The 224,626-nt window shown below is 36.6% G+C and overlaps 2 protein-coding genes and 1 long non-coding RNA gene across 4 annotated transcripts; 2 read left to right on the top strand and 1 right to left on the bottom strand.

Moving 5' to 3' along the window:
- The first annotated feature begins 31,075 nt into the window (after positions 1-31,075).
- On the top strand, positions 31,076-118,240 carry LOC132490968 (multidrug resistance-associated protein 1-like). Its single transcript, XM_060099795.1, has 28 exons — positions 31,076-31,256; positions 36,862-36,923; positions 44,241-44,388; positions 45,123-45,265; positions 58,061-58,238; positions 64,309-64,563; positions 65,633-65,698; positions 68,627-68,764; positions 70,177-70,323; positions 72,097-72,181; positions 72,276-72,342; positions 72,722-72,848; positions 77,527-77,703; positions 80,853-81,020; positions 82,195-82,357; positions 87,284-87,359; positions 94,056-94,116; positions 94,565-94,784; positions 100,661-100,815; positions 102,717-102,872; positions 106,129-106,328; positions 107,300-107,426; positions 108,882-108,983; positions 111,460-111,603; positions 114,373-114,531; positions 115,819-115,985; positions 116,983-117,177; positions 117,518-118,240. The coding sequence occupies exons 1-28, from the start codon at positions 31,185-31,187 to the stop codon at positions 117,654-117,656; spliced, it is 3,897 nt and encodes a 1,298-aa protein (XP_059955778.1). The 5' UTR covers positions 31,076-31,184; the 3' UTR covers positions 117,657-118,240.
- Positions 118,241-125,004: 6,764 nt separating this feature from the next.
- On the bottom strand, positions 125,005-135,733 carry HSPA13 (heat shock protein family A (Hsp70) member 13). 2 transcript variants are annotated; one of them, XM_060098618.1, is made up of 6 exons: positions 135,664-135,697; positions 134,711-134,875; positions 133,751-134,091; positions 131,118-131,331; positions 129,116-129,283; positions 125,005-128,157 (listed from the first exon to the last, which is right to left on the bottom strand). In XM_060098618.1, the coding sequence occupies exons 2-6, from the start codon at positions 134,778-134,780 to the stop codon at positions 127,490-127,492; spliced, it is 1,461 nt and encodes a 486-aa protein (XP_059954601.1). In that variant the 5' UTR covers positions 134,781-134,875; positions 135,664-135,697; the 3' UTR covers positions 125,005-127,489. The 2 variants fall into 2 exon arrangements, with proteins under 2 accessions (XP_059954601.1, XP_059954603.1); XM_060098620.1 differs by lacking the exon at positions 134,711-134,875 and having other exon boundaries at positions 135,664-135,733.
- A 203-nt stretch (positions 135,734-135,936) lies between these two features.
- On the top strand, positions 135,937-211,014 carry LOC132490967 (uncharacterized). The gene is made up of 2 exons (XR_009532623.1): positions 135,937-136,009; positions 209,692-211,014. It is a non-coding gene; the product is annotated as an uncharacterized LOC132490967 (long non-coding RNA).
- The last annotated feature ends 13,612 nt before the right edge of the window (positions 211,015-224,626 follow it).

The following is a 224,626-nucleotide window of genomic DNA, read 5'->3' as shown; positions in this document are numbered from 1 at the left end:
ACTGTGGGCTAAGTCTCTTTATTCCCAATCATGCCCAACCTGCAAAAAGTACTTCATGTACATGCGGAAACTCCCTTAGCAAGTGAGACAAGTGATCTATTATCTGGTTCCTGGTAAAACTTACTTTTGAGCTTCCAGTACTACCTTGTTACATTATCAGCAGGTTATATACTGATTGATTAAGAAACACACAAGCTACTTGCATTGTAATTAGAGAACATAACCAGTAGGTAAGGATACTAATATATTTCCTGTGTTATAAACTCTGGGAAGGATTGAGCCCAAAAAGCCTGTATAGTATCTACTGCAAGGAACCTGGATCTAACAATAATTGGCACAGCTACTTGACCTTGCTTGAGGAGCTCAATAAATGAAAACATTTTTAGATGCATACTGTTGATCCATCCAGCACACTAGCTGAATCCTAATAATTAATGTCTTTGCTTCTATTTTTAAATGAGAAAAATGGTAAGATCCTGGATAGAAAAACAACCCTCATCTCAGCCACCTATCCCAGCCTGAAAGTATCTTCATTATTTTATTCCACCTCCAAGTCAATCACACGTGAAACATTGCAGACTCTCCTGCATGCCAATCAAAACCCTGGGAGTTACTCTAGACAATTTCCTTCACTTTGTTTCTGAGTGATTATTAGCTCCTCATTGTGAATTTGTCCAGGTTCTGTTCATTTCCTGCTGGAAGTTTTCATTAAGCAAACCAATCAACAATGAATATCATTCTAGAGATTTTGGTGCTGAGGTTACATCACTAAAAGAGTGTGGTCCTAACATTCAAGGAGCATGTGGTCTACTAGCATAGCTTGACAGGTAATTTCAGGATAACATTATAATATATATATATATATAACATATATATAACATGTAAACACACACTGCAATGGGAGTGCATGAGAATCTCCATTCCTCAAGAAAATAAAACCTGGGAGGATGGAGACTTGCCTGCTCATCCAACTACATTATTTTAGACGTGCTTCTTTATATCAGAGAGACTTTCAATTAAGACATAAATTCAAAGATTTCTATCTTCTGAGGCCTCTGGATTTAGGGCAGTTGTGTCTTTGGAATATCTGTGTACTGCATTCCACAAAGGCTTTAGAATACTCTCTTTCCTTCCGAGCACTTAGTTCTACTTTAGCCCACTTAACTTTTGAAGGGAAGTCTTCTCTCGCTCCTTTCAAGTCCTAAATATCAGCCAAGAAATGGCTCCAATTGGGCCATTTCTTGATCATTTGGAGGAGGGCCTGGGAGAGGGTCTGGCTGTTTATATACTCAGTGAAGAGGATTTTCTCCAGGGGGCCACCTGGCTTGTCATATGACTCTAATATAATCAGAGGTGGGAAGGACACTCTTTGGTAACCCTGTGAGTTGGGTTGTGGATGGCCACCCATCTTTCTATTGCTAGTTCTTCTCTGGATGTAGTAGCATCTCCAGAAAGTGGGGGTGAAAAGGGTTTTGTAATTTAGAAAGTCAGCTGCTGTACAGGGTTCATGAATTCTTTGTGGTGGGGGATACAGGGAACCTGCATAATGGGGATTTCATAGGAAGGCTTGAGGCTGGTTGGGCCTGATTGTTTTAGGCCTGATTACAGTCACCGTAAGTTGGTGGAATCAAAAGGGATGGTAAAATGAGCCTTGCTGTGCATCTCTGGCACTTCAGCTAGAGCTACTTCTTGGTTGACAGTAGTCATATGAATGACTTGACTGCCTCATGTTTTGAGGTCAGTTTTAAAAGCCTCCTATAATTGTTGTAAGGAAAGAGAGGTTAAAGCAGGTGTAAGGTGGTCAAGAGATTTTCTGGGGAAGCCAGAGACGTTTGGGGGATTAAAATAATTGGTTGAAGAAGTGGGGCTGAGGGCTTCCCTGGTGGCACAGTGGTTGAGAGTCCGCCTGCCAATGCAGGGGACGCAGGTTCGTGCCCCGGTCCGGGAGGATCCCACATGCCGTGGAGCGGCTGGGCCCATGAGCCATGGCCACTGAGCCTGCGCGTCCGGAGCCTGTGCTCTGCAATGGGAGAGGCCACAACAGTGAGGGGCCTGCATACCGCATAAAAAAAAAAAAAATAGTAGTGGGGCTGGGCTTGGAAGCATGTAGATTTGGGACAGGGGTCCAGAGATCTAAAAGCTCTTCTGGGGGGTCAGGAACAGGGAACTGGGGCTAAAGGTGAGTATAGGAGGGAGGCAGAGGAGAATTTATGGTGAACTTAAATTTTTGTCCTAAGTCTGACTCCTGCTGTTTAATTTTGTTAAGGGAATCTTTTAAGCCAGCCGTAATACTTTTTTGTGACCTGCTTTCAATTTGATCCTCCCAGAGGTACCAAGAGGGTATTTGTTTAGGATGAGAGCTCTCTATAAATCCCCTTAAATATGAAAGTTTTATAAATCATAGGACCCATTGTCTGGCCACTGACACTTAGGATCCGCATAAGTATACCTGTTCAAATGTAACACAAACCAGTAAGTCTCTTTTTGGGAAGACCTGGAGGTAACCTTCCAGGCTTAGAATATGGTTTAACTATGTACATGAGAGGTGTCCCTGAAGAGGGCACAGAAAATGCAGCCTCCATAATCCAAAGTCACTCCCAAATATAGCTGGAAAGAAGGAGAACAAGTTGCTACCTGCAGTAAGAATGGTACTCCAGTCTCCCACAAAAGTAAGACACCTCTAATCAGGAACCATCTAATCCATGATTCCGGGTGGGCAATACTGAGAAAAGAATCTCAACACTACAAAGACAGTGAGATAGGAAAGGTTTTAGATTAGACAATCCCCTGAGAGCTGATAATGGTACCTCGTGTCTCAGAACCCTGACCTGACAGTCTACCTCACCCAGGCACAGACCCTATAATCTGCACCTGCAGCAGGCAGAAAATTAGAGAGAATGCTCTTTCTGGAGCTAGGCCAAGCTTTCAGAACACAAAATCAAGATGGAAGGAGAGCCTCATCCAGTTTTATAGGTGACTCACAGAAAAGTTTGTCCAAGTGAACAGCAGTCCAGTGAGAATCGCAAACTCACTGGCCTGTGAAGCCAGCTCAAACAACAGATTTATAAAACCTATGCCTGTATTCTACCCTACGATTCTCATTCTTATGAAAAACACTTTTAGATGGCACAATACAAAACAGTAACACAAAAGACAACGACAAATGGACGCAATGGTTATCCCTGGGAAAGACTAATCCAAACCAAGAATCACAATACCCAGAGAACTAGTTCTAGCCAAAAAGTTTTTTTCTTGTAAATCTAAATTATGGATATTTCCCTTTTTAAAAGTCAAGGGAAAGTTCTTATTGCCCTCACTTAATTGGATACTTAACAGAGACCCAAGAGTCTGACTGGTAAGAAAGCTTACTTTCTCTGGCTTGGTTGGAGGTTTCAAAATCTCAACTGCAGGGACTTCCCTGGTGGTCCAGTGGTTCAGACTTTGCAGGTTCGATGGTTCAGGGTGAGGGTTCGATCCCCGGTCAGGGAGCTAAAAGCTAAGATCCCACATGCCTCGTGGCCAAAAAACCAAAACATAAAACAGAAGCAATATTGTAACAAATTCAATAAAGACTTCAAAAATGGCCCACATCGAAATGGAGTTAGATACTGTCATACAGAGTGAAGTTAAGTAAGAAGGAAAAAGACAAACATCGTATATTAATGCATATATGTGGAATCTGGTACAGATGGTACAGATGAACCTGTTTGCAAGGCAGAAGTAGAGACACAGACATAGAGAATAAATGTATGGACAGCAAGGGGGGAAAGGGGGAGAGGGATGAATGGGGAGATTGGGATTGACACATATACACTAATATGTATAAAACAGATAACTAATGAGAACCTGCTGTATAGCACAGGGAACTCTACATAGTGCTGTGTGGTGACCTAAATGGGAAGGAAATCCAAAAAAAAAGAGGGGATATATGTATACATATGGCTGATTCACTTCGCTGTACAGTAGAAACTAACACAACATTGTAAAACAACTATACCCCAATTAAAAAAACAAAAATCTCAACTTTAGCCTCCAGAGTGAGTGGGGAGCCTGGAATACCCCATCCTCATTATCAGAACTGTTGGGAGAAAACAGTTCCCCTATCAACTTATGTCCAAGTGGGTGGGGACCTGTGAATTAATTAACAACATACAGATCAACAAGATGTATTGGAGTTCTCTAGAGAAACAGAACCAATAGGATTGGTTGGTTGGTTGATTGATTGATCGTAAGGAATTGTCTCACATGATATGGAGGCTGACAAGATCTGCAGTAGGCAAGCTGGAGGTTCAGGGGAGCCAGTGATGTATTTCCAGTCCAACTCAATGCCTGAGAGTCAGGAGAGCCAATGGTGTGCTTCTAGTCTGAAGAACATTAAAAAACCAATGTCCCAGCTTCAAAGCTGCCAGGCAGGAAGAATTCCCGCTTATTCAGGGAGAAGTCAACCTTTTGTTCTACTCAGGACTGTAACAGATTGGATGCGGACAACCTACATTAGGGAGAGCAATCCGCTTTACTCAATCAATTTAAATATTAGACTCATCAAAAAACACTCTCCCAGAAATACCCAGAATAATGTTTCACAAAATATCTGGGCACCCTGTGGCCCAGTCAAGTTGATACATAAAATTAACCATCACATAGGAGGACAGTTTAATCTACATGCATGTGGGAACACTATAAGGCGGGGCTCCCCAAATACCAGAGGTCATGGTTTATACACCAGTTTAACAAAAGGGGAGGGGTGGTTTAGAGCTTCAGTGGGAAAGTATAGAAGTTTCTATCAGGCTTGTTTACACAATTTTTCATCCAGGTGCTGGGAGCAGCCTCCTTCTGGGCTGGAAGCTCCCCCTAAGCGGAGTTTATGGTAGTTGAACTCTCACATCCCAGTGCTAAGGTTCCGTCTTCTCCCAAACAGGAAACTCCTTCAGAGAGGGGATTATGGCTCTGCTTAAGTCAGTAATGGGAAGTTTAGATAAGGTTTCTTTCTGAGGCTGCTGTTTGTTCAGATGTTTTTAGTTTAAAGTAATCCTTATACCATTCTGGTGGGTGGTGGCTCCCTTTATTAGCAAATTCACTTGTCTGTTTATATTTATGTAAGGAACCTGATACTACATTTTGAAAAAAATTAGTCTTTCTTAAGTGGCAAAATTCAGTAACCCTTAAATTCTGTTTATTATGAGCTAAGGTGTTTTGGGCTCAACTAACACATGCCTCTGTATGCATGGCCAGACATTTTTTAATTGTTCAAATGTCTGTACAACACTTGGTCTGAAAAATTGTCATCTTTTTTTAGCCAGAGATTCTTAAATGATTATATTGCTTTAAAATTGAATTAAAATCGCCTGGGCTTAAAACATTATCCCTAGGTAGTAGCAAAGCTCAGGGCCATACAACCAGATTTTGGATGGCAGATCAGACCAGCCATTTGCCCCAACTTGCCCTAACTCAGAATATGTGCACAAAGATAGAATCTGATTAAAATAAACATCATACCCAGGAAACAAGAAGATAAGAAATTCCAAATGTCAGCCTGTGGGTTGTATGTGAACATAAGAGAGAGGCAGTTACATGCCATTACTTTGATGAAAGTCTCAGATCGGTCTTTATCACAAATTGGTACCACCTCCAGCTTCTGCCCATAGATTATCCAGCTGCCCATGCAGCAGTTTCTCCCCTCCTCGTCCCTCATCAAAGTAGGACTAAGACAATCATTCTGGTCCACTGTACCACAGAAGTAATTGGGAACCTTATGAAAGAATTGTGCAGTTTACCATAATGTACTTTTCTGAAGAACACTGAAGATGAATTCACTGAACTGCTTCAAAGAACTAAATCTTCAGGCGATAGCAGAATAGAACATCAATCAAACTTTGTTTAGTACAGGAGATGTTCATTACTTGATTTGGGGAGTACGAATGAATGAATGGGTGAATGATTAATGAATGAAGGAATAAGGAACTGAAGCTGTAAGAAGCTAATAATCTGAATAACTATTACTTATTCAGACGGCTGTGTGCCAGACATTAGTCCTGAGAAAAACACCTGTAAATGAGGAAGCTGAAGTTTAATTGCCCAAAAGTGCACATCTTTTTTCAGCAGAGTAAAACTAGGATATAAGTGTCATGGAACCTGTTCCCGGGCTCTAAATATACTACCACACTATTGGTAGTAAAGATTTACTTGCAGGATCCATAATAACTGACTGGTGCTTTTAAATGGAAATTTGTTAACAGCTATCATAATTACCTCTTGCTAGAATTGATTTCATTGTCACTTCTTCTAGATACAAACCTGGACCTAATGGTCAGTGTGACTAAAAATGAGGCTCTGTGTAAAGACTCTGCCTTAACTTAGTATAAATTTCAAATCTATTAAGGTTACTTTGGGTAAACTAAATGGAGGCTTTCCTGCAAATATTCTTTGGAAGAGAATCATTTTATGACAAAACTGCTTTTTCATTCTTTGATCCCCTAATTTTCCTATTTTAGTCCCATATTTCCTGAAGTTTCAATTCTTTTTCTCCACATAACATTCACCACTGAGAAAAAACATGAGAAATTTTAAAAGAGCTAGTGGAGTGTGTGTGTGTTTGTGTGTGTGTGTGGATGGGTGTCTGTGTTTAAGAGTTATCGGTATCAAAAAAATCAAACAAAAAACAAAAGAATTTTTAAATGCAAGACAACACCTACAAAGATGAATGACAATGAAATGACATACTTCACTTTTAATTTTTGCTTGGTTAGTTTTTATGTCACTTGCTTAAAGAAACCTAAACTTGAGGCATATTGACTGTACCAAAATTTGAAAGAAAGGTACAATATAAAGCAGGATTTTTGTCTGGAGAGAGTAAGCAGCTCCCTGACAAGAGGACTTACAAGGTGAAATTGTTAAATTTAATACAAAGAGCAGTCTATGAAGAGTCTGTTCCTCCATTTCAAAGTTCAGAAACCTGCTTATATCTGCACACCTATTGTGGATTGACTCACTTTAAATAATCTCATTGAAATACCAATTCCCTACCACCATGATCCACACTATAGCAGCCAAATGACACTGGTTCCTTAGTCATGAATGTTTGAAGCAGCTAAATGTACAAAACCCAAGCCTAGCCAATCAGAGTCTCTTGGTGCCTTCAACTTCTGGCCAAAACGACTTGATCAGAATTGGCACCCAATCCAGGATGGCTCAGTCATGGTCTCTTCCTCTGGAAAAGACAAAAGAGAAAGAGAAGGAGTGGCTGTATTCAGAAAATGTAAATTTAGGAGATGTCTGTAGCCTTTTTCATCTTGTGTATAAGAAAAACAGATAAAGTCCTTTACAGAAGAGAATAACATAGATATGCAGAGAAAAGCAGAAAAGAGAGTAATAAAGACATTTGAGACCATGGTTCAAATAATCTACCTAAGAATCTGTAGTTTTACAATAAATTCCCTCTCTTTGCTTAGGTCTTTGATTTAGATTCTAAATAATATACTCCTTAAATCCAAGCATTTATTGTAACATAAGGATCATAGGTCAAGCTGGTAGTGATCTCTGTGTCAAAATCCAATCTGTTACTTAGGGTAAGTGGCTTAACACTTCTTATTTTGGTTTTCTCTTTAGAAAGATTATAGTAATCTATGTTTCTATTGGCAGTATTAGTCACTTCTGGCTACCATAGACTGGCTGTCTTATAAATAAATAAAATTTATTTCTCATAGTTCTCGAGGATGGACATCCAGGGTGTTCTCTAGTGAGAACTCTCTTCCAGGTTGTAGGCAGTGACCTTCTCATTGTTTCCTCACATGGCAGAGAGCAGAGAGGTGAGGCAAGCTTTCCCATGACTCTTATAAGGGCACTAATCCCATTTAGGAGGGTTCCACCCTCATGACCTCATCTAGTCCTAATTACTTCCCAAAGGTTCCACCTCCTAATACCATGACATTAAGAGGTACGGTTTCAACATATGAATTCTAGAGGAACACAAACATTCATCCATGACAATATAGGTAGCTCATTTTCCAACAATCTTACCCTCACTAGATATTTAATTTCTTTTATAATTGCCAATCTCTAATAAGCCAAGTATGTTATCTTGTTGTTGTTGTTGTTACTTTATTATAAATGAAATTTATGAGGAAAAAGAGGGTGACTATTTTATTTTAATTATTGATCACTTCCTAGTCTGTGTAAATGAAGTTCTTTGTCCATTTTGTCTAGTGGGGACTCATATTTTTCTTAATTTTCTTAGTTATTTTAAGTGGGTCCTTTATGAAAGGAATGATAACCATTGCATTCATAGTTGTTACAAATGTACTTTCCCTGTTTGTCAAGTCTTGTTTGGGGACCTTTGAACTGAAGAATTTACAATTTGTTCTCAAGTCTGTCATTTTTTTCCTTTGTGGTACCTTCTTTGGGTGTCATTCTTAGGAAGGCTTTTTCATTATTAAATTATGTGACTTTTTCCAGCTTTATCTCTGGCATGTTATTTCATATTTAGCATTCAAATATATAATATGATCTATCTAGAATTAATATTGTTGTGTGGTATAAGTTAAAGATCTAACCTATTTATTCTCCAAATAGTTAGTTTAAAATGACTCCTCTGTTACATAATAAATTCTTACTTGTTCGTGTTTCTGTGCTTTTTACTATATTCCATTGAAGTAGTTGGCTTTACAAAAATACTACATTGTTTTAATTACTCTAGCTTCAGAATATAATCTCCACAGGCTTTTGTATCTCCATAAAACATTTAAATCAGTGCAATTTTATTGCAGTTAAAATTTGTTTTTCTGCTTATTTTATTTTATTGATGTAAGATAATTTAAATTCAAGAACTACTTACCAATAATTAAATAAGGGACCTAGCAAAATAATCACCTTGAGGGGTTAATTTTGCTTAGGATTCCTATTTTCCTTCTTTTCTAATGTGAGTTAAAATATCTACAGAATTTTTTGAAGTCCTGGCAATTTATTTTGAAAATATATATGAGAAGGCTGCCCTCTTGTGTCAATGTAATTTACATTTTATCAGTCATTCCAGTTTTAAGTAGTCTCTATTCAGGGTGAAAAGGATAAAACAAAATCAATATTTTTGAACGTTTATATGACTGTGTCATTAGAAATAAATAATAAGGGAAAGTGAGCAATCTAATATTGCTTTATATTTTCTTCTTTCTTCTTTGTTCAATTGGTAACTCTTGTAACATGAAATTTTTTTTTCTTCAAGTTCTCTTCCTATTATAAAAATGTGCCAACCCTAGTTCCAGTGGTATTGACACATAATACTTTAAAAGGACTAAACATCCCCAAGTCCTTGAATATTTATATCTATGTAAGACAAGTGTTTCCCCATGGAGAGATCTTCAATGGTATAGCCTTTTAGCATCCAGAAACCGGGAAAAGGCTAATCTGGAATTCATATAACATGACCTCTGGCTCAAGAGCAGGAAGTACTAGAGTTATAACAGGATGGTGTAGTTATTACAGGTGGACATGCAAATATTCTCTCTTAAATGAACATGTACATGAAAGTTATGGAATTCAGAAGTGGAGGAGAGACTGACAGAGTTATCTGTTCTCTCTGGGCTGTTAGGCAACTGAACACCAGAAACATCAACAGCAGCTTCAACTGAGAAATCTTCAGAGGAAGTTTTCTCTAGCTGAAACAAATGTGAAAGCAGGAAGACTTTGTAGGTCTAAGCAATTCTACAACAAATGGTAGAAGCAACAAGGCTAAAAATACCTTCCCACGTGTGGAGTCCACATTACCTGACAAAGCTCCCCTTTAATACAGCAATGAAGAGTAAGGAAATGAAAATGAAGAGGGTTTTCCAGATTGCAAAGAAAAGCTTCCAACTTTGCAAAGGTCCACACTTTCTTAGAAATTAGCAATGTTTTGATTGCCACTTCGGAAAAAAAAAGCATATGTCTGTGGATTTTACCCAGAAATGTGGTAAATGCTTGTACCAAAATAACCCTCCTACAGGAATGAGTTGAGGTTTACAATTTATGTATCTATACAGTGAGCATTGACTATCTGGTATTAAATGGATAGCACTAGCATTCTGTCAGAACTGAAACCAGGATGCCCTACCCATCGTCCCATCTACCCATCACTACTCATTTACAGCTAAGTCTCTTGCAATAGACTTTGGCAATGCTAAATATTGAGTTCTAGAATTATAGTCCTCATGGCTAGGAATTGGCTTTTTTTCTAAATTTGCTGAGGGTTTGGTCAGTGCTGGGATATTTATGAGCTTCCTATTAACTCTTAAACTCTTTAAAAGTTGAGGTACATCAGAGACTTGGTGGAAATGAACTCACCTTGAAGGACTTACACCCATTTTCAGTGAATTTGTAGTGTGTCAATTTAGCTGAACTGGAACTACATTTCCCAGAATTCTTGTCTCTGTAATTCCAGGTCATGTTAGGCATATGGAAAACTGTATCTGGAAGGAAACATGGAAGCAGCAACAATTAGGCTTTGAAGTTGTGTGTGGGACATCAGACACTGTTGCAGCCCACTGCCACACTGTTACTGTTCTGCAGGTTCACGTTCAAGCCCACAGCTCCTCAGTATCTCAGGGATCTCCTTGTTCAGTTTTTCTGAGTCCTGGGGCAGGCATGTGTTTAGGTCTGTGTGAAGCATCAGCTGCTTCTGCAGTCACTCACATCATCCTGGTTGGAAATTCTAAGAAATAAACATAGGTTCCAGTTTGTCCTTGATCACCCCACTTTCACATCCCCTTTTTTTTTCTCTACTTCTGGCCATAATGATCTATAGCAACTTCAGGCTGGCTACTGGATGCAGAGGTAACACTCTTCCAAGACTTCTCCACCAGGTTCAATGATAGTACAAGTTTTAATCCCTAGAATAAATCCCCATTCCTTATCACTCATAGTAGTTCTTCTTCCTTGGTTGCATCCTACAAAATCTGGTGCCTGAAATAGAAATGCTGTCATAACAACAACCTAAAACAACTGACCCTGGCTTTGGGACAGCATGGCAGGAAGAGGCAGCTGGCCAAAGCTGGAAGGGTCTTCCCAAGATGATTCGTTAAAGTTGAAGAGTCTACAGAAGACAGTGAAAATTTGAAAAAGAGTAAGAAAATTTTTATTGGAAAGTTTGGTAACATAGCTCCCAGTCATAATGTGGAAAATAAATAAAGTGTTTAATGAACTCGCTGATATAGCTGGAGAAATTTATAGACAGAACATGGAAAATTCCAACAGGCTTCTTTCTATGATTAAATACATAATGAAAGGGGGGTGGGAAAAGAAAGAGAAAGTAAAGAAAGAATTGTACCATTTTCACTTAGACTTTAAGAATTTAGAGGAAATACAAAGAATCCAGGGATTGTCAGGTTTGAAAATAAAATGGTTTTTCATCCATAGTTATTCCCAAAAACATTCTCAAAGAAAGAAATAGCCTCAGCAAATGTAAAATCCAATGCACTGAAAGAAACTCACAGTAAAGACTGTAAATGTGTGGCTGCTCTAAATCTCCTTGTTGAGACCTCAAAAAAAATGTAAGCGCATGACTCCTAGGACTCTAAAGGATCTTATAGATGTTGCCCCACAGCAGCCTTACTCTCTGCCCGAGGTAGAAAAGGGACCGTCTCAGTTAAAAAAAAAAAAAAAAAATTGTGAGTGGTTTATGCTAATAGCATGGGTTTTAAAAGTACAATACAAAATACAAAGGAGTCTTTGGACCTCCCCAACCTACTATGAACAGGAAGCAGGCTGAGGAGGTCACTTGGTTACAAAAAAAAATTGATCAGTACATATAGATAAGGACCTAAAAAGCAGAACCAAGAGCTGAAAGGCAATGCCAAGAGCAGAGGTGAATCATTCCCAGGGAGCAAAACTGTCCCTGACCCTAGATTTCAGTAACTGCTGTGCCTCTCATTCCCTACTTATTTGAACCGAGTTTCCTACTGCTCTTATTTTATCTCACCATTGTGTGGTGCTCGGAAAACGTGTCTCTTTGGTTCATAGCTCATCAGATAGAGAGGAATCAAGCCCCAAGAGCCAAGGAGGCTCATCCACACCTGGGACCTGGCCTGAGCATGTTGCCGTAGTGCAGTGAGACCTCAGAGGGGTCATGGGAAGGGCTGAATGTATTTTCTGTGTAGTCAAAGGGCAGGCAAACTATCACGCTGCTTGAATCTGAGTGGACTCTTTGACTTCTCTGCAAATAGAATGTGGCTAAAATGATGAGACACTAGATTCTGGGTCCAACTCTTAACAGACTAATATTTCCATTTCCTGTATCTCGAATATTCACCTTTGGAGTCTTGAGTCTCCATGTAAGAAGTTCAGCGGGAGGAACCCTGTGGAGAGGTCCTGAGACTGCGTGGAGAGATAGAAGAGCAGAGTTGAACCCAGTCTTTCATCAATCTGTGCTAAGACAAGCATGCAAGTGAATCCATTTCGGACTTCTGTATCAGCCCATCAGCTGAGTGCCCCCAACTGACCCTGATCAAGACTCTGGGGAGCAGAAGAATTTTATAGCTGAGCCCTGTTTTGATGTCTGACCCACAGAATCATGAAATATAACAAAATGTTTTGTTTTTAGCCACTTAGTTTTGGGGTAGTTTATTACTCTGCCATAGATAACTGGAATGACATTCAGTGTGAGACATCTCAATGTACAACAGCTGGGATATGGGAAAAAAAAACTCTTATCATTTTAAAATGGAAAAAAAGAAGCACTGCTCTTTCCCTTGGTCTCCTTAGTGGTCACTTGGCCTCAAGGTGTAGGAATTCTCTGTTCCTCATACCAGAGATTTTACCAACACGACCTTTACTACGTTAGTAAACTTTTTGGATTTTAGAGTCCGATTATTGGGACCATTTGGATCTAATACTCCACTGCATCTTCCCACCAAGCTTTATTAATAAAAAGTGTAATGGGGCTTCCCTGGTGGCGCAGTGGTTGAGAGTCCGCCTGCCGATGCAGGGGACACGGGTTCGTGGCCCGGTCCGGGAGGATCCCACATGCCGCGGAGCAGCTGGGCCCGTGAGCCATGGCCGCTGAGCCTGCGCGTCCGGAGCCTGTGCTCCACAACGGGAGAGGCCACAACAGTGAGAGGCCCGCGTACCGCAAAAACAACAACAACAACAACAACAACAACAAAAGTGTTATGTTTTGTCTTCCATCTGCCACTCCTTTTTCTTCAGACATCTTTGGAATTCAGGCAGAGATGTGGAGGGATATTTTCTCATTCCTCTCTAAAGTATTTCTGCCAAGCCCAACTTTCAGAATTTTAATGCAATCAGATTGGTTTTATTTGCTTTTAAATACCAGTGAGATGGAAAGGAAAGAACTGACTTTTTTTTTGTCATCTTCCATTAACCAACGCAAATAACTTTCCATATGCTCGCTGAACAATTTAAATGCATTTCTGCAAGTCAGCCTGCCTTTAATCTTTTTTCAGCATATTTGTTAACCAGGAAGTTTAGATCAGCGTGACACCTCTCCCTCCTTATGGTTAGAGAGTGAGTAAAATTACAGAGCTTTAATCCTGAGAGTAATCTGTAAAATTTTTTACTGCTCATTTCATTTTAACCATAAAAAAATCCCATTTAATCATATGCTGTTTCCATAAACAGTTTTTTTTGTTTGTTCGGTGTTTTTTTGTTTGTTTGTTTTTTGTTTGTTTTTTTTTTTGCGGTACGTGGGCCTCTCACTGTTGTGGCCTCTCCCGTTGCGGAGCACAGGGTCCGGATGCGCAGGCTCAACGGCCATGGCTCACGGGCCTAGCCGCTCTGCGGCATGTGGGATCTTCCCGGACCAGGGCACGAACCCGTGTCCCCTGCATCGGCAGGTGGACTCTCAACCGCTGCGCCACCAGGGAAGCCCCATAAACAGATATTTTAAAACCTGGTCTTAAAAAGCCTTGGGAAATAACTTGCATTAAAACTATTCTAAGAATTTGCATATTCTGCTTATTTTTGGCTTTTAGCTCCTCTCTGAGCTGGCCATCTGTGTAGCTATCTCTTGGACTTTCTTTGTCACACCTAAACTCTGGCTACCACAAAGCCACACAACCTAGAAAGCTTCAAACCCAGTTTAATCTTCTCAGGTCAAGTAGATTACAAAAGCTCTGTTTATGTCACTAAATGCCTTTCGTTTCTTTACATTTCATTCAAGGAGACAAAATAGTCTCTTCCCATCTTCTTTCCAAATCCACCCTGTTTCTTCACAGTTGACCGTGATGCAGATCCAGCTGTGTCATTCTCAGGCTTCCTAACTCTAAACATCTAAGTGGTATTAGGCCCCCCAGTATTTCCTAGAACTATTAAATAAGAATCTAGGTATAAGAAAGTATAGAGTATAAGGTATTCTATAAATAAGAATCTGGAATCTATAGCTCTTTCATTGTTAAATCAGAGTTCTAGATCCCTCAGTAGACTGGATTATTGGGGGTTCCATCCAAAGGGACAGCTGTATACTGGCAAGATGTCCCCTCCTCTGGCCTCCTCAGTGAGAATAAAGGAGGGCTCCATATCTGTGATGCTCTGGTGAGAGCCTCATCACTCTCTCTCTCCCTACCGCCAACCCTGGTGCTCACAGCTCCTCCGTCACCATTTCCCCTGAGCCCATTAAGACGATTCTTATTACGGTATCCATCTGGATTGCTTTCAGTTGCTACAAAAAAACACATCAGGGCTTCCCTGGTAGCGCAGTGGTTGAGAGTCCGCCTGCTGATGCAGGGGACACGGGTTCGTGCCCCGGTCCGGGAAGATCCCACATGCCGCGGAGCGGCTGGGCCCCTGAGCCATGACTGCTGAGCCTGCGCGTCCGGAGCCTGTGCTTCGCAATGGGAGAGGCCACAACAATGAAAGGCCCACATACAGAAAAAAAAAAAAAAAAAAAAAAACATCAGGTCATCCCTCCTCTCCCAGACTATAGGGACCATGAGGCATCTGAACATCTCTCCTTCTCACTTCCTGAACCTTCCTGCTATGCTTTTAGAACTCATAGTCATTCAGTAGAAAAAAAACCCTGTATCCTTAACCTGTTCCCTTAACTACCTGCTCTAACTGAAACTAAGTTTTCCTCTGAGGACACTGGTTCCCTTGCAGCCCTCTCTGGTGGAGGCACCCACCGAACACTGCTCAGCCTGGAGGAGGGGTGGCTGGCTCTTTGCTCAGCATTGCCACTTCAAGATCACTCTCCCTTCTTCCCTCTATCCTGATACATCACCAGCCATGCCTTCTCATTGCATCATTTACAGTGATCTCTCTCACTTTTTTTTTTTTTAACATCTTTATTGGAGTATAATTGCTTTACAAGGGTGTGTTAGTTTCTGCTGTATAACAAAGTGAATCAGCTATACATATACATATATCCCCATATCCCCTCCCTCTTGCATCTCCCTGCCACCCTCCCTATCCCACCCCTCTAGGTGATCACAAAGCACTGAGCTGATCTCCCCGTGTTATGTGGCTGCTTCCCACTATCTATTTTACGTTTGGTAGTATATATATGTCCATACCACTCTCTCACGTTGTCCCAGCTTACCCTTCCCCCTCCCCGTGTCCTCAAGTCCGTTCTCTACATCTGCATCTTTATTCCTGTCCAACTTCACTCCTGGCTCACTGTCCATCTCTTCAATGCTGTTCCTGCCAAAATTCTCAGTGATTTCAATGTACACCTAGCTGATCCTTCCAAAGCCCTTGTTCCTTAGTTTCCTGAACTGTCCTCTAAGGATCTCAACTCTTGCCCTACCTCATACACTCACTCCTGTGGTCATATCTTGACTCATTACCAAAAAATGTAACCACTCCATATTTCAACTTCAAGAATTCTTCTCTTCACAGACCAACTCCTGTGTTTCCATTAACAGGTGTGGGCAAGAGCAAGACAGAGACTAGAGCTCATATGATCACATTTTAAACCCTGAGCTAATACACACTTGAGAAACTCACATTCCATAGTATTGCTTCATTACTTTATTGTTAGGAATTTGAAAAGTTTTTCACTAACATAGATAATGCTGTACTACACATCTCTGTATAGACTGCTGATTGTTAATGACTTTATTTAATGACATACATTTCTAGGAGTTAATAGATTCAGAAGAGCTCTTTTAGTCCTCCTATTGCATTAGTTGAAAGTGGCCAGATTTGCTCAGAGGAGTTATGATGAAGGTTGAGAGATACAACAGATTTTTATTTTTTCCTTTATACTTCTACAGTGTTTGAGTTTTAAAATAAGAACCAACATTTATGAATCAGTTGTGAAACTAAAATCTTTTAGTTTTAAAAATAGTAAATAATATTAACCAGTGATTCACAAAACAAGAAAAGTAAATTGCCAGTGAATATGTGAAAAATAATTTCCAAAGATGAACTCAGAGACCAGTAAAAATATTCTTTCATTCTTTGTAAGCAACTTAGTTATCCTGCCTTGATATTTCTAGAAGTTTTCTATTTACCATTGTTTCTTAAAATATGAAGGTATGTTCAAGGTGTTAATTTCTTTTCATTCACAGGATGTTTTAAGGTGTGAATTTATTATCATTGACTTTACCTGGAATATGCTGCACTCTTCTTCCAATTTGGCTTTTTTTCATTTATGGAATATATTAAGTCCCTCTTTTTCTCACCCATCTCCTTTTTGTCATGTCTAACTCACCTTCATGCCAACCTGCTCTTTCTTTGTGGTCTTCTGCCATGCTTAATTAATGTGGAAACACCTTGTATCCTGAGGAGAATTAACATGCTGATCGTTATATGTCTTCAAGTAAATAATTTTTGGAGTCTCCTCTTTCTCTGAAATTTCACAAAGACTTCTTTTCTGTTGCTTTATCATACATTTTAAAATCCCTCTTTTAAAAATGTACTCAGTCCTAAGTAAGGAGAACTCTCCCCAGGCACAGTGTTACCACATCACAAGGACTGAGGAATGAGTTTACGTCCATTGTGATACAACTTGGGTGCAAGTCCCATTCTTTTATTGGGACTTTATCCAGAACACTGTTTCAGGAGCATGTGCTGATTTCATATGCTCTTTCATTACTTAGAAGGCTTTTATCTATTTAGATCCTGCAGGAATGAAATGAGCCCTTTCTATACTCACCACCTGGGTTTTTACTGTTCTGAACGAATAATGCACATGGATCTGTAGAACCCTCAGTGTGTACCATGACTGGAGGTCTTCCTGACGACATCCCTCTTTCTAATACTTATTTGTGTGCATTACATCTTGCAGAAGATAGTAAGGTGCCACCATCAGTCTCAATTTTGGGTGGCCCCTGGTTCTATCCCACTGGTATTACAGAAATTTTGGTCTCTAATTAGATGTAGAAAAATTTGAGTTGGGTTGTAGACGTTGACATCACAAGGTAGCATCTAGGAAGTAGAAGAATAACTGTCAATTTTTCTATTTGATAAAGATCTTCAGGTTCTGAAACAGGAAGAAAATGGCAGAGGATGCAGAGAGAATGGCTTACTGCTTCCCATCACTGAGCTAATTTTTTTCTTATTTCTATCATCATAGCAGTTTGTAGAAAATGTTCCCAAATTCAGTTAGGTTTACTACCATGGCTGTTGTGAGTTTTTATTTTCTTCTGTTTCTAGAATCGGTTATCTGAGTTAGAAGTTGAGTGAGGCAAATTAATTATAGCCATTTTCTCAAAAGACAAGAGATCATTAACTAGAGGCTTTTTATTCATGAGATGTAAAAAGGGAAGCAAAGCAACCGGGTGGGGAAAAATATGGTATAAAAGATTGATTTTGTTTTCAAAATTTAAACTACTGATATTTTCTGCCATTTACTTTATCTTTTACTAAGAAAAGCATTTAAATACATGCTGGGGTACAATTAGTTTAAACGGAAAGAGTAAACATCTTATAAAAAAAATCACATTAGTCTTGATTCCTCCTCTTAATGGCAGTCATATCATGAAAGCAAATTCATCTGTTCCTTCACCATAGCTTCTAAGGGAGATAAATAGTAACTTTGAATCAAATGGACTGTGTATTGATTGTTCTTACCATTCATCTGAAGATATCATTGTTTACTAATACTTAGGTACTTAAGTCAGGATGCAATGAAAAATAATTTTACTGTAGGAACATATGCAATTAAATTGACTTATATCATTACTTAGGACATTTTCATAAATTACCATGTACTAGTCATCTTAAATTCCCTATAGAAGAGATCCTTAATATTTCTTCAAGAAACTGAATATCTGAAATCTATGTCCAGTTCAAATCAAATATAGAAACATGCAGCAATAAAACTTTGTACAATTTCTCTTCTTAGTTTATTCATACACAAAGGGGGAAACAATAATCTTTTCCACATGTTAAGGATAAAGCAACTAAGAATGTCCTAGGTATCTTACAAATGTTTAGTACATATTATTTACCCTCTGGACCGCAAAAAAATCTAACATGGCATATTTAATTTAAGAACTTGACATGTAATCATGAGAGGGTGTGTGGGAAAGGACTGATGTTTTCTCAGTTCTTAAAAGCAAAAGCAAAGTTGTTTTGCACGAAAATGAAAAAACACTCAACACAGCACACAATTTAATAGCTTTCAATATTAATATGTACAAGGATATACTATAACTATGTTCAGTTTTCCATATTTCTATGCCTGTGTTTATCTATTGAGACAGATAATTTATACAATTCTCCAATTCAAGTGCAAGGATGAATTTTAATATTTTTCACCCTAAAAAACATAATCAGGAGAAGAGAAATGTATCTCATTCCCTTAAATTGTTTACCATTATCTAACTAGCATAGTCAGATTGTTAAATGTGACACATCACAAATAGTAAATTAAAATTCTTTTTAACATAATCTAAGGTAACTATCTGGATATCCCAGAGTGCAGTGATGATGTAGGGACACATTACTTTATTCTCCAGTTTTCTCTATGCAAAGAAAACATGAATGTTTTGATCCATCAGCCCCTTTGCTACCATGGATATAGCAATATTAAAATCACTTTCAAAATTCATTTTTGCAATGAGAAATAGAAAACAGAAAAATTACATCTTACATGTGTCTAAGAGTTGTAATATTATAATCATAGAGTTTTCTGAAAAGATAGATGGCACTCATGAATATAGAATCATTATACAGAATCAATGATCCTACCCAGCAGATGTCAAAGGAAGGTTAAGAAAATCATTCCAGTCCCAAGAATGATAAGGGCAAACTGAAAACTACTTCCAGAGAATAGGACTCCTCATCTTGACTTCCAACCATTGGCACTTCCCTGGAGTTCTGTAAGTATCATTAAAGACAGAGTTTGGCTATTGATCCCACTAACCCTGTGTGGAGGATTTTTTTTTGTCTGAATTACCAAATCCAGTAAAGTGTAATAAGTAGTCAACTAAATATTAAGCAAAATCAAACTTCACTTGAGAGTCTTAACTCAAGAAGTTTTAGACATTGAGCTTCTAGTAAAAGGTCCAGAGTCAAGGGCACTCAGTATATCTTAGGACTGATCAATAAATCTCCTTGACCCTTTGCTCTTCTCTCACTGTGCTCTTTGTCAAAAATATCTCATCATGACCTCTGTGAATCATACCTGAGTTCATATTCCATCTCTGAGCTTACTCCTGAATACTGATCTCTTGTTCACAAGCACCTATAATGTGTCTTAACTGAAGATACTTGACATATTTGATTGTTTTGAAGACCAGCAGGAGAAAAGCTAAGGTTACAGCTCTGCTCCAAGAAATAAGGAGTCCTCTCTACATTCCCTCTCAGGCAGGGAGCCCACCTGAGTTGTATCAAAGGACAATGAACAATGTGACAATGAACAGCTTTCTTTCAAAAGATATTTTTAATCACACAAGTGTCTATAAAGGTATTTGGCTGAGATCTGATCATTAAGACTAAAACATATTATTCTGGCCCACAGAATTTTATAGATGGGTAGTAAATCCAGTTGCCAGTACCATTAAACAAAACAAAAACAACAAACACATCAATATGGTTCCTTTAAGCCTTCTAATTTTCATTATTTCTTGTGTTACACAAAATAAGATGAACTACTATGAAATGTGGCCGAGTGAATTACCCTATTGGAAGATATCTTTTTTTGATATTGTTCATTGACAGATCATTTATCAGAGATGCCATATTTTGGCAAATTATGTGGAGAAATACTTAATATCTTCCTAATTATTGCTCAATAACTTAAATGAGTTACAAAGTAAAGTTATCTAAAGACTATGCTGAATACTGGTTTAGTCTATTGCAAGTGAAATGTTTAAAGATGAGTTGATCTGAACAGTTGACACCTGAGTTCTTTTTAGGTGCGAGCAGTCTGTGTTTAGGAAAACACCTTGAGAAGCCACTAGAGGGCAATAGTTAGCAGGAAGTTGAGAAAATAAAATGTGTCAGAACTGTGTTAATGTAAAATAAAATATAAAATACAAAATAAAATGTGTCAGAATAGGATGGTGTGGGAGAGAGCTGATTAAAATGCTGTGAGACTGGACCCTTTGTTGGTGGAAAGCACCATGAGATAATGTTTAATGTTCAATTTCAAATTATTACTTTGTAGTCTAGGTCAACCTAGGTCATCTGTCCAGAACATCAGTAAAGTCAGATATGCCAGATAAGGCCTTCAGTAAAGTGTGTGTGTGTGTGTGTGTGTGTGTGTGTGTGTGTAGAAAATAAGGAAAACTCTGAGTTCACTGTTTGAGTTAATAAGTCATGGAGAAGTGGCAATAAATTATTTGTTCTAATTTAGTTAAAGTAGGAGTTTGAAAGTAAAGATGACACTGACTAAGATTATGCTGGGTATTCCCAGAAGCCTTGGGGATCCCCTTGAATATTTCATAAGATATGGATTTGGGATTTGAATCAATCTTACAATCTTAAGAAGCAGGATAAGTTTAGTTATCACAGAAGATTTTAGATTAACATGCATACACACACAGAGACGTGTACACACACCACAGTTATTAAGAAAAAGATTAGCACAGGGCTTTTAAGGGTTATTGGTTCATGGTGGCAGATAAAACAGTCTCAGCAGCCAAATAGACGCTCCTTATTACTAGAAATTTATTTCTATATCTAGCATGTTTATCTCTATCTCTAAATGTATATATTTGCCAAAAAATCAGGGAGATATATATATATATGAGATGTATCATATATATATCAGGGGTTGGTAAACTATGAACCACAGGCCACATTCAGCTTGTGGTTTATTTGTTAAATAAACTTTTATTGTAATAATACAGCCACACCATTGTCTATGGTTGCTTTCACACTACAATGGCAGAGTTAAGTAGCTGTGTCAGAGCCCTTAGGGACCTCAGGATTTGTGGTTCTGCTAGTTTAGTGGTCTTGGTTCCCAAGGGAGGAATTCTTCCACCAGGAGACCCAATAATATGGTTCCATTAAACTAGGAAGTTTAGTCTACCACCTGGCCACTTGCAGCTCCTCATCCCAGCGAATCAGTAGGCAAAGAAGGAGGTGAATATCCTGCCTGCTCAATTAATTCCGAAGAGCTAGTGGAAATGGATTGCTACTACACAGGGGCATAAAGAGAAGTATATTTGGAATTCAAACGTTGCTCTGGTATCTTAGTGTTTCCAAATTGGTTGCTATTTAAAGTGTCCAGAAGATGGTGCTCAAGCAACATATATAGTTGACTTCGGGGGCTCCTATTGGCTGATGATTTGCTCTGACCAGCCATCCTTTGCCAGAGAAAGGTAAAGGCTGAATTTGCAATTGCTAATGCTAGAGCTGGACATCCCCCTGCTTCTATATAGGAGCTGTAATTGCTTATTTTACTTTTGGTGTAGAAAGAATAAAGGTCAGACTAATACCTTACATCTTTTATAAACCTCTACTGATACAATTTTTATAGAATCATAAAATAGTCTTGAAATTAAATCAGAAAGTTTTATATGGGCAAAAGGGCAATACTTTATAATCATATGTCATACTTTTAATTGAAAAGTCATATTTGAAAGTTGTGCTCTATTTTTAATCAATACTATATGCTCACTGTTTTGTTCTATGATTAGCCTTTAACCCTGAACAAGAACACTTATTAAGCCTTGTTTGATCTTCTCTAGGAATCCCTCATCAGCTGAAATAAATAGTCAAAATATTGTAAAGGATTTCAGCTAAAATTTACAAATCTATAGATAATCAAAAGCAATTGCTAAGCAAAGTTGAAGAAAGATAGACTATATAAAGTATTTAACTGTTCTGGGCGAAATGGTTGAAAGCACAGTCTCTGGAAAACAACCCAGGTTCAAACACTGTATAATTTGGAGCAACGTTCTTAGATTTTTCTGTGCCTCAGTTTCCTCAATTATAAAATGAGGATCATATAATTTCTGTCTCATAAGTTTACTCTGAGATAACGTGAATACAAAGAAAGCACTTAGAACATGCCTGCCATGTAGGAAGCACTAAATGAATGCTAATAATATTAATTATCATTACTATTATTTAACAAATTTAAATTTTGTGAATAGATGTCTAAAATATTAAAATTGTACTATATAACTTGGGCCATTCATTTAAGGTAAGTTTGTCATTTTTCTTATTTAAATATTTCATACAAATCAACTTTATAAAATACCATGTTATTATCTTCCATTTAAATAGCATGACAATGAGGGCATATGTAGTTAAATTGAAATGGATTTCAATTAACTCAGGATTTAATTCATTAGTCAGAATTAATTTCCTCATGCTTTTTTATGAATGCCACATTCTGGTTCAATATACCAATATTTATACTCTTGATAATTAAAATATGATTGCAAATTTTATACTTAACTGGAATAGTTTAGAATGCATATCCTGTATATTTCAAAAAAGGTACCTGATTTAATATATTTCAGTTAATTCTGTAGATACAATCACACATGGATTTTGTTCTAGTGAAAACATTTATTAAAGCTGACTGATTTTAATAGGAGAACTGGAGGGCCCCTCTCTCCCCAGCGGTCTCATTTACAGAGACTGCTGCACCTGTTTACATTGAGCAACTATCCACAAAGCCTTAACAATTTGACTTTGATTATATTGAAAAGATATCAGTACTCCTGAAGTTAATGAATGCATTTAACAAAACCCCACCCCATATACTTATTTTGCAACTCAAGAAAATAATTCTAAAATTTTCTGGTAAAAATAATTTTTCAAAACTATGAAATAGTGCTTTGAAACAAACGGAACAATAAAAACCATGAGTTTAGCAAGCAAAGTATAGCCTGCTAAAGAATGAAACGTATTTGGATGCAACAATCACTAAAGTATTATTGTGTTGGCATGAAAATATATCAGTGAAACAGAATAGAAAGTTCATAAACATACAATTGTATATGACAATTTAAATATAAGGAAGTACATATCACTAAATATTGGCAAAGGGATAATATTTAATAAGAAATGTTATGAAAAATTAACAATTTAGAAAAAAAAGTTACACAAATTATAACATGTTCAGAAATAAATTCCAGTCAGGTTAAAGGGTTAAATAAAAAAAAAAAAATCAAGTCTTAAGAAAACCAATCCTCTCAAAAATCCTGCAAGATTTTTAATACTATTTGCATAGTATGACTGGGAAAGCTTATCTCAAAGAGGTTAAGTAACTTACCCAAGGTCACTGTGCTAATTAGTGAAAGAGTAAGTAATCAAATGCAAGTATATTTAAATACAAAATCTATAATTTTCCATTACAATTTTTTATTAAGTGCTTAGAATAGTGCCTGGCATGTTTTGAACTAGATAGATTTATCATTGTTAGTGGTGTTTACACCATTACAATCATTATTATCCATAGGACTAGAGGAGAGTTGCAGAATTGATGAAATAAATAAATCAATTTAGAAATAAATATGACCTGGAAACAATGTTAGTAGTATACTTTTACATAATGTTGCCAAAAGTTACCAAGCGCCAATAAAAATTTTAAACCTCCTGAACTAATGATTCTTGGTAATTTGTTTCAAGGAAGTAATAAAAAGTGGATAAAAACACTTTCTGCACAAAGAGGTTTATGACTAGGTCCTCTGTGACAGTAAAAATTTGAAAATAATTTAAAATTTGAAGAATCGACATTACTTCATTAATTAAATTTGCTGCATTAGCACAATAGAATAGTAGGTTGATTTTTTTTAAGTGATAATTGTGTAGATAATGTAGCAAAAGGAAATCATTGTAGCAAAAGGAAGAGCATAAATGTAATCCTGGTAAAATGCACTTAACTACAATAATGGTGCTTACACAGAAAATCACACATAGAGTGACCATCGTGGGGATATGGAGTTTTGGTGATTTTTTTTCTTCGTTTTTTTTTTTTTTTTTTTTTTTTTTTTTGGCGGTACGCGGGCCTCTCACTGTTGTGGCCTCTCCCGTTGCGGAGCACAGGCTCCAGACGCGCAGGCTCAGCGGCCATGGCTCACGGGCCCAGCCACTCCGCGGCACGCGGGACTGTCCTGGACCGGGGCATGAAACCGCATCCCCTCCATCGGCAGGCGGACTCCCAACCACTGCGCCACCAGGGAAGCCCTTTCTTCGCTTTTTAAAAAAATATTTTTTATGTTTGTTCAATTCATAAAATTGGGAGATAATACATTTAGGTAATTTGCTTAATATATTCATAAATATAATTATTATTTCCAAATATACATAAGTATATTGACATTTAAATTCAAATTAATGTGAGCTTTAATTAGATTGTTTCAGCTCATTAAAAAGGGATAATTTAACATATTAAATAATATATTTTCACTTTCTCCTCCATTTTTTACAAATTTGAATAAAAATAATTTTTTCTCATTAATCCTTAAATTAATTCCCAACTAATCACTGGAGGGGGGGAGAAACCATGTCTAAATTTTAGTAGGAATTTACTATGATTGAGGATAATCACTTCCATAGTCTGAAGAATCTAAAGCTTTTCTGATTTCCCTCTGTTCATTAATATGCCATTTTTACAGCCTAATTAGTAAAACTTTCTTCTATAGCTCATCCTTGTCCCATAAATTCATCTTGTTAATGTTAATGGGAAGATAATGATTACATTCTTGTGTCATAACCACCACCTTTTCTTTAACAGATAAAGATTGATAGTGATTCTAAGTAGGAGAATGTTGGCCCAGGAAGGGATAGGGGAAGAGGCAGAAATTGTACACAATCTGTTGTGACTTCTTTTTCAAGCTTTCAAATACACACAATTTTTTTTTTGGAGTATAATTGTTTTACAATGTTGTGTTAGTTTCTGCTGTACAATGAAGTGCATCGGCTATATGTATACATGTATCCCCTCCCTCTTGGACCTCCCTCCCATGCCCCCCATCTCACCCATCTAGGTCATCACAGAGCACCGAGCTGAGCTCTCTGTGCTATACAACAGGTTCCCACTAGCTACCTACTTTACACATGGTACTGTATTTATGTCAAACCTAATCTCCCAATTCACCATTCCCCCCACCGCCCGTGTCCACAACTCTGTTCTCTACATCTGTGTTTCTACTGTTTCTGCTTCTAGGTACTTAAACGATATTAACCTTATTTTGAAATGATATTTTTTTAACAAACAAAAAAACTACCAATGAAACTATGAAACAATATTCTCTTATCTATTAGATGTGTTATTTTATACTTCTTTAGAGAGCTTCTTTAGACTTTAGACAGGGGTTTCATTGTATCACTGTTGTGCCTACATAAAAAAGATAAATAGAAGCAAACCAAGTCAATTGATATATTTCTAAAACATCTTCACACTCAGATCCAACTTTAATAAATCTTTCTTTGGATCAGGGTTGTTTGGTCCTCTGTGTCCGCACTGTATCATCCACTGTGCCATCAAGAACCATAGTGAGGTGGATATTCTGAAAAGTGCCCCACAGTTGTCCCAGCTTTTCTCCAAACTGTTGACATCGCTTTGCAAGTTGTCATGTCAAGGTTTCCTTGAATATTACCAAATACCACATTCCTTGTTCCTCTTTCTACTCAGGTGTTTGCTGAAAGACCCTTTTTCAGGGAGTCTCTTGCTGATCACCATTCAACAACATCATCCATATTCCTTTTCCTTGTCCCCTCATTCTTCTTCCCAGTAGCATTTATTCCCATCTGACATCAAAACATTCCTCATTTATCTATTTATTGTCTTCCCCCAAGCACACTAGACTGTAAGTGTTATGAGACAGGATTTTACTTCCCCACCCTTTTTTTACCCAGCACCTAGCACAGTGCTTATCCCATAATAGATAGTCAATGAATAACTGATGAATGACTCAATGACTATTCACCTAAACTATGGAAAATTCAGAAAAGTATTCCTAATTCACAGGCATCGCCCTGCCTTTGAAAGACAGGGTTTACACAGTGAGAAAATGTATTTCTCCTCGAACCTTCCTCTATGGTAAAAACCCCACCCCTTTTGACACCATCCTCCCTAGCTGTGTTAATATGAATGTACATACAAACCACCACAGCTCTTGAGTTTTGAGTGCACTGTTTCCCTTCCTTCTGACTACCTTGATGGTAAAACTGCTTCTGGTCAACTCTTGGCTTATCAGCCATATGACTCTTTACAAGTTATTTGTTTTCTCAAAAATGCATGGGTTTGGTTTTGTAGACTTCATTAGATATTGAATGTAAATATCTTAGTATATACTTGACAGGTAATAAATGCACTATACATATTAGCTATTATTATGTTTTTAAAGTCCTCCCGGGCTCTGTTCTAGCATCCTACATGAATTTGAGCAAAAATATTCAAATCTATTTGAAATGCATTATGTACAGAATGTCCGGAAAGAATCCCATACAGATATGTGGGATAAGGCTCAATAAATGTTCATTTAAATACAGTAAATGTGGACTTTAGCCCATATTTACCTCCTTAGAAATCAAATAATGCTTCAGGTAATGATGGGGAAGGAAGGTGGAGAAATAAAGAATACAGTCCTGCTGCAGGTATAGCAACACCTAGTCATGGGAAGATTATATTTTTCAAGTAATTTACATCATAAAATGTATGAAAAAACGAACACAAAGAAGAATTCAGGCTTCCGTCCATAGTATTCCTTTACCTGAAATAGTTTGCCTCCAGCTATTTTTATGGCTCCCTACAGTGTATTTATCATGTCATAACCTGTGAGCCTTCACCAAACTAGTCTGGAAGGAGGTGCCTGTCTTGGTTGATTATTCTCTAATATTGCATCCTGTTCATTTTCTTCATTGCACTGTACATCTTGTAGTTATTTATTTATTTATTTTTGGTGTACTTGTTTCTTCTTGGTCTCTCCCACTAGTGCATAATTTGATGAGGACAGGAATGATTCATTACATTTCTAGCACCTTCCAGAATGCCTAGCACACAGAGGTACTAAATTAATGCTTGTTAAATATATTAATTAAGTAAAGAACAGCATTCAGCAAAATGCAGTGGAGATCCGAAGAAATTTTTTGGAAAATATTTGGAAACTCCTTTTTTTGCCAAGTCATGTGGATACAACTTTAGGATCGCAACAAAGATAATCACAAATAAACTGTGTTACTCTTTGTTAGTGTAAAAATGAGCAGACTTTGCATCTTTTCTCTTATGTTTGCAAATCAGTAGCTACTTGAGGCAAAATGAAAGGGTATCAGATGGGTAAAGTGGAAAAAAGAAACACAAAAAATCCTGGATTCAAGGAAATCTGATGTTTTTCCCGTTTTCCTTATGACTGTAATGTTGGGAAAGTCATCAAACCTTCTCCTGACTTGGTGACCTCCTCTGTGATGTGGTGGATTTGGAATATATCCTGAGAACCCTGTCATCTTTGCTTTTAATTTTTAACATTTATGAAAACATGTAATGGGTTTATTATTGTTATCTTTAAATAATTAATAAATATTTTTACATTTAAAATTTTAATTTCTAACATAGATATCAGTAGAGCTGCTCCACACACACAAAAGTTACTTGGGTAGTCAATAATTTTCAAGAATGTAAAGAAGTCCTCAGTCCAAAAATTGAGAACGCTTGATCTAAGAAAAATATAATATCAGTCCTGAAGAGAGTCCTTACAGCACTAACCATGAGGGCAAACAGTTGGAGTTAGCCTACATATTGTTCACTAAGTGACTAGTCAAGTAATAATCATAATAATTTATGCAGTATTTACCATGTGCCCTTGCTGTTCTAAATGCTTTACTTATTACATGAATAAATCACATAGTGCTTACAACAAACCTATGAGGGAGGCAGTACTATTCCATTTTATAAATGGGAAAATGAGCCCTGAGGTGTTAATGATTTGCTGGTAAGTGGTGGTGCCAGACTTGCATCTGCAGTCTTACCTTGGAGCCTGTGTGCTCAATCACATTCTGAGTTCCTGGAAATTGCAGTATTTGCATAGAACAAAACATCACGCAGCAGTCAGGAACAATGTATGAGTAGCCTCACATGGGTAGATGCTCTACAAATAATGTTAAGTGAAAAAATATGCGGGGAGGGAGGTAGGGAGGTGTATTGTAATAACTTTATAGGAAAATACCATTTGTATATATATTTGAAACAGGTGAAACAGCACCATAGAGTTTTTAAATATAAAGAAGTGTCTCAATAAATGTGTAGAAGTTGAATTGAAAAGATACTTATGTGTTACTCCAGATAAGTTGACTTATGGTGGGGAAAATGGATAGGAAGGTGGGAAAATAGAAATAAAACAAAATAAAATAAAAATGGTCCTTAACAAAATGATGATAGTATGCCAAGAACTGAAGAGTTGTGCATTCAATTTTAATACCAAGGTTAACAAGAACAAAGAAAATAACATCTATTCCATCTCTCACCTCCCATGAAGATATAACATGCAATCACCTTGAAGAAAAGAATTGTCCCCTTTCTGCCACAGTAACAACCATATGCCCAAGTAACAATAGGAAACAGGCAGCTCTTTCTTTCAGCTTTACTTTTAATCAGTCTCAGGGATTCTGACCCTGATCTATGAGGCTCTCCTCAACAAGAAAGGGTGAGGTACAGTGCCTGCAGAACGTGTAAAGTAGAGCAGAATCCCTGGAAAGGTAAGAATCCTACTAAGGAAGCTATCCAGCGACCTAAAAAATTGAATATTGTGACATAAAATATGTTCCACTCCTTACCTATGATTTTTTTTTTTTTTTTTTTTTGCTGCAAAAGGAAATATTTCACAATTCAGCTAGCATGAGAATTCAGTGAATCAGAATGCTAATTTTGTGGTAAGGTTTGTTTATGCCAGGGTCATTTTATTTAATATTTTCTGTTCCTTAGACAAATCTGAATACTTCACTGAGTTTTCCTTAACTAAGCATTGAAGCAATAAAAACTGTAATTTCTTTCTTAAAAACAAACAAACACCCCAAAACTCATGCCTTCATTTTCATTAACACAGTCTTATCTTGTATCTCCTTTTGCGGAAGCTTGAGATTAAAATGTAATTTTGTGGGGCTTCCAGAGATGTTTCCCTCAATCCCTTTGGGTAGGGGCTCCAGCACTCCAGCTCCAACACACATATCGGCCTTTCTAACTTCATCTATTCCATTACCTTAGGGATTCCTCTTTCCCCACCAATCAAGGAGCTGGGTCTCTTTAAAGAGCTGAGTATTCATGAAAATCTGTCTGTTTCCAGTTGCTAGAGCCGCCCTTTCCTGAGGGGATTAACTCCAACAGGAGGAAGGTAGACATATGTTGAGTTTGGAGCCTGAGCCATTTCTAGGCCTTTTCTTCTTCCTGGCTTCCCCCTCTGGTTCAGGTTCAAGTTCCTTCTTTCCTTATAGCTGAAAAAAGCAGGAACTATCTCTATAACACCTTGCCTTTTCCACAAAGAATCCACAGAGTGAATAGTTTAAAAGTGCAGATGGAGAAAGGGCCCCTCAGGCTGAGGCTGCTGAGTAAAAGATGTCCCCAAATTGGTATGTGAATTTGTGAAAAGTTCTGGAAGACATGAAACAAAATTTCTAAGTCCTCAATTCTTCACAGACACATTTATTTTAAAGTGAAATCTACAACTTCCTCTTTGCATGGGGCCAGACAAATACCCTCTGAAGGGAGGAAGAAAGCCAAATAAATGTTCTAAATATTCCCCAGTACTTTAATTCCATGAGGTATCGTTTGGTCTAATCCTCATGTAGACGTTTTTGGTACCTCAGTTTGACCCATTCTGTGGGCAGGCTAAAACTCCCCATAAGTAACATCTTTTGAACACCTTTCTCAAAGATGCTGGCCTTTTCTTTTCCTATATACTAAATTCTTTCCATTTACCTCTAACGTTAATTTCAAGAAGCAGACAGAATGTTCCTTGGTCCTGAAACATAATACAAACACAATAATACCCATCCTTGTAAAATTATCACATGGCCTTATCCTCATTTATACAGAATTCTTAAAATTACTCCCTCTTCTGTTATTTCACCTTCTTACTGAACTGAAACAAAGTATTTCATTAGACCATTAGACACATCTCATGGAAAGTGATTTGTTGCATACACCAATACTTATTTATACAAAGTTCATGATCCATCAATATTTATTAAAAGTCAAAATGCTATTCTTCTTAATTTTCATATCCCCCTTTATAAGTCATGTATTTCATTTAGTTCTTTGCTAATCCTATACTACGAAGTTTTCCCATTTATTACATAGCTTTTGATTAATTTGAAAAGTAAAATTTAGATTCCCTATACTGTTATTATTTTATAATACTAAGGGAAGCATTTCATTAGTTTCTAATTTTAAAGCCCTTGCAGTTTAGTTCACTCTGTAAAATTCTACTGACACCTGTTGTCCTTAACAGTTTTCTGTAGGGGACAGCTGTTAACACTGTTTGCAAACACCTAAATGTCATCCCAAGGAAGAAAAAGCTTTCTGCTTCTATTATAAAGCGACACATTTTCTAACAGAGCAACCCTGGAAATTGAGAAGTGAGAATTACCGAGTCAAGTGCAAATTCCCCCAAAAGCAGAGATCTTTGGCCTCTGCAGAAGGTCCCACTTCTTCCCACTCCGCCCCTCCCTTTCCTCCCTCCGTCCCCAGCCGCCGCCCAGGGCGCTCGCTGGAAGGGCTGGTGGAGGGTAGGGCGACAGACTCCCGGGCCGAGTGCTCGCGTCCTCCCACCTTCCAGGCGCCGAATTGACCATCCCCAGCCAAGAGAGGTGACAGCCGCGGACCTCTATCCGCTTCCGGTCGCCGGGAGCCCGCGCGGACCATGTTTTCCAGCTTGGGGAGGTGGAGCGCCAGCGGCTCCTACCAGCGGCTCCCCCGGGGCCCCAAGGCGCAGGTAAAGCTTCTCGGCGGAGGTGCGGGAGGCGGGACGGTTTTATGGCAAATCTGGCGGCGAGCGGAAGCGGGGAGAGCTGATTGTCCAGACCCTGAAACGCGAACTGTTGTCTTAGATCCCTGTTTTTGTCGTGATCACACAGGGACAGCACAGACTCAGACAGACGCGCACGCGCACACACACACACAGACACACACACACAGTCGGGAGAGCTGAGATCAGACCCCAGGATGGTGTGAAACTTCAGCCAGCGCGATCTCAGTCAAGGTGGCTGCTGGAGGAGAGAAAGCAGCATCTCTGAAGGTCTAAGTGACTCCCCTGTTTGCAAACAGAAGCAAACATTTGAGAAAGGAATGAATGGACCTGACTTGGGCTAAAGGAGTAGAGGTTGGGATAGGACTCTAAAACCAGTGATAGAGCCCGTTAAAACCACAGGAGAGATCTGGGATAAATAAACTCTTGTGTGTCAACTGACATGGTATTGGGACGTTGAGGCCTGGGGCAAATCCAAAATCTGCAGACATTTGACTGTGCCTTGCTACCCTCCCCCCCCCGCCCCCATAACACGTGCTCCTTGCACAGTAGAAGTCATGTGCTAAGGCAGTAGTACAGGGAAATGAACCCTGCAGTTGTGTATCAGGAGCAATTTCCCTAATAAAAATTCTCTTTGTTTTACTTCTCATCACCTCACAAGACCGGGTCTTAGAACTAGCCCTTAACACATGTAGTTCTGTAGTACTAAAAAGGAAAAAAAAAAAAAAAAAATTCAGATTCAGATTTCAGAGGACCTTGTTCTAATCCTGGCTTTTGTTAGTAACTCCAAGTGTCAAATGAATATGACAGCTATTCTGATTATGTATTAAACTATAAATTTCTTTAAAAGTAAAGCAAATTATATTTAAATCTATAAAATATAGGCATTGAATAAGTCCCTTAAAAATGTGCAAGCGCTCCACCAGGACAATATACCTTTTTTTATTTTAGACGTGGCAGGCTTAATCAGGCAAACTGGTTTAACATCATTAGTCTAACCACAGAGGTGGCCAAAGGCAGTGAATCACAAATAGGTGGGGTGGGAAATTATAAAACTCAAACAATTCCCTCACCCCAAATTCTAGTGGATTCTTCCTCTAAGATTCCAACAATGTTTATTTCCTTGACTATTACTCAACCTCAATAGCTTTATGGACCAAGAATCCATTTAGGCAAGATTGAAAATACTCATTTTCTATTTGTTATTTCTGTGATGCCAAGTTTAAAAAAAAAATTGATGGCTTCAAAGCATGTTGAAAACCTTGTATGATTACATTTCATTGCTGAGACTTTATATTTTTGACATAATAGATCTCAGATAAAAATCTCAACCTGACCTGTAAGCCAGGAACTTGACCTTCTGATTGAATTTCTAGGGCTGGCATAGTGACCCATGAATACAAAACCTCTAAAAATTTTTATTGGCAGTGTTTAACATTCATTCATTCATATATTCATTCATCTAAAACATGTTATGAGCTGGGCCCTGGAAATATAAAGGTAGATCAAACATAGTTTCTGTCCTCCAGAGAAACTAAGTCTAGCAGGAGAGAAGCACCTGTAGGCAAATGATTGGATAGTCAGGTAAGAGTGAGGGTAAATTCAGAGAGGGCAGATCTGAAGAGCCTTTAAACTATGGTAACACAGCAACAAGAATCTGAGCATTGGAGGTTGGGATGGAGGAGAGGAATGACCAAAGGCAATAAATGCTACAGAGGATTGGACCACAAGTAAGATGTAGCCAGGAGACGTGAAGTACAGGAAGTGGACAAGAAGAAAGGTGTTTCTAAGCAGCAGCAAACAGCAACAGTGTGTAACAGGTAGAGCTGAGGGTGTAAAATTATGACTGGAAAATAGAATGAATTTACTGGATCCAATCCAGTGTCTTATAGTTCTCAGTTGGAGGACTTTGGGCAAGTTTTTTTTAAACTCTAGGCCTGAGTTTCCTCTTCTATAAAATGGGGATGACAAAAATAGTCCCACCACAAAGACATGTTACATTTAATAATATAATTAGTACAGAATCTGGCGCAGAATAAGTGATTAAGAAACCTAAGTTCTTTTTGCTTTCTAGATGTTTTCCCTTCTCCATGGGCCTGTGCAGACACTTTCCCATAACTTCCTTCACGGTTCCCAGGACCCTCCTTTAATACCCACAAGGAAAGCATCTGAAGTTAGTGGTTATGAGGTATTGTTAACTGTAGCAATCACACCACATCCTCAGGAGGCCGCATCTCAAGGTTGAACCCAAAGAAGATTGAGAGCCACACATTTCACTAAATCCTGGACCCAAGCTATGCTGTGGGCTAAACTTTCTGCTCCTGCATCATAATTCAGAAATAACAGGACCACCATTCAAATGAAAATTGCCCATAAGTCATTAATATTAAGGTGTGTTTATGGGATGCCTACTATATGCCCAGTGGTAGATAAGTACAAAGATAATAAAATAGCTTAGAAAACAAAGGCCTGTAGTGGGCCTGAGGAGATGAAAAAAATGAGAAATCATTTGGTGTCAGTTACATCTGCAGAGGAAGTGCTGTCAGAGTGAGAATAGATGAGTTAGAAGGATTGCAAAATGGCCAATGGAGCAGATGGGGGTAAATTAGAACATTGGAAGATACTGTCAGAATCGTCATATCCTGGTTTTTAACATAGATGTTGCTTTGCAGCAATATATCAATAAGGAACTCAGTGAGACCCATGTTATGAATTCAGTAATTATTTATTGAGAAGTCGTTTATACATTCTTGGTGCTTGGTAAGGCTTAATTACATTTACCAGATATTTTACCTGCCTGCCATTTCTTCTGGGAGGTAAATATGCTTGGAATTCACTGTAATAAATTCAGTATAAGATGCCTGGCCCACATTTAAGGAGGCTATTTACCAGAGGACTCAAAGAGCCTCGGATAAGATGCTTTCACATGGAAAATGGGCCTCGAGCAAATATTAAATCAAATACCCAGTTTTTGGCTTCCCTGGTAGCGCAGTGGTTGAGAGTCCGCCTGCTGATGCAGGGGACATGGGTTCGTGCCCCGGTCCGGGAAGATCCCACATGCCATGGAGCGGCTGGGCCCGTGAGCCATGGCCGCTGAGCCTGCACGTCGGGAGCCTGTGCTCCGCAACGGGAGAGGCCACAACAGTGAGAGGCCTGCATACCGCAAAAAAACAAACAAACAAAAAAACCCCACAAATACCCAGTTCTTGACCTGCTAAAGTAACCTTGTCTAGTAGCTTTGCAAGATTTTGGCCCTGAAAACAACAACCTTTTTTATTTAGCTAATGATTCTCTGGACCATCTAGATCATGTCCTGGTTTGGGTTAGCTTGGCTGATCTCTGCTGAGCTCTATCAGGCATGTGCTATCAGCTGGAGAGTTGGCTGGTGGCTGGATAATGTAGGACCAATTTCCTCATATGTCTGGCAGTTTTCAAGCTGTTGGCCAGGATGACCAGATGAGAGCCTTGGTTCTCCTCCATGTGGTCTCTCATCCTCCAGGAGGTTAGCTGGGTCTCAGTCATGTGGTTCACTCAGGGTTCCAAGCATAGCAAGCCTCTTGAAGCTTAGAGTTGGAGTTCTCTTAATGTCACTCCTGTTGCACTCTCATAATCAAAACAAGAAGCAATGCCAGCCTAGGTTCAAGAAGTGAGAAATAGAGTCTGTCTCTTGATGGGAAAAGCTGCAAAGAATTTGTAGTCGTTTGTAGTCAGCCACAGAAATATATGTAATTTGGATGAGAATACAATCTTCACATTGGTGGCCAGTTATCAAATTGGCAACTCCCTGTAAAATAAAATGTGACTTCCAGGTTAATCAGAGAGTTTTCAGAACATTTTCCCCACTGATATATGCATTGATACTTATTTTCCAAATAATATGTTTGGTTACAAGAGTTATGACAGTTTTATAGTTCACATGTTTGAGTGGTTATTTGGGGCCACCATGTGATAAATGTTTTACGTTTGTCACAGCATTTACTTCTTGAAACAATCATATAAGGATAGATACCAGTTTGCTAAATTAGAGTTTACCCTTGAACAACACAGAGGTTAAGGGTGCCGAGCCTCATTGAAGTCGAAAATTCACATGTAACTTATAGTCGGCTTTCCATATATGCTGTTCCTCCACATCCAAAGCTCCTCATCCACAGATTCAAACAACCCCTGATTGTGTAGTACTTACTATTGAAAGCAATCCAAATGTTCAAATCCATGCAGTTCAAACTCATGTTGTTCAAGGGTCAACTCTATGTGTGTGTGTGTGTGTGTGTGTGTGTGTTTGTGTGTACACACACACATATATATTTCTTCAAAGATTTAGAGTATACCGTTTGTTATAACTAAGAGAACAGAATTGGAGTGAGTATTATGTTTTCTCCTCTATAGTCGGGACATTTTACTGTATAGGATGAAACACTGTTTCACTCATTACGTCTAGTATCAGAATCTAAAAAAATGTGGTAGGGGGCTTCCCTGGTGGTGCAGTGGTTGAGAGTCCGCCTGCCAATGCAGGGGACACAGGTTCGTGCCCCGGTCCAGGAAGATCCCACATGCCGCGGAGCGGCTAGGCCCGTGAGCCATGGCCGTTGAGCCTGCGCGTCCGGAGCCTGTGCTCTGCAACGGGAGAGGCCACAACAGTGAGAGGCCCGTGTACGGCAAAAAAAAAAAAAAAAAAGTGATAAAAACTTTTTGAATATGAAGTCAGAACTGGATTAGAGAAGATCAATGCAAAAATTGTTAAATATGGGACAATTTCTAAGAATGAAATTTAATATTGTGATTAGTTTAACTTTTTAAAAGACACAGATTGATGCTGACCTTAAAAATGTAAAATTATGACTTTTGAGAACTTCCCTTTTAAACCCCTCCTCTTTTGGTTGAACTCACCAGGTCAATGGGAAGAATTTTATGGAACTATTATAACCTCCCCAAATAATATGCAATAGTGATAAATATATAATTGTGTGTATATTTATACATTTATACAAATTATGTAATTAAACACTTATACAGAAGTTAGTAAACCAAATGCCTGTTATAATCTATTATTTTTCTATTTTTCAGAAGAAAGCCAAAACTGTTTTTAATTTAGCAATTAAAATGTTTTAAATTTAGCTTATACATATATGTAAGCTAAATTATGTGTGTATATATGTATTCATATACATAAGCATTTGCATACATATATACACAGTCATATAAGTTCAAGGAGCTATGTGTATATATATATATGTGTGTGTGTGTGTGTGTGTGTGTGTGTGTGTGTGTATAAAGAGAGAGAAAGAGAGAGGAAGTAATGGGAATTTTAGAAATAATTTTCCTTTTCTACATGGTTTCTTGCTATGTAAGCAGTTGTAATGCTGGGAGAAATCTTAATATTCATCTAGTGCAACCACTGTCCAAGAATATCTTAATTGTATTCCTTAAAGATTATGATATCAACATAGCTGAAACATAAATGATTTCATGTCTACTCTTCCACTTGCTGACAGAGATATTTCAAATGTAAAATAAAGACATTTTCTTCATACAATAGTTGTTTTACATATATATATTTTGTTTTGTTTTTTAGAAATGCAGTCCAGAGAAAAGTGCTTCATTCTTCAGTAAGATGACATATTCCTGGTTTAGCAGGTAGGAATTTTACTAATTTATCTGTAGTATACCACACTGAGGAAGATTCCAAGAGAAATGACACTTACATATTATTCCTTTAATCTAAGCATGAATATTTTTACAAAATAACTTTGTAAAGGTTTTCTTCTCATATTATTTATTACAAAAAAATCACATATAGTAACATACTAAATAGTTCCACAGGTAAGACTACTAATACTCCTGTAATAAGGCTGCCCCTTTATAGGATTTGTATCCCTGTTAGCACTAGGGAAGGGCAAAAAAAAAAAGAAAAAAGTATATATATATATATATATATATATATATATATATCCATCAAATATGTTACCCACTTTATACATTTTATTTCATTTAATTCTGCCATATGTCCTATGAGACAGGCTTTAACAGATGAGAAAATCTGAGGCTCAGGAAGAGGAAGTAACTTGTCCATTGATACCCATGCAGGAGCACACTGACCTGTTAGAAGTCAGTTTTTTTTAGTTCATGTTTCACATTTTTGTTTGTTTGTTCATTTCATTATTCTACTCTTTACTGGAAATGTTCGCATATATACTTATGTATACTACTATTACAACACACAATCATTTTTGTAAGACATATAATGTGATTATTCTCAGAGTAATTCATCTGTAATGTGTGATGAAGGCTTTAACACAAGAGTTACATCATATTAAATGAGAAGAGTTGATGTTTTTCTAATTTTATAAATTCAGCTTTCTTTAGAAATGTATTTATTTTCCCCACAGAAATTTTATGATAATATGAAACTAAGTTTATCATCTTAATGCTTCTTGATCTTTAGTTGGTAGAAACAAAATTGCCCAATTTCATCTACAAATATGTTCTCAAAAGTAGCCAAATAGTGTAAAAAAAAAAAAAGAAAAAAGAAAAGTTTGGTTGCATACTAGATGCCCTACATTATGCTGACTTTTAAAAATGCAGACATAAATGACCTAGATCCTGTCTTCCAGGAATTCAGAGTAGAATTAGAAAGATTAAGAAGTACAGTATCGGGCCTCCCTGGTGGCGCAGTGGTTGAGAGTCCGCCTGCCGATGCAGGGGATACGGGTTCGTGCCCCGGTCTGGGAGGATCCCATATGCCGCGGAGCAGCTGGGCCCATGAGCCATGGCCGCTGAGCCTGCGCATCCGGAGCCTGTGCTCCGCAACGGGAGAGGCCACAACAGTGAGAGGCCCGCGTACGGCAAAAAAAAAAAAAAAAAAAAAAAGAAGTACAGTATCAATTACCCAAAAAGGCAAAAGGCAGTATAAACATGATGGAGAAACAATTTTCAGGAGTGTCATCTAACCAAGTTTGCACAGTTTGGGAGGGTCACTGACTGTAGATCAGTAGTTGAAGCCATGAGCATGATTGAGATCATCCAGAAGGAGAGCCTATTGAATAGGATGAACAAACAGTACATTGGGAATTCTCAGTATTTAAACAGTGAGAGAAGGGGGAATCTACAAAGGAAGCTAAGTACTCAGAATATGAGAGACAAACCAAAGAAAGCATGTGATTGCAAGCTAGGGAAACTGTCAAAAAAGGAGAAATACAAAGTAACCAATAGGGCTAAATACTGAAAAGGGGTAAATTGAAATAAGAGCTGAGTATATCCTCCATTGTAAAGATGATTGGTGATTTTTATGAAAGCTGTTGAAATAGAAAACTGGTATACTTGATGAGCAAATAATTGGGCAGAAGAGGTTGAATTATGATAAGAATTCCGAGTTATACAAATCTAGGAATCACTTAAAGAGGATGGAAAAAATTTTACACCAATATGCTATATTAAGTTATGAACTAGAAAAAAATAAAGGTTAAATAGAAATATAAATGTAAATGTGGACTATTTACAGTTAACGATTTTGAATTTTCAAATTTGTGTATGTGTAGATATGTTTTCCAAACCTGAGCTCTGTCTCATCCATGAATTGAGAGAGTGATGTCTACACTGGCTTTAAAAATGTCAGACTGTCAGGCTTCCCTGGTGGCGCAGTGGTTGAGAATCCGCCTGCCGATGCAGGGGACACGGGTTCGTGCCCCGGTCCGGGAGAATCCCACATGCTGCGGAGCGGCTGGGCTCGTGAGCCATGGCCGCTGAGCCTGTGCGTCCGGAGCCTGTGCTCCGCAATGGGAGAGGCCACAACAGTGAGAGGCCCACGTACAGCAAAAAAAAAAAAAAAAAAAAAAAATGTCAGACTGTCGTTTTTTTGGTGGGGGGAGCGTGGATTTTTCTTTCCATTTTATTTTCATGCTTTGCCTTTTAAAAAAATCACTGAGGAGCTTCCCTGGTGGCGCAGTGGTTGAGAGTCTGCCAGCCGATTCAGGGGATGCGGGTTCGTGCCCTGGTCCGGGAAGATCCCACATGCCGCAGAGCGGCTGGGCCCGTGAGCCATGGCCGCTGAGCCTGCGCATCCGGAGCCTGTGCTCCGCAACGGGAGAGGCCACAACAGTGAGAGGCCCGCGTACCGCAAAAAAAAAAAAATATATATATATATATATATATATATATATATATATCACTGACATTGCCCTTGTCAGATTCCATACACAATTTTGTATCCTGCTTTTCAAATATACCATTATGATAAGTTTTTCCTTTCTTTTTTAAATTAATTTTTATTAGAGTATAGTTGCTTTGCAATGTTGTGTTAGTTTCTAATGTATAGCAAAGTGAATCAGCTATACGTTTACATATATCCCCTCGTTTTTGGATTTCCTTCCCATTTAGGTCACCACAGAGCACTGAGTAGAGTTCCCTGTGCTACACAGTTGGTTCTCATTAGTTACCTGTTTTATACATAGTTATCAGAGTGTCATTTTTAAGTCACAGACTATCACAGAATGTGAAAGATGCAAATAATTTTAAGTAAATGTACTTTAAAACTTTTATATCAAGTTATAAAAACTATATGCATTTATATTAAATATTACAAACACCATTTTAGGAGGCCTAAAGGAAAAAGCTGAAATTAAATGTAATAAGCAAGATAAAACATAGCAAATTTTAAAATATGGCAACCCAATAGCTTGAAGTCCATATCATAGATCAAATAGGCAATAAGGTATAATTTTTGAAAATCGCATTTATTTTCTGTTTAAATTTAACATCTCAGCACTAGATAGGAGATATTTTCATGGCATGCCATTATCTGAAACTATCATTGTCATTAACCTAATGTGGTTTCTTATCTGGTGATCAAACAATTACAGCTGAAACATAGCTATTGTTTAAGAGAATGTCTCTTTGAAGACAGTGGTTTATTGTGTTCTCAGATGTGTTCTTTGAGTTACAGAATGAAGTCAGAAATTATTTCCTAGACCAAATTCAAGCTCCCATAATTATATGAATAATTCAATTAAAATGTACTCAGATGATACAAACAATTAGCAAATTATATGCTTATGAGCCTTAATCCCTAAGGCAGTAGCTGTCTAGATCATGTTGATGATCAAGAATGAAGCTTATGAAAGCTTTATTAGCAAATATAATGTCATCAGTGTATAATAATCATGGTCATAGAATAATCCCCTTGACATACATGGAAAAATCTAGTTAAAGTTCTTATAGGTCACAGTTGAATTATAATTTTAACCAGGGATACACTATTCAATCTGTCCTACCTTTTGCTCACATATTAATAAAACTTGTACATTTCCTAACTTTGTCCTATCCTACGATTTTTGTACAGACTGTCTTGCCTTTTCCCATTACACAATCACCCCTTTCCAGAAATGTTTAAAAATGTAATTAGCGGGCTTCCCTGGTGGCGCAGTGGTTGAGAGTACACCTGCCGATGCAGGGGAGACGGGTTTGTGCCCCGGTCCGGGAAGATCCCACGTGCCGTGGAGAGGCTAGGCCCGTGAGCCATGGCCGCTGAGCCTGCGCGTCTGGAGCCTGTGCTCCGCAACGGGAGAGGTCATAACAGTGAGAGGCCCGTGAACCCAAAAAAGAAAAAAAAATGTAATTAGAAATAATGAAAATGATGATGCTACTGTATATCTATACTTTCCAAGTATTCAATTATTACTCATCTACAAAATTTACTTTTCATCCCATCCTCCTACCCAACTGCCACTGGTTTACTACCTTTAACATCAGTTGGATGAGATACTTATGCACACTTGTTAATGTTAAATACGCTCAGAATTCTCTCTAATGTAACAAAATTGAATGCAGAGTAAAAATATTACACTTAATGACACTGTCTGCCTTTGGTTAAGTTAGCACTGGTGTATATCACATTTAAATTTTTATTTATTTATTTATTTATGTTTGGCTGTGTTGGGTCTTCTTTTCTGTGTGTGGGCTTTCTCTAGCTGCGGCGAGCGGGGGTCACTCTTCATCGCGGTGTGCGGGTCTCTCACTGTCGCGGCCTCTCTTGTTGCGGAGCACAAGCTCCAGACGCGCAGGCTCAGTAGTTGTGGCTCACGGGCCTAGTTGCTCCGCAGCATGTGGGATCTTCCCAGACCAGGGCTCGAACCCGTGTCCCCTGCATTGGCAGGCAGATTCTCAACCACTGCGCCACCAGGGAAGCCCTATCACATTTAAAAACCTGTGGCCAGTCCCTAGAGTTCCTGCTGTTTAACCACCTGTAAAAATGGGAAATTAATATTGCTCTGCATGCTGTAGAGAGGTGTATCAAAGTAGTTTAAGTGAATGTACTTTGAAAAGAAATATCAATCTAAAAAACACAAGGTGAATGTAAGTACCTTTATTATTGCTTTAGGACTAAAGTCCACAAGTTTGTGGGACCTGGTGCATGCTCCATTTCACTCATTGGGAGGGTCAACTATTGGTCCTAGTTGCTTCCCCAAAGCTGCTTCATCAATTGATTTAAAGAAACACCACTTCCTCTTTTCCTAGATGTTTATGTGTAAAAGTTAGACCAGAAGAGAGTGAAAGAGGTGGAAGAAGCACACACCTGGCAAAAGGGAAGTCACAGCCGAACCCAAATACACCACAATCAATTCAGCTTATGTGTCACCTTTAGATGCTGCATTATTTGGAGACTCAGCATGAAAGCCAGGGGTCACTTATGCCCGTGAACTGAAACCACTGAGTTTTGCACAGTTCTAACTCAAAATGCTGAAGGAGTAAATGTTATTAAAAATGTTTTTGGGGCCTCCCTGGTGGCGCAAGTGGTTGAGAGTCCGCCTGCCGATGCAGGGGATATGGGTTCATGCCCCGGTCTGGGAGGATCCCATATGCCGCGGAGCGGCTGGGCCCGTGAGCCATGGCCGCTGAGCCTGCGCGTCCGGAGCCTGCACGTCCGGAGCCTGTGCTCCGCAACGGGGGAGGCCACAACAGTGAGAGGCCCGCATACCGCAAAAAAAAAAAAAAAAAAAAAAAAAAAAAAAAAAATGTTTTTGTGAAAATCAATGCAATCTTATTTTGAAAATGAATATTTATTTTGTGGAACAGAATAGAAGGACTTAATATGACATAAAAGTAGTTTATTGCTTAATATGTTTTTAAAAGTGCACTGAAGGAAATTGTCCAGCATATTGAGACAACAGAAACATGATTATGGAAGGTACTTTCTTAGTACATTTAAGCCTTTTTGTTAAATATTAATCATAATATGATATTAGACAGTGCAATAAAAATAAAATTTAATCCAGTGGAGACTGGTTACCACAGGGTTTAAATCCATCCGAGGGTCAATCAGTTCAGATAGTTCAGTAACAATGACAATGAAAGCAGTTCCAATTTGGAGTAGTGTAATACTTTGTTATGGTCTCTTGGACTAATATACTTTGTAATGGAAAAAACTGAAGCTATAGAGTCAGAAGGCCTGGGTTTAAATGGTAGTTTAATTTCTTATTGAACGAGTCATGTCATCAAGCCCAAAACTGAGTATATCTGAACTATATTACTTAGCAGTGTGTTTGGCTTCAGGTAACAGAATAGCCAAATAATAATAGCTTAAATAAATATGTATTTATTTTCTTATGGTATTGGGTAGTTCACCAGCAGGGAATAGGCTGGTGAGCTACCTCAGAAATGTTATCAAGGACCCAGGCTTTTTCTATCTTTCCACCCTCCATTTCTAGTATTTGGCTTTTCACCCATGGTGGCAAAGATGGCTTCTCCATCTCAGACCATTATGTCTTCAGTACAGGGAGGAAGGAGGAAGGTGCAGGAATAGGAAGGCAAGCATTTTCTCCTTTTGAAGTTTTGTGTCTTTTTTTTTTTTTTTTTTTTTTTTGGCCACATGGCCCAGCTTGCGGGATCTCAGTTCCCCCACCAGGGATTGAACCCGGGTCACGGCAGTGAGAGTGTGGACTCCTAACCACTAGGCCACCAGGGAACTCCCTGTTTTGTGTCTTCTATTGAAAAAGAAAGTTCTCCTCAGTAGACTTTTGTTTAGATTTCCTTAGCCATAACTGAGTTATATTATTTAATGCTAAGCAAAAAAGTAATGAGATTACCAGGACTGATTTAGATCAATCATAGATCATAACTCTGTGGCTGGAATAAGGACTTACTCTGAGTTCAAGAGGTTTCCAAATGAATAAATATCAAATTCCAGTTAGTAGGAAGAGATGAGGCAGAAGGGATGGGTGTAAGGTAAATATAAATCATTGTCTGCCACAATAACGTTCGTGGTATAACTAGAACATGCACCTTTGTTTGCCTGGGAAAATCTCAGTTTAGACCCATTGTTTTTTGCATAATTACTCACCATGTACTCTGGGGCAAGCTTTTTGAATGGAGGAACATGGAAGTACTAAGAGGCTGGCAGTATCTTACCGTACTTCTTAAGGCATCAGCTCCCAAATGTCTCTGTGACATTGACTCATATGCTATGGATCAAAGTAAGTCATATGGCCAAGGCCTAAGTTTGTGGGGCAGATACAGCTACTCCACTTGGACATTCTGTAAAGTCAAGTGTCCAAGGGTATATATAGTCCCAGCAGAGGATGGATCCATTTCTCTTCTGATACAAGCCTAAAAAGCAAATATGGGTTTTGGCGTGAATACCTTACTGTGAAAGTTAGCTATTTAAATTTCAGTAAGGGAGGTAGGGTAGGTGGGTGTCTCCAGTATGAGATGAGTAAATGAAGTTAGTGTTTCACTGAATAATTGGATATCTAAACAACCCTGTTAAAAGCTACAAAGGATTATTATACATTATTGAACTCCAGGATAGAGTTGTATGATTTTTCAAACACACTCTCTAGTCATTCCAACCTGATCAATAAAATAATTTATAAATCAAGAAGTCAAGCAAATGTGTGCAAAATTAGCTTTAACTTCATTGTTGGTTTTGCTGAATTGTTTACCTTGCTCTTTCATTTTTAGAATAATTATTTTAGGCTATAAAAAACCTTTGGAAAGAGAGGATCTTTTCGAACTAAATGAAAGTGATTCCTCCTATATTGTGTGTCCCATCTTTGAAAAACAATGGAGGAAGGAAGTTTTAAAGAATCAAGAGAGGCAAAAAGTAAAGGTAATTAATTATTAAATTCTTAGTACTTAATTAAAAAACTAGTAAAGCTTGTTCCAAATATGAGGTATCAATATAGAAAATCCCTTAAATATGTGAAATAACAAGCCATTTCTATAAGTATAATTGGTTGTCATTGCAGCTAAATTCTGTCATCAAATTATTAAGCATCTCCTCCCTTCAAAGCTCAGGAGCAAATGTGTTGATATGTATATAATTTTTGGCATCTCACCAATATCTTTCCTCATCCATCATGGCAAAGATGGTCTGCATATCTCAGAGAATCATGTCTGTTGGTCAAAGTAAGTCATGCAGTGACCAAGGCCAAAGCTTGTGGGGCAGGGATAGGTTCTCCACATATAGCATGATACACACACACACACACACACACACACACACACACACACATGAATATATATATATAGTCTTTAGACTTCTCAAAAAGAAAATATAATTTGAAGATAAAAACTGTATTATTTAAACAGTTTCAAAACTCACAAAAGGGATAAAATAAAATATTTTCCACTTATGCCACGTGGTATAAATAATACCATGTGGTTTGGAGACATACCATGCCAATGATATGGGCCATATTTTCAAGTTTAGCTGAATTTATTCTTTTTTTGTTGCTTTACTATCTTTGGAGTACAATACTAATTTTATGGTTAGTTTATATATATTTTATATATTAGTTCTGTTCCCTTTTCCCATTGTTTTTATTTTCTTTAATTATGTAGTCATCTTTTCATAAAGAGGCACATACCAGGAAACCATCTCTACTCCATGCATTGTGGAACACCTTTAAGTTTGTCCTGATTCAAGTTGCTTTATTCAAAGTGTTTGCTGATGTTTTGTCCTTCACTAGCCCACTCATAATGAAGTAAGTTGAAATCTTGTTTTTTCTTCTTCCCACAGGAAAATGATAAGCAAATCATTCACTAAAAAAGAGTGAGATAGGTCCCAATTACAAATTTTATTTAGAATACAGGCAGTCTATTACATTTGCCTGTGATATGAATGTGAATTATGATACAATAGTGAGTAATTACTGAAACCTACCATGTACTAAGCACTGTTCTAAAATCTTTATATTAATTATCTTATTTAATCTTCACAGCAATCCTATGATGTAGGAAGTAATATTGTACCCACTATCACAATGCAGAAACCAAGAAATTCTAGTACTTTGCCTAAGACCATACAGCTAGAAAATGCCAGAGTTACAATTCAAATCTAGGAAATCTGGCTTGAGTATATGTTTAGAAAATGAAAGGACACATACCTCTACTATTTTTCTTAGCTGTGGACTTTTGGGAATTGAAATTTATCAGCCAAGGTAACAATATATAAATATATATAAATATTTATGTATGTGTATATTATGTGTACACATAGAGAGAAAAAAATTAAAGAATTTCTATAATATTTTTATAGTATCTATATGCAAGGACTCATGGGCAGACATTAAAAGTGAGTCCTTGACTATATGCTACCTTTTTCAAGGGGACATTGCCTTACCTCTGTCTGTCATATGAAGGAAATGCAAGAAAACATTTTTTTATGAACTAAAAATTATATTTTTTGTTTTGAATAAGTTTTCAAGTTGGAGTTTTTAAGAACCATTTAATGCATGAAAATAGAATTAACCCTGAGTTGCCTGGATCCCAAATAATATTCAGGCACATATTTATCCAATATTTATTAAGCATCTACTACATGCCAGACTATTCTAAGTAGACCATGGGGATAGAGCAAAAATCCAAAAGTCCCTGCTCCATTGACACTGAGAAGGGAGAGATAAATAATCAAATGAATAAATGTAAATTGTATTAAGAAATAATCAGTGCTAAGGAAAGCAAAGTGCAGCAAGGCAATAGGGTAGGGAATACCAGTCTGGGGAACTGGAAGTTGTTTTTTTCTGTGAGGTGATTAGGGAGGACATTTGTTATAAGGTGACATTTGAACAAAGTTCTGAAGGAAGTTAAGGAGGAAGCCGAGACCATATTTGTTGCAAATAGGAAGCACAAGTAGGGCTAAAGCCATGAGGCAGCAGTGTGCTTGGTGTCTTTGAGGACCCTTAGAAGGCAAGTGAGGCTGGAGCAGGGAAACTGAGAGGTCAGAAAAGGAAAGTGATAAGACTGAGGTCAGAAAGATTTGGGGCTGGAAAAGATTTTGAAGGGCCTTATGGGACGTGATATATTAGAAGGGAAACCTTTGAAAGATTTTGAGCGTAGAATGATATGATTAGAGTTCAGTTTTACAGGAATCTCTCTAGCTGCTGCACAGAGAATAAAGTAGAGCAAGAGTGGAAGAAGGAACAGCTAAGATAATCCAGGCAAAAGTCAATGATGGCTTCAACTAGGTTGTAGCAATGAAGGTGATAAGTGCTCAGCTTCTGGCCTTATTTTAAAGGTAGAGCCAACATAATGCACTTGATAGATTGAACGTAGGTTGAGAGAGGAAGAAAAGAGTCAAGGATGGCTCCCGAGTTTCTGTTAAATCACAAGGTAAATGAGTTACCATTTATGGAAGGTATGGAAGTCTCAGGAAAGAGTCAAGTAGAGAGTGGAATTTGCTAAATTTGAAATATGTATTAGCCATTCTGCAGAAAAGAATTAAAATAGCAGACCTGACTGCTGTCCTTTGGAAGGCCTGTTTATAGGGCTGGCCTTTGGCTGGCTGTTGGAACTTGAATTTCAGGGGGGTTCCCACTACCTTAACTGATAGGAGTGGTGCAGTATGTCTAGACTGTTTATACAGTCAACGTGGTCCATGCTGAATACCTGCTTACCTTCTGGGAGTCTGGAATTTGGGCAGGTGTTAGGAAGAGGGTGCCCTGGATGCTGAGTCTTTAAAGGGCTTCCCTGGTGGACAACATTTCACATATTTGCCACAACTAGCTGCTGGGAGAATTTAGAAAGTTCTCTGTGACTCTACTGAGAGAAGACTTTTTGAAGCTTGTACCTGTTTTCCCCTAGACTTCACCCCATTGACTTTTCTCTTTGTTAATTTGGTTTTACATCCTTTCACCATAATAATTAATAGTCATGGATATGACTATAAGCTGAGTCCTAAAAGTTGTTTTAATGAATCATTTAACGAGGGAGTGGTCTTGGGGATCCCTGACAGACATTTAGGTAAAAAGTTTGAATGAGCAATCGTCTACATAAGTTTGGAGTTAGGAAAGATATAGGCTAGAGTGATAAATTTGGGAACTGTTCCAAATTAGACTAGGTATATCAAGCTACTGTTCTGGATGAGCTAACCTTAGTTACAGTGAAGGGAAGTAAAGATGTCCACACAAAAAATCACAAGCTTTTACAGTGTGTAGAGGTGGTGAAGACAGGGAAAACCATCAAAAGATAGTGAGAAGAAGTGGCTGGAGCAGACAGAGGAGAACCGAAAGAGAATGGTGTTGAGGAATCCAAGGGCAGAAGCTGTTTTATTGCTATCAGAAAACTCTTTCTGTTGTTTTTACCCCAGAGTCTCTATTTGGTTCCCTTGTCTACAGACATATAAGCCAAATGTCTCCTGGATTAACTGTCCCCTCCTCCCGCAGACAAAATAACAGATGTCTCATTCCCCCTGCCTCTGCCCCTCACCTCTGATTATCCCAGTTATTTTTATTTTTTTTATTTTATTACTTTTATTATTATTAGTTTCTGCTTTATAACAAACTAAATCAGTCATACATATATATCTGTTCCCACATCCCTTCCCTCTTGTGTCTCCCTCCCTCCCACCACCCCTATCCCACCCCTCCAAGTGGTCATAAAGCACCAAGCTGATCTCCCTGTGCTATGCGGCTGCTTCCCACTATCTATCTACCTTACGTTTGGTAGTGTATATATGTCCATGCCTCTCTCTCGCTTTGTCACAGCTTACCCTTCCCCCTCCCCATATCCTCAAGTCCATTCTCAAGTAGGTCTGTGTATTTATTCCTGTTTTACCCCTAGATTCTTCATGACATTTTTTTTCTTAAATTCCATATATATGTGTTAGCATATGGTATTTGTCTTTCTCTTTCTGACTTACTTCACTCTGTATGACAGACTCTAGGTCTATCCACCTCATTACAAATGGCTCAATTTCATTTCTTTTTATGGCTAAGTAATATTCCATTGTATATATGTGCCACATCTTCTTTATCCATTCATCCGATGATGGACACTTAGGTTGTTTCCATCTCCGGGCTATTGTGAATAGAACTGCAATGAACATTTTGGTACATGTCTCTTTTTGAATTATGGTTTTCTCAGGGTATATGCCTAGTAGAGGGATTGCTGGGTCATATGGTAGCTCTATTTGTAGTTTTTTAAGGAACCTCCATACTGTTCTCCATTCACATTCCCACCAGCAGTGCAAGAGTGTTCCCTTTTCTCCACACCCTCTCCAGCATTTATTGTTTCTAGATTTTTTGATGATGGCCATTCTGACTGGTGTGAGATGATATCTCATTGTACTTTTGATTTGCATTTCTCTAATGATTAATGATGTTGAGCATTCTTTCATGTGTTTGTTGGCAGTCTGTATATCTTCTTTGGGGAAATGCCTATTTAAGTCTTCTGCCCATTTTTGGATTGGGTTGTTTGTTTTTTTTCTATTGAGCTGCATGAGCTGTTTATAAATTTTGGAGATTAATCCTTTGTCAGTTGCTTCATTTGCAAATATTTTCTCCCATTCTGAGGGTTGTCTTTTGGTCTTGTTTATGGTTTCCTTTGCTGTGCAAAAGCTTTGAAGTTTAATTAGGTCCCATTTGTTTATCTTTGTTTTTATTTCCATTTCCCTAGGAAGTGGGTCCAAAAGGATCTTGCTGTGATTTATGTCTAGGAGGTGGGTCCAAAAGTATCTTGCTGTGATTTATGTCATAGAGTGTTCTGCTTATGTTTTCCTCTAAGAGTTTGATAGTTTCTGGCCTTATATTTAGGTCTTTAATACATTTTGGGCTTATTTTTGTGTATGGTGTTAGGGAATGATCTAATCTCATACTTTTACATGTCCCTGTCCAGTGTTCCCAGCACCACTTATTGAAGAGGCTGTCCTTTTTCCACTGTACATTCCTGCCTCCTTTATCAAAGATAAGTTGACCATATGTGCGTGGGTTTATCTCTGGACTTTCTATCCTATTCCATTGATCTATCTTTCTGTTTTTGTGCCAGTACCACACTGTCTTGATTACTGTAGCTTTGTAGTATAGTCTGAAGTCAGGGAGCCTGATTCCTCCAGCTCTGTTTTTCGTTCTCAAGATTGCTTTGGCTATTCGGGGTCTTTTGTTTTTCCAAAGAAATTGTGAAATTTTTTGTTCTCGTTCTGTGAAAAATGCCAGTGGTAGTTTCATAGGGATTGCATTGAATCTGTAGATTGCTTTGGGTAGTAGAGTCATTTTCACACTATTGATTCTTCCAATCCAGGAACATGGTATATCTCTCCATCTCTTTGTATCATCTTTAATTTCTTTCATCAGTGTCTTATAATTTTCTGCATACAGGTCTTTTGTCTCCTTAGGTAGGTTTATTCCTAGATATTTTATTCTTTTTGTTGCAGTGGTAAATGGGAGTGTTTTCTTGATTTCACTTTCAGATTTTTCATCATTAGTGTACAGGAATGCCAGAGATTTCTGTGCATTAATTTTGTATCCTGCTACTTTACCGAATTCATTAATTAGCTCTAGTAGTTTTCTGGTAGCATCTTTAGGATTCTCTATGTATAGTATCATGTCATCTGCAAACAGTGACAGCTTTACTTCTTCTTTTCCAATTTGGATTCCTTTTATTTCCTTTTCTTCTCTGATTGCTGTGGCTAAAACTTCCAAAACTATGTTGAATAAGAGTGGTGAGAGTGGGCAGCCTTGTCTTGTTCCTGATCTTATTGGAAATGGTTTCAGTTTTTTACCATTGAGGACGATGTTGGCTGTCGGTTTGTCATATATGGCCTTTATTATGTTGAGGAAAGTTCCCTCTATGCCTACTTTCTGCAGGGTTTTTATCATAAATGGGTGTTGAATTTTGTTGAAAGCTTTCTCTGCATCTATTGAGATGATCATATGTTTTTTTCCTTCAATTTGTTAATATGGTATATCACATTGATTGATTTGCATATATTGAAGAATCCTTGCATTCCTGGAATAAACCCCACTTGATCATGGTGTATGTTCCTTTTAATATGCTGTTGGATTCTGTTTGCTAGAATTTGTTGAAGATTTTTGCATCTATGTTCATCAGTGATATTGGCCTGTAGTTTTCTTTCTTTGTGACATCCTTGCCTGGTTTTGGTATCAAGGTGATGGTGGCCTTGTAGAATGAGTTTGGGAGTGCTCCTCCCTCTGCTATATTTTGGAAGAGTTTGAGAAGGATGGGTGTTAGCTCTTCTTTAAATGTTTGATAGAATTTGCCTTTGAAGCCATCTGGTCCTGGGCTTTTGTTTGTTGGAAGATTTTTTATCACAGTTTCAATTTCAGTGCTTGTGATTGGTCTATTCATATTTTCTCTTTCTTCCTGAGTCAGTCTTGGCAGTTTGTGCATTTCTAAGAATTTGTCCATTTCTTCCAGGTTGTCCATTTTATTGGCATAGAGTTGCTTGTAGTAATCTCTCATGATCTTTTGTATTTCTGCAGTGTCAGTTGTTACTTCTCCTTTTTCATTTCTAATTCTATTGATTTGAATCTTCTCCCTTTTTTTCTTGATGAGTCTGGCTAATGGTTTATCAATTTTGTTTATCTTCTCAAAGAACCATCTTTTAGTTTTTTTGATCTTTGCTATCATCTCCTTCATTTCTTTTTCATTTATTTCTGATCTGCTCTTTATGATTTCTTTCCTTCTGCTAACTTTGGGGGTTTTTTGTTCTTGTTTCTCTAATTGCTTTAGGTACAGGGTCAGGTTGTTTACACGAGATGTTTCCTGTTTCTTAAGGTGTGATTCTATTGCTATAAACTTCCCCCTTAGAACTGCTTTTGCTGCGTCCCATAGGTTTTGGGTCGTCGTGTCTCCATTGTCATTTGTTTCTAGGTATTTTTTAATTTCCTCTTTGATTTCTTCAGTGATCACTTCGTTATTAAGTAGTGTATTGTTTAGCCTCCATGTGTTTGTATGTTTTACAGCTCTTTTCCTGTAATTGATATCTAGTCTCATAGCATTGTGGTCAGAAAAGATACTTGATATGATTTCAATTTTCTTAAATTTACCAAGGCTTGATTTGTGACCCAAGATATGATCTATCCTGGAGAATGTTCCATGAGCACTTGAGAAAAATGTGTATTCTGTTGTTTTTGGATGGAATGTCCTGTAAATATCAATTAAGTCCATCTTGTTTAATGTATCATTTAAAGCTTGTGTTTCCTTATTTATTTTCATTTTGGATGATCTGTCCATTGGTGAAAGTGGGGTGTTAAAGTCCCCTACTATGAGTGTGTTACTGTCGATTTCCCCTTTTATGGCTGTTAGTATTTGCCTTATGTATTGAGGTGCTCCTATGTTGGGTGCATAAATATTTACAATTGTTATATCTTCTTCTTGGATTGATCCCTTGATCATTAGGTAGTGTCCTTCTTTGTCTCTTGTAATAGTCTTTATTTTAAAGTCTATTTTGTCTGATATAAGAATTGCTACTCCAGCTTTCTTTTGATTTCCATTTGCATGGAATATCTTTTTCCATCCCCTTACTTTCAATCTGTATGTGTCTCTAGGTCTGAAGTGGGTCTCTTGTAGACAGCATATATATGGGTCTTGTTTTTGTATCCATTCAGCCACTCTGTGTCTTTTGGTGGGAGCATTTAGTCCATTTACATTTAAGGTAATTATTGATATGTATGTTCCTATTCCCATTTCCTTAATTGTTTTGGGTTCATTATTGTAGGTATTTTCCTTCTGTAGTGTTTCTTGCCTAGAGAAGTTCCTTTAGCATTTGTTGTAAAGCTGGTTTGGTGGTGCTGAACTCTCTCAGCTTTTGCTTGTCTGTAAACGTTTTAATTTCTCCATCAAATCTGAATGAGATCCTTGCTGGGTAGAGTAATCTTGGTTGCAGGTTTTTCTCTTTCATCACTTTAAATATGTCTTGTTACTCCCTTCTGGCTTGTAGAGTTTCTGCTGAGAGATCAGCTGTTAACCTGATGGGGACTCCCTGTGTGTTATTTGTTGTTTTTCCCTTGCTACTTTTAATATGACTTCTTTTTGTTTAATTTTTGACAGTTTGATTAATATGTGTCTTCCATATTTCTCCTTGGATTTCTTCTGTATGGGACTCTCTGTGCCTCCTGGACTTGATTAACTATTTCCTTTCCCATATTAGGGAAGTTTTCAACTATAATCTCTTCAAATATTTTCTCAGTCCCTTTCTTTTTCTCTTCTTCTTCTGGAACCCCTATAATTCGAATGTTGGTGTGTTTAATGTTGTCTCAGATGTCTCCTAGACTGTCCTCTGTTCTTTTCATTCTTTTTTCTTTATTCTGCTCTGCAGTAGTTATTTCCACTATTTTAAATTCCACCTCACTTATCCGTTCTTCTGCCTCAGTTATTCTGCTATTGATCCCATCTAGAGTATTTTTCATTTCACTTATTGTGTTTTTAATCGATGCTTGATTCATCTTTAGTTCTTCTAGGTCCTTGTTAACTGTTTCTTGCATTTTGTCTATTCTATTTCCAAGATTTTGGATCATCTTTACTATCATTATTCTGAATTCCTTTTCAGGTAGACTGCCTATTACCTCTTCATTTGTTAGGTCTGGTGGGTTTTTATCTTGCTCTTTCACCTGCTGTGTGTTTTTCTGTCTTCTCACTTTGCTTATCTTACTGTGTTTGGGGTCTCCTTTTTGCAGGCTTTAGATTTGTAGTTCCCATTGTTTTTGGTGTCTGTCTCCCATGGCTAAGGTTGTTTCAGTGGGTTGTGTAGGCTTCCTGGTTGGGGGGACTTGTGCCTGTGTTCTGGTTGATGAGGCTCGATCTTGTCTTTCTGGTGGACAGGTCCACGTCTGGTGGTGTGTTTTGGGTTGTCTGTGGCCTTATTATGTTTTTAGGCAGCCTCTCTGCTAATGGGTGGGTTTGTGTTCCTGTCTTGCTAGTTGCTTGGCATAGGGTGACCAGCACTGTAGCTTGCTTGTCGTTGAGTGAAGCTGGGTGCTGGTGTTGAGATGGAGATCTCTGGGAGATTTTTGCTCTTTGATATTATGTGGAACTGGGAGGTCACTTGTGGACCCGTGTCCTGAAGTTGGCTCTCCCACTTCAGAGGCACAGCACTGACTCCTGGCTGCAGCACCAAGAGCCTTTCATCTACCCGGCTCAGAATAAAAGGGAGAAAAAGTAGAAAGAAAGAATTAGTAGAAGAAAGAAAGAGAGAAAGAAAGAAAGAAAGAAGGAAAGAAAGGAAGGAAGGAAGGAAGGAAGAAAGAAAGAAAGGAGGGAGGGAGGGAGGAAGGAAAGAAAGAGAAAGAAAGACAGGAGAGAGGGAGGGAGGAAGGAAGGATTGAAAGGAAGGAAGGAAGAAAGAAAGAAAGAAAGAAAGAAAGAAAGAAAGACAGGAGGGAGGGAGGGAGGAAGGAAAGAAAGAAAGAAAGAAAGAAAGAAAGAAAGAAAGGAGGGCGAGGGAGGGAGGGAGGAAGGGAAGGGAGGAAAAAAGAAAGAGAGAAGATAAAGTAAAGTAGAATATAGTATGATGAAATATAGTAGTGTTATTAAAATAAAAAAGTAATTATTAAAATTTTTTAAAAAAACAGAAAACGGACGGATAGAACCCTGGGACAAATGGTGGAAGCAAAGCTACACAGAAAAAAATCTCACACAGAAGCATACACATACACATTCACAAAAAGAGAACAGGGGGAAAAAAATCATAAATCTTGCTCTCAAAGTCCACCTCCTCAATTTGGGATAATTCGTTGTAAAAAGAGGAAAATGGGAAAAAGTCTTAAATCTTGTTCTCAAAGTCCACCTCCTCAATTGGGGATGATTTGTCATCTATTCGTGTATTCCACAGATGCAGGGTACATCAAGTTGATTGTGGAGCTTTAATCCGCTGTTTCTGAGGCTGCACAGAGAGATTTCCCTGTCTCTTCTTTGTTCTCACAGCTCCCGGGTCTCAGCTTTGGATTTGGCCCCGCCTCTGCGTGTAGGTCGCTGGAGGGCGTCTGTTCTTCGCTCAGACAGGATGGGTTTAAAGGAGCCGCTGATATGGGGGCTCTGGCTCACTCAGGCCGAGGGGAGGGAGGGGCACGGAGTGAGGGGCGAGCCGGTGGCGGCAGAGGCCAGCGTGACGTTGCACCAGCCCGAGGCATGCCGTGCGCTCTCCCAGGGAAGCCGTCCCTGGATCCCGGGACCCCGGCAGTGGCGGGCTGCACAGGCTCCCTGGAAAGGGGGCATGGACAGTGACCTGCGCTCGCACACAGGCCTCTTGGCGGCAGCAGCAGCAGCCCCACCCACGCCAGTCTCGGGGGTCCGCGCCTTTAGCCGCGGTTCGCCCCTGTCTCTGGAGCGCCTTTAAGCAGCGCTCTTAATCCCGTCTCCTCGCGCACCAGGAAACAGAGCGGGAAGAAAAAGTCTCTTGCCTCTTCGGCAGCTCCAGAATTTTTCCCGGACTCCCTCCGGGCTAACCATGGTGCACTAACCCCTTCAGGCTCTCTTCCCGCCGCCAGCCCCAGTCCTCTCCCTGCGCTCCGACTGAAACCGGATACCCGAGCCTCAGCTCCCAGCCCCGCCCGCCCCGGCGGCCCGAGCAGACAAGCCTCTCGGGCTGGTGTGTGCCTGAGGGCACCGATCCTCTGTGCGGGAATCTCTCCGCTTTGCCCTCTGCACCCCTGTGGCTGCGCTCTCCTCCGCTACTCCGAAGCTTTCCCCCCTCCGCCACCCGCAGTCTCCGCCCGCGAAGGGGCTTGTAGTGTGTGGAAACCTTTCCTCCTTCACGGCTCCCTCCCACTGGTTCAGGTCCCGTCCCTATCCTTTTGTCTCTGTTTATTCTTTTTTCTTTTGCCCTACCCAGGTATGTGGGGAGTTTCTTGCCTTTTGGGGGGTCTGAGGTCTTCTGTCAGCGTTCAGTAGGCGTTCTGTAGGAGTTGTTCCATGTGTAGATGCATTTCTGATGTATCTGTGGGGAGGAAGGTGATCTCCGCCTCTTACTCTTCTGCCATCTTCCCCCGGGATCCTATCCCAGTTATTTTTAAGTAGTTACCACTGAGTAATTACCATTCATCTATGACCAGAAGTCCATCTATGAGAGATGCATTGGCCAACATCTTCTCTCCTGCCCTGTTCTGGTGATCTATGGCTGCAAAATTAGCCACTTCAAAACTAAGTGGTATAAAACAACCATGATTTTATTATGTGCATGATTTTGTGGACCAGGACTTCAGAGAGAGATTGTTTTTCTCTGCTCCACAATGATTGGGGAATTAACTGAGTAGCTTGAAGGGTTGAGATAGTTGTAGCAGCTCCAATAGAGACATACGTCTGGGAACTTGGACCTGGCTGTTGGCTGAGTGATACCTTGATTCTTTTCTGCATCTGCTGTTACCAGAATGTGAATATGGCTTCTAAACTTATACGCCTGATGCCTGGGCTACGATGGCTGGAAATGGTCATCTCTCTTTCCCTCTTTTTCTCTCTCCACAGCTTCTCTGAATGGTTAGCTTAAGCATTGAGGTCTCTGGTGAGTTGATCTTCTTACATAGCAGCTGGATGTTCCCAGAGTAAACATTCCAAGAAGTTTAGGCAAGTCATTTTACGACCTAGACTTGGAAATCCCAGAATGTCACTTGGGCCATATTATTTTGGTCAAGCAATTCCTTAATTCAGCTCAGATCCGAAGGGAGGGGAATTAGGTTCAAATTCAAAATGAGAGGAGTAGCAAGTGATCCCTAGCCATTTTTAGTCATGTTCTGATTTCCATTTGCCAATGACTGACTACTGCTCAAGAAACTCATTAGAGAATCTCACTGTGGTCACTCTTTCTGAAAATAGTTATAGACGATAGCAATTCAGTGTCTCTGTGTTCTTCCCAAATGTGCAGTCTGTGGGGTACTAAAGAATTGTTAAGTCCTTGGCTGTGGGGTAGAGAATTGTCTCCCTAATTTTGTCACACACTTTTTATAACATACTAGCTTGATCACACCTGCAAAACAGAAATTTCAACATTGCATTGAAATGAGTCAGCTGCGACATGTCTTTCTTCCTGAGTAGACTATAAGTTCCTCCAGAAACTTACTCAATTTTTGTGTCCTTAGCTCCTAGCACAGAGCCTGGCACATAGAATGAAATACAGTTCCTGAATGGATTACTGAGTAAATGGACTTATTCAAAGCTACGCTTTTCCAAGAAACACTCATTCTAGAGTAGCTGAATAAGCTTACAATTCCCACATTGGAGAAGAATTGAGTCATCAGAATTTTATGAATTTTTATGATCATGTCTCATGTATAATAAATATATCAAAATAATACTTTCATTAATTTACTACTAGAAGAAATTTGTTTCTTGTTGATCATGGTGCTTACTCTTTTTTCCCATTTATTGAGATTTTATTCTAATGTCAGTGAAACAAAAAAAAATGAGTATTTATATCTGATATCATGAATATAGATTTACGGTCTTTACCATGCCTTGATCACAGATTATTTACAGTATTTCCTGGAAATATTTTTAGTAGTTCCATATTAATATAGTGATAGTCATTTAGTTGTTTGATTTTATGAAACAGGAAGCAGTCTAATTGATAGGTGTATCTACAGTAAGAAGAATAGTGCTTCTCATTCAGGAAATTTAATTCTGAGACCAAGAAGTTATTTAGTAAGTTGCTTTTGTAAAAATAATTTGGAGTCCCAATGGATGGCATCTGATAGACATCAACTAAAAATACAGAACCTCCTGTTGTATAATGTTTATGTGGGTTGCGGTCACTTCAAGTAGTGATTTTCAGTGACTAGAGGTTTACAGTAGGATTATTAGAGGCACTGGTATTATATTTGATTCTAAGGTACAATTTTAATAAAGATAATTTTTGAAGTACTTGGTTTATAAAGCAATTTGGGCAACATGAATTGCTTTAAAGTATACATCCATTAACTGTCCAAGCTGTCAATAAAGTAGATCGAAGCTTAGATAATTAGAACCATCCCCATTGTCTAGATGTACCCAGCATTGACCTTAATCACGATGACCATGTTGTCACCAAACTTAAGAGGAAATAAGTAAAGGTAGAGGAGAGGGAAATTGGATATACATAAAAGTAATTAAAGGTGAGCTATAATTCAGGCCTTTAAAGAAACAGTGTCTTTTTGCCATGCTAAGAGATTCTCTACTTAAGTTCTAATTGTCATTTCCCTATGTTTAACAAAATGCATGATTTCAGCAAAAAAAAAAAAAAAAAAAGAACTTTTAAATGTCTCTGTGTCTTAATTTTCATGATGAAGTTAGGCCAGAACATTTAATTATTTGATGAGATTGCCATATGAAAAGTAGAAAATATCCTTCTACCCACAAGCCTGCGATAATAATTGTTGATTCTATTTATTATATATGCTTGAGTAAAAATAAAGGGGGAAAGGATGCCAAATTGGGCAAGTAAAAAAAGAACAGGCAAGAGTATGTGTGTGTGTGTGTGTGTATAACATTTTGACAGTACTTAATTCACATAAGCATTTTATTACTTCAGATGTTTAACATTTCTTCCCTTTTCTCAATTTGCATATGACATTCAGGCAAATGATCATTTTCTGTGAACACCGCCCAGATTTTGGCTGGAGTGGCTATGGTTATGCTTTGGCACTTTTTGTCATAGTCTTCTTGCAAACCTTGATCCTTCAGCAGTACCAACGTTTTAACATGCTCACTTCAGCAAAAATTAAGACAGCTGTAATTGGACTGATCTACAAGAAGGTAAAAGATTGAAGAAATTCCCAATTTCTAAATGAACTGTATCCTTATCTGCTTTAAAATAAGGGATCTGGAAAAATAGAGGTGTATATTAAAAAGTTCTAGTGTGTCCTTTGAATATACATTTATTTTGCTATGAAAGAACTTTGACTCATCAATATCGGTTGCATTAATTTCTTTATAGGGTTCTCTTTCTATAGTCCCTGAAACTTCTAGTCAACTCTAATCCATGAAATTAAAGGATGTTCTTTGTTCACTGTCACATCACTTAACTCCTCCTCAGAAAATGAATGGCATTGAATGTTTTATGGTTGTCTATATCTATGGATCAATAAAGTTTCTTTCCATGATCATTTTCCATCTACATAGTACCTTTTACTTCTGCTCACTCTGTCTTTTCATGCAACAAAGCCATCCTTCTCTCTACAGTCATTACCTATTTCTCTTTGAGTCTAAGCCCTCTCCCACCCACCCCAAAACCTAGCTGATCCTTATACCTAGCATGATCCTAAAGTTTAATTTGTCCTTTCTTGAAAATACAATTTTTTTTAATTCTATTCTTTTTTTAAAATTTATTTATTATTTTTGGCTGTGTTGGGTCTTCATTTCTGTGCGTGGGTTTTCTCTAGTTGCAGCGAGCAGGGGCCACTCTTCATCACGTTGCGCGGGCCTCTCACTGTCGCGGCCTCTCTTGTTGTGGAGCACACGCTCCAGATGCACAGGCTCAGTAGTTGTGGCTGATGGGCCTAGTTGCTCCGCGGCATATGGGATCTTCCCAGGCCAGGGCTCGAACCCGTGTCCCTTGCATTGGCAGGCAGATTCTCAACCACTGCGCCACCAGGGAAGCCCTTGAAAATACAATTTTAAATACCACCTCTTTACCATTCAGAGCCTTTTATTTACATGATAGTTATAAACAATTAAAGAGTTTCCTCCCTCCCGTAGTTGTCACTGAGTTATTAAATCAACAAGTGTCTTTTGCCTTCTTAGTCTGTATTCCTCTATAAATTGTGGGCTCTTCAGATTTGGAATAGGAACTTTTTAACCTGTTGTACCTTTATCAACTAAGATAGTCGCGTTTACACATTTTTATAAAAGTTGGAAGACTGAGTAAATGAATAAATGAGCCACTGCCTTCAAGAAATTGGGGAGGGGGCTTCCCTGGTGGCGCAGTGGTTGAGAGTCCGCCTGCCGATGCAGGGGACACGGGTTCGTGCCCTGGTCCTGGAGGATCCCGCATGCTGCGGAGCGGCTGGGCCCGTGAGCCATGGCCGCTGAGCCTGCGTGTCCGGAGCCTGTGCTCCGCAACGGGAGAGGCCACGGCAGTGCGAAGGCCCACGTACCGCAAAAAAAAAAAAAAAAAGAAAAAGAAATTGGGGAGAACTATTAGCATACATAATAAATGTGTGGAACTAAATGCAGATATTATAAGATATCAGATAAGCAGGAAATCTACAATGTGTGTAGGCAGTTAAGGAAGGTTTCACATAGAAAGGAGACTTGAAATAGTCTTTGGGGAAGCTGTAGTATTTGTGTAGGTGGAAGGAAATGTAATTTGGGTTGACCTGGGCATGAAGTGTTACAGACCATTTGGCCATATTAGGCCAAAATGGAGGCATAGAGTGATTTTAGAGACTCTAGAATGACCGAAGCTCAATTGAGCCAGGAAATACTAAACTTGAAGTAGAGCCAGCTCTGTATAACGTAACCCAGATACAGGGTCAGAGAGACTGCCCCAGTTGTAATTTTAATGGCTGTAAATTCTGAGAATTTACAGAATCCAAATATGGAGAAAAGATTGATCAAAGAGTCTAGGAATCAGTTTAAATGCTAACATTTGTTTTCAATATATGGTCTATATAGAACAGGACTTCATTAATTGATTAAAGCATTGGAGTTTAGGTATAAGATTTGGGTGCATTTACAAGCATAAAAGAGTAGATTGCGGGCCTCCCTGGTGGCGCAGTGGTTGAGAGTCCGCCTGCCGATGCAGGGGATACGGGTTCGTGCCCCGGTCTGGGAGGATCCCATATGCCGCGGAGCGGCTGGGCCCGTGAGCCATGGCTGCTGGGCCTGCGCATCCGGAGCCTGTGCTCCGCAACGGGAGAGGCCACAACAGTGAGAGGCCCACATACCGCAAAAAAAAAAAAAAAAAAAAAAAAGAGTAGATTGCGGTAGAAATTGGAGCAAACTGTCCGAAATAAAAAGGAAAATCAAGTGCTATGGGTGAGTCAATTATAAGGGCAAAAAGACCCTGGAGATAATGTAAGAGGGAACAGAGTCTACAGGAGTGAGACTGTATGGGTCCTTAGAGAATGTTTAATAACAAAGGGCACTCAAGGATCAAAGGAATACGGCAATCAAGCTGGTTCAGTGGATCCTGCGGTAGGGATTAAGACTTAATTCAAACCCCATCAGACAAACAGCGGAAGACATTCGTAGTGACCTGTAGTGCTAGGATGCTCTGGGACAGCCCATGCAGGTGGCACAAATATAAGGCAGTCTTTCTTCTGAGTCTCTTATCTTATATCTGCTTTCCAGAGGGACTAACTGGGGTTGCTAAATTTCCCTTCTCCTATACAGATTTTAGGATTCTGATTTTTGTTATATTTAGATAACTTCAAGATCCTAAATAGCTCTCATAGTGGCACCAGATGACCCATATTCATCTGACATTGGCCCTCCTTCATCAGAGATTTGTTGTTACACTGGGGTAAAGCTGGTCTCACACCTTTTTCTTGGTGAGGAAGGGAGGTGTTTGAAAGCCCTTGTTCCGTATCCATCCACATGACTGCTGCTACTTTGGAGTAAAGTTCAGGGAACATCATTTTTTAAGGTTTGTGGGGAAGAACACAGGCCTCCTTCCACTTGATCACTTCACGAGTCTTTGGGTCTTAAAATTCAGATTTTGTTACCCCTTAGCTCTCCATTGCAGGCTCCATGGGAATTCTTGAGGGCTAAGAAACAAGATATGGTTCAAAAGCAGCATCAGTTAATCCTGGGCTTAATGTGGGCAGTCTGAGGGCATTCTTCCATCAAATACCATCCAATAGGAGTTTCTGTGATTTTAAATATATTCTATATCCACATTGCCCAGTATGGTAGCCACTAGTCATATACGGCTGTTGAACCTTTGAAACTGAAACGTGGCTAGTAAGAGTAAGGAAGTAGGTTTTTAATTTCAATTAAATTTAAGTTTAATAACCGTGTCTAGACTGTCTACATCTGTGGCTTAAAGGTTTATTCTTTCCTTAATTGTGGGAAGTATATAATATAAAGAAAACTGATAAAATTCTGTTTCCATTCTTTAAAATAGATGTACTTAAGTGCCGTCAGAAGGAGGAGAGAGAAAGGAAATACTGGCATACTTCTTTTTGCATCCAAAAGAACTGAAGAAAAATGAATTCTCATAGATTTATGAGGATCCACCTTTAGGAAAACCATGACTCATTAGAAGTATGGCAACCACTGTTTGAGAATCACTGGGATAGAAATGTTTAGGGCCCAGCAAGTTCTAAATTATATGATGTCTATGACTTACAGCTAGGATGGTCAGGAAAAATAGTTCAGGAAATAAAGATATGAACCAGGGCCGTGGCAATGAGTCCAGAAAGGAACAAATACATGAGGGAGAATATGAAATTGTAAAACAAATTTCATCATCATAAGATGAAATGAACCATTAGTGAATTGAGCTCAGTGATAAAAAAAAAAGATATTTCCAGTCCATAAAAAGGGTTTTTGAGGTTGGAAGCCATATCTGGTGTATCTGGGTCTTCTTAGAGCACAATTCAATCAATGAAATGAATGAAGTTTCAAAAAGTGATGAATCACATAGATGTGTTACAGATGCTCCTGAGTGGGTCCCCAACAAGGGTCCTTCTGTCCAGTGTCCTTCGAGCCAACTAAGTTTGGGTTAGGAGCAAAGGAAAGCTTCATTCTCTGATCAGATAACGGAGAGATGGGAGCTCGCTCTAAAGCAGGGGTCCACAATCCCCCCCCAACTCCGGACCCCAAGTCCGTGGAAGAACTTTCTTCCAGGAAACCAGTCCTTGGGGATCGCTGCTCTACAGCACAGGGCTCTCCTGACAGGCTGGCAGGGAAGGGAGGGGGCGGGGTTCTTGCTGGGTGGCTGCAGCTGTGCTGCTCAGGCTCCTGATCAAGGTGCCAGGCGCAACATCTCTGCTCGCGGCCCGCTGCTGCCATCTTGGATTAAGTGTCATGCGTGGTTACTGCACCCCGACACCGAGCTTCGGTGTAGGCTCAGCTGTTTTCTTTCTCAGGCGGAACTCTGGTCTGAAGGGCCGGGTGCGAAGCCTCTGCACACTGCCCCCTGGGAGCAAGTGAGACTAGTCTAAACACCCAGGAAAAGGAAAAAAAAAAAAGGTTAGACTTTATTGTATTACCCAGTCCCCTTAGAATTGTTAATGGGTTTTGCCGGTGACAGTTGTGCTTTGTGTGTTTTCCAAAAGGAGGGTGTTTATTTGATTCCTTGGATAATTTGATGATTTTGAATTACTCAGTCTTTTAGTATTTTCATAAATACTAAGTGTGGTTTATCTTTTCCTTCTAGAAAAGTGGGAGAAAAGAGTTTATATTTGTTTATAATAGTAAGTTGGGGGTGGGTGCAATTAGAGATCAATGGATCTCTTAAAAAATGCTATAGTCTTAATGAAATGAGAATAACTGTTCTTGGATTTCCATTGTTTTACCTGGCCACTTTAAATGGTCAATAACTTATTAAGGGAGTTTACAAAGCTACATTTGGAGGAGACGTGGATAGAAGTCTAACGATTGTTGTGATTAGTATTTTTTCCTTTTTTCCTCTTATGGGAGCAGTATTTATTCTGTTTTATCATCAGCACCACTGTGCCCCTTAGAAGGCAGTAGCAGAAATATAAAAGATTCAACACTGCAGTAGCCTTAGAGCTTAGGGGGATCCTGACACCTTGTGAAACTCCCAGGTCTGTGCATCTCCTCCAGCAGCCCCATGACCTCCCACACGCACTGAGCCCCTCGGCTTTAAGCTAGGGAATGTTAGAAGTGTTCCACTGAAGGCCTTGCCTACTTTTTTTCCAGATGGGCTTTTCCTCTCGCTTTGTATTAGTCATTTATTGAATAAATAGATCTTGAGTGCCTCCTGTATACCATTTACTTTTGTTAGATCCAGCTCTCAATCCTGTCTCTCTTTAAATCAATGTGATGGAAATTCTTTAGAACTTTTGTCATATGAATGGACTTTTGCCTCTTTTCCAGTTTAAATATAAACTTCCACTATTTTTACAGTTATTTATGGTTTTCACTGGGAATTTTAAATGAGTGGGAAATTAAATAAGTGAATTTATAATATCAACCTTAGTAAGAAGATACCAGTAATTAACCATAAGGATATTGAATTCAATATAATATTAAATAACATACACAGAGGGAAAGTGAGAATTAGGCTTTGGAAGAAAAGAAAAGATGTATTTCCAACTGGTCCATGAAGCCTTTTCAATACTCTTATCTCTCTAAATCCCCATGGCCCTTCTTACCTATTGTTAAACTTATAATCAGCCTGTGTGTAGGACGTTTGTGTAGGAGGGGAGTGGACTGCACAATTAGATTATAATCTCTTTAAGAATTAGGACTGTATCATTTAAAAATTAGCATTCATTAGATATTCATTGATTCACTTGTGTACTTTGTATTGATAAAAGTTAGATGGTTTAGCGTTATACGCCAGTAAATAGAGAGGAAGCTCAGTGCTAGAAATCTAGAATTGGTTTCTGTTGCAGTTTTTCAATTCCACAAATCGTAAAGCGTTCTTGGTGAATGTATTTGCTTGGGAATCCAACTGTTACTCTCTACCAATACATAGTAAATTTTAAAACTATGTAATTTGATCCATAATTGTTTTTTCTTCATCTAAAAACATAGCTCTTGATGTTATATGATGTGATGCATAAGTAATCATTCATATTTGTCTAAATATATTACAAATTTTTATTTTTAGTTAAAAGTTACCATTGTTTGACTGTAAAGATCCCTCATGATCTACAGAACTCTGAGTATTTTGCTTCTCTTTTTCCAGACCCTGCTTTTATCTAATGTTTCTAGAAAAAAGTTTTCCACTGGGGAAATTATTAACTTGATGTCAGCAGATGCCCAGCAGCTCATGGACTTGACTGCAAACATCAATCTCCTTTGGTCAGGTCCTTTTCAAATCCTGATGGCCGTATCATTTCTTTGGCAAGAGCTGGGTCCAGCAGTGTTAGCAGGGCTGGCAGTCTTGGTGTTTGTTATCCCAGTGAACGCTTTAGTTGCAAATAGAATGAAAAAGCTGAAGGTAAGAATATGATTGCCTCAAGTTACATGCGTCCAACAATACTTATTACTTTAATACATTTAGGTGCTGAAAATTTATACCTTCTTTTATATTTTTCTGGATTTTTCAAATAATTACCAAAAAGATTAGGCTTTAAAGATGAGAAATAGAAAATAACATATGATTATAAAATAATTATGAGTTACTAAACACACTAGTATTTAGAATAACAGGTTTTTCAGTGAATACTTTTAAACTAATTTTTAAAAAATATTCTGGATTTTAAATAATTGTAAGTCAAATTTTTAGGAATGGACTTACATTTTCAGGACCTTAATCTAGAGCCCTAAGACATCCAAAGAGACTCCAATATTATATACAAATATTCCAAACAGAAAATATGCTTTAATCACACAAACAATATTAAGGATATTAACTTGTAAATGTGTACTTTGTTAGATATACAAATACTTATTATTATATATAAAATAATTGTGGCAGTATTATTGGAGGAAACCCTTAAGAAGCAATACCTAAACAATGATAAGTATAAAATAATATAAATATTAAGCATTTGAGTAAATATATAATACTTATATAATGTTTGCAAAAAAAACAGTATTTGAAAATATACATTTTAATCACTCTAATTTCCAAAGTACTAATAACACTCAAGATAGTACACTTAAAATATAGAAACCTTTATATATATATATATATATATATATATATATATATATATATATATATAAGTGATAGAGTTTGGGGAATTTTTTCCCATTTTAATAGAATATGGATATTATTTTATCATTACATTCTAAATAACTATTATATTTTCTACTCTTTTAGAAAATGTACATCTTGTTTTTATCCTACTGCTGGCTACTTTTAAGTTTATAATGTCTATTTATAACTATTTTCTAACATAATCAACAGAATAATATTGCATGAACATTATACGATGGTTTTATATAAAATAGTATATAAAACAGAGGAAATACATTGTATTTTTAAAAATAGCTATGGTCATATCAATTAAAGTATTAGCAACTCTCGTCAAATATACTTTCATTTTCTTTCCCTTACATAGAAAAGCCAAATGAAGAACAAAGACAAACAGATAAAACTGCTCAATGAAATCTTACATGGAATTAAGGTAATATAAAAAGAGCATACCTTTAACTATTTAGAATATAGCAATGAGTTAAACAATAAATGAATTTTTTAGCATTCTCAATATCAAAGTAATGATATAAGTATAGTTTTTGAGGGAGTATTTTAGATTTCAGATGTATAGGAATTCCTATTGTTGAAATAACATTTAAATAAAGCCAAATAAAATGCAGGGGGTTTTTTTGTTTGATTCTCAACCAACAACTAAACACAAATATCCCAAAAGATACGAAATATTACTTGTTTCAAGGGTAGAAGAGATGAGATGAAACAGGGCAGAGTGACAATACCATTGTCATCAGTGTGAAGGCAGATTTATACAGGGTCAGTGATGAGAAGGTAGATATATACGGGGTTCTTTTACTCAGAATAGAGATGATCATACAAATGCTATTCTATGAAAGGTGTGTTACAGATATTTGTTTCCTAGAAAAGCTACCCCCACTCCACACCACTAACATTTTCTCTGTGATAAAATGAGTGAAACCTGTTGAACTTTTGTATAGAGATCTTCCTGAATTTACAATGGAGCTGTATCCTGATAAACCCATCATAAGCTGAAAATATCCTTAAGTCGAAAATACATTTAATACACCTAACATACTGAATATCATAGCTTAGCCTAGCTGAAATATGCTCAAATCACTTACATTAGACTACAGTTGGGCAAAATTATCTAACACAGAGCCTATTTTATAATAAGGTGTGGAAAAGTTCATTTATTGAATACTGTACTGAAAGTGAAAAACAGAATGGTAGTATGGTTACAGAATGGTTGCAAGTGTATTGGTTGTTTACCCTCTGGACTGTGTGTCTGTCCAGCATCATGACAGAGTAGTATACCACATATTACTAACCTGGGAAAAGATCAAAATCCAAAATTGGAGGTGCAGTTTCCATTGAATGAGCATTGCTTTTGCACCATCCTAAAGCTGAAAAATCCTAAATTGAATCATTGTAAATTGGAGACCTTCTGTATATAATTTCAAATCCTATTGCACTTGGATTATAGCTTACCAGATTTTTCTAAAGCACAAAATTTGCAGACTTAATATGGAATTTCCTTCTAACATTTAAAACTGCATAGGACGTTCCCTCTGTCTGGTGCATCTATCATTATATGCACAGAATAAACCCATTATATGTACCCATTGATTCACCTTAAAATCAATAAATGATATACTGTATTGTGCTGTGTAAAATTTTTACAAAAATATAAATTACTGAAGTGAAAGACATTGTTAGATTGAAGATACCTTGAAAGGAGGCTATTATTCATTTAATCATCTGAACTTTAGAATAGCAATAAGTAACTCTGAAATTTAACTCAGATTATTCAATAAGGTCACACATCCCCAAAGTATATGATCCAGATGCATCTTGCATCTCTTGGTGGGTTAATTGAGAGCCCCTGCATCCATTAGAAAGTAGAGTGATGTATGTTCATAGGTTTTAAGTATTGATATTCATAAAAGGAAATTTGTGTTATCAATAGGACTAGGACAGTGTAGATAAAATAAAAGAAAATTTCCTCAAGATCTAAGCAAAGTTCAAGATTTAAAATAGCAGTCCCAGTAGTAAATACACTAGAATATTGGTAGAGGTCCAAGTGGCAATCAATTAGTATAGCTTAAAGGTGTGAGCAGTTTGCATCCTTGGAGTCTGAAAACAGGTGTCATAGAGGCTCTATTTGATAATGATAGTATATTAGTATTTATTGAATATTTTCTATGTGTCATGCACTGTGCCTATCACTTTATATCTGTTTCCTCATATAATTCTTATAAACCTCAAGAAAAAGATTTCTCATCTTCATTTTACAAATAAGGAAACAAAGTATCTGAGCAGGTAAGGGTCATGTCTAAGTTCACAGAGCTGGGGAGAGATTATTAGAGATCTCCAGAGAAGCAGGACTAATAGGACAGATAGACATATAGATAGATAGATAGATAGATAGATAGATAGATAGATAAAGATTTATTTTAAGGAATTGACTTATGATTATGGGGGCTGGCAAGTGTGAAATCTTTTGAGCAGCCTGGAAATTCCAGCAGGAGTTGATGTTGCCATCTTGAGTCTGGAGGCAGAATTCCTTCCTTCTCAGGGAACCTCGGTTTTTTCTCTTAAGGTCTTCAACTGATTGGATGAGGCCAACCCATTTAATGGAGTGTAATCTGCTTTATTTTAAGTCTGATGATTTAAATGTTAATCAGATCTAAAAATTACCTTCACAGCAACATCTAGACTGGTGTTTAATCAAAGAACTGGTCAACATAACGTAGCCAAATTAACACATAAAATTAATCATCACAGAGGGATAGAGCTGGAATTTGAATGTAGGTCTATCTCACTCTAAAACATATGTGGTGAGCCATTGTATGATTCTGCTTCTGCATGTTTTCCATCTCAGAAAATAGTTTACAATCTTAGAACACCAGTAACCTTTCAGAAAACGGCTTGAAGTCCCAAGACATCAGTTTTCAAGAAATTGGGAGACCAAGGAGAGAAGCTTAGATATTTAGAAATGGGAAGATAACAGAACTGAGAGTTGGACCAGCAGGAAAACTGACAGGATTAAGCTAGATAGAAACTGCTATGGAGCTCATGCCAGGAACTGGGATGTTGCCAAAATCTGGCTCAAGAATAAGCTACTGGTGGGTAAGAGAGACTTAAGCCTGGGGAAATGGTGATTTCCTCCCCCGACCCACCCCAAAAAAACACAATTCAAGGAAGTGTTTTGACTCAGTTGAAAACAGGGGAAATTTTCTTTACTTTATAGGTAACATCTTTTTTTTTTTTACCTACACAATTATGTGAGTGTGTGTATGTGTTATAGTGTGTGTATTTGTGCATGTTTTTATTCCTTCTATGATATTGATTGTCAAATAGTCATTGTCTGACTTCTTCACAGATCCTTAAACTTTATGCATGGGAACCCTCCTATAAAAAGAAGATTATTGAAATTCGAGAACAGGAATTGGAAGTTCAAAAATCAGCTGGGTATCTTGCTGTATTTTCTATGCTGACTTTAACTTGCATTCCATTCTTTGTGAGTGTGTGTATTATTTCTTGTTTTGATTTTCAAATTTGATTTGCAGATTCACCTTCAAATTACCTGGAATTAAGTTGTCCAAAGTGAAATCTTCTTTATCTGAATTTAAATTAAAAAAATATGCAGTCATTAACCTATGGAGATAAGAGAATGAAATATTTAAAGAAGGGGAAAATTTTTTTGGTGCATTCTCATTGGTCTGTATTTTTTATATATAATAAGATTTTACATCTTTGTAAATTTCTTATAGATTGAACATATGCCATCCTCATTCTTAAAAAATATAACCTGTATTTCAGAGTTCCATTTCAGCTCTAAAATTTTTTGATTTTCCTGATTAATCCCTTTTAAGCAAGACCCAAAGTCACACTACATAGAGATGGGAAGGGAAGTTATCTAAACATTTATTGAGTGTTTCTACTGTTTACCAGACAAGTTATATGCATTGCTTTATTTCATTCTTGAAATAATAAGACATTACTTTTCTCATTTCACAAAAAGAAATGGAAATATTGATAGTTTGGAAACATCCTCAAAGTTATAGAATTAGTATTTGTAGGTGAATTGATATGAACTGACGTCATTCTCCTTCTGTCACTTCATACAAATATTGGGAATCTCATGCTATTTAAAGAGTATAAATTGCCTTTAAATATGAAGCAGCAGCTGAAAGCTGAAGGATAAGAAAACTACATATACCTGAAGCATCAATTTTAACCAAAGTTATCACTCTCAGTGGTGAGGGGGTCAGAGAACATTCTATGTGTCTCCCCTGTTGTTAATTTAAAATATTATTATTTTTTATTCAAACAGACATATGGGTATTATGAAAGTAAAAGCAATATTTACATTTGGAATATTTTAGTAGAAATGTCCAAGAAACATTTGTTTAAGACAGTCCTATGTACATGATAAATAATCAATACATTCTCAGGCATAAATGAACTTTTCTGCCTTTTCTAAATGAAAGTTATGCAAGTAAATATAAATCTTATCAGTCGTGATTTATTTATGCCTTCCTCAGTTAATACTAAGACACAGAGAAAGTATAATTATTGAATATGAGACAGAAGGTATGCACACGTTACTGGAAAAAATTTACATAAAACTTCTCCACTTTGAAAAAAGATGAACTACTATATGTTTTAAATGGGAATAATTACTCTAGTGAAAATATGATATGTCAAAGAAGGGAGCTAGACCACATGTTCATAGGATGTCATTATCTAAGATACACAATTGTATGATCTGTACTAAATATTGATTTCATATCCTTCTGCAGTAGTACTGAATAGTACTACATTTTAGTAAACAGCAACAATAAAGGTTATTAAAATTTTCTTTTCTAATTTTGAGTCTCTAACTCATAATTGAATAATTAAAGATAATAACATATCTCTATTTTTAAGGTGTCCCTGGCAACATTTGGCGTCTATTTCTTACTGGACGAAGGCAACATTTTAACAGCCACTAAAGTGTTCACATCTATGTCTTTGTTTAATATTTTGAGGCTTCCTCTGTTTGATTTACCAATGGTGATCTCAGCTGTGGTCCAGGTACATCCAAAGTATCCTTAAACTGAGAATCATTTCTCTGCTTAAATCTATGGTTTTGCATATTTCATTTCTTTGTCTTTTTTTAAAATTTCACTTTTTGTAGTTGCTTTACACTGCTTTCAAAATCAACCTCCCTGAATTAATGAGCAATAGAGAACATTATAGAATGGAAGGAATCGTGTCTTCTTTGCCTGTGCTTCTCTTCTATAAAAATGACTTTTAAGCGTCTTTTCAACAGAAAGTCAATTGAAAATGACTTTCAATATGTGATACTGTTTTCTTTGCTAAATGTTAGTTTCTTTTATTTAGCATTTTTAAAATTTGGTTTTTGACACTATGTCATTAAAGGGTTCATTTTCTGCTTTCAGCTGAAAAATTTTTAACTAGGTGCTTTGCACAGAGCTGGATCTGAATTTTCCCAGGGTTCAGCAGCATTTCATCTATATTGAATGAATAAACCAGTGAGAAAAGTGCATTGATAATATCAGTCTGCCAACAAACCTTGTATGAGGTATCTGGTTCAGCCTGCTTTTGTTGTAACCTCCAATTGCTAGAGGCTCTTTAGATGCTATAATGAGTAGAAGGCGGCTAAAACCACAAGGAATCCAAAGAACTGAGTTCCTTCATCCCTTTGCCCTGAGATTTTCTCAGTTAAATTTTTTTGATATCAGGTTGGGGCATTCCACCATCAAATCCTTTTCAAGTCTGGGTTCATAAACAAAGTGAATCTTTGCGTATTGGAACCGACTCTTTGATCTAAGAACTTTGCCTTTTAATTTTTAAATTATTTAAATGAAGAGTAACATACTTCTATAGTAAATTCCAATTAAGCTATTTTTGTTACATAATACCATTTTTATGTTATTATACTAATAATGACCAACAGAGGGCATAGAAGTACTATTGTTGTGATGCTTTTAACACTTGTTTCACAGCACACTTCTTTTAAAGAAAATGTCATTCTTAGAGTAACAGTTTAGTTTTGCTTTTGAAATTAGAATCTAGCTAAAGGTCTGGTATGGCAAAGTGTTTTCCAACTCCTAGTGGTACGCTACTACTGTCACTAAACAAATAAGGAAAACAATTGTCAAAAAAAAAAAAGAAGAAAAGAAAAGAGAAGAAAAAGAAAAAGAACCAGCTCTGCATACTGATATGACACACTTGGTAAACAAAACCACAGCCCAATTACATCTTATCCATTAACAATAGACATTTCCTAGCATAAAGTGAATAAAAATATACTAGAGGTTTCATGCAAGTCAGTTTCAGGGGGAAAAATGATTCTATTTATCATAATTGTAGCTAAACATTTTACAGGTATTTTACTATAACTAAATGTTACTATTGCCAAAATAATCATTTTATTTATGCTCAGAAGCAGAATTCATTCAATCGTCCTGAAGTTGCTTTTAAAAACTAATTTCTCTATAATTATTAATTAATCAGTTATTATGTCTTTACTAGAATGTTAAGGAGGAATTTTGGTTTCTTCTTCTCATGCTTTCCTGCATATATGATATTTGTTTTGATCTTTGGTCCTTGAAACTGTTCTTTTTCTTTATGGATGGACTTATTTATAAACATTAAAACAATGCAAACTATGCTTGCTGAATATTTTTATCAAAACAGTGCAAACTATGCTTGCTGAATATTTTTATCAATATCTTCAATTTGCATCAAAAAATTTTAATCATACTGTAAACCACAATAAATGCTTTTCAGTTTAACTTGTGCTTGAAACCCAAAAAATTTCATTTGCATTTATTTTGATAGACAAGAATATCATTGGTTCGTTTGGAAGACTTTCTCAATACTGAGGTCTTTCATCCTCGAAGTATAGAAACAAAGTACATAGGAGGTCAGCAGTTCCTCTTTGTATTCAATATTTATTTGACTTCTAGGCTGAAGACAATTGATTCTAAGATATATTTGTATTTATTTTTTCTTCCTAGATCATGCCATTGGTTTTACAAATGCTTCCTTTTCCTGGGATAAAACAGGGATTCCAATATTAAAAGAGTAAGTCATGGTTTGGGGAAAATTAAAAACAAAAAAATTTTAGCATTGGATTCTATAATGTTCCATGTTTTTATTTTTTAGAGTTTTTAAGCAGAAGATGAATCTATAGGAATTTACAAGATTTTTTTTTAAACCTCTCACTGCACATTTCATTTTTATGTTTGTTTTACTCTTTTTTCCCTTTTCATTTCCTCTGCAGCATTTGCTGTTGCATTTTGGAAGTTTGGGTGTTTGTAGAATAATGTAGGACAACGTGAATAGCAGCAATTTCAGGGATGATACCCAGTGCACTGATACAGTGACTTGTCTAGGAATATACATTAAAAACAATTATAACAAGAACTTCTTATGTCATCTCTCTCCTTTTCTTGTCATGCAGCTTAAACATAAAGATTCCAGAAGGAGCTTTAGTGGCTGTTATAGGGCAAGTTGGGTCTGGAAAATCATCTCTGCTTTCTGCCGTTCTAGGGGAAATGGAGAAACTTAAAGGAGTAGTCCAAAGAAAGGTAAAGTCAACAATTCATTCTTTTCACATCTCCTAGTGTAATAGGCTACAGCCAGCATATCATTAGTGTCAATAAGAATTTATCAAATTGAATTGAAGATGCAAGTATTTAATGTACATTTCTAGTTTGTAACAATCATTTAAATTTCCACAGAAATTGATTAACTATGGATGGCTTAGTAAGAGCATTGTGTCCTCCAATTACTTCAGCAAATCATTTAGGAATGCTTATGGTAATTGTTTGATGATATTAACTAAATTGCAACCAATTATAGAGAAACGAATGTGATTTATAATGTAATTTGATTAGGTTTCTAATTATCATTCACTGCAATGTTTCCTAAGTAATTACGGCCATTCCATTTCTAAGAAATCTTGTAGTTGCTCATGAGAAGGACTTTTGACCTAGAAAAACCTCAGGAAAATCATAATATTAATAGCTTACATTTAAATTTAAGCCTTTGGACTAAGGAGAGGTCTACTCCCAGCCATTTGTTTTATTCTTAAAGGACAGTAGGAATAAGAATTCAAGAAGTTCTTCATCAGCTTTTTCTTCTTTGAAATACTAGACTATCTAACGAGTTTTTCCTTAGACCTAACTAACTCTTAGGTAAAATACTACCTATTCGCTCTTCTCACATCTGACAAGATGCAGAAGCTCTATGGATCTGAAACCAGTGTCTTCACAGTTTTGCTCTCGAGGAAAAAGCAACTGCAAATCTTTTTATTTTTTGTTCATAATATATCTTTCCTCATGTCTTTATATCTTTCCTGACTCCAGTTCTTTAGCGATTATTTATTTCTCTCTCAGCATTGCTATTTCGTATTTTGGAATCAAGTATGATTTTTAGGACTTTTTCTGATAAGGTTACACTTAATGAATACCTCTACTCTTTAACTTTAAGTACACGATCTTTGTCTCCTTATGCTCTTCCTGATGATTACAATCAGCCATTTGTCTATCAATCAAGATGACTATACCTTTTCCTAGGCTAGTAAGTATCCTTTAAAAATATAATGCTTGTCATGTTGATTTTAGTATTGTTCAGTTTCTTTGGCTAATTTCACAAAGCAATCATTGAGCATATACTATGTGCCTAGCACTTAGTACCAGGGAAATAAACATGAATAAGATATGCTACTCTTCTTACAGAGTTCATAGTCTAGTGAGGGAGATACTACGATCAATTACAACAAGTATTTAAATTAGATTTTTTAAATGAAACGGTATAAAAACAACAAATTCTTCTTTAAAGAGAAAAACAATCAGAAAGTAAGTAGCCTTTTATTTAATCTTGAAAAATAATTAGGAGTGTATCAAGATAAAAACAGTATCAATTCTAGGTTTCACCTGATGCATAAATGATAATAATAATCTTGAAAGGTTAAGCAGTAGATTGAATGAGATAATGTGCAAAGACCTAGACTAGTTCTTGGCATAGAGTCAGCTGGCTCCCTATGAATTTTTATGGTTATTGTTATCTTCATTATGATTGTTGAGGTACTCATGGTAAGATTTAAAGATTATTTCTGATACCTTTGAGAATTCATAATTAAGAAAGTGTTCATGGTGATAATAGAAACCATAACATTGCTATTACTAATTGTAAAGCAGAGAGGACACACTTTGTGTATGTTATGTTAGGGTTGTCAAAGAGAAACAATATATATATTTTTTTTTCAGAGGTATATAACGTGTTTTAATTCTCTCGGAAGAATTTCTCTTTAATGGCTTGTTTTTCTTTCTTTTTTTATTTTTTTAAAAATTTGATGAAAATTCATAATAATGCAACTGACAATGAAATTTAGTTATTTCTGAGATATACATTTTAAAGTAATAACTAGAATTATGACTTATAACATTATACCAGAACATATAAGATTTTTAGAAATTTCATGTAATGTCTGAAACATTTATATTAATTATTTCCATATAAATAACCCAAAGAAAGTTTAGTATTAGTTGTTTTTTGTTTGTTTGTTTGGTTGGTTTTTTATACTGCAGGTTCTTATTAGTCATCAATTTTATACACATCAGTATATACATGTCAATCCCAATCGCCCAATTCAGCACACCACCATCCCCACCCCACCACGGTTTTCCCCCCTTGGTGTCCATACGTTTGTTCTCTACATCTATGCCTCAACTTCTGCCCTGCAAACCGGTTCATTTGTACCATTTTTCTAGGTTCCACATACATGCGTTAATATACAATATTTGTTTTAAAGGGAAATAATATTATCTGTCTGTATAGTTGACCACATTGTTCTTTAGGAATCTTGTTGGTCTGGATCAGTGGAGTATTTGAGGTACCACACTCTGAATTATTTCTGAAAACATTTTTAATCCTAAATATATGTGTCATCCTTATTATATCTAATTTAGTAGTAATATCATAATGATGGCATGGCCAACTTAACATTTAGTATTTATAAGGTGATCTTGTTTACGTCTTTCTGTTTCTCAAGGTTTCACATGAGCATTTTTTTGAGGCATATCATTCCAACGTTCAAATTCTAAGATCCTCTATTCTCAGTTTCTAAGGCTTACATCAGACATCATTCATGCAGAGTATCCAATATTCAATGTTCTTTGATAAAACATCAGAGAGTTAGAGTCCATTTTTGAATTAGCAAAACTTCTATTGTGGTTTTAGTATTAAGAATGAAATGAAACAAAAACATTTTCATTTGTATGTGAGATGCAAATGATAATTATAATGATAATAAAAGGAAAAATTTACATCTCTGTGAAAATTGATCAACTTTTTTTCAGCTGCTGTCATACCAGAACATCAAGTCCACACCTCTCAATGTAGTATTTAGTTCCAGTTTTATATTATATACCACTTTTCCCTGTTCTGCAATCTTTTCTCTTGTGTTCTTCACCCTCTGTTCCCCTTATCTTGACTAATGTATATCAAGTATTCAGAACTTCTATCACCCAAGGACAGATTTAATATGCTATTCTAATCAAAGGTTATTCACTAAATGAGACAATTCAAGAGCAATTACTTTTGTGTTCAAGATCAAGTCAGATCAGAACTATATTGTTTTGGCTCAAAAGCCATTCTATGTCTTACATGCTCAACAGGGAGGAATTAAAAGTTAATCTTTGACCTTCAAAGTAGTTGGTAGAAATCAAAAGACTGGTAGTTACACACAGGTCTATGTCAGAAAGTACTTTAAATGTGTGGTATTGTTACAGAGTGCATAATATTCAAAAAACTCAAATCAGTGTTTGGATAGAGTCCATGGAGCAGATTGAATGTGAGTCTCTAGTTCAAATACTGGGAGTCCTTTGGAAGACAAGGGCTAGTTAAAAGGATATTTTAGGGCTTCCCTGGTGGTGCAATGGCTGAGAATCTGCCTGCTAATGCAGGGGACATGGGTTCGAGCCTGGTCTGGGAAGATCCCACATGCCGCGGAGCAACTAGGCCCATGAGCCACAACTACTGAGCCTGTGCGTCTGGAGCCTGTGCTCCAAGAGAGGCCGCGATAGTGAGAGGCCTGTGCACTGCAATGAAGAGTGGCCCCCGCTTGCCACAACTAGAGAAAGCCCTCACACAGAAACGAAGACCCAACACAGCAAAAATAAATAAAATAAATTAAAAGGATATTTTATGTAGCAGAGTCATATTCAAGAATAATGTCAAGACATAAAATTATCAAAAAATGAATTTAAGAGCAGTGAGTATGTGGAAGAGAGAGATATGCTGCCCAGACCCCCTCTTCTAGGAAGGGCTTGCCACCCAGCCTTGGGAGTACATATAACACATCAGCACCTTCATGCTGGCCTCCTGGGGTCCCACTCTGAAAGGCCAGGCCAGTTCAGCCTAACAGAGAACAACTCTGATGGGTGATGCACCTCCATAGCTCTCTGGAGGGTTGACCAAATCTTTGTTGGATCTGGATTGCTGTGTGACTTCCTGCTCTACCCAATCCTCCTTCTTCCTTTTCTTTTCTAAGAATTGATCCCAAGTAAACAACTTGCACCCCAAATTCAATGTTATGGGCTGAATAGTATTCCCCCCAAATTCATATGTTGAAGTCCTAACCCACAGTACTTGAGAATGTGACTGTATTTGGAGATAAGGTCTTTAAGGAGGTAATAAGTTAAAATAAGGTCAGTAGGGTGGGCCCTAATCCAGTATGGCTGATATCTCTATGAGAAGAAGAAATTAGGACACACACACAAAGGGAAGGCCATGTGAAGACTCAGGAGAAGAAAGCCATCTACAAGCTAAGGAGATAGGCCTCAGGAGAAGCCAACCCTGCCAACACCTGATCTCACACTTGTGAGAAAAGAAATTTCTGTTGTTTAAGCAACCCAGTTCATGGTACCTTGTTAGTGTGGGTAGAGCTGACTAATAAACTCAGTGTCTGCTTCCAGAAAATCCCACTAGACAGGTAACTTTGATAGCAGCTAGAGTGAAAGTAAATTAAAGGCACAAAGTAACTCATTTGAAGGGGCCTCTAATAAAAATACATAAGATTAAAACAGGATATAAGATTAAAATGTAAATAAAATATATTTACATTTAAGCAATAATCTAAATATTTTTAAATTCAATTCAAAGAAAGCAAAACCATGGACTAAATATGTTCCTTTAATGTGGTGCATGCAAGTTCTCCTTTTCCCTTGTTAAGAGTATTTATTTTATTTATTTCTTTTTTAGGGCTCTGTGGCTTATGTTTCCCAGCAGGCTTGGATTCAGAATTGCATTTTGCAAGAAAACATTCTCTTTGGCTCTGTCATGCAGAAGCAGCTTTATGAGCGAGTTTTGGAAGCCTGTGCTCTCCTTCCCGATTTGGAGCAGTTACCAAATGGAGATCAAACTGAGATTGGAGAAAGAGTAAGGAAAATATATTTTATCTTATGCAGGAATAAGGAATAATAACATTCCATTCAGCTGTGCTAATAAAATACTTATAGCCTTTTTACTGAGGTCTTGAAGAGCTATAGAACTATAATTTTAAAAAGTCATTGTAGAATTCCTATGAAAGAGATGGCCATATTAAGGATGAATAATTATTTATTATTGACTATTTGGAAAATAGATTAAAAATCAGCAGGAAATTCCGTTGTTAGTATCCAAATGGGGGAATGAAAGCCCACCAAGTGGATCATCAACGCTTTGCCTTAGTTGCTGGCATAATGCTGTTCACTGTCTAATGAGGGAATAATAGTTTTGTTTCTTCCTGAAGCTCTTGTGCACAAAGTCAAGCCTAGGACAGTAGCAACAGAGTCCCAGTCTCCAGTGGTGGCACCAAGACCAGATTCCAACGAGGCTCTGAGAAGATGCTGTCATGAATGTACCTGTTCCATATTTACACATTCCTGCTTAAGAGGAACTTGTTTCCCAGGCATTGTATTCTTTGTTCTATTTTATTTTCATCACATTCTTGAATAGTCATTATGCTGCCCAGTGTTTTGGAGTTAAAAATAAAACAAAGCAAAACAAGATATCATGAGCCAAAGTATGAAGCCCAAGAGATGATCCCCAACCCATGACTAAAAATCTCCACTAATTAAACATGAATGCAAAAGCAGCCTCTGCCTAAGATTCATGTGTACTATGAAGATAAGTGAATAATCCTTAGTGCTTTGAATTTCTGAGAAGAGAGTTAGCATAACATTGTTAGGCATTTTTACCCCGGCTTCAAGTTATTTAATTGTCTTGTTATATAATTTGAAAACTATAGAACAAAACTGTAGAAAGGGGAAATATTTAAAATCAAGGGTGTACATTTTGCTGTATATCTGAAACTAACACAACATTGTAAATCAACTATATTTCAATAAAAATTTAAAAAATAAAATCTAGGATGAGGCAAATTTTACCTTTAACTAGACTTATATTGGTTTCATTCATAGCCTGTTACTTTGCAGATGTATTTTCACAAATTGTTAAATTGATTTAATTTTTTTGCAACCTCTGTGCTTTTTGTGGCATCTTTACTATCCCTTGGTGAAATGGCACCATAGCTAGAATTATGCAGAAATGTGACTTCTTTTTCAAACTTGTTAATACATATTGAACATTATGCTGATAAAGCCAATCTCTAATAAAATGAAATAGCTAAGTATGTAACTAAAAAATTAAGGTGGGAAAATTTCAAAATGTGAAGTATAGATTTAATATAGTCATTAAATGTTATTGCCACTTATAATTTCTGCTTTTTATATTTTTAAATTAAATTTCTCCCAATCTGATGATGTACTTTAAAATAAACATATAATTGAATATTTCAAAAAGAAATCTGTTTACAGCTGTTTATGAGACAACCAAGATAATGAATGTAGAATTTTCCTCACTTTTGTTCATCTTTTTCTTTGGCATTCTTCCACTGAACACAAATAGTTATTAATCTATTATATTCCTTTATTCTGCAATGGGGTATATAAGGGTGAGCAAAAGAGCTATCAATCACCCAGTCTTCAAGGGACTGCAATCAACTGGACCTCTGCCAATGATATTATCAATTGTCTTTACCAATATTTATTTGGACACTATGTGCTGGGAATGCAAGGATAAACTAGGCAGGAGCTCATAGGAGAGTGAGACACTTGACATGGGTATTGTTATTTCTAGCAATGGGAGAGTAAACAGGACACTGCAAGACAAGAAAGGAGGGAATGAATCACTTTACTTGGAACTTTGGGTAGAAGATTGATTTCAAAGAGGACTTAGAGTGAGTATCTTTTGAGTTGAAAAGGGAGGATATGGGCACCCAAGCAGAGTGTATAGGCTCTGCCCAGATATGAAAAGGCAGGCTAGTCTGCTTGTAGGTCACAGTCACTTGAGAAGGCAGCATTGGGTGAGTGGTTGAAAGATGAGTTAATACCAGAATATAAGTATCTTAGGTTTCTACTAAGGAATTTGCTGATGCTCATGGATGATGGGAAGAGAGAGATATGGACGTACAAGGTTTTTAAGCAAGATGATAACATAATTACAAGATACGTGATGACAAGTCAGAGGATGGATTGGAGAGAGGAGCGATTGGGTGATAATAGCTAATGTTGATTGTGTCTGTATTCAGTATTGGCTTTGTCCTAAATATTTTACACTCAGTAAATGCTCACGACAAGCCAATGAGTTGGGGGCTGTTATAATCACACACACACACACACACACACACACACACACACACACACATATACATATCATATTACTTTGTATATATTTTTTTCACTCCTGGCTCCCCTGCTAAAATGTGACCTCCTCATGACAGAGGCTTGGTTTCATTTATGTTTAAATCCCAAGTGCTAACACAGCATCCAGAATATAGGAGATATTTGTTGAATAGTAGGAGGATGAGAAAGGCAAAGAAGCAATGACACTTTACAATTATAGGGCCCTGGCTAAGTTCTGTGCTGCATGGAGAGCTTTTAAACCAGATCTGTAAACACTAAATATAAAATAAATTAAGTAAATTGGGCCTGGTCCCATAATTCTCCATACATGGCTGTACATGTCGACTTTAATTCTCACAGAGTGATGTATACTCCTTATTCTTGCTTCTTAGAGTTGTACTTTTGCCAACAAGGCTTGTACTAATCTTTCTAAGGAAGAAAATAGGACATGTTGATTGCTGCTTTGGTAATTTAGCTATTATTCTCAGTCTCCTATGTGTCAATTTAAAAATGATCACCAGTGTCAGTACACGGCTGGCAGCCAAAAGTTTTCTTTAATGTTCCACAGGCACAACTTTTCAGAGTTAGGGAAATGGAAATTCTTTTCTCTATAACTGTTAGTATCTACTTTGGAAAGCAAGCAATTAAGAGAAAGCAGATATATCTGTTAATTTGCACAAATTAGTGGTACTAGGAAATAGAGGCTTTTGGAATTTTAGGATAAAGAAAGGTTGGAGTGTTAACCCTGAATTCTTACCTATCCCTGCTACAGAAGAGAATTTGGACATAACTCTATGTGTTTTGAGATTTACACATTTTTCCTCTGGTTTTGTTTTGTTCTTTTTTCTCCTGCTTTATTTTCAGGGTGTGAATATAAGTGGGGGTCAGAGGCATCGTGTCAGTCTGGCCAGAGCTGTCTATAGTGGGGCCGACATCTACCTCCTGGATGATCCCTTGTCTGCAGTTGATGTTCATGTTGGAAAGCAACTTTTTGAAAAAGTGATTGGGTCCTCTGGCATGTTGAAAAACAAGGTAGCCATAGCATCACTTATGCTTTAGTGAGGGAAGGAGAGGATAATCTATGTAGCATTGTGCCCAAAATTCTAATATTTTGTTTATTTATTGAAGCAGGGTAGTTAAATTTCATGTAAAGAATGAGATGTTATATTGGTCTTTTACAGACACACTTTAATGAATGTTTTAAAACTTTTTACAAGTTTACTCTGACCACAACTTATGTGATTATTACCTCATTGACTAATACCATGTTCAAAGGTGGTTTACATGCCAAAATGAGTTGTTTTTAGCTTAGGTGACTTTTTTTGAAAAGTGGTATTTTGATGCATAGCACTTTTATAAAAAATAGTATTACTTTATTATTTACTACTTAAAATGTAGTATTACTAATCTAGCATTCATAACAATTCAATTGTTTTGTGAAGGAACCAAGAAGAAAGGAATTATTTACCAAGTTCATACTATGTTTGGCACTAAATTAGTTCATTTAGTTCTTATGGCAAGTCTCTGAGATAGGCATTATCGTTATTCCTGTTTTATACATGAAGAAACTCAGGGCTTATAATGACTTGATGTAGCTTGCTTAATTTAAGAGCCACAGAGATTTTTAAAAGCCTGTCTGACCACAAAACCATACACATCCATTCACAATATGTGTTTACAGATTTATTAATATAGAGAATTCTGGAAAAATTAAATAAATGTATAAAATAATAAAATAAATATTTAAGTAAAGAATAGACAAATGTCTTTACTTATTGAAATGAAACCAAGATAAATCTTCTCATTCAATTTTATGTATATGTATATAATATATGGAAATATTTAAAAATAAAGACTTGAGTCAAACATGTTTTTATAATGCTACAGGACCTTAGAAAAAGAAAGCAAGAATGGCAGTTATAAGATTGTTTTTCATTTGCTGTAAATTTGATTCATTTTTAATGAATGAAAAATACCTGAACTAATGGGTTAAAAATATTTGCTGACTTCTTTTTTTCTTTTCTTTTTTTTTTGTCTAGCAGTGTATCATCATTTATTGTGAAATATATTTATACATGCTGCCTTAAACTGGCACCTACCAAGAATTATACTCTAAAATAGTAAAGACAAAAAATAATGATTGCAGCACTCTTTAAAATGGCTTATTTTTGCCATGTAACCCAGGGAATAAAATACTCTTTTGCAGACTCGAATTTTAGTGACACACAATCTCACACTTCTACCCCTGATGGATCTTATTGTTGTAATGGAAAGTGGCAGAGTAGCACAAATGGGAACATACCAAGAACTTCTGTCTAAAACCAAAAATCTCACGAATTTGCTTCAGGCCTTCAGTGAACAAGAAAAAGGTGAGGACACAGTGAAAAATAAACCTAAGATACAGTGTGCTTACCCATTTTGAAAGCCCATTAATTGCCTGATTTCTTACTATGCACTTTTCTTCATTCATGCTACTTAAGTCAGGAACTGGGTGTCTTCCTTTCTCTAGAAAAGAAGCAAGTATATTGGGACACATCAGCTAAAAATCAACCTTGTTTATGATTTTTAAGCAAAATGTTATGCCCCAGGGTCAGTTTGTTCATTTATGAAATAAGAGATTAGATGATTTATAAGCTCTGTTGCAGGTTTAGAATATAATGGGTCTAAACATTCTACTTTCTTTGAAATTAAATCCATATCAAATAAATAATAAGTATTTAAAACATACTATTGCATGTTGTGGGAGAGAAACAAAAGAAAAGAAAACCTGAAGAATGAAAAAGGAGAATGATATTTGTCTAACTTTTACAAAATAACAACTGAGTTTATTTACTACTAATCTTTGTTACTATAGTCCTAGTATTTTAAATTAAGATTCATAGATATTTGTGTAAATGAAGTGGTTTGATCTTTATCTAATTAGGACATAAGGATGTTTGAAATCTAGCATTAGTTTAATATTCCTGAGATCAGTCATTTTCCAGCTCTGAAAGTTGGATGTACCATTATCTTTTTCCAGCTGTAGATGTTTTCTCATGTGTACCACCATCATGATCCTTGTTCTATACCTTTCCAGAACACCACTGAGAAATGGCTGTAAAACCAGTGAACTATTTCATAATTGCAGGCTAAAAGAAGACATATAGAGTTATTCTTAGTATTTCCTACACGAACGGTATCTATTCATTCACTTTACACTTTACCTGGATATAAAAGTCAGAAAGATATGAAACTGGTTTATAACAAGATCAGTGCGAATTAGTATTTTAATGCCATGAAATCAAAAAGCAGAGCCATTTTGCTGATGTGTTTCTCTAAGCTAATACACATTAGGTATGCACTACTATGTTTTTCATTCCTTGTTTATACTCCTTTCTCAAATTTAAATATTCTATATGTAGACACATTCAGAAATACCTGATCTATTGTCAGGTGGCTGTGATCAATCTTAATAAAAGAAGACCTTGTCTTTTCTTAATGGCTAGCAGTTTTGGAAATGAGCCCTTGCCTATTTGGTCAGGCTAAGTAATAATTTATATTTAGTGTGTAGGAAAGATATATCTATGAGGGTCTCTGAGGGCTGCAATGAGGATGTGGTCATTTTCTCTATCCCCAGCACTTAGATAGCCTCATGTTAGGCAAATAACAGGTACTCAGTAGCTGTTTGTTAAACAGATGAATCTGCCTCCATTTTTTCTACCAAAAGTATGTCTCCTCAGAGTGAATGGGATGATTTGTAATGCTATGAGCCAGGATATATTTTTTGCTATTTATTTTAAAGGCAACATATAAGTTGTATTACTTTGGAAAATATAGCTCTGAAAGCAGGCAGTGTGTAAGTTTTAAGTTCAATATTTAATCTACCATAAAATATGGAACACAATTTTGAAAGTTGTGGAATTTGCTCTTGTTTAAGTCTCCAGTTTTGGAAACAAATATCATACCTCCCTCCATTGATATACCTTATGTACACCAGTCCTCTGTGGTAACAAGTGGAAAACATTCTTGAAGTTGATCTGGCATTAATAGATGTTACTATCTTAGCAACAGAAATATGACACATTTAGGAAAATGTAAATTGAACTTTCTTCTAATTACTTCAGTATTGTATCTTTTCTGTTAAAATTCAGAAAGGTGGTGAGTAGAGATCATTTTTGTACTAGAAATAGAATATGTTTTTTACAATGAATATTTCTAGGATTTTGATTTATTTGGATGCTGAGTAAAAAATATATAAAGTCTTTTAAAAAGCAGGCATAAAATTACTCATGTTAATACTAGATAGATAGATATTTGTAAAAGGTCAGCCATATATATTGTAATTTTATTAGTGACCACACAGAGCAGAACAAAAATAGATTAACTGATATAAAATTGATATAAAACATCTCCCAGACAACAACTTCAAACCTGGTTACATTTAGTCACATTCCTGCAGTATTGCCCTTAGACCTGGGCCAATTTGACCCAGTCCTGTACTACGTCTCTGCTCTGCCTTCCCTGGCTGGCTCTCTGGCCAAGGCCTAGGGATTGTGCCCATCGGGGGTCCTCTTCCCATCCCCCACTCCTTGACCACTCCAGGTAATTGGAGTCCCAGAATTCTCTGCCCATATGACATAAATTTGCTCCAAGGACCTGGGCTCTCATTCTTTAGTTCTACCCTCTTAAGGGTTGACTGCTCTACTGGCATTCACTACTCCTTGGATAAAGGATTTTTTTTTTCTTGGAGGAGGGTTAACAGAGTCTGGACATGTAGCTGAGGCAGCCACAGACATGGTGAGGGGTGGAGCTGGGGTGGGAGAAAACCCAGCAAGGACCTTGACCACATCACCCTGGGACTACCGCATTCCCCAGAGGAACTCGCAGGGCTGCAAACACTCTCACCTGGATTTTGCCTTCCAGGTGGTTGGGAAGGTGTATGTGTTAGGGTAAGCAATAGAACTTATTTACCAGTCTGTTAGTTCCATCTATAACTGTCAAATATGTAGAAGTATGGTATGTAGGCCTACATTTATACTCTTGCCCCAGTTACCACAAATGTTAGGTGCAGGCCTGTCCCTGTGGGGAATTTCTTTCTCTTCTTTGCATAAGTAGTGAATAAAAACCAACTTATATCTGAGAACATTTTTATCGGAATTTAGAAGAAAGAGGGCTACAGGACAGAGTGTGATTTGAGAAGTGTGATCCCCACTTCTAAATTCAATCTGTGGTCTATCATTTATTTTTTACGATTTATTCTTTTTGGCCTTGAGTCTATTCAGGAATTACTTTAAAAAGCACACAATATTTCCATTTAAAATTTTTTATTAACTTAATGTGACATGAAAGTGGGAGTAAAAGTCAACACAACATAGTAGAAAAAACATGGGGCCAATTTCAGGAGTCCTGGGTTCTGGTTCTAGCACTGATAATTATATGAATCTTTGTAAAAATGACCTCTTTTCATTCTTCCCATTTATGAAAAATGGGACTTGAACTAGATCTGTTTGTCCTGGCGTCTGATATGGAAATGAACAGTGTACATTTTTATCACTCCCTTGCCCCCAAAACTGCTTATGACACAGACACTTTTTCTTTTCCTATAATTCTCACTCTCACTACCAGAGTTGATGACAGATAAGTAGAGTTTACAGTATAATTTGGTTTGGATACATCAGATCTCTAAAAATCCATCTAGCTCTGAAAAATCTATAAGTCTCACCTTATGGGGATATTATATAAGAGGTGAGAATCAGAGGAGAGAAAAGAGTTTATGAAAAAAATATGATTAAAGATAAATTTACATATTTATAGGTTTAGTCTAGGATAATTCTTACCCATACTAATAATACTGATGATAGCTAAGATGTCTTGGGTATTAATTCTCTCAATATAATCACAAGTGTTTTACTTAATTCTCCCCAAAACCCCCTGAGGCTATATGGTCCTAATTTTACAAAGAAGATATATATCTTGCCCAAGTTAAGACAGTGTAAGTTTCAGAATTTGAATCCATCACTGCCTCTGTTTCATGCCAGAGGCCAATCAAACTCTTAAACATTGTACCAAACCTGTAGGAAAAAGTACATTGACTTAATGTGAAAGACAGGAAGGAGTGTAGGGCTCGGCTCACTCTTGCTCTCTCCATCTCTCTGTCTTTCTCTTTTTCTCTCTCTCTCCCTCTCTGTCTCTTTGACACCTTTGGGTTTCAGGCAAGTCACTTATCCTATCTGAGTTTTACTTCTCCCTTCAAGATAAGGGTAAACTTACCTGTTCTCTTTACCTTATCAGCTCATTTTGGCACTCAACTTGTATAATGTATGTGAACGTGTTCTATAAACTATAAATATATAAATTCAAACATTATTATTATCAGCTATAAAGATGAAAATGTGCCTTAGGCAGAAGAGGCTGTAACATCCCCAAATTGAATTTTAATTCTGTGAGACATGGAATCCCACGTTTCTTAGAGGTAGTTGATGTAAATCAGAGGCTTCCTTTAAGGACCAGATGTTTACTTCTAGAAATAAGAAAACATAGAGTTCATATAAGAGACCTTAGAAATCTCCAAGTCCACTTCCTTCTTTTTAAAGATAATAAGTCTGAGATTCAAGGAGGCTAAGTATTACACTCTGGGAAAAGACAAAAATCTGCCTAGCTCTGAGATGTTTCCCATAGAATTCACTAACAGTAAGTTGAACCTCAGTCTTGTAATTCTAGATGTGTGACTTTGATTAATGCTACCTGCTTTACATCTCTGTGCTTTTAATCTGTAAAATAGGGATAATCGTAGCATCTTCCTCACAGGGGTAGTTTTGAAACATAAGAGTTAAAATATGTAAAGTATTTAGAACATTGCCTGCCACGTAGGAAGCTATTATTAGTGACATTAGTAAGAACATGACAGAGATTCGGGGATTACCATTGCATGCTCTTAATACTTTTCACAATAATAACATTTGTCTATAAGACTTGATGATATTGCTTTTTTTTTTTTTAAGACTGGAGTCATGTTCCTCTTGGGCAAATACTTAAACCTTCTGTGGAAGATCCAAAACAAGTTAGCACTCCTCTCTAGTGTCTAAGAAAGAACTTCTCTGTAGGCTTTTTCATTACGGAGTCTTAGTTTTATCAAGACATTACAAAACATTTTAGGTGAATAGGAAATAATGGGGAAAATGAAAGGCTCCCAGTATACCTATGGATCCAGAACACAAAAAATTCTCTAACTTGTATAATCTTTCAGTGTATTTCTCTCTATTTTGTGCATTGTTTGCTTTTATGGATATAAAAGCACTCACCATCTTCTTCCGCAGCTCATGCTTTAAAGCGAGTCAGTGTAATCAACTCCAGAACTGTACTGAAAGAACAAATCCTGGAGCAAAATGATAGGTGAGTATTAGGGTAATACCAGGTTCATAGGGATTATGGACTAATTAATTACATTTTTTAGCATTTAAAATGCATGCTATAAAAATGATCTGTACATTATGATGGGTACAAAATGTACTTAGTGGTTTCCAAATTTTATACTATAAGTTACATGGTTGTATATAAGTTTTTAAGTGAGATGTATGTGACTTAATTTGGGACACATAGTAACTCTCAGTAATTTCTAGCCAAATTCTACTAGAAGAAATCTACTTGGATTTGTGAGTGTGTGAGATAAGATATACCCCAAATGAATCTGTTTAGAAAAATAGGAGGAAGGAAGGGAAGGAGGGAGGAAAAGAATGATAAGGGAAAGGAAGAGAGAAATAAAAATAATAAAACTTTGACCCTGATTAGATTGTTATATTATACTTCTTTTTCATTTTTGTAAGGAACTAAAATGAACAGTGATTGAAGCAAATTAACCTAATCAGTTATTTGCCCTAATACTCCAACAGTTGCAAAGAGGAGACAAAAAAAAAAAAAGAATAATAGCAAAAAGTGGTTTAAAAAGTAAGTGGCTAGAATTATAGGGAGCTGCCACTGGTCAAAGTTGCTAAAATGGAGAATTGGAATGGATTAGAGAGAAGCAAATACTTCAGGATCCAATAGCTCAGAATTGTGTAGTTTTGACCTTGAGTGAAAGAATGGGCCTTGAATTTTTATTTTTTTTGAAAGGATTGGATATTCCTGTGGTTGTGTGATTATGTGGATGTTGCAGCTTGGAGCTTTGTGTACATACCAGGTTTAGCTGACTGAATAGGTAAATTAAATTATTCCTCTGGATCATAAAGACCTTGGACTGCTTTTCTTCTTTATTGTCTTGGTGTTGTCATCCAGTCTCATGACTTTAATTACCTTTACTCCAAGTTTATATCCCCAGCCCAACCTGTCCTCTGAACCCCAGAGTTGGACCCTCCTCTTTGATGTCTAATCTTCTTAGCTAATGGCAACACTGTTCTTTCAGTTGCTTAGATAAAATATCTTGCAATCACCCTTGACCTCTCTCTTACTCCATATCCAATCCATCATCAAATCCCATTGGCTCTATCTTCAAAATATATCCAAGAATCCAGAATTCAAACACTACTCATCCCTATCACAGCTTCCCTTTGTCCAAATCACTATCATTTCTCCCATGAATTATTATAATTGTCTTCTTACAGGTCTTCCTGCCACCAGCCTTGCCCTGTAGAGTCTGTTTGCAGCATAACATCCAGAGTGGTTTGTTTTACAAATATGAGTCAGATCATGTCATTCTTCTGCCCCAAATCTCCAAAAGATTCACATCTCAGAGTAAAATCCTGAGTCCTCACAATGACCTATAAAGCCTTGGAGGACCTGGACCTGTTTACCTTTCTCAGAACCTCCTAAAGCTCATCTCACTATTCTACTGCAGCAAGACTGACTCTGCTATTCCTGTAAGACTAGGCGTGCGCCTCCCCTGATGCCTTTGCACTTTCCGATCCCACTGCTTAAGGCATATTTCTCCCACATATCCATATGGCTTGCTCGCCCATCTTCTGCAGGTCTTCTGCTCAAATGTCACCTCATCAATGAAGACCTAGTTAGCCACTCTATTTTATACCACAATACTTCTTACCCCTTCCATGCTTTTTCCCTCATAATTTTTACTAATTATCAGTATACTGGAAAATATACTTATTTACTTTTATTTTGTCTTTCTCTTACCTCTAGGTTATAAGCTTTATAAGAGCAGGAATTTTTGTTCACTCTTCTATTGCCATCTACATAACACATTTCAACTAAACACTGAATAACATGTGTTCAGTAAGTATTTTGAATGGGTGAATAAATAGCTAGAGACTGAAAGCACACTCAAGGAACTTTTAATCCATCATTTATTTTATTTTATTTTTCTTACCATTATAACAATAAGTTTCATTTAAATGAGTGTCAGTTTTTAAGGATATTCAAGAAAAGAAAAAAAAAAAAAAAAACCACTGAAACAGACTTTGAAATTTCTGGGCTGTGGGATCTTCAAATCTCTAAATTATAAAGAGAGTTTTCACCTGTGTATAATCTCACCATACACTTAATAAGTAGCTTGCTTTAAGGCTTAAATCTTAAAAATCAATAAGTATTGTTATAAACATAATCATACCCTTTCCTTTGTAATAAATCATTTTTTCTATTTATAAGTCACGGTTAGTCATATCCAAATTGAACCTCTTAAAGTTTTTGTGAACCACTTTTACAAAATTTCTCCTTGAAAAAAGAACCCAAATTCCTATAAACGTTTGTTTACAGAACTGGTTTCTAAACATTTCTCAAGTTCTGGCGGCTCAAACAGAAGCCAGCATGCTGAAACTTACTTCTTCAGTAGAGTACATCAAAAAGATCACCTCAATTCTCCTATGGCACATTCATATCAACAGAACCCAGCATCAAACTTACTTTTTAATGACTGTGATAAAAATGTTATTGGAGGTCCATGGATCCCTGCATACCAATCTTTTCTTGTTTTTAGGCATGGCAATTATATCATTTTTATCTTTTGTTTGAGAGGTCAGAGACCTATTTTCATTTCTCCAAAATATGTGCATCTTTGCCTACTTCCATGTATTTCCTAGTTTATTACTTTCTATACTATTCCTAGTCTAGCTTTCATCTTTTTTTTTTATCTGCTTTACTATTTGGTAAGATATCATTACATGGAGAAAATTTTCCTGACTTTCAAATTAATTTTTTTTAACCTTACCCAATTATTTCCAATTTATGCAGAATTAAGATAGACTAGAGATTGGAAGATACAAACAGACAAGAACTTCACAATGCAGACTCTCTACAGTGGGATGTACTGAGATAGAACAATGAATCTTCCTCATGGAAGGGTTCACAGGGAAACTAACTACCCATCAAGAAGGAAGTGGAAAGGAAGTTGGACCGAATAATGACTGACAGTCCCTCCCTTTGAAACTTAAGAGTTAGAATTACATTATGATGTTAGTTTTGTTTTCAAATGGGGACTAAAATAAGTTGAACTGTTTCAATATTTTGTTTTTCATTTTTTGGTTTAAATGTATATGGTATATATTATTTTATTTCCTTAAATATATATTACTATCTTCCCTGATCAAAATAAACTGGAAATGCTATTTTAGTATCTAGACTGCCCCCTTCTGGCTTTCATGTCAGACTCTATTAATCACTTTAATCCTCCCATACATACTCTATACTTTGCAACTGTATGCTCAGTTCAGGGATAACGGTTTCAGTATGTTAATTTTATATATTTTATACAAAAATATGCAGACTGGTATTATGCCAACTTTCCCAAGGGTTTCTGAAGGACAGAGCAAGACTCATTTTTAAAACTTCTCTACCAGCATAAAAAAATTTGCTCTTTTAAAATTCAAATAAAACCTGCTATTCACAACAAAATGTCCAGGACCAAATGCAGAACTTTTGTGGAAAAAGGATAATTAACATTGTAGTTTGGAAAAACAGTACCCTCCTGTGTAGTGGCCAGTAAATTATTGGTCTTTCTTAGTTATGTCTAATTAGGATGCTTTAATTCCCTTTTAACAGTTGGGTTCATAGCATTTTATATCCAGCTACATTAAGAATTAATTTTTTGGCTTGACACCAATGCTAAATTTGCTTATGCAAACAGAAGCCATGCCAAGGGCTTGAAGGATGATGACAGTAATTAACCCAAATCATATACCAGGAGCTATTCCAATGAAAGTGTCTGTTAAATAGTGTATCTTTTCCTGATGGTAAAGCTGATCCTACAAAGGGCATGCATGTACTGCAACCTCCCACAAAATGTTTCTTGACACTAATGCCAGAGATGGAAAGGGAAGAACTACTGGGCTGATCAAATAGCCATTTCTTATTCTGATAAACGAAATGGGAAATGTGGAGAAATGGGGGCATGTACCTCAGTTTAGAATTTCTAGAGGTCAGTTTGATATTAGATAGATCAAATGACTTAGAATGTAGCATATCTCATGCTCCTATGTCCCTACAAGGGACCATGAGAGATGTGTAAAGAGAATTATCATTACAGCAATAATTAAAGCAGGAAAAATCTGCAGCCAGTATAAATTTTGATTTTGTTAAATAAATCTTAATATAGTAAAATGATAAAATATGATATTGCCATTTGACAAAGTATAATGTTGTAATAGAATAATATTTGAGGTTCATTATATACTGAGTTACAAAGACGATGGGTAAATTTTTTTTAAAAATTAAGACGTTATAGAGCAGCATTTGAATTATGATACCACACATATAGAGAAAAGACTATAACAAGCCTCACCAGCATGTTAGCACCAAATATCTCTGGAATATAGCATTATGAGTATTTTGCTTCTGCTTCTCTTCCTCCTCTGTTTTCTCTCTTCTCTCTCCTCTGTTGTCTTTCCACCTCTTCATGCCATTCTGTATTTTCCAAACATTTCTTCAGTAACACAATTCCAGAGGAATTGACAGCTGCTTAGTGATTGGTTGGAAATGTGTCAATGTTGAGACAGAGGAAGTGTCGTGGCCAGAGAAAGCTTTTGAGGAGGTAGGAAATAACTGGTTTCATGTAGGGTGTGTTTGAGATAGCCAAGCAGAGACGAAGTAGGTGGCAAGTAGGTTTTTTACCCTATGGATCTGGAGCTCAAGGAAGAGACATGGACTTGAGAAATCCATGTGAGAGTCACCCACAAAGATGAAGGTTGTTGAAACTGGGAATGGATGAGAGTGCTCAGAAAAGAGTGTGGAACATAGCAAGGAAATAATGACTAGAATGGAGCCTCAGGAAATATAAACGTTAAAGGAAGACAGAAACTAATGGAGGCCCAGAGAGGTGGGAGAAAACACAAATGTGTGACAGTAGGGAAGTAAAAGGAAATGTCTCTTCAACAAGGGAAAGGTCAATGATGTTAAATGCTATGGAGAGTTTAAGTGAAATAATTTTTAAAGTGTCCCATGAGTACAACAATAAGTATTGCACTTATTTTATCAAGGCCCCGTTGATGGAAACCGTTTCAGCCAGGTGCCAGAAAGTTCGAGGAGAGAAAGGTGGTTTGGCAGAAAAATGTTTGGCTACAGAAAGAAGGCAAGAAGTAGGACAGTAACTGAACATAGAGTTGAGGGTGGAATCATTTTTGTGGTGATGGTATTAATTATAAGATGAGAAAAATGTGGAGTTCTCTGTGGGCTGAAGGGAAGGAGTTGCTAGAAAGGAAGAAGATGAAGATTAGAAAAGAGAGGAAACAATTCAGTGTCTCCTAGATTTGCCTTAAGCTAAGAATCCCTTGCATCATTTGTTTAAAAGACAGATTTCTAGGGGGGAAATCTTAGAATCTGCATTTTTAAAAAACTGTCAAGTGTGTCATCGACAGGAAAGTGTGGAAACGCTATATTTAATAAATGTATTTTGAGAAAATGGGGCAGAATGGGATTCAGCTCATAAGGTTATCCTTAGATCTGAGGAGAAAACTACCTTTGTTTTTTACAGGAGAGAATTAGAAAAGGCTGGGTGGAGATGCAGATAAAAGTAGAAGTGTGGTGACTGACTTCCCTATCTGCTTTGACTTTCTCCATCAAGTAGGACATGGGGGCCCCTTCTGAGAGAGATGCAAGAATTTCTAGGCACTATAAAAACCCAGGTGGAAGGAAGATATTAATTTATGGTGGAGCCAGTTTGCTGGACTCTATGATCTTTTGAAGCAGCACTCCACAGATGGGCAGCAAGTGTGACAAAGGCTAACTTGTCAGTTTTAACGTTGACATTTAATTGGAAGAAAGCTATTAAAGTTCATAATGTCACCACAGTTTGGATGACATGGTAATCATGGAGTACAGGTTGGATAATAAAAGGAATCGAGGCAGGGCCTAGGTTTGCCTGGGGCTGAGAGTTTCCCGGATGTGGGACAGTCAGTGCTAAAACCAGGAATATCCCAGGTAAACCAGGATCGTTAATCATCTTAGGGGGCAAGGATGATAGAAAGTTACATTTGCGAACTGGGTGTCTAGGTAGAATAAAAACCCAATACAGTGAAAGTAACTGAATGTACAACTTAGAAATAGAAAAGGTTATGTTATGGCCAGGGACTGAAGCAATTGGAGTCAAGTTTTCAGAGGTGGATTTGTTCCAGGTAATAAGATTCATGGTTTGCGGTCATGAAAGTTGATGGCCAATGTAGAATGCAGATGGAGGACTCTGGAAGTATGAAGGTCATGAAGGTGAAAAGAGATTGAGTTTAATACAGTTGTTCTTGTCAGCTGTGACATCACCCAGAATGGTGGCAGGATGAAGTGGGACGAATTAGCCTGATGCTAGTCTTCTGATAGGACAGGAGGCGAGTAGATGCGGAGGCACAGATTATGGTAGAGCCAGATGGCATTGTCTTACACAATCTAGGGATTTGGCTCAAGTTTGAAGGATAATTATCTAGAAGAAGCAGTGAAAAAAATCATACAATATGCCCTGGCCCTAAAATATATGGGGTAAAAAAGAATAAACAATCTCCCTTCCAGAAGATTAAAGGAACAATGTTATTATCAAGGCAAGTCAGGTCTCTGTTAATGAAGCAGAAGAGTATGCAACAAAGTGGTTGAGAATGTTTAACTTTTAAAAAAATGTTTAGTTGATCTAAAAACCTAAAAAAAATGTACATCGTCTTGCTTTATCAGGCCCTTATTGGATCAAGGAAAACAGTTCTCAGTGAGAAAAGAAAAGGTCCCTGTTGGTGGGGTAAGCACCAGAATAATTAGTGTTATTTGTTACTAACCACTCAAATATAAATGTTATTAATAAATACCATATGTTTTTCATTGAATTTGAGGAAGGTTGCTATATGATAGTTTGAAGAAATTGAATTAAATGGAACAGGTGGACATTATAGTGGTGTTTAATTAGGATTAAATGTTATTTAGCTATGTATATTCTGGTTTACTAATAATAGTAACTAACATTATTTCAACTTTATTTTTAAGTGCTCAGGACTGTGCAGGCACTTTGCTTGTACTTATAAGATGGCTACTAGTATTACTCCAATTTATAGATGAGTAATCTGAGGATTAGAGTAGTTAGTAACTTGGACCAAGATCATAAAGCTTAGGATATGTCAGAGCAGGATTTAAATCTAGCTTGTGTGACTTTTAAGTACAATAACATTTTTTTTAAACAACTTTGCTTTTAGGTGAAGTTCTCAATCATTCTGAAGTACCTCCAAGCCTTCGGCTGGCTCTGGGTATGGCTGAATGTGGCCACTTACCTGGGGCAGAATTTGGTGGGAATTGGACAGAATCTATGGCTTAGTGCCTGGGCAAAAGAAGCAAAGCACATGAACGATTTCACAGAATGGAAGCGAATAAGAAGCAATAAACTTAACATCTATGGATTATTGGGATTAATGCAAGGTTAAACAAAAAGTCTAGCTGCCTTTCTTTTCTCTTTCTAACCTAACTGATTCAGATGCAAACATAGGGCATTGTTTTACTTTTTAAAAATCTATGTCATAATATTCAAATACTTTGGGATAAGTCAAATGCCTGTTTTTAATTCACCATATTTGCAAGAGTAAACAAAAACTTGTATGTGTCAACTACATGGCCCACACTGAATATTATCAATTTGTCTCACTTAATCTTGACAATAAGTATTTAGAAAGGTGTCATTATCCCCATTTTACAGCTGAGGAAACTGAGTCTCATATGTTAAGTCAGTCAGGACTCAGAAGTCTTGAATACCTGGCTGTCCACTGTATGTGTGAGGCTTGTGACTGATGTGAAGATCAGTAAGTGAGTCTTAAAAACTGCATTGTAAGTAAAGCTTAAAAGTGCATTGCAAGTAATATTCGTGTAAAAGTAGTAAAAGAAAACACTGTGAGGATTTAGAGCAGGGGAAAGCCATATTTGGTTGAGAGATTAAGGTAATTTCCAAGGCATAGTTGGCATTTGAGGTGACACTAAAAAGATGGATGGAATTTTGTCAGGGATCACAGAGGACAAAAGCTGATAGATGCAGAGAAAGATGTGAATAAAGACAGATGGGGAAGGTGAGGAGGATATAGGCATAGGTGAGGATGCCAGTCTGAGTAGTCTTTAGGTTATTGATAGGGCAGTAGGGGAACTAGAAACGGAAAGGTAGTTTGGAGATGATAGTTGGAAAGGCAAGTAGAAAACTTTGAGAATTGGGGAAAAAGAAGTAACAGAATTTGGAGTTATTTTTCAGAATAAGAATAAATTTTCAGTGATGAAAAAAGATGGATTTTTATTGGTGGGACTAAAGTCGGAGACCAGGGAGAAGTTGGGGTTGGTAGGGAAAAAATAATCAAGGATCTTCAGGAGTCTAGATGGGAGATAATCTAGTACAAAAAGATCTCTTATCTGATGCATCTCCTTGTCACCCAAAGCATCTAGACTAGTGCTAACCAATGGGTAGGGAATGAAATAAGATTTGAATAAAGTATGAATGGAGGAAGGGTCAGAGAGCTGCAGTGGGACTGGAGAAAAGGGATGGATAGGAAAGACACTGCAGTGAAAACATATGTAAGAATTGCTGATTTGTGGGTAGGAAGAGAACATCACTCATGATTTTGAAGTTTGGGTAATTGAGAGAACAATGAAGACAAAAATAAAGAAACCAGGGATGAGGGAAGTCAGTTGGTAGAGCAGAGAAATGATTAATTCAATTTGGAGCACATTTAATGGGAAGTGTGGATACATATTTTTCTGCTGTTTTTTTTTCTCCCCAGTAGCAGAATAGATACACATTGTCCTTCAAAGAAGTTAGGTGATTTGAAAGAGTAAGAAGAAAGACACTCAAAAGTATAGTACTCAAAAGTGTAGAACAATTAAAGGGAAGATATTTTTAATTGATTAATTAATTAACTTTTGGCTGCATTGGGTCTTCGTTGCTGTGCGCAGGCTTTCTCTAGTTGCGGTGAGCAGGGGCTACTCTTTGTTGCGGTGCGCGGGCTTCTCATTGTGGTGGCTTCTCTTATTGTGGGGCACGGCCTTTAGGCACGAGGGCTTCAGTAGCTGTGGCACGCGGACTCAGCAGTCGTGGCTTGTGGGCTCTAGAGCGCAGGCTCAGTAGTTGCGGCACACGGGCTCAGCCGCTCCTCGGCATGTGGGATCTTCCCGGACCAGGGGTCGAATCCGTGTCCCCTGCATTGGCAGGCAGATTTTTAACCACTGCACCACCAGGGAAACCCAAGGGAAGATTTTTTAAATAGACAATTTTTTATGTGTTTATAAGAAGAAAGGAAGACAAAGTGAAGGAGATTGATAAATTCGAATAAGAAATAACAAAGCCATCTATGTGGAAGTCTTGCTATCTAGGGATATGCATAAGGGAAAACAGAGATGCATGCTTTTGGTCACAGAAAATGAAGATAACATTTAAAAATTTGTGATTTAGTGCCTTGCTTCTGTTTTCTGCTCTCCTATCTTATTTTTATTGTGTGACCATAGTACTTATAAGTATCTCCATCAGAAAGTAAGCAAATATTGTGAGACAATTTTATATTTGTTTTGTCATTCTGTTAACAACATTCATTGAGGAAAGAGTTGTTATGTTAACAACTAAAATGAGATACAAGGACTTAGAATATGTTTGGTTTTGAGTCAGTGGATCAAGTTTTTTGGCTTGTGGTTTGCAACTCGAGGAAAAAGTAGGTATAGACATCTAGAATGCTGAGCAGCAAAAGAAATGTCCCATATACATCTCTATATCTATGTCTGCCACACATATATAGGAGGGTTAAGCTCTTACCAATCCAGTGAGCTCATGTTACAGTTTTAAGGGAGACTCAATATCCTTCGGAGAATATTTTAAGTGAGCAAATACTGTTTTTCCTATATTAGACAAGGTATACAAGTTTAGTGTTCAAAATTTTACTTGTGTAAAGTCTTACTTTTAATTAACTATCAGTAGGTATAGAAAGTATTTTGTAGTAAAGGTAACAGATTATGCAGAGTTTAATCAAAAAGATTTTTTCCTGATTGGATTTTTGTTTTTTGCATTTAAAAACACTTAAATGTTTGACTTGTTATTAAATACAGTTATAAATTATTTCTTAAGAGATGAAAATATATAATTTCTGATTTTTTTAGTAGTCTGCAGCTGTGTCCTATGGAACCTGGTTCAATCAAGAGCAGGCTGTATTCACTGACATCATCAAAGCTCACAGTATTTTTTGAGCTTTAAAACATAAATAGCACTTTCACATGTTAATACCAGAGGCAATGAATAATATAGAAGGCTAACATTCAAAGAAAACTGGAGTACTGAAGCAGAAAACATTGCATCTATATTTTATAACAATAATAAAGATCTTACCTTATCTTCTGAAAAAGAAATAGCCCTGAACATTTTATTCCTGGTTCCCAGCTATTTCCTTTAGAATCTCTAGGGCACTCTGAACATCCTTAATCTATTGTGTTTTATGCCCCCTTGTTAGGAACTTCCTTTTCCATCCCAATGTGTAAAATATAGGAGGCTTATTTTCAAAGTGCAATGTTTAAGGAGTACACTAGTCTAAGATGAGTGAGTGGATCATTTACTTACCTCACAAAATTCCACAGAAATGACAGTGGATAAATATAAAAGTAAAGGGTTCAGGGGATTTCAGAGTGATAAATGTCTACATAAGCGATTATACTGATAATCAAAGGTAGAAGAACCTGTAACCAGGAACAGATACTAGATGAAGCTGTAAAAGAATAAGGAGCGGTTCAGTCTAGCTGTGGAGGAGCTCAGGTACAGAGAGTAGGATTGAGTAGCGTCGAAATAATCAAAGTGATTCACTAGAACATTGTTCTCCTGTTACCAACTGGCACAGTAGTAGTACAGTGAAAACTAGGAAGCTGACGTTTAAAAAGGAAATTAGGGTTACTAGTGTGTGTGACATACATAGAAGAAAGCCTCCTTATGTGGCTTTTGGAGAAGTTCCAGCCTACATGTCTATATCACCATATGAGATTTCCAGTGTCACACCCACTCAAGTGGAATTTCCATTCAGAGGAGATTGGGGGAAATTAATGTGTACACAGTCAGAAGAAAGCCACACTAGGTACCTCTTAATTCACCATGTCTTTATCTTGCATGTTTTAACTGATAATGATGGATGGTCGTGCATTTTAATCAAGTGAGCAGTATAGATAAGAGCCACCAAATAGAGCAGTGGAGCCCAGAAGTAAAATAGTCATATTTGATATGTAAGAGAAGCTTAAAATTAGTATCTTCAGATATTCAAAAGCAGAGGCAAAGCAAGAGCAGAATGTGCTTAAATAAGTTCAATAATAAGAACAAGAAAGTTCTTTAAAAATTTAAAGAACTTAAAAAGATTGTACAAGTGTGAGAAGATAAATCGGAAGAAATTGTCCCAGATGTACAACATCCAAAACATAGATGGCAAATGATAAATAAGAAAAAATTAGAGGAATAATCCAAGATGTGCAACATCCATACAATAAGACACAGTAAATGCAGATGGAAATGATCAAATGCATAATATTTAACAACATTTTCTGTAACTGAAGAATACTAAAGCCTGTTCCCACAAAAATTTCCAGTTTAGAGCAGAAATACAGAGGGTTCCAAGAGAGTAGTTTATGTTGCAGGATGAGGGAGTGAAATAGGATGAAAGAAATAACAGACTATCTGCTGAATTTAAACATATTCCAAAGAGATTTGCTGACTATTGAATTGTTTGGTAATAGATTAGTGCTTCTTGCATAGAAAAATAGTGGTACAAGCATTATAAATTTACTGAACTTCATGAACATTATGTTTAGTAGTAATGTAAACACTGAATATTTGAGAACAAAAGGGCAACAACCTATTTTTGGAAGGGCTAGAAGAAAGTATGGGGAGTGAGGTAGGAAAATAATAGAAAGTATTTAAGAGTAAGAAATTATTAAAGAGCAATGTGTGATGTTATTTAAAATATAAAGGAACTAGCTAAAAGAATTTGAGGTGGACAGGGTTAACTATTTTTGTTTTGTTTTGTTTTAAACATTATACCTACAATGGAGCAAGAATCCTGTTGGCAACACACTTTTACTAACAATTTTGTATAGTAGAGATCAGCGGTGCAATTATGTATCCCAGAAGACTCAAGAGCAAATGGCTTAAATAACATGGAAATTTATTGATGCCTCAAATGGAAAAGTCCAGGCACAAGTTTTTAAACACACTTGAGCCAGGGTCTCAAACGAAGTGTCCACCATGCTTTCTCAGTTCTGCTCGTTTTCCTCTTTTCTTGAGGCATTCTCAGGCCTCACATGGTGATGAAAATGTTCTCTTTCAAAGAACCTCTTTCCATAGAAATCCATGAAATTACTCTCCTTGAAACAATTTGAGTCACATATCCACCCTTGAGCCAATCATTGTAACCAAGAATTTCTTCCTCCACCCCTAAAAGTTCCCCAGTTTGGGGATTCTTTGTCCTTTCATTTCTTCTTACGCACCTGGATAGTTCTTTTCTGAGCTTGTCTCTTTCTTGTTATATTTTTGTCAAACACAGCTACCAATAGTCAATAGATACTATTAACTGTGTTTTAACCTATTCCACTGAAGCTACATGTTTATCATTTATATTTTCTAATTTTTAGTTTTTTCAAGAACCTTCTCACCAACCAAACTGTAATAGCTTGACAGACCAAAAATAGTTTATTCATGACATACCACTTGTCCACTGTAGGTCAGGAAAGGGCCTCTTCTGATTCTAGGGCCCAAGTTGAAGAAGCAATCCAACCACTATTTTAAATGTTGGCAGGCACTGTGTAAAGGGAATAGGAGCTTTAGCAAGTCTGACACCTGGAAGTATCATGTGAAGTATCTCAACTTACTGTTCAGAACTATTCATTTGATTCCATCAATCACATGGAGGTCAGAAAGTGCAATTCTAACCATGGACCTAGAAGCTAGGAGAACTGAAATTATTTGTCTAGCAGCACCACTGACTACCACATTGTCTTTCAGGACATCATAACGTTAATAGGTTGCTAAAATTCTGTCAACCCGGTTGATCTCTTATCTTTAGAGCATTTCTCTAGAACCTATGCTCATGAATAAGGAGAGCCCTGCTCTGATAGCGCACCAGAGTGTCCATATTTATTTTCCATGCACCATATGCATTTACACTTAGTTTGGTCCACAGTGATACATTTTTAAGTTTGATATTTGAGTTTTCCATTAAAAATAAATGCTATTACAAGCAATCTTTTGAGAGTTAAAATTCAGAGTTTAAGCGGTTAATATGTCACAGATAACAATTTGTGTTTAGGTCTCTTTGTTTGCTCGGGAGCTTATGTACTCACCAGAGGATCCTTGGCTGCCTCTCGAACTTTGCATGCTCAACTGTTGGATAATGTGCTGCATCTGCCACTCCAGTTCTTTGAAACCAATCCCATAGGCCAGATCATCAATCGATTCACCAAGGTAAGTAAGCCATACCTTATTAAATAGCATACGTATAAATGATCCACATTTAGTACCTTATTATCTCATTTGTAAAAAATATCATTCTAAAAAGATGAGATTACGTTTAGGGTAGATTTCATTGTTATTTTATTTCTAATTCTTGAGACATTTATAATTGATGTATAGCAGAGTCACATCTTACACACATACTTAAAATAACCCTTAAAAATTGCTGAAAGAATCCAAGAAGTACATGTGCTCTGGTGTCTACAACTCCAATTCTTACACACATTTAGTTTGAGAATCAGTGGTTCATGCTGAGGAGGGGGAGAAATGTAAGTCTATATCGACATATCCAGATTTTAAGCATTCTGCCTTTAAAAGAGCTATCAACACACTAATGGCAACTGGGGGATGGGTAGAGGTTTCCAGAGTGTCTCTGCTAACCTATAGGGTTTTACTCATTGTGTTTACTACTAAGTACTTGTAATTGTACTGTCCAATAAAATGTAATGCAAGCCACAGTGGTAATTTAAAATTTTCTATTAGCCACAATATAAAAGTAAAAAGAAACAGTTGAAGTAATTATTTATAATAATATGTTTTAACAGAAAATATCTGAAACCTTACTTTAAAGTATAATCAATGTAAAATTATTGATTGAATATTTTATTTTTCTCCTACAAACTCTTCAAAATCTGGTTTGTATCATAGACTTCTGTTAGATCTCAGTTTGCAGCAGCCATGTTTCGAGTGCTCAATAGCCATATATTGCTAGTGGCTTCTGTGTTAGACAGTGCATAGCCATGATCTTAAAATATGGCAATATATTTTTGTGTATATGAAAAACATTTGGTGTGGTATGGGGAAAAATGAGGATAAAACATCAAAATATAAATGAAAATACCTAGCATAATCAATTCTTGATGGAGTATTAAATCTTGCTTAATCATACCAATGTCACACTGTTCTTTGAAAGTTTATAGAAGAACTTGATCACCAGTGTTCTTTGTCTCCCAGTGGACATATCTCTATGACCCTACTAAACAACTCTCATTATTATACAGTAACATGACAAATGATTGGGTCTTGAACAGATGAGAATATGAGAAGGTGTTTTAAAGACAGGCAGGAAGTTACATATGAATATGATGCTCTTACACTATTTGGTATGTGAGATAATCAGGGAAGTCCCAAAGCAAGGCTGAGAATAAATAAAATTCTATCTCCATTCTTTATCGGTTTTGTCCTAAACTGAATAGTCCATCCCTTCAAGGTTGAGTGCCTTCCTATTCCCTGGGATCTCTAAGGTCGTACCATATACCACAAACATAGCTTTAAGTTATATGTGAACTGATGCATGACCTTCCCATGTCCTTTTCTCAGTCCTATTGTCCACCTCTATCTTTCGGTTTTTAATTTTGTAAATGAAGATTATTTTGTTTTCCTGTTTCTTCTGATATTGGCAGGATCCAGCTATCCAAGAAGGTCACTGGACATGTTCTCAGTGGATAAGAATGACCCAGGAGTGTTTTACAGTTTTTAGGGAGTGAATAATGGTAGACCAATGCCTCTGAATATCCAACTACTGGGGTTTGGACTCTTTTTTTTTTTTTTTTAACAGAGTCTGATTTCAGTCATATAAATTAAGTGCCATGTAGTTGTCATTGGGAAGTACAAATTGCTTGATCATAGACATATTGGTACTAGAACACCCTCTTAATTGTTACAGCTGAAAAATACATGGGGGTGGGCTGGGGAGGGCAAAGATCACATATTGAATAGTTAGATATTTAATAATCAGATTGTCACATCTGGGTAAATGTTTCTATTTTTACATTGAATGATATATGTCTTCTTCCCCTCATTTTAAACCATGAAAAGTTAAAAATAAAGTGACTCGATATCAAATTTTTCAGGACATGTTTATAATTGATATGCGTTTCCATTACTACTTACGGACCTGGGTGAATTGTACACTGGAAGTTATTGGAACAGTTTTGGTCATTGTGGGAGCTTTACCACTCTTCATTCTGGGGATTATTCCTTTGGTTTTCCTCTATTTCACTATACAAGTAAGTACACGGATTTGTATGTGTATTAATAATTTATAGGTTCACAGTCAAATATAGTTTCAGACCCACTTAGACTGCCTGTTAGTTAAGGTTCTCTAAGGAGCAGACATCAAGAAAGGATTAGATGTACTAGAGAATTGCTGGGGGAAATGCCTGTAAAAGATAAAGGAGAGGGAGCAAGAGAAGGCTGGGTGAGCCCTTCGACAGTGAGGCAGGTCTGCTCCCTTCAAGGGAGAAGGAAGAGGATCGGGTAGGAAAAGTCTTGGACTGCAGAACGGTTCCATAAGAGGTTTGGTTGAATGAATGGGAAGTCCACAACCAACACTGCCCAGTGGATGCTCCCACGTGACCCCTGAATGGGCTTGTTTTAGCACCCCTGCCATGCTCTGTCTTTGCCTGGGAGCCACCTGTGGGAAAAATGGCCTTCATTCTACTATAGTAGTGGATTTGGAGGGGCAGCGGCTGGGCTGTCAGTTCAGCAGCTATGGGCCCTGCAACAGGAGAACTGAGTTGTGCATTTTTATGGCCACCATAAAACCTAGGTGTTGTTTACATTTTAGCAGAAAGTTAATTTGCTTGAAGATCCAAGAGAGAAGCACATATTGCCTTTTGCCCTGTTATCCCTGCTATCAACAAACTATTGCTTGAAGAACTACAACAGATCTCTCATGATATGTATATATCCTTATATTCCAATTAAAATGTGGTCAACTGGGGGCTTCCCTGGTGGCGCAGTGGTTGAGAGTCTGCCAATGCAGGGGACAGGGGTTCGTGCCCCGGTCTGCGAAGATCCCACATGCCGCGGAGCGGCTGGGCCTGTGAGCCATGGCCACTGAGCCTGCGCATCCGGAGCCTGTGCTCCACAATGGGACAGGCCACAACAGTGAGAGGCCCGTGTACCGCAAAAAAAAAAAAAAATGTGGTCAACCAATTTGAATTCCAAAGTTATGTCACTGTGAGGCTGTAGTGTAAAAACAAAATTTCTTAACACATATTCAAATTAAATATAAAAGTTTTTTGAGGCTCTTTATACAAAAGGATGCAGTTCTTGTAGTTTAATATTTTCTCAACCTAAGTTTTCACATTCATATTGGAGTTTAATTTGTCCAACCAGGATGTTAATCATTTGCTCATTTCTACACCTGTACTATCATTATTCCTCCTACTTCCTATGCTGTCCCTCTTCTCCCTGCCTGTCTGGATCTTACTCACCCTTCATGCATAGGTTATATTCTACTTTCTGTGTGAAGCATTCTCTACCAAAGTAGGGCAAAGAGATATGACTCATGTAGGTATTATGGATTTATTATACTGCTAGTATTATAGGCTTTTTTTGTTTGTTTGTTTGTTCTTGTTGTCATTTTATTTATTTATTTATTTACTAGACCAAAAATTGTCTCCTCAATGTGATTGTAAGTCCTCTGGGGCAGACACTATGTCTTATAATTAGAAAAAAAAAATCAAGAAATTGTGGAATGGAGTTGAGGATCAATTGTGTCTGCTTACAAAAACAAAAACAACAAAACATATCACAAGTGACAGTCTTGTGTCTGGTGCACTATAAAAGGGTGTCTAGGAGTGGAAAAGAGCCTAGAAACCATGTCTTGTTAGGGGGAACTTTATAGGGTGAGCCCTGAATGAAGATTCAGGAGCCTCAAATTACTTTTCTGACTCCTGTGTTTGGTATATCACTTTCTTTTCCAGGCTTCATCTCTTTTCCCTGTAAAATAAGAGGTTCGCTTTAGGTCAGTGCTACTCAAAGTGTGGTCCCTGGACCCATGGGCCTATAGAATCAGAATCTCTTTTTAAAAAAATCACATTTTACAACCAACATATATACAATTTTTATTTGTTAATCATACCCTAATACAGCAGGGGGAAATAAAGAATTTCTCACAGAAGTCTGTGTTTTTAAAATCCTTCTGGTAATTTTTACTAAAGTATGAGAAGCACTGATTTAAATCAAATGTTCTGAAGCTCAATGCTCTGGTCAGTTTCATGGAAGGACCCCAGGGCTTCTATAATTCATTGAACTTTTATGAAACTACCTTTGAGACAATCTCTTAAGTCCCCTTGCAGGTTCAGAATGCCGTAATCATTTGTATTCTCTAGAGCACTTAGCAGAGAGCAGAGCTTGTAAACTGTAAGCTGACAGGCCACATGTAGCTTCAGGTACGTTTTAGCTTAGCTTGCTTAATGTTTTTACCAAAATGAAGAGATTTTTAAAATTAGAAATTTTACATAAAATTCCAGATCTGAAGATTTTCATGAAAAAAAATTGCAAGATGTAGCAAACTCTTTATTTTCATTTCCAGTTTGTAGCAATTATGTGGGGCTGATGAAGGATGGTCCAGTTAACTCAGGGCACATTCCCTCCAGCTCTCCAGTCTCCACCCATCCCAGCTGTCCTCAGCCCAAGTCAGAGGGGAAGTAGTCAATTATAATTGTGGCCACGTTGGGTTTTTTGGTAGAAAAAAATAAAGAAAATTTTTTCCGTAACTATATTTAGGTACAAAAATACTACTGTTTGTACATTTGGTTGGCTTCCTTCATTTAATGGGTTAACCACCTGGCCACACTTCCAACATGTAACATAGAGTTTTTTCCACAGTCGGTACTCAATAATGGGTGTTTGAGAGCATTATCAAAGTGAAATTTTGCCCAGTTATGTTCTAGTTGTGCTATCCAGAATTTGGGGTTTTTACTGTTACAAAGGTGCATTCGTTTCCTGGGGCTCCTGTAACAAACTTGGTGGCTTAAAACAACAGACATTTTATTCTCTCACCGTTCTGGAGGCCAAAAGTCCAAAATCCAGGAGTAGGCAGGGTTGGCTTCTTCTGGAGGCTCTGAGGGAGCCTCTGTTGCATGCTTCTCTCCTAGCTTCTGATGGCTGTCAGAGACCCCTGGCATTTTCCTTGACTCCTAGGTCCATCACTCCAGTCTCGTCTTCACACGGCTTTCTCCCTGTGTCTGTGTCTTCTCCTTTTCTATTTTTTATAATGACACTCAGATTGTATTTAGGGCCCACCCGAAATCCAGGACGATCTCATCTCAAGAACTTTAATGACATCTGCAAAGGTCCTATTTCCAAATAAGGTCACGTTCACAGGTACTGGAGGTTAGAACTTGAACTTATCTTTTGGGGGCTGCTCTTTAGTGACACAAGTATCCACTACACAAGGGTCTTGCCATTTTCAAACTATTGAAGCAATTTTGGCTACACCTTCCCAACCGCCTCTTTCTGTTTTCCTTTTAGAGGTACTACATGGCAAGCTCTCGGCAGATTCGGCGGCTGGCAGGAGCATCTCGCTCTCCTGTCCTTTCCCACTTTAGCGAGACTCTACTTGGGGTGTCCACTATCAGGGCATTTGGACATGAACAGAGGTTCATCCAGCAAAACAAAGAGGTGGTGAATGAGAATTTGGTCTGTTTCTACAACAATGTGATTTCGAACAGGTAAGTCATCTCCACATACCCAGTTCAGGACTAGTCTCTTCTTGGATATTTTGTTCACTAACTTCTAAACAGAAAGTGTTTTTTGTTTGTTTGGTTTTTTGTGGTACGCGGGCCTCTCACTGTTGTGGCCTCTCCCGTTGTGGAGCACAGGCTCTGGACGCGCAGGCTCAGCGGCCATGGCTCACGGGCCCAGCCATTCCGCGACATGTGGGATCTTCCCGGACCGGGGCACGAACCCGTGTCCCCTGCATCGGCAGGCGGACTCTCAACCACTGCGCCACCAGGGAAGCCCCAGAAAGTGTTTTTAATGATATTTCATCAAAAATATTAAAGCCTTAAATATTTCTAGTATTTAATATACATTTAAGTTAAAGTGTATCTATTTATGTCCGTATGAATAGTACATGCTACTTTACGTGAAAATAAGGTCCCACGTTTTTTGAAGGTTATACAGGATGCTATTAGAATTAGTAAAGGTGTGACTCTTTGTTGTATTTTATATTTGTAGAATGGATTTTCTTTGCAAACAATAATCTATAATATTTTGAATTTGAAGCTATGCATTTCACATAGAGGAGAAAAAAATAAAACATTAAATAGTAGTTGGGCACATGTTAACTTTTAGTGACTAATTTTATCATATAAAAAACGTGTATGTAATCAGAAAGGTAAGTGATTTTCCAATGGGATTTTAAGATAAATGCATCATTTCAGTTGATGTTCTTTTCTTTTGATTTTTAATTCTGATTAAGTTTCAAAGCAAAGTTCTGCAAAAGTAAAGTGTATTTTTATGCAGAGAAATCCTTTACTCTATCATCACTGCAAAAATCCTGTTTGATTGAGTTCTAAGTAAGTGTGAAAAAAGAGAATGCAGCTATTGATATTTACTTCTTCATTTTTCAGAGGAGAGTTCATACTAAGTGCACCAAAACTTTTGCATCTCAGTTCAGGAGTATTTTCCATTATTACAGGTGGCTGTCTGTTAGACTTGAATTTCTTGGCAATTTAATGCTGTTCTTTGCTTCACTGCTTGCTGTGCAGGCTGGCAATTCTATGGATTCAGCAGTAGTTGGTTTGTCCATATCCTATGCCTTAAATGTAAGTAATAGTGATTTTGTGGTATATGATATGTTTATAATCCAATTAATTAAGCTCTCTTCTCCTTTTCCTTTCTGAATTATAGATTGTATAACTAAGTAATGAGAGACAAATCTGGATTACCCTGGAGGCTCATTTCTTTTTTTTTTTTTGCTACCAGCAAAAGAGCTAGCTCAGTATTTCTAAGTTAGCTCACAGAGAAAACAGGCTGATACCCAAGGCACAGTGTTAGAGGATCCAGGAAACTCCTGCTGTTGCATCATTACCCAGAAGTTTCCTGTTTTCCTATCCTTATAGAGTTATAAAGTATAACAGGGATAGGCCCCTCTTTACTGTGGCCTGTCCATCCGGTTTGCCCAAACTAAGCAGAGAGATAATGCAAGTTCTGGGGAGAATATATGCTCTGCTTGTAATTTTTTTCCTAATAAACCCTATTTTATATGATACTGCAAACTGCTAGTGTTATGACTGTGTGCAAGTCCCCTTAGTAAAATAGAAAATGTATCAAACTGCTTAATATAATTCCATATTATTTAAAAGATGGGTCTACATGATTTGGGTACATGCCCTTAGTCCCTTACCTAAAAACCTCAAGTCAGTTGCATTTCAGAATTCAGAACTTAGGCTTCTAGAAAGGAAATATAATACATTTAACACACACACACACACACACACACACACATATATATATATATATATATATATATATATATATATACACACACACAAATAAATATATCAATATGTATGTATGTATGTATGTATGTATATATGCAGGGCCTGGGGCAGAACTCTGTAATCAAACTATTTGTTCTGCAGTGAAATATGTGAATGTACATCCTAAGTGGGTTAAATCAACACTTTAAGGAGACCCACATCAGTTCAGTCAGGTCGGCCATCAAATGGTTTAGCACCAAACTCAAGAAAAATCTGAATCGTGAGAGTTTTGTGACTTTCAGAACTAGATTTGAAGTTACAACCTTGGGGAACTTATATTTAGGGGTAAGTTGCATGAGAAAAAAGTAGAGTTTGGGGGGAAAAAAGGAGACAGGAGTAGTCAGAAAATTCCTTCTAATGGAAGCTGGTAAAGAATGCCAAAGGTAACATTGTGTACAAACTTTTTCCTCACTTAGGATGTACATTTCTTAAGGCATATCCCATCAATCTTGGTATTCATCATTTCTTACACCAAGTATGTTCTCCTTTAATGTATGTTGAACTATATTCATTCCATCTTCTGAGAAATAATCATTGTTTATGATATTAATGAATTTAACAAACTTAAAGAAGCACATATGTGTGTCTAAGAATAAATATGCTTACTTCTAAAGTTGTTAAATAATTCTAAGAAATAAAATATATGAAAATTCTGAAAAATGAAGCTTTATAAAGTATTATTAATAGTATATAAAAGACTGATACTCATTCATTAAGCTCTTGGTTTTTCACCTCCAGATTACTCAATCTCTCAATTTTTGGGTAAGGAAAGCATGTGAAATTGAAACCAATGCAGTTTCCATTGAAAGAGTTTGTGAATATGAAAATATGGATAAAGAGGTAAGCACTTCTAAATAATAAATGGATGCAGAATTAAGATATTGTAATACACCTTGAACTGACATCTTAAAAATCAGTTTTGAACAAAACCTGCATTTCCAAATTTTTGCTGTAATATTTTGCATTTCGACGAAATTAAAATTCAATCTATTGTAAAATGCACCATTATTTTAAATAATCACTAAAGTAGAAAAAAAACACTGCTAATTAAATTAGGACTGTTCATCAATTATAAGATATTCCATTTCAGTATTGTTATAAAAATGAAATATGAGCACCTGTTTGTTTGTTTGTTTTTTGCGGTATGTGGGCCTCTCACTGTTGTGGCCTCTCCCGTTGTGGAGCACAGGCTCCGGACGTGCAGGCTCAGCGGCCATGGCTCACGGGCCCAGCCGCTCCGCGGCATGTGGGATCTTCCCAGACCGGGGCACGAACCCGTTTCCCCTGCATCGGCAGGCGGACTCTCAACCACTGCACCACCAGGGAAGCCCCTGAGCACCTGTTTTTAAGGGGCACAGTGATCTGTCCCCTACCAAAGTAAAGTAAAATATGCAATCTATGATTATAACTTTGTAAAGATTTTACATTGAGAAAAGTGTCTTAATGCAGTCACCTCATAATTATTTACAGTCTGATTGTCCAATTTCAAAATTAACTACGCCTTTACTGCTTATACCTTCTGTCCCATTTACTCATCATTAACATCTCTGTGGATGAGAAGGAGAAGGAGAATAAATCAGTCTTCTTTGTTCCTTTTAATTAACTATAATTTGGGAGAGAGAGGAATTAGACTATAGACAGAGTATAATGTTAGCATTATCTACATATTTTACTAATCTAGGGTACTTCTGTCTCCCAGTTCCATGAATTAACAGGGCAGATGATAAAGGGTATATGCTGAATTTCTGTGTCTTCTTCAATCCATTTATAAAGGTATCTAAATCTTCGTGAAACTTTCCTCTTTTGCTTGTAACTCTGAAGAAGAAGTGTTCCTCCTCCAAATAAAGACCTACAAATTTCCAGTTGTATTTTGGAAACATCTCCTCATATCTTTTCTCAGACCTTATTCCATTAACCACCTTCTCTAATTCCTAATTTCAGCACCCCAATCCCTTTACTCCTTTCAGCCTATAAATATAGTAAAATATTTTCTGCATACTCCAACTCCTACCTAAACTTTGAATCTTCCTCTAGGTTATTCCCTGGGTCTTACCTTCCTTTTTCATACACATTTCACAAAAGATTAGTCTACCTTCACAATCACAATCACAGTTACCAATATTTAGTTTGTTCAGCTTATTGCCATGTAATGACTACTATAAAAATTGTATCATTTTCTATATTTTCTAAATCTTTTGCTATTAATATATGTTTTTTTTCATTTTGAAAAAAGGACAATAAAATGTGTGTGCACACACAAGCACATACACATTTAAAAAAATCATCTTTATGTAATTTGATGCAAGTTGTAACAGACACCATTGCAAAAACTCTTGATGTAGAAAGAAGTAAATGTATCCAAATGACCCCTATTTACTCCTCTATAGCCCTGGTTCTCTGCTCCTCTTTACAGCAGAATTCTTGGGAATAGTTCCTGTACTTGCTCTCTCTAATTCCTCTTTTCTCATTTTTTTCTGGACCCTCTTTCACACAGGCTTTAAATCCTACCACTTCACTGAGCCTGCCCTAGTCAAGATCACCAATGGTAGCCTCTAAGTCTTCACTTTACCTGGCCTATCATTTGACACTTGTGATCACTCCCCCTCATGAAAACACTTCACCTCACTGGTGGGGCACCACAGTCTTCTGTGTGTTCTTCTATCTCCTGCTTTTCCTCCAGTGTTCCAGAGTCAGGCCTCAGTCTCAGGTCCTCAGCATATGCAGTTAGTCTCCTTTACCTGGAAAGGGTTTCCTCTGATATCCACATGATTTGTTTCCTGACCATGTCCAGTTAAGCCTTTTCTAACCACCCTGCTTCAAATTACACCAACCCTGCCTATTTCCTGACTTCCAAAGCTTTATCATCAACTAACATTCTGCCTAGGCTATATGGTGCTTTTTGTCTCTCCTCACCAGCATGCATGCTCCATAAGGGCAAGAATTATTTGTTTTTCTCACTGCTAAATCACCAACAACTAAAGCATTAACTGGTACAGTAAACACTCAGTATTTGGGAAATGAATAAATGACAAACTGTCCTCCTCTCAGCTAAAATTTCAGGTTACCTTCAGCTCCTTTATAAGGTTTTAGATTTTTCTTAATAACTTAATAGAAGATGGGAAGCCTCTTTATGTGTAAAAATTTATTTCTAAGATTTTGGTATTTTTTAAAAGTGTTTTCAGAAAAATCATAATGTTTACAAATGTCTTTCATCATTTTTGTTTTATCACTTTTGTTTATATGCATGAGAATTATTTTGATTGGGGGAGATATTTTTATTGTAATTATAATTTAAAAAATATTTCTTTGTTTTAAGGCACCCTGGATAATGTCTAAAAGGCCTCCATCACAATGGCCCAGTAAAGGGATAGTGGAATTTGTTAATTATCAGGCACGATACCGAGATGATCTTGGTTTAGCATTACAAGATATCACTTTCCAGACTCATGGGGAAGAGAAGGTACCATATATATTTTATAAGTCTCACTTTACCTTTCATCTGAGTATATTTATTGTTAAGGCCAAAGTATACTGTGATATTGAATATAAGATGGTCATTTGTTCAAATTTCATATAAAAGTAATAAAGACATGTGGTTGGTTTGTACAGAATAAGTTTTTCCTCTATCAACAAAAATATATATTTTAAGCTGTTCATAATCTATTGTGAAACATGATTTTACTATTTTTTAGCTTTATTGAGGTAAAATCAACAAATAAAAATTATATTTTTTAGGGTGTACAGTGTGATAGTTTGATATACATATATTGTGAAATGATTATCATAACCTTAAGAACACTTAAGATCTACTCTCTGGGCTTCCCTGGTGGCGCAGTGGTTGAGAGTCCACCTGCCGATGCAGGGGACGCGGGTTCGTACCCCGGTCCGGGAAGATCCCACGTGCCGTGGAGCGGCTGGGCCCGTGAGCCATGGCCGCTGAGCCTGCGCGTCCCGTCCGCAACGGGAGAGGCCACAACAGTGAGAGGCCCGCGTACCGCAAAAAAAAAAAAAAAAAATCTACTCTCTTAGCAAATTTCAGTATTATTAATTATAGTCACCATGCTGTGCATTAGATACCTAGAACTTATTTGCCTTATAACTGAAAGTTTGTACCCTTTGACCAACATCTTCCCATTTTCCCCACCCTTCAATCCCTGGTAACCTTTTGTTTGACGTTTTGACGTTTTTAGATTCCACATTTAAGTGAGATCATACAATATTTTTCTCTGTCTGGCTTCTTTTACTTAGCATAATGTCCTCGAGGTTCACCATGTTACCACAAATCACAGGATTTTCTTCATTTTGATGCAGGATTATATATATGTTTATATACATATATATTTTTTCTTTATCCATTCATGCATGGCATACACTTAGGTTGGTTCCATATCTTGGCTACTGTGAATAACGTTGCAATGAACTTGGGAGTGCAGATTCCCCTTCATCATACTAATTTCATTTCCTTTGGCTATATACCCAGTATTAGTATACTTTATTTTTACGTCCTCTAGTAAGTAAAGTACAACAATAAGACAGTAAGATAATATATAGTTACCTATACAGTAAATACATCGGAGAGAATATTTGTATAGTCAGTGACATCATGTTTTCCAAGACCATTAGTGAAATGGGAAAATGCTTGAGATGTAATTTAGTTGATAAAAACTATATACGAAACTATTGATAGTATATCATTTTTGTGTTTTAAACAAGCAAACATATACACATTAGCAAAAATCCTAGAAGAACAGTTACAAAGCATAAACACTGATTCTCTCTAGGTGATGGGATTTTAGATGATTTTTGCTTCTATATTTTTCCCACATTTTTCAAAATATTTTATGAAAACATATTATTATCCTGCCTAATCAGATTGATATTTTACAAATCAGTAAAAGTAAAAAAACATTTTAATTAACAACAATGTTCCATTTTCCCTTTTTCAAAAACCTGCCTTTGGTATCTCCAAACACCTCCTTTTCTAACCCTCTAAACCAGGTCCACTGCAGTGACATCAAGGACAAAAATATTTTTGGAACAAATGAAATCATTGTGGAATTTTAATTATTCTAATGAATTCAACATACTCCTGTTTTTTCTGATGTATAATAGTAGTATGTCAGATTTAAGATTTAAGATCTTTAATTAGGGCAAACCAGCCACCATAATCTTCTCTCTGCCCAAAGTTCTACTAACACCAAGACACAAATCAGCACCCAAAAGAGGTTGCTTTAGTTTTCATGGCCAAAGGAACACATGCAATCACTGGATGTTTATGACAAGCTGATTATTTAGTCCAAGAGTCCAAAATACTCAGACATTATCTGTGACCACCCTTAGTGGTTTTGATGCAGTAGTTGTTTTGATACACCAAGGAAATTTGCAGGCATTCCTTTAGATTTTTTAGCCTATCTAAGCAAAGGGTTCCAGTCCCCTGTTTGTTTGCTTGTTTGTTTTGGGGGAGGGATGGTAGAGAAGCCTCATTTTGAAAGTCTCAGGAAAACAACCCCATTATCAGTCTCTTTTTAAACCACACCCTTAATGGCTAGTTTAGGGATGGTTCAGGGATGATCCACTCTTCCTGGGGCTGCTAATGTGCTCTAATTAGGTGGTAAGTAAATTACTCAAAACTGGAGGAAAGGGACTTCCCTGGTGGCGCAGTGGTTAGGAATCCGCCTGTCAATGCAGGGGACACGAGTTCGAGCCGTGGTCCAGGAAGATCCCACATGCCGCAGAGCAACTAAGTTCGTGTGTCACAACTACTGAGCCTGCAGTTTAGAGCCTGAAAGCCACAGCTACTGAGCCTGTGTGCCACAACTACTGAAACCTGTGCGCCTAGAGCACATGCTCTGCAACAAGAGAAGCCACCGCAATGAGAAGCCCGCGCACCGCATGGAAGAGTAGACCCTGCTCGCCGCAACTAGAGAAAGCCTGCGTGCAGCAATGAAGAAGCAATGCAGCCAATAAATAAATGAATAAATAAAAATTAAAAAAAAAAAAAACTGGAGGAAACACACATATTAGCCCAAGCCTCTCCAGTGAGTAAGGAGTGTCTGGATAAAGACTCATCCTTGCAAGTCACGTTAAGTCTTCCATGACAGTCAATGTTATTCTGGTTGGCAAAATTAAATTCTTCTGACCTGACACATAATGTATTTGTTGTCAGTACCAAGGTCCCCTTCCCTTACAAAAAGTACAATGTAAACTGTTTATGATAATTTCATTACAGATTGGAATTGTGGGACGAACTGGAGCAGGCAAATCAACACTATCAAATTGCCTGTTTAGAATTGTAGAAAGATCAGGAGGCAAAATTATTATTGATGGAATTGACATATCTACAATTGGGCTTCATGACCTTCGTGGCAAACTTAATATTATTCCACAGGTAAAGACTGTTTTCTCGTTAGTCTTTCTTAACTCCCTCTAGGGAAACTTCATCTTTTGTTCCATTTTATTTTGTTTTTGTTTTAATTTTTTTTTAATATATTCCTTTCAAGCATACACATTCATTTTGGTGAGCCAAATTATTTTAAAGGTATTATGAAAAATAACTATGTAATTAAATCCTATTAAACACTCTAAATCTGAAGTGTTCTCCCTATGTGCATTTATCTGTTTGAAAAACTATGTTGCTTTGCAAGTTTCCTTCATAATAGTAAATACAAATAAAATTCAAATGTAGAGATCAGGCTGAAACACATTGGTATTTTTGGGAAGAAAAAAACAATTACTGAGGTTTTTGCTTAGTTGGTAATTTGAATGTAGGATTTTGATTCTTTTGACTTGAGGTTTAGAAATATTGAAAAAATGAAAAGAACAATAATGCAGTTAGATCTCTTTTCAAGCCCTTTGATTTTTCCACCTGTGGCATCAGAGGAACTTGATCATTAACAAGTATGCAAATTGGCTCAATAATATGCCTCTGCAGTCAAAGATGACTTTATTCAGTTGTGTTTGAGAGAGTTAAGCTGAGCATTTATGAAATATCTTTATATTATTCTTTAAAAATATCTTAAAATACTATCATCTCTTTGTCATAGTGTTTAAACACATACTTACATTCATGAATTTACTTCAAAACAAATTTGAGTAAAATCTGAAATTCTGACAGGGGTAAAATTGACTGGAGAAAAGAAACAGTCATTGCTCTCTTATAAATCAAAACAGGTGTAGTAAAATACAGTTTCACTAGACATGTCAGTGTATTGGAAAAAGCGTGGACTTGTCGTCTTTGAACTCTACTTGAGCACTTACTTTCTGTGTGTCCTTGGACGAGAGCTTTTTAAAACCTCCAGTTCACTATCTGCCAAATGAAGATATTTACTTCTATCTTTCTGGCTTGGTGGGCTGATAGATAATATTATATACATAGTACAGATTACATTTATTCAATTATTTTCTGTATTATATTATATCCCTGACTAAAGGGCAGCTACCATCATCATTAGTATCGTGGATGTGATCGACATTATTAATAAGAGGATGAGAAAGAATCAGGAAGCTTATAATGATTTAATCTAATTTGCAACTTATTCTGATTTTCTTCTTCTTTGGGGTTCAATATAAAATGAATTTGATAACTATTTAGTTTTGATTATTTTGTTTTTTCCTTATTTAATGTACACATGCCTCATGTGACAGTAAGATTACTGGTGACTATTTTATTCTCTAGGACCCTGTTTTATTTTCTGGAACCCTTCAAATGAACCTGGACCCCCTAGACAAGTATTCTGATGGCGAGCTATGGGAGGTGCTGGAACTATGTCGCTTAAAAGAGTTTGTGCAGTCCCTTCCCAAGAAGCTGCTGCATGAAATTTCAGAGGGTGGTGAAAACCTCAGGTAAGCTGCTAAGAGCAGAACTTGCCCAGGTTATTCATTCAGGGCTTTTTAGAAACGAGTTGGCCTCAAAAGGAAGTCACTCCTGAGCTACCATGGATTTTGTCTGGCCTGTTCAAAGCACACCATTGTTGATTTCTCCTAGGGAAGACAGACAAGGAATAAATAAAATGATAGCCACTGGCTGGGAAACTGCTGGTGAAGGGAGACAAAGGGGAAAAAGAGGAACAATGCAGTATGAAAAGTCAATATTTAATTGAATCTTCTTTTGCAAAGACTCCTACTCTAATAGCTTTCTTCCTAAAAAAAATGTTGTAAGGGCTACTTTGATGTTTGATGTCTTAGGATAGTCCCTTTATGTGATCAGAGACCTAAGGGAAATCAGTTAGACCCTCTCTGTACTGGAGAGACACAGCCTGTATGACTCAGCCTCTTCTTTGTTTACTCTCTCCTCGCTTTCTCTGTTTCTGCCACCTTGGCCTCCTTGGTTCCTTGCTGTTTCATGAAGATGCCAGGCCAGTTCCTGCCTGCCTCAGGAATTTTACATCTGGCAATCACTTTGCCAGGAACAAGTTCCCATTGGAAATCTTCAGGACTCACTTTCCACTTCCTTCAGGCCTTGAATTTAAAGGCATCTTCTCAGTGAGGATTATTTTGGCATGCCCATCTAAAATACCCACCCCGTACCCACATTTTACACCCTCCCTTTCCGTACGTTCGAATTCTTCTCATTACTATGCATTTTGCTCATTTATCTTTATTTTTGTCTCCCCATGTAAACACACAGACAGAGCCTTTTGTCTGTTTAATTCATTGTTCTATTTGCAGAACTTGGACCAGAGTCTGGCATATAGTAATCACTCAGTGAATATTTCTTAAAGAAAAGAATGAATGAATATGCGGGTTAGGAAGAGAATAACAGTATAATTAGAATTTTAGAACAGGAAGTGTGTGACCATAAAATCCACTGTGGAAATCATTTTACTATTTTTTATAACAGTGTTGGACAGAGACAGCTTGTCTGTCTTGCTCGCGCTTTGCTGAGAAAAACGAAAATTCTCATCTTGGATGAGGCAACAGCTTCCATCGATTTTGAGACTGATAACTTGGTGCAGACCACAATCAGGAAGGAGTTTTCTGATTGCACCATCCTGATGATTGCTCACAGACTGCATTCTATCATTGATTCAGACAGGTATGCTTTATTTGTTTTCAGAAATAAACCAGTTTCTACAGAGATACCTACTGAACATATGAAACACATTAATTACTTGCCACTAATAAAGGATTTTATCTGTGCTGAGAGATACAAAATGTCCCCTAATAGTATGGAAGATATTTTCCAAAATAATTAGAGGAATTTGTTAATGCTCAAAGAATATTAGAAAACTTGATATATTTCCTGGGTTAAATAGTACATTTATTTTGTACTGACATGACTCATACAGTAATTTAAACTTTACGGTAGCAAGAACAAGAAGGGTGAACTGAAACCTGATTATAGGTTACCTGACTGGATTCTTTTCACATTGCAGGGTGCTTGTTCTAGACTCTGGAAGGATTACACAATTTGAAACGCCACAGAATTTGATACACCAGAAAGGACTTTTCTTTGACATGCTAACAGAAGCAGGAATAACACAAGACTCAGGGACAAAAAGTAAATACTTCTAGTTGTATATTGATTATACCAAATAAAAAAATAGTATTTGAAAAAATAAAGACAGGGGAGAAATGCAGAAAAGCAGGCCCCTAGCTACATGTTAACACAAACAGAGATAAGCACCATAGCTCTAACCATAATGGGCCGTACCCAACCTTCTTTCTTCCATTCATTCCCTTGAGAATATCTGCCTTTCCTCATTGCCCAAAGTGCTAAATGCCATTTATCCCTTAAGTCTCTGACTGTGTTCAGGAGTCATCTTCTGCACAAAGCATCGCTTGATTTTTCCCTTCACTCCCCTGTCTGATCCACATGCCCTTTTTCTGTCCTCTGAGTAGCCCTGTGTGCATACCTTTGTCATGGCAGGGACCATACTCTATTTAAATTCTTTTAGGCTGCCTCTCCTTAAAGCTACTTGAAGGCAAGTGCCCAGTTTACTGTTTTTGTGTGTTAGGTTCCTAGCATAGTACCTTTCAGATTGTTGATACTCCACAAACATTTGTAGAATGAATGATTAGGCATTTTAGAGTAATATTATACAGGCACCTATATACATATGTAATAACTTTTGAGTTATTTTACAGTATATAAAATTATGGAGGAATCACAGAAAAACATATTGAGTTATGCAGCTGCTTTTTGGAAAGAGTAATTATATGTTAAGTGAATTTTATAAAATAAAATTTTGCTTTATTTAAAAATAATATTTTATAATATTTTTACTATTTACTTTGAGTAAAAAAGTCTATATTTTCTATGGAACATCATTTTTTGGCTTGATTAACCTCAGTGAGTTATATATCAGATGGTATACATTCACAAGTAATTGTTGATTTGTAGTACTAATTATATTTTGAAGGGCTTTTTCATTTGGTAGTTTTATGTAATAGAAGCAACATTATTTCTCTGAATTGCCATTCAGATTTGAAGTTTTCAAACTTCAATGGTATTTTCCTTTCAAGATGATTTTAATAAAATATTTTAACATGTTAAGACTCATCAGCCATTTCTTTTATCCTCTTTTTCTCATTCCTATGCAACAACTTTGTACAACCTTGCTTCATCCCCTAAGGGTATTTATGAAAATTTACCGTAAATTCTAAAACCCTATATTATCTGAAGCTTCATTCCTTAAAATGTAAGCTACTGAAAGTGTTGTCCTGTCTTTGCAATTCCTGTAGTACCTACCACTATGTTTTGTACTCAGTAGGCATTGAATAAATATCTATTGAAATCCATTAAGAAAGGGAACTGGATATTTCATTAATATCAGTTAAAATTTATGTTTTGGCCTCTTTACACATGTAGTAAATCAATCAGAGACACTGCATAATTTAGAAATCTAATGGGAAATCAACAGTCACCTGGATAAATTGTGGTATCTTCATACAGTGGAATTCTATACAGCTATGAGAATGAATGAACAAATGCTACAGGCAACAACACCGATGAATCTCACAAACATAATGTGGTGTGAAAGAAAACACAAGGGACTTCCCTGGTGCCACAGTGGATAAGACTCCATGCTCCCAATGCCAGGGGCCCGGGTTTGGTTCCTGGTCAGGGAACTGGATCCCACATGCATGCCGCAACTAAGAGTTCATGTGCCACAACTAAGGAGCTGTGTGCTGCAACTAAGGAGACCACAAGCTGCAACAAAGAGCCTGCCTGACACAACTAAGACCCCATGCAACCAAATAAATAAAATTTTTAAAAACCTATAAAAAAGAGAAGTCAACCACAAAAGCATATTCTTATATGATTCCATGATTCTATTGATACAAAAGGTTTGGTTTTTTTTTTTTTAAAAAAAGGAGAAACTATACTCCTAGAAGTTGGGATACTGGCTACTCTTGGTGGTGATGGGTAATGATTGAAAGGGTGAACAAGGTGGGCTTCTGGGAAATGATTATGTTCTGTTTCTTGATCTGGGTCTGAGTATTTGTTCAATTTGTAAAAATCATCAATCTGTATACTTAGGATTTGTGAAAATATAGATAGATAGTTATAGCTATATATATACATAGATATCTCATGTATAATATAGTTAAATAAAGAGTAAAAAGAAAGAAAAAGTAAAATAAATTAGTCATTTAAAATGACTAAGCCAAAAATACTCAATATAATATTATTGTGTTTAAAAAAATCAATATTTCATTCTCATTTTTATTATGTACATCGTTTGTTTAATCACTGAAGTGCTCTTTGAAACAAAGTGCAGGATACTTAAAATGACTGGATTATAGAGAAGTAGTAAATTTGAATTAAAAAAACCTTTTAATTCAATGATTTATTTATTTCAAAATTTAAACTTCAAAATATATTAAGAAAATAATTATTATCATTTGGATATGCAGAAATATTTACCTTAGCTGATAGAAGGAAAATCCTAAGAAGCATTAGGTTGAATTCTTTTAGGATGAGAATATTTATTACTGAAAGCCCACTAATGCCAAGTAATGTGCAAGGCACTGGAATAAGTTATTACTTTCAATTCTCAATAAAGAATATAAGAAAGTTATTACTGCCTGCCCTATTTTACCAAATATGATAAGATACCAAGAGGATCTTGGCCAATAAAATGTAGAATCCAGGCCCACATGACTACAAAACTGATGAAGAGGCTCTTTTCAGTTCTCTAATAAGATGTCTCATTCCTGGAAGAGCCACTTAAAGAGTCCATAGTTCAAGAATGGGGGTGGGGGGAGAAGAATTTTAAACCAATAGCTGTGTAGACAAATGGAATTAAACCTTGGGGGTAGGGTGCTTCTTCAAATATAGTATTAGTTTGAGCCATATGAAATAGTCATTTTTGTAGGTAAAAAAATAGTTGAATAAGGGCAATTTCATATACTTTTAAATATAGCTTTGATATCAAAGTTAGTGTTAAGAAGATGTAATGCCGTATTTTAATACACGTCAAAATAATAAATAGTTCTAACTGGTCTAGAGGGCTTTTATTCTAGGGAAAAAATCAAGAAAATTAAAATAAGAAAATATTATAGTAGTTAAAAGAGTTCAGGATCTAGTGACAAAGTGCTTATGCTAAATCTCAACTCCACCACTTTCTAATTGTGTAAACTTGGGCAAGTTAACTTATTTCTCTGGACTTATTTGAGTGTAAGAATTTTATCTACCTCCTAAGGGTTTTTTTTCTTTGAAAATTAAATGAGATAACACAACATTTAGGATAGATAAAACACTTTCTGGAATATAGAAAACATTCAGTAACATGTTAGCAATCACTTCAGTACTAACAGTCGTATCTCCTCTCCTTGTAGTTGCAGTTTTGTGTTTACAAACAAAATCACATCATAGGACATAGTATTAAGTAAAAAAAAAAAAAGGGCAAAACTGAGCCACTGTTTATGAAAGACTATTCTATACACAGCAACAACTTGGGGATAATTGGAGATTAAAATAAGACACGGTCCTCAGGGGTGGGCAATGTGATTGATCTCAGTGAGATTAAGCGAAGTTGAGAAGGCAGAAACAGGGCAGATCTCTTTCTAGTTCCTTCCAGTTCTCCTAGTTCCCACTTTTCTAGCTGTCATTTTCCAAGCAAGTAGACCATCTGTGGAATACAGAAATCAGGACTTCTGGCTACATTATGAGCCACATTTCTGTAAATGTTTTTATGAAAATGAATACTATTTTGGTAGTTTGTATGGTGGCTGCTATTGGGTTAATGGGGCCAAGGTAACTGGTGTGAACCCAGTAAAGGCTGACTGGCTTCTCTTGATGACCACTGACTAGGTAACCAGGTTATTTACAGATCGACCAGATTTTGCACATGCTCAATAGTTATCATAGTTGATCAAAGATAGCAATATTTTATCTCTTGAGGGCAGCACAAAGAGAAAAATAAAAATGAATAGGCATATGAGTAAAGTGTAAAAATATATCATAAACTGAAAAATATTTGTGATAGTTGTGAAAAATATTTGTGAAAAATTTGAAAAATATTTTTCTAAAACACAAGGAAAATGATACATGTGCATTTTTGTGTGTCAAAGGAAGAGATACAAGATTGATTTTTGAGTTCATGTTTATAAAACTCAGCTTATCATTAATATACTTGTGAATGATTATTGGTTTACTGCTATTTTTCAACTCTTGATAGACAGAAAATGTAATGTGGTTAGCAGAGAATAAGACTAAATGAATGATTTAGAATATGTGACAGTGGAGTACCACAGGAACTAGGCCTTAATGTTAATCCAGCTTTAGTCAACACTAATTCTGTCTGAACATCTGCTTCTGGCTTTCTGTTCTGAGCGTTTGTGCAACAATTTCCAGGTATTACAGAACACCCTCTGCTTTCCCTGTATTGCTATAGCTATGACTTTACAGAGGTAATAGACAAGAATTAATGTTGGCCATGATGAGTAAGGTCTTGAAAACTGTTGTTTCATGTATTTTCTTCCACTTTTTAGTTGAATCAGTTCCTTTTTATTCCCTCTTGGCCAGAAGCAGAAGTCCAACAAATGGCAATTTGACCAAATGTTTAACCACAAAGTAAGGATCAAAAGTTTAAAAACACAAGGAAGGAAAGAAGGAAAACAAAGAAAGAAGTGTAAACAACTAAGGGGCTTGTTTTTCTTAGGTAGAAAGAAGTCCCAAGGTAGAAAGGACAAGCTGGTCAGAGCAGTTCCATAACACCAATGGCCGCTTCTACCTTTGGCTCAACCATCTATTACATGTCCATTGATTGGTAGTTGCAAACCCATTGCTTTATCTTCAGCATCATGTCTGCATTTCAAGAAGGTAGAGCAGAATTATGTCACATACCCATCCCTAGCTTCAAAATAATTTTTAAAGTAGGGGATGTCACCACTCCAAAAAAACCTGGGTTCTGAAAGTAAGAACGAATAGAAAAGATATTGCAGTAGCATTTAGCAAGGTCTGCCACCACTACTTTTTGTCGTAAAGTATTTTTCGACTATGACAAAATATTCTTAATTTAGTTACTTCGGAGACAAAAGAAGGGTAGTGGTTACAACTAATAATTAAGATCCAATTTCCAGTTTCCAATACTATATAGGTTATGTTAAGCAATTTAAGGTGGTTGGATGAACTCTTAACAGAATTGTGTGTTTGTGTGTATGTATGTATTTATGTTGTGTAAGTATGTATTTACGTTGTGTATGTATGCGTGTGTGTGTGTATATATATATATATATATATATATATATACACACACACACAGACATATATTTAGCTATAGTTATAAAGTTGTGTTATGCCATTTAAGACATTTCAGGAGGTCTTTTATGTAAGCCAAAAAATAGTTAATTCAATGAGGGGTAAGACAGATTGTATTTGTTAGTTTTTTAACATCCAAAAAACTTAATGTGAGGCAAGCTATTAATTCTTCCCAAAACTAAATAAATGCTTTACCACAGCAAATTTATTTTCTCTTATATTTCTACAGAATTCTGCAGAAGTTTTTGACTCATAGCTTCAGGGTCTTGAGGATATTAGGGAAAATAACTTATTTTCTTGTGGCATTTTCTTATAATTCCTCATAAAATTAGCAAGTCACTGAACTTTGTTCATTCTCTTTCTATCATCTCCATTCATAATACTTAGCACTTTCTTGCCAGGCACTCACAAAAGCCCAATGAATTAGGTACTATTATCTTCATTTCGTATCTAAAAAAAATCTGTAAATTCAAATTTGCTTCTCAGAAATGTAAAGAATTAAATAGCACTGTCTAAACCTGTAACATTATCTGGTAAACAAGAGGTCTTTCATGGATACTATCCAGTTTAGTACTGAACAAAAATGGTACTATAAGATTGCATTATGGGATGGATAAGGCAGCACAGCATTGTGGCTGAATATGGACTGGACTTGAAAAACTCTGCCACGTATTAGTTGTATAATCCTGGGAAAATTACCTAACACATCTGTGCCTTAATTTCCCTATCTGAAAATGGGGTAAGAGTAACTATCCCTAAGTTTGTTAGAACAAAATTAATTAGAATTGTTAAAACATTTAGAACACTCCTGTACATAGTAAGCACTATTATCTATTGTTGAATAAGAAATTAATAAAAATTTAGTAAGCTTAAGTCAAGAAAAAATGTATTATCTCAGTTTCTGTGAATCGTGACTCTGGAACTGCTTACCTCAGTGATTCGGGCTTAGGGTCTCTCACAGGATTACATTCAAATTTGAAGTGTGGCTACATCATTTGAAGTCTTGAATACCAGGTCGAAGCATTGGAAGTCACATAAGAAGCTGCCTACCTCAATAGGGCACTGTGTATTTGTTAGTCAAGTGAAATAAATGTGGATGTATCACTATTATTTCCTCATATATCTTGAATCTCCCAGCAGCAGTAGTTAAAATAACTATGAAGGAATCACAGGAACTAGTGATTGGAGAGTCAAATCTACTGTTTTTATTTAAGGGCTCATTTGAAAAGACTACATTTATCAAATGAACTTTAAAAAAAATTGTATTGAGTTTCTTGCCCAAAGAATCAACTTTATTAGAGAATTATAAAGTATTAATCACCAACCAAAGGATTACAGTAGTCTATTATGCAGGATTATTAACTATCTAGATTAGTTTTGGCTCTGTTATAGTCAGAAGACATGAATTGGTATTCAGAATTTTGAGTATACTGTTCGTGATACAGGAAATGTCTCTTCTAAATTAAAGAAATATTTCACTCTATGACATATTTCTTTGACATATTTAATTTAGAAGAGACATTTCCTGTATCATGAACAGTATACTCAAAATTCTGAATACCAATTCATGGCTTCTGACTATAACGGAGCCAAAACTAATCTAGAAAAACAAATATCGTATATCGCTTATATGTGGAATCCAGAAAAATGATACAGATGAACGTATCTGCAAAGCAGAAATAGAGACACAGACATAGAGAACAAACATATGGACACCAAGTGGGGAAGGAGGGGTGGATGAACTGGGAGATTGGGATTGACACATATACATTACTATGTATAAAATAGATAACTAATGAGAACCTACTGTACAGCGCAGGGAACTCTACTTAATCCTCTGTGGTGACCTAAATGGGAAGGAAATCCAAATAAGAGGGGATATATGTATATGTATAGCTGATTCACTTCGCTGTACAGCAGAAACTAACAAAACATTGTAAAGCAACTATACTCCAATAAAAATTAATTTTAAACAAAGAAAGAAGTAGAAAAGTAAGCAATTCCAGGGACATTCAGGATGTAGGGAATTAGGTAATAGCTGCTGAGGTCACATGCCGTGAGCATCAGATTAGCTCTATTCCCATTTCCTTTCTTATTTACATACCTCACAAATGTACTCTGGGCATAGTCCAGAACAGAAAATAAAGGACACAATTTAAAAAACAAACTGCAAAGTGGTATTTATTTACATTAAAATGTGAAATACCTGTATACACACAAATCTAAGAGGCACAATCTGTTATGCACAATAACTAGGATCTTCAGAACATGTTATACACAACAGTATCTGCTGATACATTAAGTGGTTCCAGTGAAAACACAGTAAATACCAAAACATTCCTGACACAAAATAAATTATTCATTCACATATTCTAATCATACAAGACAGTTAATATTTTAAAAGTTATGTACTTCAAAAAACACTAGCAAGATGTACAACCAAAATGTATTGTTTATGAAAAATGTCTTCAGATTATTATGCATAAATGATCCCTTTCAGAATGCATTTTTACCTTTTAAATAAATAAACTACATTCATTTCAAGACTATTTATATATAGCCCCCTAATATGATTGAAGACATTACTTATTTTAAAGGTATAACTATACTAGAGAATAGTTATGCTTTTCTAATATGCTAAACTAATGTCCCCCAATTCCAACACTGCCTATTTTTCAGAAACAATCAAATTATTTAAATTCCAATTTTAGAGTATGAGATTAGCTGCCGTGTTTTGCAAATTGTTTCCTCTAAGGACTGTTAACAGATTGTCCTGAACTATCTCATATACTGGAGAAATTCAAGCTTTAAAAAAAAAAATCTTAAAATGCTTTAGGTTAAAGCTGGTTACTATGGAGATTTTGATAAATTGAACACTTTTCTCTTAAAGACCTTTGCAAAAAGATATTTTTCAATTTTAAAATCTAGTAAAGATTTTTATAAAGTCCAAAAGAACACTTGAATAGCTTCATAACGCAGTGAAGGATTCCTCTTTGGCATTTCTCCATTTAGTTCTAAAATAAAACATGTCAACATTTTATATTTTTCTATTTACCTACTACAGGCATTTTCTGTACACAAAAGTATTTGATTTAAATTGTTTTAACAGCAATTTCATTGCTAAGAAACTTTTTTTTTTTTTTAGGATCTGCAAAAAACACTCAGATTTTTACTATGAGAAGCAGAAATGTTTTGATGTTGCTGAAATGAGTTTGCTTATTTCTCTTTTTCAGTGGTTGGAAATTCAACATCCTTTCAAATTCAGCAATGGACAAAGCAGACATATTTTATATTAGCAAAACTGCTGACCAGAGTTTAATTTTTGAATATCGATAGGAAGTAGCCTCTATTAAGGAAAAAGAAAATCTTCAAATAATAGGGGCATCACATAAATAAAACTACTATATTTTCCTTCTTGGTTCCTGCATCTTTTCTAAAAGGAAACAAACCAAAACTACTACAAATACGGATTTGTGGACATTTTTTTCATTGTCTTCCACATTAGATTTCCACATTATTTCCAGTATTCACAAACTTTTTGCTCTCATCACACACTAACCTTAAGGCTAAAAACAGTCCAAGTCTGATTATTTTTAAATGATGGTAGGAAACAATAACAAGGTTTTTACAAATGAGTACAATTTTCCTCATTCAAAACTAAATACGGGGAAAAATCTCAGTAAAACTGAATCAAATGCAAGCTAAATTCTCCAGGGCTTACTGAAAATAAACAATGAAACGAAAACAAAAACATAAAATAAATACTGCACCTAATTACTGCTGTTTATCAATGTCTACAAAGGTCTTAAATAACAAAAAACATTTATAGTAATGACGACTTTATTGTGACATTAACACATTTTTAAAATGTAATTAATAATTCTCTATTGTTTTCAAACCATGCAGAATCATGGAAATCGAAGCAGAGAATGACACATAGCAGATGAAGGAACTAAAATATAAATTGGTAATGAAACATTTGAATAAATCTGTAGCTATTTTAGAAAGAAAATAAATTGATCCAATAAATATATTTTGAAAATCTGGAGAATGCAGGTTATAGGAATAGGACACAAAATGGGATACTGAGTTTGTGAAAGTAATTTTGTTATATATGGCAGTTATTGAATATTATATATGCAGCTTATATTAATAACACTGCTATCTCCCAGCCACTGTAAGTACCTGACATCAACACTGTCCTTCAAGTATAGTTCAAATTTAAGAGTTACATGTGATAACCAAGTAAATAAATTACCAGCTCCTGCTAATACAATTTAGTAAGAACTGAGAATCCTATAATTGGCACTAGGCAATGTTTATAGAAGATAGTTTTAAGTGCACATGGATATCTACTTCCAGAATCCAGAAAATACAGTCACCTATGCTCCTGTAAGAGTTTTACCTCAATTCTTTCACTTTAGAAGTATTTGTTGAAATGGGATCTCTCCAAAATCAAGGATCAATCTGGCCACATTCAATTCTAAAACAAAATGTTCTGTAAAATTTCATATATATAAATGTTACCTTTTAGGTAAATGTGTGAGATATTTTAGAGACTTGATTTAGTGGACAGAGGTGGTCTGATAAATAGGAAGAGATCATCAGACAAGATCTCAAATGACCATCCCTCCATAATTCAGTTGAAGTTGGTCTTTTGTAAATGCTTATTGGGAATTTCTAACGCACTGACTTGGAGAGGCCAAGAGCCTCCATCAATCCCTGCTTGGATAGCCACCCCTGTCACCACTGCCAAGTCAGGGTCTACAGATGTGTTGGGATCCTTTCCAAAGAACTCTTGAATGACTTGGCGGATTCGAGGAATTCGAGTTGAGCCCCCAACCAAAACCACCTCATCAATCTCAGTTTTTTCCAGGTGTCCTTCTTCTAACACTTGCTGAATGGGTACTAGTATTTTCTGGAAAAGATCGTCATTAAGGGTGTCAAAGAGCTTCCGTGATACTTCTGTTTCAAATAAAACCTGACTTTCTCCAATTTTCTTCTCAGGAAGGCTAGCTCCAAACATGCTGTTCACATGGGGGCTGTCTGCTGGGGAAAGTTCGTCCTTTGGCGGTTCAGTGTCACTACTCTGAGGTTCCTTCCCGTCCTTTTCCTCCACCGTTAGTAATACCGACATCTGGGCAGTCTGATGAAGAGTCAGGTTTAATTTGACCATTTCTACAGCTTGTCTTAATCTGTGGATTTCCTCTTTCCTGGAGGGTAGGAAGCCATATGTTTGATAGATCTGTTTATATAAGTACTGAAGCAATCTTTGATTGAAGTCTTGTCCTCCAAGTTTATTGTTTCCTAAGTTAAAAATTAAAAAGTTTATGTTATAGTTATGAATATATGTGTATGTGTGTACATATATATGTGTGTCTGTGCAGTATGTATGTATAAATGATATTCTGGGAATAATAAGTCCTTATTTAATGGATTAAGATTTTATTCATACAAAGACTGATTAAAAATAACTGGATTAAAATTATTTTAATTCAAATGTGTACTATTAAAACACAGTGCACATCCGGGTTTAAATGATGTAATAGGAAGTATCTCAGTGATATCAAATACTTTTGCAGAAAGTAAGAAATTGAGAACACTGACCGGCTTTTAAGTAGCAATTTAAAAACACTAAATGTCATTATTTTCAACAGAAGGAAGTCCTTCTTTTAATTAAAAAGTACCAGTAAGCATTTTCTCTTTTTTAAAAAATCCTTTTGTTTAAATGATTAAGAGCTGAAAAGTAGAAAAAATAATTTAATTATGAAAAGAGTAATGCAATATAAATGCCCACCACTGAACTTGGTCCTAAATGGAGTCCAGTTAGGCCACCTGTAACTTAAGCTCCACAGGCTTAACTCCTAAAACTAAATTAACCTTAAAAAAAATATAGAATGCAAAATACTATTATTAGATTTCCTAAAGATATCTATTTTGTGAAACAGATTATTAAATGAAATAAACTGATCGTCCTTCATTTTAAAATAATTTCTTTCCTTCTGTTCCCTTTACCATGGAGGTGAAAACAACTGGCTCAGTTAGCTACAAATGGCAGTATATTTATTTGACTTACAGGAAGTCCAGTTATTTTTTGAGACTTAACTTTTTGCTATAAATACAATAAGTGGTAGCATAAGATTACATGTACAGAAGATTACCAAAATGAACGCAAAGAATACGGAAAAATTTTTAAATGAACACTTTACACATTAGATATGTTAACGTGCCTCAATCTCTTTAATGCTCCCTCTATTTTTCTTACCAGACATCGCTCGGGTTAAAAACATTCCTCCTTGTTTATTCAGCAATGATACATCTAGAGTTCCTCCGCCCAAATCTATCACCAAGACGTGAAAGACATCAGCTTTGTGGAGACCATAGGCCATAGCTGCTGCTGTGGGTTCATTTATTACTCTTAAGATCTTCAGTCCTAAAAAATTGGTTGGAGGGAAGAACAATCATGAGAGGACACTATTAAGAAATTTCTTCTCACTTAATCTTACAACACGTTAGTATCTTCTCTGATGTGAACTCCACTGAGTACACAGTCACAGACCCAATAAAAATGACATGGGGCAAGAGGGAAGGGATGTGGGAACAGATGTATATGTATGATTGATTCACTTTGTTATAAAGCAGAAACTAATAATAAAAAAATAATAATGACATGGGAAGGATAAATATATGTTCTTCTAAATGGGTGTCATTAAAATTATTCTAAAAGAAGATTATAATATAAAAAAAGAAAGGCCCAGATTCAATGGAATACATCATTCTATTCTTTATTAACACTTAATTTTTAAAAATCTCTCAGCCTCTTCTAATTTTCCTATTTTACTTGGGAATATATGAGCAAATAAACTTTAGTCATTATGCACTGTAACGAATTGCTATAGAAATGAGGTAAGCTTAGTGTGCTCTTCTTTTAAAAATGACTTTTTGATAAAAAGAACACATGAATAAACAGAGGAGAAATGATAATATAATGAAAAATCCAGATGATAGGCTCCAATAACTACAATGACACTTTTAAAAAGTACTTAAAATGCAAGACACTTGAATGCAAATCTGAAATATACAGCAAAATCTGACTTCAAGGTAAAGTTAAACAGTAAATGTGCAAGCAAAAGATCAGATTTCCTTGAGCAAAACTCCTGCTTTAAACTAACTGCCACACATAATGAGCGGCCATGAAAGTAGTATGGCTTTATGTATCACAAGCCATAGAAACTAGTCAAACTCTGAAGAATTTATTCAAAGACCGTAATACCCTTCCCCTGAGCTCTCTGACTTCATCACTCACTCTGCTCTGGCCACACTGGCCAACTTCCTATCTTCTTATGTGCCAGCAAATTCTCATTTTATGGCTGCTACACTGGCACTCTCTCTCCTACAACACAGTTCCTCCATATATCTGCTTAGCTCACTACCTTGCTTCCTTCAAATCTGCTTAAATGTCACTTTCTCAATGAGGTCTACCTGACCGCTCTCTTTGAAACCTGCAAATCCCCCTATTCTCTGATCACCCACCCTCTCCCCTTATCCTGTCTTTTTTTCTACAGCACGTTACTTTCTGACATACATTGTACCAAGGCTCTCAACCAGAGGTCATTTTGTTCCTCTGGGGACAGCTGGCATTGTCTGGAGACATAAAATTATCACTACTTGGTGGGGAGAGTGCCACTACCTTCTAGTGTGTACAGGCCAGGGGTGCTGCAAAATACCCTATAATACACAGGACAGTTCCCCACAGCAAAGAATAATCCAGCCCCAAATGTTAATAATGCTAAGTAAGAAACGCTGTAATATACTTATCTTCAATGCTGATTTTCTGTTCCCTCCAATAGAATATAAGCTCCATGAGAAAACGGATTTATCTGTTTTGTTTACCTAGGCACTTAATACTTGCTGAATGGTGTTGAACGAATTTTCTCCCACCTCAGATTTTTAAAAAACATTATATTATATTCATCTTAACACTAAAAGAATTTTAGAAGAAAAAATTCCTCATTGCTAACACGTGTCCATGTTCTTTCTCAGCCTTTCTCATATGCCTCATAGGCTGCTGTCATAATACACACATTTTACATTGTACCATGGAGCTTTCTAAATTGTTTGTAAACCTATATAAAAATCCATCTGATTTATCAACCATATAGTTTGTCTAGGTGCCTAGTTAGGTGGTTTGCAAAATGATACACATTACTACAGATTTTCAGCCTAACAAAATTTTGAACAAAATGTACTCAGGCAAGTGATATTACCTGCAAGTTTAGCAGCTTGAATTGTTGAATTTCTCTGTTTTAGATCAAATTCTGCTGGTACAGAAATAACAGCATTGGCAACTGGCATTCCAAGATATTCCTCTGCCATTTCCTTTAATTTCAACAACAGTCTAGAGCCAACATATTCTGGGGAAACGGTGATGGTCTCATTACTTGTCACAGAAAACTCAACCATTCCATTTTTGTTTAAAACCTGTGAATAAGATTTGCAAAAATAAAAAAAAATATATATAAAACTGTGTGTGTATATATCTACATATACGTACATACACATACGCTAACACACATACATATGGAATGTATTCAATCAAAACTTACCTTTAAAGGGTCATAAAATTCATTTGTTATCTAGCAAGTGCATTTACTAAGATTAGAGGTTATTAAAAGTCATACTTTAAAAGCTGTAAAATGAATCCACTCCACAGTTCTCAATAAGAGCAGAAAAATAAAATTCATTACTAAGCATATAATTGAAACAGAAGATTCTCAATATATATCTGTTAAATGAAAGAAAAAGATGAATGATGAAATAGAAGGAATAACAGTGGCTAACTCATGTTTGTGACTCAAGATCTTCTTTTTTAAAAAATTAATTTATTTCCAAAAGTAATAGATAATTGAAAGAATGTTCTGGTACATATTAACAAGAATAATTTTAGTACTTCGTTATGTTCTTATCTAAGAATCAAATATCACATTCTTGTTTCCATGGAAACATGTATTAGCATCTTTTTCCTGCTAATGTAGTTGTACATTTGTACATTTAAAAAATTAGACTAATTCTAAAACATACTAGTTTCACCAATAGTTTGTATTAACATCAATAGTAAAAGAAAATTAGTCTGTTCTAAGAAATTATAAGAAGTTTACCCCAATCATTCAAGACTACATAATTAGTTTTCAATTAAGAAAATCTGACCTTCCAAAAAGTATTTTACCTGTCTGGGGAAAACAAAAACAAGCTATGAACACTTAAAATAAGGTCCTTAAAATAAGACCCAAATATACCAGTACCTTCAGAGTGATCATGAAACAGAAACAACAAAAATATCAGATCACTTAGAAACTTAAAACAAACAAAAAAAAACCTTTAAAATAACCCTTGGATCAATAAGTAATGTACCCAAAGCTGTAATTTAGAGGAAACTGTATAGCTTTATATGATTTTATCATTACATAAGAAAAATTACAAATTAGTAAAGGGTCTTAAGAAAGAAGCTAAAAGAGAACAAAGAAGTAAACCTAAGAAATGCCTGGAGAGATTGCTTTGTTGCTCCTTTGAAAATGAATAAAAATTTGAGAATTTTTATGATGCAGTAATCAATAAGTAGCACTGATGCCACTATTTTAAAATCTATTTACTTAGAATCTCACTTCATAATTAACCAAAAAGGGGGGGGGGAAGAAAACCCTACATGGAATAAACATTTAAATGTTTAAAGAAAAAAAAAAAAACCAGCAAAACCTAAATCTACAAATACTTATATAAAAGCATTAGAAAAAAAATACAAGTGGATAGGATGGGAAAGGTCACTGTAAGCATGGTAAGAGTCCAAAAACATTTTACAAAAATTATTAAGAGATGATTTTACCACATAAAAATTTAAGTCTTGACAGTTCAAAAATAAAATTATACGTCATTTTTTTAAAAAAAGGAAAAAATACTGAAAACACATCACAAAGGTATTTTATAGTCATTAAGGGAAAGATAAACACCCCAAAAGAAAACATGACAAAGGGTAAGAAGTGGATCACTAAAGAAAATTAAAATGCCAATAAACACATTTTTTAAAAGTCTGACCTCAACAGAAATCACACGAATGCAAATTAATACAAGATATCATTTTTTTATTTATCTATTGGCAAAGACTGAAAAACAAAACTAGTGAAGATATAGGCAGTCTAAAAAATAGATAAGGGCACATAAACTTTTCGGTGCACAATTTGGCAATACAGATCAAAACACTTAAAAACATGCAATCATTTGGCCTATCAATTCCAGTTCTTGAATTCAAATTTAGGAAATTATGAGAGAACTGTAAAAACATACATATACAAGGATATTCACTGAAGCTCCAATAATAGTGGAAAACCAGGGAAAAAATAAAACTTACACTGACAGAGACTGGACAATTAATTGGCGGAACAGTCGTTTCACACAACCATGAAAGATAATGATGTGAGCCCACTGACTAACTGTCCATGATATACTGATGAGTTTCAAATAAGTCATTATACAGCATGCCTAGTATGATCTCTTTTTATGTATATAAATATGTATACACACAAACACAGGAAGAATATCTGTTTATCCATCCACCCATCTATAGGTACATGGGGCTTCATTAGCCTCCGGCTACAATGAAAGAGCTGTGCAGACATTCTGAGGACAGCAGAGTGAGGAGATAGTAATGTCCTAAGTCCTCAGTAATACTGCGGGACCACTGAATTAGCTAACCCTGGAGCTGCTGTGGGATTGTTTGTTATATGAGATAATATAACTTCCAGGCAAACTGAGTCTGTTGAAATAGAATGTTTTGTGACTTGAAGCCAAAGCAGTAATTGAAACAGTATGTTGAATTAAAGTTAAAATAGATTTTGGCTTCACTTACCTTAAATGGGTATCTGCCAATTTCAGCTTCTAGCTCTTCTGGGGTAAAAATCTTGCCTATGAATCTTTTCGCGTCATATATTGTGTTCTGAGGATTTGAGTCGGCCAGCTCTAAGCTTTCATACCCCACATAAACATCGCTGTCAGTAAAGGACACCATGCTGGGTAGGCTGACGTGCCCATTTTCATCTGGAATGACCTTTACTTTTCCTGTTCCAGGAAAAAACACCCCAACTGAACAGTAGGTAGTGCCAAGGTCAATTCCAATCACCTTAGGAGTAGGCAGTGGTAAATACTGTTGCGTGAAATAGCCAGCCAACAGGAGAGTCAGAACAGCTGATCCTGAAATACAGGCAAATTACAAGTTGCGTCTTATCAAACTAGTACAATGTGCAAAATTACGACAGTAAAATCCCTTTACTATCACGCTTCCATACTAGACTAAAAATACTCTCCAAATATTTTCTTTTATAGTACTCACGATAACATTTCTCAAACATCAAGTTTTTCATAATGCAAACTGACTATAATATAATTAAAATGAAGTAACAACAAAAACAAACAAACAAAAAAACCCCTGTATGTTCGTGTGCTTCACTTATGGGTGAGTAAAGGAATAAAAAATAAAAACATTTCGATAATAATTGTGCTAATGCTGACAGGAGAAGTCATTCATCTGGAGCAAAAGCTAGAATATAATCCAATTCTTGATCAAATGATATTTAGATTTTATAGTTTTATAATTAGCTTTAGATATCATTATTAAAAAGAAACTAGCATTAAAATTTCCACAGCAAAAGCTCTGTTATTGTAAGGGTGAAACTCTTTATCCCCCCTCTCTTTTTTCCTTTCAAAAGGATGAAATGGATACACTGGATTAAAATAATTTTAGAAATTGCTTAGATATTTTTAAACGGTCCCTTCATAACAGAACATAGTTAACTTTTTCTGTATTAAATACCAATTAAGGACATCTTGAAGAGGTGATATTTCGGAGAAGAATTAAAAGTGTGTAACCCTGATGATAACATAAATGGAAGCTCTTTGAAGTCAGGTTTCAGTCACGCTGTATCCCCTGCACCAATGGTTCCTAGCCAGTAGAAGACTGTTCAATAAATATTCATTGCTGAAAAAGCCAAATACAAACAAACGCCACGCAGACTGTAAACATAAGTGATGGAGAAAGAAGTCAATTCGTATTTACAGCTAATCTGTCATTTTGTTTCGGGAGGCTGTGCTATACACCTGTGTTCATCCATGTTACATACAACTCAAAACACCAATTTGTAGGAGTCGGCTTTACTAATTATTAAGTCATCCTCATCAACACGTAATGAAATGACATCAGGTGTCAATTCCACCTTCCTCTTGCCCGTACGTACACATTTTCGGAAGCATTTCATCACCTTCTCCTCCGGAGAGGGTAATTCCTACCCGAATTGGTGGAAAGAACACTGGACTATATACATCAAAGAGGTATCTGGCTCCCTCAAAATCCAGCATCCCATGAGTCTACAGCTCGGGATGCTGCGGCTGCTCCTCCCCCTTCCTCCACAAAGGGGTCTAGGGGTCTAGGAGATGCACATTCTGGCAGCCTCTCAAAGGCCCCAATTCAACCAACGATTCAAAAATCGACGTTGCGTAGGAAAGAACCCTTCCCGAGGCCCAACGTCCCTGGGATGTATGCAGAGGCCGCCGCCGGCCTTACCCGGGCCTACTGCGGCCCGGGCCTTCCTAGAGGCGACCCCCAGCCCGGCGTCACGAACAGCCCCAAACCGCCTCTAAGTCACCTTTCTGGCGCCCTACCCGCTGCGCCAGCGGGATCCAGCAGATGCAACAACGACCCCAACACCCCGGCCTCCCTCAACCGCTCCGGTGCCCGCAACAGCGTAAAGGACCCTCCTGGTAACTGACCTAAGACCGTCATCTCTCCGGCCATCACAGTCCCGCCGAAGAGGCTTAGGATGACTGTACCAGACGTGAGGCACCGCCCCCACGCCGCCCGGCAGCCCCGCGCTCCTCTGGGAAATGTAGTCCTGTTGCTCTGACGCGGCCAGAGAAGCTACATCTCGGACCAGAGAAAGGACTTCATTTACCGTGAGGCCGCGGGCCTGAGGGCCCCCATTCAACGGCTGCCAGGGGCGCCCGAGCCGCCCTCCTACGCAACGGACTACAGAGCCAATTAGGCTGGAGTGGAGGAGCGCTAACAAGAGCGACTGGAGTTTCTAAGCAAACCTGTAGCACCTGAAGCCAACTTTAGGTAAAAACAGTCTTTTTAGCACTGCCCCGCCGCTTTGCCCTCTGGGAAGTGTAGTTCCGGCCTGTCCCCATTCGCCTGAGGGACAGTGAGCACCATTAGGTTATTGCGTTTTGGGGTGATGTCCCTAACCAGGCCCAGGTTCCAGCGTTTGTTATTTCGTTCTTTCTACCTTTTAAAGCGTGCTCGTTTGCCTGAGATCTGGATTCCAGATTGGGGGGGGGGGGGTGTCCCAAACATTCCTCCCCCCCCCGCCCCTCCCTCCAGCATCCCTAGAAGAGCCCCTGCCACAGTGCGGGCGTAGAGGGAGGCAGGGGCTGGCGACCCTGGAACTTGGATACGATCCTCACTCCTGTGCTTTCGTTTTGGAAAAAATGAATTCGAGGAATCCTCAGTCAATGCGATTTATCCAAAGGAGCAGGGACACATTTTCCTCTATTGCTAACACTGAAGAGGGCCGTTGAAAAGAAAAACGTAAACGAAATACCTTAGCTTTCTCTTGAATTAAGTTATAAGTGGCAGGAATTGTTTTCATGCATAAATCCCTTAACATGCAATGGCCATTTAGGACACTTGTGAACTGTTTTTCTGGTTCTAGTCTTAAATAGACCCGAGTTTTCTCGCTTCTTGGTCCCTAGTGTACTTTATGTGTGCTCTCCACTTTCGTGTGTATTTTAAATGTTTCATAATGTAAAGAATAAAAAGCGTGTGTGCCTATAGTGAGTAGTGTTCACTACCATTTCTTTACGAAGAATGCATAACTCAAACACTCAGTTCCTGAATATTACTGGGTATAATGATCACGTTAACATTTATTGAGCACAGTGTTAGCCACTAGTAACAACCAGAAGGAGAGACAGAGAAGATAAACACATAAATGCAATTTATTATGGTGTGTAACATAATTGCAGTATGGCCATAGGGAAGAAACAGGATTGAATAAAGGCTGTATAATTTTATCTTGAAGAGAAGACTTAGTGGAAGATAATACGTCTAAGCAGTACTTTGAAGAGTAAAAGGGAGCCACGAGATGGGTTGATAGGATAATAAGAAGCAGTTGGCTGGAGGTGTTCCAGGAAGAGGGAACTGAATGACCAAGGAGTGTGGAAGCAGAAGGCAATCTCATAGAAGGCTGCTGGATCATAAAGCGTGAGATGGAAGTTTCAGAGATAGAACTAGAGGTGTAAACCATATCAGGAGGATTAGTCATTTGTGGCAGGCACTGGTCATTGCCATTCTCCTTGCCACCCACCCCTTCCTCCTTGCTAATAGGGACAAAAATTGCTGGTAAGACTATCCCAGTTATTTCTCAGCAGTATAGTAATGTTATTAAGAACAGAAAACACCAAAGTTGGGAAATAAGAGTGAGGGCAGGGATATGGAAAGAAATGTGGATACACTGATTTCTTCATTTTTCCTAGCAGGGAGTTAATAGGTAAATAGGTATTATGTAGAATGGCGAATTTAAGAAATAGAAACATAAGTAGAGCATTTAAGTTTATGAAGGCAACTTCCTGAAGGACCAAAAACTGATAAAACTTATAGAAAAAGGAATAGGTTATTCAGAATAAGTGAGATAAAATTAAAATGTACCTTTTTTCAGTTTTTCATGGAGGAGTGTCAGTATATATAATTTAAAGTTAAACTTTTAAAATCTATATAGCAAACTATATCAACAAAGGAAGCAGTAAAACCAAAAAATATATCAGATGACAGATTTAAGATCAATTTTTATTATATTTATACATATAAATGGGCTAGACTAAAAACTGGCACATCGTCAAATTTTCTTTTTTTTTTAATGCAGTTGTAGCTATTTATGAGAGACTTTTTGATTAGATAACTAAATGAAGTTCATTGCTTGAAAATATCCTAGAGGGCAAGGTGGACCTACCCCTTAGTTACAGAGAGAAAAATAAAAGGCCAAGAGAAGTCAAGAAAATGATGCTCTTGATTAGCATTCATTCTCTTAATAAATTAAACCTCACCTTCAATTTAGTGATTAGAGGTAGGTAATCTTTAAAAATAGTAGGCAGAGTAAAAATTGTCTAATTATATATCCCAGTAATTCACATTATTATTTCAGAAATGTGCTCCATTAGGAAACTCATTGCCAAATAATTAAAATCTTACAACATATCAATGTAATTCAGAGGACAAATTGCCCTTGTTGTTGTTTAAGAAAAATTCATTCAATGGAACATTGATCCAGTTCTCTGCACATTCATTAAAAGAGTAAGTATATTGAAATTACAACTCACTGTGCATTACATTGTTAGACTGTATGAAACACTATAATATTTGAACATAAAAAATTACTCCTTTGTTAAAATTATGCCATAACAGGACAAATCTCAGTTAATGAGCCAGAGTATGTGTACTTTTTTTTCTTTTACTAGAGTGTTATGGTTTCATATATTTCTATCTTCTGGGAGCTGAACATTTATTACATGAAGATTTTTCATGTAACAGTATAGGTAAGTAATAAATTTGGTTTGTAACTAAAAAGCTGATGCCAGTGTTGTTTTTTCAAAGAATCTATTATACTTCAGAATCTTTGATAAATGTATTTCCTATTTAGTTTGATTATTTTGGATATTGCCTATAAGTTTCAAATGAATTTAAATGGAAATATATATTACATATGTCCCCAATAAGTAACATATTGTCTTTTAAAAATATATTTCTGATCAAAGCAAAACATAATAAAAACTTAAAGTCATAAGACGGCATTAATACTTCTTACATGATCAACAATATATATCCCAAACAATAAACCAGACAAAACTTAAAATTATTACCAGTAAAACTGAGAATGAAATAAGTATACCCGTTTACAACTATTACAGAGCATTGCTCTGGAGTTAACAGCCAGTGCAAGAGAATAACATAGAAGTATAAATTTGGAGAAAGAATAAAGAAGAAAATGTATGATTCTTTTCTAATTATATAATTATTGTCTTAATTCAGACAACTGTAACAAAATGCCACAGACTGGGTAGCTCATAAACAACAGAAATTTACTTCTCACAGTTCTGGAGACTGTGAAGTCCAAGATCAAGGCACTGGCAGATTTGATGTCCAGGAAGAACCTGCTTTCTGGTTCCTAGACAGCTGTCTTGTCTTTGTGTCTTCACAGAGTGGAAGGGACAAGGGAGCTCTCTGGAGTCTCTTTGATAAGGGTACTAACCCCATTCAGGAGTGTTCCACCCTCAAGATCCAGTCACCTCCTAAGGTCCCACCTCATAATACCATCACATTGGGGATTAAGTTTTAATATATGCATGGTAGGGGCACAAACACAAACATTCAGTCTATAGCAATTATATACATGGAAAAATCAGCACACCAAAAATATCTGAGAAACAATAAGAATTGAATAAGGGGCTCCTTTAATAATATTGTGCACAAATAATTTTCCTATATGCGAACAATAACCAGTTAGAAAAATATGGCAGGAAAGATCCTGTTTAATGTAGAAACAAAAAGGTAAAACCCATAGAATTAAATTTAAAAATAAAAGGAGAAACTTTCAAACTCCCCTTAGACTAGAACAATATACTTAAGTAAATGAAAGATAAAACCTTCTTGGATAGGAAAACTCAATAAATTTATTATAGAAAATTTTAAACATACGTAAAATAAATTAATTACATGTACTTTATCCAGATTCAATAATTATCAACTAGTGACTAATCATGTTTCATATCTATTTCCACCCATTCTCCATCCCATATTAGTTTGAAACTAGTAGGAAATAGATATATTTTTTATCTTTAAATATTTCAATAAATATATTTAAAAATTAATAATTTCCAAATACACACACAATTGTCAAACCCAAATATTAAAAATAATTCTCTACTATTAAGAATCTAGTTCTCAGATTTCCAATTGCTTCATAAATATTATATCGTTTTCCAGTTTGGTCCATTGACTTAGAATTCAAATAAAGTCTACAACTTGCAGTTTAAAAAATATTGTCCTCCAAGGTTTTGTATAGTCTGAATTTTGCTGATTGCATCTCTATGGTATAAACATGTTTGTTCCTTTTGTGTATCTAGTAAAGATTGTTAGTTGGATATGGAGGTTTGATCTAATTTAGGATCTTTTTTGTTTTGTTCTTGCAAGACTGTTTTGTCTTTGGTCATGTGTTTTTCTATTGGAAGGCAAATAATACTTGGTTGCCTCCCTTTTAGTTGATGATTAATGCCCAAGCTCATTAATTTATTAAGCATTGCAAAGCAATGATATTCTGTTTGTCCTTCTTTGTTAGGTGGAATATATTTATAAGCAAGAACTTCTCTCATTTACTATTTGATTACCTAGTGGCATAGTTTATGTAAAAAGGCAAGATTAACCCCTGATTTGTTCTCTTTACTTTCTATTTTTAAAAATAATCAGTTAGCTTACTTGCATCCTCCAATGGTGACCAGTTAATTTGTTGTTATAGTTGTTGTTGTTGTGTGGTGGTATATGTTCCAATCTATTTTAATTATTAGCCTTTTAATACTTAGACTTTCTTAACTTTGGCCAGTGGCAGCCTCTTCAAAATTCACTGTTGAGTGCTTTTACCACAACCCTAGTAGGCTTTATTTATTTCCTTGCTACTTGCTCTGAAAAGATGCCTCAGGATCCCCTTATTCTTTTTTTTTTTGCCTCATATTTATTATTAGCCATACCTCCAAGGATCCCTGCACCTTTTGCTTGGGTTTGGTATTTAGAGACCATAATTTGTGAGATAGGGAGTTACTATTTTAAAGATGCCAGTTGTCCTTATATTTTTAATTTCAATGAAATGTCAAATACAATGCCAGAAGGATATTTTATAACTTGACAGAATGACAATAAAACTCATTTGGAATATTTAGGAATAAGACTTAATGAGAAAGCCCTTTCACATGTTAAAATAAATGACAAAGCTACAAAAATCAAAACAACTTTATACTATAGAGGAAATAGAAAATAGACCAAAGAAGAAAGTGGCATTTCCTTTAAAATGAGGAGAAAGGGAGAGATGGGTTATCCAATAAGTTTTATTAGAACAATTGGTTATGTCATTAACCATAGAGATATTTTACTTTAACATCAAAATAAATTCCAGGTGGATGAAAGATTTAATTCAAAAAGTATAGGTGGTTTTATTCATTAACTTGGGATTTGAAGAGGTATTTCAAATTAAAACTTAAAACCCAGAAATTGTAAAGCAAAACTATACAAAAAAAGAGAAATTTCATTATATAGAATTTTAAATTATTCATATATAAATATATATGAAGTCAAAAGACAAATGACAAACTGAGGAAATATTAAACATACATGAGATACAAGAGAGATTAACTTCCTTACTTAACAGAGAGCTCCTCTAAATATAAATATTTACAACCAAATTAAAATATAATAAAAGTTATTAATAACCAATTAATAGAATGAAAATAAAAATGCAAGTGCAGAGTCCGCACCAGAGAATCAGTGTCTCCTTAAATTTTGCACTCTGGTTCTGGCCCTGTGACAAAGTAGACTCCGAAGCAAGAAGGATTATTAGATGTAAAAAGGAATATTTCATGATAATAAAGGATAACAGCAATCTTAAATTTGCATATGCCTAAAAAAAAGCTTTGAAATATATAAAGCTAAAATTGACATAGCTTTAAAAACACATACAGGAAAAACAGTAAAACCCAGAACCATAGATGGACATTTTAGCATACCACTCTCAGTAACAGAACATGACTTTATCATCATATGACATTTCTCTGCATGTCTCAGTGTATCTTTAGATGGCCATTTTCTTATAAGGACATCAGTAATATTGGATTGAGAAACCACTCTACTCCATTGTGACCTCATTTTACCTAATTACATGTGCAACAATCCTAACTTTCAAATAAGGTCACACTCTGAGGTACTGAAGGTTAGGACTTCAGCATATCTTTTTTTGGGAGGGGGACACAATTCAACTTATAACAGACAGCAAAAAGTCATGTTACTCTTTTGATTTACATTTATTTAAATGTGATTAGAGTTTCTTTCCATTTACCACTCCTATCCTTGAACTATTGCTATGTCATATTTTGTACATAGAGTATGTTATTAACCCCACAAGGCATACTTATTACTTATTATTACTTTTAAGTCATAAATATGCATTTGATTTAACTTTAACTTTTATAGTGTTCCTTCTTTCATCTTTGACTATTTTCTTTCAACTTGAAAATATTCCTTTCATGTTTCTTATAGTGCTGGTTCACTGGTAACACATTCTTTCAGGTTTTTTAAGGAGGGGCTGAAAACATCTTTAATTCACCTTCATTTTTGAAGAATATTTTCATTGGATATAGGATTTGGCAGTTTTAATTTTTTCTTTCAGTGCTTTAAAGATGTCATTCCATTACTTTTGTCTTTTATTATTTATTTTGGAAAGTCAGTCATAAATCTCATTCTTACTTTTTGAAGGTGATGTGTCTTTTTTTCTCTGCCTGATTAAAAATATTATTTTTCTCTATAATTTGAGCATTTTAACTGTGTTTTTCCATATACAGTTTCTTTATATTTATCCTTCTTGGGGTTGGCAGAGATTCTTGGATCTCTGGTTGATGCCTGCCATCAGGTTTGGAAAAATTATCATCCATGTCTTTTAAAATATTGTCTCCATCCCTTTTCTCTTCTTCTGAGATTCCAATTACACATATATTCATGTCCTGCATTATTTATTGTCCTATAGTCTAATATTCAGTTCTGTTTTTTCCAAGTTGTTTCTCTGTGTACTTCCATTTGAATATTCTATTTTTATGCTCACTAATAATGTCTTTATTGTGTCAGTCTGCTATTTACTGTGTCTAGTCTGCTGTTAAACACATTCCATGAGTCCTTAAACTCATATATGTATTTTTTTTCAGTTTTAGAATGTCTCATTTAATTTTTATGTTAATTCTAATTGTATACTGAAAATCTTTTATTCTTTCCATTATTTACTTTATTTACAATTATTCTTGTTATTTATTTTAAAGCTCTCATCTTTTTATTCCAATGACATAATGGAGGGTGGAGAATCTCCTTATATCATCTTGTTTCTTTTTCTTTTTCTTTTCAGTTACATTCTCCTGCTTCTTCAGATATCTCATATCTATTTTAGCATGCCAAAAACCATAGAGAGAGAGGTTGATCTTATTTTCCCTCAGTCAGTATTTGCTCCTCTCTGTTACGCAAATAGACTGAGGGCAAATTACTTCCGTTCAATTGGAAATTTAGCGTGATGGGTGCTGAATTGTAGGTTAAGATAAATTTAGTACTTCTCTGGTTTCATATATTTCAAGTAGAGACATTTCTTTTGTTTTCACAGGCCCCTCCCTGTAGAAGGGCTTTGTCTCCTAAGCATTGCAAGAAAGCAAGAGTTTTTTGCACCACCCCAACACTCATATTCCATTCCCAGTGACTACCCAAAGCTCTGCTAGTTTCTCTTTCTCCTAGTAGAGTTCCTCTACCTAAGTCTTAACTAGATCTTCAAATCACAGATTTGAAAAATGCTCCTAATGAAGCTAATCGCTGCTGATCTCATCTTGCCTAAGAAGAGATATTCCATCTCTGGAAATAGTTTGTCCATTCCTCTTTGCTTCCTCACTTATAAATTTGACTTACTGATACGTGCATTTTTTCCCTGTTTGTTAACATGGTGGTGGGGGGGGAGTTATAGCTTGCACCTATATTCTGCACTCTACTCAGTGGTTTAAATAGATATTTTAGCTTTTTTGTTAAGTCTAATTGATTAGTCATGGCTGGTATGAATACTGTGATGAAAAGGATTTTGACGTCACATTCAGACTCTTGGGGAATGAGAGCCATAATTAATTAACAATTTCTACCATGGGTTTGGATATGGGGGTGTGGCACATATGCTAGTCCTATGTCTAACTGCACTATTTATTACTGTATGCTACAAACTTTGGTGGGTGGTGGATGTGCCCAAGACAAAGAAAGATAAAGACGGAAAGAGGCATGTACATTATAGACTATGAATGGAGCCTCCATGGGAGAAGGGGCTTTGTTGTCTTGTTCTCCATTGTATTCCAAGTTTCTGAAACAGTGAGTGCTAAATACATTGGGCCTGCTTAAAATATATTAACTGAATGAATAAGTAAGAGAAGTAAATATGGAGTGGATATAATTGGATGTAGGTGAGACTCTTTCCTGAATTTTGGGGACCCAGCTGCTTGCAGACTATGATCATGTCTGGCTCATCTTAGTATTTCCACACCATGCCATATATGGTGATTAGATGCTTTTGAATGAGTGATTGAATGTGTATTGGAGCAGGTCATCATATATATTTTTAGAGTTGCTAAAATAATTGGATTTATCCGTTCATTACATGAACTTTTACTGATTGTCTATCTGTTGTCAAATTCTACATAAACCGAGGACAATTTTTACTTAAAGTAATAACAGTATGAAAATTTATACAAACAATAAGGTAATATCTTAAAATTTTTTTCACTAAATGCTACACAAACAGTGTATTCAACAACCTGTTAAAATAATTTTAGTCTTTTATCTTGTTTAATGAGCATTAGTGTCTTCTGCCACAAAGCTAGTCATTCAAAGATTATACTACCTTGAACTTGAAGATCAAAACAAATGACTCTACTCATGAGAGATAAATCACTTCTTTCTGAAAAGCCATTTATTAATGATGAATTTATATATAAATATGTATTATTTAAGTTCTCTTTAAGTTATAACAGTCTATGATTTGCTAAACAATTTATTTAAATGATGAATACAAAATAATAATATTTATCATTTATTTAATTCTATAGTAACTGCTTTATATGTATTATAAGCTGTATTTCTAAAAATGGATTTTGGGATAGGTTAATAATTTTTTACAGACAGGAAACTAAGATTTAGAGAGTTAGCTAAGGCAGAGTTTGAAACCAGGTCTGTCTTATTAAAAGCAAACAAACTATCTTCTTGTCTTAGTCAGCTTGGGCTGCCATTACAGAATAGACTGGGTGGCTTAAACAACAGAAATTTATTTTCCCATAGTGGTTCTGGAGGCTGTAATATCTGTGATCAAGATGCCAGCCAATTCAGTTCCTAATGAGAGTTCTCTTACTGGCTTGCAGATGGTTGCCTTCTCACTGTCTCCTCACATGGTTGAGAGGGAGAAAGGGAGAGAGAGAGAGAGAGAGAGAGAGAGAGAGAGAGAGAGAGAGAGAGAGAGAAAGATCTCTTTCTCTTCCCTTTAAGACCACAGTCCATTCAGATTAGGGCCCCATCCTTCTAACCTCATTTAATCTTACTTCCTAAGTACCCTATCTCTAGATACAGTCACATTGGGGGTTAGGGCTTCAACATATGATTTTAGTGGAACACGTTCAATCCATGGCAGTTCTTCAACACTATAATAGGCAATTTTGTAATTAGTACTATCTATAATTTTTAAATAAGGATGAAATGATTTAATATCTTGAGTTTTTTCAGTTATTTTATTCATCCTCTGGGTGTAATTTGCTTTGTGACCTACAATTAATAACTCCATGAATAACTCTCTGGCACATAGTAATATTTGTTGAATTAATGAATGAATTCTATCTCCTAAGAACAAGTTTATGGTCATACAGATTTGTGTTCTTGTATGATTTTCAATTCTTTCTTTCCAAAGTATAAGTTATACATTATTTTTAATGCAAATGACACTCTTTAATTATTCTTCCTAGTAGCTCTAGAATTCAGAGAATGGTTATAAACCTAAACTATCTTTGGTTTCCTAAATTTAATTATGCCTTATGATATGGCACTTCAACAGTCTAATCCTCTTTGCCACCTTCATTGTTCCTCAGCCCATCAAAAGACTATGTAGCCACAGCAAGATCATTATATTTTAGATATGGTTTTGGAGCACATGGATAAAACTGTCCCAATGGTTAAAAATTATTTTATATAGCTGGAACATTCCGTGGGGAGTTAATATGGATTCTGGAATATGGCAGTGTGTATCAATTTTCAGGTGGTTTTCTCTTTTTCAACAAAGAAAGCCTTAAGAAACTTGGTCTTTTTCAAAGTATTTATTTGTTTTCCATAACAAAAAGTTTTGGCCTTAAATTTTTATCTGACATAAAGAAGAAGTTCAAGAGAAGTGCAAAATAAAATAGCTTTCTAGCCTTAACTACATACAGGCTGAAGATAGAGGAGAGAAGTAGAGGGATGTAAAATGTTCAGAATCTCTAGGTCCTATTCAAATGGTCTGACTTAAATATTTTAACAACAACCTATCTGAGATTTTAGTGATAAGTGTTGAAAGGTTTGGCTAATTTTTACCAGATTGTCTGTACTAAGTATATCAAGATACTCTTTTGGGTGAGATTGGGATGAAATCTATAAACTTGAAACAGAATAGCATATGTTGCCTGGTAGAACAGGAATAACCCTGGGCCAGCTATTAGAAGAGAGTTCCAGGTCCAGCTCTGTGACACTGATTATATCTCTTCAACAGAGATGGCCTTGGAGATTCATTTTTTTTCTAAAATGTTGTAACTGATTTCTCTCCCTCCCTTTTCCCACCTTTCTTCCCTCCCTTCTTTCCTTCCTTCCTTCCTTCCCTCCTTCCTTCCTTCCTTCCATAAATATTTATTTTACACCTACCATTTCTTACAGTAAGGAACCAGAATGAAAGAATTTCTGAGCTCAAGGAGCTTATAACTGAGTTGGAGAAGCCCAGATATTTAACAACTACTTGCTAAAATAGTCATACAATTTTAAGTGTGATAACTGCTTCAGAGAAAGATTTACCTTAATGGAGAGGGGACTTTTTGGATAATATTTTATGTCTTTATTTCCCAACAGTTACTTCCATGTATTTTTTTTTTTTTTTTTTCTGGTGCGCGGGCCTCTCACTGCTGTGGCCTCTCCCGTTGGGGAGCACAGGCTCCAGACGCGCAGCCTCAGTGGCCATGGCTCACGGGCCCAGCCGCTCCGCGGCATGTGGGATCCTCCCGGACCGGGGCACGAACCCGTGTCCCCTGCATCAGCAGGCGGACTCTCAACCACTGCGCCACCAGGGAAGCCCTATTTCCATGTATTAAAGGGAAGCATTCAGCCTTTTTTTTTTTTTTTTGTAATGAAATAGAGATTTAATTGCTAATGGACCAAAATTTCTATAAAGAAGATAATACTGATAATGCAGTCTACTTAGGACTCTTTTAGACTAACTTTAGGACTCTTTTAAATATATTTTTAAACAAAATTAGCTGTACTTTCCTAAAATTTTTCATTTGCAGTATTCTAGGAAATAGGTTTAAACTTATTTCAGTGCCATTTCAAATGTTGGCAATGAGTTGTTTTATTCATGAAGATGATGAGCTCAGAGGATTAGGTGAAATATACTGTTGCTCTAGATTTCTCATTTTTTATATGAAATTTTTTTCTGTAAATTTTAGGCCAGATGAAAACATTTTCTTTATATAGCTCGTTGTAAAAAATTTAAACAATGCAGTAGTATGTAAAATTAGAAAACTTTTCCCCTTTGAAAAATCCAACTTCCCCATATGGTGTGTTTTCTTGAATTTTTCTGCAGACATACATAACTATACATTTTTTTAAACAGAACTGAACTCATATGATATATATTATTATTTTGCATATTTTCCTTAATAATATACAGTAAATATCTTTCCACGTTGTTATGCAAAATTCTGTTCCAATCTAATAGCTATGTAATTCTCCACTACACTGATGTACTGTAATTTATTTAAGCAATCAGATATGTACTAGGGTACTATTGGACACTTGTGTTAATATCTAGCTTTTTGCTCTTATAATTCTGCATTGAAATCTTTCTGCATCTCTTTCCTTCTTCTATAATTATTTCTGCGTATCAGTTATTAGGAGTTAAAAACTTTAATTTTGAATAGGTATTTTGATAAGTAGTGCTAATTTGTCCTCAAAAATCTGTACCAATTTATACCCCTGTATATAAATGTGTATGTGTAGCTGCCCCTCCCTTCCTTCTGGCCAGTGCTGCATATTATCAATATTTGCTAATCTCATAAAATTTGCTAATCTCATTACAGTAACTGTAATCTTACAGTTACTTTATTTTTGCATTTATATGTTTATTAGTGATGTTAAAAAAATCTTTGTTACTGTTTATAGTTCATTTATATTTTATTTTGTTCATATCCTTCATTCATTAGTTGGTCATTTTTATTTATTATTTTGTGGATACTTCTTATTAATATTCATATTAAAATTCTCGTTTATATGCTGTAGTAGTTTTTCCCAGTATGTTGTTTGGTTTTTATTCTGTTTATGCCATCTTTTGTCATGTTGAAGTTTTAAATTTTTATATAGTCAAGTGTTTTCTTTTATGGCTTCTAAGGTTGGTGTCATTCATTGAAAGAACTTCCCAAATTAAGATTTGAATAATGTTCCCACATTTTATTCTTATATATTTTTGTTTTATATTCAAATCTTAAAGTTAACAGAAATTTATTATAACATATGTTGTGAGATTGATTTCCAATTCTATTCCTAAATATACAGGCAATTGTTTAAATAATAGTTACCATGTAGGCTGTTCTGTTCCTCACTGGTTTGAAATGATTCATTTATAATGTTCAAAACTTCCATATGCTCATGGGTCTTTGCTTGACTATTGTGTTACATTAATCCAATTATTGGTGTCAGTAACATACTGTTTAAATCACTGAAACTTTATCATAAATATTTGTATCTGATTGGATAAGTGTATATTTATTACTCACTTTTGACAATTTCTTGCCTCTTTTCATTGACTTACTTTTCCACATGGATTGAAGAATCAACTTAGTTCTTTTTTCTCTAAAAAATTCTATTAGGATTTTGATTAAAACTTTAATTTTTTGTATTGGTTTGAGGAGAATTGACATCTTTCCAGCAATGAGATTTTCTATCTAGGAATAAGATGTATTTCCGTATTTAATGAGGACTTCTATGTCCAGTGGTACAGTTTTAATTTCCTCAAATAGGTTTTACACATTCCCTGTTAAGTTTATTCTAAGGTAATCTGTAGCCTTTGTTGGTATTATTATGCAATCTTTGTTAGAATTACATTGTCAATTAAAACTCTTAGACTACTGATTTTTTGATACATTTAATCAGTTTATTTCTCATTTGATTTATTTCTGATTTTCTAAGTAGCTATCATCTTTAAATAATGATAATTCATTTCTGTTGTGGAGTGAGAAAATAGTAAAGGAGTTCCCTGCAAGTGTGTGGAAGCATTTTTCTTTTTATTTATACTGTATGGAGCAGTGCTATATGGGGATACTACTCCACTTTTTCTTTGGCTTTGAGAACCATGTTAGGAACCTGCTTTAACTTTGTCCAAAATGGAGTCCTCACTGGTTGCAGCCTTCGTTCATTAGACAGACAAGCTAGTACCTCCAGAGTATTATAAAGGCATGCTTTACTTCTAAATTTTTCCAATTACCCTGTTGCTTACTCCCAGGCCTGTTCTTGTTTCCAACCTCTGCTGATGGGTTTCTTCCTAGCACTGGTTCAGAAAATTGGTACACCTTCACTCTGGATACAACATTCTTTTCCTGTTGAATTTTTGATTTTTTTTTCTTTCTTTTCATGCCCTTCTTATCTCAGTGCTTTATTTTTTATGATTCTTGTATAATATTTGGTACACAAAATTATGTATATAATCTATGTGTAAATTGTGAAGCAAAATAATAAAATGTACACTGATGAATCCCCCCTCCTACCTTAAGAACTTTACCCATGCCATTCCAAATACCACTGAATCTACCAATGTGTTTCTTTCCTATCCTTTCCTATTCCTGCCTTCCTCTTAGAAGTAAATTTTGTGTTAGCCATTTCCTTTCTTTAAAAAATTATCAATATGATGCATACCAAAACAGTACATTATTTAGTTTTAGTTTTGAGCTGTGTAAAACATTTGGCCACATGTTGGCATCAGTTAGGGTTTGCTCGGGGAAGCAGAACCCATATGAGTGATATAGAATTAGGTATTTATCATAGGAGTTAGAATTTAGGCAATTATAGAACCAAATACCTAGTCTCCGTAGGTCTTTTTTTTTTTTTTTTTGCTCCCCTCAGTTTGAAGTCAGCTAGGACTGGGTCTGTAAGTGAAGCTGTACATGAAGTGGGAGAGACCAAGGACAAATTGTAAACATATTTGCCTCCCATGGCCTCCAGTCTTGATGAGGCAGATGACCTGCAGGATAAGATGACTCTCTTAACCCTGGAGCTGAACCACAGACAGAATCAGAGAATCTGAACAAGACCTGGAGGTATCTGGCGGGGAGCTGTTGGCCTAGCTGCTGTCCTTTGCCAAGATCAGTCACAATGTTTGTGAACTGCAACTGCACATGAATGATACTGATATTCTAGGAGTTAAAAATTTCACCTTCCAAATCTCAGATAAATTTCTCTTGTAGCAACCTTAACTAAAAAGCACAGAGACAGGAGGACTCTAGGGCATGTAGTTTCAAATTAGTTGAATCAACCTAATGAAAAATTATCCACTCTTTATAGGTTTCTGTAACTTTTTCCTCTCAATATTTACATTCTGAGCTATTTTTTTGTAGTTATATATCCTTAATTTTATTGGTATATAATAGCTCATTATGTGAAAAAACCTCACAACTTATCCATTCTGCTGTTTTATAGAATTTCACTTGTTTCCAGTTATAATTGTCATTATGAAGAATGCTGCTGTAGACATTCTACTGATGTAATTATAAAAGCATTTCTCAATGGTTTAGAAATAGGAGAATGTAGAATACATGAATATTTGGCTTTATAAAATAAATCCAAATTGTTTGTTAGAGTGGTTTTACCAAATTTATACTCATAGCCATGCCATACAGAGTTTTAATTGAACCACATGCTTGCCAACACTTGGCTTTATCCTATTGGTTAATATTTTCTACTCTGATAAAAGTAGAGTGATATCTCTTTGTGATATTTATTTGCATTTTCCTGATTATTAATGAGATTGAGTTCTTTACATGTTTTTAACACTGTATTTTGCAGTTTTTAGTACTAATATATGTTGCAAATATTTCTATGGCTTATCTTTACCTTTAGCTTACCTTTATAATGTTTTTTAGTGACATAAACTTTAACTATATAATGTGGTCAATTTTATCAGTCTTTTATGATTAATACCTTTTATATCTTGTTTAAAAACACCTAACCTACTCTGAGGTCATTAATATATCCTCCTATACTCTGTTAGCTTTGAGATTGGGTCTTTAATCAAATTGGAATTGATTTGTGTGTGGTTTGTGGTAAGGATCCCATACTATTTTTTTTCAGACTTATAACTATTAGCTGAATATTATTTATTGAACAGTCCATAATTTCTATGTTTTGCATGCCATCTCTATTATACATCAGATTTCAATATTTATAGGTCTGTTTCTGAGCTATTTTATTTTACCAGTCAATTGATCTAATATCATTTTTATTATTATAGTTTTATAATAGATCATGCTATTTATCAGGGCAAATACCTTTGGTTTATTCCTTTTCTTCAAGAGTGTGGTGGCTATTTTTCTTCCATTTATTTTTTATACAAATATTAGAAAAAAAAAGTCTAGTTTCCATTTCTGTATTCAAGGAACTTAGAAGCCTCCATTCTGTCCTACAACAAGTAAAAAGCTGAACAGACTGAAAAATCAACTCTTCTAGGATTCATAAGAGAGGTGGGTAAATGGTTGGAGAAAAATATACCATGCTAACACTAGTCAAAAGAAAGCAAGACTAGCTATATTAATTTCATGCAGAGCAAACTTTAAAGTAAGGAACGTTAGGGATGCCCTCTTTAGAGGGCATTGCCTATTGATAAAGGAGTCAAACCGTGTAGAAGAAATAACAATACTTAACATATATGTTCCTAACAACAGAGTGTCAAAATACATGAGGCAAAAACTGCCTTTATCAGAAATAGATCCAGTAGGTAGAAAAATCAGTAGGGACATAGTTGAACTCAATAATCCATCAATCCATTGGATATAACTGACATCTACAGACCATTTCATCAAACAGTAGTAGATTACACATTCTTTGCAAGCACATATGGAGCATTCACTGAGACAGACCACATTCTGGACTATATTTGTTAACACACCTTAACAAATTTAAAAGAATAGAAATCATACAATATCTGCTCTCAGACCACAATGGAAGTCATAATAATAGAAAGATGACTGGAAAATTCCAAAATATGTACAGAATCAAACAATGCACTTTTAAATAAAACATGGATCAGAGAAGAAATCTCAAGAGAAATTTAAAATATTTTGAACTAGATGAAAATAAAACACAATTTATCAAAATTTGTGAGATGCAACAAAAGTAGTGCTTTGAATGAAATTTATAGCACTGAATGCCTACATTAGAAAAGAAGAAAGATGGAAAATAAAAAGTCTAAGTTTTTACTGTAAGAAACTAGAAAAGGTCAAATTAAATTCAAAGTATGCAAATAAAAGAAATAACAAGAATTAGAGCAGAAATCAATGAAATTGAAAACAAGAAATCAACAGTGAGAAAAAATGTAACCAACAGCTGATTCTTTGAAAATCAACAAAATCAATAAGCCTCTAGCCAGGCTAATTAAGAAACAAAAGTGAGAGAGAGGATACAGATTACTAATATCAGAAATCAAAAAGGAGACATTACTGTACACCCAATGAACATTAAAAGGATAATAAAGGAATACTATGAACAGATCTATGCCCATAAATTTTATAACCTACATGAAATAGGCCAATTTATTGAAAGATACAATCTGCCAAAACTCACACAAGAAGAAATAGTCTGGACAGATGTATATCTATTGAAGAAATTGAATCAATAATTAATAACTTTCCGAAACTGGAAACAACAGGCCCAGATGGGTTCACTGGTGAATTCTGTCAAACATTTAAGGAAGAAATTATGCCAGTTCTCTACAATCTCTTTCAGAGTATACAACAGAGGAAATACTTCTGACCCATTTGATGAGGCCAACATTACTGTAATACCAAAACCAGACAAAGACATTACAAGAAAAGAAAAATACAAACCAATATCTCTCATGAACATAGATGCAAAAATTCTCAGTAAAATATTAGCAAATCAAATCCAATAATGTATAAAAAGAATTATACACCATGGCCAACTGGGATTTATCCCAGGTATGCAAGGCTAATTCAACATTCAAAAATCAATTAGTGTAATTCATCACATCAACAGGCTAAAGGCAAAAACAAAAACACATGATCATATCAATAGATACAGAAAAAACATTTGACAGAAGCCAAAAACCATTCATGATAAAAACCCTCAGTAAACTAGGAATGGAAGAAAACTTGCTCAACTTGATAAAAAAAAAATCTGTAAAAAACCTTTAGCTAACACCATACTTTATAGTGAGAAACTCGAATCTTTCCTACTAAGATCAAGTACAAGGCAAGGATGTCCCCACTCATCACTCATTTTGACATTGTATTGGAAGTCCTAGCCAATAAGACAAGAAAAAGAAATAAAAATTATACATGTTGGGAAGGGAAAAACAAAACTCTTTTTCTTTGTGGTTGACATAACTGTCTGTGTATAAAATCCAAAAGAGTTAACAATAACATCAACAACTCCTAGAACTAATAAGTGATTCGCAAGTTTTCAGGATTCAAGGTTAATACACAAAAGTAAATTACTTTTTTATATATCAGCAATGAACAAGTGGAATTTGAAATTAAAAACAATAACATTTGCCTTAGCACTCAGAATATGAAATTTTTAGGTATAAATCTAACAAAATGTGTACAAGATCTGTATAAAGAAAACTAGAAAATCCTGATGAATGAAATCAAAGAACTAAATAAATAGATACTCTATACATGGATAGGAAGACTCGGTATTATAAAGATATCAGTTCTTCCCAACTTGATCTATAGACTCAATGAAATCCCAATCAAAATCCCAGAAAGTTATTTTGTGAATATCAACAAACTGATTCTAAAGTTTAAATGGAGAGGTAAAAGACCCAAAATAGCCAAAACAATATTAAAGGAGAAGAACAAGTTTGGTTAACCGACACTACCTGATTTCAAGACTTACTATAAAGCTGTAGTACTGAAGACAGTGTGATATTGGTAAAAGAATAGACAAATAGATTAATGGAACAGAATAGAGAGCTCAGAAATAAGTCCAAGTAAATATAATCAGCTGATCCTTGTCAAAGGAGCAAAGTCAATACAATGGAGTAAAGGTGGTCTTTTCAGCAAATGGTGCTGGAACAACTGGATATCCACATGAGAAAAATTGAATATAGACACAGATTTGACATCTTTCACAAAATTAACTCCAAATGGATCATAGACCTAAGTGTAAAACACAGAACTGTAGAACTAGAAGATAACATGGGGAAAAACCTAGATGACCTTGGGTATGACGATGACTTTTTAGATACAACACCAAAGACATGATCCATGAAAGAAATAATTGCTAAGTTGGACTTCATTAAAATTAAAAACTTCTGTTCTGCAAAAGAAAATGTCGGAGAAGACAAGCCATGGACTAGGAGAAAATATTTGCAAAAGACATCTGATAAATGACTGTTATCCAAAATATACAAAGACAGTAAAACTTAACAATAAGAAAACAAACAACCACATTAATAAATGGGCCAAAGGCCTTGACACCTGAACAAGAAGATATACAGATGCCAAATGTTCATGTGAAAAGACGCTTTACATCATGTGTCATCAGGTAAATGCACATTTAACAAACATGAGATACCACTACACACTTATTAAAGTGGCCCCAAAACCAGAACACTGACAACACCAAATCCTGGTGAGGATGTGGATAACAGGAACTCAAATTAATTGCTAGTGGGAATGCAAAATGGTACAGTCATTTTGCACAATAGTTCTGCAGTTTCTTACAAAATTAAACATACCCATATGATTGAGCAGTCGTGCTCAGTGATATTTACCTAAAGGAGGTGAAAACTTAGGTCCACACAGAAACCTGCATGTGATTGTTTATAGCAGATTCCTTCATAATTAACAAAATTTGGAAGCAACCAAGATGTCCTTAGGTAGGTGACTGTATAAATAAATTGTGGTACAGCCAGACAATGGAATATTATTTAGTGCTAAAAAGAAAGGAGCTATCAGGCCATGAATAGACATGGAGGAACCTTAAGTGCATATTACTAAGTGAAAGCAGTCAATCTGAAAAGGCTACATACTATATGGTTCCAACTATATGACATTCTAAAAAAGACAAAACTATGAGGATAGTAAAAGGATAGTAAAAAGATCAGTGGTTTCTAGGGGTTAGAGTGGCATCGAGTCAAGGGATGAAAAGGCAAAGAACAGAGGACTTTTAGAGCAGTGGAACTATTCCGTATGATACAATAACGATGTATACATGTCCTTATGCATTTATCCAAACCTGTAGAATGTGCAAAACCAAGAGTGAACCCTAAGGTAAACTGTGGACTTTGGATGATTATGATGTGTTAATGTAGGTTCATCAGTTGCAGCCACTCTCGTGGGAGATGTTGATAATGGAGGAGGCTATACCTGTTCAGGGCAGGAGGTATATGGGAAATTTCTGTATCTTCCCCCCAGTTTTGCTGTGAGCCCCAAACTGCTCTAAAAAACTTGTCTTTTGGGCTTCCCTGGTGGCGCAGTGGTTGAGAGTCCGCCTGCCGATGCAGGGGACACGGGTTCGTTCCCCGGTACGGGAAGATCCTACATGCCGCAGAGCGGCTGGGGCCGTGAGCCATGGCCGCTGAGCCTGCGCGTCCGGAGCCTGTGCTCCGCAACAGGAGAGGCCACAGCAGTGAGAGGGCCGCATACCGCAAACAAACAAACAAACAAACAAAAAAAGTGTCTTTTTTTTTTTTTTTTTTTAGGACTTGGGTGATCCACTTTGATCAGAACAGTGGATCTGGGACCATTGTAGTTCTGTCCAAGGACCTTAGCTAAATCCACGAGTCTCAGATTCATTTTCTCTGTCTTGCTACTAGCAAGGATTTGGAGTGATGATTTTTGCATTTGCCCTTAGGGCATCTCTGCCTCCTGAGGATTCTTTTTTGGCTTTCCTTTTGAATTTCAGCAAGCTTTTTAAAATATATATATTTTAGTCACTTAGAGATTTTCCTCAAATTTTCAGTGGCATGCAATAAAAATAATGTCTTGTTGAAGCTCTTTTTTTTTCCCCTAGTGAGAGGACTCTAATGTGTCTAATATACAATTCTTCCAGAAGTGCAAGTCCTCCAGATTTCTTCTGTTACAACCTTAAAAACTCTGAGCTAAAAATGGCGTAATTTAAATTGACTGATGACCCCCGGAAAGGCAATTTTTACTTGTGAGTTAGGGCCAGTGAAAGTGACCACACACCTTAACTTCTGCCATTAAAATCAATTGCCCTGGACCCATATCCTGTTTCTCTATTGTACATTATTACCGAAGTTGGAAAGAACTGTACCTAGATAGCTGAGAACTCTTAACCTTCTTTCTCTCTTATTTAAAAACTATAAACCAGAGATTATTTGCTCTCCAGATGGGGTTATATGAATCAATAATAGCGAAAAGCCATGCCAAAATGAGAAGGAGAATCAAGAAAATCTCCATATCGGTAGTTTAAGAACTTTAAAAAACAGTCCAGAATGTAGGTATGCCTGGATGGTATCCCCAAACCTAAGAAGTATCTGAAACAAAGAAACAAAACCAGAAGATTGTTTTGTTAACCTCTTATTCAATATCAGGTTTCATTATGACTCTCAGATACTTCAAATTAATTTTAAAACTATGAATTGAAAGTCTGCCACTTGAGTTCTTAGCCAGACTTTGCGATCAATACTCGTGCTTTCCACGATCATGGCAGTAGCAGTTCACTAACATTTCAGCATGCTATAATTTGGATGTAGTTTGAAGTGACCTTTAACTTTGACATTTAGTTCTATGGGAATGAAGTGGGAAAGGAGTCATTTCAATGTTTCAAGCAGTATCCTCACCAGAGAGATTGGGTAGAAGCATGCTGAGAGCACAAGCTTTGGAGCCAGACAGACCTGACTTCACATCCCAATACACAATCCGAGGGAAGTTCTAGACCCTGTTCGCCTCAGACAACCCAGCTGGAAAAATGATCACAGTTCCTCCTTTGCAGGGCTGTGGTGACAATGAAGTGAACTAATATGTATATTATACTTGACAAATAATAGACATTCATTAATAGCATATACTGTATTCCCTATTATAATTATTATGTACTTACTAGCCTTGGACAAATCTACATTTTCCTAATGAGGATTAGATAATAAGAGGAGAATGATAATTCTTCTTTCCTCTTAAGCAGTCTTTATCCTTTAATCAAGGAGTGGAGCAAAGGAGGTAGAAGAGGGTGAGCATGGGGATCTCATTTACTAGGTTGGTCATCAATATGAATCACATTTATTGCTTAACTGTCTTCCTCATTTATTATTGGCATAGACATCAAGTAAATAATTTAATCATCATATAGAATGTATGAAGTTATATATGAACTGCTTTCCCTGTAGCTGAAGTTCGAATCCAAAGTCACTCAAGCAGAGCCAATCTATTTTCAACCACTTATGGCGAAGGTTGCTGCCAAACTGATCTTCCCTAAACAGTGAATTTATCAAGTCACTCTCTTTGAATTTATCAAAACTCATCTTTCTTACGTCCTGATTCACCAAATCTAAACTTTCCACCAAGCTTGAAAGCTTGAATCTCCCTATACTGGCCCCTCACTTTCAAGCCAAGTATTCCTTGCTATTCCCTTACCCCACTCTCTGCTTTAGGGTGACCTACTCCCTGCCCACAAATAAATTCTTACCAGGCTTTGCTCCCTTCCCATTGCTCATGTTGTTTTCTTTGCCTGATGCAACGTTCACTAAGACTTCTGCCTTCTCAGATCCAGACCAGTATTCATATGTCCTTTCAGTGCTTTTCTACTATGAGCATTTCCCAAACTAGTCTCTAACAATCCCAAAACTAGTGCAGGAACTTTTACATGACTTAATTTAGCTCATAATTTAATGTTGACTTTTGTTGACAATATTATTTCATGTGAAATAAAGTGGTCTATCCAATCAGAATATGGGGTCCTTGAAAATAGATTGTCTTATAGTTCTGCATCTCTTACAATCATAAGTATAGTATTGAACACAGAGGTTGATACATGTTAACTGATGAACTATTTGATTATAATTAGCATTTTTATATTTGCCCACATTGTGCCTTTAGCCATGGATAATATCTAACATACTGAGTTAATTTATGGTACAAGCAAATTAAGATTCTGATTGCAATTCTTGGTTTTTGAAATATTTTTTAAATCTCAGGGTTCAAAGCATGAAATTTGAGGGTGCTAAAGAATATGCAAATTATATTTTGTTAGCCAAAGGTATATTTATAGTATCTTAATTAACCTGAACTATTTAAGAAAAAGGGATATATTTCCACTGAGTCAAAGTGCTCTTGGGATAGGAGTCCTAATTTATCAGTCACAATCAGCTGATTAATGCTTATGTCTGATGACTTTTAGGTACTGCTGTAGTTGATATGGATACATCTATCTTGAGAATTTTATAGCAGTGAGAGAAAATAAACCAGTTTCTTTAACTGGTTTATACTACTATATGATAAGCTTTTAATATTTTTACATAATCATGGCTTACATTCATTTTCTAATACAGAATCCTAATTTAATGTCTTCGATATATTTGTTTTATACTTTTTTATCTTTGTCATTAACCATACTATTATTATGTACTTTCAAAAAGCAAAACTAGTTATTTTGCTAGAGTTGTATGGTATACTTTAACTTTTAGTAGGATATTATTATACATTACACAAAGCAGTCTTAATGTAATTAAAGGTGTCTTGCTAGCCCAGATTTTGTTCCCAGATTCGAGGAAAAATGCACTCCATTTATTTAATTATTCTCTTCTTAATATGAATCTCTCACCGTGTTCATGCTGTGAAATTTTAATTGTTTAGAGATGATCTGGCAAACAAGTTACAGAGTGAAAGAATAAATGGTATTTTGAAGGTTTGAACAGTGAAATATATAGTGACCAGCAGGTGTCTCTGTTACACAATGTAGTTGAGATTCTGGAGGCTTTTCTAACATTGACCCTATTTTACATCTAACTAAATTCTCTTCAGTTTTTACATTTAAATTTCCTCTCTTCTTCCACATCACTTAAAGAAATCCTTCCTCCTTATATCGTTCATCATGGCTCTGCTTTTTATTTTTCTTAAGATGCTGTATCCAAAATTCATTTTTTAGTGCCCAACTTCTGCCTTCTTTCTTTAAGTTTATCTTGTACCATTTTTTAGAATGAGGATTGGATTAAGATCTTTAGAAGCCCTCAGCACTGAAAAGATTGTAATATCACATCTTCACATAAGTAACGAAATCAAAATATAGTAAAATGTAAAGTAATGGTAAGGAAGTTTGACAAAGATGCTCTTTTATTTTTATTTATTTTAATATTTTAACATCTTTGTTGCAGTATAACTGCTTTACAATGATGTGTTAGTTTCTGCTTTATAACAAAGTGAATCAGTTATACATATACATGTATCCCCATATCTCTTCCCTCTTGCCTCTCCTTCCCTCCCACCCTCCCTATCCCACCCCTCTAGGTGGTCACAGAGCACCGAGCTGATCTCCCTGTGCTACGAGGCTGCTTCCCACTAGCTATCTATTTTACATTTGGTAGTGTATATATGTCCATGCCACTCTCTCACTTCATCCTAGCTTACCCTTCCCCCTCCCCGTATCCTCAAGTCCATTCTCTAGTAGGTCTGCGTCTTTATTCCCATCCTACCCCTAGGTTCTTCATAGTCATTTTCTTTTTTTTTTTTTCAGATTCCATATATATGTGTTAGCATATGGTATTTGTTTTTCTTTCTGACTTACTTCACTCTGTATGACAGACTCTAGGTCCATCCACCTCACTACAAATAACTCAATTTCGTTTCTGTTTATGGCTGAGTAATATTCCATTGTATATATGTGCCACATCTTCTTTATCCATTTATCTGTCGATGGACACTTAGGTTGCTTCCATGTCCTGACTATTGTAAATGGAGCTGCAATGAACATTGTGGTACATGACTTTTTTTGAATTATGGTTTTCTCAGGGTATATGCCCAGTAGTGGGGTTGGTGGGTCATATGGTAGTTCTATTTTTAGTTTTTTAAGGAACGTCCATACTGTTCTCCATAGTGGCTGTATCAATTTACATTCCCACCAACAGTGCAAGAGGGTTCCCTTTTCTCCACACCTTCTCCAGCATTTATAGTTTGTAGATTTTTTGATGATGGCCATTCTGACTACTGTGAGGTGATACCTCATTGTAGTTTTGATTTGCATTTCTCTAATGATGAGTGATGTTGAGCATCCTTTCATGTGTTTGTTGGCCATCTGTATATCTTCTTTGGAGAAATGTCTATTTAGGTCTTCTGCCCATTTTTGGATTGGGTTGTTTGTTTTTTCGATATTGAGCTGCATGAGCTGCTTGTAAATTTTGGAGATTAATCCTTTGTCAGTTGCTTCATTTGCAAATATTTTCTCCCAGTCTGAGGGTTGTCTTTTTGTCTTGTTTATGGTTTCCTTTGCTGTGCAAAAGCTTTGAAGTTTCATTAGGTCCCATTTGTTTATTTTTGTTTTTATTTCCATTTCTCTAGGAGGTGGGTCAAAAAGGATCTTGCTGTGATTTATGTCATAGAGTGTTCTGCCTATGATTTCCTCTAAGAGTTTATAGTGTCTGGCCTTACATTTAGGTCTTTAATCCATTCTGAGTTTATTCTTGTGTATGGTGTTAGAGAGTGTTCTAATTTCATTCTTTTACATATAGCTGTCCAGTTTTCCCAGCACCACTTATTGAAGAGGCTGTCTTTTCTCCATTGTATGTTCTTGCTTCCTTTATCAAAAATAAGGTGACCAGGGCTTCCCTGGTGGCACAGTGGTTGAGAGTCCGCCTGCCGATGCAGGGGACATGGGTTCATGCCCCGGTCCGGGAGGATCCCACATGCCATGGAGCGGCTGGGCCCGTGAGCCATGGCCGCTGGGCCTGCACGTCCAGAGCCTGTGCTCTGCAATGGGAGAAGCCGCAGCAGTGAGAGGCCCATGTACCGCAAAAAAAAATTAAAAAATAAAATAAATGTTTAAAAAAATAAGGTGACCATATATGCGTGGGTTTATCTCTGGGCTCTCTATCCTGTTCCCTTCATCTATATTTCTGTTTTTGTGCCAGTACCATACTGTCTTGCTTACTGTAGCTTTGTAGTATAGTCTGAGGTCAGGGAGCCTGATTCCTGCAGCTCCGTTTTTCTTTCTCAAGATTACTTTGGCTATTCAGGGTCTTATGTGTTTCCATACAAATTATGAAACTTTTTGTTTTAGTTCTGTGAAAAATGCCATTGGTAGTTTGATAGGGATTGCATTGAATCTGTAGATTGCTTTGTAGATTATGCAAAAGGCCTCAGCCAGGAGTTTTCATGGATCAGACAAACAGGATTGGATAAAGGGTGTCAAGGGAGAGCCAAATGAAAGCAGAGGAGCAGTGAATGTGTGCACCTGGACATTGCCAAATGGAGTGTAATTTGTACATTCTTACAAATTAAAATCTAACATTTATCAATAATTTATTATGTGCTAAACTTTGTATGTACTCCCTCATTTTTTCCTCACTGTAGCCCTAATCAGTGCTATGATGAATCTCATGCTAAAGTGAATAAGCTCAGGCTTAGAGATAAGTTTCTGCAATAAGAGATTGGCTAGCATTCTTAACCTCTATGCTGTATTTTTAGAAGGTAGTTTGACACTATGTATTTTCTTATTTAAAATTTTGCATCTCCTTGGCTTAACACTTCTAAGGTACAAAGTCATAAAAATGGATAAGTGCAAAATATATCTACAAGGTTTTTATTAGGGAATTTTATAATATTGAAATTCTTAATGTTATAGAATCAGGTTTCCACAAAAGTTTGTTTCCCATGAGGCTTCTTGGGCATCTCCAGAAGAATGGGAAGCTGATTTGATGAGGATCAAGTTATCAAGATGGAAGAGGAAGGAAGCAGTTACTATCCTGTAGCTAGCAGATCTGGTCCAGTGGCCATCACAACTCTAGCAGACATTACCACTGTTGGAATGAACAAACTCTAACATTTTCTTTCTGTACTTAATTCAAAGTTCCAGGTTCTATGTCCCAGGAGAGGACCTCCAACTGACCAGATTTAGGTCACATACCAATGCCTGGCTATTGAACCAGGAGAGATAATTTCTCTCTTTTAGCATCTGGAATAAAAGACAGTCTCCTAGACTTTTTCTCCCAAAGACTTAAAACAATGGAAAACAGTTACTTTACTAGTTGGAAATTAGGATGCTACTGGGGAGAGGAAATGAAGCTGGGAAGACTAAAAATAAGAAAGAGACAAATGAACATAGACTACTTTAAAATGGAAATATCCAGCAATGGAGGATTAATGGATTAATTATATCAATCTAATAGAATACAAATGAACAATTAAAAATAAAGTTGTGAAAGAATGTTTCTTGACATTGGACAATAATCATGATATACTGATAAATTAAAGTTAAATTAAAATTAAAACAATATGTAATGTATTAATCCTTTCTTGTAAAAACACATACAGAGTCACAAATATGCATTCCTTTATGTGGAATTCGGAAACACTAATTCTTAGTTAGTGGAACTAAGTACTTTCCTAAAATTGCCCTGCAGCTTTTTCTTCTTCTTAACAGTTTGTACTTCCTTTTCTCATGACTTCTTTACTAGGTCTCCCATCACTTATCAGTTCCAGTTATTCTTTATAATCTTTAGTGGAGAGAAGAGTGGTGTGTGTGTGTGTGTGTGTGATATCTTCTAGAATTATAACTTTTCCCCCCCCGTTGTCATTTGTTTTGTGTGTTTATATGCCTGTGTAAATAGGTGCAGAGGCTGATTTAAGCCATGTGGACTGTGCCAGGAAATCGTTTGAGAATCACTGAGTAAGAATGAGCATTATCTGATTTGAAATAATTGGAAAATCTGGGTGGTTCTAATTTCTTCGCTTATTTCATGAATTTACCTTATTTTCTCTGTGAGGCAGAAGTAATCATACTATTTATTGAATTTTTAGGAGCACTGAGAAAATGAATAAGAACATTTGTAAAAATGTGTTAAGTATTTTAGGCAAATTTTACTACAAAAGCATTAGGTAGTAATGATAAATTTCCACTTATAAAGATTACTAATTTTCCAGCATCTAATTTATAGCCATTTTTTTGAAATATCTCATCTTGAAAACACATCTGAGAAGAGCTTGAGACACAGTCTGACAATGCATGTGGGATCATGCTGATGTTTGTCAAATGGTTCTTCTAAGGTAGTCTAGACTATTAACCACTGCAATGCCTCATCATCTAAATGTCACCCCCACTGTGCTGACATATGACTTGTAGTTGTCTAGGTGTCTGATCAGTGTAAAGAATTATTTGTTTGGAGTAAATGTAATTTTGAGGCTTCTTGCTCTCCGTGGTCAGCTGAGAATGATCTAATTCACATAGACTTCCTTAGTGCACTACAACTTGTTCCAGAAGTTACAGCTGAGCATATTTTGAAGTTAGAGTATAATGTTAATGAGGTTAGGGATATGGACTTTATAGTCCATTTAGCTTTGTTGTGTTCCCTTCCCCAGTGCCTTAACTCCATATAATCATTTGACAGATACATAATGTAGGGGAAGTGGGTTGAAGTTTGCCTATGGATTAGCAGAAATCAAGTACCTATAATAGAAAAAGGAAGCAAGATACACATTACTGGGACTTCCCTGGTGGTAGAGTGGTAAGAATCCGCCTGCCAATGCAGGGGACACGGGTTCGAGCCCTGGTCTGGGAAGATCCCACATGCTGCAGCACCACTGAGCCCGTGCGCCACAACTACTGAGCCTGCGCTCTAGAGCCAGTGAGCCACAGCTACTGAAGCCTGCACACCTGGAGCCTGTGCTCCACAACAAAAGAAGCCACCAAAATGAGAAGCCCACACACCCCAACAAAGAGTAGAACCCGCTCTCCACAACTAGAGAAAGCCCGTGGACAGCAATGCAGCCAAAAATAAATGAATAAATAAATAAATTTAGAAAAAAATGATGCACATTATCTTCCTTACGTGAAGCTCGAAGCATTTTATGAAACAATCTATTCAATAATTCTGAAACAAATTCCTTTTCTTGAAAAATGTAATGACTAAGAAATGGCAATTTAAACAATTTAGTAGGTTGTTAGAACATATTAGAAAAGATTTAAGAATCAAAAATCTTGGAGTACTTGAAATATCCTTTGGGCTGTACATTCCTTTGTCTGCCTGGAAGCAAAACAGAGTCAACCATCCCAGAAAAATTGCTCCCTCCTGCTTTATAATTCTGATTTCATACCCTCCCTAATAACACACTGTAGGAAAATAATTTTCAAAATGATTTTCACTCATTTTTGCATGTATATTTCCAATAGTATTTTCAGTTTGCTTTTTTTAAATGGCATTTTTAGGAACATGGTAAAATGAAATCACAGAACACATATGTTATATACTTGAAAGCAATTAAATAGATTAAGCAGGGCACTGAACTAATAATGTGTAACTATATGTTTCTGTTTCATCTGCATAAATTAATATGTATGTAAATGTATTAAAATAATGAGTCCAATATTTGTACCATCTTGATGTGAATGTAATTTTGGGACAAAACACATTTTGAACACTTTTCTATTTTACATAATTTGGAACATACTTTGTAGATAATTTCCACAATTCTTGTTCTTTGCCTCCATGTAAAATCCCTTCTCAAAGTTATAATACTCTGTATTTCAATGTGGAAATAGGGAATTAATAGGTATACCTCTTAAATTTCCATATGTAACAATTAAGGAGGATGCTTCCAGAAGGTCTCCTGATTAAAACAAACAAATATTTGATTCTCCTCCTTCTGCAAACATGGATAAAATAATTTGTAAATACACAGATGAGTTCAAAAGAAGAAAGGGAAATGCCAAGGTGCCAAAAATGAAGAGGCAACTGATATCTGGAGTGCTAAATGCATCAATTCACCATGCAGTTTATGGAGATCTCAGTTCTGGTAGTAACCAAGGAGCTGAATTTTAAGATTCATATGACGGCTGGACATGAGGCCTGGGATCTTATGGGCCTTTGAAGCCAAGATCTATACAAAAGCCAAGATTCTTGAAGAGCTATGCTATTGAGAGAGATAAAACACTAAGGGGGAAAAAATCCATATCCAGCAACAAGGGAGCTTTCTCTAAGACCTGAGTGAAAATAAAAGTGAAACACAGCAATGGTGGTCTTTTCTGAGAAATCAAAATCCCTAGTTCTTCATTTTACAAGTTAAGGAGTCAAATTTATACTTTATTGCTGACCTTGAAACACCAAAATGAGAGATTAACATAAAACTTGACCCCAGGATGGGGATACTCTTGAATCTCTTGCAGAAGCCTTTGCAAAATCACACTGGAATTGGACTACATAATCAAGGTCACAGAAATCCACTCAAAAATGACAAAACACAGGAGATGACAAACAGGAGGAGCAGAATCTCTAGAACTTTGTATAATAGAACAATCTGAAAAGACTGAAAAAAATTTTTGAAGGCATAACAAGAAATTGAAACAATAAGAAAAATATTGTTTTCAAAGGAACCAAATAGAACTTTTGGGGAAAAATGCCTCACTTGTTTATAATAATAACAGATAGGTAAAAGAAACAATTTGCTAAAAGAATATAACAACCTTGAACTTGTATGCACTGAGAATATAGCCTCAAAATACATGTATTTATGTCCATTTTTGTTTCAAATATAATGAGGAATTTTAAACCCCATTCAGTTAATAATATATTAAGCCAATGAAATATTAATAAGACTGTAGAAGACTTGAGCATTTCAATTAACCTTCTTAACCCATGGACTTTTATAGTACCCAGTGTTTATAAAATATATGTTCTTTTAAAGAAAACATGGATGTACCAAAATTAATTATGTTCTCATTGTGAAAAAAGCCTCAAAGATACAAGTACATCAATATTATGCAGACAATATCCCCTGACCAGGTAAACATGTAAAAATAATGAGGTAAATAAAAATTAATATCTTTAATGCAAAAATATAATCAAAACTCCTTATACATTAGTAAATTAGCACAATACATTTCTAAATTATTCATGGGCCAAAGTAGAAATACAAATGTAAATTAGAAAGTATTTAGTACTAGATAACAATGAACACATTATATAAAAAAACTTAACAGTTGCTGCTCAAGCAGTAAAAGAAATGTATAAACTTAAATTCATTTGAAGAGAAGTTAGGGTGATAAATAATGATTGAGGCATTCAACTAAAGAAGTTAGAGAAAGAATAAAAATAGAAAGCAGCCTCGTAGCATATTATAAAGGTTAGAAAATTAGTGAAATGAAATAGAAATGAATAATAAAGATCATCAAAAGTCATATACCGAGTTCTTAGATCCGTGCAGGTTTGTTTATATCTGTTCTAACATTTTCTTCTTTTCTCTTTTTGGCCTATCTCTGACATTGTTTTAATTACAACACATTATTATAAAAGCTATTGCAAGCAAGACAAAGAAAGCATTACCAAATCAGTAGAACAAGGATGGACTATCAAACGGTACTGTAATATTTCCATAGCTATACCTATGTAAATATATAAAACTAGACACCTGTTACCACATACAAAAATATATTCCAAGTACATTATATACTAAATATAGAAAACTAAACATTTTTAAGATCATGTCTTTATGTTATTGGAGTAGGTACTTTTGTAAACAAGACAAACAGAAACTTTAAAGGAGTAACAAGTAAACATATTCAAATGTGTTCAACATCATTGAGGAAATTCAAACATAAAAACCACAACAACACAGCTCTGTTCTCCCACTAGAGTGTCTAGAATTAAAAGCACTGACATACCAAGTGCTGAGATTGATGTGGAGTATTTGGAACACTCATACACTACTGGTGGGAGTGTAAATTGAGGTAACTACTTTGTAAAACTTGTTAGTTTCTGCCAATTCTAAACAGATGCTTGCCCTGTGATCAAGCAAATCCACACATTCAATAATATTCGCAGCACTTTTATTCATAGTTCTAGTGTTCCCATCACTAGAAACAACCCAGATGGCCACCAGCATGAGAATGAATGAATTGGTAAAGAATGAACCACTGCTACTCACAACATGGATGAATCTCACAAACAAAATGCTGAGCAAAAGAAACCAGATACAGGAGTAGACATTGTATGTTTCTATTAGTATGACATTTAAGAGCAGGCAAAACTGATCTGTCATGATACGTTTACAGAAAGAATTCACAGGGATAAGACACAGGTAAGCCTGTCAGGGTGCTGAAAATGTTCTATACCTTCAGTAATGTGGTGGGTACCCAAGTATATAGACATGTAAAAATTCATAGGTCTGTACACTTAAGATTTGTACACTTGAATACCACTTTATACCTCAAGAAAAAAAAAAAACCAAAATCACTTATCAATTGGATTCACTAAAAAAGTGAAAATACAAGTGACAAAAGGGTGACAATATTTGCAACTATGTAACCAAAAAGGATTAGTGTCCAAGCTCTATAAAGAACTTATAAAAATTAATAAAAGAGAAAAAAAGCACACACAATTCAGGAACAAATAGGCAAAATACACAAATGGGCAATTATTAGCCAGTGACCATCAAACTGATAAGCTGTTCAAGCTAACTAATATTTAGGGAAATGCAAATTAAATCAAAGTGAAATACTTCACACCTATCAGATGGGCAAAAATAATGTCAGGTAACACAATTTTGGGCAAGGCATCAGTTTCTAGGAGCTCTGAGGGATTTCTGGTGGGTGTACATACTGATATTCTTGGGAAAGCAATTTGGCAATTCTAGGAAAATGAAAGATGTGCATAGCATTGAACCAGTAATTTTATATCTCTGTCAATAACCTAGAAGCATCTTCTCATATTCACACACATACAATAAACAATTCAAGAATAGATTATTTATAATAGAGAAACTGTGGAAAAACCTGTCACCCAATAGTGATATAAATAAACTTTGTGCTCTACTTATACAATGTAATACGATTTCTTGATTAAAATAAATGAATGTATCAAACTATATCAACATGTAAATTTGTCACAAATGAGTTAAAAGTAAGATATAGTGTGATACGACTTATGTAAAATTTAAAACACACAAATGAGAGTATATATTGTTAATATACATATACATATCTAATACAATTACAAAAAATATTCATGAGAATAATATACACCAAGGTCAGGATAGTGGATGATGAATTGAAGGGAGTAGAATTTTTACTGTATCTATAATTTTCTATTAAAAAAAAAGACCTAAAATAAATAGGCCAAATGTTCTAATCTGTTATATTTTGTATGAGGGATATAGTCTCTCTATACTTTGGAGTTACTTCATAATTTAAAATTTTAATTAATCAAAAAGAAATGAGACTAGGCTATGCCTTGAGTTTTCTGTGAATTAAATTCTCTTTGATTTGTTCACATATTCTCTCACAATTTTATAAAACATGAGAGAATATTAATATAGGGAATTTTCCATGTCCTGTCATTTGTTTTTAGACCTTTTAATCCTAGAATGGTTTCTTCTTCTAGGGACGATGTAGTAACTGGGGCCAGAATCATCTGACAGCTTTGCTCATTCACCTGTTGCCCCTGGGCTGGCAAGACTCCAGCAGCTGAGTCTCCTCATGCATCTGTCTCTCTGCATTCTCTCTTTGCTTCTCTCCAGCACAGTGGCTTCAGAGAAGTTGGAATTCTTACATCATTCAGAGCTCCAAGGCCATGTTCCAAGAGAGAGCCAGTTGGAATTTTTATCTCTTTTTATGATTGAGACTCAAAATTCATGTAGCATCACTGTTGATTCTGTTATTTAAAAGAGTCACCAAGGTCAGTGTATATCCAAGGGGAAGAGATTTAGACTTCACCTCTTATTTTTTTTTTTTTTTTTTATTTTTTGGTACGCGGGCCTCTCACTGTTGTGGCCTCTCCCGTTGCGGAGCACAGGCTACGGACGCGCAGGCTCAGCGGCCATGGCTCACGGGCCCAGCCGCTCCGCGGCATGTGGGATCTTCCTGGACCGGGGCACGAACCTGGGTCCCCTGCATCGCCAGGCGGACTCTCAACCACTGCGCCACCAGGGAAGCCCCTAGACTTTACCTCTTGACGAGAACACTGTCAAAGAACTTGCTGGCATGTTTTAAAATCACCATAACCAGAGTTTGAACTGTGCTAATTTTATTTTATGAGGTAAAGCCTTTACCCAAGAATCCACTGGTTTGGAGAAAGACATCAAGTAGCACCCTGTACTTCTGACAGCAGCCTTGTGGCCATTCTCACAAACAATTCTACCAATAGTCTGCTTTTCTGTAATTCATTAAAGAGGAAAGGTGCTTATTCTCAGATTCCTCAAAACGCTTTCTCTCTCCCCATCTAAGCCTATAGCACTCCCCAGGGACTTTTTCCCATCAGCGCAAAGCTGTTTCCACTCCGTCTGGACTGGGGATGAAGTTTGTGCAATAAAAATCTTGTTTTTTCATATTTTGCTTTAACAAATTATTGGTGTCACTCTTGATTGCACTGAACACTTTTTGGTTCCTTGTTATTCAGCATACCTGACACATTGGTCTCTGGAGTGCACTTGCTTTCTCCAAAGCCAGTGACAAATGAAAGAACATAAATATCAGTGCCATTGTCATCGTACTGCATGGAAAATTGTGCCTCAAATATCGCTCCTCCTAAATGAAAACAAACTAAATGCAGCTGACGTCAAAGTATGGCGGTGTGCACCTGTCCTTGGGTGCGTGCTGAAGACACTATTTCTTTCTCCTACTGTCCCTTTAAACTGCTCAGTGAAATAGTTCTATTTTTTTACCCCATCTGCTATCTCAGACTTATCTCCTACCTTTTCTATTCTTTCTGATTATAAAAGAACTCTGATCACTTTCAAACAAAAAAACCCTCTCGCTTTAGTGATAGAGTCAATCCACTGTATTCATATGAATTCTTCATTTATAGCTAAATAACCTCTCTCAGCTCTGGCCTGCTACGCTGCCGGGAAGCCACAATGTGGAAGAGGCAAGGACTCTGTTATTGGATTTTTCTCCCCTTTCCTGCTTTGAGATCTGGTTCCTCCCACCTTGTCTCTTGCTCTTCAAGGTTGGGAGGATGTATGAAAGAAGGCGAGGAGGAGAAACACATGCGTACATTTCACTTTTCAGGTTCGAAGATGCTACTGTTACTATCTTCCTCCTTTTATTCATTTCACTGTTCTCATTCTCAAATCTTCCTGACCTTTGTACACACTCAGAAATTTCAGCTTGAGTAATTTGTAAAATGAAGGGTTTAAGGAAGTAGAACTTCGAGGCCCTGTGGACATGGTGCTCTCTAAGCACCTGAGAGTTTAGATAAACACAAAAGAGAAAAGAAAGCACAGGGTAAATGGGTTTTGATCACTGAGATATTAGGTTCCTGAGAAAAAGAATGATAACAGATCACTAGAGGAAAGGAAGCACAAGACATGAAGAGTGGAGCTGGAACAGGTGGACGCAGGGCACTGAAGCTGTGCATGCTGCCTGAACCCACAATATTCTGCTTTCAACCAGCTCTGGACTCCCTCAGTCACTGCCATAGTCCAGTCAGGCTTCTGCTTATTTTCTCTTTCACACAAGAGAAAAGATCATGGAACATGATGAGAATTCATAATTGCCAAGTTTTATACGATGCCTAAACTTAATTTAATGAGGAACAAAATATTTGTTACATAATTTTTACACAATTAGAAGCAAGGCTTAAGTGCAAATTTCCCAAGAACAATTACGATGATTAAAGCCATTCACAGTCAAGTGTCAATGATTAATATAAAATCAGTCTTTGAAATGATGGTAGAAGGAGAGAAAGAGCACTGGATTTCCGATGGATGGTAGAGGACAACATCAAACATCTAGGTGGGAAAAGGGCACACAGATGTTTAAGGAGACCAACACTGGCTCTTTTTACCACAACTGCCTTTGGATAAGGAAAAGCTTTTTCTGTGATACATATATTTTACATGGGTCATGTCCCAAATGTTTTGTCTCAAAGTACACAGAAAAGGACTTAAAAGGGACAGGGGGAGCCAGGTTCCCTGTGGACAGTAATTCTGATTCCGAAGAACACATGCAGTTGCTCAACCACACCGCTGGATTGAGAAATGAGGTCTTGAGAATAACCAAAGAAGTGCTTTCAAGATAATAGAGCTTTGCAGTGTTCCATCACCTTCAGGGGAACAGCAGGATGGATGGCTTTCCCTCTAAAAGGACTAAACCTCTAAAACCTAACAATGACAGAACGGAGGCTTTGGAGTTGTTTTAGGGAAACACCATGAAAAATAAAATTCCTGTCACAGTTCACATCACTTCAGGATTGACATTACTTTCTTGTATTTGTTTTTTATTTAGTTTTGGTGATGTTGGTAAATATCACTTGAGGGGTCAAGTCTTCATAACAGGAGAAAAGTAGAGAAGTAAAGCAAAGTCTTCATAACAGGAGAGAAGTAGAGAAGTAAAGCAACTACATGGAAAATTCGGCCAGATTTGCAGCTCATGCACTCATTAGCACAAGCATTTCTTTCAAGAAGCTGGTAAGCCACCGACAGCGCTAAGAAACTGCTTTTGATATAACTTCTGAAATAATTCATTCTTTACCTTGGATTCTTTCACCTCCAGAATTTTCATGACTATTGGCTTCCTTATTATTTGTGGTTTCATAAAGGAATTTCAAAAATTGCAGGTGTTGCAGCTCATTTAAACTTCTAACTTTTTTCACCTTTGAGCCAGGCCTCTTCTAACATTTACTTACCTTATGGAAAAGCCAAACTTTAGTCTATCACTAGACACAACATTTAAGGGACATTGTTTGTCTTTTGTGTTCACTCACCTCTGTTGTGAGCACTGCTTTTGGTGATTCTGTTGCCTCAGTCTGCTCTGGCCCCTACATCCTGGCATCAATTCTCTCTTGGATGCCATTCCCAAGTAGGTTTTTTTTTTTTTTTCCCACTCAATAAATAGATACGGAAAATGGCAGTATTCCTATGTTTAGCATGAGGTGAGAATGTTTATATTTGATTTGAGGACCCCAAAATAGAATTTTGAAGCAAAGATAGATAGTGGTAGAAGTGGCAGGTGAAATTATATGGAGCCCTACCTGTTGCCCCTTTCAACAAATACACCATAAAAATTCCATCCTCTTATTAGATTGAAGGGGAAACCCTCTTCACTATTTCTTTGTCTGGATGTCACTTGTGGTTATCTAAAAAGACGAGATTCTCATCCTTCATTTAAGATAAGACTACAGCTATAAGAATTGAAAAGAACTAGAAAATGGTTATAGTATATTAACAAATCAATTATTTGGAATAAATGGCCAAAGATGATAAGTAGGAGGTCTCCCAGAATCATCCTGATAACATCTTCAAGATTCCACTTCTTGTTATGATGACTTGGCCCCATCTATTTGAGACTATCACCAAATGAAGGAAACAGGCATGAGAATGATTGTAGCACAGTAAATCAAATTCTTTGTCACCAAAAATCAGTAAGGGTAGAATTATAGTGATACATTTATTTAGCTGATAATATAAAAGACAGAGTGAGTTTCATTAAGGTAGAATTTTGAAAGGTGTTCTGCTTCTTTGGTTTTTGCTTTCTTTGGACAATAGAATAGTGATTCTAATAGCTAGCAAAGATCTACCTGATCTGAGTTCCCTAGAAAGATAATTGTAAGATTTTACAAGATAATCAAAAAATTTTTTGTGAATAACTGAGCCTACACTTTCTTTACACATAGTATTGTATTACACACAGAATTTTACTGTCACTTAGAGCTTTTTATCCTTAAAAACTTTCCTTTACCCACTCCCATCCCCCTTCAACTCCATTTCACTGTAATCGCTGTAAATTATTTTGTGATTATATCCTTCCAGATTTTTTATTCAGTGCCTTTCTTTTTATTCTCTCCAGCCTTTTCTTAGCATTTAACAGGATATTCAGGACGTATTTCCAGGTTATCCACCTCATTCTTTTTAATGACTGCATAGTATTCCATTCTAAAGACATATTATGATTTGTTTAATTACTCCCTGGTGGATTAAGTTGCTTTCAGTGTTTTGCTATTGTAAACAAATTTTTGACAGGATATTCTTGCTGTTTTTTAAAATTATATTACTATATTTTTTATTGGGGTATAGTTGCTTTATAATGCTGTGTTAGTCTCTCCTGTACAATGAAGTGAATCAGCTATATGTGTATATATCCACACCTTCTTGGACCATCCTCCCACCCCCCTCATCCCACCCATCTATGTCACCACAGAGCACCAAGCTGAGCTCCCTGTGCTATACAGCAGGTTCCCGCTAGCTATCTGTTTTACATATGGTAGTGTAGCAACTGATGAGGGATTAATTTCCAAAATTTACAGGCAGCTTATGCAGCTCAGTATCACAAAAATAAACAACCCAATCCAAAAATGGGCAGAAGACCTAAATAGACATTTCTCCAAAGAAGACATACAGATGGCCAAGAGGCACGTGAAAAGATGCTCAACATCACTAATCATTAGAGAAATGCAGGTCAAAACTACAATTAGGTATCACCTCACACCTGTCAGAATGGCCATCATCAAAAAATCTATGAACAATAAATGCTGGAGAGGGTGTAGAGAAAAGGGAACCCTCTTGCACTGTTGGTGGGAATGTAAATTGATACAGCCACTATGGAGAACAGTATGGAGGTTCCTTGCTATTATTTTTAAAGGATAGATTCTTAGAAGTATGATTGCTGGGTTACAGAGTATGCACATTTTTAACAATTTATACTCCCATCAACAATATAGTGGAGTCTTTGTTTCTCCACCTTTAAATCAACCTTAAACTTTTTTAATTTTGCAAAGCTGATAGATGAAGAATGGTATCTGACTTATTTTGACTTGTTTCCATTATTAAAAAAATCTATATTTTTTCTAGGATGATTACAATTCTGTTGTTTTCCCATTTACACCTTAAATTATCTCTCATTTATTATGGTACAAGTGTGATATAATGATTCAACTCTTCTTTTTCATATGACAGCTAAGTGCCTTAATACTATGAATTGAATAAAACATCCTTTCTCCACTGATGTGAAATGCAAAATTTATCATATATAGGTTCCAATATATACTTGCATTATTTCTGCACTCTATTCTAGTCCACTAACCTAATTCTCAATTCTTGTATGCATATGAGACTTTATAATAATAAGGAAATACATTTTAATATCTGGTGAGCCACATCCCTTCTCATTATTCTTTTCAAAATTTTCTTAGTTTTTGTATCCACTTGTCAGATTTCAAAGAGAAAAAAAGTCAAACTTCTGTTTGGAATACTATTAAATTTATCTAATAATATAAATCCTTATATCTGAATAGGGTTAAGCCTTCCCATCTGGGAAAATGGTATGTTTGTTCCTGTATGTTCTTTAGTAAGACTGTATAGGTTTCATCTTATAATTTTTATTACTTTCTTATTAAATCCATACTTAGGCATTTACAAATTTTGTTGCTAATATAAATTTGATCTTTTCCCCCATTTTATTTTCCAACTTATTTTTTTATTCATAAAGGAAAACTGTTAATTTTTGTGTTTTTTCTCACATAGAGCCACTTTATAGAACTCAATTGTTAGTTTTAAAATTATTTTAGGGCTTCCCTGGTGGCGCAGTGGTTGAGAGTCTGCCTGCCGATGCAGGGAACATGGGTTCGTGCTCTGGTCCGGGAAGATCCCACATGCCACGGAGCGGCTGAGCCTGTGAGCCATGGCCGCTGAGCCTGTGCGTCTGGAACCTGTGCTCCGCAACAGGAGAGGCCACAGCAGTGAGAGGCCTGAGTACCGCAAAAAAAAAATAATAATAATAATAAATATTTTAGCACAGTAAAGGAGACCATATTTACAAATCATATATCTGAGAAGGGGGTAAGATCCAAAATATATTTTTAAAAAAACCCATACAACACAATAGCAAAAAACAAAGAAACAAAACTCCAAACAAACAAGCAATCTAATGAAAACATGGGCAGAGGATCTGAATAGACATTTTTCCAAAGAAGATATATAGATGGCCAACAACTATACGAAAACGTGCTCAACGTCACGAATCTTCAGGGAGATGCAAGTCGAAACCACAATAAAATATTGTCTCACACCTGTTAGAATGGCTATTATAAAAAAGACAAGAGGGCTTCCCTGGTGGCGCAGTGGTTGGGAGTTCACCTGCCAATGCAGGGGACATGGGTTTGAGCCCTGGTCCGGGAGGATCCCACATTCTGCAGAGCAGCTAGGCCCGTGTGCCATGGCTGTTGAGCCTGCGCTCTATAGCCCGCGAGCCACAATTACTGAGCCCGTGTGCTGCAACTACTGAAGGCCACGTGCCTGGGGCCTGTGCTCCACAACAAGAGAAGCCACTGTGGTGAGACGGCTGTGCACTGCAATGAAGAGTGATCCCCGCTCACCGCAACTAGAGGGGGCCCGTGTGCAGTGGCGAGAACCCAATGCAGCCAAAAAAAATAAAATAACAAATGTTGGCAAGAATGTGGAGAAAAGGTAACCCTTATGTACTATTGGTAGGAAGGTAAACTGGTGCAGCCACTATGGAAAATAGTATGGAGGTTCCTTAAAAAATTAAAAATTGAGCTACCATACAATCTAGCAATTCCATTTCCAGGTATTTATCTGAAGGAAATGAAAACACTAACTTGAAAAGAGATATGCACCTCCATGTTCTCTGCAACATTATTTATAATAACCAAGACATGGAAGCCACCTAAGTGTCCATTAATGGATGAGTGGATAAAGAAAATGTGATATATATGTGTATATATCACAGAATGGAATATTATTCAGCTATAAAAAAGAATGAAATCTTGTCATTTGTGACAACATGGATGGACCTTGGGGGTTATGCTAAGTGACATAAGTCAGACATATCACATGGGATCATCACTTATATGTGGAATTTAAAAATACAAAACTGAACTCATAGATGCAGAGAACAGATTGGTGGTTGCCAGAGGTGGGAGGGTAGGCGTGGTCAAAATGGGTGAAGGTGACCAAAAGGTACAAACTTTCATTTATAAAATAAAGTCCTGAGAGATAATGCACAGCATGGTGACAATCTTTAACAATATTGTGTTTTATATTTGAAAGTTGCTAAGAAAGTGGATCTTAAAAGTTCTCATCATAAGAAAAAAAAAAATTTAACCATGAGTGATGATGATGGTTAACTAGACTCTGTGGTGATCATTTCATAATATGTACAAATATCAGATCATTATGTTGTACACCTGAAACTAATATAATATTATATGTCAATTATATTTCAAACAGCTGTGAGGATAATTGATTGGAAGGGAAAGAATGGAGTTGTGGCAATAACCCAGGCCAGAGATGTTGGTGGCCTGCAATAAAGGGGTTGTATTGGATATAGAGAGAACTAGGTTCATGATCCTAGTTAAAACTTGAGACTTTGATATCTCCTTTACTCTTGCTACCAACGTGCAATCAGTCATGAAATCTGATAAGTTCCAACATTTATACTTTCTCATACATGACACTCTTTCTAAAAATTAAAAGTTATTTAAAATAATAATATTTTAGTTATTTATTTTGGATTCCCTAGATATAAATTTACATCATCTGCAAAAAATAATAATTTTATATTTTTTCCAAAATTTAATTAATTAGCAAATTCTTTTCTGAAATTTGTTGCATAGGCTAAACTCTTCAAATTATTGGTGCCCCTCATTCTTACCTATCTTGCTCTGGCTTTATTGGGGATGCTTTTAGTATATGACCCTTTAATATTTTCTGTTAGTTTCTAATAAACACTACTTATGATATTTAGGAAATGGTCTTTTTCTATTTTCATATTAGAAGCATTTTTTAAAAATGAGAAATATCTGCCACATTTTATCAAGTTTTCTCTGTGAGGAACTAGTAGCGATCCTACATCAGCTGAGGAAATACTTCTGGCTTGGTCTGGATTCATCTGTGTGCCTTGTATTTCTCTTGTCCCACGTGATCTTCACTGGAATATCTGCTACTTACATTTTTATCATGATCTTTTACTGTATGCATATGTATTTAATCAGAGTACACAATGCACTGAATCATTCTCAATGGATTTTTAGAATACCTGATTTTGTCCAAAATCTCACTGAATGCTGTCTGAAGCCATGTGATACTCTGAATGTCTTCTCTCATGCCTCAATCATCCGTTTGGATATATGTTCTCTTTGGCAACTCTGTTCTCTCTGTGGTAGTAGCAACCTCAGTGGCAACAGGAGAGAGGGAAATTTTACATCTTCTTTGGCAGGAATAAATACTTCCTGCCTGGAGTCCAAAATGAGAATAAGTTGCCCACTGTGCAGCAACATGGAAGTCATGATATTCCCAATGAAACATCTTTAAATAGTCTCCGGGCAGTCATGTTTTGGGTGTTACTGTTTACAATACCATAGAGGTTACATTTCCATGAGATTTTGAATAATTTAGCAATAAAAAATTGTTCATTCTGTAATGTCTATCTTTATTTTGCACTGTTTACACTTTAGCATTTTAATAGCATTGAGGGATGGTGTCCAGGTTATTTGCATCTTTATTTCTGTCATTCATGGAAAAAAAAAGAAAGAATGGAAGTGACTTGGGCAAGTCAAGCAAGTTGGCATTGTGGATGATTACAGTTATGATCCTCAAGTTACTTCTTAAAAATGGGGCTTTTTTGCACTCAAATGAAACTGGATAATTGACATGTCACTGTGTATTTTCTTTTGTAACAATAGATCCTACCAGCAAGAACTTTAATGCATCATATTTTATCCTTTGCTTGCTATGTAAAATGGTTCTAAATTTACCACCTATCTTCCCTTGACCTTTTACTGTGCTATTTGTTTTTCTCAAAACTAAGATTTCCCCATCCTCTCAACCCTTTATTTACTAAACTTTTTTTAAACCCCAAATACTTTATTCAAAGTAAATTGTAGTTAATATGTCAGACAAAAACAAATACCTTCATATGCATGGACAGCATTTTTCAACTTTTTATTTTGATCTAATTTTAGATTTATGGAAGAGTCACAAAAATGTAGACATTTCTGGTATTAAACTTTTAAATTGGGTAGCCATTCTCTGAATTTCTTCCAATTTCTTGGTGTATTTTAACAAAGAAAACCCAGAACCCTGAATGGTGAGGGCTTTTAAATGCCAAGTAGGGCAGAAAAATTATCTCATTTGTTTTCACATGTGATACTTTGATTAACAGCAGTCCAATTCAGTGTTTATTTTTCTGGCAAGAATATTCATTATTGACTTATCCATTCTATTCCTTTCCTTATAACCTTGAGGGCAGCACACAATGAACAGAAAATGAAACTTAAAGCATGGAGCAGAGATCGGGGGTCATGGGAACGTGGCATTATGGTTTCTCAAAATTAGCTTAGCTTTTGTGATATTTGCTAGCTAAATAAACTTTGGGTATTAAATCGACACTATATTGACAATTATACAAAACTCAAATGCCACCCTGCATCTATTTGACACAGCACTGATGTAAGTAGGATCCCATTAAACATTTCTATTGCTGATGTCATAACTTTGATTTAGTTCCTGCAGATAGTTTTCTAGCTTTTATTTTTACACTTCCAACTAATCACCTCCTGTTAGCATTTTAGTTTTATTCCAGATACAAGTCTATACTTCCTGACCATAAATATGAATTTAAGGATATGTTATAGCACTTCACAGTTTGTAAAAATAACTTTCATGTATATGATCTTACTTGATCCCACACCTTTTGGGGGTGGACAGAAAATAAATTCTTAGATCCATTTTACAAACGGAAAACCAAGGTTCAGATTCCTAAGAAGCTGTCTAAGGAGTTAGCACATGTGGCTAATTACATGGATACCGATTAGTAGAACTTGGGCTAGTGCACGAGTCCTTTGACTCCTGGCCCATTGCTTGTTCAAGTATACAACTCTACCAGAAAAGGTTAGCTATTATTTTAACTCTGCTTTATCACTGAGCTTAGACTATGCCCACAGCGTATCAATGGCAGTACTCAAACGCAGATGGAATGAATACCGGTTACAGAAGTTAAGAAGGGAAGAATAAAAAACTAAGTCAAGAGATGAGGTAGAGAGTAATGTCATGCAAATTGTCTCTGGACATTCAGTGGTACTGTTGTCATAGGTCACTAATCCAAATTTTGTTTTTAAATCCATCTGAGCCATTTAGTACTGATTCTGTAAATTATGCCAACGAGGACATATATGGATATCAGTTACTCATGTAACTAATATTCCCAGTTTGTGTGTGTGTGTGAGTGTGTGATTTGTGCTTGTGTTTGTAATAATAACAAAATTAATCATTGTTAAAACAACTCTTTCACTCTAAACCCTAGACCTCAGAAATCATTTCTTTTCCTTTCTCAGAGGACCTGCACCTTGCTGCCTCCATGAGAGCTATTCCCTCCCCTGGAACAGACTCGGCACAGTTCTGCAACTAAGCTTTTGCCATGTGTCTTCATTGCTAAATGATAAAGCGCCCAGCCTCGCCCCCCATAGTCTTTCCATTTACCTTGTCAGTACAGATGTTGCAAACTTGGGATCAAAAGGAAAGTCATGACTCATATCACGTATCATTATTATTTTTGAAAGTGTTTATAGAGAGCTGAATCCAAAATGTCAAATGCTGAGATTTCCTGGAAGTAAATAGTAAAATGCAATAACATAAACTCTAGATGTTTTAACTTTTCTCCCATTTCTGTTTGACTTCTGATCCTATGGTGATTCTGTCAGAATATTCTAGAATTGTCAGTGCATCTATTCCATTTCTTTAGTACTAGCATTCTAGCATTGAGTAAGTTATAATTATGGGACACGGTAGTATAAGGCAGAGACTCGCCCTCCTTGTGCCGTTCTGGCTTCCATTTCTGGCTCACTGTCACTCTCTCCTATGGCAAAGACCCAGAAGCCTGGGAACAGGAGAAATACACTATCGGTTCTCATCACACCTACCTGGCTTTTTGCCACTCTCAGGTGAGAGCACCTGAAAAATAACAACCAGGTAAACTGCCATTTTATTGACTTGTGGAAAAGGAGAAAGCCAAATGGGCTTAATATACCTGATTTAAACTGAATTCAGTTCAATGCATCACATATTTTTGAGAGCACACTCTGTGACTGGCAGAAAGCACACAGAAATAAATAGGAGTTTGTTTCAGATGAGGCAGATGCTTACAATATATTGTGATAAGGGGACTATTCGTTCTATGTACAAATAAGCAATAGTGCTGGGAAGGCATTTATCACCCCAATGAGAGGCACTCATCCATTCACATTAGACCTCTCAGCTCCTTTCCTACCCCTGAAGGTGGCAATGGACTCCAAGTGCTCTCTGCAGCTCCATAGGGAGCACTAGAACAACCCGTGAGAAGTAGTGGACTGTTCTAACAGTCTTGTACTCTTGGAGTGGCTGACAGCCAATGGCATTAAAGGTATTAAAGATCTAAGTCTCTTAAGTTGTGACTTGGCAGGGGACCACTTAACTAGTTAGTAGGAAGACCCACCACACAAATACATTTTTTTATTATCAGTAGCAAACCTGCATTGAAAGCTGTCATGACAATAAGGCATCCTTGCAGACCAGGGAACACAGTAAGTAGATGGAAACGTATTGAGATGATATTGTAGTATTGAATTACAACCGGGATAATAGCATTGATTCATCCCAGAAGGATATTGTAAATAATGACCAATTAATTGTTGCAGAAACTTTGAAAATAAATCAGTGAAAATCAAGAAGACAGATCTGGATGACTCAATGAATCTGTTTTTTTAGAAAGGCCTACTGAGTCCTCTATGGCCAGGATTAATGGTATTATTTGTAGTTCTGTTTGGTAGAAGCTTTGAGGAAAATTATCACACTATGGTGACCAGAGTGTGGACTTTTCCAAAGTACCTATGCTTTCTTCTTTGCTCATTACTGAAACCTTAAAAACAACAAGGCTGACAAGTAGAAAGACACCTGTAGAAACCTCAGGGGAAAAACATACCCTTTAATATTTATTTTGATTGAGGAAACAACCAGAGGTCTCCGGTGATGAGGTAGGGGTGGGGTCTATTGGTTTAGAAGAGTGACCAGGAGAGATCTATTTTTCTGTCTGCTGCATAGCACTTTTGTAATATGTATTTTCCTTTTCTTAAGATGCAAATAGCACTCACTGGCTTCTCTGACCCTCCATCTCTCTTGTCATTCCTGTAGTCACATTGAGAGAATGACAACTTTACAAAAGGTCAAGTATTTGTCATGTAAGAAAACTGCATTACTCTTTCTCAGAATTAATGATTTCAAGATACAAAGGCAAAAAGTTGGGTTACCACAATCCTTCAATTAGTTTATTTGTTTGAATCATAAGGAATGTACCCACTTTATGGATGTTTGAATTACTTATGTGGAAGTAAATCTTTAATGAAAGTTTTCATCCTTCTTTGCTCTGTCATCTCTTTGATTCCTTAGTGTGCATTCAGAAACCTAAGCTGTTCTCCCCCTGCTTGGCATTGTTTTCAGGATATGGTGAAGTTATGAGGCAGTTATTCCAAACCAGTGAAAAATAACTATATCTTCAAAGACGTGTGCATCTAAGAGAAGGTTATGGTTCAAAATTAACAAGTTATTACCCCTAAATTTTCTTCAACTCCCAACCAGTATAAAGATACTTTCTGGGCAATTTAGAATGACTGCAAATCATTTTGAAATGCTTATTCTTATATCTATCTTTGTAATAATAATAACTTACATACACTGAATGCTTCCTATGTGCACCTGATATGCATTATCTTATTGAATGCTTACCGTGAGCCTTTGCGGTGGATCCTTTTTTACCCCTCATTTTAAAAGGAAGTCAGCCATCCCTTCACCTCACACTTACATCATCACCAGCCCTACTGACTTTACCCCCAGGATACAGCTCAAACTGTCCACTTAGCTCCATATCCAGGGTTTAACCTGCTAGTTCAAGGCACTATCATCCCTCACTTAGCTTCCTGCAATAACAGTTCTTTCCATTCTGGCTCCCATCCAACCTACACAGTAGCCAGAATTATCTTTTAAAAATGCGTATTGATTCACATTGCTCCCCCCTGTAAAATCCTGGTCTGTGAAGTTCTGTGGAAGCTGACCCCTCACACCCGGCCTGTTCTGAGTCCACCTGCTTCTCCAGCTCATCTTTACCACCCTCTCCTTGCTCATGCCATCCAGGCTCATGACAGTCTTTCTCTTCTAGAACATGCATACTCGTCTCACCTTCAAATGTGCTGTTTCTACCCAGGCTGCCTGAAGCACTCCTTCAGAATCTGCCTGGCTACTCCTACTCGTCACTTAGGTCTCTGCTAAAACATTGCCCTCGTAGTTTCCTCAACTCATCCATCTAAAGTAGGTTCTTCTGTTCTCATAGCAATGTTTATAGCTATATATATATATATATATATATATATATATATATATATATATATATATATATATATATATATATATATATGTATCTACATCTCTCCCTCATAGCAGTTTTTATATCTATATCTGTATATATCTGTGTCATAGCCATGGTCCTTTCATCTATATGGATAGATTTTGTCTCAAACCCTTGCTGATTTTTATGCAGACCTAGACCTGTGATTTTTCACTGTAAATCCAGAATCACTTAACATTTGTTAAAAACAAAGCAAAACATTTCAGAAGTGCTTCTTAAGACTTTGGAGACCTTTCTCCTTGGCTTGTAGACGACTGTGTTCTCCCTGTGTCTTCACAAGGTCTTTCCTCTGCAAGTGTCTGTGTCCTAATCTCCTCTTCTTATAAGGACACCAGTCATATTGGACTAGGGTCCACCCTAGTGGCCTCATTTTTATTTAATTATCTCTTTAAAGCCCCTATCTCCAAATACAGTCACATATGATGTCAACATAAAACTTTTTGGTGCAAGGAGGCACAATTCAGTCCGTAACACATAAATAGTGAATTAAGGTGTCTGAGGTTCAAACAATGGGCTTTCTGACTCCAAAGTCCAAATTTTTCTACCATACCAAATCTGCCTCTATGTCATTAATTCTCTTTTCCACTGCCTGTATTCCCTCTTATTCAACTCTACTTCTCACCATCCCAGGGTGCTGCTCCTTGCTAGTAAGATTTTGAGGAAATTAAAGTCCTTCTTCTGTTGAGAAGATGGAGTGAGTGAGCTATAAGAAAAAGAGTCAGCAGTCAGGAAGTAAAATGTTTAAAATATAGATTAAGGAGGTTGTACAATTATGTTTAGTCTGAAAAAAGACATTTATAGAATGAATATGGATTTTTTGCCAATAACTACAAGATTAATTGAAATTATTCTCAACTCGTGGGAACTAGTTTCAGGAGAAAATAATAGAAAATCCCTAGCTCCAGTCATTGTTTTGTTTGCTCTTTGACATAATCTTGTTAGGTAAACAGAGTTCCTTTATTTTTATCATTGTAGAGAATAAGGAGTTGAAGCTCAAAGAGTTTGTGTAACTTGCCCAAGTGGTAGAACTAAGACTCCACCCACTTCTTTTGATTCACAGTGCAGTGATCTTTTGCTGTACTGGCTGCCTTCCTATTCAGTGTACCCACAGGATACTGTGTGAAGTTCTGTAGGTAACTTGTAGAGTCACCACAGGATATGCTAACAAAGAACTTCCTTTGTGAAAGATCAAACTATCTACTCCTCACCCTCTCCACCTTGCCCCTCCAACCCTGGAAGCCCAATAGCATGCAAATGGATATGCATATCCACACTCACAAAGCCATATCTTATACTTATGGGAGTGCATTTTCTGAATGTGGAACTTACCCAAAGGGGAGTGGGCACTAACTGCTACACAGTATGATTGAGAAGTTCACAAGCTCACATCTGCCTTCAGATATGTCTGCCAAGATGCTATACTTCCTCCTCTCAACTGATTCTAACACCTCATCTATAAGAAGAGCTAAAATTGGTAAAAAAACAAACAAAATATCTCAACTGTCACTATAACAACTGTTTTTCACTAGTGAGTTATGAAATAAATTTTGTGGGTCAAGACCAGCATTTCAAATATGAAGTACGATAAAATAAAATAGAAAATAGCAGAGTGCACTGCATGAAATGGGAGAAAATATTGTTTCATGAAAATTTTGTTTCCATCTTTTTTTCTCTGTGTGTGTGCTAGCCCACATACTGGATCCTTATGAAAAATGTATTTCTTGATCGATGGCAGTGAAAAAAGTGAGAAACATTTCTTTAAAAAAAAAAACAGCTCTTTATACTTTTGAATTTAGGATTCTTTTGATAATATGATAAAAGTATGGTCCCTTTCCCAAGATGAATGCACACACATTCATATACCTATGTTTCTGGTACCATTTTAAAGGACTTATAAGCTATATGAATCTTACCTACTTATCTCACATTAAGAACACTTGCTCTAGCTAAAATGCTTTTCCTGGAAAGGGGAGAAATGACCCTTGAGACTTCTTCTGGGCCATTTTCTTCAACATTTCTGTATGTTAGTCTGAATACCTTTAGGATTTTAGAGCTAAGAACCTAGCCTAAAGTGGGTGAGAGAATTTATTCAACACTTAGTTCATAATTTTTACTCAATAAAATAAATCTAACAGTATAAGGGTTTTCAAGCCATACCATACCAGCTCCACTGAGCTTAAGTTCCAAAAGGGGAGAGAGGCAATAAGCAACTGAATAAGATTATTTTAGATAGGGTTAAGTTATAAAGGATATGATAGAAACAACTGGAAAGGAGGGGGATAGATTAAGGAAGGCAGTTTATTTTGAACTGGGGATCAGAGAATGTGTCTCTTTTATTAACTTGGATTGCTATACAGATGTCATATTACACCTAACAGAGTACATATGACATATTACACCTAACAGAGTACTTTACACCTAACAGAGTACTTTACAATATTTCAAAGCACTTCATGAATATTTATTGATTGGTAATTTTATTTAATTTTTTAAGGATAGAGGGAGAAAATATCATGTCTAAGAGTATAGATTCTGGCATCAGACTGCTTGAATTTGAATCCTTGCTCTGCCCTTTACTAGCAATGTGGTTATGGGCAAGTTACTTAATCTCATAAATTAGTTTTTTCAGGTTTATCTCTAAAATTGGGCAAATAGGGCTTCCCTGGTGGCGCAGTGGTTGAGAGTCTGCTTGCCGATGCAGGGAACACGGGTTCGTGCCCCGGTCCAGGAAGATCCCGCATGCCGCGGAGCAGCTGGGCCCGTGAGCCATGGCCACTGAGCCTGCGCGTCCGGAGCCTGTGCTCCGCAACGGGAGAGACCACAACAGTGAGAGGCCCGCGTACCACACACACACACAGAAAATAAAATAAAATTAAATTAAATTAAATTAAATTGGGCAAATAGTATTCCCTACATGATTAGCCTGTTATGAGGGTTAAACAGGTTAACAAATGTAAAGACCTTGTATATTATGTTCACGTCAGTACTTAGTGCTTTTGAAAAACAACCATTTTGTGATATCTCCCAGTTTTGTGGGTCAGGAACATGGGCAGATCTCTGTGAGGTAATTCTTCTACGTTATTCTGCTGACTCATCAGCTGAAGTCACTTGGTGGTTTCTAGCTGGTGGATGAGCTAGTCAGGAAAAGTGCAGGAGCGGGGAGTGAGGATTCCAAGTGGCTTCTTCCCTCACATGTCTGTCATGTGGTGGGATGAGTGGAAGTCTGGACTCATAGAACAGAGCTCCTATGTTATGTCTTTAGATTTAGTCTTGCAGGATAATTAGATTTCTTATGTGGAGGCTCAGGGCTCCCAGAGAGAGTGTTCTAAGAAAGAGGAAACAGCACCTGATGTCTCCTTAGAGCCTGGGTCCAGAAACTAACACAGAGGTGCTTTCGCCATATTCAAGTAGTCAAAGTTATCAAAGAACCAACTCAGATTCAGGAAGGAGTTATAGAGCCCATTTTTCCAGATATGTCACAGAACTTGTAGCCATCTTTAACCTGCCACACCATCCACAGCACCTGGAAAGTACTAGATAAGTCTAAGCTATAATTATTATATCCCGTTATACCTTTCAAAAAGTGTAGTTATATGTTCATTTCAGATTGTCATAGCAAAATCGAACTTTAGCCTTGCTTTTTCTTTACCTTTTCATACTTCTTAAAATAGTCCTCATCAGTAGGTGGCAGTTGGCGTTTTAAAAACTGGTGCACCCTACACAGACCACTGAGCATTAACTGTGGGAACTTCCCTCCCGTGACAGCACTGGTTTTTATTTATGCCACAAGTCACACAGAGCTCAGTTTCAGTTTGTTCACCGTAGCCAATAATCCCACTAATATCACCACCCAGTTGTGTGTTTCCTCTCGAGAGGCCAAGGACTTAGAAAAAAGGTGCTATCTAAGTACATTAAAATTCATTAGTAAACAATCAGATTTTCCTTGATGCATCCACTGCTGGACTGAACCTCAGGCTCTTCTTTCTCTCCCACTGCAACACCAACAAAATCTTCCATATGAAAAGGACAGAAATAAAAAGACACATAAAAAGTTGGCCACGTCCACATTTTAAAATTTCTTGTAAAAGACTGATGAGTGTGTGACATTAATCTAAACAGACGTTTCCTGTAATCACTTACTCCCCATAACGAATCAGCAACTCAATGGGGGTTGTGCATTCTTATCTACTGGATTGGCTGTCTAACTGAGTCTTTTTGTTTTGTCCAACTCTGCCTATCCTGCCTTGCTTTTTATTTATGTTTTTCCAGATTTAATACTTTCCTGAGGTACATAAATGCTCTTTTTGGTTTTGGAAGCTCAAGGTCAATTTAAAGGCAAGTCCCTGGAGAAGTGAGCATTTATGACTGGGTCATCTATTTCCCTGAATCTGTTACAGCTTTTGAGATATGTGTAAGGAGGAGAAAACAGATAAGCAAAATTGGTTTTTGAGACGTGTGGCACCTACAAATGGAGCACTATTGACCGTGAAAATGTAACATAACGGTATTTATTTGGAGAAAAGATCCATTTGATCATTGTATCCTCTGTCTTGAAACCAAAATGTTTATGTCCTGCTTTTATTAAAAATTTCATCATAATGTAAGCCATCCCCACCCCCTTCAAGCCACACCCCAACCCACGCAGTCCCGGTTCGGTCTATTAAATGAATTCCATTTTGAGGTCATTATTTTCCCCAAGTTTCCCAGAATTACCACTCCTCCCTCCCCAAACTGTTTTAATTTGTGTTGCAAGGCTGTTTTCAGAAGGGATATTTGCTAGCAGAAGTATTGATTCTGTAATGGAGTTACAGTTCAATTGTGGTGACAAGAAGACTGATTTTTTTTTTTAAGGGTCATCAAGATATTTACACTCCAGAGGATAAAATTTGTACATAAAATCACCTGATTTTGCTCGTGTCCTTTCTTTTTCCTGCTTAGGCAATACACTTGCCTTAGTGCTTTGCTCGAAGTTTACATGTTTGCACCTTTGAATTACTTTCAAAAAGAAGGCCATCATTGCCTCTTTGGAAATGAAAAATTGTCTTCTAACAAGTGGGAAGTCGATATTCCCCAGAGACCACCAGTCTCCTCATGTGTGACATTAATTCCCATTAGCATGCTGGGACTCTTACAGATTTTACTTGAAGCACCGTCTGGTGGAGGGAGCACTAATTAGGAGCCAGTAGGACTAGTGTTGATACTCTCTCCTGCTCCTCACTAGCTACTTAAATTGGACCTGTACTTAACCTTTACAAGCATCCTCTTCCTCTGCCATTTAAAGCAAGAATGTGGAGCCATGTGATCTTATGGGTCCGTTTTAGTTCAAAATGCAGAAGTATAGCAAGCTTAAAATACTTAGCTGTGTTATGAATTTAGAATGGACAGTGTCAAATGAAGTACTTTAAGTCTTTTTTTTTCTGTTTTACTGTACTCCTTAATGTTGATTTAAATAACTAATTTATTTCACCTAAGATTTTTAATGAAAAGCTGGTCCTATCCACCTTACTTCTGCTGATGGGCTACTCAGAGAACCTCACCCAGGGTGTGAATATGGGAAATACTGAGCTGATTTCCAAGGCTCAGTCACCTTTACTCCACATGGCAGCATTTCCATCAGACTGATGTTCACAGTTCTATTTCTGGCAGCAAGCTGCTTGGCCACAGGGCTTGTACAATTTCTCCTTTTTTCTCAACACAGCACTTTCCCAGTTCATGTAAACTCTGTGTTAATTATTTTGGCTGTTAGCTGAGAAAGAAGAAAAGCTCACATTTGCTAAATCAAGAATGACGAAGTGGATTCAAAAGTGCTCTTTCTACAAAATGGTTTACACTCTGGAGCTAATGCAGACCCTCTTAGTTTCAGTGTGTTGTACACAAATATCGATTAATCATTTTTCTTTATTAGCTTATGTCCCCTTGGTAGTATAATGCATTTGATGTTCCTTCTGTCTTCCAGGAGAGCGGGATGCTATAAACCCAGGCTGACACTGTCAGCAAAAGGATTTCAGCAGTTTCTAGAGGTGGGGAAACAGATAATTAATGTTAGTCTCCTCTACTAAAAAATATAAATGTCAGAGAGGGATGGTGTGTTTTTTTTTTTTTCCATGTCCTGTAAAACTTTGTGTTGTGAATAAGTGGCTTACAGGGAAGCAGGAGACACTGGTGAAATCATCCAGTTCAAGATTCTAATTCTTCCGTTAGTTCCACACTGCTCCCTAAACAAAGTTTTCTGTGCCCTCTAAAGAAGGACCAGAGGCCAATTATAAAATGTGCCCAGCTGTCAGAGAAACGTAAGTGTCTAGGCAAAGGAGAGTATTTGCACGAGGTCTTTCCCTCTAACTACCTAAAGAATGTGTATTTTTAGGTGCAAAGGAGAGAATTAAGCTGCCTTTTTAGGTCCTAGTTGATAAGCATAGTTTTAACAGTCACAACTCTGTGGCTCCAAGTATGGAAAAGAATTGAATTAGTTTACATATATAAGAGGATGTGCTTCACAGGACTAGAAACTGGGGTGTTATAAAGACTGGGGACATATCTCTGCATCTGTTTTCTTTTCTCATGTTTCACACAGACTTGTTATTTGGTCAGCACCGTGGGGAATATAAATACCTCACAGCTCCTAGGATCATGCTGTCTTAAAACAAACAAACACCAACAACAGAAAATAGACCATGCTAAACTGAGGGTCTTTTAGTCCCAACTCCAAAATAAGGAGAGGGGAGTATTTTTTCTCTCAGCTCACGTCAGATGAATATTGTCCCTTGAATTAATTCCCTGTGGTAAGGGGGTTCTATAAGGAAACCCATATTTAGTTGTTGGGAATGTACTACCTCTTCACCTCCACACCACTGTGTGTCAGGGAAGCCACTCAAGTATAATTGACTAAAGACTTTTGACCATTGTCAAGGACCTGAACTTTTGTACTCAAATCAATGAAAATAAAACTCAATGTATGTCCTCCATTGATGTGCTTATCCAGAGGGGCTTTTCCTTTGTCGCGAAAAAAAGAAAGTAAGGTCCAAAGCTGAAGGGAAGACATACTTCTATTACTTTTTTTTTTTTAAATTTTAGGCACTATTCATTGACTTTCCACTGTGGAAAAGGAGACTTTTGTTCTCTTTGACATCCAACTTCTCCACCTAGCTCCTGCACCCCACACAGCGCTCTCAAAAAACACATTTCCTATCCCTGCCGTATAGTTATATTTTTGGATAGAACAATAATGACTGTTTTTTATTATGATGAACATGTATTCACACCTGTTCATTTCACAGTAATGAACAACGCCAGAATCCCAGTGGTTTTTGCTCATGCAAAGTCCACTCCAGCATTAAGTGACTCTCCTGGGCAGTTGTCCTTTATGCACTGGCCCAGCAGTCCACAATGTTCTCATTTTGTGGCTGTACCAGCTCAGTTAACAATCTAAGGCAAAGGAGAGAGAATGGAGTAGAAAATCCAGGGGTGAACTAAGGCACCTACCAGGCACCAGTGGGGGACCATGGACACCTAAGGGGACAGGAGGAACCCCCAGCGACTGGGTAGGATGTGGGGCATGTGGGGAGTGAGGGGAGAGAAGTGGAAGCAGGACAGGACTGGTGCCCCTCAGGGGTGGCTGGGGGAGGGGAAGGGATCCCACGCCCGAAGGGGGAAACTGCGGGACCATTGGGAGGGCAGAGGATCAAAAGGGAGCATGGCCAGATTTCCCTGACTACCTCCCTGCTGAGATCCCGGGCCTGATCCTCTGCCCAGCTAGGCCCCCTCCAGCCATACGGGTCCTGAGGGAGTGGAAGGGAGGGAAGGGGGAGCAAAAGTAAAGCCTGGACCTCCAGGACCGGCACCCCTCAGGGACGGCTGGGGGAGGGCAGGAGTTCCTACACCCAGTGGGACCACCCACGGTTAGGGGTCCAACAGGGATGGGGTAGACCCTGTGGGAGATGTGGGGGGGGGATGTGGACGAATGGAAGGGAATGCGGCCACCGCTTACCCTGTCCACTTAAGCACCAGGGAGCCTGTTGGGTTCCTGGGCCTAATCCTCTGCCCTCAGAGCCTCCCTCCTACTACACAGAGCCTAAGTCCCGCCCCTACAATCCCCACCCCAGGGCCCCACCTCTACAATCGGAAAGCCCCTCTGAGACCCCCTCCAACCGTGCTAGGCCTAAACCCCATCCACACACCCTCATCCAGGTCCTCACCTCCAAACTCCTGAACTCCACACTCCAGAGGCCCCCGTTTTTCATGCTGTGTCTCCACTTCTGGACAGGTCCTTAGCAGAGGCCCCACCCCAAGTTTGAAGGTCGCTGCCTCGGCCCCACCCCCAAGTCCTGTCCTGGCTGAGTGGGTCCTGAACCTAGGCCCCACCTCACGCTCGAACATCACGCTGCCACCCCCTTAGGCTCTGCCCCACCCTAAACCCTACCCCTGCCTAAGTTCCATCTCTGCCTAAACTCTGCCCCCATGGCCAAGGATTTTTTTTTTTCTTTTTTCCTCTTTTAGATTGGGGTTCTGTTTAGCCTTGTTGTTGATTCATTGTTGTTGATTCATTTATAGTTTTATTTTTTCTAATAAATTTTTATTTTTCTAATTTTATTTTATTCTTTATGTTTTGTTATCGTTCTGCTCCTTTTGGCTTGTTCCCCTCCTGCCCCTTTTCTTTTTTCTTTTTTCTGTAATGGTTTTGTTTTACCTTGTTGCAGTTGTTTCAATTATATTTTTATTTTTCCTAGCATATTTTTTATCTTTCAAATTTTATTTTGTTTTTTATTCTTTGTTATTGTACTGCTCCTTTTTTTTTTTTTTTTTTTTTTTTTCCTCATCACATGGCTTGCAGGATCTTGGTTCCCAGGCTGGAGGTCAGGCCCAAGCTCCCATAGTGAGAGCTCTGAGTCCAAACTGCTGGACTAACAGAAAACCTCAGACCCCAGGGAATATTAATTGGAGTGAGGCCACCCAGAGGTCCTCATCTTGGCACAAGGACCTGGCTCTATCCACTGCCTGCAAACTCCAGTACTGGACACCTCAGACCAAACAACCAGTAACACAGGAATACAGCCCCACCCATCAAAAAAAAAAAAATGAAACGACAAAAAAATATGTTACAAAGGAGCAAGGTAAAAACCTACAATACCAAATAAATGAAGATGAAATACACAGCCTACCTGAAAAAGAATTCAGAGTAATGATAGTAAAGATGATCCAAAATCTCGGAAACAGAATAAAGAAAATACAAGAAACATTTAACAAGAATGGAGGAGAACTAAAGAGCAAACAAATAGTGATGAACAACACAATAACTGAAAATAAAAATACTCTAGAAGGAATCAGTAGCAGAATAACTGGGGCAGAAGGACAGATAAATGACCTGGAAGATAAAATAGTGGAAATAACTACCACAGAGCAGAATAAAGAAAAAAGAATGAAAATAACTGAGGACAGTCTCAGAGACTTCTGGGACAACATTAAACACACCAACATTAGAATTATAGGGGTCCCAGAAAAGAAGAGAAAAAGAAAGGGTCTGAGAAAATACTTGAAGAGATTATAGTCGAAAACTTCCCTAACATGGGAAAGGAAATAGTCAATCAAATCAGTGAAGCACAGAGAGTCAAATACAGGATAAACCCAAAGAGAAACAACCAAGACACACATTAATCAAACTATCAAAAATTAAATACAAAGAAAAAGTATTAAAAGCAGCAAGGGAAAAGCAACAAATAACATACAAGGGAATCCCCATAAGGTTAACAGCTGATCTTTCAGCAGAAACTCTGCAAGCCAGAAGGTACTGGCAAGACATATTTAAAATGATGAAAGGGAAAAACCTACAACCAAGATTACTCTATTTGGCAAGGATCTCATTCAGATTCAATAGAGAAATCAAAAGCTTAACAGACAAGCAAAAGCTATGAGGATTCAGCACCACCAAATGCTACAGGAATTTCTCTAAGCGGGAAACACAAGAGAAGGAAAAGACCCACAAGAACAAACCCAAATCAATTAAGAAAATGGTATTAGGAACATACATATCAATAATCACCTTGAATGTAAATGGATTAAATGCTCCAACCAAAAGACACAGAGTGACTGAATGGATACAAAAATAAGACCTGTATATATGCTGTCTACAAGAAACCCATTTCAGACCTAGGGACACATACAGACTGAAAGTGAGGAGATGGAAAAAGATATTGCATGCAAATGGAAATGACAAGAAAGCTGGAATAGCAATACTCATATCAGATAAAATAGACTTTAAAATAAAGACTGTTACCAGATATAAGGAAGGACACTACATAATGATCAAGGGATCAATCCAAGAAGAAAATATAACAATTATAAATATTTATGTACCCAACATAGGAGCACCTCAATACAAAAGGCAAATGCTAACAGCCATAAAAGGAGAAATTGGGGCTTCCCTGGTGGCGCAGTGGTTGGGGGTCTACCTGCCGATGCAGGGGACATGGGTTCATGCCCCAGTCTGAGATGATCCCACATGCCGCGGAGTGGCTGGGCCCATGAGCCATGGCCTCTGAGCCTGCACGTCTGGAGCCTGTGCTCTGCAACGGGAGAGGCCACAACAGTGAGAGGCCTGCATACTGCAAAAAAAAAAAAAAAAAAAAAAAAGGAGAAATTGACAGTAACACAATAGTAGTAGGGGACTTTAACACCCCACTTACACCAATAGACAGATCATCCAGACATAAAATAAATAAGGAAACACAAGCTTTAAACGACAAAATAGACCTGATAGACTTAACTGATATTTTTAGGACATTCCACCCGAAAACAGAAGAATTCACCTTCTTCTTAAGTGCACACGAAATGTTCTCCAGAATAGATCACATCTTGGGCCACAAATCAAGCCTTGGAAAATTGAAGAAAATTGAAATTCTATCAGCATCTTTTCTGACCACAATGCTATGAGATTAGAAATCAATTACAGGAAAAAAACAGTAAAAAACACAAATATATGGAGGCTAAACACTGCACTGCTAAATAACCAAGAGATCACTGAAGAAATCAAAAAATACCTAGAAACAAATGACAATGAAAAAAAGATGATTCAAAACCTATGGGATGCTGCAAAAGCAGTTCTAAGAGGGAGGGTCATAGCAATTCAAGCTCACCTCAAGAAACAAGAGAAATCTCAAGCAATCTAACCTTACACCTAAAGCAAGTAGAAAAAGAAGAACAAAGAAAACCCAGTTAGTAGAAGGAAAAAATCATAAAGATCAGAGCAAAAACAAATGAAATAGAAACAAAGAAAACAATAGCAAAGATTAATAAAACTAAAAACTGGTTTTTTGAGAAGATAAACAAAATTGATAAATGGTTAGCTGGAGTCATCAAGAAAAAAAGGGAGAGGACTCAAATCAATAAAATTAGAAAAGAAAAAGGAGAGATTACAACTGACACTGCAGAAATACAAAAGATCATAGAAGACTACTACAGGCAACTATATGCAAATAAAATGGACAACCTGGAAGAAATGGGGAAATTCTTGGAAAACTACTACCTTTCAAGACTGAACCAGGAAGAATTAGAAAATATATACAAACTAATCATAGGTAGTGAAATTGAAACTGTATTTTAAAATTTTCCAACAAACAAAAGTCCAGGACCAGATGGCTTCACAGGTGAATTCCTTCGAACATATAGAGAAGAGCTAACACCCATCCTTGTCAAACTCTTCCAAAAAATTGTAGAGAGAGGAACACTTCCAAACTCATTCTACAAGGCCACCATCTCCCCGATACCAAAACCAGACAAAGATGTCACAAAAAAAGAAAATTATAGACCAATATCACTGATGAGCATAGATGCAAAAATCCTCAACAAAATACTAGCAAACAGAATCCAACAGCACATTAAAAGGATCATACACCATGATCAAGTGGGGTTTATCCCAGAAATGCAAGGATTCTTCAATATATGCAAATAAATCAATGTGATACACCATACTAACAAATTCAAGGATAAAAACCATATGATCATCTCAATAGATGCAGCAAAAGCTTTTGAAAAAAATCAACGCCGATTTATTATAAAAACCCTCCAGAAAGTAGGCATAGAGGGAACTTAGCTCAACATATAAAGGCCATATATGACAAACCCACAGCCAACATCATTCCCAATGGTGAGAAACTGAAACCATTTCCTCTAAGATCAGGAACATGACAAGGATGTCCACTCTTGCCACTATTATTCAACATAGTATTGGAAGTCCTAGCCACAGCAATCAGAGATGAAAAAGAAATAAAAGGAATACAAATTGGAAAAGAAGAAGTAAAACTGTCACTGTTTGCAATGATGTGATACTATACATAGAAAATCCTAAATATACCACCAGAAAACTACTAGAACTAGTCAATGAATTTGGTAAGGTTGTATGATACAAAATTAATGTACAGAAATCTCTTGCATTCCTATACACTAACAATGAAAGATCAGAAAGAGAAATTAAGGAAACATTCCCATTTACCATTGCAACAAAAAGAATAAAATACCTAGGAATAAACCTACCTAAGGAAGCAAAAGACCTGTACTCAGAAAACAATAAAACACTGATGAAAGAAATCAAAGTTAGCATAAACAGATGGAGAGATACACCATGCTCCTGGATTGGGAGAATCAATATTGTGAAAATGACTGTTTTACCCGAAGCAATCTACAGATTCAATGCAATCCCTATCAAATTACCAATGGCATTTTTCACAGAACTAGAACAAAAAATTTCACAATTTGTATGGAAACACAAAAGACCCCGAATAGCCAAAGCAACCTTGAGAAAGAAAAACAGAGCTGGAGGAATCAGCCTCCCTGACTTCAGACTATACTACAGTGATAGTCTGAAGCTACAGTAATCAAGACAGTATGGTACTGGCACAAAAACAGAAATATAGATCAATGGAATAGGATAGAAATCCGAGATAAACCCATGCACATATGGTCACCTTATCTTTGACAAAGGAAGCAAGAATATAAAATGGAGAAGACAGCCTCTTCAATAAGTGGTGCTGGGAAAACTGGACAGCTACATGTAAAAGAATGAAATTAGAACACACCCTAACACCATACACAAAAGTAAACTCAAAATGGATTAAAAACCTAAATGTAATGCCAGACACTATAAAACTCTTAGAGGAAAACATAGGCAGAACACTGTGACATAAATCACAGCAAGATCCTTTTTGACCCACCTCCTAGAGAAATGGAAATAAAAACAAAAATAAACACATAGGACCTAATGAAACTTAAAAGCTTTTGCACAGCAAAGGAAACCATAAACAAGACTAAAAGACAACCCTCAGAATGGGAGAAAATATTTGCAAATGAAGCAACTGACAAAGGATTAATCTCCAACATTTACAAGCAGTTCATGCACCTCAATGTCACAACCCAATCCAAAAATGGGCAGAAGACCTAAATAGATATTTCTCCAAAGAAGACATACAGATGGCCAACACATACATTAAAAGATGCTCAACATCACTGATCATTAGAGAAATGCAAATCAAAACCACAGTGAGGTATCACCTCACACTGATCAGAATGGCCATCATCAAAAAATCACACTGATCAGAATGGCCATCATCAAAAAATCTATAAACAATAAATGCTGGAGAGGGTATGGAGAAAAGGGAACCCTCCTGCACTCTTGGTGGGAATGTAAATTGATACAGCCACTATGGAGAACAGTATGGAGGTTCTTTAAAAAAATAAATATAGAACTATCATATGACCCAGCAATCCCACTACTGGGCATATACCCTGAGAAAACCATAATTCAAAAAGTTACATGTACCACAATGTTCACTGCAGCACTGTTCACAATAACCAGGACATGGAAATAACCTAAATATCCATCAATAGATGAATGGATAAAGAAGATGTGGTGCATATATACAATGGAATATTACTCAGCCATAAAAAAGAATGAAATTGAGTTATTTGTAGTGAGGTAGATGGACCTAGAATTTGTCATACAGAGTGAATTAAGTCAGAAAGAGAAAAACAAATACTGTATGCTAATGCATATATATGGAATTTTAAAAAGTGGTACTGAAGAACCTAGTGGCAGGGCAGGAGTAAAGATGTAGATGTAGAGAATGGACTTGAGAGCATGATGCGGGGGAAGAGGAAGCTGGGATGAAGTGAGAGAGTAGCACTGACATATATAAACTACCAAATGTAAAATGGATGGCTAGTGGGAAGCTGCTGCATAGCACAGGGAGATCATTTCGGTGCTTTGTGACGACCTAGAGGGATGAGATAGGAAGGGTGGGAGGGAGACTCAAGAGAGAGGGGATATGGGGATATATGTATACATATAGCTGATTCACTTTGTTGTACAGTAGAAACTAACACAACATTGTCAAGCATTTATAGTCCAATAAAGATGTGAAAAAAAAAAAAAAGAAAATCCAGGGTCTTTTCATTGCTTCAGACCAGAAGTGATTATGTTTGTGGCACTCTTGCTTGTATTTCATTGGTCCAGACAAGTTTCGTGGCCTGTCTAACTGCAAGAATATTGGGATGTGGAATTTTTCTTTTTTTAAATTGAGGTATAGTTGATTTATAATGTTATATAAGTTTCAGGTGTACAATATAGTGACTCACAATTTTTAAAGATTATATTCCATTTATAGTTGTAAAATACTGGCTTTATTGTCTGTGCAGCACAATATATCTTTGTAGCTCATTTATTTTATACATAGTAGTTTGTACCTCTTAATTCCCTACCCCTATCTTCCTGCTCCCCGGCTTCCCTCTCCTTACTGGCAACCACTGGTTTGTTCTCTATATCTATGTGTCTGTTTCTTTTTTATTATACTCACTAGTTTGTTTTATTTTTTCGATTCCACATATAGGTGATAACATGCAGTTTTTGTTTTTTCTTTGTATGACTTGTGGGATGTGGAAAAAAAAGACAATGGGGTATTGGTGATGTGTTATTACATATGAGATTACCTTTTTTAAGCTTAAAAAAAAACTTCCTGAAGTTCATATTATGCTTGTTTTGTTATTTTTTATGTTTATATAGGATGTGACAGTTTCATTTTCCTGATGATATCTCTCCTTTAGCATTTTGACCAGCTTCAATCTGTATTGATTTTCTGGATATCAATTTCATAGCTTTTTTCATGGAATTCTTTTTGCCTCCCACTTGAGTTAATCCCAAATATTCTTCTTCTTTGGTTTACATCCTCCTTCTAGTGGAACATATCATCCAGTGATTACCTGAGAAATGGTACGTTGGAGGTAAATTGTTTAATAACTTGCATGTCTAAAATATCTTTATTTTATTGATAGTTTGGTTAGATAAGCAAATCTCATTTGGAAATCATTTTCTCACAGAATTTTAAATGCATTGTTCTTTTATGTTCTCGTATCTAGTACTTCCTGGACAAGGATAAACATTTTTATTCTAGTTATTTTATGTTATCTTTTTTTCTTCTGGAACTCTTGTAGAATCTTCTCTTTATCCCTAATATTCTGAAAGTTCACTGTGATATATAATTTGTGTTATGTATTCATCCATTGTGTTGGTCACTCAGTGGGTCCCTTCAAATGGAATTTTAGATCTTTCAATTCAGGAAATTCTATTGAAAAAAATTTGTTATTTAATTTTTTTCTTTTTCTCTGTTAGGGTTTGGTATCTCTTATTTGGAGGATATTGGACCTCCTAGTCCTATAATTTTCTTATCTTTTCTATTTTATATCTAGTTATTAAAATATTATCAGTTAACATTTTTATTTAATTTTTACTTTAATATTTTAAATTTCAAAGATCTCGTTCTTGTTCTCTGATTATTCCTTTTGTGGAGATGGCATTTCTTATGTCATAGATGAAATAGCTCCTCTTTTTTCTCTGTAAATATTAATAATTATTTTTCTTCCCTCTCCCTGCATAGATTCTGTTTTCTTCAAGTTGCTTTATAATGTTGGCTTGTTTTGACTTGTCTTTAATGTTAGAGATTGTCCTCAGATGTCTGGTGATTTGGGGGGATATATTCACATATAAAGATTGGGCACTAAAAAACTGATTGAAATGTTTGTGCATATTATTTATAGGTATGTGTTTGTGTATGTGTGTTTGTGACTTCTTGATTGTAGGTTTAATTTAAAATTGCTCTTATTAGGTTAGCCCACTGGGGATCTCAAGTCAATACATTTAGATCTTTTTTTCTTGTGACTAGTTGAGATTCTCTAGACAAAAACCTTCCACTGTCTGGATGGTATAAGCTTGGCTTCCAGCATCCTCAGAGCTGAGAGGGAGAAAGGACTGGGAATTTCAATATATGTATAAACTTTTACTTAGTTTCTCTGTTTTTAGTATGGACTACCTGCTTCAGATGCCTGGTATTGGTATTTCCCAATCCTGAGAAGCTCTGCATTATACTCCAATAAAATCTCTGGTGGTCTGCAGGGGTGAAAATGACACAGATCTTTGGTTGATCAGCATGGAAGAAGTATTGAAATCTAATTGATTCTCAAATAGACTGTTAATCCTCCTTGTCTTACTCCACATTTGTGTGTACTTCTACATGTAAATGGTCCCCCAAGTTACATGTTTTTAAGTGTATAATGAGCAGATTAGATTATTTTTCAGATTTGTTCACTGTTACATTAAGATTTATCTTCCTGTGATTTCTAAACATTTATCACACATTCTGATTTTCTAAATTTTGTGGCTATAATTTTTTCATGTACTGCTTTTCTTGTGAGTTTAAGCTTAAATAATTCTTATGTTGACACAAAAATTTTATTATGGAATTTTCAAACATGTACCAAAGTAGATATAATAGTACAATAAACCTCCAATTATTCATCATGCAGCTGCAACAAATACTAATATATTGCCAATTTGATTTCAGCCATTATGCACTCCTTTCTCGCACTACTCCAACTTCTTACTAGAATGTATTAAAAAAAATCCAGGATTCATCTGATTTCATTTATAAATGCTCCTCATGTTAGTGTAACAGATGAGGACTTAAAAAAAGTAATTGAGGGCTTCCCTGGTGGCACAGTGGTTGAGAGTCTTCCTGCCGATGCAGGGGACATGGGTTCGTGCCCCGGTCTGGGAGGATCCCACATGCCGCGGAGCAGTTGGGCCCGTGAGCCATGGCCGCTGAGCCTGTGCATCCAGAGCCTGTGCTCCGCAACGGGAGAGGCCACAACAGTGAGAGACCCGCGTACCACAAAAAAACAAACAACAAAAAACAACAATTACACCCAACCAAATTAACAGTGATTACTTAATATAATCTAATGTCCAAATATCTATGTTCAGTTCTTTCTGATTATCACAAAAAAGTTGTTGTCACTTTTTTTTTGCTTTGTTTTGATCAGAATTTTCATATTTTCTGGTTGAGCAGTAAGTAAGCATATTCGACCCATTCATCAAACATGAGTAAATATGACTGCACTACTTCTGCCCATTTCTGTACAGGAGTGGCATAGGTAGGTGTGACCACATATCAATGATCACTTTAGACAGCCTTGGTTTAAGTCTTTTAAACAAGCAAAATGATTAGCACTGTCCCTGCTCATGCTCAGAAGTGTCATGGTTTGGGCAAGAAATTGTGGTCACCTTAAGCACAGAGATGGGTCCTGTCACCAAAAGAGGCACCCATAATGAACTTCAGTCCTTTAATTATTTCCTCTACAAGTTTCAGGTCTTCAAAAGGCTTTACTTAAAAAAATGGTCTCAGAAGGATCACTCTTTCTGCTGGTTTTCCTCCAGATTTGACTGGGGGATTGCATACACCCATTATAATGAGTGTAGCTTGTTCTCCAAGGTACAAGGCTCAAATTTTCCAGCCCAGAAGTTCAGTCCAGTCATGGAATTCTCATTCTACATCTCTGTACTTGGGAGCAAATGTGAGATTCAGTAATTTGGAGGTGGAAAGGATTCCTGACATAGCTGTTTAAGCATTCTTTATTTAATTACCTGGACAGCTCCCATGGCCAGCACCATCTCTCACACTCCACTCCTTTTTTTTTTTTTTATGTGATTTGGTGCTTGAAAGACTCATCTGTTTTGAGCTCCTCTTTGGCTGCCTGGGATTTATAGTTCCTCAGCTTTGTTAGGTATGACTGTCAATCTCGTCCCACTTGTTTTATAATATCTTCTGGGAATTCTTCACTTTTCTGGTTTTTAGTAGCATACCACCAAGATTTCAAGTGCTGTTATGGATTTATTTTTATCATTTTATTTCTTGTGTCATTAGAAAAGGGATTTGAGGAAGCAGGAAAGCTAAACTCAAGAGCCTTTGGTAAGCCATCTTGAGAGCCTCTATGCCTTTTTTTCTTATTACATATAGACTTCTTGAAATACTTCCCTGCTTCCGCCCCTCTTTTTTCCAACCATGTTTTTTAAAAAACTTGCAGAGACAAATTTCCAAGGTAAAACCTACTGAATATGACAATAAATATACATAGACCCAATCCTTGACTGCTCAAATCCCTCACCCAAGGAGGAAGACAAGTTGTCCCCATAGAGATGGATTGATTCTTTGTGATTACAAGAAACAGTTATACCAGAAAACTGGAGTTCTACTCCTGGCAAGACAGGTGAAAATGATGTTATTCAGGAAAATGCAAATAAAGATGTTAATGATTTGTCACTGCACACTCACCAAAATGGTTAAAGTGAAAAAGACTGACGTTATAAAGAGTTGGCAAGGCTGCATGGCAACTAGAACTCCTTTACCAGATGATAGTAATGAAAACTGATAAAACCACTGGTGAAACTGGCATTATCTACTAAATTTGAACACACACAAGACCTATAACCTGGAAAATTCACTTCGAAGTGTACATTCAATAGAAATGCATATACAGGTACAACAAAAGACATTTATGACAATGTTCATATCAGTATTATTTTCAGTCCCAAACTGGAAACAACCTAATGTCCATCCATCATCAGAAAAATGTATAAATATGTTGAAAATATTCATATATTAGTACGTACAGCATGACTTCTATACAGCAATGAAATTGGTAAACTGCTGTTCCATAAAAGAGATTAATCTCACAAAAGTTAGTGAACAAAGGAAGTCAAATAGAAAAGAGTACATATTGTATGCCTTCATTTAGAGAAAGTTTAAAAGGAGACAAAACTAATCTATGGCATTAGGTGTCAGTACGGTGATTACTTTTGGGGAAGAAGAAGAAGAAGAGCAGGTAATCAGAATGGGTACAAAGTGAAAATCAGGGTGCTGGAAACTTTCTATTTCTTGACCTTGGTGGCAATTTCCTGAGTGTGTTCATTTTTTGATAATTCAAATTGTCCATTGATTTGTGCATTTTTCTGAGTTGTACAATTCCTCAATTAAAAAGTTACAAAAGAAGCTGCCTTGCTTGAAATAAATAATCCCATTATTTCCAATATACATGAGCCAACCCAATCCTAAATTATTATATTTCTGTAAGGATAGTAATGATACTCTTTATTTGTATGATATTCAGCAATTTTTAGAGAACTCTCAACTTATCTCACTTGGCTTCATGACATCATAATGAAGTATCCTGCAAGTAATTTTAGACTTCTTGACATAGAATAACTCAGAGAATTGTCCTTTGCCATATGTGGCAAGTAACAAAACTGGGACTGGAACCCGAGGCTAATGACTATTCTGCTATCTTTCACTATACTTACCGGCCTCCACCCTGGAACTTTGGGACCTTGGATAGATTTTTTTTTTCTTATCTTTCATTCCCTAATGAGTCTTTCTGCTTCATAGCTATCCTAAAAAACTAATCTAGGCAATTATTTTAGTGATTGTATGAGTTAACTATGTTTTAAAAGAAGCTTCTTAGAAAAATTTTCTCACCCACAGGTGAGATCAAGCACCATAGAAATTTGATCACAATTGTGTGGTTGATTTTTGCTGTTACCTTCAGATACATGGCCTTACTCTCACATTATAGTAGCTAATGATTATGCTTATGTGTAGACTCAGGTCTGTTTGAAGGGAACCAATCATATACAAATGAATGCACATTTTACTCTGAATTCTGTAAATTACCTGGCCTCTCCCATGCCAAAAGCACAAAGTATAGGGTGAGAGAAGTGGAAAGAAGTCAAATACAGAGGCCCTCAACTCTAGCCATCCTGCCCCAAGTACAGTTGGATTTTAAAACACCATCCTCCAATTTACATTTAAGTCAAAGTATCTAATAGTAGGTGGTACTAGGGAGAGGATGGAGAATACATGTCCTAACTTGGGATGAGATGGGGAATGCTTAGGAGGTGGGATGACACAGGGCAGGTAGAAATGAGGAGGCAGGGAGGCCATATGATATTTATGAGTTGAGGTTTATACTTATACAAATAAATAGATTTATACTCATGCAAATAAAGTAGAGTTTATACTCATACCAATATCTCATTTAAATATCAGGAGGCAAGGCCCATTGTCCTTTTCTTTCTGTTCCAAGCTCCTCTTTTCTCAAACTTCGGAGTGTCCTTTGTGTATTATTTTCCCCTTTAAGGTTTTCCTAGATTCCTCTATTTCATTGTCTTCATGTGGATGATATGTCCCTGCTGTGGCTGAATTTGCTTTACATCTTGAGAGATATCTGAATTTAACAGTATTTCTGACCTAGGAAATCTCCAGAGAGGGGCTTAAAGACAACAAGACAATGGCTTAAGATGATCAAAACAAATAGATGCATGGTTAGGCACTGGTTTGCTTTCTTTATATTGTCCTATCCCTCATCAAAAATTGTTTGAGAATCACGGTTTTATAAAAGAAAAGTGAACTAACAGTTAATGCTTTCTAAAGTTTGCAAATAGGAAAGACTTCTCAATGGCAACATAATCCAGTTTGTAACATTCAGAATCAATGCCCATATGCTTCAGTCAGATTAATGACATAATCAGGAAAATAGTCTACAAACTAAGAATGCATCTTACTCTAAAATAGTACCAGAACCTTACGTTATCTATAGCATAATTTTAACTGCTTTCACATGGAACATTTTTCTCAGTCAACCTTTGCTGCTCTGAAGAAACCATTATAATTTTTGAGTAAACAATGTTTAAACCAAAGTGCAATGTTTATTCTCAAATACACATTTGGGTCTTAACATTGTTGTTATAGTCTGATTAAATGTGAATTTCTCATATTTAGTGCTTGATTAAGAAATAACTGTGTAACTTCTTTCCCTTGTTAAGTTACAGAAAAGCAGTTAATTATAATTTGTAAATGATGATCATAGGGATTCAAAACATGAGAATTTCAAACTACTCTCTCAATTTATTTCTATTTTGATTGCATACAAATCAATTTTATTTTAGTATCAACTTTAAAGACTACAAAATGGAGGAGGGGAAAAAAGATGAAACCCCATTAACTATACCTGCCTTCAAAACTTCTGCCAATGCCTGTAGCTCCAGAATCCTGATTTCCTTGGCAGTTTCCAGCCCATCAGTGGGTGTTGTGCCTATTTCAGGACAAGAGAACAGATAAAAAAGATAAGAGGGTGAATTGTGCTCTGTTTGGCTCATAAACTGTGGCAAATAGAATCAATGAGAAAAAAATAGACAAGCTTATCTTTGAAAAATTATTCTTATTGTAAAAGAAATACCTGTTCATATAGAAAAACACAGAAAAGTCTAAAAAGGAAAATAAAAAAAAATCTGTAACCCATTTTCTAGAGAACCACTGTTAATATATTTTTTCAATTTCTGTATAGGTTCTTTCTGTATATACATACATACAGTACATAATGTGTATGTGTGTATTTCATATATATAAATATGTGTGTATATACACACATGTATATGCATTCCTTCAACTATAAATTTTGTTTCATAATTTTAATAGATTAATAATAAATTGTGGATCATTCCAGTAGTGTTATATACAATCTAAAAAAAAATCCCTTAATTAGCTAACCATTTCTCCATTGTATATTTAGGTTATTACACATTTACTATATGTTGGATCTTTACTCAGTGCTGAGGATACAATTTTTGCTCCAGAGAGCAATCAGATTAACAGAGTAAATAGACAATTTTGCAAGGGTGATAGCTCGATTAATAGGAGAATGCCCAGTATTATATGAGAGCACACAGGAGGGAATTTAATTTATACTGAGGATATGCAGGTTGTCCTTTCAGAGAAGGTTAACATCTGAGTTAAGTCTCAAAGCCTGAGTAAGAGTTTCAGTAAAAGGAGTGGGTGTTGATATAGGGAGGGGATGTGGATTAGTTCAAAAGGTATGAGATAAACCACACTGGAAAAATTGAAAGTAGTCTCCCATCACCAGAGGATTGGGTAATGAGGTAGGAGTGGTAGAGTGATGAATGATAAGGCTGGAGAATTAGGTAGGAGCAGATAATTAAAAAATCAGTCTAAATGTTTGAATTTCATTCAGAAAGTGCTTAAGAGCCAGGGAAGGATTTTCAACTGGGGAGTGGTGTAATCAGATTTGCATTTCACAGTGCAGTCTGGAGAATGGATTGGAGGAGATCGAGTATGGAGTTGTGGAGATTAGTTAGACTCCTGATGATAATGTTTCTGTGAAAGGAGATTAATCCAAGTCCTGAGGCAGAGGAAGTGGAGATGAAGGGGAAGGAATAACTTGGAGAGTTATGTTTTGATACTAATATTGTTGGGACTGAGTGACTGATTGCATGTGAAATACAAGGGAGAGGGAAGAGTTAAGTGTCATTTTGGGATTTCTAAATGGATGATGGAGCACTGGTAGAGGGTAAGGTTTTGGAATGAAAAAGATGAATTTAGTTTTGAACAGGCTGAGTTGGAGATTCATGTGAGACACTTAAAATAAGTCATTAGATAGAAAGGCTGGGCTGAAAATTTAGAGTGGAAGCATTTTTTCAATGTTGGATATGTAACTAGGAGTGAAATTACTGAGTCATGGAATAAGTCTACGTTTAATTCTATGGGAACTCTTTTTGAAGAACTATCAAATTGTCCTCCACAACAGCTACACCATTTCACATTCCCACTACAATTCATGAGAGTTCTAGCTTCTCTACATTCTCAACATTTGTTATCTTTTTTATTCTAGCCGTTTCAGTCAGTGTGAAGTAGTATCAGAGTGTGATTTTGATTTGCATTTCCCGAAAGACCAATGATATTTAACATGTTGTCATGTGCTTATGGGTCATTGCATACCTTCTTTGGATAAATGTCTGTTCAAATCCTTTGTCCATTTTTTAAATTGGGTTGTTTCTTACATTGTTGAGTTGTAAGAATTCTATGTATTTTATGAATACAAGTCCATTATCAGGTATGTGATTTATAAATATTTTCCTCTAATCTGCGAGTTGTCTGTACATTTTCTTGATGGTATCCTTTGCAGCACAAAAGTTTTTGGTTTTGATGAAATCCAATTTATCTGTTTTTCTTTTGTTACTTGTGCTTTTTATATCATATCAAAGAAACCATTGTCTAATCTAAGGTTTGGAAGATTTATTCCTATGTTTTCCTCTAAAAGTGTTATAGTTTTAGCTCTTGCATTTTTGCGTATCATTCACTTTAAGTTAATTTTTCTACATTGTGTGTGATAGACGTTCAATTTTATCCTTTACATGTGGATATATAGTTGTCACAGCACCACTTGTTGAAAGTAGTATTCCTTCCTTAGTGTATTGTCTTAGCACCCTTTTTGAAAATCAAATGGCCATGAATGTTATATTTGGACTCTCTATTCTCGTCCACTGATATGTAATGAATAATCTTATACCAGTATTTTGAAATCAGGAAGTGTGAGTAGCCCAAATTTGTTCTTTTTCAAGATTATTTTGTCTATTCTGTGTGCCTCGCATTTTCGTATGACTTTTAGGATCAATGGGTCAATTTCTCCAAAAATGGTAGAAGGAATATTGATATGGATTGCACTGGATGCATAGATCATTTGGGGGGGTGGGTATTGCCATCTTAGCCATGTTAAGTGTTCAAACCCATGAATGTCCATATCTTTCCATTTATTTATGTCTCAATTTCTTTCAATGATGTTTTGTGGTTTTCAGTGTACCTGTCTTGCACTTTAAAAAAATTAATTCCTAAGTATTCTTCATGGTATTACAAATGTAGTAGTTTTCTTAATTTCAATTTTGGATTGTTTATTGTTTGTGTATAGGAATACAGCTGATTTTTTAATATTGATTTTGTATCCTTCTACCTTGCTGAACTCATGTATTCGTTCCAATTTTTTTTGATAGATTTCTTAGGATTTTCTATATACAAGACCAGGTCGTATACAAATAAATATAATTTTACTTCTTCCTTTCCAATCTGGATGCCTTTAACACATTTTCCTTACCATTACTCTGGTTCAAACTTCTAGTACAGTGTTGAATAGAAATAGCAAGAGTGAATATCCTTGTCTTATTTCTGATCTTAGTGGGGAAGCATTCAGTCTTCTACCAGTAAGTATAATGTTAGCTGTGGGATTTTTATAAATACTCTTTTACATATTGAGGAAGTTCCCTTCTATTTCTAGTTTATTGAGTGTTTTTAATCATGAAAGAGTGTTGGGTTTTCTCAAATGCTTTTCCTGCGTTTTTTTGAGATTATTGAGTATTTTGGTTGAGGATTATTGTCTCTATAGTCATAAAAATATTGCCCTGTAGACTTCCTTCCCTTGTGATACCTATTCAGCTTTTGGTGTCAGAATAATAGTGGCTTTATAGAATGTGTTGGGAAGTATTCCATTCTTCTATTTTGGGGGAGATTTTGGAAATATTGTGTTAATTATTCTTTAAATGTTTGATGAAATGCACTGGTGAAGTTATCCTGTTGTAGGCTTTTCTTTGTGGGAAATTTTTGTATATTAATTCAATATGTTAACCTATAAGTGTATTCAGATTTTCTATTTCTTCTCAAGTCATTTTTAATAGTTTGTTTCTAGGAATTTTTTCATATGGTCAGAGAGCATAATTTGTATTCCCTTAAATTTTAAATTTAATCAGATTTGTTTTATCACCTAACTGTATACTGGAGAATGGTCCATCTACACTTGAGAAGCATGTGTGTTCTGCTGTTGTGTGTGGAATGAAAACATATTTGGTCTGAGATTTTGAAAGTCAGTCCAGTTCTCTTTGGTTAACTATTTGCATGATATCTTTTCCTGTCCTTTTACTTTCAACCTATTTGTGTATTTGAACGGGAAGTGTGTCTCTCAGAGACAGCATATTGTTGAATCGTGTTTTTTATTTTTTCAACTGATTCTGCCAAATTCTATCTTTTAATTGTAGTATTTTAATGACTTACATTAATTTACTTACTTGTAGGGTAGGATTTCTATATGTTATTGTCTTTGTGTTCCTTTACTTTTCCATTTCTTCCTTATTTTTTATTATATAGATATTTGAAATTATACCATTATAATTCCTTTATTTCTTTTATTGTTTTAAAATTTTTCTTCACGATTGCTCTGAGGATTATAATTAATGTCTGAAGTTTAAAAAATCTAGTTCTTATTTTTTTAAATAAATGTATTTATTTATTCCTTTTTGGCCATGTCAGGTCTTCATTGCTGTGTGTGGGCTTTCTCTAGTAGTGGCGAGCAGGGGCTACTCTTAATTGTGGTGCATGGGCTTCTCATTGCAGTGCCTTCTCTTGTTGTGCAGCATGGGCTCTAGGCGTGTGGGCTTCAGTAGTTGTGGCTCACGGGCTCTAGGGCACAGGCTCTGTAGTTGTGACACTCGAACTTAGTTGCTTCACAGCATGTGGGATCTTCCCAGACTAGGGCTCAAACCTGTGTTCCCTGCACTTGCAGACAGATTCTTAACCACTGTGCCACCAGGGAAGTCTCTAGTTCTTATTAAAAGAAACCTAATGTTAAATAGTATACAAAACTTTTTCTGATATAGCTCTATTCTTTTCTCCTTCTTTTGTGTTATTATCGCATACAAATTATATATTTAAATATTATAAGCCAATGCACAGTTTTGTAAAATTATTGTTTATGTAATTGTCTTTTTAATCAAATCGTAGAAAAAAAGGAATTACAAACAAAAATACATTTATACTGTTTTTTATATTCACCTCTGCAGTTATCTTTACCAATGCTCTTTATTTCTTCTTGTGCATTTGAGCTACTGTCTACTGTCTCTCATTTTAGCCTGAAAAACTTCTGTTAATATTTCATGTAAAGAAGGTATGGTAGGGTTATATTCTTTAGTTTATGTTTCCTGAGAATGTCTTAATTTCCCCTTCATTTTTGCAGGATAGTTTTTCTGAATATAAAATTCTTAACAACAGTATTGGCTGATAGTATTTTTCTTTGAACACTTTGAATTTGTCATACAGCTGCCTTCTGGAATCCATGATTTCTTATGAGAAATCACCTGTTAATCTTTGAGAAACCTTTGTACATGATGAGATAATTTTCTTTTACTCCTTTCAAGGTGATCTCCTTGTCCTTGGCTTTTGACAGTTTTACCATAAGTTTCCTAGGTAGGGATCTCTGAGTTTATCCTTCTTGGAGTTGATTGAGTGCCATGGGTATGCATTTTAATTTTTTCCATCAGCTTTGGGAAGTTTCTGGTCATTACTTTTTATTTCTATTTTTTTTAAAATATTTATTTATTTATTTGGCCATGCTGGGTCTTTTGTTGCGGTGTGTGGGATCTTCATTGTGGCATGAGGTATCTTGATTTGCAGCATGCATATTCTTACTTGTGGCATGGGGGTTCTACTTCCCTGACCAGGGATTGAACCCGGACCCCATGTATTGGGAGTGTGGAGTCTTAACTGCTGGACCACCTGGGAAGTCCCTAATCATTACTTTTTAAAGTAGTCTTTCTGCCCTTTCTTTCTCTCCTCTTCTTCTGGAACTCCAATTGTATATTGGTATAGTTGATGGTATCCCATAAGTTTCTGAGATTCTGTCCATTTTTTTTCATTAGTTTTCTTTCTGTTCTTCAGCCTAGATATTCTAACTTCAAATTCTGCCATTTTGAGGAGACCTTCAAGATGGCTGAGGACTAAGACATGGAGATCACCTTCCTCTCAACAAATACATTAGAAATACATCTATATGTGGAACAACTCCTACAGGATACCTACTGAATGCAGGCAGAAGACTTCAGACTTCCCAAAAGGCAAGAAACTCCCCACGTACCTGGATAGGGCAAAAGAAAAAAGAGAAAACAGAGACAAAAGAATAGGGACGGGACCTGCACCTCGGGGAGGGAGCTGTGAAGGAGGAAAGATTTCCACACACTAGGAAGCCCCTTCACTTTGGGGGTTGGGAAGGAGGGAAGCTTCGGAGCCATGGAGAAGAACACAGCAATAGGGGTGCAGAGGGCAAAGTGGAGAGATTCCTGCACAGAGGATCCGTGCCGACCAGCACTCACCAGACTGAGAGGCTTGCCTGCTCCCCTGCCAGGACGGGTGGGGGCTGGGAGCTGAGTCTCCAGCTTCGGAGGTCGGATCCCAGGGAGCGGACTGGGGATGGCTGCGTGAACACAGCCTGAGGGAGGCTAGTGTGCCACAGCTAGCCGCGAGACAGTCCGGGGAAAAATCTGGAACTGCCTAAGAGGCAAGAGACCATTGATTCGGGATGCACAAGGAGAGGGGATTCACAGCATCACCTAAACGAGCTCCAGAGATGGGCGTGAGCTGTGGCTATCAGCACGGATGCCAGAGACGGGCATGAGGCGCTAAGGCTGCTGCTGCAGCCACCAAGAAGGCTGTGTGAAAGCACAGGTCACTATCCACACCTCCCCTCACAGGAGCCTGTGCAGCCTGCCACTGCCAGGGTCCCGTGATCCAGGGACAGCTTCCCCGGGAAAACGCACAGCGCACCTGAGGCTGTTGAAACGTCACTCTGGCCTCTGCCACTGCAGGCTCTCCCTGCATTCTGTACCCCTCATTCTCCCCCTGGCCTGAGTGAGCCAGAGCCCCCTAATCAGCTGCTACTTTAACCCTGTCCTGTCTGAGCGAAGAACAGACACCCTCAAGTGACCTACACACAGAGGCAGGGCCAAATCCAAAGCTGAACTTCAGGAGCTGTGTGAAAAAAGAAGAGAAAGGGAAATTTTTTCTAGCAGCCTCAGGAGCAGCGGATTAAATCTCCACAATCAACTTGATGTACACTGCACCTGTGGAATACCTGAACAGACAATGTATCATTCCAAAATTGAGACGGTGGACTTTGTGTGATTTTGTCTGTATAGCTTTGCTTTTACCATTTGTCCTAGAGTTCTGTCTGTCAATTTTTTTTTAAGTATAGTTTTTAGCCCTTGTTATCATTGGTGAACTTGTTTTTTGATTTGGTTGCTGTCTTTCTTTTTTTTATTTTTAATAATTTTTTTATTTTTTATTTTTTAATAACTTTCTTTTCTTTCCTTCCTTCCTTCCTTCCTGCCCTCCTTCCTTCCTTCTTTCTTTTTCTTCTTTCTTTCTTTCTTTCTTTCTCTTTCTTTTTCTTTCTTTCTCCCTTTTCTTCTCAGCCGTGTGACTGACAGGGTCTTGGTGCTCCAGCCAGTTGTCAGGCCTGTGTTTCTGAGCTGGGAGAGCTGAGTTCAGGACATTGGTGGACCAGAGACCTCCCGGCTGCAATTAATATCGAATGGCAAAAGCTCTCCCAGAGATATCCATCTCAGTGTTAAGACCCAGCTCCACTCAACGACCAGCAAGATACAGTGCTGGACACTCTAAACCAAACAACTAGCAAGAGAGGAACACAACCCCACCCATTAGAAGAGAGGCTGCCTAAAATCATAATAAGGTCACAGACACACCAAAACACACCACTGGATGTTGTCCTGCCCACCAGAAAGACAAGATCCAGCCTCATCCACCAGAACACAGGTTCCATTCCCCTACACCAGGAAACCTACACAACCCACTGAACCAACCTTAGCCACTGGGGGCAGACACCAAAAACAATGGGAACTACGAACCTGCAGCCTGTGAAAACGAGACCCCAAACACAATAAGTTAAACAAATTGAGAAGACAGAGAAACACACAGAAGATGAAGGAGCAAGGTAAAAACCCACCACACCAAACAAATGAAAACAAATAGGCAGTCTACCTGAAAAAGTATTCAGAGTAATGATAGTACAGATGATCCAAAATCTTGGAAATAGAATGGAGAAAATACAAGAAACTTTTAACAAGGACCTAGAAGATCTAAAGACCAAACAAACAATGATGAACAACACAATATATGAAATTAAAAATTCTCTAGAAGGAATCAATAGCAGAAAAACTGAGGCAGAAGAAGGGATAAGTGACCTGGAAGATAAAATACTGGAAATGACTACTGCGGAGCAGAATAAAGAAAAAAGAATGAAAAGAATTGAGGACAGTCTCAGAGACCTCTGGGACAACATTAAACTTACCAACATTTGAACTATAGGGGTCCCAGAGGAAGAAGAGAAAAAGAAAGGGACTGAGAAAATATTTGAAGAGATTATAGTTGAAAACTTCACAGATATGGGAAAGGAAATAGGCAATCAAGTCCAGGAAGTGCAGAGTCCCATACAGTTTAAATCCAAGGGAAAACACACCAAGACACATATTAATCAAACAATCAAAAATTAAATACAAAGAAAAAATATTAAAAACAGCAAGGGAAAAGCAACAAATAACATACAAGGGAATCCCCATAAGGTTAACAGCTGGTCTTTCAGCAGAAACTCTGCAAGCCAGAAGGGATTGGCAGGACATATTTAAAGTGATGAAAGGGAAAAACCTCCAACCAAGATAACTCTACCAGCAAGGATCTCATTAAGATTTGATGTAGAAATTAAACTTTACAGACAAACAAAAGCTAAGAGAATTCAGCACCACCAAACCAGCTTTACAACAAATGATAAGGAACTTCTCTAGGCAGGAAACACAAGAGAAGGAAAAGACCTACAATAACAAACACAAAACAATTGAGAAAATGGTAATAGGAACATATATATCGATAACTACCTTAATTATAAATGCATTAAATGCTCCAACCAAAAGACATAGACTGGCTGAATAGATTCAAAAACAAGACCCATATATATGCCGTCTACAAGAGACCCACTTCAGACCTAGGGACACATACAGAGTGAAAGTGAGGGGATGGAAAAAGATATTCCATGAAAATGGAAATCAGAAGAAAGCTGGAGTAGCAATTCTCATATCAGACAAATTGACTTTAAAGTAAAGACTATTACAAGAGACAAAGAAGGACACTACCCAATGATCAAAGGATCAGTTGAAGAAGAAGATATAACAATTGTAAATATTTATGCACCCAACATAGGAGCACCTCAATAAATAAGGCAAATGTTAACAGCCATAAAAGGGGGAATCGAAAGTAACACAATCATAGTAGGGGACTTTAACACCCCAATTTCACCGATGGACAAATCATCCAAAATGAAAGTAAATAAGGAAACACAAGCTTTAAATGTTACATTAAACAAGATGGACTTTATTGATATTTATAGGACAATCCATCCAAAAGCAACAGAATACACTTTCTTCTCAAGTGCTCATGGAACATTCTCCAGGATAGGTCATATCTTGCATCACAAATCAAGCCTTGGTAAATTTAAGAAAATTGAAATCATATGAAGTATCTTTTCTGAACACAATGTTATGAGGCTAGATATCAATTACAGGGGAAATCTGTAAAAAATACAAACACATGGAGGCTAAACAATACACTACTAAATAACCAAGAGATCACTAAAGAAATCAAATAGTAAATAAAAAAAATACCTAGAAACAAATGACAATGAAAACATGATGACCCAAATCTATGGAATGCAGCAAAATCAGTTCTAAGAGGGAAGTTTATAGCAATACAATCCTACCTCAAGAAACAAGAAATATCTCAAATAAACAACCTAACCTTACACCTAAAACAATTAGAGAAAGAACAAAAAAAAAACCCAAAGGTAACAGAAGGAAAGAAATCATAAATATCAGATCAGAAATAAATGAAAAATAAATGAAGGAAACAATAGCAAAGATCAATAAAACTAAAAGCTGGTTCTTTAGAAGATAAAAACAATTGATAAACCATTAGCCAGACTCATCAAGAAAAAAAGGGAGAAGACACAAATCAACAGAATTACAAATGAAAAAGGAGAACTTACAACAGACACTGCAGGTAGACAAAGGATCATGAGAGATTACTACAAGCAACTAAATGCCAATAAAATGGACCATCTGGAAGAAATGGACAATTCTTAGAAAAGCACAACCTTCCAAGATTGAACCAGGAAGAAATAGAAAATATAAACAGACCAATCACAAGCACTGAAATTGAAATTGTGATAAAAAATTTTCCAACAAACAAAAGTCCAGGACCAGATAGCTTCACAGGTGAATTCTATCAAACATTTGGATATGAGCTAACACCTCTCCTTCTCAAACTCTTCCAATATATAGCAGAGGGAGGAACACTTCCAAATGCATTCTACGAGGCCACCATCACCCTGATACCAAAACCAGACAAAGATGTCACAAAGAAAGAAAACTACAGGCCAATATCACTGATGAGCATAGATGCAAAAATCCTCAACAAAATACTAGCAAACAGAATCCAACAGCACATTAAAATGATTATGCACCATGATCAAGTGAGGTTTATCCCAGGAATGCAAAGATTCTTCAATATATGCAAATCAATCAATGTGATACACCATATTAAAAAATTGAAGGATAAAAACCATATGATCGTCTCAATAGATACAGAAAAAGCTTTTGACAAAATTCAGCACCCATTTATGATAAAAACCCTCCAGAGGGCTTCCCTGGTGGTGCAGTGGTTGAGAGTCCGCCTGCCGATGCAGGGGACACGGGTTCGTGCCCCGATCCCGGAAGATCCCACATGCCGCGGAGCGGCTGGGCCCGCGAGCCATGGCCGCGGAGCCTGTGTGTCCGGAGCCTGTGCTCCGCAATGGGAGAGGCCACAGCAGTGAGAGGCCCGCGTACAGCAAAAAAAAAAAAAAAAAAAAAAAACCCTCCAGAAAGTAGGCACAGAGGGAACTTACCTCAGCATAATAAAGGCCATATATGACAAACCCACGGCCAACCTTGTTCTCAATGGTGAAAAACTGAAACCATTTCCTCTAAGATCAGGAACATGACAAGGTTGCCCACTTTCACTACCATTATTCAACATGGCTTTGGAAATCTTAGCCACAGCAATCAGAGAAGAAAAAATAAATGAAAGGAATCCATATCAGAAAAGAAGTAAAGCACTGTTTGTAGGTGACGTGACACTATACATAGATAATCCTGAAGATGCTACCAGAAAACTACTACAGCTAATCAATGAATTTAGTAAAGTAGCAGGATACAAAATTAATGCACAGAAATCTCTTGCATTCCTATACAATAATGATGAAAAATCTGAAAGAGAAATTAAGGAAACACTCCCATTTACCTTGCAACAAAAAGAATAAAATACCTAGGAATAAACGTACCTAAGGAGACAAAAGACTTGTATGCAGAAAACTATAAGACACTGATGAAAGCAAATAGAGTTGATAAAAACAGGCGGAGAGACATACCATGTTCTTGGATTGGAAGAATCAACACTGTGAAAATGACTATAGTACCCAAAACAATCTATGGATTCAATGCAATCCCTATCAAACTACCAATGGCATTTTCCACAGAACTAGAACAAAAAGTTTCCCAATGTGTATGGAAACACAAAAGACCCTGAATAGCCTAAGCAGTCTTGAGAAAGAAAAATGGAGCTGGAAGAATCAGGCTCCCAGACTTCAGACAAAGCTACAAAGTTACAGTAATCAATGGAGAAAAAACAGCCTCTTCAATAAGTGGTGCTGGGGAAACTTGACAGCTACATGTAAAAGTATGAAATTAGAAAACTCGCTAACATCACACACAAAAATAAACTCAGAATGGATTAAAGACCTAAATGTAAGGCCAGACACTATAAAACTCTTAGAGGAAAACATAGGCAGAACACTCTATGACATAAATCACAACAAGATCCTTTTTGATGCACCTCCTAGAGAAATGGAAATAAAAGCAAAAATAAACCAATGGAACCTAACGAAACTTAAAAACTTTTGCACAGCAAAGGAAACCATAAACAAGAGGACAAAACAGCCCTCAGAATGGGAGAAAATATTTGCAAATGAAGCAACTGAAAAATGATTAATCTCCAAAATTTACAAGCAGCTCTTGCAGCTCAATATCCAAAAAACAAACAACCCAATCCAAAAATGGGCAGAACTAAATAGACATATCTCCAAAGAAGACATACAGTTGATCAAGAGGCATATGAAAGAATGCTCAACATCACTAATCATTAGAAAAGTGCAAATGAAAACTACAATGAAGTAACACCTCACACCAGTCAGAATGGCCATCGTCAAAAAATCTACAAACAATAAATGCTGGAGAGGGTGTGGAGAAAAGGGAACCCTCTTGCATCTTTGGTGAGAATGTAAATTGATACAGCCACTCTGGAGAACAGTATGGAGGTTCCTTAGAAAACTAAAAGGAGAATTACCATACAACCCAGCAATCCCACTACTGGGCATATACTATGAGAAAACCATAATTCAAAAAGGGTCATGTACCACAATGTTCATTGCAGCTCTATTTACAATAACCAGGACATGGAAGCAACCTAACTGTCCATCAAGAGATGAATGGATAAAGATGTGGCACATGTAATCAATGGAATATTACTCAGACATAAAAAGAAATGAAACTGAGTTATTTGTAGTGAGGTGGATGGACCTAGAGTCTGTCATACAGAGTGAAGTAAGTCAGAAAGAGAAAAACAAATACTGTATGCTAACACATATATATGGAATCTAAAAAAAAAAAAAAGTCCTGAAAAACCTAGGGGCAGGACAGGAATAAAGACACAGACGTAGAGAATGAACTTGAGGATACGAGGATGGGGAAGGGTAAGCTGGGACAAAGTGAGAGAGTGGCATGGACATATATACACTACCAAATGTAAAATAGATATCTAGTGGGAAGCAGCCGCATAGCACAGAGTGATCAGCTCGGTGCTTTGTGACCACCTAAAGGGGTGAGATAGGAGGGTGGGAGGGAGACGCAGGAGGGAGGAGATATGGGGATATATGTATATGTATAGCTGATTCACTTTATTATAAAGCAGAAACTAACACACGATTGTAAAGCAATTATACTCCAATAAATATGTTAAAAACAAAACAAAATAAACAAACAAAAATTCTGCCATTTCAAATCTGCTATTAAATCCTTCTAATAATTTTTCATTTCACTTGTTATACTTTTCAACTCCAGAATTTCTGTTTGGCTTTTAAATAAAATAATTTCCCTGTATTAATATTCTATTCAGTGAGACATTGTTCTTAAATTCTCCTTTAATTCTTTGGAAATATTTTTATTTACTTCTTTGAACATGTTTATAATTGTTGATATAATATCTTTGTCTAGTAAGTCTAATATTTGAACTCCTCAGAGATAGTTTCTATTGACTGGTATTTTTTTCTTTGTATGGGCCATAATCTCCTATTTGTTTGCATGTCTCATAGTTTGTTTTTTCTTAAAAACAGGATGTTTCCAATTCTGGAAATCAGTTCTCTCCACTCTTTTTTTTTTTTTTTTTTTTGTAGGTGTTTGTTGATAGTGTTTTTTTGTTGCCTTGGATGTGTGTTTATTTATTGAGTTTCCTGGACTAATTCTGTACTGTCTTAATTCTTTGTTGTATATACCACTCAACATCTCTTCTCAGTTGGCTTAGTGGTCAGCTAATGTTTGGACAGATATTTCCTTGAATGCATTAAACCAGCAAATGTTCATGACTTTACTGAGAGGCTTTGTATGTGTGGGGATGAATATTTCAATACTCCAGTAAGCAGTTTAAAACTCTACTTTATTCTTTATTTCCTGCTTATGCAGAGCCTCAAAGTCATCCATAGGTGTGAGATTAGGGTCTTCTCAGGTCTTTCCTGAGCCTGTACACACCTGTGCACATGCATGTGACCTTTGAGATTTCTGGGAATATGTTGTATATTTTCAACATCCCATGTGAGAATCTCATTCTCCAGCTTTTCTTTTAAAATTTTTTGGTATGTCTCTTATTTAACCCAACTGGTATTGCTACCTCAGGCAACTGCACTATTGAACCACTGGCATTGATTGTTTTCACAAGTGCCTTAGAGACATTGCTGTTCACACTAAGTGAGCTGAGTTAGGTTTGATTCAGCTGTCACTCAGGTCAAATTGAAATATGTCCGAGAATGGAGGTGCCAGACAGGTAAACAGTGACAATTCTGTAGGGATGGGATTTGGGGGGAATGCCAGACTCATTCTGTTCCTTCCAGTGGCTCATTGGCTGTTGGTTTTCACCATTAGTATTGCTATGTAGCTGTTTTTTGTTTTCTTTAAGTTGAGGTATAATTGATGTACAATATTATATAAGTTTCAGGTGTACAATATAATGATTCACGATTTTAAAGGTTATATTCCACTTATAGTTATTATAAAACATTGGCTGTATCCCCTGAGTTGTACAATGTAGCTTTTGGTTTGAAGGCTGCCACAGAGACTGGTGGATAAGGGTAGTAGGAGTAGAACAAGTTGAAATGCCACAAAGCTTGGTGTTTTTCACAAAGTTCATCTGTTTCTTTTTTTTAACTCATGTTTTTGAAAGGATTTATTAATTTCTAGAGTTCTGAAAAAGTTTATTTTGACCATTTTTGCTAGTATTCTCTTTGCTTTTATAGAGGAGTGGATTTATATAGGTCTGTGCTCTGCCATTCAGAAGTGTTTTCTATTAGAAGTTTTAAATCTCCTTATAGATAGTTTCCAATGTTCAAGGAAAGTTGAAACCACTGGTTTTTAGAGAAAAGATTATCAAGGGAAAGATTATAGAAAACGTAAGCATTCAAGACCAAGAAGTGGCTGAGGAACTTATGAATGAGGCAGATAAGAAATGGTTCAGAGATGGATAGGACTTACATAAATCCAAAGAGTTTCAGGAAGAAAATAGTCAAAGCTATTGAATGCTGCCTACAGAGTTCAGAAAATGGATTGAAAATTACTGATCTGAATAATCTACAAGACACTTTGATCTTTGTTAGAGCAATTACAGTGCAGTGGTGGGGCAAAATCCTAAGTGTAGTAAGTTGTGCCATAAATGGGATATTGAAAAGAGAAAACAAGTTTAAACATCTCTGAAGAAACTGGGATGTGAAGGGAAAGAAAGATAATACAGGCCAGTAACTGCAATAGAGTGTGGACTCAAGAAAATTGCTTTCATCCAAGATTCAGTTTAACCTCGTTATTCATTATTCACAAATTTCTCTTTTGTCTGCCACCTTAGATCATAGGGCTATCACTAGTGGCTTGGATTGGAGATAAGAAGGGTAACCTTCCTCCCATGGGATATGGGAAAGAAATGTGATCTTAGATAGATAAATGATGCCTCAGATTCTCAGTAAAACTTTTTGACTGTTGGATCTATGAGGGACAGTGGACTGGAACACGCATAAAGTCTGAGAAAACTGAGATTAAACCCCAGTTCCAATTTACTGGTACTAGCTATGTGTCTTGGCCAAATTACTTGGTTCTCTTAGCTTCACTTTCCTTACATAAATAATAATACCAGTCTTTTAAGATTGTGTGTGGATTAATTGAGATAAAGCCAGACAGTAATAAAGAGTTTCACTTGTCTCTTGCATGCTACATGGGAATGGAAATGTTAGCTTCAGTTTTCTCATCCATAAAGCAAAAGAGTTGGATTATATAATCTCCGTGCTCACTTCCGGCTCTGAGCTCCCTTCTGGCTCTAGTTTAATATTATTCTTCATATACTTTGTGGGCTAAATAGATATTCGAAATTGATCTAGAACTTAAACCAATCCGTGTAAGACAGTTTCCATTAGAAAAGAAATTTAGAATTCCAAAGGATTGATTTACAAATAAACTTTGGAAGATAGCTCTGCTCAGCTGGGGAATACTTTAAACAGATGAACTCATCCCAGGCATATAATAGAGAGCACTTACCAAGGCATATTTTAGAGCCCTTAGAGATGAGCTTTGAGGAGAAGCACATCTGTCATGATATCAGATCCCAAAGATTAGGTCTGTGTTTTGGGGGCTCCTAGATTGACTGTTCTGCCTGAAATATTTGTAAGGGTTTATAACTGCTAGTTTTTCATGGTTGAGGAGATTTTGAAGCAATAAGCCACTTGGAGAAGAAGGGAAGCCTTGAAATCAACCAGATAGCGTTCAGGGAAGAAGTAAAGAGGAGAAGCAAGAGTGAGTCATTGGATGCAGGAGGATTGGTGAGACCAACAGAGCATAATGAGACCAGGATTAGATAAGGGACTCAGAGACACAGGAAAAGGGGGAACTGGAGGCCAATTAAGGCTGAGCTGAGCTGGAAAGGAAGAATAAAACAAAAATTATTTGCTCACAGACTGATTTCTTTTTCCCACTAATGCTCTCAGCTTGTTTTGTCAAATCCACTGATATATTTTGGTATAATTTATTTGGGTAGACATAGTGTGAAATTTAACCTCTCATTTCAGGGAAAGAATCGAAAACTTGCACATTTTCTATTAGCAGATTAATGCTTTAAAGGTTAAGGAAAATTGGCTCTGTGATTGAAAGGAGATGAAATGATGAGGAAATAAGAATATTGAAAAACAATACCATGTTTATTGTGATTTTATTAAAAATCATTTTCCATACACATGGTGTCTCAACTGTGGTTTCTACCTAAATTGTGAAAGAATTTCTGCTTTGATTTTTTTTTTTTTTTTTTTTTGTGGTACACAGGCCTCTCACCATTGTGGCCTCTCCCATTGCGGAGCACAGGCTACGGACACGCAGGCTCAGCGGCCATGGCTCACGGGCCCAGCCGCTCTGCGGCATGTGGGATCTTCCTGGACCGGGGCACGAACCCGTGTCCCCTGTATCGGCAGGTGGACTCTCAACCACTGCGCCACCAGGGAAGCCCTCTGCTTTGATTTTTATCTCCTCTTGCTTATGCCTCTCAAGTGGCTGTAACATAACTTTATTTTTAAAATCAAAGATGGTTGGAAAATTTTCCTTTGGGGATATTCCAATTCCATACTACTTCTTGAGATAACTGGAACTGTCCACAGTGGCCTGGGAATCCCTCATCAACATTGTCTGCTTTACTTGGAGGCTACATGTCCTCTCAAGACACTTTACTCACTTTTGCCTTTTGGTAAGAGAGGATGACTGGCAAGTCATTGGATGGTCTCTTCCCTAAGTGGACTCTTTGGATGGGACCTTAATCACTGGGGGCTTTGTAGGCAGCAAGGCAGCAGTGCAGCTCTAGAGATCTTCCTTAGCAACCTGCAAATGACACTCATATTATGAAAAATTTCTCCAAAGACAGACATTTTCAATTAGCCAAATTACTCTAACAGGGCATAGTTCAGGAAGATTTAAGGCAGAGCTAGTTGCTGTGCCAGCCAAGAGGCCTGCTCTGCCAGTTGAAAGGCAAGCACATCCTTCCCTGCCAGCTTGCAATGAAATGATTCTTGCAGTGACAGCAGATCTATTATGCATGTTTGATTTAAGGCCCTCGATTACCATACCTTTGTAATTATCACCGGGCCATGATGAATCCTGGGGAAAGTAAGGGTCTTAAATGCAGGGATCCAGGAGCCTAATCAGAATGCAGTCTGTAGAATGAATCTTTCTTCTTGACATTTCACCTCTTTTCAACCAATTGTTCTTGGTTTGACTAAAACTGTGGCACAGCTCTTTGCCAATAATTGTGATTCATTTTCACTTTGCTAATCAAAATGTTGTTTCACAGGCTCTGATGGTGTTCAAAACACCTTATAGGAGGTATGATTTTTCTCTAAATTGGCTGGTGTAGATCTAGTATTTCACATGAAGTTGTGGAAAAATTTGTAAAGCCTCATCTGGCTCAAAAATTCTCTTATTCTGTCATGGTACACTTACAAGAATTCTGAAAGGCAAGCATTATATTGTTGATATTTTTTATTTTGCTGTTGATATGATCAATGTTACCTAGACTGGTGATTCTATTTTCTTCCTACTTAGGGACCATATGTTATTTAGGAAACACAAATTTCAGAGGATTTGTAAGGACGAGAGAAGTTGCTTTATACTGATGAGCCATAACTTCAATCAGCAATATTACATTAAATATCTAACTTTGCCCAATATCCTGTTTCACGTAGGGTTGAGCGGCATGGTATGAAGGAAAGAGCCTGGACTTAATTCCAGAAGATCACAGTGCAAACCTGGATTCTTCTTGTTTGTGAATAGGTGTGACCATGGATAGATCTCTTCACCTCTCTAGACCTCAAATCTTTTGTACAATGTGATGGCATTGGGATAGACCCTCTCCAGGTCCCCTCCATCTGTGATATCTGTGATTCCTTGAAAACAGGAGTCCATCCTCTTGACCATCAGCATTAAAGTACTTTATATATAATTTTTTGAAAATAGTTATCTATGATACTCAAGTTACTAATGTTTAGTAACTCTTTTCTCCCAGGATTTTGCCCATACCTGTCTTGTATTATTGCAGATAATGGAAATTTTGGGAATTTGAAATCAGAGAAGGGTATATCAGCATCATCCCCATATTCACAGAGTCAGAGTTAGAATGGAATTGACTCCTTTTGGTTTGGGAAATCTTATAACCACTGGGACACCTATGTCCAATAGACTCCTTTGGCCACTTTGTATCTTTGTATTATTGTATTACATATAAGTCCTGACTTCCCAGCTAGATGATAAGTCCTTGAAGGTCTGGAATGCATTTTGGGCCTCTAAGTATCCCTAGCACCTACCATCTAACAAAGCCGTATAACTGATCACTGAGTAAGTTATGCAACATAATTTTTTAAACCTTATGGAAAAATATTGTATAGGCTGAAGATTTCTTTTTTTTTTTTTTGCGGTATGCGGGCCTCTCACTGTTGTGGCCTCTCCCATTGCAGAGCACAGGCTCTGGACGTGCAGGCTCAGTGGCCATGGCTCACGGGCACAGCTGCTCCGTGGCATGTGGGATCTTCCCGGACCGGGGCACGAACCTGTGTCCCCTGCATCGGCAGGCGGACTCTCAACCACTGTGCCACCAGGGAAGCCCTGAAGATTTCTTTTTAATCACTGAAAAGTAAACAGTTCTCCATGGAACTCAATGAAAAGGGAATGTAGAAATGAATCATTTGGTATTCTGTTGTAAACTGAAATCCACACTAGTGTAATTGGTGGTTATCCGATTTTTAATTGACAATACCTCCCATAAATAATATTGTATACAACTAAGTAGCTGCTACTTCACAAATAACTTATCTAGTATATGATTATATTTATTACAAACTGATATATTCTGGTTCTCAAATTATAGTTTTAACACAGCGGAGGTGGGGACCACACAGATACCTAGTATATTTCTGTGTGGTTTCCCTCTTCCCTCTGAAACTATAAATTGAGAAGCAGAATGTCTCAGTTTAGAAGTGTCCCAATCTTAGAGCTTTTAGGGATGCCTGCCTTCCTTCTCTACCGCTATTACTCTGTCCCGTTGGTTTGGCACCATGATGCATCTTTTGTTAGAGGATGGTGTTGCTATTATAGTCTTTGGTATTTGTCCTGCCTCCCCAGCTAGATTGCAGATTTATTGAGAGCAAAGACCACATATCTTATGATTCTGTATTCCAAGAGTCTAATAGAGTTTTACTTATCTAGAAAGTGCTCAATTAATATTTGCTGGAATGCTATATATATAGGTAGGGCAATAGACACATTTCCCATTGCAAGCTCACCATAAAGGCAACAAATGTAAGTTTACTTATTGAATTTCCTAATTCATGAAACAAGCTCAATGCAGAAATACCTATTTCTCTTTTATAATAATTTAACTACTCTAAAGATGTGTTATTCTGTTTCCTTTATATCAAAAGATATATTTAGGTCTTTTAGATACTATCATAGAGGTTAGTCTGTGATGTTATGCAGGTGTAGGGTATTTCAAGATTAAAATGACCTTAATTCATCTAAAATAACAAATTTGTTGGATAACTGAATTTTTTCTTTATCAACATTTCAGTACACATTAAAATGTGGGCAGCTTCCTAATTATTGAAAAAAATAGTCGATTTTTATTAATAGAAATTTGTATTCTGCCTGATTCATATCTCAGAAATGTACTTAGAAACCTTAAATTTAAATAATTAGCCTAGGTTTTGAAGAATTTGGGGGCTTTGTTCAGGGAAACCTACCCTAGACCTCTAAAAGCATAGTAAACACAACATTTATAAAGGCAGTATAAAAGAGACACTCTATGAAAATCTATATAAATCAGGGTCCCCAGAGTCCTTTTTAAGACTCAGGATAAGGATGTAATGTCTCTCATTAAACTCCCTTGGTATGAATATGATAGTTCAATATTTCATAAATATTTAATGAATTATTATTTCCTACAAGTTTTGAGTGTTTGGACAATTGAAGCTTTGTTTGGAATATAATTCTGGCTGTGTGGGGAAATGAGTAATTATAAATGCTTGACACTGTGTCTAGAAAACATCTGGGAGAAATAATTTCTACACTTTAGAGAGGCCAGGAAGGACATTTAAGGGGATTCTTTATGGTATAAATTTGAGAGTGCCCAATGAGGGTGTTTCTTCATTCTTAATTCTTATAGTATTATTACTATTAAAAATAATATCACTAATACAAATAATGAAACTGACAGAGGTAAAATGTTGCAGAAATCATGCTAGGTGCCTTACTTGTTTAAGCTACAACTCTGCAATGGAGGCATTAACCTCTCTTTTTACATTGGAGTAAACTAGAGCTTAGATGCTTAAGAATTGAAGCAAATAAGTGTTGAAACTAAATCTGATCCCAAATCTCTCACA

Source organism: Mesoplodon densirostris, chromosome 5 (assembly GCF_025265405.1).
Source record: "Mesoplodon densirostris isolate mMesDen1 chromosome 5, mMesDen1 primary haplotype, whole genome shotgun sequence".
NCBI classification, from domain to species: domain Eukaryota; kingdom Metazoa; phylum Chordata; class Mammalia; order Artiodactyla; family Ziphiidae; genus Mesoplodon; species Mesoplodon densirostris.
The sequence above is the reverse complement of the archived record's forward strand: the minus strand, read 5'-3'. Positions and strand labels throughout refer to the sequence as shown.

What these genes read in the sequence shown, in the direction of transcription:
- LOC132490968 (XM_060099795.1), top strand. Translation starts at nt 31,185, where the DNA reads ATGTTTTCCAGCTTGGGGAGGTGGAGCGCCAGCGGCTCCTACCAGCGG. An exon ending in CCCGGGGCCCCAAGGCGCAG is followed by an intron (nt 31,257 to 36,861) that starts GTAAAGCTTCTC and finishes TTTGTTTTTTAG; the next exon opens with AAATGCAGTCCAGAGAAAAG. An exon ending in AACTTAATATTATTCCACAG is followed by an intron (nt 114,532 to 115,818) that starts GTAAAGACTGTT and finishes TTTATTCTCTAG; the next exon opens with GACCCTGTTTTATTTTCTGG.
- HSPA13 (XM_060098618.1), bottom strand. Translation starts at nt 134,780, where the DNA reads ATGTTATCATCAGGGTTACACACTTTTAATTCTTCTCCGAAATATCAC. An exon ending in CTTCAAGATGTCCTTAATTG is followed by an intron (nt 134,092 to 134,710) that starts GTATTTAATACA and finishes CCTGTATTTCAG; the next exon opens with GATCAGCTGTTCTGACTCTC. An exon ending in TTGGCAGATACCCATTTAAG is followed by an intron (nt 131,332 to 133,750) that starts GTAAGTGAAGCC and finishes TCTTATTCACAG; the next exon opens with GTTTTAAACAAAAATGGAAT.